Source organism: Lepisma saccharinum, unplaced genomic scaffold (assembly GCF_977018435.1).
Source record: "Lepisma saccharinum unplaced genomic scaffold, izLepSacc3.1 HAP1_SCAFFOLD_148, whole genome shotgun sequence".
NCBI classification, from domain to species: Eukaryota; Metazoa; Arthropoda; class Insecta; order Zygentoma; family Lepismatidae; genus Lepisma; species Lepisma saccharinum.
Window position 1 is genome coordinate 592,668 of NW_028142958.1, and position 288,358 is coordinate 881,025.

Here is a 288,358-nt window from a genome sequence, read left to right on the forward strand (position 1 = left end):
ACGCTTGGTGTTGCCGAAAATGTCGTTAGGCATTTTTGGTTAACGGTTATTTATAATAGGATAGACGATTCGTAATTCTATGAAGAGAGGAATAAGTTTGTCATAGTCTCCGAGGAGTTCCACGTACAGGTAATCTCCTGCAGACACATCGTACGTAATGTTAGAAAGCATCTTGTCGTGCTTGATTCGAAAAATGTTCTTGCCGGTAGAAATTTTGATTTCGCCTGTGTTCTCCGGATTCACGGTGATTTGAAGTTTCCCGTCGATCGGAATTTCGTAGAAATGTAAATTGTTATTAAAAACATAAAACATCTTGCCCACATCGTTATTTATTTCCGTCCAAATGCTGTTGAGATGAACAATCAGTAAACCATTGAGTTTAGGTAACACGGAAGGTAAGAGGTTATTGAAATTTGGTGCTGCAGTGTCCATGTTGCTTTGTTTGCGAAAACCAAAGAGATTCATTGTTCTTGTTAGTTATTTAACACATCGTGCTTTTTTGCTATTCTTCAAAAACAGACAGAGGAAAAGAATGAAAGGGAGAGCCCTCGGGCGATGAAAAGTTGCAACCTGTTATTATGTTAGTAGTTATTCACCCCCGTTGAAGTCGATAAATCAATTGATTGGAAAAGATCGATCAAAGATCAATTGATGACCAAGCCGTGTGGGCAAGCAAGGGTGGGGGTTTTGAGCGTTTTGATTGGTTGATGAGGGAAAAGGGGCGTGGCTTAATGATATGGTCTTCCTGTTGAGGAGATTGATAAGTGGGGTTTTCGGGACTTTGATAAGATTGCGGGTTTCCTGTTGTTATTGAGGACTTGATAAGGGTTTCCGGTGTTGATGAGATATATGTCTATTTTTGGGGGGCGTTTCCCGTTTGAGACCGTTGATAAGTCTGAGATTCCTGGAAATGGGTGTAACGGTTTTCTGTCTGAATAGAACATGTCCGAACATGTTTTGGGCGTAGGTTTGAATGAATTTGCAATTTCTGAGAGTCACGTGACTGTGACGTCACAAAATGGAAGTCACGTGACCAGATTATATTATTAAATTATTATTAATTTAAATATTATTATATTATTATTATGAATTGTTTTAATTTCTGTGACGCCATTTTGTTTTTTGTTACGCTATTTTGGCGTGTGACGTCATATATAAATTAGAGTACGTGTTTCCGGTGTTTGAAAACAGATGGCGTTGATGTGTTGTTAATGAGTGATTGATGTGGTTTTTCTGTCTGAATAGAACATGCCCGAACATGTTTCGGGCGTAGGTTTGGATGAATTTGCAATTTCTGGGTGGTGTAACGGTTCTGTGTGAACATGCCCGAACATGTTTTGGGCGTAGCCTTGTAGTTTGAAGTTTGTTTAACGGAAATGGTGACGTAGGAGGGAAAAGGGTATAAATAGAAAGGAAAGAGGATCTTAGTGTCATGTGAGGATGGATGTAAGCGGTACACGTTTGTCTGATAATGGTGTGAATTTCTACGAGATCAGCTACGAAGAGTTCTGGGAACTTGTTCGGTCTTGCGGCGATCTGGACAGCGATCGAACGACCCTGGATCGGTTGCTGAGTTATTTCCCGTTTATGTATGTAGCGATACCTGAATCTCCCTGGTGTGGATGTCACGTGGTCAACGGTTCAGGAAAAAGACTTCACCGTCGCTGCGAGACTTTGAAGGAGATAGAAGAGAGGAAAAGAAGAGGTGACGAGAGAACAGGATTTCCGAGTCACGGGTGTATCTGCGAACTACGTCGCAGGAAGGAAGAGTTGGGCGAAGCTTTGAAGAAGAGAGTGAAAGAGTGGCTTTCTTTGCTGGCAGACAGAAATTCCGTGTGGTGTTCTGGCTGTGATCGTCCATTGTTACTTAACTTAGAAGGTCATCCTTGTTTCCCTGTGGTTCCTCCCGAAGGTTTCGATTTTCGCAGACGGCTGTTCCCCGACGATCCTGAGGATATTCTGGCTGAACCTTTATCGCCGATACCGAGGACCCCGTCACCTACAGTATCTGATTTTGAGAATATTCTGGCTGAACCTTCATACCCGATACCTACAGTATCATACGAGTTTTCTTTGTTCGACATATGAGAGTGTATACTTACCATACTCGTCTGATAGCAGGCGGTCCTTTTACCACCGATTATATGTCGGTGAATGCGAGATACAAGACTTACAGAAAGTGGCCAATAGGATTACGTCAGACTGCTGAAGAATTAGTCACTGCAGGTTTTTATTATTCAGGATTCAGTGATAGGGTAATATGTTTCCATTGTGGGTACGGAGTGTGTGATTGGACATCCGAAGATTGCCCGATTCTAGAACATTACCGGGCAATACCAGCCTGTAGTTACATACAGAGTGTTGCAGCGTTACACAGTGATTCGAAAAGTTGCAAATATTGCGACAGTGTGGAAACTACTGAAAAAACATCCGATAATCAGAGTGTGGATTCTGTGCTACTCTGTAAAATATGTTTTGAAAACTCTTGCAGTGTGGTAATTCTTCCGTGTCGACATTTTGTAGCCTGTGGTCTCTGTGCCTCTCAATTGGACAAGTGTGCCGTATGCCGGGGCAGCATTGAAGATACCTTAACTGTTTTCACCTGTTGAACAAAATGGATGCCTGTTTTTTGGACATTCAAGGTCTTCGCGGAGCAGGAGGAGAATTTGTGTGGAAAGAAGTGGGGATTTTAAAATTTCCTTTCGACAGCGCATTTGACTGTTTAGTGAAATCTCCATATGGTTTTCACTTGTTGAGTGAAAAGTATCGCCGGGTGAATTACTGGCTCCGTACCAACAAACACGGTCTGAACTGGGGAGATGGGTGGCTACCGTATGAGAAATTAGGAGACGTTTTATATTTTATGCTTGTGAATCAGGAAGTGTACGTCAAAGGTATGGAGAAAATTAAATGGTTGGAAAAATTACTTGGAGAAAAACGTATGGGTAAAATATCTGTGCGCAACATCGAAGAACTTGAATGTCCAAAGTTGGATAGTGTGAAAAAGACTGCAGGAAAATGCAGAGAACATAGTAAATGTGAGAACGTGAAAAAAAATTGTGCAGTTGAAAATGTCTGGAAGATGTACAGTTTCTATTGTAATAAATACAAGAAATAAAAGATTTTTTGAACATTTACAAATGTTTTATTTATAATTGTAGATATAGGTTAACAATATGATTCGAACACGATGTGAAATATATTTACATATGGACATCGATAATGGTAATTTTACATAATACATAAAAGTAACAATGGTTTATTTACAATATGAAATACAATGGATAGTTTACAACAGCAAATATATAACAGATTTTATTTACAATACCAATGTGTGTCCAAGATTGTTCTCAAGATATATTTCAATCATCAGTTCGTTGTACCAAAGTACATAAAAATAGTTCAATACATCGGGTACTTCTTTTTTTTCTGAAACCATATTCTTTTTTATACAATATACAAAAGCCTCCATTTCGGGTTGTAATTTATGATAACGTTCGTTCATTAATTTTTGCAGAGGTCTGAAAAGATTACACATAAATAAATGTAGTTCAGAGGCTGTGAAAATGAAAGCATCCGGTGAATGATGTTGATACATCGAGATGCAACGTTTCCCGAAAAAATTTACACCACTAACGGTGATATTTCCAGTAACCAAATAATTGAATCGTCGACCAGTGTCGACGTAATTCAGTAAGTCAGATTTTGAAGCACACAGTTCTCTAATCTGTTTAGAATGGATGCGAACGGGCGATCTCCCCTGTTGCGAAAACTCCCACACCAGATTGAAAGGGGATTCCTTTTCGAATCCTATGGCTACGTATTTGTTTTTTTCCTTGTTCAGAAAATATGTGTTTGCAAGATAGAGATCTAAACATGCATCTACGTCATGTAGTTTAGGACACTCGATTTTGTCTGTGGAAAAACCAATTTCCCTACGTCTCTTTATGAAATCACAGTCCGTAGTCACATCCATTCCTTCGTCAGCCGCCTCGTTCTTGATAGTAATGGTTTCTAATTTAATGGGTTGCACACGTTTTCGAGGTTTACGTTTGGAAACATCATCCTGATTAGTCATGCGCGTCACAAGTTTGTCGTGTTTCTCCATTATAGAAACAGCAGGAGGTTCCATGATGTGTTCACTAGAACTGTCTCGATGGCACTGAGAGAAAGATACGCAGCACACATTTTAAATAGATTTCTTCATGACACGAGTCTGGATCGTGTGGATAGAACAACACGCTTGTTCCCCTCTGGGACACTTGGAATGTGGTAGACATTTGAAGATCTGACGAAAACGGTGTAGGATATATCCATCTTTACTGATACCTGGTGGAAATGTCTGGATGAAATCCTTGGTTGTAACGTGACGTGCTTTGTAATAAGCATACACGCAACAGTAATGACCGCATGTTGTGGCCAATATCCCCTGTAAGGGAATACTGTTGTAAGTCCAGACCGAGGAATGACTGTTCAGGAAAGTTACGAATTCTTGATAGAAAGGATGAAATCCGTATGAATCGAAATACTCGGCCACATTGTTTTTGTCGAAATAGAAGGCCACCCAGTGTGTACCCCGGGAGACGGACTTGTCAGTGTTTGCAATGACCAAGGCCGGCTTAGGAAACGTCCGAGGTAAAAGATCTCTCGGGTAAACACCGTAAAAAATGTTTCTGGTGGAACAGTTTCGAGATAGAATCTGTCTGATCTGCGACGTGTTCATGCTGCTTATGTTTTCAATAATGTATAATAATGTGTCTGTCTTTGGTCATTTCTATGCTTCCTGGGCTGTTGTCAAATAGTTCGGGAAACAATTGTATGTTCACAGGTTTTGAAGTTGTCACTTTCGAAGAAACACTACTATGCTTAATAGTACGGGTTATCACTTTGGTGGGTTTTTCCATCACAAGCAGTATAATGTTTACATAAGAGCTATTTCGGTAACACTGTGAGTCAGAAACACAGGCACACATATTTATGGAAAATTCGGTCTCACTGATGGAGGATGACACTTCTATCTTTAGGTATATCTACTGCAGATTCAAATTCAGCATACAAAAGGCATGTTATATTTTCCGACAGCTGAGGAGAAAACTGCATCTCGGCTCCGATGATGCCTTGTTCCTGAAGACTGGTGTGCGTGTCGTTTCCTGAAGAGTCAGGCGTTATGTCGTAAATCAGGAAAAAGAATCCGTTCTCGAACATTTTCCGTGTGATCTGGTGTCCGTAATTGGCGTGGTGAATGCCTGTACCGGAAAATAGAGTTTGATAGGCACGTGTTATCAATCCGCTGTTTCCTCCTGTGGTGATTTGTAAAGGTTCGGAAGGTACGAGTTCTCCATTTTTCACAAGATGGAAAGAAGATAGGTTAAAACTTCTAAAGTCGAACGGATTTTTCTTACTGTCTCCGAGAAAGCTGGCGGTGGATACCATAGCAAAAAGAACAACATTCGGAAAAGGACCTTGAAAAGCATTATCGATCGAAATCTGTTGCGTTCCGGCGACGTAAGAATAAGCTTTGATGACACTTCTGGTGAACGGATAATGAGCAGGAGCGTAAGTGAGTGCTCTGTCTATGGCCAAACTGGTGGTAGGAGTAGGAATGATGTGATTTATTTCGAGAACAGCCTTTAAAATTTTTATTCTTACTGTAGGTGATGTCTGGTCTCCCCAGATGTAAAAAGCGTCACGTGATCTAGCTAGATCGATGCGTACTTCAACACCGTTGATCAGGTATTTAGACTGGTGGAAGAAATCTATGTGAAGTTTTCCCATAAGGTCGACCACGGCTGTCACTTCCGTAGGATTTCCGATCGTCGGAACATACTGGAAAAATTTTTTTCTTGTGGTGAAACCTGTGTTGTCGGCAGTGATTTTATCTTGATGTTCAGGTGTGTCCAAATACCATAGGGCATTCGTGAGATGCGTGTTTGCGGCATCGCTTCCGTAATTGATAGCTGCTTCGAAGATCGCTTTATATGCGTAATTGTTATCGGCGGTTGTTACAGCAATGCCGTTGAGAGTCACTGTACATTGGGAAAAGAGTGAATGGAGAAGATAATTCACGACCCCGCAGTTTTTTGTGAGGGCATTTTCTGTTTCGGAAGCACTCATGGGACTTCCATCCTGTTTAACCATTTGCGTTTGCAGACGAAGATAGGCAGATGAAAGATCGAGAAAATCAGTTCCTGCCGCCGGTATGACAAACTGAATTATATTCTGATTATCGATGGAAGCGATAGGTTTGTAGGTGGCTGTGTACGTTTTTTCCACATTTTGCTGAATAGGTTTTTTCCGGAAGAGGTCGAACTGCGAGATCATGCACATGTTATCCGCCATCATTATCCAAAAATATCTTTCCCTGAGACCTTCTGTTTGATTTTTCTTTTACGTGTTCTCCTAGATTTTGCAGATGTTTTTCTTCGTTTTTTGGATGCTCGTTTTTTACGGATCGTAGATGTTCTAATACGGGTGGCTGAACGTTTTAACATCAACTGAGCAATTCTTGTTGCAGGTTTGGTTCTTATACCAGAACCTACCAGAGAGTCGATTTTCCGTCGTGCTTTACTTTGAAGATTTTGACCTGCTTCACGTACCCGTTGACGAACAATAGTTTTCGGAGTTTGTTGGGTTGTTGCAATGTCGGTGATAATGTTAGCTCCTGTTTTTAAAGCTTCTCTTCCGATCGTCTTTGCACCGCTCCAGAGTAGAGGTTTCACCATTCTAAACAGTCCTGCGAAAAGTGACCCCAATCCTCTCCCTTTCTGATTTCTAGTTGAACGGTAGATGGGCCCAATTCCTCCACGGATTTGGTTACTATAATATTCGGTCTGCGAATTCATGGTGATTCATTCGCTTTTCGACAAAGACTGAGAGAAATAGCTGTCTACTGTTTTTTAAAAGGACTTTGCTTTTCTACGAAAATGTAAAACAGCGATTGTGGGTACGGACCCAGTTCTCAAAGGTAAGAAATTTCCTTTTCTATCGTACAACGCAATTTCTATTGTTTCGAAAGAGGCTTTATCCAGAGGAACGTAATGAATCGGGTCGAATGTTTGATGGGCTACGGGTACTGTGCAAGAGGTATTTGTGTCCGAACACTGTTTTCGGGTAAGACGCAAGAGACGTACCATTTCTCCCCCGACCAATTGTTGTTTCACCAGATCAGAGTAAATAAATATGTATGGGTTTTTATCCACAACACTATTGGACATTGCGTGCGTAGAATAAATAGATTTCAATATGTCATATCGAAATTTAGCATAGTCATCAGTTTCGTCTATGGGTGTAACGGTATTTGTTGGAGCATCGTCAGGTTCAGGCTTCGGAACCCCTATCACGGATAGATGTTTGTACACGGCCTGTTTGAAGAAAAACCTGAGATGAGTAGGAACAGCTACATTAGCAGGGTCTGTTTTCAGGAAATAAATCAGATCCTCTATCGTATATGTTGTTGCAGGAAAATAAAATGGTTGTTCGTTAATATAGAGTGTGTTATCCGTACAGGTAGTAGATCCAAATGTTCCCCATTGCGGTTCCGTCAAAAAATGCCAGAATTTCTCGAGAACGGATCTCCTTATTTCCAGGTCGTCGGGGAGAGATTCGATGATGGTAGAGACTAGGTCCTCAGCACTTGCATATGTCCGAACAGGAAGAGTTAACATTCCAGAATCAGTTTCCAAAACATTGTCGTATAGAGTTGAATAATGTAGTTCTGCCAATCCGACTTCCCACAATTCTGGAGACAGATCGATCCGTTTAGCAAGTTTTACGGTGAAATGGGTGAGTGTGTTGTCTGGAAAATATTCCTCCGATGCAGATGATAGGAGGTAAACGTAGAAATTATCATCCATTCTCGCCGAACACAGAAGACTCACTGGATCGCAGTACCGTTATATTTTTATATAAATATGTTTTGGAAATTATTTTCCCGATAACTGTTTTACGGAAGATGCCTTGATCCATGAATCGAAACTAGGCGGATATCCGAGCCAACGAACCAGGTATTCCAAATTTTTTACTTTTCCCCGGGTGTTCAAAATTTTATCAATTTTATACTCTTCGTCAGGATCCGAATAAACTTTCTGCAGTTCATGTTTGTAAAATGTACCTTTTACTGGTTCTTCATTTAAGTCGTCTAATATGTATACAGGTACAGGTGTTCGCTGAACAAGGGAATGGATTTTGAAAAGTTCTCGTGACCACGTTTGTTCGTATCCTTTCTCAAAATGTCCTTTGACGACAGAAATTCGTACAATATCACCTACATTAAGATCTGAAGACGGTTGTGAAACATGTTTGTCAGGTTTGTTGAGACGTTTCCACACAATGTAAACGTTTGTTTCGTTGACATCTCGAGGGGCCATTCCTATGGAACTGTGGATTGCTGTATTGTAACCTTCGAGAAGTTGCGGTAAAATATCTACATAACGTCTTGTCTGTTTTGAGGTGAAATATTTCCACATCCGTTCTTTTAATGTTCTGTTGAAACGTTCCACTACACTCGCTTTCACAGGATAATTTGTTGCTGTCGAGAACTGTACATGTTCATTTTTTAAAAATTTCTGGAATGTAGAATTTGTAAATTCCGTTCCTTGGTCAGTCTGTAGTGTAACAGGTTTCCGTTTGTTTTCTTCGAAAATAGTTTTGAAAGCTTCGGTTACCGAATTGCTTGTTTTATTTTTTAGCGGTAATGCAAAGGCATATTTTGAAAATACGTCGATCACTGTCAGAAGATATTTGTATCCGTCGTTATGTTTTTGTATCGATGTCATGTCGTTGAGATCGGCTTCCCAAAGCATGTCTATGTTCCATACGTTGTAATGATTTCGAGGAAACTTTTTTCTCGCAGGTTTGTGGAGAGTGTAGGTTTCCTGATGCATCAACCATTTTTTCACCGTATCGCGGGATATATTTTTATCCCGTACCGCTTTCCACAGACGATCTACAGATGAGAATGAAGCATGGTGTCGGGGATCGTAATATATTTTGGTGAGAATTTTATTGTGTTTCAACTTAGAGACTCCCATGACCGATCTCTCTGTCTACGGCTTTTTCTCAGAGGAACCAGTTTGTAAGCGTCAGGTGTTCTCAGAAAAGGTGTAGTTTTCCTGGAAACACGGACGGTCACTTTCTTCTTCTTCTTCTTCTGTCGATGAGACGGTCCAGGGCTTTCCGTTGGCGACGATGAGAAGTTCAATGTTTTCGGATCCGGAAGTGTTTTTTCCTGACGTTCGTCTATCAAATGTTGTGCCGTGGATTGGTACTCATCGATGATATTCTGTAACTGATGACGTGTATTACGGGGTAATGTCTCTGCCAGATTCTGAGGAAAATACGTCGATTCTGGTGAAATAGTAGAAGAACCGTCGTTATCTTGCACAATAGGAATCTGTAATGGTTCTTTGGATTTTCGACTCAACCATAAATACTCGTCCAGTTCCTTTCTGTAAAGACGCCATTTTTGATCGTCTGATATATTTTTCATTTTTAGAATATCATTCATCTTCTTATCTAGAACGGATAATTTTTGAGTCACAGACAATTCGGAACCACGAATACGTGCTAACTGTTCCGGTGAAAGTACGATCATTTTTTTGTAAGAAGATGTCATTTCTCAATGAGGAATGAGAGTACCGAGAAGACCCGACAACAAGGAGCCTAGAAGTAAAGGTAGAAATCCTCCTTTCTGAACAAGAAGCTTTCTGCGTTTCTCGATGTTCACTTTCGGTTTCACTAGATTGCGTATGACCGACTTGTAAGGTGTCAGACGACGTTTTGCGGACGGTTTAATTTTCACGTTTCCTTTTAAAACGTTCAGGCAGCATTCGCTGATGAAACGTATCGTTTTTTTCGGAGCACTTTTCAATAATGATTTACGGATTTTGGGCGGCGAATTTTTCAACACGTGCAAGAAAGGTGAATGTTTCTTGAAAGAAGTGGAATGTCTATTCCTGTTAGAACGTGAGTTGGTACGTGTCTTCCTCGTTTTCCTCATCTCGATGTTTTAAACATTCCTGAGGAAGATATACAGTTGAGTAATTCTGGTTGAAAACGTCTGTTTGATAACGTAAAGGATCCGGTGTTGACTGTGAGAGATCAATATACAAATAACTGTAAGGTTGCGTGGTAGCATCTATATATACTTTTTCGAGTTCCTTCATGCGATGAGGATGAAGTTGTCTTGCAAAAACAGTGAATTGGTTCATATCTCGAGGATTTTTAAAAATAACAAAGTGCTTCACGTTCAACGAAATGTCCCTGCAATTTTTTCCTTGGTGAAAAAGATTCTGTGTTATGAACACCACCGAAATGTTTTTGTGATGGCTGCCTTTTGTGAAAAGGTCGGCGACTTTTTCCCCTTGTGCAACCATCATAAGATCATCCAGGATTATGAGTGTAGGAGTTTTTCCGTTCCACGACTGCCAATCGACGATACCTTTATGATATTGCACATCTCGAAGACTTTGTGGAATACTGTTCTCCTGATCGTAACACCATATGATTTTCTTGACGGATCCTTCTACAAGATGAACGATGGAATCGACCATGTTTGTCACAAAAGTAGTTTTTCCGCTTCCTGATGCTCCGCAAACCATCATGGTGAAAGGATGAGAAAGTTTAGGAATCATGCTGAAGAAACGTCTTACAGATTCTGAAGAAAAATGAAGGTCTGTCAGTCTGCGAACACGTTTTATATCAGCCCCGAAGGGTTCGAACTCTGGACCGTTACAGACATATTTTAGTGTGCACAGTATCCGAAAGGAAACGATAAATGTTCATGGTCGAATTGTCGTTTCAACAATACTGGCTGAAACAGCTTTTTTTCATTTGTACTGATGACTTGGAACTGTTTTGTTCTTCTGATTCTGAAAATATTTTCGACCATAACTTCAGGTTTCTCATTGTTTATCATGTCGCACATGGTATCGAAATTAATCAATTCTGATGTGGAGGTATTCAATGTAATCCCTTTCACTTTACAGATATACTGTGCTTCGGAGAACGGTTTTGTTATTTTCATGCTGTAACTTTTCGGTCCCGTTGAAACAAACTGTTCACAAACCGCATCGGTGCCGAAATCTGCCAATTCATCTGTGAGTTCTCCTAGTGCGTCACCTGTCTGGGGATGGTATTCCATTTCAGCACTATCTATGTAAATTACTGAATCGGTATCACAATAACATACCCTGTCACCCAATTTTTCTAGAAGTTCATAAAGTTTCAGACGAGCATGACATGTTGTGAAAGCAGCGATAGGAACGTTTACTTTCCTGTTCTGACTGACTGCTTCTTCAACATATTTCCAGTTCACTAAAACTGTGTCCTGATTGATGAATACGACTCCTCCGATTATGATATTTGGGTCTGTCATTTTATCGAGGAAATCCTTCGATTCCTTGATGATGGCTGTCTGGGAAAGATTGTCCCGTTGGCAGAACTTGCCCCATAAGGAATTAAGGCAGAGTTTAGCCAGAGTACGTTTTCCAGGATTAACTTCTATTCTGTTTTCTTCCAAGAGAATACCCTCCTTATCGAAATATTCCTGTATGTATTTCTGCTTATCCTCGTCGTTTTTACACCATGAAGGCCAACCGCTCGCTTCCTGTTTTATTTTCAAGAAGGTGTTGACATAACCAGAAAAAAGTCCTCCAGTTTGTGTGACAGGGTCGTACATGGATGTTTCATACTTCCACACTTCCGACACGGTCAGCACTTTGTAGCCTAAACTGCAAGCTTTACGCACCTCGGCTATGACCCAAGTTCCTGAAAGTATACGCTGATCATCGGAATGGCTGCATGTACCTTCACATTTTAATCTAAAAGCACATTCCTTGCACAATACAAACATCAGTTTTCCGTGCATTTTTGTAGGTAAAACAGGATGTAAAAGGGTTTTCGGTGGCAGAATAGTACATTTGATGAGTCCCTCCATGTTCAAAACCTCATTTACCGGAGGAATAGAATTTCCTAGAAATATTGTAGGATGTCCGACAGGATAGGCACAGTATTTGTTAACATAAGGGTACAAACTTGTAAAATCGTTGTACTGCAATTTCTCGTTTTCCTTGATTTTGTAATAAGTCCTGACTGTTTCAACTCTTCCTCCATATAAGGCGTCTCGTGGATTCAAAGGAATGCAGCAAACAATAGGATGTGTCGATAGATATCTATTCAGTTCAGGATCTGCTTTCAATATTTTGTTGAAATCGCATTCCCACATAGTGACGACATGGTATCCTTCAGAACGTAAAGCCGCAAGTTTACGACATGTTGTCTCGTATCTGAAGGCTGCAGTGTTCAACATGTCACTGTGTTTCTGACTGTTACTATCCTGATCGGTTTCATCGTCATCTTTCGGATACATATCCCTGTTAACGGATATGCAACGTTGACAACCATGCCAGTAACAGCCCAGGGCCTCATACACTGTTTTCGTCTCCTCGTGATAACCGTCCACTCTGTAACGTCCTCCTATGACATATTTTTCACGAGTACGTCCGCCGTGAAGAAGTATTACATCATTCTGTTCTTCAACGTAGGTTAGCCATTTCAATGCAAACTTCGACATCTGATCTGCATGATGGTAACCTCCTTTAGGAATTATTCCTATAGTGTTAGCAGGCATAAATTTCTGTCTGTAAATTAGTGAACAGGCTGATGCTATTGTGAGGCAATCCTTGAAAATGTCTATTTTGCATATGTCTAGGAAATTCTGTCTCAGCTTCAGACATCCTTGTCTCAACAGGGTAACATCCTTGATGCAGTATTGGAGAAGTTGGTTTCTGTTGTTGAAAGGTATGTTTCGCATGCATTCGACGTCATACCAAGACATGAAACGGTGTTGATCTTCAACTGTTTTCATGTATTCATAACCGTATGCAGAAGGAGGAGGCATCGGTCCAATGTAATTTCTGTTCTTGTAGGTGTTCCACAAATGCGGATAATATCCTTTCTGAACAGGCAAACCGAAAAGTTTCGAAAAGCCTGCAAGATTTGTCTGAACGTAGTTGAGACTGTCCACAAAATGAAGATTTTGGTATGTCATGCTGATGATTTTGGTACCATCTAAGATGACACGAGGTTTCATTTCTCTCTCCAACATTCTCCGTAATAAAAATGTACAATCGTAACCTCGTGCATTATGTGCACAGATGATTATGTCGGAAAACTTATGCTGCAATTCCAAATAGGACAGAAATGTGTCTACAGGGTCATCCCAGAATATAAACTCTCTTGTTCCACAAACAGAACACGGAACTGTTAAATCCTCTTTTTTGTAACATGCGTGACAGGCCGTCTGCACCACGATAAGATTCGGAACGTGAAGAAAAGTTTTTTCTTTCTCAAAATAAGGAATGTCAGTGTAGCATTCAAAGTCGTAAAACACAAATAGAAATTTTGAGTTCTGTTTAGGTTTCGGTATAGACATGTAACAGAAATGATTTACAGGTTTCACACAATTACATACCGTACAATATTTCATGTTGCATCTATGTACTTTCTCATATCTACTGTTCGTGAGAATAATTCTGAAACATCGGGGACACTGTTGGATTTCGCTGCAGACAGTACCGTTTCGGAACGGTGTAGAAACATGATTTGTGAAGCAGTTCTCATTTTTGAAAATTCTGTGACATGTCTGGCATATTCTGCGAACCCCCTGTTCAGGTACACACGGTGGAGTTGAACGGCACATACAACACAATTGTTTACACAGATGGTTATGAGCTTTTTGAAATATGAGTTCGTTACACCCGCGACATTCTTGTTTTGCCGCAAATGCTCCAACACGGTTCACTATTACATCATAATGCTGTCTGGTATTATCATAGAGAAGGTATATAAATTTGGAAGCGTTTTCAACCAGTCCTTCAAACAAAACATCTTTAACATCACGAAGATTGTTGTATACAATAATCTTATATTCAGGGAGAACTTGCTGAAATTTTCTCAGTTCCGGAATTCCACTTCCAGTACACGTATTGTCTGTCAGATCTACATCTGCTTTTCGCATCAGTTCGAAAACAGGTTTAAGAAGATTTCTGTTTCTTCTATATTGAGTATAGGACGGGTCTTTATCAGCATGGGCTTTCCCTATGACCAGAGCTTCAGCTAAACAGAGTGGTTTTTTTCTATTCGGCACACCGACGATACTTCTTTTTTGAGTGCTTAACATATAATTAGGTAAACAATATGTTCGATTACCCCCACCTCCAACAGGTATATTGACATGGTCTGCTCGTAAAATTAAGCGATCTGTAGCAGTGAAGGTTTTTGCACTTTGTAGTATTTTGTACATAATGTTCCACACCATATCACTATGCAACTGATCACATCTATGCCACCCGATGTAAATATCTTTCACAGTTGGGTCAGATATGTTAGACAAAGTTAAACCTATTTTGTCTTCATCCTTGCTGTCTTTTTTAACGTAGGTGAGAAGATTTTGAACACCTTCGCGAATCCAAGTGTGAGGATCGACATTTTCTGGCGGGTGTGAGAAACTGAATTCAACACGTCGTCCCTTGGAACGGAATTTAGGATATTCACGTTCTTGAATGTTATGTAATGTTATATTCCCTATCTGTTCACGAGACACTGAAGCACGTTTCCTTTTCTTACCTTTCCCATTTGATGGCTGTTCTGCTGGTGGGTCCGGTCTCCATGACGGTCCTGGCAAAGGCTCCGGGTGTGATCTGGATGCAGCGTTTGTAGAAGTTCCTGTGTCGGATGCCTGCGCCTTCTTGGTGACTCGGGATACAGAATCAGGTGTCGACGGGGGGCCGGGGGACTCTTCGGGAATATCTGTCCATCCTCCTCCTGAAAGATCGGGTGCGGATGTTGTCACTGTCCGTAGTAAGTGGTCATACTCCTCGACCAAAGAGATATTTTCTCCCGCGATGATTTTCTGCGCAATAATCGCCAACACTTCCCGTAATTGTGCAGATGTTGTGTAATATCCGTCACGATATAGCACTAACAGATCGTCAGCGGATAAGTGTACGTCCATGATCGTACAATGATTATTTCACGAAGACTGTTTTGTGGAGAGAACGCTGTTCTTTATATACGCAAACATGACGCAACAGTTATCTCCGATCCTAACGGTTCTACTGACCCTATGTGGTTATCCCGGAAATGATTAACAGTCTTCACCACATGTTTTCCTCGTTGATATCACTATGTAACGGTTTTCTTGTTTATCTGTAGAGGAAACAGGATGTAGATAAATTCTTAACGAAGGAACGTGTGAAATGTTTATCTATCGACAAAGGAAGAAGGACGTAGATAAGGAAATAGCTCGGCTCCTAATTGAGCTAGACCGGAAGTGATGACAATTTCGTAATCTGCACGTCGAGACCTTTCATTAGAGTGGTCGGAAGGGGGGTCTACGATTGAAAATAAAGAAACTAGGAAACCGCTGGTCCTAGAACAATGAAACCTGGTTCACCGGAAAGAGGACTTCATTCCGAGTCCGACAAGCTATCAATCATCCTCCTAGCTCAATTAGGAGCCGAGTTACAGCGATTTTAAGTTTTCGCAAAAAAAAAAAAAAAAAAAAAAAAAAAAAAAAAAAAAAAAAAAAAAAAAAAAAAACGGAATTTTTCAAAAGGCTCTAGCTCCTCCCCTAATTGACGTAGAGCGAATCTGATTACATATTCGTAATCTGCACGTCGAGACCTTTCATTAGAGTGGTCGGAAGGGGGGTCTACGATTGAAAATAAAGAAACTAGGAAACCGCTGGTCCTAGAACAATGAAACCTGGTTCACCGGAAAAAGGACTTCATTCCGAGTCCGACAAGCTATCAATCATCCTCCTAGCTCAATTAGGAGCCGAGTTACAGCGATTTTAAGTTTTCGCAAAAAAAAAAAAAAAAAAAAAAAAAAAAAAAAAAAAAAAAAAAAAAAACGGAATTTTTCAAAACGATCTAGCTCCTCCCCTAATTGACGTAGAGCGAATCTGATTACATATTCGTAATCTGCACGTCGAGACCTTTCATTAGAGTGGTCGGAAGGGGGGTCTACGATTGAAAATAAAGAAACTAGGAAACCGCTGGTCCTAGAACAATGAAACCTGGTTCACCGGAAAGAGGACTTCACTCCGAGTCCGACAACATATCAATCATCCTTCTATCTCGATTAGGGGCCGAGCTATTCAAATTTGAAATATCGTACTCAACATGGGTGCATAACTACTTATATAAATGCGAAAAATTTAAACAGCCGTCCTGCCGGTCCTAATTGAGCTAGACCGGAAGTTATGACATATTCGTAATCTGCACCGCAAGCCCTTTCATCTGAATGTAACATCAAAGATCTCCGACCGGAAATAAAATTTAAACAGTCGTCCTGGCGGTCCTAATTCAGCTAGACCGGAAGTTATGACATATTCGGAATCTGCACGGCAAGACCTTTCATTTGATTGTAACATCAAAAGTCTCCGACCGTAAATAAAGAAAATAGAAAACTGGCGGAGGATGAAACCTGGTTCATCTGAAAGAGCATGTTTTTCTGAGTAAAATAGCGTTTGAATTATCCCTCTACCTCAATTAGAAGCCGAGATATTCGAATTTGAAATTTTCAAGGTCAAGGTCAGGTCAAAGGTCAAGGTCAATCCCAAGGTCAAGGTCAAAGCTTAAGGCCAAGGTTAAGGTTAAGGTTAAGGTCGAAGGTTAAGGTCAAGGTCAAAGATCGAGGTCAAGTTCAAAAATTATATATGTCATATATTATATATATATGTTATACTTATATATATATTCCCTGTGAAAGCTTATAGAAGTTCGGATCCCACTTTCAAACTGTAGGTCCGATCCCGATTAGCCTTACTGTGCATTTTCCTGTGAAAGCTTATAGAAATTCGGGTCCCCCTTTAAAACTGTAGGTCCGATCCCGATTAGCTTTACTGTGCATAAAGTGGACTTATACCCCCAAACCCATTATGAAACATATATAACCAATATTATAAAATACATCTTTATTATGGGAGACACCTGCCTCAACTAATAACATCCATATTTGTAGACTTTTCCTGCCGATCGGTTCATAACATTACATTGGGGAAACAGAAAGAAGGAACTTTATATTAGAACAGTTTATCTCAACACTTCTCGACAGGGCTGTCAGAGAGCTGTATATTTAATTAGACCCTTATTATTTTTCTATCAGAGTCTGCCAAGGAATTAACCACATGCAGCGATTAGATATCTCGCAACTGTTGACACCAACTTGATATGATACTGCGGTCCAAATTTCCCGGATATGCCAATTAGCCAGCAGTGACTTCATCTCGCAAGTGTTGACACCAATTTGATATGATAATGCAATCAGAGTTTACCGGATATACCAATTAGCCAGATTCAGCAATCAACTTACTATCTTGAAAGGCGATATGATACTGGAATCTGTGTTTGCGGCAGCTGCATATGTTTCTCTACGATCATTTCACACTTTGAAATTGTTAACGAAGAATCAGAATGGAGAACGGGGACGATGTAAGTACCTTATATTAATTTCATTTTGTCAAATAATAAGTTCATATTTACACATCGCAATCTTTATTGGTGTCGATCATCAGTTTACAAAATATATACACAGAAATTTTTACACGTAATGAAACTCTACAGGTGAGTAATTATATAATATCAGTGTTGCAACAAATCAATAGTGCCGATCATCAGTTTACAAAATATATACACAGAAATTGTTACACATAATGAAACTCTACAGGTGAATAATTGTATTGCAACAAATCAATAAACTTCCCATCTATCTCTTCGCATTCCACCGCAGAAAATTGAACAGTGTGTTAGTGTATTAGTAATGTTAGTTCTAGCTGTTCAATTTTCTCTTTTTCAAAAGCTCCACCATTCTCTTCTCCATTCCTTTCTCCTCGTCCCCCATTTTCTCCTCTTCTTTCTGCTGTCTGACACCTTTAAATAACTCCATCAATTCAAAGCACACTCGAAGAGATAGATGGGAAGGTACATACTGCCCACGTTTTATATTTTCGACGAAATCCCCGAATGCCGCAGATTTTTCTTTTTTCCCGATTATACATGAAAACATTTTTATGAGATTGTCGATTCTTACTTCCATATCTTTGCACACTTCTTCCAGATTTTTTAACAGATCTTCCGCTAAGTTGTTTTCTTCGCAAAAGTCGACGTAACACGCAATATGTTTCTCCGCATGCTTAGCCTGGTTCTTATTCCATAGGCTTCTTCTTTCTCCCTTCTGATTCTCGTTCTTAAGGTCAGCATACAAAAGGTCGAAATCAAAAGGTAACAATGCCATCTGAAAATAAAAGAAAAACTGTTATTTATGCACACGTCAGTATTATACAATTTACATCGAAATATCTTTCTTTTCAGCAACAATGGATGAATTTCATAATAAATTATTTGAGACATGTTACAAGAACCGAAATGGAACAGGCCGTCGCAGACATACGTGCCACCATGCTGCGACACCTGGAAAACCAGGAGGCAATTAGCAGGCGTCAGCACGAGTTCGCTACTCAGCAGAGCACCAGAATAGTCGCTGCTGCTGAAACGCTCGCGGACCTTTTTCGCGAGCTTTTTCAGCAGGGCGAGCTATTCCGTGCGGAGATGGTCCAGGATAGGAGACGAACTGCCGAGCAGATCGACGAGCATTGGAACAGGTATCTATTTTATATTTTTTTCCATTTCATAATTTTTAACAGACTATTTTTTTCAGACTTCGTCGTTCAAGAAACATCTCAATACATAATATTTTATTTTTCTAATTGCTGTTATTATTATTTTTCAGAGTTCACCAAGCAACTCTTGATGCCGGTGCTCGTCTAATCGGCGACCTGCCCCGGCAACTTTTCCAGCATCAAATCATCGTAGCTGCTGGGGCAGGAGTTCCTATTCCTGGAGCCGCTCCGCACGAAGAAGTTGCTGACCCTGCGCCTCCTGGCGGAGAGGTAGTGCCTGTTCCGTCTCCTCCACAAATCCCCCAGCAGGAGGAGGAGGAGGAGGAGGATTCACCGCCTTCTTCTCCATCTGTGGTGGATTTGGTGGAGGATGACGACGACGAAAATTTCTGACGTCCTCGTTCTCCTAAATAAAGAACATGTACAGAATACAGGTAATATTTTTTCTTCTTACCTTAGACCACTCTAGTTTTCTTCAGCTTCGGAAGTATCCGTCTCCTCTATGATGGTCGGAAATCGACGTGTCGGAGGACTCAAACTTCGACTGAATTGATCTTCAACCTTGAAGATGCTAGAAAGAAAATCATATTTTCTGCTTAGGTCACTTCTTCTTACAGGATTAACACTGTACTCTGATAGCTCCTCAGGGTCCAGAACACGACCTTTCACCCCCAACATTACGCCTGTCGGGTCTTCCAAACCTATGCCACTCTTGAACCATTTAAAAATTTCGTTCAACGTCAACACAGACTCTCGATAATGTTTTCGGAACATCTGCATCAACGTCGAAACATCGCAGTAATCTACAATCATGTACAGGCTGTGGCATCCTACCCGATAGAGACGTGGAATTTCGTCATTTAACAATTCTTCCAAATTTTCATATCGAACCAATTCGATTCCTGAAACAACACGATTCAGTCTCTCATCCGCCATCATCAGATATTTTTTTACCTCACATTTTGGAGGAACATGTAGATAATCTATATTTACATGTTCCGAATTTAATTCCGATTCGTTCTCTTGGCATATACAGTCAAATGACGAAATTCCTGACAATACGGCGAAAGGTCCTGCATTGTACCCGTGAGCAACTATCTCATCTACCACACGGTTCGACCACACACCGTATGGTAGGTGGCAATATACCGGTGCTTTTTCGTAAATAAAATGTGTCTCGCATAATCCATGTCTACGGTTCTTGCAAAAATACATGTTGATCGGAAAACCGTCACTTTCCATTTCCATATATGTTTCCGATGGTAAATCTTTATTATAAAAAGTAACCAATAGAGACTCCCTGTACCTTACAGGAGCATCGAAAATTAATAATTTTGCACCGTTATTTACAGCCTTCTCTGGTTTACCAGACTTCATTTTTCCTCGACCAGAAACCGTAACAGGATATGCCAGACACATCGTCTCACCTGGAGGACGTTCCGTATATCCATATAAGGGATTGCACGTTAGATTCTTGAACACAGACTGCTTCCTTTTTCTCAAAGGTTCACCAGCACCGTCGATACAGTTTCGCTTACGCTGTTTTTTTACTTTCTCGTATGTATGATGTGCCGCATTTTTTTCTTCCCACGATTTACGAAATTCTTCCTCACTGATCCAGCTCGGCACATCCGTATTCTTTTCCGTACTCACACCTGTACGTATCGGCGGCTCTGGTGAACATTGAGAAGTAGGTAGCGGCCTACCATCCGTTACCGGTTCAGGTGGGGATGACTTTCCAATCATCCCACCGACAAATGACAGCATCCAGGATACGAAACCCATCGTACTCACCTCGGAATACAGATTTTATACCTAGCTCGTCCAGAAACAAGTGGCAGCAAGGGCGTCCAGGAACAAGTATCAGCAAAATCGCAGATGATTACTACCTGATAGCGTACAGTCTGTCGAACTGTGTAAGTGAAACACGGTAAAACTTCTTATATACCTACCTACCCCTCCTCAAATTCCCTGATATTCTCTGCGCATTCTCTCGCGCAAGGCATCCAACGCCCACGTGCCTCGTCGGTCCTCCTCTTTTCCCGGTATACTATGAATCTCCACCTCCTCCGAGAACACAACTTTTTTTATTCTATTCACGTGCTGCCTCTCGGAAACTTTTTTTTCTATTTGCCCGCTCTCCATTCCGCCACCTACTAACGTATCCTGCACACAGTCATACCTTATCAGCGTTCCCACAAACTTTCACACGCCCATTCCAAGAAACATCCGACATGTCCCAACACGTGTTCCACAATCTCTCCATATCACTTCAACATCCCAACACATTTCCTTTCCAACTCCTTTATCTTCTCACCCCCCCCCCCCCCAACCGAAACGGAAACCCTTATCATCATTCCCAGAAAACTAACCGTAGTCACCTCCTGATTAACAACAGGAAACCTCAACCCATATCAACATTCCCAGAAAACAGTCACCTCATTATTAACAACAGGAAACCATCTTATCAATTCCCCAACCGACTTTTCCTCCTCCCCCCAAACCGTCACCTCATCATTAACAGGAAACCATCTTATCAATTCCCAACCGACTTTTCCTTCTCCCCCCAATCAAAACACTCCTCACAAATTAATCACAACCCATTCAATGACGTCACACCAATCAAATCACTCCTAACAAAATAAACCCCACCCATTTATGACGTCATCACTCAAAACCAACACCCTTGCTTGCCCACACGGCTTGGTCATCAATTGATCTTTGATCGATCTTTTCCAATCAATTGATTTATCGACTTCAACGGGGGTGAATAACTACTATGTTGTTAAGCCCGCTCCAACCGAGGCTCATTAAATTCAACTCTTATTTTTCATCGCCCGAGGGCTCCCTCTTTCATTCTTTTCCTCCGCCTGCTTTTGAAGAAGAATGGCAAAAACACAGCGAACTTCATGACTATGGGGTTACAGTTAACACACGTCACATTTATCGCTTTTATTGTAGTGCCCCCACTCTCGCGTGTGGATTTGACAATCGAGAACATGTAACTTGTTGTCCGTTGCATCCAATGCGACCTTGGTTACGCGCGTCGTGTACAAATCATGCAATTTACTTGCAATGCGATAATCGGTGCTAAGTTGCCTTTTACCATGAAAAAGGCATTCTTTGTAGTCCTGCATGCTAAATTTGCTGGTACTTATTTTTCCCACCCCCTTCGCCTTCTTGATCTCTTTTTCTTCTGTAATCTTTACACAGTACATTTTGGCACGAAGCCCCGCAAATTCCCTGCTGTAATTACCAGCCGCCTCATCTTTGAACTTTCCAATCGTCATTTTGTTTTCTGTCGAATGTAAGTGATGGCCTGATGGTAAGTTGCTAAAATCAAACAGATGCTTCATCTTAGTCAGATCATGTTCGAGGCTTGGTGTTTGGATTAGAAAAATGAAGCTATCCGTATCAATGTAACATATTTGGATGTTATCTCCATAAAAGGGTTGAAACTGATCGTAGTACGATTGGTACATGTGCAATTTTGATAGTTCAAGGACAGTGGCACCTATGGCAATCGGCTTGTTGAGCATCACTTGCTTCTTGTTCCTCTCGACAAATACTAGATTCTCGTCGAAAATGGTGAAGTTTTTGAAGTAGGGTGACGCGACGATCTTCTCAAATTTCTTTTCGTCCGTGACCAACGTTGCGTCGATGTAATTACGCACGTTCTCCATCGTCTTGCCGTAGATGGCGTTATTGAACAGTTTGCACAGATCCTTGTCTGCAGGCGATGTCGATTGCGCTCTGCGGCGCGTGTTCTCGGCTATGTACGGTTCGAGCCACTTGCTCTGTCGGAACTTCAATCCTCTATGAACTTTCTTCAACTGCAAGCCGTGACTTATGTAAAATTGGAGGAGTCGGTAGTGCAGAACGTAATTCCGCTTGTTCTCCATGCTTAGTATGAGTTTTGGCTCCGATCCTCCAGGTGGCTTCTCCTTGGTGGGGGCCAGGGCCAATCCGTGATGTTTCTCGTGAAGCGTTTCGGGATAATCGAGATCCACTTCCAAGAAACAGCCCCATTCATTATCTTCGCTCCAGTTAAGAAAATCTTCGCAGGAGAGTTCCTCTTCGGTCATCCACCCGTAGTCGCTGATGGGAAGACACTGGGACATGGAGTGGCCGTACAGGTTGTTGACATCCCAGTAGACAATATAGGTGTTGGGTTTCGATGCATCGTAACCAGGCGTATGAGGATTGTTTGCTTGAGCATGGCGTCGGGGGCATTGGACGATGCCACCCCGTATCGCACTCTCCATGAAAGCATACTGTTCCTTCTCTGCGATGAGGCCCAGTTCCACGTTGGTGTATTTCATCATCGATTCCCAAGTCAATCCCGGCGTGGTGAAGAAATACGCAGGATCCAACTTGTATATCGCGATGCATCTCTTACGAAACGATTCGAAAATATCCATCAGAAGTGTCACGTCCAATTTCAGATAGAGATCGTGATAATCGCGAAAAGTTTGGCAATTGAATGCCGTCCACACACTACGAGCGTGTTCGTAGTCCTCTTCGGAACAGACGTCCTCTGTGAGAGAAGAATAAAATACCTCCCGGGGTGGAAGTTCCGTCTCGTCAAATTTCTCGAAATTGTTGACGTACTCGTAGGGGTAGACGCCCTTGCGACGCAACAGGTTCAAATTCTCATCTCCCCCCGAAAAACACATTTGCTTGGTGGCCACAAGATCTTCGTCGCCAAGTTGAGCTGCAAGGCTTGCGAGGCTGGAGGACAGGAAATTGTAAGAGTCCAGGATTCGCACTTCCACACTTCCTCCTTCTTCGAGAGGGATCCACACTCTCACTGTAATATACTTCTCTCTCGTTCTCGGGATGATGCTGATTCGAGAAGTTATGTTGTGGAGCTCTTTGACGAAGAGATGTGTGTCGTACTTCTCCGTGTAGTGCAGAAACACGGCAACAAAATGCGACTCCTTAATTTTAAGATTGCACGAATTACAGATGGTGCTTAGAAATAACCCATTCTGGTGGTTATGGTGGACGACCTTGTAATTTTCGGCGGTGAAAGCCTGGTTACACTCCTCGCATCTTGTCGCCGCGTCATGTCTCTGTTGTTGTTCTGTTGTGAGAGCAGGTGGAGAAACGTAAGAGCCTTTCAGGCTGGGTGCAAGTTCTCTCGCGCATTCCGCTATCTTCTCAACAAAATGTTTTGCCGCATCGGGTCCGCAATACAAGATGACATCATTCAATTTTTCTCCGTAGATGGAGAAACTGCAAGGCTCGTGGTGAAAAATTTGGGTCGTGCTTGAGGTAGAGGGATCAGGGTCGCAAAACGTCATGGGAACTTGGAAGCTTTCAAAGTCGGCATAAAGGACGACGGGATGGTGGAGAAGAGCCTGGTGTTTCTGAAATTTCATCTTGGTTCCGGGTTCCGGCATGACATCTTCAGGTTCTGCATTCACAGAGCCAAAACACTTGTGCTGTTCTCTCATCTTCTTACCCCCGCGAAAAATTCTCAAACACCGATCGCAAATTTCGATCTTATCGCGATTCTTGCTGATCTGCCTTCCTACTAATCCTGAGAAATTCCGTATCAAACTGTAACGGCCATCTACAAGCAAGAGTCGAATTACATTATTCTGCCTTCTCGCAGGTCTTAACACACGAATATTGCCGGAATCGTCAACCCCAAACACAGAAATATCGATATATTCTCCTTTTTCCTCCCTATAGTTTTTTAAAAATTGATTGATCTTATTCAGGGGCACAGGATAGGAAATTCCTCTCATCATATTCTCGTATCTTCCCTCGTATCCTCTGTAATTGGACAGACGTTGGGGGTGATTATTTGCTGGGTGTAATGCAGCGATGACAGACCATAGGAAACTCTTCTGATCATTACTTTGTATGTTCAACCCTACATTTTGTTTTTTTTGTTTTTTTGTTTTTTTTTGAGTGCTGCGTAATGGTTTGAAATTGCAGACTCGAAGTTCTAACATGTGGCTGCGACCGCAAAGACTCCATCCACTTCCTCTACCTTCAAACTCTTCTTGTTTTTGTGTCAAGTGCTCAAATAGCCGTGTCACTATCTCGTCAAGATCCTCGTTATTGTCATCGTGTAAGCTTTCACACCCTACGTAAAAGCTGAAAGTGCTTGACTCGGACGAGACAACTTTCTCATACAGCAGGGTCAAGACGAGATGAATTTTAATTGCAACATTGACGAGGCAATCACGTAATTTATCGACTACCAGAGATTTCACATTGTTGAGGAAGATGCTCGAGTCACACTTTTCATCCCTTCCAGATTTATACGTTATGATACGTGCACTTTTATTCAAAGCACCGTCTTCATGCGCATCAATGCGAGATTTTTTTGCCGGCGGGGCTACAACATCATGATCCGGTCGACGACATTTTTTCAAATGCCTAGCAATGTTAGGTTTAGAAATTAATATTCCGCAGTTGCGACATGCCACTTTCCCGCAAAGACCGGAGGGGCCTGGTTGCGATTCCATTTTTTCCCTCTGTTATTTATATATATATATATACAGAGAAATTTTTTGGGGGGTTGTGGTGATGGCGGTGGTGGTAGTGGAAAGCGCACTGAAACAGAAGGAAAAAAAGTTGAAAAATGCTAGATATTTTTTCCTTCCACATATATATTAGACGCGAACAGTATGTATGTATGTATGTATGTATGTATGTATGTGTGTGTGCACTGTTGTAGGAGGTTAAAAATATACGACATGTAAGTGTATGTCAATTTTTTATGACTCCTCTGAATATGTGTGTGTCAGACGCAAAAACAAAAAATATTAATATATCATGAAAAAATAAAAACTTACCTTTCAACAGAGATAGAGAGAAAAACTTCAAAATAAAAACTTGTAGCTCACTAAAACTTCCACGATAATATATATGTATACTGCCAGATAAACAATTAAGAATACTGAACTGCCACGATTGACGTTCACCTTTCAAGAGAGATAGAGAGACTTCAAAATAAAACTTGTAGCTCACTAAAACTTCCACGATGATATATATGTATACTGCCAGACAAACAAATTAAAAAATACTGAACTGCCACGATTGACGTTCACTATGATAATAATGTACAAAGAAGAAACTACTACGTTATATAGGAACTCCTCTCCTTTTTCTCCTTCTCTCCTCCCTACTCCACGCGACTCTCTTTGGTGAAAACACAATAAGGGCTATGGTCAATATCCTAGCAAATAAAACCCTTGTTAACTAATTTATTCATGTTATATTTTTTTCAACAAAAGATTTTTGTGATGTGCACAATATCCTGTAGGGACAAATAACAATAAACGGGGCGTTGACAGTTCCACCCATGCATGTATTGTCGATTATTTCCCCTCGGCCTCTATTCCACGCCCCGTCAGGGTGTGGTGTGTGAAACAAACAATTCCCAGCACAAAACTCAAAAAGCGAAAGATGCTGCTGTGTTTGCTTCCGCCACATCCCCCTCTGATTCTATTGTTATCGGGGATGTGATGGATTCTTCATTCAGAACCGTGGGAAAGCTGAAAAAAAATAGAATCTCTTCGGGCGAAAGAGGATGCAAGGTGAATGGGTTTGGGGAGGGGTTGTTGTGGATAGTTTGGTCCGTGATGAAAATGTTACATTGGGCGACGAAACACAATTGCTCCACAGGGACAGGAAAAATTCTACCGAGCGTCGCTATCCACGCGAACATTAGAAATTGCCTGAATGCCTTGGGGGCTTGGCATAGGATTATCAATTTTCGTTTTAGAGAATAATCTATGTAAGATTCTAGCATCGAGAATAAACAACATTGATTAAATTTTGACAACATTCGCAGTACAAATCTAAACTCATGATGATTTCGTCGTTACCACGCACCCTGGCGAGGTTATAGGGGCCAGGTATCCTAAAAAACAACAATTATTATTTTGTTTGTTTGTTTGTGTTACAATACGGAAATAATAAGAGGCATACGCGCGCGCGCACGTATGTGTGTGGCACATCGTTCCCTCCCCGAGAGAGAGGTTTACGTAGGTCGCAATATATAAACATTTGGTCCCGGACTTGGAAAATTACGATAAAATACACTCATCTTTCAAAAATAAGAGAATAAGAGAATAAGAAAATAAGAAGATGAGAGCGCGCGCATGTGTATATGCCACATCGTTCCCTCCCCGAGAGAAGAGGTTTACGAAGATCACGATATATATAAACATTTGGCCCCGTTGATTCCAGCACTCCAACTTCATCTCTAATGTTGACGACAATATTCTAAAGGTAGAGAGAATGAGAGAATGAGAGAATGAGAGAATGAGAGGATGAGAGAATAAGAGGATGAGAAGAGAGGTTTACGAAGATCACGATATATAAACATTTGGTCCCAAACTTGGAAAATTATGATAAAGTGCACTCATCCTTCAAAAAATAAGAGAATGAGAGAATGAGAGAATGAGAAAAGAGGTTTACGTAGGTCATGATATATAAACATTTGGTCCCAGACTTGGAAAATTACAATAAGATGCACTCATCTTTCAAAAAATAAGAAAATAAGAAAATAAAAAAATAAGAGGATAAGAGAAAGATGGGAGAATGAGAGGAGGATGAGAGGAAGATGAGAGAATAAAAAGAGAATGAGAAAGATGAGAAGGATGAGGAGATGAGAGCTCATCTTTCGCTCATCACTGCCTTTTTGCGCCCGTGAAACGTCGTCAGCGTAATAAATGAGGCGCGGAACAGGGAGAGAAAGTGAGTTTTTCAACTTTTTGTGGTCGTTTGGTCAAGAAATCAGAGTTGGCCTGGGAGTCACAAAAATACTCTACTTCAGATCTTCACCAAACTCTGCAGGGATACATTGGATGTCAAGACACGTGGAAAAAACATACAAAACATAGGATTAGGGACATCAAGATTTTGGTCAAATTTTTTAAGAATTTTCAAATTTTCAGATAGGAGGTTCCATATAAGGTCAAAAACTACATACTCAGATCTTCACCAAACTTTGCATGGATACATTATGTGTCAAGACACGTGGAAAAAACGTACAAAACAAGAGATTGGGGTCATCAAGATTTTGGACGGATTTTTTAGGAATTTTCAAATTTTCAGATGGGAGGTTCCAGATAAGGTCAAAAACTACATACTCAGATCTTCACCAAACATTGCAGGGATACATTGGATGTCAAGACACGTGGAAAAAACGTACAAAACAAGAGATTGGAGACATCAAGATTTTGGACGAATTTTTTAAGAATTTTCAAATTTTCAGATAGGAGGTTCCAGATGAGGTCAAAAACTACATACTCAGATCTTCACCAAACTTTGCAGGAATACTTTGCATGTCAAGACACGTGGAAAAAACGTACAAAACAAGAGATCGGAGACATCAAGGTTTTCGACGAATTTTTTAAGAATTTTCAAATTTTCAGATGGGAGGTTCCAGACAAGGTCAAAAACGACATACTCAGATCTTCACCAAACTTTGCATGGATACATTGGATGTCAAGACACGTGGAAAAAACGTACAAAACAAGAAATTGGAGACATCAAGATTTTGGACGAATTTTTTAAGAATTTTCAAATTTTCAGAAAGGAGGTTCCGTATAAGGTCAAAAACTACATACTCAGATCTTCACCAAACTTTGCAGGGATACATGGGATGTCAAGACACGTGGAAAAAACGTACAAAACAAGAGATTGGGGTCATCAAGATTTTGGACGAATTTTTTAAGAATTTTCAAATTTTCAGAAAGGAGGTTCCATATAAGGTCAAAAACTACATACTCAGATCTTCACCAAACTTTGCAGGGATACATTGGATGTCAAGACACGTGGAAAAAACGTACAAAACAAGAGATTGGAGACATCAAGATTTTCGACAAATTTTTTAAGAATTTTCAAATTTTCAGATGGGAGGTTCCAGATAAGGTCAAAAACGACATACTCAGATCTTCACCAAACTTTGCATGGATACATTATGTGTCAAGACACGTGGAAAAAACGTACAAAACAAGAGATTGGAGACATCAAGATTTTGGTCGAATTTTTTAAGAATTTTCAAATTTTCAGATGGGAGGTTCCAGATAAGGTCAAAAACTACATACTCAGATCTTCACCAAACTTTGCAGGGATACATTGGATGTCATGACACGTGGAAAAAACGTACAAAACAAGAGATTGGAGACATCAAGATTTTGGACGAATTTTTTAAGAATTTTCAAATTTTCAGAAAGGATGTTCCAGATAAGGTCAAAAACGACATACTCAGATCTTCACCAAACTTTGCAGGGATACATTGGATATCAAGACACGTGGAAAAAACGTACAAAACAAAAGATTGGAGACATCAAGATTTTGGACGAATTTTTTAAGAATTTTCAAATTTTCAGATAGGAGGTTCCAGATAAGGTCGAAAACTACATACTCAGATCTTCACCAAACTTTGCAGGGATACATTGGATGTCAAGACACGTGGAAAAACCGTACAAAACAAGAGATTGGAGACATCAAGATTTTGGACGATTTTTTAAAGAATTTTCAAATTTTCAGAAATGAGGTTCCAGATAAGGTCAAAAACTACATACTCAGATCTTCACCAAACTTTGCAGGGATACATTGGATGTCAAGACACGTGGAAAAAACGTACAAAACAAGAGATTGGGGTCAACAAGATTTTGGACGGATTTTTTAGGAATTTTCAAATTTTCAGATGGGAGGTTCCAGATAAGGTCAAAAACTACATACTCAGATCTTCACCAAACTCTGCAGGGATACATTGTATGTCAAGACACGTGGAAAAAACATACAAAACATAGGATTGGGGACATCAAGATTTTGTTAAATTTTTTTAAGAATTTTCAAATTTTCAGATAGGAGGTTCCATATAAGGTCAAAAACTACATACTCAGATCTTCACCAAACATTGCAGGGATACATTGGATGTCAAGACACGTGGAAAGAACGTACAAAACAAGAGATTGGAGACATCAAGATTTTGGACGAATTTTTTAAGAATTTTCAAATTTTCAGATAGGAGGTTCCAGATAAGGTCAAAAACTACATACTCAGATCTTCACCAAACGTTGCAGGGATACTTTGCATGTCAAGACACGTGGAAAAAACGTACAAAACAAGAGATTGGAGACATCAAGATTTTGGACGAATTTTTTAAGAATTTTCAAATTTTCAGAAAGGATGTTCCAGATAAGGTCAAAAACGACATACTCAGATCTTCACCAAACTTTGCAGGGATACATTGGATATCAAGACACGTGGAAAAAACATACAAAACATAGGATTGGGGACATCAAGATTTTGGTCGAATTTTTTAAGAATTTTCAAATTTCCAGATAAGAGGTTCCATATAAGGTCAAAAACTACATACTCAGATCTTTACCAAACTTAACAGGGATACATTGGATGTCAAGACACGTGGAAAAAACGTAAAAACAAGAGATTGGCGACATCAAGATTTTGGACGATATTTTTAAGAATTTTCAAATTTTCATAAAGGAGGTTCCAGATAAGGTCAAAAACGACATACTCAGATCTTCACCAAACGTTGCAGGGATACTTTGCATGTCAAGACACGTGGAAAAAACGTACAAAACAAGAGATTGGAGACATCAAGATTTTTGACGAATTTTTTAAGAATTTTCAAATTTTCAGATGGGAGGTTCAATATAAGGTCAAAAACGACATACTCAGATCTTCACCAAACTTTGCAGGGATACATTGGAGGTCGAGACACGTGGAAAAAACGTACAAAACAAGAGATTGGAGACATCAAGATATTGGACGAATTTTTGAAGAATTTTCAAATTTTCAGATAGGAGGTTCCAGATAAGGTCAAAAACTACATACTCAGATCTTCACCAAACATTGCAGGGATACATTGGATGTCAAGACACGTGGAAAAAACGTACATAACAAGAGATTGGAGACATCAAGATTCTCGACGAATTTTTGAAGAATTTTCAAATTTTCAGATAGGAGGTTCCAGATAAGGTCAAAAACTACATACTCAGATCTTCACCAAACTTTGCAGGGATACATTGAATGTCAAGACACGTGGAAAAAACGTACAAAACAAGAGATTGGAGACATCAAGATTTTGGACGAATTTTTTAAGAATTTTCAAATTTTCAGAAAGGAGGTTCTATATAAGGTCAAAAACTACATACTCAGATCTTCACCAAACTTTGCAGGGATACATTGAATGTCAAGACACGTGGAAAAAACGTACAAAACAAGAGATTGGGGTCATCAATATTTTGGACGGATTTTTTAGGAATTTTCAAATTTTCAGATGGGAGGTTCCAGATAAGGTCAAAAACTACATACTCAGATCTTCACCAAACTTTGCAGGAATACTTTGCATGTCAAGACACGTGGAAAAAACGTACAAAACAAGAGATCGGAGACATCAAGATTTTCGACGAATTTTTTAAGAATTTTCAAATTTTCAGATGGGAGGTTCCAGATAAGGTCAAAAACGACATACTCAGATCTTCACCAAACTTTGCATGGATACATTGGATGTCAAGACACGTGGAAAAAACATACAAAACATAGGATTGGGGACATCAAGATTTTGGACGAATTTTTTAAGAATTTTCAAATTTTCAGATAGGAGGTTCCATATAATTTCAAAAACTACATACTCAGATCTTCACCAAACTTTGCAGGGATACATTGGATGTCAAGACACGTGGAAAAAACGTACAAAACAAGAGATTGGAGACATCAAGATTCTCGACGAATTTTTGAAGAATTTTCAAATTTTCAGATAGGAGGTTCCAGATAAGGTCAAAAACTACATACTCAGATCTTCACCAAACTTTGCAGGGATACATTGAATGTCAAGACACGTGGAAAAAACGTACAAAACAAGAGATTGGAGACATCAAGATTTTGGACGAATTTTTTAAGAATTTTCAAATTTTCAGATCGGAGGTTCCAGATAAGGTCAAAAACTACATACTCAGATCTTCACCAAACTTTGCAGGGATACATTGGATGTCGAGACACGTGGAAAAAACGTACAAAACAAGAGATTGGAGACATCAAGATTTTGGACGAATTTTTTAAGAATTTTCAAATTTTCAGAAAGGATGTTCCAGATAAGGTCAAAAACGACATACTCAGATCTTCACCAAACTTTGCAGGGATACATTGGATGTCAAGACACGTGGAAAAAACATACAAAACATAGGATTGGGGACATCAAGATTTTGGTCGAATTTTTTAAGAATTTTCAAATTTCCAGATAAGAGGTTCCATATAAGGTCAAAAACTACATACTCAGATCTTTACCAAACTTAACAGGGATACATTGGATGTCAAGACACGTGGAAAAAACGTAAAAACAAGAGATTGGCGACATCAAGATTTTGGACGATATTTTTAAGAATTTTCAAATTTTCATAAAGGAGGTTCCAGATAAGGTCAAAAACGACATACTCAGATCTTCACCAAACGTTGCAGGGATACTTTGCATGTCAAGACACGTGGAAAAAACGTACAAAACAAGAGATTGGAGACATCAAGATTTTCGACGAATTTTTTAAGAATTTTCAAATTTTCAAATGGGAGGTTCCAGATAAGGTCAAAAACTACATACTCAGATCTTCACCAACTTTGCAGGGATACATTGGATGTCAAGACACGTGGAAAAAACGTACAAAAAAAAGAGATTGGGGTCATCAAGATTTTGGACGAATTTTTTAAGAATTTTCAAATTTTCAGATGGGAGGTTCCATATAAGGTCAAAAACTACATACTCAGATCTTCACCAAACTTTGCATGGATACATTGGATGTCAAGACACGTGGAAAAAACATACAAAACATAGGATATGGGGACATCAAGATTTTGGTCGAATTTTTTAAGAATTTTCAAATTTTCAGATAGGAGGTTCCATATAAGGTCAAAAACTACATACTCAGATCTTCACCAAACTTTGCATGGATACATTATGTGTCAAGACACGTGGAAAAAACGTACAAAACAAGAGATTGGAGACATCAAGATTTTGGTCGAATTTTTTAAGAATTTTCAAATTTTCAGATAGGAGGTTCCAGATAAGGTCAAAAACTACATACTCAGATCTTCACCAAACTTTGCAGGGATACATTGGATGTCAAGACACGTGGAAAAAACGTACAAAACAAGAGATAGGAGACATCAAGATTTTGGACGATATTTTTAAGAATTTTCAAATTTTCATAAAGGAGGTTCGAGATAAGGTCAAAAACTACATACTCAGATCTTAACCAAACTTTGCAGGGATACATTGGATGTCAAGACACGTGGAAAAAACATACAAGACCTAGGATTGGGGACATCAAGATTTTGGTCAAATTTTTTAAGAATTTTCAAATTTTCAGGTTCCATATAAGGTCAAAAACTACATACTCAGATCTTCACCAAACTTTGCAGGGATACATTGGATGTCAAGACACGTGGAAAAAACGTACAAAACAAGAGATTGGAGACATCATGATTTTGGACGAATTTTTTAAGAATTTTCAAATTTTCAGAAAGGAGGTTCCATATAAGGTCAAAAACTACATACTCAGATCTTCACCAAACTTTGCAGGGATACATTGAATGTCAAGACACGTGGAAAAAAGGTACAAAACAAGAGATTGGAGACATCAAGATTTTGGACGAATTTTTTAAGAATTTTCAAATTTTCAGATAGGAGGTTCCATAAAAGGTCAAAAACTACATACTCAGATCTTCACCAAACTTTGCATGGATACATTATGTGTCAAGACACGTGGAAAAAACGTACAAAACAAGAGATTGGAGACATCAAGATTTTGGTCGAATTTTTTAAGAATTTTCAAATTTTCAGATGGGAGGTTCCAGATAAGGTCAAAAACTACATACTCAGATCTTCACCAAACTTTGCAGGGATACATTGGATGTCAAGACACGTGGAAAAAACGTACAAAACAAGAGATAGGAGACATCAAGATTTTGGACGAATTTTTTAACAATTTCAAATTTTCAGAAAGGATGCTCCAGATAAGGTCAAAAACGACATACTCAGATCTTCACCAAACTTTGCAGGGATACATTGGATATCAAGACACGTGGAAAAAACGTACAAAACAAGAGATTGGAGACATCAAGATTTTGGACGAATTTTTTAAGAATTTTCAAATTTTCAGATAGGAGGTTCCAGATAAGGTCAAAAACTACATACTCAGATCTTCACCAAACTTTGCAGGGATACATTGGATGTCAAGACACGTGGAAAAAACGTACAAAACAAGAGATTGGGGTCATCAAGATTTTTGACGGATTTTTTAGGAATTTTCAAATTTTCAGATGGGAGGTTCCAGATAAAGTCAAAAACTACATACTCAGATCTTCACCAAACATTGCAGGGATACATTGGATGTCAAGACACGTGGAAAAAACGTACAAAACAAGAGATTGGAGACATCAATATTTTGGACGAATTTTTAAAGAATTTTCAAATTTTCAGATAGGAGGTTCCAGATGAGGTCAAAAACTACATACTCAGATCTTCACCAAACTTTGCAGGAATACTTTGCATGTCAAGACACGTGGAAAAAACGTACAAAACAAGAGATCGGAGACATCAAGATTTTCGACGAATTTTTTAAGAATTTTCAAATTTTCAGATGGGAGGTTCCAGATAAGGTCAAAAACGACATACTCAGATCTTCACCAAACTTTGCAGGGATACATTGGATGTCAAGACACGTGGAAAAAACGTACAAAACAAGAGATTGGGGTCATCAAGATTTTGGACGGATTTTTTAAGAATTTTCAAATGTTCAGATGGGAGGTTCCAGACAAGGTCAAAAACGACATACTCAGATCTTCACCAAACTTTGCATGGATACATTGGATGTCAAGACACGTGGAAAAAACGTACAAAACAAGAAATTGGAGACATCAAGATTTTGGACGAATTTTTTGAGAATTTTCAAATTTTCAGAAAGGAGGTTCCGTATAAGGTCAAAAACTACATACTCAGATCTTCACCAAACTTTGCAGGGATACATTGGATGTCAAGACACGTGGAAAAAACGTACAAAACAAGAGATTGGGGTCATCAAGATTTTGGACGAATTTTTTAAGAATTTTCAAATTTTCAGAAAGGAGGTTCCATATAAGGTCAAAAACTACATACTCAGATCTTCACCAAACTTTGCAGGGATACATTGGATGTCAAGACACGTGGAAAAAACGTACAAAACAAGAGATTGGAGACATCAAGATTTTCGACAATTTTTTTAAGAATTTTCAAATTTTCAGATGGGAGGTTCCAGATAAGGTCAAAAACGACATACTCAGATCTTCACCAAACTTTGCATGGATACATTGGATGTCAAGACACGTGGAAAAAACGTACAAAACAAGAAATTGGAGACATCAAGATTTTGGACGAATTTTTTAAGAATTTTCAAATTTTCAGAAAGGAGGTTCCGTATAAGGTCAAAAACTACATACTCAGATCTTCACCAAACTTTGCAGGGATACATTGGATGTCAAGACACGTGGAAAAAACGTACAAAACAAGAGATTGGGGACATCAAGATTTTGGACGAATTTTTTAAGAATTTTCAAATTTTCAGTTGGGAGGTTCCATATAGGGTCAAAAAGTACATACTCAGATCTTCACCAAACTTTGCAGGGATACATTGAATGTCAAGACACGTGGAAAAAACGTACAAAACAAGAGATTGGGGTCATCAAGATTTTGCACGGATTTTTTAGGAATTTTCGAATTTTCAGATGGGAGGTTCCAGATAAGGTCAAAAACTACATACTCAGATCTTCACCAAACTTTGCAGGGATACATTGGATGTCAAGACACGCGGAAAAAACGTACAAAACAAGAGATTGGAGACCAAGATTTTGGACGAATTTTTTAAGAATTCTCAAATTTTCAGATAGGAGGTTCCATATAAGGTCAAAAACTACATACTCAGATCTTCACCAAACTTTGCATGGATACATTATGTGTCAAGACACGTGGAAAAAACGTACAAAACAAGAGATTGGAGACATCAAGATTTTGGTCGAATTTTTTAAGAATTTTCAAATTTTCAGATGGGAGGTTCCAGATAAGGTCAAAAACTACATACTCAGATCTTCACCAAACTTTGCAGGGATACATTGGATGTCAAGACACGTGGAAAAAACGTACAAAACAAGAGATAGGAGACATCAAGATTTTGGACGAATTTTTTAACAATTTTCAAATTTTCAGAAAGGATGTTCCAGATAAGGTCAAAAACGACATACTCAGATCTTCACCAAACTTTGCAGGGATACATTGGATATCAAGACACGTGGAAAAAACGTACAAAACAAGAGATTGGAGACATCAAGATTTTGGACGAATTTTTTAAGAATTTTCAAATATTCAGATAGGAGGTTCCAGATAAGGTCAAAAACTACATACTCAGATCTTCACCAAACTTTGCAGGGATACATTGGATGTCAAGACACGTGGAAAAACCGTACAAAACAAGAGATTGGAGACATCAAGATTTTGGACGATTTTTTAAAGAATTTTCAAATTTTCAGAAATGCGGTTCCAGATAAGGTCAAAAACTACATACTCAGATCTTCACCAAACTTTGCAGGGATACATTGGATGTCAAGACACGTGGAAAAAACGTACAAAACAATAGATTGGGGTCAACAAGATTTTGGACGGATTTTTTAGGAATTTTCAAATTTTCAGATGGGAGGTTCCAGATAAGGTCAAAAACTACATACTCAGATCTTCACCAAACTCTGCAGGGATACATTGTATGTCAAGACACGTGGAAAAAACATACAAAACATAGGATTGGGGACATCAAGATTTTGTTAAATTTTTTTAAGAATTTTCAAATTTTCAGATAGGAGGTTCCATATAAGGTCAAAAACTACATACTCAGATCTTCACTAAACTATGCAGGGATACATTGGATGTCAAGACACGTGGAAAGAACGTACAAAACAAGAGATTGGAGACATCAAGATTTTGGACGATTTTTTTAAGAATTTTCAAATTTTCAGATAGGAGGTTCCATATAAGGTCAAAAACTACATACTCAGATCTTCACCAAACATTGCAGGGATACATTGGATGTCAAGACACGTGGAAAAAACGTACAAAACAAGAGATTGGAGACATCAAGATTTTGGACGAATTTTTTAAGAATTTTCAAATTTTCAGATAGGAGGTTCCAGATAAGGTCAAAAACTACATACTCAGATCTTCACCAAACGTTGCAGGGATACTTTGCATGTCAAGACACGTGGAAAAAACGTACAAAACAAGAGATTGGAGACATCAAGATTTTCGACGAATTTTTTAAGAATTTTCAAATTTTCAGATGGGAGGTTCCAGATAAGGTCAAAAACAACATACTCAGATCTTCACCAAACTCTGCAGGGATACATTGGATGTCAAGACACGTGGAAAAAACATACAAAACATAGGATTGGGGACATCAAGATTTTGGTCAAATTTTTTAAGAATTTTCAAATTTTCAGATAGGAGGTTCCATATAAGGTCAAAAACTACATACTCAGATCTTCACCAAACTTTGCATGGATACATTATGTGTCAAGACACGTGGAAAAAACGTACAAAACAAGAGATTGGAGACATCAAGATTTTGGTCGAATTTTTTAAGAATTTTCAAATTTTCAGATGGGAGGTTCCAGATAAGGTCAAAAACTACCTACTCAGATCTTCACCAAACTTTGCAGGGATACATTGGATGTCAAGACACGTGGAAAAATCGTACAAAACAAGAGATAGGAGACATCAAGATTTTGGACGAATTTTTTAACAATTTTCAAATTTTCAGAAAGGATGTTCCAGATAAGGTCAAAAACGACATACTCAGATCTTCACCAAACTTTGCAGGGATACATTGGATATCAAGACACGTGGAAAAAACGTACAAAACAAGAGATTGGAGACATCAAGATTTTGGACGAATTTTTTAAGAATTTTCAAATTTTCAGATAGGAGGTTCCAGATAAGGTCAAAAACTACATACTCAGATCTTCACCAAACTTTGCAGGGATACATTGGATGTCAAGACACGTGGAAAAAACGTACAAAACAAGAGATTGGGGTCATCAAGATTTTGGACGGATTTTTTAGGAATTTTCAAATTTTCAGATGGGAGGTTCCAGATAAGGTCAAAAACTACATACTCAGATCTTCACCAAACATTGCAGGGATACATTGGATGTCAAGACACGTGGAAAAAACGTACAAAACAAGAGATTGGAGACATCAAGATTTTGGACGAATTTTTTACGAATTTTCAAATTTTCAGATAGGAGGTTCCAGATGAGGTCAAAAACTACATACTCAGATCTTCACCAAACTTTGCAGGAATACTTTGCATGTCAAGACACGTGGAAAAAACGTACAAAACAAGAGATCGGAGACATCAAGATTTTCGACGAATTTTTTAAGAATTTTCAAATTTTCAGATGGGAGGTTCCAGACAAGGTCAAAAACGACATACTCAGATCTTCACCAAACTTTGCATGGATACATTGGATGTCAAGACACGTGGAAAAAACGTACAAAACAAGAAATTGGAGACATCAAGATTTTGGACGAATTTTTTAAGAATTTTCAAATTTTCAGAAAGGAGGTTCCATATAAGGTCAAAAACTACATACTCAGATCTTCACCAAACTTTGCAGGGATACATTGGATGTCAAGACACGTGGAAAAAACATACAAAACAAGAGATTGGGGTCATCAAGATTTTGGACGAATTTTTTAAGAATTTTCAAATTTTCAGAAAGGAGGTTCCATATAAGGTCAAAAACTACATACTCAGATCTTCACCAAACTTTGCAGGGATACATTGGATGTCAAGACACGTGGAAAAAACGTACAAAACAAGAGATTGGAGACATCAAGATTTTCGACAAATTTTTTAAGAATTTTCAAATTTTCAGATGGGAGGTTCCAGATAAAGTCAAAAACGACATACTCAGATCTTCACCAAACTTTGCATGGATACATTATGTGTCAAGACACGTGGAAAAAACGTACAAAACAAGAGATTGGAGACATCAAGATTTTGGTCGAATTTTTTAAGAATTTTCAAATTTTCAGATGGGAGGTTCCAGATAAGGTCAAAAACTACATACTCAGATCTTCACCAAACTTTGCAGGGATACATTGGATGTCAAGACACGTGGAAAAAACGTACAAAACAAGAGATAGGAGACATCAAGATTTTGGACGAATTTTTTAAGAATTTTCAAATTTTCAGAAAGGATGTTCCAGATAAGGTCAAAAACGACATACTCAGATCTTCACCAAACTTTGCAGGGATACATTGGATATCAAGACACGTGGAAAAAACGTACAAAACAAGAGATTGGAGACATCAAGATTTTGGACGAATTTTTTAAGAATTTTCAAATTTTCAGATAGGAGGTTCCAGATAAGGTCGAAAACTACATACTCAGATCTTCACCAAACTTTGCAGGGATACATTGGATGTCAAGACACGTGGAAAAACCGTACAAAACAAGAGATTGGAGACATCAAGATTTTGGACGATTTTTTAAAGAATTTTCAAATTTTCAGAAATGCGGTTCCAGATAAGGTCAAAAACTACATACTCAGATCTTCACCAAACTTTGCAGGGATACATTGGATGTCAAGACACGTGGAAAAAACGTACAAAACAAGAGATTGGGGTCAACATGATTTTGGACGGATTTTTTAGGAATTTTCAAATTTTCAGATGGGAGGTTCCAGATAAGGTCAACAACTACATACTCAGATCTTCACCAAATTCTGCAGGGATACATTGTATGTCAAGACACGTGGAAAAAACATACAAAACATAGGATTGGGGACATCAAGATTTTGTTAAATTTTTTTAAGAATTTTCAAATTTTCAGATAGGAGGTTCCATATAAGGTCAAAAACTACATACTCAGATCTTCACCAAACATTGCAGGGATACATTGGATGTCAAGACACGTGGAAAGAACGTACAAAACAAGAGATTGGAGACATCAAGATTTTGGACGAATTTTTTAAGAATTTTCAAATTTTCAGATAGGAGGTTCCAGATAAGGTCAAAAACTACATACTCAGATCTTCACCAAACGTTGCAGGGATACTTTGCATGTCAAGACACGTGGAAAAAACGTACAAAACAAGAGATTGGAGACATCAAGATTTTGGACGAATTTTTTAAGAATTTTCAAATTTTCAGAAAGGATGTTCCAGATAAGGTCAAAAACGACATACTCAGATCTTCACCAAACTTTGCAGGGATACATTGGATGTCAAGACACGTGGAAAAAACATACAAATCATAGGATTGGGGACATCAAGATTTTGGTCGAATTTTTTAAGAATTTTCAAATTTCCAGATAAGAGATTCCATATAAGGTCAAAAACTACATACTCAGATCTTTACCAAACTTAACAGGGATACATTGGATGTCAAGACACGTGGAAAAAACGTAAAAACAAGAGATTGGCGACATCAAGATTTTGGACGATATTTTTAAGAATTTTCAAATTTTCATAAAGGAGGTTCCAGATAAGGTCAAGAACGACATACTCAGATCTTCACCAAACGTTGCAGGGATACTTTGCATGTCAAGACACGTGGAAAAAACGTACAAAACAAGAGATTGGAGACATCAAGATTTTCGACGAATTTTTTAAGAATTTTCAAATTTTCAGATGGGAGGTTCCAGATAAGGTCAAAAACTACATACTCAGATCTTCACCAACTTTGCAGGGATACATTGGATGTCAAGACACGTGGAAAAAACGTACAAAAAAAAGAGATTGGGGTCATCAAGATTTTGGACGAATTTTTTAAGAATTTTCAAATTTTCAGATGGGAGGTTCCATATAAGGTCAAAAACTACATACTCAGATCTTCACCAAACTTTGCATGGATACATTGGATGTCAAGACACGTGGAAAAAACATACAAAACATAGGATTGGGGACATCAAGATTTTGGTCGAATTTTTTAAGAATTTTCAAATTTTCAGATAGGAGGTTCCATATAAGGTCAAAAACTACATACTCAGATCTTCACCAAACTTTGCATGGATACATTATGTGTCAAGACACGTGGAAAAAACGTACAAAACAAGAGATTGGAGACATCAAGATTTTGGTCGAATTTTTTAAGAATTTTCAAATTTTCAGATAGGAGGTTCCAGATAAGGTCAAAAACTACATACTCAGATCTTCACCAAACTTTGCAGGGATACATTGGATGTCAAGACACGTGGAAAAAACTTACAAAACAAGAGATTGGAGACATCAAGATTTTGGACGAATTTTTTAAGAATTTTCAAATTTTCAGAAAGGAGGTTCCATATAAGGTCAAAAACTACACACTCAGATCTTCACCAAACTTTGCAGGGATACATTGAATGTCAAGACACGTGGAAAAAAGGTACAAAACAAGAGATTGGAGACATCAAGGTTTTGGACGAATTTTTTAAGAATTTTCAAATTTTCAGATAGGAGGTTCCATAAAAGGTCAAAAACTACATACTCAGATCTTCACCAAACTTTGCATGGATACATTATGTGTCAAGACACGTGGAAAAAACGTACAAAACAAGAGATTGGAGACATCAAGATTTTGGTCGAATTTTTTAAGAATTTTCAAATTTTCAGATGGGAGGTTCCAGATAAGGTCAAAAACTACATACTCAGATCTTCACCAAACTTTGCAGGGATACATTGGATGTCAAGACACGTGGAAAAAACGTACAAAACAAGAGATAGGAGACATCAAGATTTTGGACGAATTTTTTAACAATTTTCAAATTTTCAGAAAGGATGCTCCAGATAAGGTCAAAAACGACATACTCAGAACTTCACCAAACTTTGCAGGGATACATTGGATATCAAGACACGTGGAAAAAACGTACAAAACAAGAGATTGGAGACATCAAGATTTTGGACGAATTTTTTAAGAATTTTCAAATTTTCAGATGGGAGGTTCCAGATAAGGTCAAAAACTACATACTCAGATCTTCACCAAACTTTGCAGGGATACATTGGATGTCAAGACACGTGGAAAAAACGTACAAAACAAGAGATTGGGGTCATCAAGATTTTGGACGGATTTTTTAAGAATTTTCAAATGTTCAGATGGGAGGTTAAAGACAAGGTCAAAAACGACATACTCAGATCTTCACCAAACTTTGCATGGATACATTGGATGTCAAGACACGTGGAAAAAACGTACAAAACAAGAAATTGGAGACATCAAGATTTTGGACGAATTTTTTGAGAATTTTCAAATTTTCAGAAAGGAGGTTCCGTATAAGGTCAAAAACTACATACTCAGATCTTCACCAAACTTTGCAGGGATACATTGGATGTCAAGACACGTGGAAAAAACGTACAAAACAAGAGATTGGGGTCATCAAGATTTTGGACGAATTTTTTAAGAATTTTCAAATTTTCAGAAAGGAGGTTCCATATAAGGTCAAAAACTACATACTCAGATCTTCACCAAACTTTGCAGGGATACATTGGATGTCAAGACACGTGGAAAAAACGTACAAAACAAGAGATTGGAGACATCAAGATTTTCGACAATTTTTTTAAGAATTTTCAAATTTTCAGATGGGAGGTTCCAGATAAGGTCGAAAACGACATACTCACATCTTCACCAAACTTTGCATGGATACATTGGATGTCAAGACACGTGGAAAAAACGTACAAAACAAGAAATTGGAGACATCAAGATTTTGGACGAATTTTTTAAGAATTTTCAAATTTTCAGAAAGGAGGTTCCATATAAGGTCAAAAACTACATACTCAGATCTTCACCAAACTTTGCAGGGATACATTGGATGTCAAGACACGTGGAAAAAACGTACAAAACAAGAGATTGGGGACATCAAGATTTTGGACGAATTTTTTAAGAATTTTCAAATTTTCAGATGGGAGGTTCCATATAGGGTCAAAAACTACATACTCAGATCTTCACCAAACTTTGCAGGGATACATTGAATGTCAAGACACGTGGAAAAAACGTACAAAACAAGAGATTGGGGTCATCAAGATTTTGCACGGATTTTTTAGGAATTTTCGAATTTTCAGATGGGAGGTTCCAGATAAGGTCAAAAACTACATACTCAGATCTTCACCAAACTTTGCATGGATACATTGGATGTCAAGACACGCGGAAAAAACGTACAAAACAAGAGATTGGAGACCAAGATTTTGGACGAATTTTTTAAGAATTCTCAAATTTTCAGATAGGAGGTTCCATATAATGTCAAAAACTACATACTCAGATCTTCACCAAACTTTGCATGGATACATTATGTGTCAAGACACGTGGAAAAAACGTACAAAACAAGAGATTGGAGACATCAAGATTTTGGTCGAATTTTTTAAGAATTTTCAAATTTTCAGATGGGAGGTTCCAGATAAGGTCAAAAACTACATACTCAGATCTTCACCAAACTTTGCAGGGATACATTGGATGTCAAGACACGTGGAAAAAACGTACAAAACAAGAGATAGGAGACATCAAGATTTTGGACGAATTTTTTAACAATTTTCAAATTTTCAGAAAGGATGTTCCAGATAAGGTCAAAAACGACATACTCAGATCTTCACCAAACTTTGCAGGGATACATTGGATATCAAGACACGTGGAAAAAACGTACAAAACAAGAGATTGGAGACATCAAGATTTTGGACGAATTTTTTAAGAATTTTCAAATTTTCAGATAGGAGGTTCCAGATAAGGTCAAAAACTACATACTCAGATCTTCACCAAACTTTGCAGGGATACATTGGATGTCAAGACACGTGGAAAAAACGTACAAAACAATAGATTGGGGTCAACAAGATTTTGGACGGATTTTTTAGGAATTTTCAAATTTTCAGATGGGAGGTTCCAGATAAGGCCAAAACTACATACTCAGATCTTCACCAAACTCTGCAGGGATACATTGTATGTCAAGACACGTGGAAAAAACATACAAAACATAGGATTGGGGACATCAAGATTTTGTTAAATTTTTTTAAGAATTTTCAAATTTTCAGATAGGAGGTTCCATATAAGGTCAAAAACTACATACTCAGATCTTCACTAAACTATGCAGGGATACATTGGATGTCAAGACACGTGGAAAGAACGTACAAAACAAGAGATTGGAGACATCAAGATTTTGGACGATTTTTTTAAGAATTTTCAAATTTTCAGATAGGAGGTTCCATATAAGGTCAAAAACTACATACTCAGATCTTCACCAAACATTGCAGGGATACATTGGATGTCAAGACACGTGGAAAAAACGTACAAAACAAGAGATTGGAGACATCAAGATTTTGGACGAATTTTTTAAGAATTTTCAAATTTTCAGATAGGAGGTTCCAGATAAGGTCAAAAACTACATACTCAGATCTTCACCAAACGTTGCAGGGATACTTTGCATGTCAAGACACGTGGAAAAAACGTACAAAACAAGAGATTGGAGACATCAAGATTTTCGACGAATTTTTTAAGAATTTTCAAATTTTCAGATGGGAGGTTCCCGATAAGGTCAAAAACTACATACTCAGATCTTCACCAAACTCTGCAGGGATACATTGGATGTCAAGACTCGTGGAAAAAACATACAAAACATAGGATTGGGGACATCAAGATTTTATCAAATTTTTTAAGAATTTTCAAATTTTCAGATAGGAGGTTCCATATAAGGTCAAAAACTACATACTCAGATCTTCACCAAACTTTGCATGGATACATTATGTGTCAAGACACGTGGAAAAAACGTACAAAACAAGAGATTGGAGACATCAAGATTTTGGTCGAATTTTTTAAGAATTTTCAAATTTTCAGATGGGAGGTTCCAGATAAGGTCAAAAACTACATACTCAGATCTTCACCAAACTTTGCAGGGATACATTGGATGTCAAGACACGTGGAAAAAACGTACAAAACAAGAGATAGGAGACATCAAGATTTTGGACGAATTTTTTAAGAATTTTCAAATTTTCAGAAAGGATGTTCCAGATAAGGTCAAAAACGACATACTCAGATCTTCACCAAACTTTGCAGGGATACATTGGATATCAAGACACGTGGAAAAAACGTACAAAACAAGAGATTGGAGACATCAAGATTTTGGATGAATTTTTTAAGAATTTTCAAATTTTCAGATAGGAGGTTCCAGATAAGGTCAAAAACTACATACTCAGATCTTCACCAAACTTTGCAGGGATACATTGGATGTCAAGACACGTGGAAAAAACGTACAAAACAAGAGATTGGGGTCATCAAGGTTTTTGGACGGATTTTTTAGGAATTTTCAAATTTTCAGATGGGAGGTTCCAGATAAGGTCAAAAACTACATACTCAGATCTTCACCAAACATTGCAGGGATACATTGGATGTCAAGACACGTGGAAAAAACGTACAAAACAAGAGATTGGAGACATCAAGATTTTGGACGAATTTTTTAAGAATTTTCAAATTTTCAGATAGGAGGTTCCAGATGAGGTCAAAAACTACATACTCAGATCTTCACCAAACTTTGCAGGATACTTTGCATGTCAAGACACGTGGAAAAAACGTACAAAACAAGAGATCGGAGACATCAAGATTTTCGACGAATTTTTTAAGAATTTTCAAATTTTCAGATGGGAGGTTCCAGACAAGGTCAAAAACGACATACTCAGATCTTCACAAAACTTTGCTTGGATACATTGGATATCAAGACACGTGGAAAAAACGTACAAAACAAGAGATTGGAGACATCAAGATTTTGGACGAATTTTTTAAGAATTTTCAAATTTTCAGATAGGAGGTTCCAGATAAGGTCAAAAACTACATACTCAGATCTTCACCAAACTTTGCAGGGATACATTGGATGTCAAGACACGTGGAAAAACCGTACAAAACAAGAGATTGGAGACATCAAGATTTTGGACGATTTTTTAAAGAATTTTCAAATTTTCAGAAATGCTGTTCCAGATAAGGTCAAAAACTACATACTCAGATCTTCACCAAACTTTGCAGGGATACATTTGATGTCAAGACACGTGGAAAAAACGTACAAAACAATAGATTGGGGTCAACAAGATTTTGGACGGATTTTTTAGGAATTTTCAAATTTTCAGATGGGAGGTTCCAGATAAGGTCAAAAACTACATACTCAGATCTTCACCAAACTCTGCAGGGATACATTGTATGTCAAGACACGTGGAAAAAACATACAAAACATAGGATTGGGGACATCAAGATTTTGTTAAATTTTTTTAAGAATTTTCAAATTTTCAGATAGGAGGTTCCATATAAGGTCAAAAACTACATACTCAGATCTTCACTAAACTATGCAGGGATACATTGGATGTCAAGACACGTGGAAAGAACGTACAAAACAAGAGATTGGAGACATCAAGATTTTGGACGATTTTTTTAAGAATTTTCAAATTTTCAGATAGGAGGTTCCATATAAGGTCAAAAACTACATACTCAGATCTTCACCAAACATTGCAGGGATACATTGGATGTCAAGACACGTGGAAAAAACGTACAAAACAAGAGATTGGAGACATCAAGATTTTGGACGAATTTTTTAAGAATTTTCAAATTTTCAGATAGGAGGTTCCAGATAAGGTCAAAAACTACATACTCAGATCTTCACCAAACGTTGCAGGGATACTTTGCATGTCAAGACACGTGGAAAAAACGTACAAAACAAGAGATTGGAGACATCAAGATTTTCGACGAATTTTTTAAGAATTTTCAAATTTTCAGATGGGAGGTTCCAGATAAGGTCAAAAACTACATACTCAGATCTTCACCAAACTCTGCAGGGATACATTGGATGTCAAGACACGTGGAAAAAACATACAAAACATAGGATTGGGGACATCAAGATTTTGGTCAAATTTTTTAAGAATTTTCAAATTTTCAGATAGGAGGTTCCAGATAAGGTCGAAAACGACATACTCACATCTTCACCAAACTTTGCATGGATACATTGGATGTCAAGACACGTGGAAAAAACGTACAAAACAAGAAATTGGAGACATCAAGATTTTGGACGAATTTTTTAAGAATTTTCAAATTTTCAGAAAGGAGGTTCCATATAAGGTCAAAAACTACATACTCAGATCTTCACCAAACTTTGCAGGGATACATTGGATGTCAAGACACGTGGAAAAAACGTACAAAACAAGAGATTGGGGACATCAAGATTTTGGACGAATTTTTTAAGAATTTTCAAATTTTCAGATGGGAGGTTCCATATAGGGTCAAAAACTACATACTCAGATCTTCACCAAACTTTGCAGGGATACATTGAATGTCAAGACACGTGGAAAAAACGTACAAAACAAGAGATTGGGGTCATCAAGATTTTGCACGGATTTTTTAGGAATTTTCGAATTTTCAGATGGGAGGTTCCAGATAAGGTCAAAAACTACATACTCAGATCTTCACCAAACTTTGCATGGATACATTGGATGTCAAGACACGCGGAAAAAACGTACAAAACAAGAGATTGGAGACCAAGATTTTGGACGAATTTTTTAAGAATTCTCAAATTTTCAGATAGGAGGTTCCATATAATGTCAAAAACTACATACTCAGATCTTCACCAAACTTTGCATGGATACATTATGTGTCAAGACACGTGGAAAAAACGTACAAAACAAGAGATTGGAGACATCAAGATTTTGGTCGAATTTTTTAAGAATTTTCAAATTTTCAGATGGGAGGTTCCAGATAAGGTCAAAAACTACATACTCAGATCTTCACCAAACTTTGCAGGGATACATTGGATGTCAAGACACGTGGAAAAAACGTACAAAACAAGAGATAGGAGACATCAAGATTTTGGACGAATTTTTTAACAATTTTCAAATTTTCAGAAAGGATGTTCCAGATAAGGTCAAAAACGACATACTCAGATCTTCACCAAACTTTGCAGGGATACATTGGATATCAAGACACGTGGAAAAAACGTACAAAACAAGAGATTGGAGACATCAAGATTTTGGACGAATTTTTTAAGAATTTTCAAATTTTCAGATAGGAGGTTCCAGATAAGGTCAAAAACTACATACTCAGATCTTCACCAAACTTTGCAGGGATACATTGGATGTCAAGACACGTGGAAAAAACGTACAAAACAATAGATTGGGGTCAACAAGATTTTGGACGGATTTTTTAGGAATTTTCAAATTTTCAGATGGGAGGTTCCAGATAAGGCCAAAACTACATACTCAGATCTTCACCAAACTCTGCAGGGATACATTGTATGTCAAGACACGTGGAAAAAACATACAAAACATAGGATTGGGGACATCAAGATTTTGTTAAATTTTTTTAAGAATTTTCAAATTTTCAGATAGGAGGTTCCATATAAGGTCAAAAACTACATACTCAGATCTTCACTAAACTATGCAGGGATACATTGGATGTCAAGACACGTGGAAAGAACGTACAAAACAAGAGATTGGAGACATCAAGATTTTGGACGATTTTTTTAAGAATTTTCAAATTTTCAGATAGGAGGTTCCATATAAGGTCAAAAACTACATACTCAGATCTTCACCAAACATTGCAGGGATACATTGGATGTCAAGACACGTGGAAAAAACGTACAAAACAAGAGATTGGAGACATCAAGATTTTGGACGAATTTTTTAAGAATTTTCAAATTTTCAGATAGGAGGTTCCAGATAAGGTCAAAAACTACATACTCAGATCTTCACCAAACGTTGCAGGGATACTTTGCATGTCAAGACACGTGGAAAAAACGTACAAAACAAGAGATTGGAGACATCAAGATTTTCGACGAATTTTTTAAGAATTTTCAAATTTTCAGATGGGAGGTTCCCGATAAGGTCAAAAACTACATACTCAGATCTTCACCAAACTCTGCAGGGATACATTGGATGTCAAGACTCGTGGAAAAAACATACAAAACATAGGATTGGGGACATCAAGATTTTATCAAATTTTTTAAGAATTTTCAAATTTTCAGATAGGAGGTTCCATATAAGGTCAAAAACTACATACTCAGATCTTCACCAAACTTTGCATGGATACATTATGTGTCAAGACACGTGGAAAAAACGTACAAAACAAGAGATTGGAGACATCAAGATTTTGGTCGAATTTTTTAAGAATTTTCAAATTTTCAGATGGGAGGTTCCAGATAAGGTCAAAAACTACATACTCAGATCTTCACCAAACTTTGCAGGGATACATTGGATGTCAAGACACGTGGAAAAAACGTACAAAACAAGAGATAGGAGACATCAAGATTTTGGACGAATTTTTTAAGAATTTTCAAATTTTCAGAAAGGATGTTCCAGATAAGGTCAAAAACGACATACTCAGATCTTCACCAAACTTTGCAGGGATACATTGGATATCAAGACACGTGGAAAAAACGTACAAAACAAGAGATTGGAGACATCAAGATTTTGGATGAATTTTTTAAGAATTTTCAAATTTTCAGATAGGAGGTTCCAGATAAGGTCAAAAACTACATACTCAGATCTTCACCAAACTTTGCAGGGATACATTGGATGTCAAGACACGTGGAAAAAACGTACAAAACAAGAGATTGGGGTCATCAAGGTTTTTGGACGGATTTTTTAGGAATTTTCAAATTTTCAGATGGGAGGTTCCAGATAAGGTCAAAAACTACATACTCAGATCTTCACCAAACATTGCAGGGATACATTGGATGTCAAGACACGTGGAAAAAACGTACAAAACAAGAGATTGGAGACATCAAGATTTTGGACGAATTTTTTAAGAATTTTCAAATTTTCAGATAGGAGGTTCCAGATGAGGTCAAAAACTACATACTCAGATCTTCACCAAACTTTGCAGGATACTTTGCATGTCAAGACACGTGGAAAAAACGTACAAAACAAGAGATCGGAGACATCAAGATTTTCGACGAATTTTTTAAGAATTTTCAAATTTTCAGATGGGAGGTTCCAGACAAGGTCAAAAACGACATACTCAGATCTTCACAAAACTTTGCTTGGATACATTGGATATCAAGACACGTGGAAAAAACGTACAAAACAAGAGATTGGAGACATCAAGATTTTGGACGAATTTTTTAAGAATTTTCAAATTTTCAGATAGGAGGTTCCAGATAAGGTCAAAAACTACATACTCAGATCTTCACCAAACTTTGCAGGGATACATTGGATGTCAAGACACGTGGAAAAACCGTACAAAACAAGAGATTGGAGACATCAAGATTTTGGACGATTTTTTAAAGAATTTTCAAATTTTCAGAAATGCGGTTCCAGATAAGGTCAAAAACTACATACTCAGATCTTCACCAAACTTTGCAGGGATACATTTGATGTCAAGACACGTGGAAAAAACGTACAAAACAATAGATTGGGGTCAACAAGATTTTGGACGGATTTTTTAGGAATTTTCAAATTTTCAGATGGGAGGTTCCAGATAAGGTCAAAAACTACATACTCAGATCTTCACCAAACTCTGCAGGGATACATTGTATGTCAAGACACGTGGAAAAAACATACAAAACATAGGATTGGGGACATCAAGATTTTGTTAAATTTTTTTAAGAATTTTCAAATTTTCAGATAGGAGGTTCCATATAAGGTCAAAAACTACATACTCAGATCTTCACTAAACTATGCAGGGATACATTGGATGTCAAGACACGTGGAAAGAACGTACAAAACAAGAGATTGGAGACATCAAGATTTTGGACGATTTTTTTAAGAATTTTCAAATTTTCAGATAGGAGGTTCCATATAAGGTCAAAAACTACATACTCAGATCTTCACCAAACATTGCAGGGATACATTGGATGTCAAGACACGTGGAAAAAACGTACAAAACAAGAGATTGGAGACATCAAGATTTTGGACGAATTTTTTAAGAATTTTCAAATTTTCAGATAGGAGGTTCCAGATAAGGTCAAAAACTACATACTCAGATCTTCACCAAACGTTGCAGGGATACTTTGCATGTCAAGACACGTGGAAAAAACGTACAAAACAAGAGATTGGAGACATCAAGATTTTCGACGAATTTTTTAAGAATTTTCAAATTTTCAGATGGGAGGTTCCAGATAAGGTCAAAAACTACATACTCAGATCTTCACCAAACTCTGCAGGGATACATTGGATGTCAAGACACGTGGAAAAAACATACAAAACATAGGATTGGGGACATCAAGATTTTGGTCAAATTTTTTAAGAATTTTCAAATTTTCAGATAGGAGGTTCCATATAAGGTCAAAAACTACATACTCAGATCTTCACCAAACTTTGCAGGGATACATTGGATGTCAAGACACGTGGAAAAAACGTACAAAACAAGAGATTGGGGTCATCAAGGTTTTTGGACGGATTTTTTAGGAATTTTCAAATTTTCAGATGGGAGGTTCCAGATAAGGTCAAAAACTACATACTCAGATCTTCACCAAACATTGCAGGGATACATTGGATGTCAAGACACGTGGAAAAGACGTACAAAACAAGAGATTGGAGACATCAAGATTTTGGACGAATTTTTTAAGAATTTTCAAATTTTCAGATAGGAGGTTCCAGATGAGATCAAAAACTACATACTCAGATCTTCACCAAACTTTGCAGGATACTTTGCATGTCAAGACACGCGGGAAAAACGTACAAAACAAGAGATCGGAGACATCAAGATTTTCGACGAATTTTTTAAGAATTTTCAAATTTTCAGATGGGAGGTTCCAGACAAGGTCAAAAACGACATACTCAGATCTTCACCAAACTTTGCATGGATACATTGGATGTCAAGACACGTGGAAAAAACGTACAAAACAAGAAATTGGAGACATCAAGATTTTGGACGAATTTTTTAAGAATTTTCAAATTTTCAGAAAGGAGGTTCCGTATAAGGTCAAAAACTACATACTCAGATCTTCACCAAACTTTGCAGGGATACATTGGATGTCAAGGCACGTGGAAAAAACGTACAAAACAAGAGATTGGGGGTCATCAAGATTTTGGACGAATTTTTTAAGAATTTTCAAATTTTCAGAAAGGAGGTTCCATTTAAGGTCAAAAACTACATACTCAGATCTTCACCAAACTTTGCAGGGATACATTGGATGTCAAGACACGTGGAAAAAACGTACAAAACAAGAGATTGGAGACATCAAGATTTTCGACAAATTTTTTAAGAATTTTCAAATTTTCAGATGGGAGGTTCCAGATAAGGTCAAAAACGACATACTCAGATCTTCACCAAACTTTGCATGGATACATTGGATGTCAAGACACGTGGAAAAAACGTACAAAACAAGAAATTGGAGACATCAAGATTTTGGACGAATTTTTTAAGAATTTTCAAATTTTCAGAAAGGAGGTTCCGTATAAGGTAAAAAACTACATACTCAGATCTTCACCAAACTTTGCAGGGATACATTGAATGTCAAGACACGTGGAAAAAACGTACAAAACAAGAGATTGGGGTCATCAAGATTTTGCACGGATTTTTTAGGAATTTTCGAATTTTCAGATGGGAGGTTCCAGATAAGGTCAAAAACTACATACTCAGATCTTCACCAAACTTTGCAGGGATACATTGGATGTCAAGACACGCGGAAAAAACGTACAAAACAAGAGATTGGAGACCAAGATTTTGGACGAATTTTTTAAGAATTCTCAAATTTTCAGATAGGAGGTTCCATATAAGGTCAAAAACTACATACTCAGATCTTCACCAAACTTTGCATGGATACATTATGTGTCAAGACACGTGGAAAAAACGTACAAAACAAGAGATAGGAGACATCAAGATTTTGGACGAATTTTTTAAGAATTTTCAAATTTTCAGAAAGGATGTTCCAGATAAGGTCAAAAACGACATACTCAGATCTTCACCAAACTTTGCAGGGATACATTGGATATCAAGACACGTGGAAAAAACGTACAAAACAAGAGATTGGAGACATCAAGGTTTTGGACGAATTTTTGAAGAATTTTCAAATTTTCAGATTGGAGGTTCCAGATAAGGTCGAAAACTACATACTCAGATCTTCACCAAACTTTGCAGGGATACATTGGATGTCAAGACACGTGGAAAAACCGTACAAAACAAGAGATTGGAGACATCAAGATTTTGGACGATTTTTTAAAGAATTTTCAAATTTTCAGAAATGCGGTTCCAGATAAGGTCAAAAACTACATACTCAGATCTTCACCAAACTTTGCAGGGATACATTGGATGTCAAGACACGTGGAAAAAACGTACAAAACAAGAGATTGGGGTCAACAAGATTTTGGACGGATTTTTTAGGAATTTTCAAATTTTCAGATGGGAGGTTCCAGATAAGGTGAAAAACTACATACTCAGATCTTCACCAAACTCTGCAGGGATACATTGTATGTCAAGACACGTGGAAAAAACATACAAAACATTGGATTGGGGACATCAAGATTTTGTTAAATTTTTTTAAGAATTTTCAAATTTTCAGATAGGAGGTTCCATATAAGGTCAAAAACTACATACTCAGATCTTCACCAAACATTGCAGGGATACATTGGATGTCAAGACACGTGGAAAGAACGTACAAAACAAGAGATTGGAGACATCAAGATTTTGGACGAATTTTTTAAGAATTTTCAAATTTTCAGATAGGAGGTTCCAGATAAGGTCAAAAACTACATACTCAGATCTTCACCAAACGTTGCAGGGATACTTTGCATGTCAAGACACGTGGAAAAAACGTACAAAACAAGAGATTGGAGACATCAAGATTTTCGACGAATTTTTTAAGAATTTTCAAATTTTCAGATGGGAGGTTCCAGATAAGGTCAAAAACTACATACTCAGATCTTCACCAAACTCTGCAGGGATACATTGGATGTCAAGACACGTGGAAAAAACATACAAAACATAGGATTGGGGACATCAAGATTTTGGTCAAATTTTTTAAGAATTTTCAAATTTTCAGATAGGAGGTTCCATATAAGGTCAAAAACTACATACTCAGATCTTCACCAAACTTTGCATGGATACATTATGTGTCAAGACACGTGGAAAAAACGTACAAAACAAGAGATTGGAGACATCAAGATTTTGGTCGAATTTTTTAAGAATTTTAAAATTTCAGATGGGAGGTTCCAGATAAGGTCAAAAACTACATACTCAGATCTTCACCAAACTTTGCAGGTATACATTGGATGTCAAGACACGTGGAAAAAACGTACAAAACAAGAGATAGGAGACATCAAGATTTTGGACGAATTTTTTAACAATTTTCAAATTTTCAGAAAGGATGTTCCAGATAAGGTCAAAAACGACATACTCAGATCTTCACCAAACTTTGCAGGGATACATTGGATATCAAGACACGTGGAAAAAACGTACAAAACAAGAGATTGGAGACATCAAGATTTTGGACGAATTTTTTTAAGAATTTTCAAATTTTCAGATAGGAGGTTCCAGATAAGGTCAAAAACTACATACTCAGATCTTCACCAAACTTTGCAGGGATACATTGGATGTCAAGACACGTGGAAAAAACGTACAAAACAAGAGATTGGGGTCATCAAGATTTTGGACGGATTTTTTAGGAATTTTCAAATTTTCAGATGGGAGGTTCCAGATAAGGTCAAAAACTACATACTCAGATCTTCACCAAACATTGCAGGGATACATTGGATGTCAAGACACGTGGAAAAAACGTACAAAACAAGAGATTGGAGACATCAAGATTTTGGACGAATTTTTTAAGAATTTTCAAATTTTCAGATAGGAGGTTCCAGATGAGGTCAAAAACTACATACTCAGATCTTCACCAAACTTTGCAGGAATACTTTGCATGTCAAGACACGTGGAAAAAACGTACAAAACAAGAGATCGGAGACATCAAGATTTTTGAAGAATTTTTTAAGAATTTTCAAATTTTCAGATCGGAGGTTCCAGATAAGGTCAAAAACGACATACTCAGATCTTCACCAAACTTTGCAGGGATACATTGGATATCAAGACACGTGGAAAAAACGTACAAAACAAGAGATTGGAGACATCAAGATTTTGGACGAATTTTTTAAGAATTTTCAATTTTTCAGATAGGAGGTTCCAGATAAGGTCAAAAACTACATACTCAGATCTTCACCAAACTTTGCAGGGATACATTGGATGTCAAGACACGTGGAAAAAACGTACAAAACAAGAGATTGGAGACATCAAGATTTTGGACGATTTTTTAAAGAATTTTCAAATTTTCAGAAATGCGGTTCCAGATAAGGTCAAAAACTACATACTCAGATCTTCACCAAACTTTGCAGGGATACATTGGATGTCAAGACACGTGGAAAAAACGTACAAAACAAGAGATTGGGGTCAACAAGATTTTGGACGGATTTTTTAGGAATTTTCAAATTTTCAGATGGGAGGTTCCAGATAAGGTCAAAAACTACATACTCAGATCTTCACCAAACTCTGCAGGGATACATTGTATGTCAAGACACGTGGAAAAAACATACAAAACATAGGATTGGGGACATCAAGATTTTGTTAAATTTTTTTAAGAATTTTCAAATTTTCAGATAGGAGGTTCCATATAAGGTCAAAAACTACATACTCAGATCTTCACCAAACATTGCAGGGATACATTGGATGTCAAGACACGTGGAAAGAACGTACAAAACAAGAGATTGGAGACATCAAGATTTTGGACGAATTTTTTAAGAATTTTCAAATTTTCAGATAGGAGGTTCCAGATAAGGTCAAAAACTACATACTCAGATCTTCACCAAACATTGCAGGGATACATTGGATGTCAACACACGTGGAAAGAACGTACAAAACAAGAGATTGGAGACATCAAGATTTTGGACGAATTTTTTAAGAATTTTCAAATTTTCAGATAGGAGGTTCCATATAAGGTCAAAAACTACATACTCAGATCTTCACCAAACATTGCAGGGATACATTGGATGTCAACACACGTGGAAAAAACGTACAAAACAAGAGATTGGAGACATCAAGATTTTGGACGAATTTTTTAAGAATTTTCAAATTTTCAGATAGGAGGTTCCAGATAAGGTCAATAACTACATACTCAGATCTTCACCAAACTTTGAATGGATACATTATGTGTCAAGACACGTGGAAAAAACGTACAAAACAAGAGATTGGAGACATCAAGATTTTGGTCGAATTTTTTAAGAATTTTCAAATTTTCAGATGGGAGGTTCCAGATAAGGTCAAAAACTACATACTCAGATCTTCACCAAACTTTGCAGGGATACATTGGATGTCAAGACACGTGGAAAAAACGTACAAAACAAGAGATAGGAGACATCAAGATTTTGGACGAATTTTTTAACAATTTTCAAATTTTCAGAAAGGATGTTCCAGATAAGGTCAAAAACGACATACTCAGTTCTTCACCAAACTTTGCAGGGATACATTGGATATCAAGACACGTGGAAAAAACGTACAAAACAAGAGATTGGAGACATCAAGATTTTGGACGAATTTTTTAAGAATTTTCAAATTTTCAGATAGGAGGTTCCAGATAAGGTCAAAAACTACATACTCAGATCTTCACCAAACTTTGCAGGGATACATTGGATGTCAAGACACGTGGAAAAAACGTACAAAACAAGAGATTGGGGTCATCAAGATTTTGGACGGATTTTTTAGGAATTTTCAAATTTTCAGATGGGAGGTTCCAGATAAGGTCAAAAACTACATACTCAGATCTTCACCAAACATTGCAGGGATACATTGGATGTCAAGACACGTGGAAAAAACGTACAAAACAAGAGATTGGAGACATCAAGATTTTGGACGAATTTTTTAAGAATTTTCAAATTTTCAGATAGGAGGTTCCAGATGAGGTCAAAAACTACATACTCAGATCTTCACCAAACTTTGCAGGAATACTTTGCATGTCAAGACACGTGGAAAAAACGTACAAAACAAGAGATCGGAGACATCAAGATTTTCGACGAATTTTTTAAGAATTTTCAAATTTTCAGATGGGAGGTTCCATATAAGGTCAAAAACTACATACTCAGATCTTCACCAAACTTTGCATGGATACATTGGATGTCAAGACACGTGGAAAAAACGTACAAAACAAGAAATTGGAGACATCAAGATTTTGGACGAATTTTTTAAGAATTTTCAAATTTTCAGAAAGGAGGTTCCGTATAAGGTCAAAAACTACATACTCAGATCTTCACCAAACTTTGCAGGGATACATTGGATGTCAAGACACGTGGAAAAAACGTACAAAACAAGAGATTGGGGTCATCAAGATTTTGGACGAATTTTTTAAGAATTTTCAAATTTTCAGAAAGGAGGTTCCATATAAGGTCAAAAACTACATACTCAGATCTTCACCAAACTTTGCAGGGATACATTGGATGTCAAGACACGTGGAAAAAACGTACAAAACAAGAGATTGGAGACATCAAGATTTTCGACAAATTTTTTAAGAATTTTCAAATTTTCAGATGGGAGGTTCCAGATAAGGTCAAAAACGACATACTCAGATCTTCACCAAACTTTGCAGGGATACATTGAATGTCAAGACACGTGGAAAAAACGTACAAAACAAGAGATTGGGGTCATCAAGATTTTGCACGGATTTTTTAGGAATTTTTGAATTTTCAGATGGGAGGTTCCAGATAAGGTCAAAAACTACATACTCAGATCTTCACCAAACTTTGCATGGATACATTATGTGTCAAGACACGTGGAAAAAACGTACAAAACAAGAGATTGGAGACATCAAGATTTTGGTCGAATTTTTTAAGATTTTTCAAATTTTCAGAAAGGATGTTCCAGATAAGGTCAAAAACGACAAACTCAGATCTTCACCAAACTTTGCAGGGATACATTGGATGTCAAGACACGTGGAAAAAACGTACAAAACAAGAGATTGGAGACATCAAGATTTTGGACGAATTTTTTAAGAATTTTCAAATTTTCAGATAGGAGGTTCCAGATAAGGTCAAAAACTACATACTCAGATCTTCACCAAACGTTGCAGGGATACATTGGATGTCAAGACACGTGGAAAAACCGTACAAAACAAGAGATTGGAGACATCAAGATTTTGGACGATTTTTTAAAGAATTTTCAAATTTTCAGAAATGCGGTTCCAGATAAGGTCAAAAACTACATACTCAGATCTTCACCAAACTTTGCAGGGATACATTGGATGTCAAGACACGTGGAAAAAACGTACAAAACAAGAGATTGGGGTCAACAAGATTTTGGACGGATTTTTTAGGAATTTTCAAATTTTCAGATGGGAGGTTCCAGATAAGGTCAAAAACTACATACTCAGATCTTCAAAAAACTCTGCAGGGATACATTGTATGTCAAGACACGTGGAAAAAACATACAAAACATAGGATTTGGGACATCAAGATTTTGTTAAATTTTTTTAAGAATTTTCAAATTTTCAGATAGGAGGTTCCATATAAGGTCAAAAACTACATACTCAGATCTTCACCAAACATTGCAGGGATACATTGGATGTCAAGACACGTGGAAAGAACGTACAAAACAAGAGATTGGAGACATCAAGATTTTGGACGAATTTTTTAAGAATTTTCAAATTTTCAGATAGGAGGTTCCAGATAAGGTCAAAAACTACATACTCAGATCTTCACCAAACATTGCAGGGATACATTGGATGTCAACACACGTGGAAAGAACGTACAAAACAAGAGATTGGAGACATCAAGATTTTGGACGAATTTTTTAAGAATTTTCAAATTTTCAGATAGGAGGTTCCATATAAGGTCAAAAACTACATACTCAGATCTTCACCAAACATTGCAGGGATACATTGGATGTCAACACACGTGGAAAAAACGTACAAAACAAGAGATTGGAGACATCAAGATTTTGGACGAATTTTTTAAGAATTTTCAAATTTTCAGATAGGAGGTTCCAGATAAGGTCAATAACTACATACTCAGATCTTCACCAAACTTTGAATGGATACATTATGTGTCAAGACACGTGGAAAAAACGTACAAAACAAGAGATTGGAGACATCAAGATTTTGGTCGAATTTTTTAAGAATTTTCAAATTTTCAGATGGGAGGTTCCAGATAAGGTCAAAAACTACATACTCAGATCTTCACCAAACTTTGCAGGGATACATTGGATGTCAAGACACGTGGAAAAAACGTACAAAACAAGAGATAGGAGACATCAAGATTTTGGACGAATTTTTTAACAATTTTCAAATTTTCAGAAAGGATGTTCCAGATAAGGTCAAAAACGACATACTCAGATCTTCACCAAACTTTGCAGGGATACATTGGATATCAAGACACGTGGAAAAAACGTACAAAACAAGAGATTGGAGACATCAAGATTTTGGACGAATTTTTTAAGAATTTTCAAATTTTCAGATAGGAGGTTCCAGATAAGGTCAAAAACTACATACTCAGATCTTCACCAAACTTTGCAGGGATACATTGGATGTCAAGACACGTGGAAAAAACGTACAAAACAAGAGATTGGGGTCATCAAGATTTTGGACGGATTTTTTAGGAATTTTCAAATTTTCAGATGGGAGGTTCCAGATAAGGTCAAAAACTACATACTCAGATCTTCACCAAACATTGCAGGGATACATTGGATGTCAAGACACGTGGAAAAAACGTACAAAACAAGAGATTGGAGACATCAAGATTTTGGACGAATTTTTTAAGAATTTTCAAATTTTCAGATAGGAGGTTCCAGATGAGGTCAAAAACTACATACTCAGATCTTCACCAAACTTTGCAGGAATACTTTGCATGTCAAGACACGTGGAAAAAACGTACAAAACAAGAGATCGGAGACATCAAGATTTTCGACGAATTTTTTAAGAATTTTCAAATTTTCAGATGGGAGGTTCCATATAAGGTCAAAAACTACATACTCAGATCTTCACCAAACTTTGCATGGATACATTGGATGTCAAGACACGTGGAAAAAACGTACAAAACAAGAAATTGGAGACATCAAGATTTTGGACGAATTTTTTAAGAATTTTCAAATTTTCAGAAAGGAGGTTCCGTATAAGGTCAAAAACTACATACTCAGATCTTCACCAAACTTTGCAGGGATACATTGGATGTCAAGACACGTGGAAAAAACGTACAAAACAAGAGATTGGGGTCATCAAGGTTTTGGACGAATTTTTTAAGAATTTTCAAATTTTCAGAAAGGAGGTTCCATATAAGGTCAAAAACTACATACTCAGATCTTCACCAAACTTTGCAGGGATACATTGGATGTCAAGACACGTGGAAAAAACGTACAAAACAAGAGATTGGAGACATCAAGATTTTCGACAAATTTTTTAAGAATTTTCAAATTTTCAGATGGGAGGTTCCAGATAAGGTCAAAAACGACATACTCAGATCTTCACCAAACTTTGCAGGGATACATTGAATGTCAAGACACGTGGAAAAAACGTACAAAACAAGAGATTGGGGTCATCAAGATTTTGCACGGATTTTTTAGGAATTTTTGAATTTTCAGATGGGAGGTTCCAGATAAGGTCAAAAACTACATACTCAGATCTTCACCAAACTTTGCATGGATACATTATGTGTCAAGACACGTGGAAAAAACGTACAAAACAAGAGATTGGAGACATCAAGATTTTGGTCGAATTTTTTAAGATTTTTCAAATTTTCAGAAAGGATGTTCCAGATAAGGTCAAAAACGACAAACTCAGATCTTCACCAAACTTTGCAGGGATACATTGGATGTCAAGACACGTGGAAAAAACGTACAAAACAAGAGATTGGAGACATCAAGATTTTGGACGAATTTTTTAAGAATTTTCAAATTTTCAGATAGGAGGTTCCAGATAAGGTCAAAAACTACATACTCAGATCTTCACCAAACGTTGCAGGGATACATTGGATGTCAAGACACGTGGAAAAACCGTACAAAACAAGAGATTGGAGAAATCAAGATTTTGGACGATTTTTTAAAGAATTTTCAAATTTTCAGAAATGCGGTTCCAGATAAGGTCAAAAACTACATACTCAGATCTTCACCAAACTTTGCAGGGATACATTGGATGTCAAGACACGTGGAAAAAACGTACAAAACAAGAGATTGGGGTCAACAAGATTTTGGACGGATTTTTTAGGAATTTTCAAATTTTCAGATGGGAGGTTCCAGATAAGGTTAAAAACTACATACTCAGATCTTCAAAAAACTCTGCAGGGATACATTGTATGTCAAGACACGTGGAAAAAACATACAAAACATAGGATTTGGGACATCAAGATTTTGTTAAATTTTTTTAAGAATTTTCAAATTTTCAGATGGGAGGTTCCATATAAGGTCAAAAACTACATACTCAGATCTTCACCAAACATTGCAGGGTTACATTGGATGTCAAGACACGTGGAAGGAACGTACAAAACAAGAGATTGGAGACATCAAGATTTTGGACGAATTTTTTAAGAATTTTCAAATTTTCAGATAGGAGGTTCCATATAAGGTCAAAAACTACATACTCAGATCTTCACCAAACATTGCAGGGATACATTGGATGTCAAGACACGTGGAAAAAACGTACAAAACAAGAGATTGGAGACATCAAGATTTTGGAGGAATTTTTTAAGAATTTTCAAATTTTCAGATAGGAGGTTCCAGATAAGGTCAAAAACTACATACTCAGATCTTCACCAAACGTTTCAGGGATACTTTGCATGTCAAGACACGTGGAAAAAACGTACAAAACAAGAGATTGGAGACATCAAGATTTTCGACGATTTTTTTAAGAATTTTCAAATTTTCAGATGGGAGGTTCCAGATAAGGTCAAAAACTACATACTCAGATCTTCACCAAACTCTGCAGGGATACATTGGATGTCAAGACACGTGGAAAAAACAAACAAAACATAGGATTGGGGACATCAAGATTTTGGTCGAATTTTTTAAGAATTTTCAAATTTTCAGATGGGAGGTTCCAGATAAGGTCAAAAACTACATACTCAGATCTTCACCAAACTTTGCAGGGATACATTGGATGTCAAGACACGTGGAAAAAACGTACAAAACAAGAGATAGGAGACATCAAGATTTTGGACGAATTTTTTAACAATTTTCAAATTTTCAGAAAGGATGTTCCAGATAAGGTCAAAAACGACATACTCAGATCTTCACCAAACTTTGCAGGGATACATTGGATATCAAGACACGTGGAAAAAACGTACAAAACAAGAGATTGGAGACATCAAGATTTTGGACGAATTTTTTAAGAATTTTCAAATTTTCAGATAGGAGGTTCCAGATAAGGTCAAAAACTACATACTCAGATCTTCACCAAACTTTGCAGGGATACATTGGATGTCAAGACACGTGGAAAAAACGTACAAAACAAGAGATTGGGGTCATCAAGATTTTGGACGGATTTTTTAGGAATTTTCAAATTTTCAGATGGGAGGTTCCGGATAAGGTCAAAAACTACATACTCAGATCTTCACCAAACATTGCAGGGATACATTGGATGTCAAGACACGTGGAAAAAACGTACAAAACAAGAGATTGGAGACATCAAGATTTTGGACGAATTTTTTAAGAATTTTCAAATTTTCAGATAGGAGGTTCCAGATGAGGTCAAAAACTACATACTCAGATCTTCACCAAACTTTGCAGGAATACTTTGCATGTCAAGACACGTGGAAAAAACGTACAAAACAAGAGATCGGAGACATCAAGATTTTCGACGAATTTTTTAAGAATTTTCAAATTTTCAGATGGGAGGTTCCATATAAGGTCAAAAACGACATACTCAGATCTTCACCAAACTTTGCATGGATACATTGGATGTCAAGACACGTGGAAAAAACATACAAAACATAGGATTGGTGACATCAAGGTTTTCGACGAATTTTTTAAGAATTTTCAAATTTTCAGATAGGAGGTTCCATATAAGGTCAAAAACTACATGCTCAGATCTTCACCAAACTTTGCAGGGATACATTGGATGTCAAGACACGTGGAAAAAACGTACAAAACAAGAGATTGGAGACATCAAGATTTTCGACGAATTTTTTAAGAATTTTCAAATTTTCAGAAAGGATGTTCCAGATAAGGTCAAAAACGACATACTCAGATCTTCACTAACTTTGCAGGGATACATTGGAGGTCGAGACACGTGGAAAAAACGTACAAAACAAGAGATTGGAGACATCAAGATTTTGGACGAATTTTTGAAGAATTTTCAAATTTTCAGATAGGAGGTTCCAGATAAGGTCAAAAACTACATACTCAGATCTCCACCAAACATTGCAGGGATACATTGGATGTCAAGACACGTGGAAAAAACGTACAAAGCAAGAGATTAGAGACATCAAGATTTTCGACGAATTTTTGAAGAATTTTCAAATTTTCAGATAGGAGGTTCCAGATAAGGTCAAAAACTACATACTCAGATCTTCACCAAACGTTGCAGGGATACTTTGCATGTCAAGACACGTGGAAAAAACGTACAAAACAAGAGATTGGAGACATCAAGATTTTCGACGAATTTTTTAAGAATTTTCAAATTTTCGGATGGGAGGTTCCAGATAAGGTCAAAAACGACATACTCAGATCTTCACCAAACTTTGCATGGATACATTGGATGTCAAGACACGTGGAAAAAACGTACAAAACAAGAGATTGGAGACATCAAGATTTTGGACGAATTTTTTAAGAATTCTCAAATTTTCAGAAAGGAGGTTCCATATAAGGTCAAAAACTACATACTCAGATCTTCACCAAACTTTGCAGGGATACATTGGATGTCAAGACACGTGGAAAAAACGTACAAAACAAGAGATTGGGGTCTTCAAGATTTTGGACGAATTTTTTAAGAATTTTCAAATTTTCAGAAAGGAGGTTCCATATAAGGTCAAAAACTACATACTCAGATCTTCACCAAACTTTGCAGGGATACATTGGATGTCAAGACACGTGGAAAAAACATACAAAACATAGGATTGGTGACATCAAGATTTTCGACGAATTTTTTAAGAATTTTCAAATTTTCAGATAGGAGGTTCCATATAAGGTCAAAAACTACATGCTCAGATCTTCACCAAACTTTGCAGGGATACATTGGATGTCAAGACACGTGGAAAAAACGTACAAAACAAGAGATTGGAGACATCAAGATTATGGACGAATTTTTTGAGAATTTTCAAATTTTCAGAAAGGAGGTTCCATATAAGGTCAAAAACTACATACTCAGATCTTCACCAAACTTTGCAGGGATACATTGGATGTCAAGAAACGTGGAAAAAACGTACAAAACAAGAGATTGGAGACATCAAGATTTTCGACGAATTTTTTAAGAATTTTCAAATTTTCAGAAAGGATGTTCCAGATAAGGTCAAAAACGACATACTCAGATCTTCACTAACTTTGCAGGGATACATTGGAGGTCGAGACACGTGGAAAAAACGTACAAAACAAGAGATTGGAGACATCAAGATTTTGGACGAATTTTTGAAGAATTTTCAAATTTTCAGATAGGAGGTTCCAGATAAGGTCAAAAACTACATACTCAGATCTCCACCAAACATTGCAGGGATACATTGGATGTCAAGACACGTGGAAAAAACGTACAAAGCAAGAGATTGGAGACATCAAGATTTTCGACGAATTTTTGAAGAATTTTCAAATTTTCAGATAGGAGGTTCCAGATAAGGTCAAAAACTACATACTCAGATCTTCACCAAACGTTGCAGGGATACTTTGCATGTCAAGACACGTGGAAAAAACGTACAAAACAAGAGATTGGAGACATCAAGATTTTCGACAAATTTTTTAAGAATTTTCAAATTTTCAGATGGGAGGTTCCAGATAAGGTCAAAAACGACATACTCAGATCTTCACCAAACTTTGCAGGGATACATTGAATGTCAAGACACGTGGAAAAAACGTACAAAACAAGAGATTGGGGTCATCAAGATTTTGCACGGATTTTTTAGGAATTTTTGAATTTTCAGATGGGAGGTTCCAGATAAGGTCAAAAACTACATACTCAGATCTTCACCAAACTTTGCATGGATACATTATGTGTCAAGACACGTGGAAAAAACGTACAAAACAAGAGATTGGAGACATCAAGATTTTGGTCGAATTTTTTAAGATTTTTCAAATTTTCAGAAAGGATGTTCCAGATAAGGTCAAAAACGACAAACTCAGATCTTCACCAAACTTTGCAGGGATACATTGGATGTCAAGACACGTGGAAAAAACGTACAAAACAAGAGATTGGAGACATCAAGATTTTGGACGAATTTTTTAAGAATTTTCAAATTTTCAGATAGGAGGTTCCAGATAAGGTCAAAAACTACATACTCAGATCTTCACCAAACGTTGCAGGGATACATTGGATGTCAAGACACGTGGAAAAACCGTACAAAACAAGAGATTGGAGAAATCAAGATTTTGGACGATTTTTTAAAGAATTTTCAAATTTTCAGAAATGCGGTTCCAGATAAGGTCAAAAACTACATACTCAGATCTTCACCAAACTTTGCAGGGATACATTGGATGTCAAGACACGTGGAAAAAACGTACAAAACAAGAGATTGGGGTCAACAAGATTTTGGACGGATTTTTTAGGAATTTTCAAATTTTCAGATGGGAGGTTCCAGATAAGGTTAAAAACTACATACTCAGATCTTCAAAAAACTCTGCAGGGATACATTGTATGTCAAGACACGTGGAAAAAACATACAAAACATAGGATTTGGGACATCAAGATTTTGTTAAATTTTTTTAAGAATTTTCAAATTTTCAGATGGGAGGTTCCATATAAGGTCAAAAACTACATACTCAGATCTTCACCAAACATTGCAGGGTTACATTGGATGTCAAGACACGTGGAAGGAACGTACAAAACAAGAGATTGGAGACATCAAGATTTTGGACGAATTTTTTAAGAATTTTCAAATTTTCAGATAGGAGGTTCCATATAAGGTCAAAAACTACATACTCAGATCTTCACCAAACATTGCAGGGATACATTGGATGTCAAGACACGTGGAAAAAACGTACAAAACAAGAGATTGGAGACATCAAGATTTTGGAGGAATTTTTTAAGAATTTTCAAATTTTCAGATAGGAGGTTCCAGATAAGGTCAAAAACTACATACTCAGATCTTCACCAAACGTTTCAGGGATACTTTGCATGTCAAGACACGTGGAAAAAACGTACAAAACAAGAGATTGGAGACATCAAGATTTTCGACGATTTTTTTAAGAATTTTCAAATTTTCAGATGGGAGGTTCCAGATAAGGTCAAAAACTACATACTCAGATCTTCACCAAACTCTGCAGGGATACATTGGATGTCAAGACACGTGGAAAAAACATACAAAACATAGGATTGGGGACATCAAGATTTTGGTCGAATTTTTTAAGAATTTTCAAATTTTCAGATGGGAGGTTCCAGATAAGGTCAAAAACTACATACTCAGATCTTCACCAAACTTTGCAGGGATACATTGGATGTCAAGACACGTGGAAAAAACGTACAAAACAAGAGATAGGAGACATCAAGATTTTGGACGAATTTTTTAACAATTTTCAAATTTTCAGAAAGGATGTTCCAGATAAGGTCAAAAACGACATACTCAGATCTTCACCAAACTTTGCAGGGATACATTGGATATCAAGACACGTGGAAAAAACGTACAAAACAAGAGATTGGAGACATCAAGATTTTGGACGAATTTTTTAAGAATTTTCAAATTTTCAGATAGGAGGTTCCAGATAAGGTCAAAAACTACATACTCAGATCTTCACCAAACTTTGCAGGGATACATTGGATGTCAAGACACGTGGAAAAAACGTACAAAACAAGAGATTGGGGTCATCAAGATTTTGGACGGATTTTTTAGGAATTTTCAAATTTTCAGATGGGAGGTTCCAGATAAGGTCAAAAACTACATACTCAGATCTTCACCAAACATTGCAGGGATACATTGGATGTCAAGACACGTGGAAAAAACGTACAAAACAAGAGATTGGAGACATCAAGATTTTGGACGAATTTTTTAAGAATTTTCAAATTTTCAGATAGGAGGTTCCAGATGAGGTCAAAAACTACATACTCAGATCTTCACCAAACTTTGCAGGAATACTTTGCATGTCAAGACACGTGGAAAAAACGTACAAAACAAGAGATCGGAGACATCAAGATTTTCGACGAATTTTTTAAGAATTTTCAAATTTTCAGATGGGAGGTTCCATATAAGGTCAAAAACGACATACTCAGATCTTCACCAAACTTTGCATGGATACATTGGATGTCAAGACACGTGGAAAAAACATACAAAACATAGGATTGGTGACATCAAGGTTTTCGACGAATTTTTTAAGAATTTTCAAATTTTCAGATAGGAGGTTCCATATAAGGTCAAAAACTACATGCTCAGATCTTCACCAAACTTTGCAGGGATACATTGGATGTCAAGACACGTGGAAAAAACGTACAAAACAAGAGATTGGAGACATCAAGATTTTCGACGAATTTTTTAAGAATTTTCAAATTTTCAGAAAGGATGTTCCAGATAAGGTCAAAAACGACATACTCAGATCTTCACTAACTTTGCAGGGATACATTGGAGGTCGAGACACGTGGAAAAAACGTACAAAACAAGAGATTGGAGACATCAAGATTTTGGACGAATTTTTGAAGAATTTTCAAATTTTCAGATAGGAGGTTCCAGATAAGGTCAAAAACTACATACTCAGATCTCCACCAAACATTGCAGGGATACATTGGATGTCAAGACACGTGGAAAAAACGTACAAAGCAAGAGATTGGAGACATCAAGATTTTCGACGAATTTTTGAAGAATTTTCAAATTTTCAGATAGGAGGTTCCAGATAAGGTCAAAAACTACATACTCAGATCTTCACCAAACGTTGCAGGGATACTTTGCATGTCAAGACACGTGGAAAAAACGTACAAAACAAGAGATTGGAGACATCAAGATTTTCGACGAATTTTTTAAGAATTTTCAAATTTTCGGATGGGAGGTTCCAGATAAGGTCAAAAACGACATACTCAGATCTTCACCAAACTTTGCATGGATACATTGGATGTCAAGACACGTGGAAAAAACGTACAAAACAAGAGATTGGAGACATCAAGATTTTGGACGAATTTTTTAAGAATTCTCAAATTTTCAGAAAGGAGGTTCCATATAAGGTCAAAAACTACATACTCAGATCTTCACCAAACTTTGCAGGGATACATTGGATGTCAAGACACGTGGAAAAAACGTACAAAACAAGAGATTGGGGTCTTCAAGATTTTGGACGAATTTTTTAAGAATTTTCAAATTTTCAGAAAGGAGGTTCCATATAAGGTCAAAAACTACATACTCAGATCTTCACCAAACTTTGCAGGGATACATTGGATGTCAAGACACGTGGAAAAAACATACAAAACATAGGATTGGTGACATCAAGATTTTCGACGAATTTTTTAAGAATTTTCAAATTTTCAGATAGGAGGTTCCATATAAGGTCAAAAACTACATGCTCAGATCTTCACCAAACTTTGCAGGGATACATTGGATGTCAAGACACGTGGAAAAAACGTACAAAACAAGAGATTGGAGACATCAAGATTATGGACGAATTTTTTGAGAATTTTCAAATTTTCAGAAAGGAGGTTCCATATAAGGTCAAAAACTACATACTCAGATCTTCACCAAACTTTGCAGGGATACATTGGATGTCAAGAAACGTGGAAAAAACGTACAAAACAAGAGATTGGAGACATCAAGATTTTCGACGAATTTTTTAAGAATTTTCAAATTTTCAGAAAGGATGTTCCAGATAAGGTCAAAAACGACATACTCAGATCTTCACTAACTTTGCAGGGATACATTGGAGGTCGAGACACGTGGAGAAAACGTACAAAACAAGAGATTGGAGACATCAAGATTTTGGACGAATTTTTGAAGAATTTTCAAATTTTCAGATAGGAGGTTCCAGATAAGGTCAAAAACTACATACTCAGATCTCCACCAAACATTGCAGGGATACATTGGATGTCAAGACACGTGGAAAAAACGTACAAAGCAAGAGATTGGAGACATCAAGATTTTCGACGAATTTTTGAAGAATTTTCAAATTTTCAGATAGGAGGTTCCAGATAAGGTCAAAAACTACATACTCAGATCTTCACCAAACGTTGCAGGGATACTTTGCATGTCAAGACACGTGGAAAAAACGTACAAAACAAGAGATTGGAGACATCAAGATTTTCGACGAATTTTTTAAGAATTTTCAAATTTTCGGATGGGAGGTTCCAGATAAGGTCAAAAACGACATACTCAGATCTTCACCAAACTTTGCATGGATACATTGGATGTCAAGACACGTGGAAAAAACGTACAAAACAAGAGATTGGAGACATCAAGATTTTGGACGAATTTTTTAAGAATTCTCAAATTTTCAGAAAGGAGGTTCCATATAAGGTCAAAAACTACATACTCAGATCTTCACCAAACTTTGCAGGGATACATTGGATGTCAAGACACGTGGAAAAAACGTACAAAACAAGAGATTGGGGTCTTCAAGATTTTGGACGAATTTTTTAAGAATTTTCAAATTTTCAGAAAGGAGGTTCCATATAAGGTCAAAAACTACATACTCAGATCTTCACCAAACTTTGCAGGGATACATTGAATGTCAAGACACGTGGAAAAAACGTACAAAACAAGAGATTGTGGTCATCAAGATTTTGGACGGATTTTTTAGGAATTTTCAAATTTTCAGATGGGAGGTTCCAGATAAGGTCAAAAACTACATACTCAGATCTTCACCAAACTTTGCAGGGACACATTGGATGTCAAGACACGTGGAAAAAACGTACAAAACAAGAGATTGGAGACATCAAGATTTTGGACGAATTTTTTAAGAATTTTCAAATTTTCAGATGGGAGGTTCCAGATAAGGTCAAAAACTACATACTCAGATCTTCACCAAACTTTGCAGGGATACATTGGATGTCAAGACACGTGGAAAAAACGTACAAAACAAGAGATAGGAGACATCAAGATTTTGGACGAATTTTTTAACAATTTTCAAATTTTCAGAAAGGATGTTCCAGATAAGGTCAAAAACGACATACTCAGTTCTTCACCAAACTTTGCAGGGATACATTGGATATCAAGACACGTGGAAAAAACGTACAAAACAAGAGATTGGAGACATCAAGATTTTGGACGAATTTTTTAAGAATTTTCAAATTTTCAGATAGGAGGTTCCAGATAAGGTCAAAAACTACATACTCAGATCTTCACCAAACTTTGCAGGGATACATTGGATGTCAAGACACGTGGAAAAAACGTACAAAACAAGAGATTGGGGTCATCAAGATTTTGGACGGATTTTTTAGGAATTTTCAAATTTTCAGATGGGAGGTTCCAGATAAGGTCAAAAACTACATACTCAGATCTTCACCAAACATTGCAGGGATACATTGGATGTCAAGACACGTGGAAAAACGTACAAAACAAGAGATTGGAGACATCAAGATTTTGGACGAATTTTTTAAGAATTTTCAAATTTTCAGATAGGAGGTTCCAGATGAGGTCAAAAACTACATACTCAGATCTTCACCAAACTTTGCAGGAATACTTTGCATGTCAAGACACGTGGAAAAAACGTACAAAACAAGAGATCGGAGACATCAAGATTTTCGACGAATTTTTTAAGAATTTTCAAATTTTCAGATGGGAGGTTCCATATAAGGTCAAAAACTACATACTCAGATCTTCACCAAACTTTGCATGGATACATTGGATGTCAAGACACGTGGAAAAAACGTACAAAACAAGAAATTGGAGACATCAAGATTTTGGACGAATTTTTTAAGAATTTTCAAATTTTCAGAAAGGAGGTTCCGTATAAGGTCAAAAACTACATACTCAGATCTTCACCAAACTTTGCAGGGATACATTGGATGTCAAGACACGTGGAAAAAACGTACAAAACAAGAGATTGGGGTCATCAAGATTTTGGACGAATTTTTTAAGAATTTTCAAATTTTCAGAAAGGAGGTTCCATATAAGGTCAAAAACTACATACTCAGATCTTCACCAAACTTTGCAGGGATACATTGGATGTCAAGACACGTGGAAAAAACGTACAAAACAAGAGATTGGAGACATCAAGATTTTCGACAAATTTTTTAAGAATTTTCAAATTTTCAGATGGGAGGTTCCAGATAAGGTCAAAAACGACATACTCAGATCTTCACCAAACTTTGCAGGGATACATTGAATGTCAAGACACGTGGAAAAAACGTACAAAACAAGAGATTGGGGTCATCAAGATTTTGCACGGATTTTTTAGGAATTTTTGAATTTTCAGATGGGAGGTTCCAGATAAGGTCAAAAACTACATACTCAGATCTTCACCAAACTTTGCATGGATACATTATGTGTCAAGACACGTGGAAAAAACGTACAAAACAAGAGATTGGAGACATCAAGATTTTGGTCGAATTTTTTAAGATTTTTCAAATTTTCAGATGGGAGGTTCCAGATAAGGTCAAAAACTACATACTCAGATCTTCACCAAACTTTGCAGGGATACATTGGATGTCAAGACACGTGGAAAAAACGTACAAAACAAGAGATAGGAGACATCAAGATTTTGGACGAATTTTTTAACAATTTTCAAATTTTCAGAAATAATGTTCCAGATAAGGTCAAAAACGACAAACTCAGATCTTCACCAAACTTTGCAGGGATACATTGGATGTCAAGAGACGTGGAAAAAACGTACAAAACAAGAGATTGGAGACATCAAGATTTTGGACGAATTTTTTAAGAATTTTCAAATTTTCAGATAGGAGGTTCCAGATAAGGTCAAAAACTACATACTCAGATCTTCACCAAACGTTGCAGGGATACATTGGATGTCAAGACACGTGGAAAAACCGTACAAAACAAGAGATTGGAGACATCAAGATTTTGGACGATTTTTTAAAGAATTTTCAAATTTTCAGAAATGCGGTTCCAGATAAGGTCAAAAACTACATACTCAGATCTTCACCAAACTTTGCAGGGATACATTGGATGTCAAGACACGTGGAAAAAACGTACAAAACAAGAGATTGGGGTCAACAAGATTTTGGACGGATTTTTTAGGAATTTTCAAATTTTCAGATGGGAGGTTCCAGATAAGGTCAAAAACTACATACTCAGATCTTCAAAAAACTCTGCAGGGATACATTGTATGTCAAGACACGTGGAAAAAACATACAAAACATAGGATTTGGGACATCAAGATTTTGTTAAATTTTTTTAAGAATTTTCAAATTTTCAGATGGGAGGTTCCATATAAGGTCAAAAACTACATACTCAGATCTTCACCAAACATTGCAGGGTTACATTGGATGTCAAGACACGTGGAAAGAACGTACAAAACAAGAGATTGGAGACATCAAGATTTTGGACGAATTTTTTAAGAATTTTCAAATTTTCAGATAGGAAGTTCCATATAAGGTCAAAAACTACATACTCAGATCTTCACCAAACATTGCAGGGATACATTGGATGTCAAGACACGTGGAAAAAACGTACAAAACAAGAGATTGGAGACATCAAGATTTTGGAGGAATTTTTTAAGAATTTTCAAATTTTCAGATAGGAGGTTCCAGATAAGGTCAAAAACTACATACTCAGATCTTCACCAAACGTTTCAGGGATACTTTGCATGTCAAGACACGTGGAAAAAACGTACAAAACAAGAGATTGGAGACATCAAGATTTTCGACGATTTTTTTAAGAATTTTCAAATTTTCAGATGGGAGGTTCCAGATAAGGTCAAAAACTACATACTCAGATCTTCACCAAACTCTGCAGGGATACATTGGATGTCAAGACACGTGGAAAAAACATACAAAACATAGGATTGGGGACATCAAGATTTTGGTCAAATTTTTTAAGAATTTTCAAATTTTCAGATAGGAGGTTCCATATAAGGTCAAAAACTACATACTCAGATCTTCACCAAACTTTGCAGGGATACATTATGTGTCAAGACACGTGGAAAAAACGTACAAAACAAGAGATTGAAGACATCAAGATTTTGGTCGAATTTTTTAAGAATTTTCAAATTTTCAGATGGGAGGTTCCAGATAAGGTCAAAAACTACATACTCAGATCTTCACCAAACTTTGCAGGGATACATTGGATGTCAAGACACGTGGAAAAAACGTACAAAACAAGAGATAGGAGACATCAAGATTTTGGACGAATTTTTTAACAATTTTCAAATTTTCAGAAAGTATGTTCCAGATAAGGTCAAAAACGACATACTCAGATCTTCACCAAACTTTGCAGGGATACATTGGATATCAAGACACGTGGAAAAAACGTACAAAACAAGAGATTGGAGACATCAAGATTTTGGACGAATTTTTTAAGAATTTTCAAATTTTCAGATAGGAGGTTCCAGATAAGGTCAAAAACTACATACTCAGATCTTCACCAAACTTTGCAGGGATACATTGGATGTCAAGACACGTGGAAAAAACGTACAAAACAAGAGATTGGGGTCATCAATATTTTGGACGGATTTTTTAGGAATTTTCAAATTTTCAGATGGGAGGTTCCAGATAAGGTCAAAAACTACATACTCAGATCTTCACCAAACATTGCAGGGATACATTGGATGTCAAGACACGTGGAAAAAACGTACAAAACAAGAGATTGGAGACATCAAGATTTTGGACGAATTTTTTAAGAATTTTCAAATTTTCAGATAGGAGGTTCCAGATGAGGTCAAAAACTACATACTCAGATCTTCACCAAACTTTGCAGGAATACTTTGCATGTCAAGACACGTGGAAAAAACGTACAAAACAAGAGATCGGAGACATCAAGATTTTCGACGAATTTTTTAAGAATTTTCAAATTTTCAGATGGGAGGTTCCAGATAAGGTCAAAAACGACATACTCAGATCTTCACCAAACTTTGCATGGATACATTGGATGTCAAGACACGTGGAAAAAACATACAAAACATAGGATTGGTGACATCAAGGTTTTCGACGAATTTTTTAAGAATTTTCAAATTTTCAGATAGGAGGTTCCATATAAGGTCAAAAACTACATGCTCAGATCTTCACCAAACTTTGCAGGGATACATTGGATGTCAAGACACGTGGAAAAAACGTACAAAACAAGAGATTGGAGACATCAAGATTATGGACGAATTTTTTGAGAATTTTCAAATTTTCAGATAGGAGGTTCCATATAAGGTCAAAAACTACATACTCAGATCTTCACCAAACTTTGCAGGGATACATTGGATGTCAAGAAACGTGGAAAAAACGTACAAAACAAGAGATTGGAGACATCAAGATTTTCGACGAATTTTTTAAGAATTTTCAAATTTTCAGAAAGGATGTTCCAGATAAGGTCAAAAACGACATACTCAGATCTTCACTAACTTTGCAGGGATACATTGGAGGTCGAGACACGTGGAAAAAACGTACAAAACAAGAGATTGGAGACATCAAGATTTTGGACGAATTTTTGAATAATTTTCAAATTTTCAGATAGGAGGTTCCAGATAAGGTCAAAAACTACATACTCAGATCTCCACCAAACATTGCAGGGATACATTGGATGTCAAGACACGTGGAAAAAACGTACAAAGCAAGAGATTGGAGACATCAAGATTTTCGACGAATTTTTGAAGAATTTTCAAATTTTCAGATAGGAGGTTCCAGATAAGGTCAAAAACTACATACTCAGATCTTCACCAAACGTTGCAGGGATACTTTGCATGTCAAGACACGTGGAAAAAACGTACAAAACAAGAGATTGGAGACATCAAGATTTTCGACGAATTTTTTAAGAATTTTCAAATTTTCGGATGGGAGGTTCCAGATAAGGTCAAAAACTACATACTCAGATCTTCACCAAACTTTGCATGGATACATTGGATGTCAAGACACGTGGAAAAAACGTACAAAACAAGAGATTGGAGACATCAAGATTTTGGACGAATTTTTTAAGAATTCTCAAATTTTCAGAAAGGAGGTTCCATATAAGGTCAAAAACTACATACTCATATCTTCACCAAACTTCGCAGGGATACATTGGATGTCAAGACACGTGGAAAAAACGTACAAAACAAGAGATTGGGGTCTTCAAGATTTTGGACGAATTTTTTAAGAATTTTCAAATTTTCAGAAAGGAGGTTCCATATAAGGTCAAAAACTACATACTCAGATCTTCACCAAACTTTGCAGGGATACATTGGATGTCAAGACACGTGGAAAAAACATACAAAACATAGGATTGGTGACATCAAGATTTTCGACGAATTTTTTAAGAATTTTCAAATTTTCAGATAGGAGGTTCCATATAAGGTCAAAAACTACATGCTCAGATCTTCACCAAACTTTGCAGGGATACATTGGATGTCAAGACACGTGGAAAAAACGTACAAAACAAGAGATTGGAGACATCAAGATTATGGACGAATTTTTTGAGAATTTTCAAATTTTCAGAAAGGAGGTTCCATATAAGGTCAAAAACTACATACTCAGATCTTCACCAAACTTTGCAGGGATACATTGGATGTCAAGAAACGTGGAAAAAACGTACAAAACAAGAGATTGGAGACATCAAGATTTTCGAAGAATTTTTTAAGAATTTTCAAATTTTCAGAAAGGATGTTCCAGATAAGGTCAAAAACGACATACTCAGATCTTCACTAACTTTGCAGGGATACATTGGAGGTCGAGACACTTGGAAAAAACGTACAAAACAAGAGATTGGAGACATCAAGATTTTGGACGAATTTTTGAAGAATTTTCAAATTTTCAGATAGGAGGTTCCAGATAAGGTCAAAAACTACATACTCAGATCTCCACCAAACATTGCAGGGATACATTGGATGTCAAGACACGTGGAAAAAACGTACAAAGCAAGAGATTGGAGACATCAAGATTTTCGACGAATTTTTGAAGAATTTTCAAATTTTCAGATAGGAGGTTCCAGATAAGGTCAAAAACTACATACTCAGATCTTCACCAAACGTTGCAGGGATACTTTGCATGTCAAGACACGTGGAAAAAACGTACAAAACAAAAGATTGGAGACATCAAGATTTTCGACGAATTTTTTAAGAATTTTCAAATTTTCGGATGGGAGGTTCCAGATAAGGTCAAAAACGACATACTCAGATCTTCACCAAACTTTGCATGGATACATTGGATGTCAAGACACGTGGAAAAAACGTACAAAACAAGAGATTGGGGTCTTCAAGATTTTGGACGAATTTTTTAAGAATTTTCAAATTTTCAGAAAGGAGGTTCCATATAAGGTCAAAAACTACATACTCAGATCTTCACCAAACTTTGCAGGGATACATTGAATGTCAAGACACGTAGAAAAAACGTACAAAACAAGAGATTGTGGTCATCAAGATTTTGGACGGATTTTTTAGGAATTTTCAAATTTTCAGATGGGAGGTTCCAGATAAGGTCAAAAACTACATACTCAGATCTTCACCAAACTTTGCAGGGATACATTGGATGTCAAGACACGTGGAAAAAACGTACAAAACAAGAGATTGGAGACATCAAGATTTTGGAAGAAATTTTTAAGAATTTTCAAATTTTCAGATAGGAGGTTCCATATAAGGTCAAAAACTACATACTCAGATCTTCACCAAACTTTGCATGGATACATTATGTGTCAAGACACGTGGAAAAAACGTACAAAACAAGAGATTGGAGACATCAAGATTTTGGTCGAATTTTTTAAGAATTTTCAAATTTTCAGATGGGAGGTTCCAGATAAGGTCAAAAACTACATACTCAGATCTTCACCAAACTTTGCAGGGATACATTGGATGTCAAGACACGTGGAAAAAACGTACAAAACAAGAGATAGGAGACATCAAGATTTTGGACGAATTTTTTAACAATTTTCAAATTTTCAGAAAGGATGTTCCAGATAAGGTCAAAAACGACATACTCAGATCTTCACCAAACTTTGCAGGGATACATTGGATATCAAGACACGTGGAAAAAACGTACAAAACAAGAGATTGGGGTCATCAATATTTTGGACGGATTTTTTAGGAATTTTCAAATTTTCAGATGGGAGGTTCCAGATAAGGTCAAAAACTACATACTCAGATCTTCACCAAACATTGCAGGGATACATTGGATGTCAAGACACGTGGAAAAAACGTACAAAACAAGAGATTGGAGACATCAAGATTTTGGACGAATTTTTTAAGAATTTTCAAATTTTCAGATAGGAGGTTCCAGATGAGGTCAAAAACTACATACTCAGATCTTCACCAAACTTTGCAGGAATACTTTGCATGTCAAGACACGTGGAAAAAACGTACAAAACAAGAGATCGGAGACATCAAGATTTTCGACGAATTTTTTAAGAATTTTCAAATTTTCAGATGGGAGGTTCCAGATAAGGTCAAAAACGACATACTCAGATCTTCACCAAACTTTGCATGGATACATTGGATGTCAAGACACGTGGAAAAAACATACAAAACATAGGATTGGTGACATCAAGGTTTTCGACGAATTTTTTAAGAATTTTCAAATTTTCAGATAGGAGGTTCCATATAAGGTCAAAAACTACATGCTCAGATCTTCACCAAACTTTGCAGGGATACATTGGATGTCAAGACACGTGGAAAAAACGTACAAAACAAGAGATTGGAGACATCAAGATTATGGACGAATTTTTTGAGAATTTTCAAATTTTCAGATAGGAGGTTCCATATAAGGTCAAAAACTACATACTCAGATCTTCACCAAACTTTGCAGGGATACATTGGATGTCAAGAAACGTGGAAAAAACGTACAAAACAAGAGATTGGAGACATCAAGATTTTCGACGAATTTTTTAAGAATTTTCAAATTTTCAGAAAGGATGTTCCAGATAAGGTCAAAAACGACATACTCAGATCTTCACTAACTTTGCAGGGATACATTGGAGGTCGAGACACGTGGAAAAAACGTACAAAACAAGAGATTGGAGACATCAAGATTTTGGACGAATTTTTGAAGAATTTTCAAATTTTCAGATAGGAGGTTCCAGATAAGGTCAAAAACTACATACTCAGATCTCCACCAAACATTGCAGGGATACATTGGATGTCAAGACACGTGGAAAAAACGTACAAAGCAAGAGATTGGAGACATCAAGATTTTCGACGAATTTTTGAAGAATTTTCAAATTTTCAGATAGGAGGTTCCAGATAAGGTCAAAAACTACATACTCAGATCTTCACCAAACGTTGCAGGGATACTTTGCATGTCAAGACACGTGGAAAAAACGTACAAAACAAGAGATTGGAGACATCAAGATTTTCGACGAATTTTTTAAGAATTTTCAAATTTTCGGATGGGAGGTTCCAGATAAGGTCAAAAACTACATACTCAGATCTTCACCAAACTTTGCATGGATACATTGGATGTCAAGACACGTGGAAAAAACGTACAAAACAAGAGATTGGAGACATCAAGATTTTGGACGAATTTTTTAAGAATTCTCAAATTTTCAGAAAGGAGGTTCCATATAAGGTCAAAAACTACATACTCAGATCTTCACCAAACTTTGCAGGGATACATTGGATGTCAAGACACGTGGAAAAAACGTACAAAACAAGAGATTGGGGTCTTCAAGATTTTGGACGAATTTTTTAAGAATTTTCAAATTTTCAGAAAGGAGGTTCCATATAAGGTCAAAAACTACATACTCAGATCTTCACCAAACTTTGCAGGGATACATTGGATGTCAAGACACGTGGAAAAAACATACAAAACATAGGATTGGTGACATCAAGATTTTCGACGAATTTTTTAAGAATTTTCAAATTTTCAGATAGGAGGTTCCATATAAGGTCAAAAACTACATGCTCAGATCTTCACCAAACTTTGCAGGGATACATTGGATGTCAAGACACGTGGAAAAAACGTACAAAACAAGAGATTGGAGACATCAAGATTATGGACGAATTTTTTGAGAATTTTCAAATTTTCAGAAAGGAGGTTCCATATAAGGTCAAAAACTACATACTCAGATCTTCACCAAACTTTGCAGGGATACATTGGATGTCAAGAAACGTGGAAAAAACGTACAAAACAAGAGATTGGAGACATCAAGATTTTCGAAGAATTTTTTAAGAATTTTCAAATTTTCAGAAAGGATGTTCCAGATAAGGTCAAAAACGACATACTCAGATCTTCACTAACTTTGCAGGGATACATTGGAGGTCGAGACACTTGGAAAAAACGTACAAAACAAGAGATTGGAGACATCAAGATTTTGGACGAATTTTTGAAGAATTTTCAAATTTTCAGATAGGAGGTTCCAGATAAGGTCAAAAACTACATACTCAGATCTCCACCAAACATTGCAGGGATACATTGGATGTCAAGACACGTGGAAAAAACGTACAAAGCAAGAGATTGGAGACATCAAGATTTTCGACGAATTTTTGAAGAATTTTCAAATTTTCAGATAGGAGGTTCCAGATAAGGTCAAAAACTACATACTCAGATCTTCACCAAACGTTGCAGGGATACTTTGCATGTCAAGACACGTGGAAAAAACGTACAAAACAAAAGATTGGAGACATCAAGATTTTCGACGAATTTTTTAAGAATTTTCAAATTTTCGGATGGGAGGTTCCAGATAAGGTCAAAAACGACATACTCAGATCTTCACCAAACTTTGCATGGATACATTGGATGTCAAGACACGTGGAAAAAACGTACAAAACAAGAGATTGGGGTCTTCAAGATTTTGGACGAATTTTTTAAGAATTTTCAAATTTTCAGAAAGGAGGTTCCATATAAGGTCAAAAACTACATACTCAGATCTTCACCAAACTTTGCAGGGATACATTGAATGTCAAGACACGTAGAAAAAACGTACAAAACAAGAGATTGTGGTCATCAAGATTTTGGACGGATTTTTTAGGAATTTTCAAATTTTCAGATGGGAGGTTCCAGATAAGGTCAAAAACTACATACTCAGATCTTCACCAAACTTTGCAGGGATACATTGGATGTCAAGACACGTGGAAAAAACGTACAAAACAAGAGATTGGAGACATCAAGATTTTGGAAGAAATTTTTAAGAATTTTCAAATTTTCAGATAGGAGGTTCCATATAAGGTCAAAAACTACATACTCAGATCTTCACCAAACTTTGCATGGATACATTATGTGTCAAGACACGTGGAAAAAACGTACAAAACAAGAGATTGGAGACATCAAGATTTTGGTCGAATTTTTTAAGAATTTTCAAATTTTCAGATGGGAGGTTCCAGATAAGGTCAAAAACTACATACTCAGATCTTCACCAAACTTTGCAGGGATACATTGGATGTCAAGACACGTGGAAAAAACGTACAAAACAAGAGATAGGAGACATCAAGATTTTGGACGAATTTTTTAACAATTTTCAAATTTTCAGAAAGGATGTTCCAGATAAGGTCAAAAACGACATACTCAGATCTTCACCAAACTTTGCAGGGATACATTGGATATCAAGACACGTGGAAAAAACGTACAAAACAAGAGATTGGAGACATCAAGATTTTGGACGAATTTTTTAAGAATGTTCAAATTTTCAGATAGGAGGTTCCAGATAAGGTCAAAAACTACATTCTCAGATCTTCACCAAACTTTGCAGGGATACATTGGATGTCAAGACACGTGGAAAAAACGTACAAAACAAGAGATTGGAGACATCAAGATTTTGGACGAATTTTTTAAGAATTTTCAAATTTTCAGATAGGAGGTTCCAGATGAGGTCAAAAACTACATACTCAGATCTTCACCAAACTTTGCAGGAATACTTTGCATGTCAAGACACGTGGAAAAAACGTACAAAACAAGAGATTGGAGACATCAAGATTTTCGACAAATTTTTTAAGAATTTTCAAATTTTCAGATGGGAGGTTCCAGATAAGGTCAAAAACGACATACTCAGATCTTCACCAAACTTTGCAGGGATCCATTGGAGGTCGAGACACGTGGAAAAAACGTACAAAACAAGAGATTGGAGACATCAAGATTTTGGACGAATTTTTTAAGAATTTTCAAATTTTCAGATAGGAGGTTCCATATAAGGTCAAAAACTACATACTCAGATCTTCACCAAACTTTGCAGGGATACATTGGATGTCAAGACACGTGGAAAAAACGTACAAAACAAGAGATTGGAGACATCAAGATTTTGGACGATTTTTTTAAAAATTTTCAAATTTTCAGAAATGCGGTTCCAGATAAGGTCAAAAACTACATACTCAGATCTTCACCAAACTTTGCAGGGATACATTGGATGTCAAGACACGTGGAAAAAACGTACAAAACAAGAGATTCGGGTCAACAAGCTTTTGGACGGATTTTTTAGGAATTTTCAAATTTTCAGATGGGAGTTTCCAGATAAGGTCAAAAACTGCATACTCAGATCTTCACCAAACTCTGCAGGGATACATTGTATGTCAAGACACGTGGAAAAAAACATACAAAACATAGGATTGGGGACATCAAGATTTTGTTAAATTCTTTTAAGAATTTTCAAATTTTCAGATAGGAGGTTCCATATAAGGTCAAAAACTACATACTCAGATCTTCACCAAACATTGCAGGGATACATTGGATGTCAAGACACGTGGAAAGAACGTACAAAACAAGAGATTGGAGACATCAAGATTTTGGACGAATTTTTTAAGAATTTTCAAATTTTCAGATAGGAGGCTCCATATAAGGTCAAAAACTACATACTCACATCTTCACCAAACATTGCAGGGATACATTGGATGTCAAGACACGTGGAAAAAACGTACAAAACAAGAGATTGGAGACATCAAGATTTTGGACGAATTTTTTAAGAATTTTCAAATTTTCAGATAGGAGGTTCCAGATAAGGTCAAAAACTACATACTCAGATCTTCACCAAACGTTGCAGGGATACTTTGCATGTCAAGACACGTGGAAAAAACGTACAAAACAAGAGATTGGAGACATCAAGATTTTCGACGAATTTTTTAAGAATTTTCAAATTTTCAGATGGGAGGTTCCAGATAAGGTCAAAAACTACATACTCAGATCTTCACCAAACTTTGCATGGATACATTGGATGTCAAGACACGTGGAAAAAACATACAAAACATAGGATTGGGGACATCAAGATTTTGGTCAAATTTTTTAAGAATTTTCAAATTTTCAGATAGGAGGTTCCATATAAGGTCAAAAACTACATACTCAGATCTTCACCAAACTTTGCATGGATACATTATGTGTCAAGACACGTGGAAAAAACGTACAAAACAAGAGATTGGAGACATCAAGATTTTGGTCGAATTTTTTAAGAATTTTCAAATTTTCAGATGTTAGGTTCCAGATAAGGTCAAAAACTACATACTCAGATCTTCACCAAACTTTGCAGGGATACATTGGATGTCAAGACACGTGGAAAAAACGTACAAAACAAGAGATAGGAGACATCAAGATTTTGGACGAATTTTTTAACAATTTTCAAATTTTCAGAAAGGATGTTCCAGATAAGGTCAAAAACGACGTACTCAGATCTTCACCAAACTTTGCAGGGATACATTGGATATCAAGACACGTGGAAAAAACGTACAAAACAAGAGATTGGAGACATCAAGATTTTGGACGAATTTTTTAAGAATTTTCAAATTTTCAGATAGGAGGTTCCAGATAAGGTCAAAAACTACATACTCAGAACTTCACCAAACTTTGCAGGGATACATTGGATGTCAAGACACGTGGAAAAAACGTACAAAACAAGAGATTGGAGACATCAAGATTTTGGACGATTTTTTTAAGAATTTTCAAATTTTCAGAAATGCGTTTCCAGATAAGGTCAAAAACTACATACTCAGATCTTCACCAAACTTTGCAGGGATACATTGGATGTCAAGACACGTGGAAAAAACGTACAAAACAAGAGATTGGGGTCAACAAAATTTTGGACGAATTTTTTAGGAATTTTCAAATTTTCGGTTGTTTTGTACTTTTTTTCCACGTGTCTCGACCTCCAATGTATCCCTGCAAAGTTTGGTGAAGATCTGAGTATGTAGTTTTTGACCTTATATGGAACCTCCTATCTGAAAATTTGAAAATTCTTAAAAAATTCGTCCAAAATCTTGATGTCTCCAATCTCTTGTTTTGTACGTTTTTTCCACGTGTCTTGATATCCAATGTATCCCTGCAAAGTTTGGTGAAGATCTGAGTATGTTGTTTTTGACCTTATCTGGAACATCCTTTCTGAAAATTTGAAAATTGTTAAAAAATTCGTCCAAAATCTTGATGTCTCCTATCTCTTGTTTTGTACGTTTTTTCCACGTGTCTTGACATCCAATGTATCCCTGCAAAGTTTGGTGAAGATCTGAGTATGTAGTTTTTGACCTTATCTGGAACCTCCCATCTGAAAATTTGAAAATTCCTAAAAAATCCGTCCAAAATCTTGATGACCCCAATCTCTTGTTTTGTACGTTTTTTCCACGTGTCTTGACATTCAATGTATCCCTGCAAAGTTTGGTGAAGATCTGAGTATGTAGTTTTTGACCTTATATGGAACCTCCTTTCTGAAAATTTGAAAATTCTTAAAAAATTCTTCCAAAATCTTGATGACCCCAATCTCTTGTTTTGTACGTTTTTTCCACGTGTCTTGACATCCAATGTATCCCTGCAAAGTTTGGTGAAGATCTGAGTTTGTAGTTTTTGACCTTATATGGAACTTCCTTTCTGAAAATTTGAGAATTCTTAAAAAATTCGTCCAAAATCTTGATGTCTCCAATCTCTTGTTTTGTACGTTTTTTCCACGTGTCTTGACATCCAATGTATCCATGCAAAGTTTGGTGAAGATCTGAGTATGTCGTTTTTGACCTTATCTGGAACCTCCCATCTGAAAATTTGAAAATTCTTAAAAAATTCGTCGAAAATCTTGATGTCTCCAATCTCTTGTTTTGTACGTTTTTTCCACGTGTCTTGACATGCAAAGTATCCCTGCAACGTTTGGTGAAGATCTGAGTATGTAGTTTTTGACCTTATCTGGAACCTCCTATCTGAAAATTTGAAAATTCTTCAAAAATTCGTCGAAAATCTTGATGTCTCCAATCTCTTGTTTTGTACGTTTTTTCCACGTGTCTTGACCTCCAATGTATCCCTGCAAAGTTTGGTGAAGATCTGAGTATGTCGTTTTTGACCTTATCTGGAACATCCTTTCTGAAAATTTGAAAATTCTTAAAAAATTCGTCCAAAATTTGATGTCTCCAATCTCTTGTTTTGTACGTTTTTTCCACGTGTCTTGACATCCAATGTATCCCTGCAAAGTTTGGTGAAGATCTGAGTATGTCGTTTTTGACCTTATCTGGAACATCCTTTCTGAAAATTTGAAAATTCTTAAAAAATTCGTCCAAAATCTTGATGTCTCCAATCTCTTGTTTTGTACGTTTTTTCCACGTGTCTTGACATGCAAAGTATCCCTGCAACGTTTGGTGAAGATCTGAGTATGTAGTTTTTGACCTTATCTGGAACCTCCTATCTGAAAATTTGAAAATTCTTCAAAAATTCGTCGAAAATCTTGATGTCTCCAATCTCTTGTTTTGTACGTTTTTTCCACGTGTCTTGACATCCAATGTATCCCTGCAATGTTTGGTGGAGATCTGAGTATGTAGTTTTTGACCTTATCTGGGACCTCCTATCAGAAAATTTGAAAATTCTTCAAAAATTCGTCCAAAATCTTGATGTCTCCAATCTCTTGTTTTGTACGTTTTTTCCACGTGTCTCGACCTCCAATGTATCCCTGCAAAGTTTGGTGAAGATCTGAGTATGTCGTTTTTGACCTTATCTGGAACATCCTTTCTGAAAATTTGAAAATTCTTAAAAAATTCGTCGAAAATCTTGATGTCTCCAATCTCTTGTTTTGTACGTTTTTTCCACGTGTCTTGACATCCAATGTATCCCTGCAAAGTTTGGTGAAGATCTGAGTATGTAGTTTTTGACCTTATATGGAACCTCCCATCTGAAAATTTGAAAATTCCTAAAAAATCCGTCCAAAATCTTGATGACCCCAATCTCTTGTTTTGTACTTTTTTTCCACGTGTCTTGACATCCAATGTATCCCTGCAAAGTTTGGTGAAGATCTGAGTATGTAGTTTTTGATCTTATCTGGAACCTCCTATCTGAAAATTTGAAAATTCTTAAAAAATTCGTCCAAAATCTTGATGTCTCCAATCTCTTGTTTTGTACGTTTTTTCCACGTGTCTTGATATCCAATGTATCCCTGCAAAGTTTGGTGAAGATCTGAGTATGTCGTTTTTGACCTTATCTGGAACATCCTTTCTGAAAATTTGAAAATTGTTAAAAAATTCGTCCAAAATCTTGATGTCTCCAATCTCTTTTTTGTACGTTTTTTCCACGTGTCTTGACATCCAATGTATCCCTGCAAAGTTTGGTGAAGATCTGAGTATGTAGTTTTTGACCTTATCTGGAACCTCCCATCTGAAAATTTGAAAATTCTTAAAAAATTCGACCAAAATCTTGATGTCTCCAATCTTTTGTTTTGTACGTTTTTTCCACGTGTCTTGACACATAATGTATCCATGCAAAGTTTGGTGAAGATCTGAGTATGTAGTTTTTGACCTTATATGGAACCTCCTATCTGAAAATTTGAAAATTCTTAAAAAATTCGTCCAAAATCTTGATGTCTCCAATCTCTTGTTTTGTACGTTTTTTCCACGTGTCTTGACATCCAATGTATCCCTGCAAAGTTTGGTGAAAATCTGAGTATGTAGTTTTTGACCTTATCTGGAACCTCCCATCTGAAAATTTGAAAATTCCTAAAAAATCCGTGCAAAATCTTGATGACCCCAATCTCTTGTTTTGTACTTTTTTTCCACGTGTCTTGACATCCAATGTATCCCTGCAAAGTTTGGTGAAGATCTGAGTATGTAGTTTTTGATCTTATCTGGAACCTCCTATCTGAAAATTTGAAAATTCTTAAAAAATTCGTCCAAAATCTTGATGTCTCCAATCTCTTGTTTTGTACGTTTTTTCCACGTGTCTTGATATCCAATGTATCCCTGCAAAGTTTGGTGAAGATCTGAGTATGTTGTTTTTGACCTTATCTGGAACATCCTTTCTGAAAATTTGAAAATTGTTAAAAAATTCGTCCAAAATCTTGATGTCTCCTATCTCTTGTTTTGTACGTTTTTTCCACGTGTCTTGACATCCAATGTATCCCTGCAAAGTTTGGTGAAGATCTGAGTATGTAGTTTTTGACCTTATCTGGAACCTCCCATCTGAAAATTTGAAAATTCTTAAAAAATTCGACCAATATCTTGATGTCTCCAATCTCTTGTTTTGTACGTTTTTTCCACGTGTCTTGACACATAATGTATCCATGCAAAGTTTGGTGAAGATCTGAGTATGTAGTTTTTGACCTTATATGGAACCTCCTATCTGAAAATTTAAAAATTCTTAAAAAATTCGTCCAAAATCTTGATGTCTCCAATCTCTTGTTTTGTACGTTTTTTCCACGTGTCTTGACATCCAATGTATCCCTGCAAAGTTTGGTGAAGATCTGAGTATGTAGTTTTTGACCTTATCTGGAACCTCCCATCTGAAAATTTGAAAATTCTTAAAAAATTCGACCAAAATCTTGATGTCTCCAATCTTTTGTTTTGTACGTTTTTTCCACGTGTCTTGACACATAATGTATCCATGCAAAGTTTGGTGAAGATCTGAGTATGTAGTTTTTGACCTTATATGGAACCTCCTATCTGAAAATTTGAAAATTCTTAAAAAATTCGTCCAAAATCTTGATGTCTCCAATCTCTTGTTTTGTACGTTTTTTCCACGTGTCTTGACATCCAATGTATCCCTGCAAAGTTTGGTGAAGATCTGAGTATGTAGTTTTTGACCTTATCTGGAACCTCCCATCTGAAAATTTGAAAATTCCTAAAAAATCCGTGCAAAATCTTGATGACCCCAATCTCTTGTTTTGTACGTTTTTTCCACGTGTCTTGACATCCAATGTATTCCTGCAATGTTTGGTGAAGATCTGAGTATGTAGTTTTTGACCTTATATGGAACCTCCTATCTGAAAATTTGAAAATTCTTAAAAAATTCGACCAAAATCTTGATGTTCCGAATCGTATGTTTTGTATGTTTTTTCCACGTGTCTTGACATCCAATGTATCCATGCAAAGTTTGGTGAAGATCTGAGTATGTAGTTTTTGACCTTATATTGAACCTCCCATCTGAAAATTTGAAAATTCTTAAAAAATTCGTCCAAAATCTTGATGACCCCAATCTCTTGTTCATCAAGATTTTGGACGGATTTTTTAGGAATTTTCAAATTTTCAGATGGGAGGTTCCAGATAAGGTCAAAAACTACATACTCAGATCTTCACCAAACTTTGCAGGGATACATTGGAGGTCGAGACACGTGGAAAAAAAGTACAAAACAAGAGATTGGGGTCATCAAGATTTTGGACGGATTTTTTAGGAATTTTCAAATTTTCAGATGGGAGGTTCCAGATAAGGTCAAAAACTACATACTCAGATCTTCACCAAACATTGCAGGGATACATTGGATGTCAAGACACGTGGAAAAAACGTACAAAACAAGAGATTGGAGACATCAAGATTTTGGACGAATTTTTTAAGAATTTTCAAATTTTCAGATAGGAGGTTCCAGATGAGGTCAAAAACTACATACTCAGATCTTCACCAAACTTTGCAGGAATACTTTGCATGTCAAGACACGTGGAAAAAACGTACAAAACAAGAGATCGGAGACATCAAGATTTTCGACGAATTTTTTAAGAATTTTCAAATTTTCAGATGGGAGGTTCCAGATAAGGTCAAAAACGACATACTCAGATCTTCACCAAACTTTGCAGGGATCCATTGGAGGTCGAGACACGTGGAAAAAACGTACAAAACAAGAGATTGGAGACATCAAGATTTTGGACGAATTTTTTAAGAATTTTCAAATTTTCAGATAGGAGGTTCCATATAAGGTCAAAAACTACATACTCAGATCTTCACCAAACTTTGCAGGGATACATTGGATGTCAAGACACGTGGAAAAAACGTACAAAACAAGAGATTGGAGACATCAAGATTTTCGACGAATTTTTTAAGAATTTTCAAATTTTCAGAAAGGATGTTCCAGATAAGGTCAAAAACGACATACTCAGATCTTCACCAAACTTTGCAGGGATCCATTGGAGGTCGAGACACGTGGAAAAAACGTACAAAACAAGAGATTGGAGACATCAAGATTTTGGACGAATTTTTGAAGAATTTTCAAATTTTCAGATAGGAGGTTCCAGATAAGGTCTAAAACTACATACTCAGATCTCCACCAAACATTGCAGGAATACATTGGATGTCAAGACACGTGGAAAAAACGTACAAAACAAGAGATTGGAGACATCAAGATTTTCGACGAATTTTTGAAGAATTTTCAAATTTTCAGATAGGAGGTTCCATATAAGGTCAAAAACTACATACTCAGATCTTCACCAAACGTTGCAGGGATACTTTGCATGTCAAGACACGTGGAAAAAACGTACAAAACAAGAGATTGGAGACATCAAGATTTTGGACGAATTTTTTAAGAATTCTCAAATTTTCAGAAAGGAGGTTCCATATAAGGTCAAAAACTACATACTCAGATCTTCACCAAACTTTGCAGGGATACTTTGGATGTCAAGACACGTGGAAAAAACGTACAAAACAAGAGATTGGGGTCATCAAGATTTTGGACGAATTTTTTAAGAATTTTCAAATTTTCAGATGGGAGGTTCAATATAAGGTCAAAAACTACATACTCAGATCTTCACCAAACTTTGCATGGATACATTGGATGTCAAGACACGTGGAAAAAACATACAAAACATACGATTCGGAACATCAAGATTTTGGTCGAATTTTTTAAGAATTTTCAAATTTTCAGATAGGAGGTTCCATATAAGGTCAAAAACTACATACTCAGATCTTCACCAAACATTGCAGGAATACATTGTATGTCAAGACACGTGGAAAAAACGTACAAAACAAGAGATTGGGGTCATCAAGATTTTGCACGGATTTTTTAGGAATTTTCAAATTTTCAGATGGGAGGTTCCATATAAGGTCAAAAACTACATACTCAGATCTTCACCAAACTTTGCATGGATACATTATGTGTCAAGACACGTGGAAAAAACGTACAAAACAAAAGATTGGAGACATCAAGATTTTGGTCGAATTTTTTAAGAATTTTCAAATTTTCAGATGGGAGGTTCCAGATAAGGTCAAAAACTACATACTCAGATCTTCACCAAACTTTGCAGGGATACATTGGATGTCAAGACACGTGGAAAAAACGTACAAAACAAGAGATTGGAGACATCAAGATTTTGGACGAATTTTTTAAGAATTTTTAAATTTTCAGATAGGAGGTTCCATATAAGGTCAAAAACTACATACTCAGATCTTCACCAAACTTTGCATGGATACATTATGTGTCAAGACACGTGGAAAAAACGTACAAAACAAGAGATTGGAGACATCAAGATATTGGTCGAATTTTTTAAGAATTTTCAAATTTTCAGATGGGAGGTTCCAGATAAGGTCAAAAACTACATACTCAGATCTTCACCAAACTTTGCAGGGATACATTGGATGTCAAGACACGTGGAAAAACGTACAAAACAAGAGATAGGAGACATCAAGATTTTGGACGAATTTTTTAACAATTTTCAAATTTTCAGAAAGGATGTTCCAGATAAGGTCAAAAACAACATACTCAGATCTTCACCAAACTTTGCAGGGATACATTGGATATCAAGACACGTGGAAAAAACGTACAAAACAAGAGATTGGAGACATCAAGATTTTGGACGAATTTTTTAAGAATTTTCAAATTTTCAGATAGGAGGTTCCAGATAAGATCAAAAACTACATACTCAGATCTTCACCAAACTTTGCAGGGATACATTGGATGTCAAGACACGTGGAAAAAAAGTACAAAACAAGAGATTGGGGTCATCAAGATTTTGCACGGATTTTTTAGGAATTTTCAAATTTTCAGATGGGAGGTTCCAGATAAGGTCAAAAACTACATACTCAGATTTTCACCAAACTTTGCAGGGATACATTGGATGTCAAGACACGTGGAAAAAACGTACAAAACAAGAGATTGGAGACATCAAGATTTTGGACGAATTTTTTAAGAATTTTCAAATTTTCAGATAGGAGGTTCCATATAAGGTCAAAAACTACATACTCAGATCTTCACCAAACTTTGCATGGATACATTATGTGTCAAGACACGTGGAAAAAACGTACAAAACAAAAGATTGGAGACATCAAGATTTTGGTCGAATTTTTTAAGAATTTTCAAATTTTCAGATGGGAGGTTCCAGATAAGGTCAAAAACTACATACTCAGATCTTCACCAAACTTTGCAGGGATACATTGGATGTCAAGACACGTGGAAAAAACGTACAAAAAAGAGATTGGAGACATCAAGATTTTGGACGAATTTTTTAACAATTTTCAAATTTTCAGAAAGGATGTTCCAGATAAGGTCAAAAACGACATACTCAGATCTTCACCAAACTTTGCAGGGATACATTGGATATCAAGACACGTGGAAAAAACGTACAAAACAAGAGATTGGAGACATCAAGATTTTGGACGAATTTTTTAAGAATTTTCAAATTTTCAGATAGGAGGTTCCAGATAAGATCAAAAACTACATACTCAGATCTTCACCAAACTTTGCAGGGATACATTGGATGTCAAGACACGTGGAAAAAAAGTACAAAACAAGAGATTGGGGTCATCAAGATTTTGGACGGATTTTTTAGGAATTTTCAAATTTTCAGATGGGAGGTTCCATATAAGGTCAAAAACTACATACTCAGATCTTCACCAAACTTTGCAGGGATACATTGGATGTCAAGACACGTGGAAAAAACGTACAAAACAAGAGATTGGAGACATCAAGATTTTCGACGAATTTTTTAAGAATTTTCAAATTTTCAGAAAGGATGTTCCAGATAAGGTCAAAAACGACATACTCAGATCTTCACCAAACTTTGCAGGGATACATTGGAGGTCGAGACACGTGGAAAAAACGTACAAAACAAGAGATTGGAGACATCAAGATTTTGGACGAATTTTTGAAGAATTTTCAAATTTTCTGATAGGAGGTCCCAGATAAGGTCAAAAACTACATACTCAGATCTCCACCAAACATTGCAGGGATACATTGGATGTCAAGACACGTGGAAAAAACGTACAAAACAAGAGATTGGAGACATCAAGATTTTCGACGTATTTTTGAAGAATTTTCAAATTTTCAGATAGGAGGTTCCAGATAAGGTCAAAAACTACATACTCAGATCTTCACCAAACGTTGCAGGGATACTTTGCATGTCAAGACACGTGGAAAAAACGTACAAAACAAGAGATTGGAGACATCAAGATTTTGGACGAATTTTTTAAGAATTTTCAAATTTTCAGAAAGGATGTTCCAGATAAGGTCAAAAACGACATACTCAGATCTTCACCAAACTTTGCAGGGATACATTGGATGTCAAGACACGTGGAAAAAACGTACAAAACAAGAGATTGGAGACATCAAATTTTGGACGAATTTTTTAAGAATTTTCAAATTTTCAGAAAGGATGTTCCAGATAAGGTCAAAAACGACATACTCAGATCTTCACCAAACTTTGCAGGGATACATTGGAGGTCAAGACACGTGGAAAAAACGTACAAAACAAGAGATTGGAGACATCAAGATTTTCGACGAATTTTTGAAGAATTTTCAAATTTTCAGATAGGAGGTTCCAGATAAGGTCAAAAACTACATACTCAGATCTTCACCAAACGTTGCAGGGATACTTTGCATGTCAAGACACGTGGAAAAAACGTACAAAACAAGAGATTGGAGACATCAAGATTTTCGACGAATTTTTTAAGAATTTTCAAATTTTCAGATGGGAGGTTCCAGATAAGGTCAAAAACGACATACTCAGATCTTCACCAAACTTTGCATGGATACATTGGATGTCAAGACACGTGGAAAAAACGTACAAAACAAGAGATTGGAGACATCAAGATTTTGGACGAATTTTTTAAGAATTCTCAAATTTTCAGAAAGGAAGTTCCATATAAGGTCAAAAACTACAAACTCAGATCTTCACCAAACTTTGCAGGGATACATTGGATGTCAAGACACGTGGAAAAAACGTACAAAACAAGAGATTGGGGTCATCAAGATTTTGGAAGAATTTTTTAAGAATTTTCAAATTTTCAGAAAGGAGGTTCCATATAAGGTCAAAAACTACATACTCAGATCTTCACCAAACTTTGCAGGGATACATTGAATGTCAAGACACGTGGAAAAAACGTACAAAACAAGAGATTGGGGTCATCAAGATTTTGGACGGATTTTTTAGGAATTTTCAAATTTTCAGATGGGAGGTTCCAGATAAGGTCAAAAACTACATACTCAGATCTTCACCAAACTTTGCAGGGATACATTGGATGTCAAGACACGTGGAAAAAACGTACAAAACAAGAGATAGGAGACATCAAGATTTTGGACGAATTTTTTAACAATTTTCAAATTTTCAGAAAGGATGTTCCAGATAAGGTCAAAAACAACATACTCAGATCTTCACCAAACTTTGCAGGGATACATTGGATATCAAGACACGTGGAAAAAACGTACAAAACAAGAGATTGGAGACATCAAGATTTTGGACGAATTTTTTAAGAATTTTCAAATTTTCAGATAGGAGGTTCCAGATAAGATCAAAAACTACATACTCAGATCTTCACCAAACTTTGCAGGGATACATTGGATGTCAAGACACGTGGAAAAAAAGTACAAAACAAGAGATTGGGGTCATCAAGATTTTGCACGGATTTTTTAGGAATTTTCAAATTTTCAGATGGGAGGTTCCAGATAAGGTCAAAAACTACATACTCAGATTTTCACCAAACTTTGCAGGGATACATTGGATGTCAAGACACGTGGAAAAAACGTACAAAACAAGAGATTGGAGACATCAAGATTTTGGACGAATTTTTTAAGAATTTTCAAATTTTCAGATAGGAGGTTCCATATAAGGTCAAAAACTACATACTCAGATCTTCACCAAACTTTGCATGGATACATTATGTGTCAAGACACGTGGAAAAAACGTACAAAACAAAAGATTGGAGACATCAAGATTTTGGTCGAATTTTTTAAGAATTTTCAAATTTTCAGATGGGAGGTTCCAGATAAGGTCAAAAACTACATACTCAGATCTTCACCAAACTTTGCAGGGATACATTGGATGTCAAGACACGTGGAAAAAACGTACAAAAAAGAGATTGGAGACATCAAGATTTTGGACGAATTTTTTAACAATTTTCAAATTTTCAGAAAGGATGTTCCAGATAAGGTCAAAAACGACATACTCAGATCTTCACCAAACTTTGCAGGGATACATTGGATATCAAGACACGTGGAAAAAACGTACAAAACAAGAGATTGGAGACATCAAGATTTTGGACGAATTTTTTAAGAATTTTCAAATTTTCAGATAGGAGGTTCCAGATAAGATCAAAAACTACATACTCAGATCTTCACCAAACTTTGCAGGGATACATTGGATGTCAAGACACGTGGAAAAAAAGTACAAAACAAGAGATTGGGGTCATCAAGATTTTGGACGGATTTTTTAGGAATTTTCAAATTTTCAGATGGGAGGTTCCATATAAGGTCAAAAACTACATACTCAGATCTTCACCAAACTTTGCAGGGATACATTGGATGTCAAGACACGTGGAAAAAACGTACAAAACAAGAGATTGGAGACATCAAGATTTTCGACGAATTTTTTAAGAATTTTCAAATTTTCAGAAAGGATGTTCCAGATAAGGTCAAAAACGACATACTCAGATCTTCACCAAACTTTGCAGGGATACATTGGAGGTCGAGACACGTGGAAAAAACGTACAAAACAAGAGATTGGAGACATCAAGATTTTGGACGAATTTTTGAAGAATTTTCAAATTTTCTGATAGGAGGTCCCAGATAAGGTCAAAAACTACATACTCAGATCTCCACCAAACATTGCAGGGATACATTGGATGTCAAGACACGTGGAAAAAACGTACAAAACAAGAGATTGGAGACATCAAGATTTTCGACGAATTTTTGAAGAATTTTCAAATTTTCAGATAGGAGGTTCCAGATAAGGTCAAAAACTACATACTCAGATCTTCACCAAACGTTGCAGGGATACTTTGCATGTCAAGACACGTGGAAAAAACGTACAAAACAAGAGATTGGAGACATCAAGATTTTGGACGAATTTTTTAAGAATTTTCAAATTTTCAGAAAGGATGTTCCAGATAAGGTCAAAAACGACATACTCAGATCTTCACCAAACTTTGCAGGGATACATTGGATGTCAAGACACGTGGAAAAAACGTACAAAACAAGAGATTGGAGACATCAAATTTTGGACGAATTTTTTAAGAATTTTCAAATTTTCAGAAAGGATGTTCCAGATAAGGTCAAAAACGACATACTCAGATCTTCACCAAACTTTGCAGGGATACATTGGAGGTCAAGACACGTGGAAAAAACGTACAAAACAAGAGATTGGAGACATCAAGATTTTCGACGAATTTTTGAAGAATTTTCAAATTTTCAGATAGGAGGTTCCAGATAAGGTCAAAAACTACATACTCAGATCTTCACCAAACGTTGCAGGGATACTTTGCATGTCAAGACACGTGGAAAAAACGTACAAAACAAGAGATTGGAGACATCAAGATTTTCGACGAATTTTTTAAGAATTTTCAAATTTTCAGATGGGAGGTTCCAGATAAGGTCAAAAACGACATACTCAGATCTTCACCAAACTTTGCATGGATACATTGGATGTCAAGACACGTGGAAAAAACGTACAAAACAAGAGATTGGAGACATCAAGATTTTGGACGAATTTTTTAAGAATTCTCAAATTTTCAGAAAGGAAGTTCCATATAAGGTCAAAAACTACAAACTCAGATCTTCACCAAACTTTGCAGGGATACATTGGATGTCAAGACACGTGGAAAAAACGTACAAAACAAGAGATTGGGGTCATCAAGATTTTGGAAGAATTTTTTAAGAATTTTCAAATTTTCAGAAAGGATGTTCCATATAAGGTCAAAAACTACATACTCAGATCTTCACCAAACTTTGCAGGGATACATTGAATGTCAAGACACGTGGAAAAAACGTACAAAACAAGAGATTGGGGTCATCAAGATTTTGGACGGATTTTTTAGGAATTTTCAAATTTTCAGATGGGAGGTTCCAGATAAGGTCAAAAACTACATACTCAGATCTTCACCAAACTTTGCAGGGATACATTGGATGTCAAGACACGTGGAAAAAACGTACAAAACAAGAGATTGGAGACATCAAGATTTTGGACGAATTTTTTAAGAATTTTTAAATTTTCAGATAGGAGGTTCCATATAAGGTCAAAAACTACATACTCAGATCTTCACCAAACTTTGCATGGATACATTATGTGTCAAGACACGTGGAAAAAACGTACAAAACAAGAGATTGGAGACATCAAGATATTGGTCGAATTTTTTAAGAATTTTCAAATTTTCAGATGGGAGGTTCCAGATAAGGTCAAAAACTACATACTCAGATCTTCACCAAACTTTGCAGGGATACATTGGATGTCAAGACACGTGGAAAAAACGTACAAAACAAGAGATAGGAGACATCAAGATTTTGGACGAATTTTTTAACAATTTTCAAATTTTCAGAAAGGATGTTCCAGATAAGGTCAAAAACGACATACTCAGATCTTCACCAAACTTTGCAGGGATACATTGGATATCAAGACACGTGGAAAAAACGTACAAAACAAGAGATTGGAGACATCAAGATTTTGGACGAATTTTTTAAGAATTTTCAAATTTTCAGATAGGAGGTTCCAGATAAGATCAAAAACTACATACTCAGATCTTCAACAAACTTTGCAGGGATACATTGGATGTCAAGACACGTGGAAAAAACGTACAAAACAAGAGATTGGGGTCATCAAGATTTTGGACGGATTTTTTAGGAATTTTCAAATTTTCAGATGGGAGGTTCCAGATAAGGTCAAAAACTACATACTCAGATCTTCACCAAACATTGCAGGGATACATTGGATGTCAAGACACGTGGAAAAAACGTACAAAACAAGAGATTGGAGACATCAAGATTTTGGACGAATTTTTTAAGAATTTTCAAATTTTCAGATAGGAGGTTCCAGATGAGGTCAAAAACTACATACTCAGATCTTCACCAAACTTTGCAGGAATACTTTGCATGTCAAGACACGTGGAAAAAACGTACAAAACAAGAGATCGGAGACATCAAGATTTTCGACGATTTTTTTAAGAATTTTCAAATTTTCAGATGGGAGGTTCCAGATAAGGTCAAAAACGACATACTCAGATCTTCACCAAACTTTGCAGGGATCCATTGGAGGTCGAGACACGTGGAAAAAACGTACAAAACAAGAGATTGGAGACATCAAGATTTTGGACGAATTTTTTAAGAATTTTCAAATTTTCAGATAGGAGGTTCCATATAAGGTCAAAAACTACATACTCAGATCTTCACCAAACTTTGCAGGGATACATTGGATGTCAAGACACGTGGAAAAAACGTACAAAACAAGAGATTGGAGACATCAAGATTTTCGACGAATTTTTTAAGAATTTTCAAATTTTCAGAAAGGATGTTCCAGATAAGGTCAAAAACGACATACTCAGATCTTCACCAAACTTTGCAGGGATCCATTGGAGGTCGAGACACGTGGAAAAAACGTACAAAACAAGAGATTGGAGACATCAAGATTTTGGACGAATTTTTGAAGAATTTTCAAATTTTCAGATAGGAGGTTCCAGATAAGGTCTAAAACTACATACTCAGATCTCCACCAAACATTGCAGGAATACATTGGATGTCAAGACACGTGGAAAAAACGTACAAAACAAGAGATTGGAGACATCAAGATTTTCGACGAATTTTTGAAGAATTTTCAAATTTTCAGATAGGAGGTTCCAGATAAGGTCAAAAACTACATACTCAGATCTTCACCAAACGTTGCAGGGATACTTTGCATGTCAAGACACGTGGAAAAAACGTACAAAACAAAAGATTGGAGACATCAAGATTTTCGACGAATTTTTTAAGAATTTTCAAATTTTCAGATGGGAGGTTCCAGATAAGGTCAAAAACGACATACTCAGATCTTCACCAAACTTTGCATGGATACATTGGATGTCAAGACACGTGGAAAAAACGTACAAAACAAGAGATTGGAGACATCAAGATTTTGGACGAATTTTTTAAGAATTCTCAAATTTTCAGAAAGGAGGTTCCATATAAGGTCAAAAACTACATACTCAGATCTTCACCAAACTTTGCAGGGATACTTTGGATGTCAAGACACGTGGAAAAAACGTACAAAACAAGAGATTGGGGTCATCAAGATTTTGGACGAATTTTTTAAGAATTTTCAAATTTTCAGATGGGAGGTTCAATATAAGGTCAAAAACTACATACTCAGATCTTCACCAAACTTTGCATGGATACATTGGATGTCAAGACACGTGGAAAAAACATACAAAACATAGGATTCGGAACATCAAGATTTTGGTCGAATTTTTTAAGAATTTTCAAATTTTCAGATAGGAGGTTCCAGATAAGGTCAAAAACTACATACTCAGATCTTCACCAAACATTGCAGGAATACATTGGATGTCAAGACACGTGGAAAAAACGTACAAAACAAGAGATTGGGGTCATCAAGATTTTGCACGGATTTTTTAGGAATTTTCAAATTTTCAGATGGGAGGTTCCAGATAAGGTCAAAAACTACATACTCAGATCTTCACCAAACTTTGCAGGGATACATTGGATGTCAAGACACGTGGAAAAAACGTACAAAACAAGAGATTGGAGACATCAAGATTTTGGACGAATTTTTTAAGAATTTTCAAATTTTCAGATAGGAGGTTCCATATAAGGTCAAAAACTACATACTCAGATCTTCACCAAACTTTGCATGGATACATTATGTGTCAAGACACGTGGAAAAAACGTACAAAACAAAAGATTGGAGACATCAAGATTTTGGTCGAATTTTTTAAGAATTTTCAAATTTTCAGATGGGAGGTTCCAGATAAGGTCAAAAACTACATACTCAGATCTTCACCAAACTTTGCAGGGATACATTGGATGTCAAGACACGTGGAAAAAACGTACAAAAAAGAGATTGGAGACATCAAGATTTTGGACGAATTTTTTAACAATTTTCAAATTTTCAGAAAGGATGTTCCAGGTAAGGTCAAAAACGACATACTCAGATCTTCACCAAACTTTGCAGGGATACATTGGATATCAAGACACGTGGAAAAAACGTACAAAACAAGAGATTGGAGACATCAAGATTTTGGACGAATTTTTTAAGAATTTTCAAATTTTCAGATAGGAGGTTCCAGATAAGGTCAAAAACTACATACTCAGATCTTCACCAAACTTTGCAGGGATACATTGGATATCAAGACACGTGGAAAAAACGTACAAAACAAGAGATTGGAGACATCAAGATTTTGGACGAATTTTTTAAGAATTTTCAAATTTTCAGATAGGAGGTTCCAGATAAGATCAAAAACTACATACTCAGATCTTCACCAAACTTTGCAGGGATACATTGGATGTCAAGACACGTGGAAAAAAAGTACAAAACAAGAGATTGGGGTCATCAAGATTTTGCACGGATTTTTTAGGAATTTTCAAATTTTCAGATGGGAGGTTCCAGATAAGGTCAAAAACTACATACTCAGATTTTCACCAAACTTTGCAATGATACATTGGATGTCAAGACACGTGGAAAAAACGTACAAAACAAGAGATTGGAGACATCAAGATTTTGGACGAATTTTTTAAGAATATTCAAATTTTCAGATAGGAGGTTCCATATAAGGTCAAAAACTACATACTCAGATCTTCACCAAACTTTGCATGGATACATTATGTGTCAAGACACGTGGAAAAAACGTACAAAACAAAAGATTGGAGACATCAAGATTTTGGTCGAATTTTTTAAGAATTTTCAAATTTTCAGATGGGAGGTTCCAGATAAGGTCAAAAACTACATACTCAGATCTTCACCAAACTTTGCAGGGATACATTGGATGTCAAGACACGTGGAAAAAACGTACAAAAAAGAGATTGGAGACATCAAGATTTTGGACGAATTTTTTAACAATTTTCAAATTTTCAGAAAGGATGTTCCAGATAAGGTCAAAAACGACATACTCAGATCTTCACCAAACTTTGCAGGGATACATTGGATATCAAGACACGTGGAAAAAACGTACAAAACAAGAGATTGGAGACATCAAGATTTTGGACGAATTTTTTAAGAATTTTCAAATTTTCAGATAGGAGGTTCCAGATAAGATCAAAAACTACATACTCAGATCTTCACCAAACTTTGCAGGGATACATTGGATGTCAAGACACGTGGAAAAAAAGTACAAAACAAGAGATTGGGGTCATCAAGATTTTGGACGGATTTTTTAGGAATTTTCAAATTTTCAGATGGGAGGTTCCATATAAGGTCAAAAACTACATACTCAGATCTTCACCAAACTTTGCAGGGATACATTGGATGTCAAGACACGTGGAAAAAACGTACAAAACAAGAGATTGGAGACATCAAGATTTTCGACGAATTTTTTAAGAATTTTCAAATTTTCAGAAAGGATGTTCCAGATAAGGTCAAAAACGACATACTCAGATCTTCACCAAACTTTGCAGGGATACATTGGAGGTCGAGACACGTGGAAAAAACGTACAAAACAAGAGATTGGAGACATCAAGATTTTGGACGAATTTTTGAAGAATTTTCAAATTTTCTGATAGGAGGTCCCAGATAAGGTCAAAAACTACATACTCAGATCTCCACCAAACATTGCAGGGATACATTGGATGTCAAGACACGTGGAAAAAACGTACAAAACAAGAGATTGGAGACATCAAGATTTTCGACGAATTTTTGAAGAATTTTCAAATTTTCAGATGGGAGGTTCCAGATAAGGTCAAAAACTACATACTCAGATCTTCACCAAACGTTGCAGGGATACTTTGCATGTCAAGACACGTGGAAAAAACGTACAAAACAAGAGATTGGAGACAATAAGATTTTGGACGAATTTTTTAAGAATTTTCAAATTTTCAGAAAGGATGTTCCAGATAAGGTCAAAAACGACATACTCAGATCTTCACCAAACTTTGCAGGGATACATTGGATGTCAAGACACGTGGAAAAAACGTACAAAACAAGAGATTGGAGACATCAAATTTTGGACGAATTTTTTAAGAATTTTCAAATTTTCAGAAAGGATGTTCCAGATAAGGTCAAAAACGACATACTCAGATCTTCACCAAACTTTGCAGGGATACATTGGAGGTCAAGACACGTGGAAAAAACGTACAAAACAAGAGATTGGAGACATCAAGATTTTCGACGAATTTTTGAAGAATTTTCAAATTTTCAGATAGGAGGTTCCAGATAAGGTCAAAAACTACATACTCAGATCTTCACCAAACGTTGCAGGGATACTTTGCATGTCAAGACACGTGGAAAAAACGTACAAAACAAGAGATTGGAGACATCAAGATTTTCGACGAATTTTTTAAGAATTTTCAAATTTTCAGATGGGAGGTTCCAGATAAGGTCAAAAACGACATACTCAGATCTTCACCAAACTTTGCATGGATACATTGGATGTCAAGACACGTGGAAAAAACGTACAAAACAAGAGATTGGAGACATCAAGATTTTGGACGAATTTTTTAAGAATTCTCAAATTTTCAGAAAGGAAGTTCCATATAAGGTCAAAAACTACAAACTCAGATCTTCACCAAACTTTGCAGGGATACATTGGATGTCAAGACACGTGGAAAAAACGTACAAAACAAGAGATTGGGGTCATCAAGATTTTGGAGGAATTTTTTAAGAATTTTCAAATTTTCAGAAAGGAGGTTCCATATAAGGTCAAAAACTACATACTCAGATCTTCACCAAACTTTGCAGGGATACATTGAATGTCAAGACACGTGGAAAAAACGTACAAAACAAGAGATTGGGGTCATCAAGATTTTGGACGGATTTTTTAGGAATTTTCAAATTTTCAGATGGGAGGTTCCAGATAAGGTCAAAAACTACATACTCAGATCTTCACCAAACTTTGCAGGGATACATTGGATGTCAAGACACGTGGAAAAAACGTACAAAACAAGAGATTGGAGACATCAAGATTTTGGACGAATTTTTTAAGAATTTTTAAATTTTCAGATAGGAGGTTCCATATAAGGTCAAAAACTACATACTCAGATCTTCACCAAACTTTGCATGGATACATTATGTGTCAAGACACGTGGAAAAAACGTACAAAACAAGAGATTGGAGACATCAAGATTTTGGTCGAATTTTTTAAGAATTTTCAAATTTTCAGATGGGAGGTTCCAGATAAGGTCAAAAACTACATACTCAGATCTTCACCAAACTTTGCAGGGATACATTGGATGTCAAGACACGTGGAAAAAACGTACAAAACAAGAGATAGGAGACATCAAGATTTTGGACGAATTTTTTAACAATTTTCAAATTTTCAGAAAGGATGTTCCAGATAAGGTCAAAAACGACATACTCAGATCTTCACCAAACTTTGCAGGGATACATTGGATATCAAGACACGTGGAAAAAACGTACAAAACAAGAGATTGGAGACATCAAGATTTTGGACGAATTTTTTAAGAATTTTCAAATTTTCAGATAGGAGGTTCCAGATAAGATCAAAAACTACATACTCAGATCTTCAACAAACTTTGCAGGGATACATTGGATGTCAAGACACGTGGAAAAAACGTACAAAACAAGAGATTGGGGTCATCAAGATTTTGGACGGATTTTTTAGGAATTTTCAAATTTTCAGATGGGAGGTTCCAGATAAGGTCAAAAACTACATACTCAGATCTTCACCAAACATTGCAGGGATACATTGGATGTCAAGACACGTGGAAAAAACGTACAAAACAAGAGATTGGAGACATCAAGATTTTGGACGAATTTTTTAAGAATTTTCAAATTTTCAGATAGGAGGTTCCAGATGAGGTCAAAAACTACATACTCAGATCTTCACCAAACTTTGCAGGAATACTTTGCATGTCAAGACACGTGGAAAAAACGTACAAAACAAGAGATCGGAGACATCAAGATTTTCGACGAATTTTTTAAGAATTTTCAAATTTTCAGATGGGAGGTTCCAGATAAGGTCAAAAACGACATACTCAGATCTTCACCAAACTTTGCAGGGATCCATTGGAGGTCGAGACACGTGGAAAAAACGTACAAAACAAGAGATTGGAGACATCAAGATTTTGGACGAATTTTTTAAGAATTTTCAAATTTTCAGATAGGAGGTTCCATATAAGGTCAAAAACTACATACTCAGATCTTCACCAAACTTTGCAGGGATACATTGGATGTCAAGACACGTGGAAAAAACGTACAAAACAAGAGATTGGAGACATCAAGATTTTCGACGAATTTTTTAAGAATTTTCAAATTTTCAGAAAGGATGTTCCAGATAAGGTCAAAAACGACATACTCAGATCTTCACCAAACTTTGCAGGGATCCATTGGAGGTCGAGACACGTGGAAAAAACGTACAAAACAAGAGATTGGAGACATCAAGATTTTGGACGAATTTTTGAAGAATTTTCAAATTTTCAGATAGGAGGTTCCAGATAAGGTCTAAAACTACATACTCAGATCTCCACCAAACATTGCAGGAATACATTGGATGTCAAGACACGTGGAAAAAACGTACAAAACAAGAGATTGGAGACATCAAGATTTTCGACGAATTTTTGAAGAATTTTCAAATTTTCAGATAGGAGGTTCCAGATAAGGTCAAAAACTACATACTCAGATCTTCACCAAACGTTGCAGGGATACTTTGCATGTCAAGACACGTGGAAAAAACGTACAAAACAAAAGATTGGAGACATCAAGATTTTCGACGAATTTTTTAAGAATTTTCAAATTTTCAGATGGGAGGTTCCAGATAAGGTCAAAAACGACATACTCAGATCTTCACCAAACTTTGCATGGATACATTGGATGTCAAGACACGTGGAAAAAACGTACAAAACAAGAGATTGGAGACATCAAGATTTTGGACGAATTTTTTAAGAATTCTCAAATTTTCAGAAAGGAGGTTCCATATAAGGTCAAAAACTACATACTCAGATCTTCACCAAACTTTGCAGGGATACTTTGGATGTCAAGACACGTGGAAGAAACGTACAAAACAAGAGATTGGGGTCATCAAGATTTTGGACGAATTTTTTAAGAATTTTCAAATTTTCAGATGGGAGGTTCAATATAAGGTCAAAAACTACATACTCAGATCTTCACCAAACTTTGCATGGATACATTGGATGTCAAGACACGTGGAAAAAACATAAAAAACATAGGATTCGGAACATCAAGATTTTGGTCGAATTTTTTAAGAATTTTCAAATTTTCAGATAGGAGGTTCCATATAAGGTCAAAAACTACATACTCAGATCTTCACCAAACATTGCAGGAATACATTGGATGTCAAGACACGTGGAAAAAACGTACAAAACAAGAGATTGGGGTCATCAAGATTTTGCACGGATTTTTTAGGAATTTTCAAATTTTCAGATGGGAGGTTCCAGATAAGGTCAAAAACTACATACTCAGATCTTCACCAAACTTTGCAGGGATACATTGGATGTCAAGACACGTGGAAAAAACGTACAAAACAAGAGATTGGAGACATCAAGATTTTGGACGAATTTTTTAAGAATTTTCAAATTTTCAGATAGGAGGTTCCATATAAGGTCAAAAACTACATACTCAGATCTTCACCAAACTTTGCATGGATACATTATGTGTCAAGACACGTGGAAAAAACGTACAAAACAAAAGATTGGAGACATCAAGATTTTGGTCGAATTTTTTAAGAATTTTCAAATTTTCAGATGGGAGGTTCCAGATAAGGTCAAAAACTACATACTCAGATCTTCACCAAACTTTGCAGGGATACATTGGATGTCAAGACACGTGGAAAAAACGTACAAAAAAGAGATTGGAGACATCAAGATTTTGGACGAATTTTTTAACAATTTTCAAATTTTCAGAAAGGATGTTCCAGGTAAGGTCAAAAACGACATACTCAGATCTTCACCAAACTTTGCAGGGATACATTGGATATCAAGACACGTGGAAAAAACGTACAAAACAAGAGATTGGAGACATCAAGATTTTGGACGAATTTTTTAAGAATTTTCAAATTTTCAGATAGGAGGTTCCAGATAATGTCAAAAACTACATACTCAGATCTTCACCAAACTTTGCAGGGATACATTGGATGTCAAGACACGTGGAAAAAACGTACAAAACAAGAGATTGGGGTCATCACGATTTTGGACGGATTTTTTAGGAATTTTCAAATTTTCAGATGGGAGGTTCCAGATAAGGTCAAAAACTACATACTCAGATCTTCACCAAACATTGCAGGGATACATTGGATGTCAAGACACGTGGAAAAAACGTACAAAACAAGAGATTGGAGACATCAAAATTTTGGACGAATTTTTTAAGAATTTTCAAATTTTCAGATAGGAGGTTCCAGATGAGGTCAAAAACTACATACTCAGATCTTCACCAAACTTTGCAGGAATACTTTGCATGTCAAGACACGTGGAAAAAACGTACAAAACAAGAGATCGGAGACATCAAGATTTTCAACGAATTTTTTAAGAATTTTCAAATTTTCAGATGGGAGGTTCCAGATAAGGTCAAAAACGACATACTCAGATCTTCACCAAACTTTGCATGGATACATTGGATGTCAAGACACGTGGAAAAAACATACAAAACATAGGATTGGTGACATCAAGATTTTGGACGAATTTTTTAAGAATTTTCAAATTTTCAGATAGGAGGTTCCATATAAGGTCAAAAACTACATACTCAGATCTTCACCAAACTTTGCAGGGATACATTGGATGTCAAGACACGTGGAAAAAACGTACAAAACAAGAGATTGGAGACATCAAGATTATGGACGAATTTTTTGAGAATTTTCAAATTTTCAGAAAGGAGGTTCCATATAAGGTCAAAAACTACATACTCAGATCTTCACCAAACTTTGCAGGGATACATTGGATGTCAAGACACGTGGAAAAAACGTACAAAACAAGAGATTGGAGACATCAAGATTTTCGACGAATTTTTTAAGAATTTTCAAATTTTCAGAAAGGATGTTCCAGATAAGGTCAAAAACGACATACTCAGATCTTCACCAAACTTTGCAGGGATACATTGGAGGTCGAGACACGTGGAAAAAACGTACAAAACAAGAGATTGGAGACATCAAGATTTTGGACGAATTTTTGAAGAATTTTCAAATTTTCTGATAGGAGGTCCCAGATAAGGTCAAAAACTACATACTCAGATCTCCACCAAACATTGCAGGGATACATTGGATGTCAAGACACGTGGAAAAAACGTACAAAACAAGAGATTGGAGACATCAAGATTTTCGACGAATTTTTGAAGAATTTTCAAATTTTCAGATAGGAGGTTCCAGATAAGGTCAAAAACTACATACTCAGTTCTTCACCAAACGTTGCAGGGATACTTTGCATGTCAAGACACGTGGAAAAAACGTACAAAACAAGAGATTGGAGACATCAAGATTTTCGACGAATTTTTTAAGAATTTTCAAATTTTCAGATGGGAGGTTCCAGATAAGGTCAAAAACGACATACTCAGATCTTCACCAAACTTTGCATGGATACATTGGATGTCAAGACACGTTGAAAAAACGTACAAAACAAGAGATTGGGGTCATCAAGATTTTGCACGGATTTTTTAAGAATTTTCAAATTTTCAGATGGGAGGTTCCAGATAAGGTCAAAAACTACATACTCAGATCTTCACCAAACATTGCAGGGATACATTGGATGTCAAGACACGTGGAAAAAACGTACAAAACAAGAGATTGGAGACATCAAGATTTTGGACGAATTTTTTAAGAATTTTTAAATTTTCAGACAGGAGGTTCCATATAAGGTCAAAAACTACATACTCAGATCTTCACCAAACTTTGCATGGATACATTGGATGTCAAGACACGTGGAAAAAACATACAAAACATAGGATTATGGACATCAAGATTTTGGTCGAATTTTTTAAGAATTTTCAAATTTTCAGATAGGAGGTTCCATATAAGGTCAAAAACTACATACTCAGATCTTCACCAAACTTAGCAGGGATACATTGGATGTCAAGACACGTGGAAAAAACATTCAAGACATAGGATTGGGGACATCAAGATTTTGGTCAAATTTTTTAAGAATTTTCAAATTTTCAGATAGGAGGTTCCATATAAGGTCAAAAACTACATACTCAGATCTTCACCAAACTTTGCAGGGATACATTGGATGTCAAGACACGTGGAAAAAACGTACAAAACAAGAGATTGGAGACATCAAGATTTTCGACGAATTTTTTAAGAATTTTCAAATTTTCAGAAAGGATGTTCCAGATAAGGTCAAAAACGACATACTCAGATCTTCACCAAACTTTGCAGGGATACATTGGAGGTCGAGACACGTGGAAAAAACGTACAAAACAAGAGATTGGAGACGTCAAGATTTTGGACGAATTTTTGAAGAATTTTCAAATTTTCTGATAGGAGGTCCCAGATAAGGTCAAAAACTACATACTCAGATCTCCACCAAACATTGCAGGGATACATTGGATGTCAAGACACGTGGAAAAAACGTACAAAACAAGAGATTGGAGACATCAAGATTTTCGACGAATTTTTGAAGAATTTTCAAATTTTCAGATAGGAGGTTCCAGATAAGGTCAAAAACTACATACTCAGATCTTCACCAAACGTTGCAGGGATACTTTGCATGTCAAGACACGTGGAAAAAACGTACAAAACAAGAGATTGGAGACATCAAGATTTTGGACGAATTTTTTAAGAATTTTCAAATTTTCAGAAAGGATGTTCCAGATAAGGTCAAAAACGACATACTCAGATCTTCACCAAACTTTGCAGGGATACATTGGATGTCAAGACACGTGGAAAAAACGTACAAAACAAGAGATTGGAGACATCAAATTTTGGACGAATTTTTTAAGAATTTTCAAATTTTCAGAAAGGATGTTCCAGATAAGGTCAAAAACGACATACTCAGATCTTCACCAAACTTTGCAGGGATACATTGGAGGTCAAGACACGTGGAAAAAACGTACAAAACAAGAGATTGGAGACATCAAGATTTTCGACGAATTTTTGAAGAATTTTCAAATTTTCAGATAGGAGGTTCCAGATAAGGTCAAAAACTACATACTCAGATCTTCACCAAACGTTGCAGGGATACTTTGCATGTCAAGACACGTGGAAAAAACGTACAAAACAAGAGATTGGAGACATCAAGATTTTCGACGAATTTTTTAAGAATTTTCAAATTTTCAGATGGGAGGTTCCAGATAAGGTCAAAAACGACATACTCAGATCTTCACCAAACTTTGCATGGATACATTGGATGTCAAGACACGTGGAAAAAACGTACAAAACAAGAGATTGGAGACATCAAGATTTTGGACGAATTTTTTAAGAATTCTCAAATTTTCAGAAAGGAAGTTCCATATAAGGTCAAAAACTACAAACTCAGATCTTCACCAAACTTTGCAGGGATACATTGGATGTCAAGACACGTGGAAAAAACGTACAAAACAAGAGATTGGGGTCATCAAGATTTTGGAAGAATTTTTTAAGAATTTTCAAATTTTCAGAAAGGAGGTTCCATATAAGGTCAAAAACTACATACTCAGATCTTCACCAAACTTTGCAGGGATACATTGAATGTCAAGACACGTGGAAAAAACGTACAAAACAAGAGATTGGGGTCATCAAGATTTTGGACGGATTTTTTAGGAATTTTCAAATTTTCAGATGGGAGGTTCCAGATAAGGTCAAAAACTACATACTCAGATCTTCACCAAACTTTGCAGGGATACATTGGATGTCAAGACACGTGGAAAAAACGTACAAAACAAGAGATTGGAGACATCAAGATTTTGGACGAATTTTTTAAGAATTTTTAAATTTTCAGATAGGAGGTTCCATATAAGGTCAAAAACTACATACTCAGATCTTCACCAAACTTTGCATGGATACATTATGTGTCAAGACACGTGGAAAAAACGTACAAAACAAGAGATTGGAGACATCAAGATATTGGTCGAATTTTTTAAGAATTTTCAAATTTTCAGATGGGAGGTTCCAGATAAGGTCAAAAACTACATACTCAGATCTTCACCAAACTTTGCAGGGATACATTGGATGTCAAGACACGTGGAAAAAACGTACAAAACAAGAGATAGGAGACATCAAGATTTTGGACGAATTTTTTAACAATTTTCAAATTTTCAGAAAGGATGTTCCAGATAAGGTCAAAAACGACATACTCAGATCTTCACCAAACTTTGCAGGGATACATTGGATATCAAGACACGTGGAAAAAACGTACAAAACAAGAGATTGGAGACATCAAGATTTTGGACGAATTTTTTAAGAATTTTCAAATTTTCAGATAGGAGGTTCCAGATAAGATCAAAAACTACATACTCAGATCTTCAACAAACTTTGCAGGGATACATTGGATGTCAAGACACGTGGAAAAAACGTACAAAACAAGAGATTGGGGTCATCAAGATTTTGGACGGATTTTTTAGGAATTTTCAAATTTTCAGATGGGAGGTTCCAGATAAGGTCAAAAACTACATACTCAGATCTTCACCAAACATTGCAGGGATACATTGGATGTCAAGACACGTGGAAAAAACGTACAAAACAAGAGATTGGAGACATCAAGATTTTGGACGAATTTTTTAAGAATTTTCAAATTTTCAGATAGGAGGTTCCAGATGAGGTCAAAAACTACATACTCAGATCTTCACCAAACTTTGCAGGAATACTTTGCATGTCAAGACACGTGGAAAAAACGTACAAAACAAGAGATCGGAGACATCAAGATTTTCGACGAATTTTTTAAGAATTTTCAAATTTTCAGATGGGAGGTTCCAGATAAGGTCAAAAACGACATACTCAGATCTTCACCAAACTTTGCAGGGATCCATTGGAGGTCGAGACACGTGGAAAAAACGTACAAAACAAGAGATTGGAGACATCAAGATTTTGGACGAATTTTTTAAGAATTTTCAAATTTTCAGATAGGAGGTTCCATATAAAGTCAAAAACTACATACTCAGATCTTCACCAAACTTTGCAGGGATACATTGGATGTCAAGACACGTGGAAAAAACGTACAAAACAAGAGATTGGAGACATCAAGATTTTCGACGAATTTTTTAAGAATTTTCAAATTTTCAGAAAGGATGTTCCAGATAAGGTCAAAAACGACATACTCAGATCTTCACCAAACTTTGCAGGGATCCATTGGAGGTCGAGACACGTGGAAAAAACGTACAAAACAAGAGATTGGAGACATCAAGATTTTGGACGAATTTTTGAAGAATTTTCAAATTTTCAGATAGGAGGTTCCAGATAAGGTCTAAAACTACATACTCAGATCTCCACCAAACATTGCAGGAATACATTGGATGTCAAGACACGTGGAAAAAACGTACAAAACAAGAGATTGGAGACATCAAGATTTTCGACGAATTTTTGAAGAATTTTCAAATTTTCAGATAGGAGGTTCCAGATAAGGTCAAAAACTACATACTCAGATCTTCACGAAACGTTGCAGGGATACTTTGCATGTCAAGACAAGTGGAAAAAACTTACAAAACAAAAGATTGGAGACATCAAGATTTTCGACGAATTTTTTAAGAATTTTCAAATTTTCAGATGGGAGGTTCCAGATAAGGTCAAAAACGACATACTCAGATCTTCACCAAACTTTGCATGGATACATTGGATGTCAAGACACGTGGAAAAAACGTACAAAACAAGAGATTGGAGACATCAAGATTTTGGACGAATTTTTTAAGAATTCTCAAATTTTCAGAAAGGAGGTTCCATATAAGGTCAAAAACTACATACTCAGATCTTCACCAAACTTTGCAGGGATACTTTGGATGTCAAGACACGTGGAAAAAACGTACAAAACAAGAGATTGGGGTCATCAAGATTTTGGACGAATTTTTTAAGAATTTTCAAATTTTCAGATAGGAGGTTCAATATAAGGTCAAAAACTACATACTCAGATCTTCACCAAACTTTGCATGGATACATTGGATGTCAAGACACGTGGAAAAAACATACAAAACATAGGATTCGGAACATCAAGATTTTGGTCGAATTTTTTAAGAATTTTCAAATTTTCAGATAGGAGGTTCCATATAAGGTCAAAAACTACATACTCAGATCTTCACCAAACATTGCATGAATACATTGGATGTCAAGACACGTGGAAAAAACGTACAAAACAAGAGATTGGGGTCATCAAGATTTTGCACAGATTTTTTAGGAATTTTCAAATTTTCAGATGGGAGGTTCCAGATAAGGTCAAAAACTACATACTCAGATCTTCACCAAACTTTGCAGGGATACATTGGATGTCAAGACACGTGGAAAAAACGTACAAAACAAGAGATTGGAGACATCAAGATTTTGGACGAATTTTTTAAGAATTTTCAAATTTTCAGATAGGAGGTTCCATATAAGGTCAAAAACTACATACTCAGATCTTCACCAAACTTTGCATGGATACATTATGTGTCAAGACACGTGGAAAAAACGTACAAAACAAAAGATTGGAGACATCAAGATTTTGGTCGAATTTTTTAAGAATTTTCAAATTTTCAGATGGGAGGTTCCAGATAAGGTCAAAAACTACATACTCAGATCTTCACCAAACTTTGCAGGGATACATTGGATGTCAAGACACGTGGAAAAAACGTACAAAAAAGAGATTGGAGACATCAAGATTTTGGACGAATTTTTTAACAATTTTCAAATTTTCAGAAAGGATGTTCCAGGTAAGGTCAAAAACGACATACTCAGATCTTCACCAAACTTTGCAGGGATACATTGGATATCAAGACACGTGGAAAAAACGTACAAAACAAGAGATTGGAGACATCAAGATTTTGGACGAATTTTTTAAGAATTTTCAAATTTTCAGATAGGAGGTTCCAGATAAGGTCAAAAACTACATACTCAGATCTTCACCAAACTTTGCAGGGATACATTGGATGTCAAGACACGTGGAAAAAACGTACAAAACAAGAGATTGGGGTCATCACGATTTTGGACGGATTTTTTAGGAATTTTCAAATTTTCAGATGGGAGGTTCCAGATAAGGTCAAAAACTACATACTCAGATCTTCACCAAACATTGCAGGGATACATTGGATGTCAAGACACGTGGAAAAAACGTACAAAACAAGAGATTGGAGACATCAAAATTTTGGACGAATTTTTTAAGAATTTTCAAATTTTCAGATAGGAGGTTCCAGATGAGGTCAAAAACTACATACTCAGATCTTCACCAAACTTTGCAGGAATACTTTGCATGTCAAGACACGTGGAAAAAACGTACAAAACAAGAGATCGGAGACATCAAGATTTTCAACGAATTTTTTAAGAATTTTCAAATTTTCAGATGGGAGGTTCCAGATAAGGTCAAAAACGACATACTCAGATCTTCACCAAACTTTGCATGGATACATTGGATGTCAAGACACGTGGAAAAAACATACAAAACATAGGATTGGTGACATCAAGATTTTGGACGAATTTTTTAAGAATTTTCAAATTTTCAGATAGGAGGTTCCATATAAGGTCAAAAACTACATACTCAGATCTTCACCAAACTTTGCAGGGATACATTGGATGTCAAGACACGTGGAAAAAACGTACAAAACAAGAGATTGGAGACATCAAGATTATGGACGAATTTTTTGAGAATTTTCAAATTTTCAGAAAGGAGGTTCCATATAAGGTCAAAAACTACATACTCAGATCTTCACCAAACTTTGCAGGGATACATTGGATGTCAAGACACGTGGAAAAAACGTACAAAACAAGAGATTGGAGACATCAAGATTTTCGACGAATTTTTTAAGAATTTTCAAATTTTCAGAAAGGATGTTCCAGATAAGGTCAAAAACGACATACTCAGATCTTCACCAAACTTTGCAGGGATACATTGGAGGTCGAGACACGTGGAAAAAACGTACAAAACAAGAGATTGGAGACATCAAGATTTTGGACGAATTTTTGAAGAATTTTCAAATTTTCTGATAGGAGGTCCCAGATAAGGTCAAAAACTACATACTCAGATCTCCACCAAACATTGCAGGGATACATTGGATGTCAAGACACGTGGAAAAAACGTACAAAACAAGAGATTGGAGACATCAAGATTTTCGACGAATTTTTGAAGAATTTTCAAATTTTCAGATAGGAGGTTCCAGATAAGGTCAAAAACTACATACTCAGTTCTTCACCAAACGTTGCAGGGATACTTTGCATGTCAAGACACGTGGAAAAAACGTACAAAACAAGAGATTGGAGACATCAAGATTTTCGACGAATTTTTTAAGAATTTTCAAATTTTCAGATGGGAGGTTCCAGATAAGGTCAAAAACGACATACTCAGATCTTCACCAAACTTTGCATGGATACATTGGATGTCAAGACACGTTGAAAAAACGTACAAAACAAGAGATTGGGGTCATCAAGATTTTGCACGGATTTTTTAAGAATTTTCAAATTTTCAGATGGGAGGTTCCAGATAAGGTCAAAAACTACATACTCAGATCTTCACCAAACATTGCAGGGATACATTGGATGTCAAGACACGTGGAAAAAACGTACAAAACAAGAGATTGGAGACATCAAGATTTTGGACGAATTTTTTAAGAATTTTTAAATTTTCAGACAGGAGGTTCCATATAAGGTCAAAAACTACATACTCAGATCTTCACCAAACTTTGCATGGATACATTGGATGTCAAGACACGTGGAAAAAACATACAAAACATAGGATTATGGACATCAAGATTTAAGTCGAATTTTTTAAGAATTTTCAAATTTTCAGATAGGAGGTTCCATATAAGGTCAAAAACTACATACTCAGATCTTCACCAAACTTAGCAGGGATACATTGGATGTCAAGACACGTGGAAAAAACATTCAAGACATAGGATTGGGGACATCAAGATTTTGGTCAAATTTTTTAAGAATTTTCAAATTTTCAGATAGGAGGTTCCATATAAGGTCAAAAACTACATACTCAGATCTTCACCAAACATTGCAGGGATACATTGGCTGTCAAGACACGTGGAAAAAATGTACAAAACAAGAGATTGGAGACATCAAGATTTTCGACGGATTTTTTAAGAATTTTCAAATTTTCAGATGGGAGGTTCCAGATAAGGTCAAAAACGACATACTCAGATCTTCACCAAACTTTGCATGGATACATTGGATGTCAAGACACGTGGAAAAAACGTACAAAACAAGAGATTGGAGACATCAAGATTATGGACGAATTTTTTGAGAATTTTCAAATTTTCAGAAAGGAGGTTCCATATAAGGTCAAAAACTACATACTCAGATCTTCACCAAACTTTGCAGGGATACATTGGATGTCAAGACACGTGGAAAAAACGTACAAAACAAGAGATTGGAGACATCAAGATTTTCGACGAATTTTTTAAGAATTTTCAAATTTTCAGAAAGGATGTTCCAGATAAGGTCAAAAACGACATACTCAGATCTTCACCAAACTTTGCAGGGATACATTGGAGGTCGAGACACGTGGAAAAAACGTACAAAACAAGAGATTGGAGACATCAAGATTTTCGACGAATTTTTGAAGAATTTTCAAATTTTCTGATAGGAGGTCCCAGATAAGGTCAAAAACTACATACTCAGATCTCCACCAAACATTGCAGGGATACATTGGATGTCAAGACACGTGGAAAAAACGTACAAAACAGGAGATTGGAGACATCAAGATTTTCGACGAATTTTTGAAGAATTTTCAAATTTTCAGATAGGAGGTTCCAGATAAGGTCAAAAACTACATACTCAGATCTTCACCAAACGTTGCAGGGATACTTTGCATGTCAAGACACGTGGAAAAAACGTACAAAACAAGAGATTGGAGACATCAAGATTTTCGACGAATTTTTTAAGAATTTTCAAATTTTCAGATGGGAGGTTCCAGATAAGGTCAAAAACGACATACTCAGATCTTCACCAAACTTTGCATGGATACATTGGATGTCAAGACACGTGGAAAAAACGTACAAAACAAGAGATTGGGGTCATCAAGATTTTGCACGGATTTTTTAGGAATTTTCAAATTTTCAGATGGGAGGTTCCAGATAAGGTCAAAAACTACATACTCAGATCTTCACCAAACTTTGCAGGGATACATTGGATGTCAAGACACGTGGAAAAAACGTACAAAACAAGAGATTGGAGACATCAAGATTTTGGACGAATTTTTTAAGAATTTTCAAATTTTCAGATAGGAGGTTCCATATAAGGTCAAAAACTACATACTCAGATCTTCACCAAACTTTGCAGGAATACATTGAATGTCAAGACACGTGGAAAAAACGTACAATACAAGAGATTGTGGTCATCAAGATTTTGGACGGATTTTTTAGGAATTTTCAAATTTTCAGATGGGAGGTTCCAGATAAGGTCAAAAACTACATACTCAGATCTTCACCAAACTTTGCAGGGATACATTGGATGTCAAGACACGTGGAAAAAACGTACAAAACAAGAGATTGGAGACATCAAGATTTTGGACGAATTTTTTAAGAATTTTCAAATTTTCAGATAGGAGGTTCCATATAAGGTCAAAAACTACATACTCAGATCTTCACCAAACTTTGCATGGATACATTATGTGTCAAGACACGTGGAAAAAACGTACAAAACAAGAGATTGGAGACATCAAGATTTTGGTCGAATTTTTTAAGAATTTTCAAATTTTCAGATGGGAGGTTCCAGATAAGGTCAAAAACTACATACTCAGATCTTCACCAAACTTTGCAGGGATACATTGGATGTCAAGACACGTGGAAAAAACGTACAAAACAAGAGATAGGAGACATCAAGATTTTGGACGAATTTTTTAACAATTTTCAAATTTTCAGAAAGGATGTTCCAGATAAGGTCAAAAACGACATACTCAGATCTTCACCAAACTTTGCAGGGATACATTGGATATCAAGACACGTGGAAAAAACGTACAAAACAAGAGATTGGAGACATCAAGATTTTGGACGAATTTTTTAAGAATTTTCAAATTTTCAGATAGGAGGTTCCAGATAAGGTCAAAAACTACATACTCAGATCTTCACCAAACTTTGCAGGGATACATTGGATGTCAAGACACGTGGAAAAAACGTACAAAACAAGAGATTGGAGACATCAAGATTTTGGACGAATTTTTTAAGAATTTTCAAATTTTCAGATAGGAGGTTCCAGATGAGGTCAAAAACTACATACTCAGATCTTCACCAAACTTTGCAGGAATACTTTGCATGTCAAGACACGTGGAAAAAACGTACAAAACAAGAGATCGGAGACATCAAGATTTTCGACGAATTTTTTAAGAATTTTCAAATTTTCAGTTGGGAGGTTCCAGATAAGGTCAAAAACGACATACTCAGATCTTCACCAAACTTTGCAGGGATCCATTGGAGGTCGAGACACGTGGAAAAAACGTACAAAACAAGAGATTGGAGACATCAAGATTTTGGACGAATTTTTTAAGAATTTTCAAATTTTCAGATAGGAGGTTCCATATAAGGTCAAAAACTACATACTCAGATCTTCACCAAACTTTGCAGGGATACATTGGATGTCAAGACACGTGGAAAAAACGTACAAAACAAGATATTGGAGACATCAAGATTTTGGACGATTTTTTTAAAAATTTTCAAATTTTCAGAAATGCGGTTCCAGATAAGGTCAAAAACTACATACTCAGATCTTCACCAAACTTTGCAGGGATACATTGGATGTCAAGACACGTGGAAAGAACGTACAAAACAAGAGATTGGAGTCATCAAGATTTTGGACGAATTTTTTAAGAATTTTCAAATTTTCAGATAGGAGGTTCCAGATGAGGTCAAAAACTACATACTCAGATCTTCACCAAACTTTGCAGGAATACTTTGCATGTCAAGACACGTGGAAAAAACGTACAAAACAAGAGATCGGAGACATCAAGATTTTCGACGGATTTTTTAGGAATTTTCAAATTTTCAGATGGGAGGTTCCAGATAAGGTCAAAAACTACATACTCAGATCTTCACCAAACTCTGCAGGGATACATTGTATGTCAAGACACGTGGAAAAAACATACAAAACATAGGATTGGGGACATCAAGATTTTGTTAAATTCTTTTAAGAATTTTCAAATTTTCAGATAGGAGGTTCCATATAAGGTCAAAAACTACATACTCAGATCTTCACCAAACATTGCAGGGATACATTGGATGTCAAGACACGTGGAAAGAACGTACAAAACAAGAGATTGGAGTCATCAAGATTTTGGACGAATTTTTTAAGAATTTTCAAATTTTCAGATAGGAGGTTCCAGATGAGGTCAAAAACTACATACTCAGATCTTCACCAAACTTTGCAGGAATACTTTGCATGTCAAGACACGTGGAAAAAACGTACAAAACAAGAGATCGGAGACATCAAGATTTTCGACGAATTTTTTAAGAATTTTCAAATTTTCAGATGGGAGGTTCCAGATAAGGTCAAAAACGACATACTCAGATCTTCACCAAACTTTGCATGGATACATTGGATGTCAAGACACGTGGAAAAAACATACAAAACATAGGATTGGTGACATCAAGATTTTGGACGAATTTTTTAAGAATTTTCAAATTTTCAGATAGGAGGTTCCATATAAGGTCAAAAACTACATACTCAGATCTTCACCAAACTTTGCAGGGATACATTGGAGGTCGAGACACGTGGAAAAAAAGTACAAAACAAGAGATTGGGGTCATCAAGATTTTGGACGGATTTTTTAGGAATTTTCAAATTTTCAGATGGGAGGTTCCAGATAAGGTCAAAAACTACATACTCAGATCTTCACCAAACATTGCAGGGATACATTGGATGTCAAGACACGTGGAAAAAACGTACAAAACAAGAGATTGGAGACATCAAGATTTTGGACGAATTTTTTAAGAATTTTCAAATTTTCAGATAGGAGGTTCCAGATGAGGTCAAAAACTACATACTCAGATCTTCACCAAACTTTGCAGGAATACTTTGCATGTCAAGACACGTGGAAAAAACGTACAAAACAAGAGATCGGAGACATCAAGATTTTCGACGAATTTTTTAAGAATTTTCAAATTTTCAGATGGGAGGTTCCAGATAAGGTCAAAAACGACATACTCAGATCTTCACCAAACTTTGCAGGGATCCATTGGAGGTCGAGACACGTGGAAAAAACGTACAAAACAAGAGATTGGAGACATCAAGATTTTGGACGAATTTTTTAAGAATTTTCAAATTTTCAGATAGGAGGTTCCATATAAGGTCAAAAACTACATACTCAGATCTTCACCAAACTTTGCAGGGATACATTGGATGTCAAGACACGTGGAAAAAACGTACAAAACAAGAGATTGGAGACATCAAGATTTTCGACGAATTTTTTAAGAATTTTCAAATTTTCAGAAAGGATGTTCCAGATAAGGTCAAAAACGACATACTCAGATCTTCACCAAACTTTGCAGGGATCCATTGGAGGTCGTCTAAAACTACATACTCAGATCTCCACCAAACATTGCAGGAATACATTGGATGTCAAGACACGTGGAAAAAACGTACAAAACAAGAGATTGGAGACATCAAGATTTTCGACGAATTTTTGAAGAATTTTCAAATTTTCAGATAGGAGGTTCCAGATAAGGTCAAAAACTACATACTCAGATCTTCACCAAACGTTGCAGGGATACTTTGCATGTCAAGACACGTGGAAAAAACGTACAAAACAAAAGATTGGAGACATCAAGATTTTCGACGAATTTTTTAAGAATTTTCAAATTTTCAGATGGGAGGTTCCAGATAAGGTCAAAAACGATATACTCAGATCTTCACCAAACCTTGCATGGATACATTGGATGTCAAGACACGTGGAAAAAACGTACAAAACAAGAGATTGGAGACATCAAGATTTTGGACGAATTTTTTAAGAATTCTCAAATTTTCAGAAAGGAGGTTCCATATAAGGTCAAAAACTACATACTCAGATCTTCACCAAACTTTGCAGGGATACTTTGGATGTCAAGACACGTGGAAAAAACGTACAAAACAAGAGATTGGGGTCATCAAGATTTTGGACGAATTTTTTAAGAATTTTCAAATTTTCAGATGGGAGGTTCAATATAAGGTCAAAAACTACATACTCAGATCTTCACCAAACTTTGCATGGATACATTGGATGTCAAGACACGTGGAAAAAACATACAAAACATAGGATTCGGAACATCAAGATTTTGGTCGAATTTTTTAAGAATTTTCAAATTTTCAGATAGGAGGTTCCATATAAGGTCAAAAACTACATACTCAGATCTTCACCAAACATTGCAGGAATACATTGGATGTCAAGACACGTGGAAAAAACGTACAAAACAAGAGATTGGAGTCATCAAGATTTTGCACGGATTTTTTAGGAATTTTCAAATTTTCAGATGGGAGGTTCCAGATAAGGTCAAAAACTACATACTCAGATCTTCACCAAACTTTGCAGGGATACATTGGATGTCAAGACACGTGGAAAAAACGTACAAAACAAGAGATTGGAGACATCAAGATTTTGGACGAATTTTTTAAGAATTTTCAAATTTTCAGATAGGAGGTTCCATATAAGGTCAAAAACTACATACTCAGATCTTCACCAAACTTTGCATGGATACATTATGTGTCAAGACACGTGGAAAAAACGTACAAAACAAAAGATTGGAGACATCAAGATTTTGGTCGAATTTTTTAAGAATTTTCAAATTTTCAGATGGGAGGTTCCAGATAAGGTCAAAAACTACATACTCAGATCTTCACCAAACTTTGCAGGGATACATTGGATGTCAAGACACGTGGAAAAAACGTACAAAACAAGAGATTGGAGACATCAAGATTTTGGACGAATTTTTTAAGAATTTTTAAATTTTCAGATAGGAGGTTCCATATAAGGTCAAAAACTACATACTCAGATCTTCACCAAACTTTGCATGGATACATTATGTGTCAAGACACGTGGAAAAAACGTACAAAACAAGAGATTGGAGACATCAAGATATTGGTCGAATTTTTTAAGAAATTTCAAATTTTCAGATGGGAGGTTCCAGATAAGGTCAAAAACTACATACTCAGATCTTCACCAAACTTTGCAGGGATACATTGGATGTCAAGACACGTGGAAAAAACGTACAAAACAAGAGATAGGAGACATCAAGATTATGGACGAATTATTTGAGAATTTTCAAATTTTCAGAAAGGAGGTTCCATATAAGGTCAAAAACTACATACTCAGATCTTCACCAAACTTTGCAGGGATACATTGGATGTCAAGACACGTGGAAAAAACGTACAAAACAAGAGATTGGAGACATCAAGATTTTCGACGAATTTTTTAAGAATTTTCAAATTTTCAGAAAGGATGTTCCAGATAAGGTCAAAAACGACATACTCAGATCTTCACCAAACTTTGCAGGGATACATTGGAGGTCGAGACACGTGGAAAAAACGTACAAAACAAGAGATTGGAGACATCAAGATTTTGGACGAATTTTTGAAGAATTTTCAAATTTTCTGATAGGAGGTCCCAGATAAGGTCAAAAACTACATACTCAGATCTCCACCAAACATTGCAGGGATACATTGGATGTCAAGACACGTGGAAAAAACGTACAAAACAAGAGATTGGAGACATCAAGATTTTCGACGAATTTTTGAAGAATTTTCAAATTTTCAGATAGGAGGTTCCAGATAAGGTCAAAAACTACATACTCAGATCTTCACCAAACGTTGCAGGGATACTTTGCATGTCAAGACACGTGGAAAAAACGTACAAAACAAGAGATTGGAGACATCAAGATTTTCGACGAATTTTTTAAGAATTTTCAAATTTTCAGAAGGGAGGTTCCAGATAAGGTCAAAAACGACATACTCAGATCTTCACCAAACTTTGCATGGATACATTGGATGTCAAGACACGTGGAAAAAACGTACAAAACAAGAGATTGGGGTCATCAAGATTTTGCACGGATTTTTTAGGAATTTTCAAATTTTCAGATGGGAGGTTCCAGATAAGGTCAAAAACTACATACTCAGATCTTCACCAAACTTTGCAGGGATACATTGGATGTCAAGACACGTGGAAAAAACGTACAAAACAAGAGATTGGAGACATCAAGATTTTGGACGAATTTTTTAAGAATTTTCAAATTTTCAGATAGGAGGTTCCATATAAGGTCAAAAACTACATACTCAGATCTTCACCAAACTTTGCATGGATACATTATGTGTCAAGACACGTGGAAAAAACGTACAAAACAAAAGATTGGAGACATCAAGATTTTGGTCGAATTTTTTAAGAATTTTCAAATTTTCAGATGGGAGGTTCCAGATAAGGTCAAAAACTACATACTCAGATCTTCACCAAACTTTGCAGGGATACATTGGATGTCAAGACACGTGGAAAAAACGTACAAAAAAGAGATTGGAGACATCAAGATTTTGGACGAATTTTTTAACAATTTTCAAATTTTCAGAAAGGATGTTCCAGATAAGGTCAAAAACGACATACTCAGATCTTCACCAAACTTTGCAGGGATACATTGGATATCAAGACACGTGGAAAAAACGTACAAAACAAGAGATTGGAGACATCAAGATTTTGGACGAATTTTTTAAGAATTTTCAAATTTTCAGATAGGAGGTTCCAGATAAGGTCAAAAACTACATACTCAGATCTTCACCAAACTTTGCAGGGATACATTGGATGTCAAGACACGTGGAAAAAACGTACAAAACAAGAGATTGGGGTCATCAAGATTTTGGACGGATTTTTTAGGAATTTTCAAATTTTCAGATAGGAGGTTCCAGATGAGGTCAAAAACTACATACTCAGATCTTCACCAAACTTTGCAGGAATACTTTGCATGTCAAGACACGTGGAAAAAACGTACAAAACAAGAGATCGGAGACATCAAGATTTTCGACGAATTTTTTAAGAATTTTCAAATTTTCAGAAAGGAGGTTCCAGATAAGGTCAAAAACGACATACTCAGATCTTCACCAAACTTTGCATGGATACATTGGAGGTCGAGACACGTGGAAAAAACGTACAAAACAAGAGATTGGAGACATCAAGATTTTGGACGAATTTTTGAAGAATTTTCAAATTTTCAGATAGGAGGTCCCAGATAAGGTCAAAAACTACATACTCAGATCTCCACCAAATATTGCAGGGATACATTGGATGTCAAGACACGTGGAAAAAACGTACAAAACAAGAGATTGGAGACATCAAGATTTTCGACGAATTTTTTAAGAATTTTCAAATTTTCAGATGGGAGGTTCCAGATAAGGTCAAAAACGACATACTCAGATCTTCACCAAACTTTGCATGGATACATTGGATGTCAAGACACGTGGAAAAAACGTACAAAACAAGAGATTGGGGTCATCAAGATTTTGCACGGATTTTTTAGGAATTTTCAAATTTTCAGATGGGAGGTTCCAGATAAGGTCAAAAACTACATACTCAGATCTTCACCAAACTTTGCAGGGATACATTGGATGTCAAGACACGTGGAAAAAACGTACAAAACAAGAGATTGGAGACATCAAGATTTTGGACGAATTTTTTAAGAATTTTCAAATTTTCAGATAGGAGGTTCCATATAAGGTCAAAAACTACATACTCAGATCTTCACCAAACTTTGCATGGATACATTATGTGTCAAGACACGTGGAAAAAACGTACAAAACAAAAGATTGGAGACATCAAGATTTTGGTCGAATTTTTTAAGAATTTTCAAATTTTCAGATGGGAGGTTCCAGATAAGGTCAAAAACTACATACTCAGATCTTCACCAAACTTTGCAGGGATACATTGGATGTCAAGACACGTGGAAAAAACGTACAAAAAAGAGATTGGAGACATCAAGATTTTGGACGAATTTTTTAACAATTTTCAAATTTTCAGAAAGGATGTTCCAGATAAGGTCAAAAACGACATACTCAGATCTTCACCAAACTTTGCAGGGATACATTGGATATCAAGACACGTGGAAAAAACGTACAAAACAAGAGATTGGAGACATCAAGATTTTGGACGAATTTTTTAAGAATTTTCAAATTTTCAGATAGGAGGTTCCAGATAAGGTCAAAAACTACATACTCAGATCTTCACCAAACTTTGCAGGGATACATTGGATGTCAAGACACGTGGAAAAACGTACAAAACAAGAGATTGGGGTCATCAAGATTTTGGACGGATTTTTTAGGAATTTTCAAATTTTCAGATGGGAGGTTCCAGATAAGGTCAAAAACTACATACTCAGATCTTCACCAAACATTGCAGGGATACATTGGATGTCAAGACACGTGGAAAAAACGTACAAAACAAGAGATTGGAGACATCAAAATTTTGGACGAATTTTTTAAGAATTTTCAAATTTTCAGATAGGAGGTTCCAGATGAGGTCAAAAACTACATACTCAGATCTTCACCAAACTTTGCAGGAATACTTTGCATGTCAAGACACGTGGAAAAAACGTACAAAACAAGAGATCGGAGACATCAAGATTTTCGACGATTTTTTTAAGAATTTTCAAATTTTCAGATGGGAGGTTCCAGATAAGGTCAAAAACGACATACTCAGATCTTCACCAAACTTTGCATGGATACATTGGATGTCAAGACACGTGGAAAAAACATACAAAACATAGGATTGGTGACATCAAGATTTTGGACGAATTTTTTAAGAATTTTCAAATTTTCAGATAGGAGGTTCCATATAAGGTCAAAAACTACATACTCAGATTTTCACCAAACTTTGCAGGGATACATTGGAGGTCGAGACACGTGGAAAAAAAGTACAAAACAAGAGATTGGGGTCATCAAGATTTTGGACGGATTTTTTAGGAATTTTCAAATTTTCAGATGGGAGGTTCCAGATAAGGTCAAAAACTACATACTCAGATCTTCACCAAACATTGCAGGGATACATTGGATGTCAAGACACGTGGAAAAAACGTACAAAACAAGAGATTGGAGACATCAAGATTTTGGACGAATTTTTAAAGAATTTTCAAATTTTCAGATAGGAGGTTCCAGATGAGGTCAAAAACTACATAGTCAGATCTTCACCAAACTTTGCAGGAATACTTTGCATGTCAAGACACGTGGAAAAAACGTACAAAACAAGAGATCGGAGACATCAAGATTTTCGACGAATTTTTTAAGAATTTTCAAATTTTCAGATGGGAGGTTCCAGATAAGGTCAAAAACGACATACTCAGATCTTCACCAAACTTTGCAGGGATCCATTGGAGGTCGAGACACGTGGAAAAAACGTACAAAACAAGAGATTGGAGACATCAAGATTTTGGACGAATTTTTTAAGAATTTTCAAATTTTCAGATAGGAGGTTCCATATAAGGTCAAAAACTACATACTCAGATCTTCACCAAACTTTGCAGGGATACATTTGATGTCAAGACACGTGGAAAAAACGTACAAAACAAGAGATTGGAGACATCAAGATTTTCGACGAATTTTTTAAGAATTTTCAAATTTTCAGAAAGGATGTTCCAGATAAGGTCAAAAACGACATACTCAGATCTTCAACAAACTTTGCATGGATACATTGGATGTCAAGACACGTGGAAAAAACGTACAAAACAAGAGATTGGGGTCATCAAGATTTTGCACGGATTTTTTAGGAATTTTCAAATTTTCAGATGGGAGGTTCCAGATAAGGTCAAAAACTACATACTCAGATCTTCACCAAACTTTGCAGGGATACATTGGATGTCAAGACACGTGGAAAAAACGTACAAAACAAGAGATTGGAGACATCAAGATTTTGGACGAATTTTTTAAGAATTTTCAAATTTTCAGATAGGAGGTTCCATATAAGGTCAAAAACTACATACTCAGATCTTCACCAAACTTTGCATGGATACATTATGTGTCAAGACACGTGGAAAAACGTACAAAACAAAAGATTGGAGACATCAAGATTTTGGTCGAATTTTTTAAGAATTTTCAAATTTTCAGATGGGAGGTTCCAGATAAGGTCAAAAACTACATACTCAGATCTTCACTAAACTTTGCAGGGATACATTGGATGTCAAGACACGTGGAAAAAACGTACAAAAAAGAGATTGGAGACATCAAGATTTTGGACGAATTTTTTAACAATTTTCAAATTTTCAGAAAGGATGTTCCAGATAAGGTCAAAAACGACATACTCAGATCTTCACCAAACTTTGCAGGGATACATTGGATATCAAGACACGTGGAAAAAACGTACAAAACAAGAGATTGGAGACATCAAGATTTTGGACGAATTTTTTAAGAATTTTCAAATTTTCAGATAGGAGGTTCCAGATAAGGTCAAAAACTACATACTCAGATCTTCACCAAACTTTGCAGGGATACATTGGATGTCAAGACACGTGGAAAAAACGTACAAAACAAGAGATTGGGGTCATCAAGATTTTGGACGGATTTTTTAGGAATTTTCAAATTTTCAGATGGGAGGTTCCAGATAAGGTCAAAAACTACATACTCAGATCTTCTCCAAACATTGCAGGGATACATTGGATGTCAAGACACGTGGAAAAAACGTACAAAACAAGAGATTGGAGACATCAAAATTTTGGACGAATTTTTTAAGAATTTTCAAATTTTCAGATAGGAGGTTCCAGATGAGGTCAAAAACTACATACTCAGATCTTCACCAAACTTTGCAGGAATACTTTGCATGTCAAGACACGTGGAAAAAACGTACAAAACAAGAGATCGGAGACATCAAGATTTTCGACGAATTTTTTAAGAATTTTCAAATTTTCAGAAAGGAGGTTCCAGATAAGGTCAAAAACGACATACTCAGATCTTCACCAAACTTTGCATGGATACATTGGAGGTCGAGACACGTGGAAAAAACGTACAAAACAAGAGATTGGAGACATCAAGATTTTGGACGAATTTTTGAAGAATTTTCAAATTTTCAGATAGGAGGTCCCAGATAAGGTCAAAAACTACATACTCAGATCTCCACCAAACATTGCAGGGATACATTGGATGTCAAGACACGTGGAAAAAACGTACAAAACAAGAGATTGGAGACATCAAGATTTTCGACGAATTTTTTAAGAATTTTCAAATTTTCAGATGGGAGGTTCCAGATAAGGTCAAAAACGACATACTCAGATCTTCACCAAACTTTGCATGGATACATTGGATGTCAAGACACGTGGAAAAAACGTACAAAACAAGAGATTGGGGTCATCAAGATTTTGCACGGATTTTTTAGGAATTTTCAAATTTTCAGATGGGAGGTTCCAGATAAGGTCAAAAACTACATACTCAGATCTTCACCAAACTTTGCAGGGATATATTGGATGTCAAGACACGTGGAAAAAACGTACAAAACAAGAGATTGGAGACATCAAGATTTTGGACGAATTTTTTAAGAATTTTCAAATTTTCAGATAGGAGGTTCCATATAAGGTCAAAAACTACATACTCAGATCTTCACCAAACTTTGCATGGATACATTATGTGTCAAGACACGTGGAAAAAACGTACAAAACAAAAGATTGGAGACATCAAGATTTTGGTCGAATTTTTTAAGAATTTTCAAATTTTCAGATGGGAGGTTCCAGATAAGGTCAAAAACTACATACTCAGATCCTCACCAAACTTTGCAGGGATACATTGGATGTCAAGACACGTGGAAAAAACGTACAAAACAAGAGATTGGAGACATCAAGATTTTGGACGAATTTTTTAAGAATTTTCAAATTTTCAGATAGGAGGTTCCATATAAGGTCAAAAACTACATATTCAGATCTTCACCAAACTTTGCATGGATACATTATGTGTCAAGGCACGTGGAAAAAACGTACAAAACAAAAGATTGGAGACATCAAGATTTTGGTCGAATTTTTTAAGAATTTTCAAATTTTCAGATGGGAGGTTCCAGATAAGGTCAAAAACTACATACTCAGATCTTCACCAAACTTTGCAGGGATACATTGGATGTCAAGACACGTGGAAAAAACGTACAAAAAAGTGATTGGAGACATCAAGATTTTGGACGAATTTTTTAACAATTTTCAAATTTTCAGAAAGGATGTTCCAGATAAGGTCAAAAACGACATACTCAGATCTTCACCAAACTTTGCAGGGATACATTGGATATCAAGACACGTGGAAAAAACGTACAAAACAAGAGATTGGAGACATCAAGATTTTGGAAGAATTTTTTAAGAATTTTCAAATTTTCAGATAGGAGGTTCCAGATAAGGTCAAAAACTACATACTCAGATCTTCACCAAACTTTGCAGGGATACATTGGATGTCAAGACACGTGGAAAAAACGTACAAAACAAGAGATTGGGGTCATCAAGATTTTGGACGGATTTTTTAGGAATTTTCAAATTTTCAGATGGGAGGTTCCAGATAAGGTCAAAAACTACATACTCAGATCTTCTCCAAACATTGCAGGGATACATTGGATGTCAAGACACGTGGAAAAAACGTACAAAACAAGAGATTGGAGACATCAAAATTTTGGACGAATTTTTTAAGAATTTTCAAATTTTCAGATAGGAGGTTCCAGATGAGGTCAAAAACTACATACTCAGATCTTCACCAAACTTTGCAGGAATACTTTGCATGTCAAGACACGTGGAAAAAACGTACAAAACAAGAGATCGGAGACATCAAGATTTTCGACGAATTTTTTAAGAATTTTCAAATTTTCAGAAAGGAGGTTCCAGATAAGGTCAAAAACGACATACTCAGATCTTCACCAAACTTTGCATGGATACATTGGAGGTCGAGACACGTGGAAAAAACGTACAAAACAAGAGATTGGAGACATCAAGATTTTGGACGAATTTTTGAAGAATTTTCAAATTTTCAGATAGGAGGTCCCAGATAAGGTCAAAAACTACATACTCAGATCTCCACCAAACATTGCAGGGATACATTGGATGTCAAGACACGTGGAAAAAACGTACAAAACAAGAGATTGGAGACATCAAGATTTTCGACGAATTTTTTAAGAATTTTCAAATATTCAGATGGGAGGTTCCAGATAAGGTCAAAAACGACATACTCAGATCTTCACCAAACTTTGCATGGATACATTGGATGTCAAGACACGTGGAAAAAACGTACAAAACAAGAGATTGGGGTCATCAAGATTTTGCACGGATTTTTTAGGAATTTTCAAATTTTCAGATGGGAGGTTCCAGATAAGGTCAAAAACTACATACTCAGATCTTCACCAAACTTTGCAGGGATATATTGGATGTCAAGACACGTGGAAAAAACGTACAAAACAAGAGATTGGAGACATCAAGATTTTGGACGAATTTTTTAAGAATTTTCAAATTTTCAGATAGGAGGTTCCATATAAGGTCAAAAACTACATACTCAGATCTTCACCAAACTTTGCATGGATACATTATGTGTCAAGACACGTGGAAAAAACGTACAAAACAAAAGATTGGAGACATCAAGATTTTGGTCGAATTTTTTAAGAATTTTCAAATTTTCAGATGGGAGGTTCCAGATAAGGTCAAAAACTACATACTCAGATCTTCACCAAACTTTGCAGGGATACATTGGATGTCAAGACACGTGGAAAAAACGTACAAAAAAGAGATTGGAGACATCAAGATTTTGGACGAATTTTTTAACAATTTTCAAATTTTCAGAAAGGATGTTCCAGATAAGGTCAAAAACGACATACTCAGATCTTCACCAAACTTTGCAGGGATACATTGGATATCAAGACACGTGGAAAAAACGTACAAAACAAGAGATTGGAGACATCAAGATTTTGGACGAATTTTTTAAGAATTTTCAAATTTTCAGATAGGAGGTTCCAGATAAGGTCAAAAACTACATACTCAGATCTTCACCAAACTTTGCAGGGATACATTGGATGTCAAGACACGTGGAAAAAACGTACAAAACAAGAGATTGGGGTCATCAAGATTTTGGACGGATTTTTTAGGAATTTTCAAATTTTCAGATGGGAGGTTCCAGATAAGGTCAAAAACTACATACTCAGATCTTCACCAAACATTGCAGGGATACATTGGATGTCAAGACACGTGGAAAAAACGTACAAAACAAGAGATTGGAGACATCAAAATTTTGGACGAATTTTTTAAGAATTTTCAAATTTTCAGATAGGAGGTTCCAGATGAGGTCAAAAACTACATACTCAGATCTTCACCAAACTTTGCAGGAATACTTTGCATGTCAAGACACGTGGAAAAAACGTACAAAACAAGAGATCGGAGACATCAAGATTTTCGACGAATTTTTTAAGAATTTTCAAATTTTCAGATGGGAGGTTCCAGATAAGGTCAAAAACGACATACTCAGATCTTCACCAAACTTTGCATGGATACATTGGATGTCAAGACACGTGGAAAAAACATACAAAACATAGGATTGGTGACATCAAGATTTTGGACGAATTTTTTAAGAATTTTCAAATTTTCAGATAGGAGGTTCCATATAAGGTCAAAAACTACATACTCAGATTTTCACCAAACTTTGCAGGGATACATTGGAGGTCGAGACACGTGGAAAAAAAGTACAAAACAAGAGATTGGGGTCATCAAGATTTTGGACGGATTTTTTAGGAATTTTCAAATTTTCAGATGGGAGGTTCCAGATAAGGTCAAAAACTACATACTCAGATCTTCACCAAACATTGCAGGGATACATTGGATGTCAAGACACGTGGAAAAAACGTACAAAACAAGAGATTGGAGACATCAAGATTTTGGACGAATTTTTTAAGAATTTTCAAATTTTCAGATAGGAGGTTCCAGATGAGGTCAAAAACTACATACTCAGATCTTCACCAAACTTTGCAGGAATACTTTGCATGTCAAGACACGTGGAAAAAACGTACAAAACAAGAGATCGGAGACATCAAGATTTTCGACGAATTTTTTAAGAATTTTCAAATTTTCAGATGGGAGGTTCCAGATAAGGTCAAAAACGACATACTCAGATCTTCACCAAACTTTGCAGGGATCCATTGGAGGTCGAGACACGTGGAAAAAACGTACAAAACAAGAGATTGGAGACATCAAGATTTTGGACGAATTTTTTAAGAATTTTCAAATTTTCAGATAGGAGGTTCCATATAAGGTCAAAAACTACATACTCAGATCTTCACCAAACTTTGCAGGGATACATTGGATGTCAAGACACGTGAAAAAAACGTACAAAACAAGAGATTGGAGACATCAAGATTTTCGACGAATTTTTTAAGAATTTTCAAATTTTCAGAAAGGATGTTCCAGATAAGGTCAAAAACGACATACTCAGATCTTCACCAAACTTTGCAGGGATCCATTGGAGGTCGAGACACGTGGAAAAAACGTACAAAACAAGAGATTGGAGACATCAAGATTTTGGACGAATTTTTGAAGAATTTTCAAATTTTCAGATAGGAGGTTCCAGATAAGGTCTAAAACTACATACTCAGATCTCCACCAAACATTGCAGGAATACATTGGATGTCAAGACACGTGGAAAAAACGTACAAAACAAGAGATTGGAGACATCAAGATTTTCGACGAATTTTTGAAGAATTTTCAAATTTTCAGATAGGAGTTTCCAGATAAGGTCAAAAACTACATACTCAGATCTTCACCAAACGTTGCAGGGATACTTTGCATGTCAAGACACGTGGAAAAAACGTACAAAACAAAAGATTGGAGACATCAAGATTTTCGACGAATTTTTTAAGAATTTTCAAATTTTCAGATGGGAGGTTCCAGATAAGGTCAAAAACTACATACTCAGATCTTCACCAAACTTTGCAGGGATACATTGGATGTCAAGACACGTGGAAAAAACGTACAAAAAAGTGATTGGAGACATCAAGATTTTGGACGAATTTTTTAACAATTTTCAAATTTTCAGAAAGGATGTTCCAGATAAGGTCAAAAACGACATACTCAGATCTTCACCAAACTTTGCAGGGATACATTGGATATCAAGACACGTGGAAAAAACGTACAAAACAAGAGATTGGAGACATCAAGATTTTGGAAGAATTTTTTAAGAATTTTCAAATTTTCAGATAGGAGGTTCCAGATAAGGTCAAAAACTACATACTCAGATCTTCACCAAACTTTGCAGGGATACATTGGATGTCAAGACACGTGGAAAAAACGTACAAAACAAGAGATTGGGGTCATCAAGATTTTGGACGGATTTTTTAGGAATTTTCAAATTTTCAGATGGGAGGTTCCAGATAAGGTCAAAAACTACATACTCAGATCTTCTCCAAACATTGCAGGGATACATTGAATGTCAAGACACGTGGAAAAAACGTACAAAACAAGAGATTGGAGACATCAAAATTTTGGACGAATTTTTTAAGAATTTTCAAATTTTCAGATAGGAGGTTCCAGATGAGGTCAAAAACTACATACTCAGATCTTCACCAAACTTTGCAGGAATACTTTGCATGTCAAGACACGTGGAAAAAACGTACAAAACAAGAGATCGGAGACATCAAGATTTTCGACGAATTTTTTAAGAATTTTCAAATTTTCAGAAAGGAGGTTCCAGATAAGGTCAAAAACGACGACATACTCAGATCTTCACCAAACTTTGCATGGATACATTGGAGGTCGAGACACGTGGAAAAAACGTACAAAACAAGAGATTGGAGACATCAAGATTTTGGACGAATTTTTGAAGAATTTTCAAATTTTCAGATAGGAGGTCCCAGATAAGGTCAAAAACTACATACTCAGATCTCCACCAAACATTGCAGGGATACATTGGATGTCAAGACACGTGGAAAAAACGTACAAAACAAGAGATTGGAGACATCAAGATTTTCGACGAATTTTTTAAGAATTTTCAAATATTCAGATGGGAGGTTCCAGATAAGGTCAAAAACGACATACTCAGATCTTCACCAAACTTTGCATGGATACATTGGATGTCAAGACACGTGGAAAAAACGTACAAAACAAGAGATTGGGGTCATCAAGATTTTGCACGGATTTTTTAGGAATTTTCAAATTTTCAGATGGGAGGTTCCAGATAAGGTCAAAAACTACATACTCAGATCTTCACCAAACTTTGCAGGGATATATTGGATGTCAAGACACGTGGAAAAAACGTACAAAACAAGAGATTGGAGACATCAAGATTTTGGACGAATTTTTTAAGAATTTTCAAATTTTCAGATAGGAGGTTCCATATAAGGTCAAAAACTACATACTCAGATCTTCACCAAACTTTGCATGGATACATTATGTGTCAAGACACGTGGAAAAAACGTACAAAACAAAAGATTGGAGACATCAAGATTTTGGTCGAATTTTTTAAGAATTTTCAAATTTTCAGATGGGAGGTTCCAGATAAGGTCAAAAACTACATACTCAGATCTTCACCAAACTTTGCAGGGATACATTGGATGTCAAGACACGTGGAAAAAACGTACAAAAAAGAGATTGGAGACATCAAGATTTTGGACGAATTTTTTAACAATTTTCAAATTTTCAGAAAGGATGTTCCAGATAAGGTCAAAAACGACATACTCAGATCTTCACCAAACTTTGCAGGGATACATTGGATATCAAGACACGTGGAAAAAACGTACAAAACAAGAGATTGGAGACATCAAGATTTTGGACGAATTTTTTAAGAATTTTCAAATTTTCAGATAGGAGGTTCCAGATAAGGTCAAAAACTACATACTCAGATCTTCACCAAACTTTGCAGGGATACATTGGATGTCAAGACACGTGGAAAAAACGTACAAAACAAGAGATTGGGGTCATCAAGATTTTGGACGGATTTTTTAGGAATTTTCAAATTTTCAGATGGGAGGTTCCAGATAAGGTCAAAAACTACATACTCAGATCTTCACCAAACATTGCAGGGATACATTGGATGTCAAGACACGTGGAAAAAACGTACAAAACAAGAGATTGGAGACATCAAAATTTTGGACGAATTTTTTAAGAATTTTCAAATTTTCAGATAGGAGGTTCCAGATGAGGTCAAAAACTACATACTCAGATCTTCACCAAACTTTGCAGGAATACTTTGCATGTCAAGACACGTGGAAAAAACGTACAAAACAAGAGATCGGAGACATCAAGATTTTCGACGAATTTTTTAAGAATTTTCAAATTTTCAGATGGGAGGTTCCAGATAAGGTCAAAAACGACATACTCAGATCTTCACCAAACTTTGCATGGATACATTGGATGTCAAGACACGTGGAAAAAACATACAAAACATAGGATTGGTGACATCAAGATTTTGGACGAATTTTTTAAGAATTTTCAAATTTTCAGATAGGAGGTTCCATATAAGGTCAAAAACTACATACTCAGATTTTCACCAAACTTTGCAGGGATACATTGGAGGTCGAGACACGTGGAAAAAAAGTACAAAACAAGAGATTGGGGTCATCAAGATTTTGGACGGATTTTTTAGGAATTTTCAAATTTTCAGATGGGAGGTTCCAGATAAGGTCAAAAACTACATACTCAGATCTTCACCAAACATTGCAGGGATACATTGGATGTCAAGACACGTGGAAAAAACGTACAAAACAAGAGATTGGAGACATCAAGATTTTGGACGAATTTTTTAAGAATTTTCAAATTTTCAGATAGGAGGTTCCAGATGAGGTCAAAAACTACATACTCACATCTTCACCAAACTTTGCAGGAATACTTTGCATGTCAAGACACGTGGAAAAAACGTACAAAACAAGAGATCGGAGACATCAAGATTTTCGACGAATTTTTTAAGAATTTTCAAATTTTCAGATGGGAGGTTCCAGATAAGGTCAAAAACGACATACTCAGATCTTCACCAAACTTTGCAGGGATCCATTGGAGGTCGAGACACGTGGAAAAAACGTACAAAACAAGAGATTGGAGACATCAAGATTTTGGACGAATTTTTTAAGAATTTTCAAATTTTCAGATAGGAGGTTCCATATAAGGTCAAAAACTACATACTCAGATCTTCACCAAACTTTGCAGGGATACATTGGATGTCAAGACACGTGGAAAAAACGTACAAAACAAGAGATTGGAGACATCAAGATTTTCGACGAATTTTTTAAGAATTTTCAAATTTTCAGAAAGGATGTTCCAGATAAGGTCAAAAACGACATACTCAGATCTTCACCAAACTTTGCAGGGATCCATTGGAGGTCGAGACACGTGGAAAAAACGTACAAAACAAGAGATTGGAGACATCAAGATTTTGGACGAATTTTTGAAGAATTTTCAAATTTTCAGATAGGAGGTTCCAGATAAGGTCTAAAACTACATACTCAGATCTCCACCAAACATTGCAGGAATACATTGGATGTCAAGACACGTGGAAAAAACGTACAAAACAAGAGATTGGAGACATCAAGATTTTCGACGAATTTTTGAAGAATTTTCAAATTTTCAGATAGGAGTTTCCAGATAAGGTCAAAAACTACATACTCAGATCTTCACCAAACGTTGCAGGGATACTTTGCATGTCAAGACACGTGGAAAAAACGTACAAAACAAAAGATTGGAGACATCAAGATTTTCGACGAATTTTTTAAGAATTTTCAAATTTTCAGATGGGAGGTTCCAGATAAGGTCAAAAACGACATACTCAGATCTTCACCAAACTTTGCATGGATACATTGGATGTCAAGACACGTGGAAAAAACGTACAAAACAAGAGATTGGAGACATCAAGATTTTGGACGAATTTTTTAAGAATTCTCAAATTTTCAGAAAGGAGGTTCCATATAAGGTCAAAAACTACATACTCAGATCTTCACCAAACTTTGCAGGGATACTTTGGATGTCAAGACACGTGGAAAAAACGTACAAAACAAGAGATTGGGGTCATCAAGATTTTGGACGAATTTTTTAAGAATTTTCAAATTTTCAGATGGGAGGTTCAATATAAGGTCAAAAACTACATACTCAGATCTTCACCAAACTTTGCATGGATACATTATGTGTCAAGACACGTGGAAAAAACGTACAAAACAAAAGATTGGAGACATCAAGATTTTGGTCGAATTTTTTAAGAATTTTCAAATTTTCAGATGGGAGGTTCCAGATAAGGTCAAAAACTACATACTCAGATCTTCACCAAACTTTGCAGGGATACATTGGATGTTAAGACACGTGGAAAAAACGTACAAAACAAGAGATTGGAGACATCAAGATTTTGGACGAATTTTTTAAGAATTTTTAAATTTTCAGATAGGAGGTTCCATATAAGGTCAAAAACTACATACTCAGATCTTCACCAAACTTTGCATGGATACATTATGTGTCAAGACACGTGGAAAAAACGTACAAAACAAGAGATTGGAGACATCAAGATATTGGTCGAATTTTTTAAGAATTTTCAAATTTTCAGATGGGAGGTTCCAGATAAGGTCAAAAACTACATACTCAGATCTTCACCAAACTTTGCAGGGATACATTGGATGTCAAGACACGTGGAAAAAACGTACAAAACAAGAGATAGGAGACATCAAGATTTTGGACGAATTTTTTAACAATTTTCAAATTTTCAGAAAGGATGTTCCAGATAAGGTCAAAAACAACATACTCAGATCTTCACCAAACTTTGCAGGGATACATTGGATATCAAGACACGTGGAAAAAACGTACAAAACAAGAGATTGGAGACATCAAGATTTTGGACGAATTTTTTAAGAATTTTCAAATTTTCAGATAGGAGGTTCCAGATAAGATCAAAAACTACATACTCAGATCTTCACCAAACTTTGCATGGATACATTGGATGTCAAGACACGTGGAAAAAAAGTACAAAACAAGAGATTGGGGTCATCAAGATTTTGGACGGATTTTTTAGGAATTTTCAAATTTTCAGATGGGAGGTTCCATATAAGGTCAAAAACTACATACTCAGATCTTCACCAAACTTTGCAGGGATACATTGGATGTCAAGACACGTGGAAAAAACGTACAAAACAAGAGATTGGAGACATCAAGATTTTCGACGAATTTTTTAAGAATTTTCAAATTTTCAGAAAGGATGTTCCAGATAAGGTCAAAAACGACATACTCAGATCTTCACCAAACTTTGCAGGGATACATTGGAGGTCAAGACACGTGGAAAAAACGTACAAAACAAGAGATTGGAGACATCAAGATTTTCGACGAATTTTTGAAGAATTTTCAAATTTTCAGATAGGAGGTTCCAGATAAGGTCAAAAACTACATACTCAGATCTTCACCAAACGTTGCAGGGATACTTTGCATGTCAAGACACGTGGAAAAAACGTACAAAACAAGAGATTGGAGACATCAAGATTTTCGACGAATTTTTTAAGAATTTTCAAATTTTCAGATGGGAGGTTCCAGATAAGGTCAAAAACGACATACTCAGATCTTCACCAAACTTTGCATGGATACATTGGATGTCAAGACACGTGGAAAAAACGTACAAAACAAGAGATTGGAGACATCAAGATTTTGGACGAATTTTTTAAGAATTCTCAAATTTTCAGAAAGGAGGTTCCATATAAGGTCAAAAACTACAAACTCAGATCTTCACCAAACTTTGCAGGGATACATTGGATGTCAAGACACGTGGAAAAAACGTACAAAACAAGAGATTGGGGTCATCAAGATTTTGGACGAATTTTTTAAGAATTTTCAAATTTTCAGAAAGGAGGTTCCATATAAGGTCAAAAACTACATACTCAGATCTTCACCAAACTTTGCAGGAATACTTTGCATGTCAAGACACGTGGAAAAAACGTACAAAACAAGAGATCGGAGACATCAAGATTTTCGACGAATTTTTTAAGAATTTTCAAATTTTCAGATGGGAGGTTCCAGATAAGGTCAAAAACGACATACTCAGATCTTCACCAAACTTTGCAGGGATCCATTGGAGGTCAAGACACGTGGAAAAAACGTACAAAACAAGAGATTGGAGACATCAAGATTTTGGACGAATTTTTTAAGAATTTTCAAATTTTCAGATAGGAGGTTCCAGATGAGGTCAAAAACTACATACTCAGATCTTCACCAAACTTTGCAGGAATACTTTGCATGTCAAGACACGTTGAAAAAACGTACAAAACAAGAGATCGGAGACATCAAGATTTTCGACGAATTTTTTAAGAATTTTCAAATTTTCAGATGGGAGGTTCCAGATAAGGTCAAAAACGACATACTCAGATCTTCACCAAACTTTGCAGGGATCCATTGGAGGTCGAGACACGTGGAAAAAACGTACAAAACAAGAGATTGGAGACATCAAGATTTTGGACGAATTTTTTAAGAATTTTCAAATTTTCAGATAGGAGGTTCCATATAAGGTCAAAAACTACATACTCAGATCTTCACCAAACTTTGCAGGGATACATTGGATGTCAAGACACGTGGAAAAAACGTACAAAACAAGAGATTGGAGACATCAAGATTTTCGACGAATTTTTTAAGAATTTTCAAATTTTCAGAAAGGATGTTCCAGATAAGGTCAAAAACGACATACTCAGATCTTCACCAAACTTTGCAGGGATCCATTGGAGGTCGAGACACGTGGAAAAAACGTACAAAACAAGAGATTGGAGACATCAAGATTTTGGACGAATTTTTGAAGAATTTTCAAATTTTCAGATAGGAGGTTCCAGATAAGGTCTAAAACTACATACTCAGATCTCCACCAAACATTGCAGGAATACATTGGATGTCAAGACACGTGGAAAAAACGTACAAAACAAGAGATTGGAGACATCAAGATTTTCGACGAATTTTTGAAGAATTTTCAAATTTTCAGATAGGAGTTTCCAGATAAGGTCAAAAACTACATACTCAGATCTTCACCAAACGTTGCAGGGATACTTTGCATGTCAAGACACGTGGAAAAAACGTACAAAACAAAAGATTGGAGACATCAAGATTTTCGACGAATTTTTTAAGAATTTTCAAATTTTCAGATGGGAGGTTCCAGATAAGGTCAAAAACGACATACTCAGATCTTCACCAAACTTTGCATGGATACATTGGATGTCAAGACACGTGCAAAAAACGTACAAAACAAGAGATTGGAGACATCAAGATTTTGGACGAATTTTTTAAGAATTCTCAAATTTTCAGAAAGGAGGTTCCATATAAGGTCAAAAACTACATACTCAGATCTTCACCAAACTTTGCAGGGATACTTTGGATGTCAAGACACGTGGAAAAAACGTACAAAACAAGAGATTGGGGTCATCAAGATTTTGGACGAATTTTTTAAGAATTTTCAAATTTTCAGATGGGAGGTTCAATATAAGGTCAAAAACTACATACTCAGATCTTCACCAAACTTTGCATGGATACATTGGATGTCAAGACACGTGGAAAAAACATACAAAACATAGGATTCGGAACATCAAGATTTTGGTCGAATTTTTTAAGAATTTTCAAATTTTCAGATAGGAGGTTCCATATAAGGTCAAAAACTACATACTCAGATCTTCACCAAACTTTGCATGGATACATTATGTGTCAAGACACGTGGAAAAAACGTACAAAACAAGAGATTGGAGACATCAAGATATTGGTCGAATTTTTTAAGAATTTTCAAATTTTCAGATGGGAGGTTCCAGATAAGGTCAAAAACTACATACTCAGATCTTCACCAAACTTTGCAGGGATACATTGGATGTTAAGACACGTGGAAAAAACGTACAAAACAAGAGATTGGAGACATCAAGATTTTGGACGAATTTTTTAAGAATTTTTAAATTTTCAGATAGGAGGTTCCATATAAGGTCAAAAACTACATACTCAGATCTTCACCAAACTTTGCATGGATACATTATGTGTCAAGACACGTGGAAAAAACGTACAAAACAAGAGATTGGAGACATCAAGATATTGGTCGAATTTTTTAAGAATTTTCAAATTTTCAGATGGGAGGTTCCAGATAAGGTCAAAAACTACATACTCAGATCTTCACCAAACTTTGCAGGGATACATTGGATGTCAAGACACGTGGAAAAAACGTACAAAACAAGAGATAGGAGACATCAAGATTTTGGACGAATTTTTTAACAATTTTCAAATTTTCAGAAAGGATGTTCCAGATAAGGTCAAAAACAACATACTCAGATCTTCACCAAACTTTGCAGGGATACATTGGATATCAAGACACGTATAAAAAACGTACAAAACAAGAGATTGGAGACATCAAGATTTTCGACGAATTTTTTAAGAATTTTCAAATTTTCAGATAGGAGGTTCCAGATAAGATCAAAAACTACATACTCAGATCTTCACCAAACTTTGCATGGATACATTGGATGTCAAGACACGTGGAAAAAAAGTACAAAACAAGAGATTGGGGTCATCAAGATTTTGGACGGATTTTTTAAGAATTTTCAAATTTTCAGATGGGAGGTTCCATATAAGGTCAAAAACTACATACTCAGATCTTCACCAAACTTTGCAGGGATACATTGGATGTCAAGACACGTGGAAAAAACGTACAAAACAAGAGATTGGAGACATCAAGATTTTCGACGAATTTTTTAAGAATTTTCAAATTTTCAGAAAGGATGTTCCAGATAAGGTCAAAAACGACATACTCAGATCTTCACCAAACTTTGCAGGGATACATTGGAGGTCGAGACACGTGGAAAAAACGTACAAAACAAGAGATTGGAGACATCAAGATTTTGGACGAATTTTTGAAGAATTTTCAAATTTTCTGATAGGAGGTCCCAGATAAGGTCAAAAACTACATACTCAGATTTCCACCAAACATTGCAGGGATACATTGGATGTCAAGACACGTGGAAAAAACGTACAAAACAAGAGATTGGAGACATCAAGATTTTCGACGAATTTTTGAAGAATTTTCAAATTTTCAGATAGGAGGTTCCAGATAAGGTCAAAAACTACATACTCAGATCTTCACCAAACGTTGCAGGGATACTTTGCATGTCAAGACACGTGGAAAAAACGTACAAAACAAGAGATTGGAGACATCAAGATTTTGGACAAATTTTTTAAGAATTTTCAAATTTTCAGAAAGGATGTTCCAGATAAGGTCAAAAACGACATACTCAGATCTTCACCAAACTTTGCAGGGATACATTGGATGTCAAGACACGTGGAAAAAACGTACAAAACAAGAGATTGGAGACATCAAATTTTGGACGAATTTTTTAAGAATTTTCAAATTTTCAGAAAGGATGTTCCAGATAAGGTCAAAAACGACATACTCAGATCTTCACCAAACTTTGCAGGGATACATTGGAGGTCAAGACACGTGGAAAAAACGTACAAAACAAGAGATTGGAGACATCAAGATTTTCGACGAATTTTTGAAGAATTTTCAAATTTTCAGATAGGAGGTTCCAGATAAGGTCAAAAACTACATACTCAGATCTTCACCAAACGTTGCAGGGATACTTTGCATGTCAAGACACGTGGAAAAAACGTACAAAACAAGAGATTGGAGACATCAAGATTTTCGACGAATTTTTTAAGAATTTTCAAATTTTCAGATGGGAGGTTCCAGATAAGGTCAAAAACGACATACTCAGATCTTCACCAAACTTTGCATGGATACATTGGATGTCAAGACACGTGGAAAAAACGTACAAAACAAGAGATTGGAGACATCAAGATTTTGGACGAATTTTTTAAGAATTCTCAAATTTTCAGAAAGGAGGTTCCATATAAGGTCAAAAACTACAAACTCAGATCTTCACCAAACTTTGCAGGGATACATTGGATGTCAAGACACGTGGAAAAAACGTACAAAACAAGAGATTGGGGTCATCAAGATTTTGGACGAATTTTTTAAGAATTTTCAAATTTTCAGAAAGGAGGTTCCATATAAGGTCAAAAACTACATACTCAGATCTTCACCAAACTTTGCAGGCATACATTGAATGTCAAGACACGTGGAAAAAACGTACAAAACAAGAGATTGGGGTCATCAAGATTTTGGACGGATTTTTTAGGAATTTTCAAATTTTCAGATGGGAGGTTCCAGATAAGGTCAAAAACTACATACTCAGATCTTCACCAAACTTTGCAGGGATACATTGGATGTCAAGACACGTGGAAAAAACGTACAAAACAAGAGATTGGAGACATCAAGATTTTGGACGAATTTTTTAAGAATTTTTAAATTTTCAGATAGGAGGTTCCCTATAAGGTCAAAAACTACATACTCAGATCTTCACCAAACTTTGCATGGATACATTATGTGTCAAGACACGTGGAAAAAACGTACAAAACAAGAGATTGGAGACATCAAGATATTGGTCGAATTTTTTAAGAATTTTCAAATTTTCAGATGGGAGGTTCCAGATAAGGTCAAAAACTACATACTCAGATCTTCACCAAACTTTGCAGGGATACATTGGATGTCAAGACACGTGGAAAAAACGTACAAAACAAGAGATAGGAGACATCAAGATTTTGGACGAATTTTTTAACAATTTTCAAATTTTCAGAAAGGATGTTCCAGATAAGGTCAAAAACGACATACTCAGATCTTCACCAAACTTTGCAGGGATACATTGGATATCAAGACACGTGGAAAAAACGTACAAAACAAGAGATTGGAGACATCAAGATTTTGGACGAATTTTTTAAGAATTTTCAAATTTTCATATAGGAGGTTCCAGATAAGGTCAAAAACTACATACTCAGATCTTCACCAAACTTTGCAGGGATACATTGGATGTCAAGACACGTGGAAAAAACGTACAAAACAAGAGATTGGGGTCATCAAGATTTTGGACGGATATTTTAGGAATTTTCAAATTTTCAGGTGGGAGGTTCCAGATAAGGTCAAAAACTACATACTCAGATCTTCACCAAACATTGCAGGGATACATTGGATGTCAAGACACGTGGAAAAAACGTACAAAACAAGAGATTGGAGACATCAAGATTTTGGACGAATTTTTTAAGAATTTTCAAATTTTCAGATAGGAGGTTCCAGATGAGGTCAAAAACTACATACTCAGATCTTCACCAAACTTTGCAGGAATACTTTGCATGTCAAGACACGTGGAAAAAACGTACAAAACAAGAGATCGGAGACATCAAGATTTTCGACGAATTTTTTAAGAATTTTCAAATTTTCAGATGGGAGGTTCCAGATAAGGTCAAAAACGACATACTCAGATCTTCACCAAACTTTGCAGGGATCCATTGGAGGTCGAGACACGTGGAAAAAACGTACAAAACAAGAGATTGGAGACATCAAGATTTTGGACGAATTTTTTAAGAATTTTCAAATTTTCAGATAGGAGGTTCCATATAAGGTCAAAAACTACATACTCAGATCTTCACCAAACTTTGCAGGGATACATTGGATGTCAAGACACGTGGAAAAAACGTACAAAACAAGAGATTGGAGACATCAAGATTTTCGACGAATTTTTTAAGAATTTTCAAATTTTCAGATAGGATGTTCCAGATAAGGTCAAAAACGACATACTCAGATCTTCACCAAACTTTGCAGGGATCCATTGGAGGTCGAGACACGTGGAAAAAACGTACAAAACAAGAGATTGGAGACATCAAGATTTTGGACGAATTTTTGAAGAATTTTCAAATTTTCAGATAGGAGGTTCCAGATAAAGTCTAAAACTACATACTCAGATCTCCACCAAACATTGCAGGAATACATTGGATGTCAAGACACGTGGAAAAAACGTACAAAACAAGAGATTGGAGACATCAAGATTTTCGACGAATTTTTGAAGAATTTTCAAATTTTCAGATAGGAGGTTCCAGATAAGGTCAAAAACTACATACTCAGATCTTCACCAAACGTTGCAGGGATACTTTGCATGTCAAGACACGTGGAAAAAACGTACAAAACAAAAGATTGGAGACATCAAGATTTTCGACGAATTTTTTAAGAATTTTCAAATTTTCAGATGGGAGGTTCCAGATAAGGTCAAAAACGACATACTCAGATCTTCACCAAACTTTGCATGGATACATTGGATGTCAAGACACGTGGAAAAAACGTACAAAACAAGAGATTGGAGACATCAAGATTTTGGACGAATTTTTTAAGAATTCTCAAATTTTCAGAAAGGAGGTTCCATATAAGGTCAAAAACTACATACTCAGATCTTCACCAAACTTTGCAGGGATACTTTGGATGTCAAGACACGTGGAAAAAACGTACAAAACAAGAGATTGGGGTCATCAAGATTTTGGACGAATTTTTTAAGAATTTTCAAATTTTCAGATGGGAGGTTCAATATAAGGTCAAAAACTACATACTCAGATCTTCACCAAACTTTGCATGGATACATTGGATGTCAAGACACGTGGAAAAAACATACAAAACATAGGATTCGGAACATCAAGATTTTGGTCGAATTTTTTAAGAATTTTCAAATTTTCAGATAGGAGGTTCCATATAAGGTCAAAAACTACATACTCAGATCTTCACCAAACATTGCAGGAATACATTGGATGTCAAGACACGTGGAAAAAACGTACAAAACAAGAGATTGGGGTCATCAAGATTTTGCACGGATTTTTTAGGAATTTTCAAATTTTCAGATGGGAGGTTCCAGATAAGGTCAAAAACTACATACTCAGATCTTCACCAAACTTTGCAGGGATACATTGGATGTCAAGACACGTGGAAAAAACGTACAAAACAAGAGATTGGAGACATCAAGATTTTGGACGAATTTTTTAAGAATTTTCAAATTTTCAGATAGGAGGTTCCATATAAGGTTAAAAACTACATACTCAGATCTTCACCAAACTTTGCATGGATACATTATGTGTCAAGACACGTGGAAAAAACGTACAAAACAAAAGATTGGAGACATCAAGATTTTGGTCGAATTTTTTAAGAATTTTCAAATTTTCAGATGGGAGGTTCCAGATAAGGTCAAAAACTACATACTCAGATCTTCACCAAACTTTGCAGGGATACATTGGATGTCAAGACACGTGGAAAAAACGTACAAAAAAGAGATTGGAGACATCAAGATTTTGGACGAATTTTTTAACAATTTTCAAATTTTCAGAAAGGATGTTCCAGATAAGGTCAAAAACGACATACTCAGATCTTCACCAAACTTTGCAGGGATACATTGGATATCAAGACACGTGGAAAAAACGTACAAAACAAGAGATTGGAGACATCAAGATTTTGGACGAATTTTTTAAGAATTTTCAAATTTTCAGATAGGAGGTTCCAGATAAGGTCAAAAACTACATACTCAGATCTTCACCAAACTTTGCAGGGATACATTGGATGTCAAGACACGTGGAAAAAACGTACAAAACAAGAGATTGGGGTCATCAAGATTTTGGACGGATTTTTTAAGAATTTTCAAATTTTCAGATAGGAGGTTCCAGATGAGGTCAAAAACTACATACTCAGATCTTCACCAAACTTTGCAGGAATACTTTGCATGTCAATACACGTGGAAAAAACGTACAAAACAAGAGATCGGAGACATCAAGATTTTCGACGAATTTTTTAAGAATTTTCAAATTTTCAGATGGGAGGTTCCAGATAAGGTCAAAAACGACATACTCAGATTTTCACCAAACTTTGCATGGATACATTGAATGTCAAGACACGTGGAAAAAACATACAAAACATAGGATTGGTGACATCAAGATTTTGGACGAATTTTTTAAGAATTTTCAAATTTTCAGATAGGAGGTTCCATATAAGGTCAAAAACTACATACTCAGATCTTCACCAAACTTTGCAGGGATACATTGGATGTCAAGACACGTGGAAAAAACGTACAAAACAAGAGATTGGAGACATCAAGATTATGGACGAATTTTTTGAGAATTTTCAAATTTTCAGAAAGGAGGTTCCATATAAGGTCAAAAACTACATACTCAGATCTTCAAAAAACTTTGCAGGGATACATTGGATGTCAAGACACGTGGAAAAAACGTACAAAACAAGAGATTGGAGACATCAAGATTTTCGACGAATTTTTTAAGAATTTTCAAATTTTCAGAAAGGATGTTCCAGATAAGGTCAAAAACGACATACTCAGATCTTCACCAAACTTTGCAGGGATACATTGGAGGTCGAGACACGTGGAAAAAACGTACAAAACAAGAGATTGGAGACATCAAGATTTTGGACGAATTTTTGAAGAATTTTCAAATTTTCTGATAGGAGGTCCCAGATAAGGTCAAAAACTACATACTCAGATCTCCACCAAACATTGCAGGGATACATTGGATGTCAAGACACGTGGAAAAAACGTACAAAACAAGAGATTGGAGACATCAAGATTTTCGACGAATTTTTGAAGAATTTTCAAATTTTCAGATAGGAGGTTCCAGATAAGGTCAAAAACTACATACTCAGATCTTCACCAAACGTTGCAGGGATACTTTGCATGTCAAGACACGTGGAAAAAACGTACAAAACAAAAGATTGGAGACATCAAGATTTTCGACGAATTTTTTAAGAATTTTCAAATTTTCAGATGGGAGGTTCCAGATAAGGTCAAAAACGACATACTCAGATCTTCACCAAACTTTGCATGGATACATTGGATGTCAAGACACGTGGAAAAAACGTACAAAACAAGAGATTGGGGTCATCAAGATTTTGCACGGATTTTTTAGGAATTTTCAAATTTTCAGATGGGAGGTTCCATATAAGGTTAAAAACTACATACTCAGATCTTCACCAAACTTTGCAGGGATACATTGGATGTCAAGACACGTGGAAAAAACGTACAAAACAAGAGATTGGAGACATCAAGATTTTGGACGAATTTTTTAAGAATTTTCAAATTTTCAGATAGGAGGTTCCATATAAGGTCAAAAACTACATACTCAGATCTTCACCAAACTTTGCATGGATACATTATGTGTCAAGACACGTGGAAAAAACGTACAAAACAAAAGATTGGAGACATCAAGATTTTGGTCGAATTTTTTAAGAATTTTCAAATTTTCAGATGGGAGGTTCCAGATAAGGTCAAAAACTACATACTCAGATCTTCACCAAACTTTGCAGGGATACATTGGATGTCAAGACACGTGGAAAAAACGTACAAAAAAGAGATTGGAGACATCAAGATTTTGGACGAATTTTTTAACAATTTTCAAATTTTCAGAAAGGATGTTCCACATAAGGTCAAAAACGACATACTCAGATCTTCACCAAACTTTGCAGGGATACATTGGATATCAAGACACGTGGAAAAAACGTACAAAACAAGAGATTGGAGACATCAAGATTTTGGACGAATTTTTTAAGAATTTTCAAATTTTCAGATAGGAGGTTCCAGATAAGGTCAAAAACGACATACTCAGATCTTCACCAAACTTTGCAGGGATACATTGGATGTCAAGACACGTGGAAAAAACGTACAAACAAGAGATTGGGGTCATCAAGATTTTGGACGGATTTTTTAGGAATTTTCAAATTTTCAGATGGGAGGTTCCAGATAAGGTCAAAAACTACATACTCAGATCTTCACCAAACATTGCAGGGATACATTGGATGTCAAGACACGTGGAAAAAACGTACAAAACAAGAGATTGGAGACATCAAAATTTTGGACGAATTTTTTAAGAATTTTCAAATTTTCAGATAGGAGGTTCCAGATGAGGTCAAAAACTACATACTCAGATCTTCACCAAACTTTGCAGGAATACTTTGCATGTCAAGACACGTGGAAAAAACGTACAAAAAAGAGATCGGAGACATCAAGATTTTCGACGAATTTTTTAAGAATTTTCAAATTTTCAGATGGGAGGTTCCAGATAAGGTCAAAAACGACATACTCAGATCTTCACCAAACTTTGCATGGATACATTGGATGTCAAGACACGTGGAAAAAACATACAAAACATAGGATTGGTGACATCAAGATTTTGGACGAATTTTTTAAGAATTTTCAAATTTTCAGATAGGAGGTTCCATATAAGGTCAAAAACTACATACTCAGATCTTCACCAAACTTTGCAGGGATACATTGGATGTCAAGACACGTGGAAAAAACGTACAAAACAAGAGATTGGAGACATCAAGATTATGGACGAATTTTTTAAGAATTTTCAAATTTTCAGATAGGAGGTTCCAGATAAGGTCAAAAACTACATACTCAGATCTTCACCAAACTTTGCAGGGATACTTTGCATGTCAAGACACGTGGAAAAAACGTACAAAACAAAAGATTGGAGACATCAAGATTTTCGACGAATTTTTTAAGAATTTTCAAATTTTCAGATGGGAGGTTCCAGATAAGGTCAAAAACGACATACTCAGATCTTCACCAAACTTTGCAGGGATACATTGGATGTCAAGACACGTGGGAAAAACGTACAAAACAAGAGATTGGAGACATCAAGATTTTGGACGAATTTTTTAAGTATTTTCAAATTTTCAGATAGGAGGTTCCAGATAAGGTCAAAAACTACATACTCAGATCTTCACCAAACGTTGCAGGGATACTTTGCATGTCAAGACACGTGGAAAAAACGTACAAAACAAAAGATTGGAGACATCAAGATTTTCGACGAATTTTTTAAGAATTTTCAAATTTTCAGATGGGAGGTTCCAGATAAGGTCAAAAACGACATACTCAGATCTTCACCAAACTTTGCATGGATACATTGGATGTCAAGACACGTGGAAAAAACGTACAAAACAAGAGATTGGAGACATCAAGATTTTGGACGAATTTTTTAAGAATTCTCAAATTTTCAGAAAGGAGGTTCCATATAAGGTCAAAAACTACATACTCAGATCTTCACCAAACTTTGCAGGGATACTTTGGATGTCAAGACACGTGGAAAAAACGTACAAAACAAGAGATTGGGGTCATGAAGATTTTGGACGAATTTTTTAAGAATTTTCAAATTTTCAGATGGGAGGTTCAATATAAGGTCAAAAACTACATACTCAGATCTTCACCAAACTTTGCATGGATACATTGGATGTCAAGACACGTGGAAAAAACATACAAAACATAGGATTCGGAACATCAAGATTTTGGTCGAATTTTTTAAGAATTTTCAAATTTTCAGATAGGAGGTTCCATATAAGGTCAGAAACTACATACTCAGATCTTCACCAAACATTGCAGGAATACATTGGATGTCAAGACACGTGGAAAAAACGTACAAAACAAGAGATTGGGGTCATCAAGATTTTGCACGGATTTTTTAGGAATTTTCAAATTTTCAGATGGGAGGTTCCAGATAAGGTCAAAAACTACATACTCAGATCTTCACCAAACTTTGCAGGGATACATTGGATGTCAAGACACGTGGAAAAAACGTACAAAACAAGAGATTGGAGACATCAAGATTTTGGACGAATTTTTTAAGAATTTTCAAATTTTCAGATAGGAGGTTCCATATAAGATCAAAAACTACATACTCAGATCTTCACCAAACTTTGCATGGATACATTATGTGTCAAGACACGTGGAAAAAACGTACAAAACAAAAGATTGGAGACATCAAGATTTTGGTCGAATTTTTTAAGAATTTTCAAATTTTCAGATGGGAGGTTCCAGATAAGGTCAAAAACTACATACTCAGATCTTCACCAAACTTTGCAGGGATACATTGGATGTCAAGACACGTGGAAAAAACGTACAAAACAAGAGATTGGAGACATCAAGATTTTGGACGAATTTTTTAAGAATTTTTAAATTTTCAGATAGGAGGTTCCATATAAGGTCAAAAACTACATACTCAGATCTTCACCAAACTTTGCATGGATACATTATGTGTCAAGACACGTGGAAAAAACGTACAAAACAAGAGATTGGAGACATCAAGATTTTGGACGAATTTTTTAAGAATTTTCAAATTTTCAGATAGGAGGTTCCATATAAGGTCAAAAACTACATACTCAGATCTTCACCAAACTTTGCAGGGATACATTGGATGTCAAGACACGTGGAAAAAACGTACAAAAAAGAGATTGGAGACATCAAGATTTTGGACGAATTTTTTAACAATTTTCAAATTTTCAGAAAGGATGTTCCACATAAGGTCAAAAACGACATACTCAGATCTTCACCAAACTTTGCAGGGATACATTGGATATCAAGACACGTGGAAAAAACGTACAAAACAAGAGATTGGAGACATCAAGATTTTGGACGAATTTTTTAAGAATTTTCAAATTTTCAGATAGGAGGTTCCAGATAAGGTCAAAAACGACATACTCAGATCTTCACCAAACTTTGCAGGGATACATTGGATGTCAAGACACGTGGAAAAAACGTACAAACAAGAGATTGGGGTCATCAAGATTTTGGACGGATTTTTTAGGAATTTTCAAATTTTCAGATGGGAGGTTCCAGATAAGGTCAAAAACTACATACTCAGATCTTCACCAAACATTGCAGGGATACATTGGATGTCAAGACACGTGGAAAAAACGTACAAAACAAGAGATTGGAGACATCAAAATTTTGGACGAATTTTTTAAGAATTTTCAAATTTTCAGATAGGAGGTTCCAGATGAGGTCAAAAACTACATACTCAGATCTTCACCAAACTTTGCAGGAATACTTTGCATGTCAAGACACGTGGAAAAAACGTACAAAAAAGAGATCGGAGACATCAAGATTTTCGACGAATTTTTTAAGAATTTTCAAATTTTCAGATGGGAGGTTCCAGATAAGGTCAAAAACGACATACTCAGATCTTCACCAAACTTTGCATGGATACATTGGATGTCAAGACACGTGGAAAAAACATACAAAACATAGGATTGGTGACATCAAGATTTTGGACGAATTTTTTAAGAATTTTCAAATTTTCAGATAGGAGGTTCCATATAAGGTCAAAAACTACATACTCAGATCTTCACCAAACTTTGCAGGGATACATTGGATGTCAAGACACGTGGAAAAAACGTACAAAACAAGAGATTGGAGACATCAAGATTATGGACGAATTTTTTAAGAATTTTCAAATTTTCAGATAGGAGGTTCCAGATAAGGTCAAAAACTACATACTCAGATCTTCACCAAACGTTGCAGGGATACTTTGCATGTCAAGACACGTGGAAAAAACGTACAAAACAAAAGATTGGAGACATCAAGATTTTCGACGAATTTTTTAAGAATTTTCAAATTTTCAGATGGGAGGTTCCAGATAAGGTCAAAAACGACATACTCAGATCTTCACCAAACTTTGCAGGGATACATTGGATGTCAAGACACGTGGGAAAAACGTACAAAACAAGAGATTGGAGACATCAAGATTTTGGACGAATTTTTTAAGAATTTTCAAATTTTCAGATAGGAGGTTCCAGATAAGGTCAAAAACTACATACTCAGATCTTCAACAAACGTTGCAGGGATACTTTGCATGTCAAGACACGTGGAAAAAACGTACAAAACAAAAGATTGGAGACATCAAGATTTTCGACGAATTTTTTAAGAATTTTCAAATTTTCAGATGGGAGGTTCCAGATAAGGTCAAAAACGACATACTCAGATCTTCACCAAACTTTGCATGGATACATTGGATGTCAAGACACGTGGAAAAAACGTACAAAACAAGAGATTGGAGACATCAAGATTTTGGACGAATTTTTTAAGAATTCTCAAATTTTCAGAAAGGAGGTTCCATATAAGGTCAAAAACTACATACTCAGATCTTCACCAAACTTTGCAGGGATACTTTGGATGTCAAGACACGTGGAAAAAACGTACAAAACAAGAGATTGGGGTCATCAAGATTTTGGACGAATTTTTTAAGAATTTTCAAATTTTCAGATGGGAGGTTCAATATAAGGTCAAAAACTACATACTCAGATCTTCACCAAACTTTGCATGGATACATTGGATGTCAAGACACGTGGAAAAAACATACAAAACATAGGATTCGGAACATCAAGATTTTGGTCGAATTTTTTAAGAATTTTCAAATTTTCAGATAGGAGGTTCCATATAAGGTCAGAAACTACATACTCAGATCTTCACCAAACATTGCAGGAATACATTGGATGTCAAGACACGTGGAAAAAACGTACAAAACAAGAGATTGGGGTCATCAAGATTTTGCACGGATTTTTTAGGAATTTTCAAATTTTCAGATGGGAGGTTCCAGATAAGGTCAAAAACTACATACTCAGATCTTCACCAAACTTTGCAGGGATACATTGGATGTCAAGACACGTGGAAAAAACGTACAAAACAAGAGATTGGAGACATCAAGATTTTGGACGAATTTTTTAAGAATTTTCAAATTTTCAGATAGGAGGTTCCATATAAGGTCAAAAACTACATACTCAGATCTTCACCAAACTTTGCATGGATACATTATGTGTCAAGACACGTGGAAAAAACGTACAAAACAAAAGATTGGAGACATCAAGATTTTGGTCGAATTTTTTAAGAATTTTCAAATTTTCAGATGGGAGGTTCCAGATAAGGTCAAAAACTACATACTCAGATCTTCACCAAACTTTGCAGGGATACATTGGATGTCAAGACACGTGGAAAAAACGTACAAAACAAGAGATTGGAGACATCAAGATTTTGGACGAATTTTTTAAGAATTTTTAAATTTTCAGATAGGAGGTTCCATATAAGGTCAAAAACTACATACTCAGATCTTCACCAAACTTTGCATGGATACATTATGTGTCAAGACACGTGGAAAAAACGTACAAAACAAGAGATTGGAGACATCAAGATATTGGTCGAATTTTTTAAGAATTTTCAAATTTTCAGATGGGAGGTTCCAGATAAGGTCAAAAACTACATACTCAGATCTTCACCAAACTTTGCAGGGATACATTGGATGTCAAGACACATGGAAAAAACGTACAAAACAAGAGATAGGAGACATCAAGATTTTGGACGAATTTTTTAACAATTTTCAAATTTTCAGAAAGGATGTTCCAGATAAGGTCAAAAACAACATACTCAGATCTTCACCAAACTTTGCAGGGATACATTGGATATCAAGACACGTGGAAAAAACGTACAAAACAAGAGATTGGAGACATCAAGATTTTGGACGAATTTTTTAAGAATTTTCAAATTTTCAGATAGGAGGTTCCAGATAAGATCAAAAACTACATACTCAGATCTTCACCAAACTTTGCAGGGATACATTGGATGTCAAGACACGTGGAAAAAAAGTACAAAACAAGAGATTGGGGTCATCAAGATTTTGGACGGATTTTTTAGGAATTTTCAAATTTTCAGATGGGAGGTTCCATATAAGGTCAAAAACTACATACTCAGATCTTCACCAAACTTTGCAGGGATACATTGGATGTCAAGACACGTGGAAAAAACGTACAAAACAAGAGATTGGAGACATCAAGATTTTCGACGAATTTTTTAAGAATTTTCAAATTTTCAGAAAGGATGTTCCAGATAAGGTCAAAAACGACATACTCAGATCTTCACCAAACTTTGCAGGGATACATTGGAGGTCGAGACACGTGGAAAAAACGTACAAAACAAGAGATTGGAGACATCAAGATTTTGGACGAATTTTTGAAGAATTTTCAAATTTTCTGATAGGATGTCCCAGATAAGGTCAAAAACTACATACTCAGATCTCCACCAAACATTGCAGGGATACATTGGATGTCAAGACACGTGGAAAAAACGTACAAAACAAGAGATTGGAGACATCAAGATTTTCGACGAATTTTTGAAGAATTTTCAAATTTTCAGATAGGAGGTTCCAGATAAGGTCAAAAACTACATACTCAGATCTTCACCAAACGTTGCAGGGATACTTTGCATGTCAAGACACGTGGAAAAAACGTACAAAACAAGAGATTGGAGACATCAAGATTTTCGACGAATTTTTTAAGAATTTTCAAATTTTCAGATGGGAGGTTCCAGATAAGGTCAAAAACGACATACTCAGATCTTCACCAAACTTTGCATGGATACATTGGATGTCAAGACACGTGGAAAAAACGTACAAAACAAGAGATTGGGGTCATCAAGATTTTGCACTGATTTTTTAGGAATTTTCAAATTTTCAGATGGGTGGTTCCAGATAAGGTCAAAAACTACATACTCAGATCTTCACCAAACTTTGCAGGGATACATTGGATGTCAAGACACGTGGAAAAAACGTACAAAACAAGAGATTGGAGACATCAAGATTTTGGACGAATTTTTTAAGAATTTTCAAATTTTCAGATAGGAGGTTCCATATAAGGTCAAAAACTACATACTCAGATCTTCACCAAACTTTGCATGGATACATTATGTGTCAAGACACGTGGAAAAATCGTACAAAACAAAAGATTGGAGACATCAAGATTTTGGTCGAATTTTTTAAGAATTTTCAAATTTTCAGATGGGAGGTTCCAGATAAGGTCAAAAACTACATACTCAGATCTTCACCAAACTTTGCAGGGATACATTGGATGTCAAGACACGTGGAAAAAACGTACAAAAAAGAGATTGGAGACATCAAGATTTTGGACGAATTTTTTAACAATTTTCAAATTTTCAGAAAGGATGTTCCAGATAAGGTCAAAAACGACATACTCAGATCTTCACCAAACTTTGCAGGGATACATTGGATATCAAGACACGTGGAAAAAACGTACAAAACAAGAGATTGGAGACATCAAGATTTTGGACGAATTTTTTAAGAATTTTCAAATTTTCAGATAGGAGGTTCCAGATAAGGTCAAAAACTACATACTCAGATCTTCAACAAACTTTGCAGGGATACATTGGATGTCAAGACACGTGGAAAAAACGTACAAAACAAGAGATTGGGGTCATCAAGATTTTGGACGGATTTTTTAGGAATTTTCAAATTTTCAGATGGGAGGTTCCAGATAAGGTCAAAAACTACATACTCAGATCTTCACCAAACATTGCAGGGATACATTGGATGTCAAGACACGTGGAAAAAACGTACAAAACAAGAGATTGGAGACATCAATATTTTGGACGAATTTTTAAAGAATTTTCAAATTTTCAGATAGGAGGTTCCAGATGAGGTCAAAAACTACATAGTCAGATCTTCACCAAACTTTGCAGGAATACTTTGCATGTCAAGACACGTGGAAAAAACGTACAAAACAAGAGATCGGAGACATCAAGATTTTCGACGAATTTTTTAAGAATTTTCAAATTTTCAGATGGGAGGTTCCAGATAAGGTCAAAAACGACATACTCAGATCTTCACCAAACTTTGCATGGATACATTGGATGTCAAGACACGTGGAAAAAACATACAAAACATAGGATTGGTGACATCAAGATTTTGGACGAATTTTTTAAGAATTTTCAAATTTTCAGATAGGAGGTTCCATATAAGGTCAAAAACTACATACTCAGATCTTCACCAAACTTTGCAGGGATACATTGGATGTCAAGACACGTGGAAAAAACGTACAAAACAAGAGATTGGAGACATCAAGATTTTCGACGAATTTTTTAAGAATTTTCAAATTTTCAGAAAGGATGTTCCAGATAAGGTCAAAAACGACATACTCAGATCTTCACCAAACTTTGCAGGGATACATTGGAGGTCGAGACACGTGGAAAAAACGTACAAAACAAGAGATTGGAGACATCAAGATTTTGGACGAATTTTTGAAGAATTTTCAAATTTTCAGATAGGAGGTTCCAGATAAGGTCAAAAACTACATACTCAGATCTCAACCAAACATTGCAGGGATACATTGGATGTCAAGACACGTGGAAAAAACGTACAAAACAAGAGATTGGAGACATCAAGATTTTCGACGAATTTTTGAAGAATTTTCAAATTTTCAGATAGGAGGTTCCAGATAAGGTCAAAAACTACATACTCAGATCTTCACCAAACGTTGCAGGGATACTTTGCATGTCAAGACACGTGGAAAAAACATACAAAACATAGGATTCGGAACATCAAGATTTTGGTCGAATTTTTTAAGAATTTTCAAATTTTCAGATAGGAGGTTCCATATAAGGTCAGAAACTACATACTCAGATCTTCACCAAACATTGCAGGAATACATTGGATGTCAAGACACGTGGAAAAAACGTACAAAACAAGAGATTGGGGTCATCAAGATTTTGCACGGATTTTTTAGGAATTTTCAAATTTTCAGATGGGAGGTTCCAGATAAGGTCAAAAACTACATACTCAGATCTTCACCAAACTTTGCAGGGATACATTGGATGTCAAGACACGTGGAAAAAACGTACAAAACAAGAGATTGGAGACATCAAGATTTTGGACGAATTTTTTAAGAATTTTCAAATTTTCAGATAGGAGGTTCCATATAAGGTCAAAAACTACATACTCAGATCTTCACCAAACTTTGCATGGATACATTATGTGTCAAGACACGTGGAAAAAACGTACAAAACAAGAGATTGGAGACATCAAGATATTGGTCGAATTTTTTAAGAATTTTCAAATTTTCAGATGGGAGGTTCCAGATAAGGTCAAAAACTACAAACTCAGATCTTCACCAAACTTTGCAGGGATACATTGGATGTCAAGACACGTGGAAAAAACGTACAAAACAAGAGATAGGAGACATCAAGATTTTGGACGAATTTTTTAACAATTTTCAAATTTTCAGAAAGGATGTTCCAGATAAGGTCAAAAACAACATACTCAGATCTTCACCAAACTTTGCAGGGATACATTGGATATCAAGACACGTGGAAAAAACGTACAAAACAAGAGATTGGAGACATCAAGATTTTGGACGAATTTTTTAAGAATTTTCAAATTTTCAGATAGGAGGTTCCAGATAAGATCAAAAACTACATACTCAGATCTTCACCAAACTTTGCAGGGATACATTGGATGTCAAGACACGTGGAAAAAAAGTACAAAACAAGAGATTGGGGTCATCAAGATTTTGGACGGATTTTTTAGGAATTTTCAAATTTTCAGATGGGAGGTTCCATATAAGGTCAAAAACTACATACTCAGATCTTCACCAAACTTTGCAGGGATACATTGGATGTCAAGACACGTGGAAAAAACGTACAAAACAAGAGATTGGAGACATCAAGATTTTCGACGAATTTTTTAAGAATTTTCAAATTTTCAGAAAGGATGTTCCAGATAAGGTCAAAAACGACATACTCAGATCTTCACCAAACTTTGCAGGGATACATTGGAGGTCGAGACACGTGGAAAAAACGTACAAAACAAGAGATTGGAGACATCAAGATTTTGGACGAATTTTTGAAGAATTTTCAAATTTTCTGATAGGAGGTCCCAGATAAGGTCAAAAACTACATACTCAGATCTCCACCAAACATTGCAGGGATACATTGGATGTCAAGACACGTGGAAAAAACGTACAAAACAAGAGATTGGAGACATCAAGATTTTCGACGAATTTTTGAAGAATTTTCAAATTTTCAGATAGGAGGTTCCAGATAAGGTCAAAAACTACATACTCAGATCTTCACCAAACGTTGCAGGGATACTTTGCATGTCAAGACACGTGGAAAAAACGTACAAAACAAGAGATTGGAGACATCAAGATTTTCGACGAATTTTTTAAGAATTTTCAAATTTTCAGATGGGAGGTTCCAGATAAGGTCAAAAACGACATACTCAGATCTTCACCAAACTTTGCATGGATACATTGGATGTCAAGACACGTGGAAAAAACGTACAAAACAAGAGATTGGGGTCATCAAGATTTTGCACGGATTTTTTAGGAATTTTCAAATTTTCAGATGGGAGGTTCCAGATAAGGTCAAAAACTACATACTCAGATCTTCACCAAACTTTGCAGGGATACATTGGATGTCAAGACACGTGGAAAAAACGTACAAAACAAGAGATTGGAGACATCAAGATTTTGGACGAATTTTTTAAGAATTTTCAAATTTTCAGATAGGAGGTTCCATATAAGGTCAAAAACTACATACTCAGATCTTCACCAAACTTTGCATGGATACATTATGTGTCAAGACACGTGGAAAAAACGTACAAAACAAAAGATTGGAGACATCAAGATTTTGGTCGAATTTTTTAAGAATTTTCAAATTTTCAGATGGGAGGTTCCAGATAAGGTCAAAAACTACATACTCAGATCTTCACCAAACTTTGCAGGGATACATTGGATGTCAAGACACGTGGAAAAAACGTACAAAAAAGAGATTGGAGACATCAAGATTTTGGACGAATTTTTTAACAATTTTCAAATTTTCAGAAAGGATGTTCCAGATAAGGTCAAAAACGACATACTCAGATCTTCACCAAACTTTGCAGGGATACATTGGATATCAAGACACGTGGAAAAAACGTACAAAACAAGAGATTGGAGACATCAAGATTTTGGACGAATTTTTTAAGAATTTTCAAATTTTCAGATAGGAGGTTCCAGATAAGGTCAAAAACTACATACTCAGATCTTCAACAAACTTTGCAGGGATACATTGGATGTCAAGACACGTGGAAAAAACGTACAAAACAAGAGATTGGGGTCATCAAGATTTTGGACGGATTTTTTAGGAATTTTCAAATTTTCAGATGGGAGGTTCCAGATAAGGTCAAAAACTACATACTCAGATCTTCACCAAACATTGCAGGGATACATTGGATGTCAAGACACGTGGAAAAAACGTACAAAACAAGAGATTGGAGACATCAATATTTTGGACGAATTTTTAAAGAATTTTCAAATTTTCAGATAGGAGGTTCCAGATGAGGTCAAAAACTACATAGTCAGATCTTCACCAAACTTTGCAGGAATACTTTGCATGTCAAGACACGTGGAAAAAACGTACAAAACAAGAGATCGGAGACATCAAGATTTTCGACGAATTTTTTAAGAATTTTCAAATTTTCAGATGGGAGGTTCCAGATAAGGTCAAAAACGACATACTCAGATCTTCACCAAACTTTGCATGGATACATTGGATGTCAAGACACGTGGAAAAAACATACAAAACATAGGATTGGTGACATCAAGATTTTGGACGAATTTTTTAAGAATTTTCAAATTTTCAGATAGGAGGTTCCATATAAGGTCAAAAACTACATACTCAGATCTTCACCAAACTTTGCAGGGATACATTGGATGTCAAGACACGTGGAAAAAACGTACAAAACAAGAGATTGGAGACATCAAGATTTTCGACGAATTTTTTAAGAATTTTCAAATTTTCAGAAAGGATGTTCCAGATAAGGTCAAAAACGACATACTCAGATCTTCACCAAACTTTGCAGGGATACATTGGAGGTCGAGACACGTGGAAAAAACGTACAAAACAAGAGATTGGAGACATCAAGATTTTGGACGAATTTTTGAAGAATTTTCAAATTTTCAGATAGGAGGTTCCAGATAAGGTCAAAAACTACATACTCAGATCTCAACCAAACATTGCAGGGATACATTGGATGTCAAGACACGTGGAAAAAACGTACAAAACAAGAGATTGGAGACATCAAGATTTTCGACGAATTTTTGAAGAATTTTCAAATTTTCAGATAGGAGGTTCCAGATAAGGTCAAAAACTACATACTCAGATCTTCACCAAACGTTGCAGGGATACTTTGCATGTCAAGACACGTGGAAAAAACATACAAAACATAGGATTCGGAACATCAAGATTTTGGTCGAATTTTTTAAGAATTTTCAAATTTTCAGATAGGAGGTTCCATATAAGGTCAGAAACTACATACTCAGATCTTCACCAAACATTGCATTAATACATTGGATGTCAAGACACGTGGAAAAAACGTACAAAACAAGAGATTGGGGTCATCAAGATTTTGCACGGATTTTTTAGGAATTTTCAAATTTTCAGATGGGAGGTTCCAGATAAGGTCAAAAACTACATACTCAGATCTTCACCAAACTTTGCAGGGATACATTGGATGTCAAGACACGTGGAAAAAACGTACAAAACAAGAGATTGGAGACATCAAGATTTTGGACGAATTTTTTAAGAATTTTCAAATTTTCAGATAGGAGGTTCCATATAAGGTCAAAAACTACATACTCAGATCTTCACCAAACTTTGCATGGATACATTATGTGTCAAGACACGTGGAAAAAACGTACAAAACAAAAGATTGGAGACATCAAGATTTTGGTCGAATTTTTTAAGAATTTTCAAATTTTCAGATGGGAGGTTCCAGATAAGGTCAAAAACTACATACTCAGATCTTCACCAAACTTTGCAGGGATACATTGGATGTCAAGACACGTGGAAAAAACGTACAAAACAAGAGATTGGAGACATCAAGATTTTGGACGAATTTTTTAAGAATTTTTAAATTTTCAGATAGGAGGTTCCATATAAGGTCAAAAACTACATACTCAGATCTTCACCAAACTTTGCATGGATACATTATGTGTCAAGACACGTGGAAAAAACGTACAAAACAAGAGATTGGAGACATCAAGATATTGGTCGAATTTTTTAAGAATTTTCAAATTTTCAGATGGGAGGTTCCAGATAAGGTCAAAAACTACATACTCAGATCTTCACCAAACTTTGCAGGGATACATTGGATGTCAAGACACGTGGAAAAAACGTACAAAACAAGAGATAGGAGACATCAAGATTTTGGACGAATTTTTTAACAATTTTCAAATTTTCAGAAAGGATGTTCCAGATAAGGTCAAAAACAACATACTCAGATCTTCACCAAACTTTGCAGGGATACATTGGATATCAAGACACGTGGAAAAAACGTACAAAACAAGAGATTGGAGACATCAAGATTTTGGACGAATTTTTGAAGAATTTTCAAATTTTCTGATAGGAGGTCCCAGATAAGGTCAAAAACTACATACTCAGATCTCCACCAAACATTGCAGGGATACATTGGATGTCAAGACACGTGGAAAAAACGTACAAAACAAGAGATTGGAGACATCAAGATTTTCGACGAATTTTTGAAGAATTTTCAAATTTTCAGATAGGAGGTTCCAGATAAGGTCAAAAACTACATACTCAGATCTTCACCAAACGTTGCAGGGATACTTTGCATGTCAAGACACGTGGAAAAAACGTACAAAACAAGAGATTGGAGACATCAAGATTTTCGACGAATTTTTTAAGAATTTTCAAATTTTCAGATGGGAGGTTCCAGATAAGGTCAAAAACGACATACTCAGATCTTCACCAAACTTTGCATGGATACATTGGATGTCAAGACACGTGGAAAAAACGTACAAAACAAGAGATTGGGGTCATCAAGATTTTGCACGGATTTTTTAGGAATTTTCAAATTTTCAGATGGGAGGTTCCAGATAAGGTCAAAAACTACATACTCAGATCTTCACCAAACTTTGCAGGGATACATTGGATGTCAAGACACGTGGAAAAAACGTACAAAACAAGAGATTGGAGACATCAAGATTTTGGACGAATTTTTTAGGAATTTTCAAATTTTCAGATGGGAGGTTCCAGATAAGGTCAAAAACTACATACTCAGATCTTCACCAAACATTGCAGGGATACATTGGATGTCAAGACACGTGGAAAAAACGTACAAAACAAGAGATTGGAGACATCAATATTTTGGACGAATTTTTAAAGAATTTTCAAATTTTCAGATAGGAGGTTCCAGATGAGGTCAAAAACTACATAGTCAGATCTTCACCAAACTTTGCAGGAATACTTTGCATGTCAAGACACGTGGAAAAAACGTACAAAACAAGAGATCGGAGACATCAAGATTTTCGACGAATTTTTTAAGAATTTTCAAATTTTCAGATGGGAGGTTCCAGATAAGGTCAAAAACGACATACTCAGATCTTCACCAAACTTTGCATGGATACATTGGATGTCAAGACACGTGGAAAAAACATACAAAACATAGGATTGGTGACATCAAGATTTTGGACGAATTTTTTAAGAATTTTCAAATTTTCAGATAGGAGGTTCCATATAAGGTCAAAAACTACATACTCAGATCTTCACCAAACTTTGCAGGGATACATTGGATGTCAAGACACGTGGAAAAAACGTACAAAACAAGAGATTGGAGACATCAAGATTTTCGACGAATTTTTTAAGAATTTTCAAATTTTCAGAAAGGATGTTCCAGATAAGGTCAAAAACGACATACTCAGATCTTCACCAAACTTTGCAGGGATACATTGGAGGTCGAGACACGTGGAAAAAACGTACAAAACAAGAGATTGGAGACATCAAGATTTTGGACGAATTTTTGAAGAATTTTCAAATTTTCAGATAGGAGGTTCCAGATAAGGTCAAAAACTACATACTCAGATCTCAACCAAACATTGCAGGGATACATTGGATGTCAAGACACGTGGAAAAAACGTACAAAACAAGAGATTGGAGACATCAAGATTTTGGACGAATTTTTAAAGAATTTTCAAATTTTCAGATAGGAGGTTCCAGATGAGGTCAAAAACTACATAGTCAGATCTTCACCAAACTTTGCAGGAATACTTTGCATGTCAAGACACGTGGAAAAAACGTACAAAACAAGAGATCGGAGACATCAAGATTTTCGACGAATTTTTTAAGAATTTTCAAATTTTCAGATGGGAGGTTCCAGATAAGGTCAAAAACGACATACTCAGATCTTCACCAAACTTTGCATGGATACATTGGATGTCAAGACACGTGGAAAAAACATACAAAACATAGGATTGGTGACATCAAGATTTTGGACGAATTTTTTAAGAATTTTCAAATTTTCAGATAGGAGGTTCCATATAAGGTCAAAAACTACATACTCAGATCTTCACCAAACTTTGCAGGGATACATTGGATGTCAAGACACGTGGAAAAAACGTACAAAACAAGAGATTGGAGACATCAAGATTTTCGACGAATTTTTTAAGAATTTTCAAATTTTCAGAAAGGATGTTCCAGATAAGGTCAAAAACGACATACTCAGATCTTCACCAAACTTTGCAGGGATACATTGGAGGTCGAGACACGTGGAAAAAACGTACAAAACAAGAGATTGGAGACATCAAGATTTTGGACGAATTTTTGAAGAATTTTCAAATTTTCAGATAGGAGGTTCCAGATAAGGTCAAAAACTACATACTCAGATCTCAACCAAACATTGCAGGGATACATTGGATGTCAAGACACGTGGAAAAAACGTACAAAACAAGAGATTGGAGACATCAAGATTTTCGACGAATTTTTGAAGAATTTTCAAATTTTCAGATAGGAGGTTCCAGATAAGGTCAAAAACTACATACTCAGATCTTCACCAAACGTTGCAGGGATACTTTGCATGTCAAGACACGTGGAAAAAACATACAAAACATAGGATTCGGAACATCAAGATTTTGGTCGAATTTTTTAAGAATTTTCAAATTTTCAGATAGGAGGTTCCATATAAGGTCAGAAACTACATACTCAGATCTTCACCAAACATTGCATTAATACATTGGATGTCAAGACACGTGGAAAAAACGTACAAAACAAGAGATTGGGGTCATCAAGATTTTGCACGGATTTTTTAGGAATTTTCAAATTTTCAGATGGGAGGTTCCAGATAAGGTCAAAAACTACATACTCAGATCTTCACCAAACTTTGCAGGGATACATTGGATGTCAAGACACGTGGAAAAAACGTACAAAACAAGAGATTGGAGACATCAAGATTTTGGACGAATTTTTTAAGAATTTTCAAATTTTCAGATAGGAGGTTCCATATAAGGTCAAAAACTACATACTCAGATCTTCACCAAACTTTGCATGGATACATTATGTGTCAAGACACGTGGAAAAAACGTACAAAACAAAAGATTGGAGACATCAAGATTTTGGTCGAATTTTTTAAGAATTTTCAAATTTTCAGATGGGAGGTTCCAGATAAGGTCAAAAACTACATACTCAGATCTTCACCAAACTTTGCAGGGATACATTGGATGTCAAGACACGTGGAAAAAACGTACAAAACAAGAGATTGGAGACATCAAGATTTTGGACGAATTTTTTAAGAATTTTTAAATTTTCAGATAGGAGGTTCCATATAAGGTCAAAAACTACATACTCAGATCTTCACCAAACTTTGCATGGATACATTATGTGTCAAGACACGTGGAAAAAACGTACAAAACAAGAGATTGGAGACATCAAGATATTGGTCGAATTTTTTAAGAATTTTCAAATTTTCAGATGGGAGGTTCCAGATAAGGTCAAAAACTACATACTCAGATCTTCACCAAACTTTGCAGGGATACATTGGATGTCAAGACACGTGGAAAAAACGTACAAAACAAGAGATAGGAGACATCAAGATTTTGGACGAATTTTTTAACAATTTTCAAATTTTCAGAAAGGATGTTCCAGATAAGGTCAAAAACAACATACTCAGATCTTAGTAGTATAAAAGTATATACTACCAGGACCACTTACAAGTGTAGAAAGTATGAACCCCCCTCAAGCAGATTTGGCTATACTTAAAACAAGCTCAACATGCCTACATGAGCTTTTTGCTCTAGTGTGGAATCTTGTCTAATCCAAGATTTTTGTAAAAATGCCCTCGGGAATTTCTCAGAAAGTATGAACCCCCTCAGATTGATTTGTCTATACTTACAAAAGGCACTTCTGTGAGATTGTTGTCCATAATCCTGTCAAAAATATGCCCCTCTTGATATTTTTTTTGGCCACACCTAAAACTACGCCAAACGTATTAACACCCACCCACACCCACCCACACCCACCCACACCCACCCACATACACCCACACCCACCCACATACACCCACACCCACCCACACCCACCCACACCCACCCACACCCACCCACACCCACCCACATACACCCACACCCACCCACATACACCCACACCCACCCACATACACCCACACCCACCCACACACACCCACACCCACCCACACCCACCCACACCCACCCACATACACCCACACCCACCCACACACACCCACACCCACCCACACCCACCCACACCCACCCACATACACCCACACCCACCCACACCCACACACATACACACGTACACACACATACACAGTACAGTGTTGAACCCAACTGCTATTTTTATCCAGCATAGAATTTTGAATTGAATCCCAAGAAATTGTATATAAATACCAAAGCCAAAAATATTAAGTGTACACACACATACACACGTACACACACATACACAGTACAGTGTTGAACCCAACTGCTATTTTTATCCAGCATAGAATTTTGAATTGAATCCCAAGAAATTGTATATAAATACCAAAGCCAAAAATATTAAGTGTACACACACATACACACGTACACACACATACACAGTACAGTGTTGAACCCAACTGCTATTTTTATCCAGCATAGAATTTTGAATTGAATCCCAAGAAATTGTATATAAATACCAAAGCCAAAAATATTAAGTGTACACACACATACACACGTACACACACATACACAGTACAGTGTTGAACCCAACTGCTATTTTTATCCAGCATAGAATTTTGAATTGAATCCCAAGAAATTGTATATAAATACCAAAGCCAAAAATATTAAGTGTACACACACATACACACGTACACACACATACACAGTACAGTGTTGAACCCAACTGCTATTTTTATCCAGCATAGAATTTTGAATTGAATCCCAAGAAATTGTATATAAATACCAAAGCCAAAAATATTAAGTGTACACACACATACACACGTACACACACATACACAGTACAGTGTTGAACCCAACTGCTATTTTTATCCAGCATAGAATTTTGAATTGAATCCCAAGAAATTGTATATAATAAACAACAACAAAAATGCCAAGTCAAAAATATTGTAATCAATGCAATAAGAATATATCCAGCCCCAATTGGGCCAAGCACCAAAAGATTTGTAACCCGGACAAATACAGAACTCCCACAAAAATTTGCCCCAAATGCAATAGAAAATACAGCATGCAATACTTCATATATATACATAAAGATACTTGCTCTGCACAGTCAGCAACATTGCCCTCACAACCATCTACATCTGCTCTGAAAAGAAAGCACGAAGCACCTCTTAATACCAGAGCAGCAAAGCAGCCACGCCATGCACCCATCCATAGCAGTTTTAATGCCCAACTTAGGGATTACCTGTTTGTATCAGAGCCAAGATGTGACATTAAGAATTTTTTGAACAGTATAAATTCTGATCTGCAGGCAATTCTTAATGCACAAAATGGATCTTATAAACTGTCCCTTAAATTGTTTGCACAATATAAGAAACCAAATGGCACAAAATTTACACAGCCCCACATAACAGAAACTGTACCGGTATATTCAAACGCAAATTCGGACACAATAATAAGCAGCTTGATAAATCAATTGAATATTAAACACTCTGAATTTGCAGCAAAAGAGTCAGGATGGAGCCTATGCGGTTCATCACACAAATTATATGTTAATATTTCTGAATTCAGCCCATTACAAGGTTCTACATATCTGCCATTACCTGCTAATATTAAAAACAAACAAGCCGTGGTTAATATAAAAAATACCGACCAGAAATGCTTTTTGTGGTGTATTTTAGCTGCTTTGTATCCAGTTTCAAGGCATCCTGAGAGAATAAATTATTACAAACAACACGAGCACGATTTTGACGATGCAATGGAGGGTTTGGAATATCCAATGTCTATTCAGAATATTGATAAATTTGAAAAAAGGGCCAAGCATATCAATGGCAAGCAATTATCTATTAATGTATTTACTTGTTCCACTGGCAATTGCTTGATAGATCCTCTCAGAATCAGTACACTTGATGATGAATCTGCAATTCCGATTGATCTGCTCTTAATTGAAAAAGATGGCACATATCATTACACTCTGATACACAGTCTTGAAGCTTTAGTGAGAACACAACTAGACAAAACTCATAGAATATTCAAGTTGTGCAGAAGATGTTTGACTGTATTTGATGGTAAAAAAATAATAAATGGGATTAGTGAAGTGAATGCAGAAATTGCCAAAAACAAGTTAATTGAGCATCTAAAATACTGTGGGAACCATAAACCTGTTCATATGGTGATGCCCAATCCAAGTGAAAAAGCAGAATTCAAAAAGTATGAAGCCTTGTTGGAACACCCAGCATATATTGTCTGTGATTTCGAATCGAACCTCAAACCTCTTGCATTCTGCAATCCAGATCCTGATGAATCTTCAATTACACCATACCAGCTACATAAACCTTCCAGTTTTTGTTATATAGTTATACGGGATGGTGTTGTTATTAAAGAATATTCATACAAGGGACCAAATGCCATCAAAGAATTTGCACATAGAATGGAAAATGAGTGTCGTGACATAGCATCTAACATCTTATTAATATCAAAGCCTATGTTGCCTTTAACAGAGGAACAGATTGAAGATTTCAACAATGCAGAAAAATGCCCGGTATGTGATTCTGAATTTTCAGATACAAATATCAAGGTACGTCACCATTCTCATACAGATGGTCGATATAAACAGGCCCTGTGTAATAGCTGTAATATTAAGATCAAGAGACCAAGATTTGTCCCCATATTTTGCCATGGAGCATCCAATTATGATTTCCATCATCTGATCAGGTACGAGGGGTTTGACAAGCAGAATTTAAACATTTTAGCTGAAAATGATGAAAAATATATATCTATTAGCAAGATAATTAAAGTTGATGGTGTTCCTATTCACATAAGATTTCTTGATTCTTACAGATTTTTATCTGCTAGCCTAGATACACTGGCCACTCTATTATCTGATGATCAATTCAAAATCACACGTGCATTGTTTCCAAATCAGGACCTGAAATTAATTAGGCGGAAGGGTGTATATCCATATGACTATGTTACAGATTTTTCTAAATTTGATGAGTGTTCCCTGCCACCACAAGAAGAGTTTTACAGCAGAATCAGAGGATCTGGAATCACTGATGAAGATTATCACCATGCCCAGTTGATGTGGAACAATTTAAATTGCCAGACATTTGGTGATTATCACATGGCATATTTAAAACTTGATGTCACCCTCTTAGCTGATATATTGCAGGCATTCAGAAAATCTTCCATGCAAAATTATGGACTGGACCCAGTGTATTTTTTCAGTGCCCCAGGCCTAGCATGGGCCGCAACGTTTTTGAACACCAAAATGCAATTGGATCTGATCCACGATCAAGATATGTATCAGTTTATGGAGAAATGTATAAGAGGAGGGATGGTGCAATGTTCCCAGAGATATGCCAGAGCAAATAACAAGCATATGCCTGATTATGATGCAACACGGCCATCAAATTATATACTTTATGTGGATGCAAACAACCTCTATGGTCACGCCATGATGGATAAACTGCCATATGCAGAGCTTGAATGGGTTGAAAATTTCAAGATTGAAGATCTTCAGGACTTTGATGACAGTGAATATGGCCTCTTCTTAGAGCTTCTTGATCTGACAATTCCAGATCATTTGCACAATAAATTTTCTGATCTGCCCCCAATTCCCGAGGTTCAGTGTTCACCTGGTTCTAAACAGAAGAAGCTCATGATGACTCTGGAGCCGAAACAGGGATATGTCATATATTACAAAAACCTCCAGTTCCTGATGAAGCATGGTGTTCAAGTAACCAAAGTTGGAAAAGTTTTGAGGTTCAGGCACTCAGAATGGTTGAAACCTTATATTGATACAAACACAGAGCTTCGAACATCTGCAAAGAGCCAATTTGATAAGAGCTTGTTTAAATTGATGGTGAATTCAGTGTATGGCAAAACAATTGAAAATGTCAGGAAACATACCGATGTTAAAATAATTACTGACCCCAGCCGGAGCAAAAAATTGGTTGCAAAGCCCAACTTCAATTACAGAAGAATTTATGATGAGCACATGGCACTTTTCAACATGATGAAAACAAAGATCAAATTTGATAAACCTATTTATGTAGGGGCTGTGATATTGGAATTGTCCAAATTACATATGTTAATATTATATTATGATGTGCTGAAACCTTTTTATGGTGATCGTGTAAAATTATTGTACATGGACACGGATAGTTTTATTCTTGAAATTCAAACAGAAGATGTTTATCAAGATATGTCACAGCCTGAATTGTTTCAATACTTTGATACCAGTGAACATACAAGAATTCAACCCCACAACAAAAAGGTGCCTGGCAAGTTAAAAGATGAGACACTTGGTGATGTTATTGTGGAATTTGCTGGGTTAAGTGCCAAGATGTACAGTTTTGAAACATGTAGTGGTGCTGTTGCCAAAAAGGCCAAGGGTATTGGCAGAGTTACTGTTGAAAAAGATCTCCAATTTGAAGATTATAAAAATTGCATCAAATCACAGAGTTCAATGAGAACATCAGAAAATAGAATTCAGAGTGAGAATCACTTGCTGACTAGCAATATTGTAAGAAAAGTGACCCTGGACCCACATGATGACAAGAGATGCATTTTATCATGTAACATACATACTTTACCTTGGGGGCATTGTGATTTGAAAAATGGCAAACAATGCCCAATTACAGAGCATGATTTGAAATAAATAAACATGCCTATGAACTTATTTGGGTTCAAAAAACAGGCTATTATGGACCTGCCCACACCACAAGCCTCTCCTGATTTACAATCTGTAATGTCTAAACTGAGTGGCTTGTTAATTATTCATCTGAACAGCATACTTACAGATAATGATGAAGAAACAGGCAAAATATTGTACATATTTAACAATAATTTAAATCATTACCAATTACCTGTAGGTGGGCAATTGCAATTTATTACAACCCCTGAGGGTGATGTCAAGATTTCAGTAGGGAGAAATATTTACAGAATTAAGCACTCAAACATGATTTCTGGCACTGTATATACTGTTTCTGCTGGTGACTGCTTATATATTGAGGTCCCGGGATCATATGACAAGCTTATACCCTTTTTTATAGAATTAAGAATCAGATACTCTATAATAAATAACCATTAAAACAAAAATGCCTAATGATATATTTGGCCATACAAGACATGAAGATCACAGTGATGAGATTCTGATGCTTGATGTCAGAGTCAAGAAATTAAGAAGTGATTTACAAGCTTTGCAAACCACACTCAATGCCAGTCTTCAATTAGAAATTACAAATTTGCAATCACAATGCATGGACCCTCTTCTCAAAATTGATTCTGAACTCAAAGTGCTGCTTCAGAAATATACTGATCTGGCAACATTAGATAATTTTCAAAGTTTAGAAGAAGCTGTAGCAGCTCTTCAAGCCAAATTTAAGACCCAGGCCACCAACTCCGAGCAATTGAAACAACAATTGGAAGAGCAGATAAATAATGTCCAGGCACAGCTCCAAACAATTGTCAAAAGCATAAAATCACAAGAAGATTTTGATCTAGTGATTTCCACTCTAAAAGAACAGATTCAGTCACTGCAGATACCTAATCTGGACCCTCTGCACAATGCCATAGCCGAGGTTAAAGAAAAAATTGAGGCACTTGAAAATTTTATGAACAATTTGCCATCTTCTGATGCTTTGAATGCAATAACTCGGAGTGTTGCAAACATCAAGCTGCAACTTGAAACATATGAAGATTTTGGAAAAATTCAAAGTACCATAACCCATCTTGAAGGTACAATAGCAGCAGTGCAAAGTGATTTGGCAAATGTACAAGAAACTCGCCTGCCTGGGATTGTAGATACTCTTCTCAGTGTCCAGCAACAGATCACAAAGCTTGAAAACCTCAACACTGAATCTGAGCTATCTCATTTTCATCACTTGATCGATGATATCCAAACAAAACTTGAAATTTTACAACAATCCACACCCACTCAGGCAGATATAGCCCTGCTCCAAAATGCTATGCAAAATGTGGCTGATGCATCTGAATTAAATAATGTGAAATTGGCACTTGAATCTTTGCAAAATACAGTATCAAATCTCCCCACATCACAGGAACTTAAAAATATTAAAAGGGCAGTGAATAGGATATTGAAATCAGAAGATATCAAGAATATCCAAACAGAGATCAAACATCTCACTCAGACAGTGGCCACTCTACCAACCAATCAACATATTAATGAACTGCATGCCCTGTTTGAGGATATCAGAAGACAGGTCCATGATCTTACTGCTCAAAATTCAAAATTGGCAGTTGTTGAAAATTTGCAACAAATTGTAGCTAATATCAAGCAACAGCTAGGAACCATGGAATCCAATCAAGCAAATGCCCTGTCTGTTTTTGCCACCCAGCTTCAAGAGATTGTGCAACAATACAAGAAACTTATTGTGGACATAAAAATCAAGCCAGGCCACGATGATGTTGTTAGGACCATCAATGAGCACCTTGAATCTGTAACAAGCAGATTGCTCACAGCAGAAAAAGAAATAACAGGCATAATCGAGAATCCTAAACATACAGTAATTCTTGAATTGTACAGCGTCCCCAACAAAGAATATGATTCACCATTTACACCAGGTGGCAAAATATATATGCTGTCCCCTGCACAATTTTATTACCAGTTTTTTGTTGGGGGCACATTGAGACCAATCAAGATCAAATATTGGCATCAGCCACAGGCACACCACTACCCCACCTTATCAATAACAAATGCTGACAACAAACCGAAAATCACCAGTGTAGAGTTAGAGGATTTTACAGACCCCAATACATTAGAAACAGCCTATACTGAAGATGATGGCTCTCTGGAATTTAAAATACAAATAGGAGACAAATTATATTTAGAAAATCCTGCAGTATCAGCTGCTGAACACCCCATAGTTGCAATATTCTTGTTTTCATATTATGTCTAGACAAATTATTGTTGATGAATTACACAGACAAGCCAGACATAATTATAAGAGACTCCCAGTAGTTACAAAAGGCATAGATGATTTATGGCAGAGCGACTTGATTGAGATGGCAACTGGACAGTTGAAAAACTTAGACAAAATCAACAAGGGCTACAAGTATCTACTTACTGTAATAGACACATTTTCAAAATTTGCCTGGGCTGTGCCACTCAAATCTAAGACTGGGGCATGTGTTACAGAAGCCTTCAGGACAATCATCAATCATTCAGGAAGATCACCGCGCTATTTGCAAACAGATAATGGCAAAGAATTTTATAATTCAGTGTTTCAACAATTTATTAAAAGCCAGGCAATAAAACATTATTCGAGTTACAGTGATCTCAAAGCCTCAATTGTAGAGAGATTCAACAGAACCTTAAAAAATCTTATGTATAAACAATTTACCCTCCAAGGAAATTATAAATGGCTTACAATCCTTCCAGAACTTCTACATAAATATAACAACTCGGTCCATTCCACAATCAACATGAAACCCTCTGAAGTAACTTCATCTGATGAGCAAAAATTGATCAGGACTGTTTATTATCCTAGATACCAGCCAACAACAAGAAAGGCCAAATACAGGGTGGGGGATCAAGTAAGAATCAGCAAATATAAGCACTTATTCAAGAGAGGCTTTACAAGAAACTGGAGCACCGAATTATTTACAGTAGTTCAAGTTAAACCCGGGACCCTTAACACATATATAATAAAAGATCACCGAGGAGAAATTCTCAAAGGCAGGTTCTATGAACAAGAACTCAGCAAAACTAAACAGCCTGACACATATCTCATAGAAAAAATAATCCGCAGAAAAGGCAACAAGTTATTTGTCAAATGGCTGGGTCATCCGGAAAACAGCTGGATCGATGCAAACAAAATAATAATATGAGCACCTGGGATGTTATAAAAAGGCTGCCAGAACCTGAACAACAGAATAAGAGAAATGGCAACTTGCTGCCTGATAATATTAGGTGTCTTATTGTTGGGCCATCTGCTTGTGGTAAAACTACACTAATGGTTGATAATTTTTTATTGGCACCCAACTGGTTAGACTGGAAAAACAGGCACTTGTATGTCTTTTCTAAGAGCTTGGAACAATTAAAATATCAGCAGCTGATGAAGCTATATGATGGATTGGATATAGCCACTTTTGAACCAGATGTTAAGCCACTTGATGAATGTCTCGATAATTCTGTTGTTGTGTTTGATGACATTATACTGGATAATCAAAACAAGGTTAGAAATTTTTTTACACAGGGGCGGCACAAAAACATTGATTGTTTCTACCTGGCACAGACTTTTTCTAAAATACCGAAGCAGCTGATCCGAGACAACAGCAATTTTATATGTGTGTTTCATCAGGATCATACCAACCTCAAACACATACATGATGAATATGTAGGTGGGGACTTGAGCTACAATGATTTTTCCAAGTTTTGCAGCAGGTGCTGGAACCAGGACAGTTATGGCTTTGTCACAATTGATATGACAAGAACACCTAATAGTGGCAAATACAGAAATAAAATCAACGATTTTCTAGACGTTGAAACATATATAAATAACCATGAAACGACCAGTCATTGATGATCTTAAGTTAAGAGATTATCTTGTAAAAAGATTTAAGGGATGGAAATCAGAGAACCGTGGAATTTATGAAAAACACAAACAAACAGAACAGCCTGTCATTGATGCTATTAATAATTTAGGTAAGAATATCAAAACTGTTACAGAGCAGAATCAAGATTTGATCACAGAGCTTGTACCTGTAGCTGCAAGGAACATATTAGATTATCCATTCACCCCACTTTCCAGTATTCATACACCTAGTCCTGTTGCTCCTAGAAGAATTGAAGCTAGTCAGGATCCTATTGAATTGGGTCTTCTTGCTCAAAAATATTTAACCACACCTAAAGACAACAAAGATGAGGTCTTTGGCTTATATGCCGACACAGAGCTTGATGGCAGCATCATACATAGAATTGGCAATTTCAGAGTAACATTTATGGGGGATGATATAATTGTATATTCAGAATCTCGTCTCGGAGAAAAAGGTGGTTTTGTTAAGTACACCGGCACACCTGGATTGTGGGAACTGATCACTAGGAAAAGGCCTGGCAGCTATACAGATCAAGATTATGAGGATTACAAGGAAATATTAATAAAATCAGATGCTCTATACCAGAACAATGATCCCACACAAAAAAGAGTCAAGTCTAGCAGTGGAGCAAAATACAATAATTTAATCAAGCCCATATGGTCACAGATCAAGACAGGGAGTGGAATCAAACAATACAACACCCTGCCCAAAGAATTTGTCTGGGTTGATGATGTCAGGAAACTTGTGGATAGGTTGCTGGTGATAGCTGGGGAGGAAAATGCTGGCAACCACAATTTTTACAATGAAAAGGTTGGAATTATGGACATGATAAGCACCAAATTATCTAATTTTATAGTGAATGACCCTAAGGGGATTGGATATCTCATAAAAATTATTAATACTCTACCACCTAAATTTTGGAATGTTTCTGAGGGTCGGGGGCTTGTTAATGACATTATAAACAAGTTGCCATTTGAACTACACATTCCAGGCTATCAGTATTGTGGTCCAGGCACAAAATTGGATCATAGATTAAACAGAGGGGATCCTGGTGTAAATCCCCTAGATGCTGCTTGCAGAGACCATGACATAGCATACAACACACATTCTGATCTTGACAAGAGACATGTTGCAGACAAGAAATTAGAAGAGGCTGCATTTGGTAGATTTGTAAGCAAAGATGCTTCTTTGAGTGAAAAAATAGCAGCATTGGGGACCACCATAGCTATGAACACCAAACAAAAACTGGGGTGGGGGTTGTGAATATGTATATAATAAACCTACGATGAAGGCCAAGGGTGTTATGTATCAAATACCTTATGCAGGTCTCAAATCTCTTAAAACTATTGACAGTCTCTTGACCAAAAAGCAGCGCAAGAAAAAAAGCTCTTGTCTTGCAAAGGGACATGGTATGAAATTGTTGCTTAGCACCCCCCAATTAAAAAAATTACAGCAATCAAGAAAAAAATTGCATACAGGGGGTTTCATATTTACTATCCCGGCCATCTTAGCTGCTCTCGGGGCTGTTGGGAGCTTGGCCGGGGGATCAGCTGCCATAGCAAAAACAGTAATAGATGCCAAGAAGAATAGGGCAGAATTAGATGAGCAGAAGCGCCATAACCTGGCCATGGAGAAAAAAGGCAAAGGTGTTAAGAGAGCCATGAATAAGTTTAAAAAAAACAAGAGCCGCTTACAAACCAAGATATTGAAGCTTTAATCAAGCCACTGGGCATCAAACATTTTAGAGGTGTGTACATGTCTGATTCTTTACCAGAACAACCACTCAACAAAGAGTGTGGCATTGTTAATTTGGATGAGTACAAAAATCAGGGCACTCACTGGATCTGTTATCTTAAATATTTAAACAATGAGGCATTTGTGTTTGATTCATTTGGAGGTGTTCCTCCTGAAAATTTAATAAAATATCTAAAATCAGCTAATCTTTATTACAATAATGCCCGTGTTCAAAATTTCAAAGATGTTAATTGTGGACATTTGTGTTTATCTGTTCTCAGATATATGTCTCAAATAAATAAACCATCAATTGAAGATTTTCAAAAAGCCTTGTGGTATCTGAAACATCATGGGGGTATTCCATCTCACCAGCCAAAATTCAATATTGAAACTCAGATTGCATGATGACATAGTGTATCCCAAAACAATAGCTCTCAGAGCATTTTACGGCATGTACTTGATCCCTAATATTACGCACCACAACAACACAATTGCAATAGGGGATCAAAAAATTGTCATCACTCCAGGGCAATATAATCTGTCCACTCTAAATGCTCACTTACCCAGAGGTGTAGTGTTAAGTCAAAATTCTGTCACTCACAGAGTAGAGATTGTATCTGCTACGGAGACAGTACATCTGGGTACTATAGGAGAGCTGTTGGGCTTTGAGAACAACACAAAACTCGAACCGGCCATCAAACACACTGCTATGAATATACCTAAATTCTTAGCCATAGAGACTCTGAATATTCACTGTAATGTGGCAGAGGGTATGATCACCAAATCAAATGGCATAGGCACTCACAAACAAACTGGCATCATTGCAACATTCAAACCTAATTCCGAATTCATGGAGCCCATCATCTACAATCCATCCCCAACATTATATTTTCCTGTGTGCCATAATAGAATAGATTATATTGAATTGATGGTCACTAATGAAAAAGAAGAATTAGTTGATTTTGCTGGAGCCACAACAACTGCTATCATAGAGATTAATATTTAAATAAAAATACATACAATGGAAAATATTGAGAGTTATGAGCTACAATCATTCCCTCCAAACAGGAGGACATTTGCAAATTTAAATCAACCCAACACAGAGATTGAGGTTGATCTTGATGTAGGGGACGGATTTATACACCCCCACAGAGCAGATCTATACATCAAATTTGATGTTGTAAAGCTCGATGGAACAGATTATCCGGCAAATTCAAATATAAGATTGGTGGACAATTTTGTGCCGCATCTGTTCTCTGAAATTGAGATCAGAAAGCATGGCGTTGTTATAAACAGAATAGATTATCCCGGCATTACCTCCACAGCTTTGGCCACATTAAAATTATCCAAAACAGAGGCTTCTTACTACAAAATAGGTGGATTTGAGGCTGGTGATAAAATATTATCTAAAAATCACACAGTGCTGTTCCCCATGCGCCTGTTGCCAGGATTCTTCTCGGATTACAAAGAAATTATGTGGAAGGGGGGGTTAAGAATTACATTTAGAAGAGCTGCAAATGATAACAATGCTCTGATGAGGTACAGCACATTAAACACTACAGGAGAAGCTCTGCCTAATACCTTGCCAGATGCAGGCAAATGCATTATTCAGACTATGGAGCTAAGAATCCCCGTTGTTGAATATGAGGCCAGTTACGCTCTTAAATACAAAGCTGATATAATAAAAAATCCCCAGGTTCCTCTGCAATTTTACACATATCAATGCGTACAGAAGCCTGCATCTGGTACTTATTATGAATTTGATGCTACAAATTCATTCTCCAGCATACAATACGACATGCCTGATTTTGTAGTGGTACTGTTTCAGACTGGAAGACACAACAATCAGGAAAAAAATTCAAGTAGATTTGATAACTGCAACATCAAGAACATATATCTTAAAAATGGCAGAAATGAGGTCTTTCCTAGAGAAAATTACAATTTAGACATGTCCAAGAATGATTTTCTTAAATTATATGAAGCTTTTTCGGCTTTCAAAAGAGTCACTACTGGGAATACAGACATGTACTACGCACCAGATGAATTCAAAGCACGGAGACCCATGTTTGTAATTAACACTTCAAAAAGGAAACAAGTTGTGGTGAATGACAGGACAAACATTAAAATTATCTGTGAATTCCATGAGGCTTTACCCGAAGACACCATATGTAGTGTTATTCTCATAGGAGAAAAATCATATGTTTATGATGTAAGAAATGAGAGAGTCACAGAGCAATTCTAGAAGAATTACATTGTTTTAATATTAGATAAACAAATTGAGGCTGGTGCCCAATTGAACTTAAACCAGAAATAAATATGTGTGTGTGTGTGTGTGTGTGTGTGTGGGTGGCCTAGTTTTAAGTGTGGCCACAAGAGGAGCATATTTTTAACAAATTTATGGACAACAATCTCACAGAAGTGCCTTTTGTAAGTATAGACAAATCAATCTGAGGGGGTTCATACTTTCTGAGAAATTCCCGAGGGCATTTTTACAAAAATCTTGGATTAGACAAGATTCCACACTAGAGCAAAAAGCTCATGTAGGCATGTTGAGCTTGTTTTAAGTATAGCCAAATCTGCTTGAGGGGGGTTCATACTTTCTACACTTGTAAGTGGTCCTGGTAGTATATACTTTTATACTACTGATCTTCACCAAACTTTGCAGGGATACATTGGATATCAAGACACGTGGAAAAAACGTACAAAACAAGAGATTGGAGACATCAAGATTTTGGACGAATTTTTGAAGAATTTTCAAATTTTCTGATAGGAGGTCCCAGATAAGGTCAAAAACTACATACTCAGATCTCCACCAAACATTGCAGGGATACATTGGATGTCAAGACACGTGGAAAAAACGTACAAAACAAGAGATTGGAGACATCAAGATTTTCGACGAATTTTTGAAGAATTTTCAAATTTTCAGATAGGAGGTTCCAGATAAGGTCAAAAACTACATACTCAGATCTTCACCAAACGTTGCAGGGATACTTTGCATGTCAAGACACGTGGAAAAAACGTACAAAACAAGAGATTGGAGACATCAAGATTTTCGACGAATTTTTTAAGAATTTTCAAATTTTCAGATGGGAGGTTCCAGATAAGGTCAAAAACGACATACTCAGATCTTCACCAAACTTTGCATGGATACATTGGATGTCAAGACACGTGGAAAAAACGTACAAAACAAGAGATTGGGGTCATCAAGATTTTGCACGGATTTTTTAGGAATTTTCAAATTTTCAGATGGGAGGTTCCAGATAAGGTCAAAAACTACATACTCAGATCTTCACCAAACTTTGCAGGGATACATTGGATGTCAAGACACGTGGAAAAAACGTACAAAACAAGAGATTGGAGACATCAAGATTTTGGACGAATTTTTTAGGAATTTTCAAATTTTCAGATGGGAGGTTCCAGATAAGGTCAAAAACTACATACTCAGATCTTCACCAAACATTGCAGGGATACATTGGATGTCAAGACACGTGGAAAAAACGTACAAAACAAGAGATTGGAGACATCAATATTTTGGACGAATTTTTAAAGAATTTTCAAATTTTCAGATAGGAGGTTCCAGATGAGGTCAAAAACTACATAGTCAGATCTTCACCAAACTTTGCAGGAATACTTTGCATGTCAAGACACGTGGAAAAAACGTACAAAACAAGAGATCGGAGACATCAAGATTTTCGACGAATTTTTTAAGAATTTTCAAATTTTCAGATGGGAGGTTCCAGATAAGGTCAAAAACGACATACTCAGATCTTCACCAAACTTTGCATGGATACATTGGATGTCAAGACACGTGGAAAAAACATACAAAACATAGGATTGGTGACATCAAGATTTTGGACGAATTTTTTAAGAATTTTCAAATTTTCAGATAGGAGGTTCCATATAAGGTCAAAAACTACATACTCAGATCTTCACCAAACTTTGCAGGGATACATTGGATGTCAAGACACGTGGAAAAAACGTACAAAACAAGAGATTGGAGACATCAAGATTTTCGACGAATTTTTTAAGAATTTTCAAATTTTCAGAAAGGATGTTCCAGATAAGGTCAAAAACGACATACTCAGATCTTCACCAAACTTTGCAGGGATACATTGGAGGTCGAGACACGTGGAAAAAACGTACAAAACAAGAGATTGGAGACATCAAGATTTTGGACGAATTTTTGAAGAATTTTCAAATTTTCAGATAGGAGGTTCCAGATAAGGTCAAAAACTACATACTCAGATCTCAACCAAACATTGCAGGGATACATTGGATGTCAAGACACGTGGAAAAAACGTACAAAACAAGAGATTGGAGACATCAAGATTTTCGACGAATTTTTGAAGAATTTTCAAATTTTCAGATAGGAGGTTCCAGATAAGGTCAAAAACTACATACTCAGATCTTCACCAAACGTTGCAGGGATACTTTGCATGTCAAGACACGTGGAAAAAACATACAAAACATAGGATTCGGAACATCAAGATTTTGGTCGAATTTTTTAAGAATTTTCAAATTTTCAGATAGGAGGTTCCATATAAGGTCAGAAACTACATACTCAGATCTTCACCAAACATTGCAGGAATACATTGGATGTCAAGACACGTGGAAAAAACGTACAAAACAAGAGATTGGGGTCATCAAGATTTTGCACGGATTTTTTAGGAATTTTCAAATTTTCAGATGGGAGGTTCCAGATAAGGTCAAAAACTACATACTCAGATCTTCACCAAACTTTGCAGGGATACATTGGATGTCAAGACACGTGGAAAAAACGTACAAAACAAGAGATTGGAGACATCAAGATTTTGGACGAATTTTTTAAGAATTTTCAAATTTTCAGATAGGAGGTTCCATATAAGGTCAAAAACTACATACTCAGATCTTCACCAAACTTTGCATGGATACATTATGTGTCAAGACACGTGGAAAAAACGTACAAAACAAAAGATTGGAGACATCAAGATTTTGGTCGAATTTTTTAAGAATTTTCAAATTTTCAGATGGGAGGTTCCAGATAAGGTCAAAAACTACATACTCAGATCTTCACCAAACTTTGCAGGGATACATTGGATGTCAAGACACGTGGAAAAAACGTACAAAACAAGAGATTGGAGACATCAAGATTTTGGACGAATTTTTTAAGAATTTTTAAATTTTCAGATAGGAGGTTCCATATAAGGTCAAAAACTACATACTCAGATCTTCACCAAACTTTGCATGGATACATTATGTGTCAAGACACGTGGAAAAAACGTACAAAACAAGAGATTGGAGACATCAAGATATTGGTCGAATTTTTTAAGAATTTTCAAATTTTCAGATGGGAGGTTCCAGATAAGGTCAAAAACTACATACTCAGATCTTCACCAAACTTTGCAGGGATACATTGGATGTCAAGACACGTGGAAAAAACGTACAAAACAAGAGATAGGAGACATCAAGATTTTGGACGAATTTTTTAACAATTTTCAAATTTTCAGAAAGGATGTTCCAGATAAGGTCAAAAACAACATACTCAGATCTTCACCAAACTTTGCAGGGATACATTGGATATCAAGACACGTGGAAAAAACGTACAAAACAAGAGATTGGAGACATCAAGATTTTGGACGAATTTTTGAAGAATTTTCAAATTTTCTGATAGGAGGTCCCAGATAAGGTCAAAAACTACATACTCAGATCTCCACCAAACATTGCAGGGATACATTGGATGTCAAGACACGTGGAAAAAACGTACAAAACAAGAGATTGGAGACATCAAGATTTTCGACGAATTTTTGAAGAATTTTCAAATTTTCAGATAGGAGGTTCCAGATAAGGTCAAAAACTACATACTCAGATCTTCACCAAACGTTGCAGGGATACTTTGCATGTCAAGACACGTGGAAAAAACGTACAAAACAAGAGATTGGAGACATCAAGATTTTCGACGAATTTTTTAAGAATTTTCAAATTTTCAGATGGGAGGTTCCAGATAAGGTCAAAAACGACATACTCAGATCTTCACCAAACTTTGCATGGATACATTGGATGTCAAGACACGTGGAAAAAACGTACAAAACAAGAGATTGGGGTCATCAAGATTTTGCACGGATTTTTTAGGAATTTTCAAATTTTCAGATGGGAGGTTCCAGATAAGGTCAAAAACTACATACTCAGATCTTCACCAAACTTTGCAGGGATACATTGGATGTCAAGACACGTGGAAAAAACGTACAAAACAAGAGATTGGAGACATCAAGATTTTGGACGAATTTTTTAAGAATTTTCAAATTTTCAGATAGGAGGTTCCATATAAGGTCAAAAACTACATACTCAGATCTTCACCAAACTTTGCATGGATACATTATGTGTCAAGACACGTGGAAAAAACGTACAAAACAAAAGATTGGAGACATCAAGATTTTGGTCGAATTTTTTAAGAATTTTCAAATTTTCAGATGGGAGGTTCCAGATAAGGTCAAAAACTACATACTCAGATCTTCACCAAACTTTGCAGGGATACATTGGATGTCAAGACACGTGGAAAAAACGTACAAAAAAGAGATTGGAGACATCAAGATTTTGGACGAATTTTTTAACAATTTTCAAATTTTCTGAAAGGATGTTCCAGATAAGGTCAAAAACGACATACTCAGATCTTCACCAAACTTTGCAGGGATACATTGGATATCAAGACACGTGGAAAAAACGTACAAAACAAGAGATTGGAGACATCAAGATTTTGGACGAATTTTTTAAGAATTTTCAAATTTTCAGATAGGAGGTTCCAGATAAGGTCAAAAACTACATACTCAGATCTTCAACAAACTTTGCAGGGATACATTGGATGTCAAGACACGTGGAAAAAACGTACAAAACAAGAGATTGGGGTCATCAAGATTTTGGACGGATTTTTTAGGAATTTTCAAATTTTCAGATGGGAGGTTCCAGATAAGGTCAAAAACTACATACTCAGATCTTCACCAAACATTGCAGGGATACATTGGATGTCAAGACACGTGGAAAAAACGTACAAAACAAGAGATTGGAGACATCAATATTTTGGACGAATTTTTAAAGAATTTTCAAATTTTCAGATAGGAGGTTCCAGATGAGGTCAAAAACTACATAGTCAGATCTTCACCAAACTTTGCAGGAATACTTTGCATGTCAAGACACGTGGAAAAAACGTACAAAACAAGAGATCGGAGACATCAAGATTTTCGACGAATTTTTTAAGAATTTTCAAATTTTCAGATGGGAGGTTCCAGATAAGGTCAAAAACGACATACTCAGATCTTCACCAAACTTTGCATGGATACATTGGATGTCAAGACACGTGGAAAAAACATACAAAACATAGGATTGGTGACATCAAGATTTTGGACGAATTTTTTAAGAATTTTCAAATTTTCAGATAGGAGGTTCCATATAAGGTCAAAAACTACATACTCAGATCTTCACCAAACTTTGCAGGGATACATTGGATGTCAAGACACGTGGAAAAAACGTACAAAACAAGAGATTGGAGACATCAAGATTTTCGACGAATTTTTTAAGAATTTTCAAATTTTCAGAAAGGATGTTCCAGATAAGGTCAAAAACGACATACTCAGATCTTCACCAAACTTTGCAGGGATACATTGGAGGTCGAGACACGTGGAAAAAACGTACAAAACAAGAGATTGGAGACATCAAGATTTTGGACGAATTTTTGAAGAATTTTCAAATTTTCAGATAGGAGGTTCCAGATAAGGTCAAAAACTACATACTCAGATCTCAACCAAACATTGCAGGGATACATTGGATGTCAAGACACGTGGAAAAAACGTACAAAACAAGAGATTGGAGACATCAAGATTTTCGACGAATTTTTGAAGAATTTTCAAATTTTCAGATAGGAGGTTCCAGATAAGGTCAAAAACTACATACTCAGATCTTCACCAAACGTTGCAGGGATACTTTGCATGTCAAGACACGTGGAAAAAACATACAAAACAAGAGATTGGAGACATCAAGATTTTCGACGAATTTTTTAAGAATTTTTCAAATTTTCAGATGGGAGGTTCCAGATAAGGTCAAAAACGACATACTCAGATCTTCACCAAACTTTGCATGGATACATTGGATGTCAAGACACGTGGAAAAAACGTACAAAACAAGAGATTGGAGACATCAAGATTTTGGACGAATTTTTTAAGAATTCTCAAATTTTCAGAAAGGAGGTTCCATATAAGGTCAAAAACTACAAACTCAGATCTTCACCAAACTTTGCAGGGATACATTGGATGTCAAGACACGTGGAAAAAACGTACAAAACAAGAGATTGGGGTCATCAAGATTTTGGACGAATTTTTTAAGAATTTTCAAATTTTCAGATAGGAGGTTCCAGATGATGTCAAAAACTACATACTCAGATCTTCACCAAACTTTGCAGGAATACTTTGCATGTCAAGACACGTGGAAAAAACGTACAAAACAAGAGATCGGAGACATCAAGATTTTCGACGAATTTTTTAAGAATTTTCAAATTTTCACATGGGAGGTTCCAGATAAGGTCAAAAACGACATACTCAGATCTTCACCAAACTTTGCATGGATACATTGGATGTCAAGACACGAGGAAAAAACATACAAAACACAGGATTGGTGACATCAAGATTTTGGACGAATTTTTTAAGAATTTTCAAATTTTCAGATAGGAGGTTCCATATAAGGTCAAAAACTACATACTCAGATCTTCACCAAACTTTGCAGGGATACATTGGATGTCAAGACACGTGGAAAAAACGTACAAAACAAGAGATTGGAGACATCAAGATTATGGACGAATTTTTTGAGAATTTTCAAATTTTCAGAAAGGAGGTTCCATATAAGGTCAAAAACTACATACTCAGATCTTCACCAAACTTTGCAGGGATACATTGGATGTCAAGACACGTGGAAAAAACGTACAAAACAAGAGATTGGAGACATCAAGATTTTCGACGAATTTTTTAAGAATTTTCAAATTTTCAGATGGGAGGTTCCAGATAAGGTCAAAAACGACATACTCAGATCTTCACCAAACTTTGCATGGATACATTGGATGTCAAGACACGTGGAAAAAACGTACAAAACAAGAGATTGGAGACATCAAGATTATGGACGAATTTTTTGAGAATTTTCAAATTTTCAGAAAGGAGGTTCCATATAAGGTCAAAAACTACATACTCAGATCTTCACCAAACTTTGCAGGGATACATTGGATGTCAAGACACGTGGAAAAAACGTACAAAACAAGAGATTGGAGACATCAAGATTATGGACGAATTTTTTGAGAATTTTCAAATTTTCAGAAAGGAGGTTCATATAAGGTCAAAAACTACATACTCAGAACTTCACCAAACTTTGCAGGGATACATTGGATGTCAAGACACGTGGAAAAAACGTACAAAACAAGAGATTGGAGACATCAAGATTTTCGACGAATTTTTTAAGAATTTTCAAATTTTCAGAAAGGATGTTCCAGATAAGGTCAAAAACGACATACTCAGATCTTCACCAAACTTTGCAGGGATACATTGGAGGTCGAGACACGTGGAAAAAACGTACAAAACAAGAGCTTGGAGACATCAAGATTTTGGACGAATTTTTGAAGAATTTTCAAATTTTCTGATAGGAGGTCCCAGATAAGGTCAAAAACTACATACTCAGATCTCCACCAAACATTGCAGGGATACATTGGATGTCAAGACACGTGGAAAAAACGTACAAAACAAGAGATTGGAGACATCAAGATTTTCGACGAATTTTTGAAGAATTTTCAAATTTTCAGATAGGAGGTTCCAGATAAGGTCAAAAAATACATACTCAGATCTTCACCAAACTTTGCAGGGATACATTGGATGTCAAGACACGTGGAAAAAACGTACAAAAAAGAGATTGGAGACATCAAGATTTTGGACGAATTTTTTAACAATTTTCAAATTTTCAGAAAGGATGTTCCAGATAAGGTCAAAAACGACATACTCAGATCTTCACCAAACTTTGCAGGGATACATTGGATATCAAGACACGTGGAAAAAACGTACAAAACAAGAGATTGGAGACATCAAGATTTTGGACGAATTTTTTAAGAATTTTCAAATTTTCAGATAGGAGGTTCCAGATAAGGTCAAAAACTACATACTCAGATCTTCACCAAACTTTGCAGGGATACATTGGATGTCAAGACACGTGGAAAAAACGTACAAAACAAGAGATTGGGTCATCAAGATTTTGGACGGATTTTTTAGGAATTTTCAAATTTTCAGATGGGAGGTTCCAGATAAGGTCAAAAACTACATACTCAGATCTTCACCAAACATTGCAGGGATACATTGGATGTCAAGACACGTGGAAAAAACGTACAAAACAAGAGATTGGAGACATCAAAATTTTGGACGAATTTTTTAAGAATTTTCAAATTTTCAGATAGGAGGTTCCAGATGAGGTCAAAAACTACATACTCAGATCTTCACCAAACTTTGCAGGAATACTTTGCATGTCAAGACACGTGGAAAAAACGTACAAAACAAGAGATCGGAGACATCAAGATTTTCGACGAATTTTTTAAGAATTTTCAAATTTTCAGATGGGAGGTTCCAGATAAGGTCAAAAACGACATACTCAGATCTTCACCAAACTTTGCATGGATACATTGGATGTCAAGACACGTGGAAAAAACATACAAAACATAGGATTGGTGACATCAAGATTTTGGACGAATTTTTTAAGAATTTTCAAATTTTCAGATAGGAGGTTCCATATAAGGTCAAAAACTACATACTCAGATCTTCACCAAACTTTGCAGGGATACATTGGATGTCAAGACACGTGGAAAAAACGTACAAAACAAGAGATTGGAGACATCAAGATTATGGACGAATTTTTTAAGAATTTTCAAATTTTCAGATAGGAGGTTCCAGATAAGGTCAAAAACTACATACTCAGATCTTCACCAAACGTTGCAGGGATACTTTGCATGTCAAGACACGTGGAAAAAACGTACAAAACAAAAGATTGGAGACATCAAGATTTTCGACGAATTTTTTAAGAATTTTCAAATTTTCAGATGGGAGGTTCCAGATAAGGTCAAAAACGACATACTCAGATCTTCACCAAACTTTGCAGGGATACATTGGATGTCAAGACACGTGGGAAAAACGTACAAAACAAGAGATTGGAGACATCAAGATTTTGGACGAATTTTTTAAGAATTTTCAAATTTTCAGATAGGAGGTTCCAGATAAGGTCAAAAACTACATACTCAGATCTTCACCAAACGTTGCAGGGATACTTTGCATGTCAAGACACGTGGAAAAAACGTACAAAACAAAAGATTGGAGACATCAAGATTTTGGACGAATTTTTTAACAATTTTCAAATTTTCAGAAAGGATGTTCCAGATAAGGTCAAAAACAACATACTCAGATCTTCACCAAACTTTGCAGGGATACATTGGATATCAAGACACGTGGAAAAAACGTACAAAACAAGAGATTGGAGACATCAAGATTTTGGACGAATTTTTTAAGAATTTTCAAATTTTCAGATAGGAGGTTCCAGATAAGATCAAAAACTACATACTCAGATCTTCACCAAACTTTGCAGGGATACATTGGATGTCAAGACACGTGGAAAAAAAGTACAAAACAAGAGATTGGGGTCATCAAGATTTTGGACGGATTTTTTAGGAATTTTCAAATTTTCAGATGGGAGGTTCCATATAAGGTCAAAAACTACATACTCAGATCTTCACCAAACTTTGCAGGGATACATTGGATGTCAAGACACGTGGAAAAAACGTACAAAACAAGAGATTGGAGACATCAAGATTTTCGACGAATTTTTTAAGAATTTTCAAATTTTCAGAAAGGATGTTCCAGATAAGGTCAAAAACGACATACTCAGATCTTCACCAAACTTTGCAGGGATACATTGGAGGTCGAGACACGTGGAAAAAACGTACAAAACAAGAGATTGGAGACATCAAGATTTTGGACGAATTTTTGAAGAATTTTCAAATTTTCTGATAGGAGGTCCCAGATAAGGTCAAAAACTACATACTCAGATCTCCACCAAACATTGCAGGGATACATTGGATGTCAAGACACGTGGAAAAAACGTACAAAACAAGAGATTGGAGACATCAAGATTTTCGACGAATTTTTTAACAATTTTCAAATTTTCAGAAAGGATGTTCCAGATAAGGTCAAAAACAACATACTCAGATCTTCACCAAACTTTGCAGGGATACATTGGATATCAAGACACGTGGAAAAAACGTACAAAACAAGAGATTGGAGACATCAAGATTTTGGACGAATTTTTTAAGAATTTTCAAATTTTCAGATAGGAGGTTCCAGATAAGATCAAAAACTACATACTCAGATCTTCACCAAACTTTGCAGGGATACATTGGATGTCAAGACACGTGGAAAAAAAGTACAAAACAAGAGATTGGGGTCATCAAGATTTTGGACGGATTTTTTAGGAATTTTCAAATTTTCAGATGGGAGGTTCCATATAAGGTCAAAAACTACATACTCAGATCTTCACCAAACTTTGCAGGGATACATTGGATGTCGAGACACGTGGAAAAAACGTACAAAACAAGAGATTGGAGACATCAAGATTTTCGACGAATTTTTTAAGAATTTTCAAATTTTCAGAAAGGATGTTCCAGATAAGGTCAAAAACGACATACTCAGATCTTCACCAAACTTTGCAGGGATACATTGGAGGTCGAGACACGTGGAAAAAACGTACAAAACAAGAGATTGGAGACATCAAGATTTTGGACGAATTTTTGAAGAATTTTCAAATTTTCTGATAGGAGGTCCCAGATAAGGTCAAAAACTACATACTCAGATCTCCACCAAACATTGCAGGGATACATTGGATGTCAAGACACGTGGAAAAAACGTACAAAACAAGAGATTGGAGACATCAAGATTTTCGACGAATTTTTGAAGAATTTTCAAATTTTCAGATAGGAGGTTCCAGATAAGGTCAAAAACTACATACTCAGATCTTCACCAAACGTTGCAGGGATACTTTGCATGTCAAGACACGTGGAAAAAACGTACAAAACAAGAGATTGGAGACATCAAGATTTTCGACGAATTTTTTAAGAATTTTCAAATTTTCAGATGGGAGGTTCCAGATAAGTTCAAAAACGACATACTCAGATCTTCACCAAACTTTGCATGGATACATTGGATGTCAAGACACGTGGAAAAAACGTACAAAACAAGAGATTGGGGTCATCAAGATTTTTCACGGATTTTTTAGGAATTTTCAAATTTTCAGATGGGAGGTTCCAGATAAGGTCAAAAACTACATACTCAGATCTTCACCAAACTTTGCAGGGATACATTGGATGTCAAGACACGTGGAAAAAACGTACAAAACAAGAGATTGGAGACATCAAGATTTTGGACGAATTTTTTAAGAATTTTCAAATTTTCAGATAGGAGGTTCCATATAAGGTCAAAAACTACATACTCAGATCTTCACCAAACTTTGCATGGATACATTATGTGTCAGGACACGTGGAAAAAACGTACAAAACAAAAGATTGGAGACATCAAGATTTTGGTCGAATTTTTTAAGAATTTTCAAATTTTCAGATGGGAGGTTCCAGATAAGGTCAAAAACTACATACTCAGATCTTCACCAAACTTTGCAGGGATACATTGGATGTCAAGACACGTGGAAAAAACGTACAAAAAAGAGATTGGAGACATCAAGATTTTGGACGAATTTTTTAACAATTTTCAAATTTTCAGAAAGGATGTTCCAGATAAGGTCAAAAACGACATACTCAGATCTTCACCAAACTTTGCAGGGATACATTGGATATCAAGACACGTGGAAAAAACGTACAAAACAAGAGATTGGAGACATCAAGATTTTGGACGAATTTTTTAAGAATTTTCAAATTTTCAGATAGGAGGTTCCAGATAAGGTCAAAAACTACATACTCAGATCTTCACCAAACTTTGCAGGGATACATTGGATGTCAAGACACGTGGAAAAAACGTACAAAACAAGAGATTGGGGTCATCAAGATTTTGGACGGATTTTTTAGGAATTTTCAAATTTTCAGATGGGAGGTTCCAGATAAGGTCAAAAACTACATACTCAGATCTTCACCAAACATTGCAGGGATACATTGGATGTCAAGACACGTGGAAAAAACGTACAAAACAAGAGATTGGAGACATCAATATTTTGGACGAATTTTTAAAGAATTTTCAAATTTTCAGATAGGAGGTTCCAGATGAGGTCAAAAACTACATAGTCATATCTTCACCAAACTTTGCAGGAATACTTTGCATGTCAAGACACGTGGAAAAAACGTACAAAACAAGAGATCGGAGACATCAAGATTTTCGACGAATTTTTTAAGAATTTTCAAATTTTCAGATGGGAGGTTCCAGATAAGGTCAAAAACGACATACTCAGATCTTCACCAAACTTTGCATGGATACATTGGATGTCAAGACACGTGGAAAAAACATACAAAACATAGGATTGGTGACATCAAGATTTTGGACGAATTTTTTAAGAATTTTCAAATTTTCAGATAGGAGGTTCCATATAAGGTCAAAAACTACATACTCAGATCTTCACCAAACTTTGCAGGGATACATTGGATGTCAAGACACGTGGAAAAAACGTACAAAACAAGAGATTGGAGACATCAAGATTTTCGACGAATTTTTTAAGAATTTTCAAATTTTCAGAAAGGATGTTCCAGATAAGGTCAAAAACGACATACTCAGATCTTCACCAAACTTTGCAGGGATACATTGGAGGTCGAGACACGTGGAAAAAACGTACAAAACAAGAGATTGGAGACATCAAGATTTTGGACTAATTTTTGAAGAATTTTCAAATTTTCAGATAGGAGGTTCCAGATAAGGTCAAAAACTACATACTCAGATCTCAACCAAACATTGCATGGATACATTGGATGTCAAGACACGAGGAAAAAACATACAAAACATAGGATTGGTGACATCAAGATTTTGGACGAATTTTTTAAGAATTTTCAAATTTTCAGATAGGAGGTTCCATATAAGGTCAAAAACTACATACTCAGATCTTCACCAAACTTTGCAGGGATACATTGGATGTCAAGACACGTGGAAAAAACGTACAAAACAAGAGATTGGAGACATCAAGATTATGGACGAATTTTTTGAGAATTTTCAAATTTTCAGAAAGGAGGTTCCATATAAGGTCAAAAACTACATACTCAGATCTTCACCAAACTTTGCAGGGATACATTGGATGTCAAGACACGTGGAAAAAACGTACAAAACAAGAGATTGGAGACATCAAGATTTTCGACGAATTTTTTAAGAATTTTCAAATTTTCAGATGGGAGGTTCCAGATAAGGTCAAAAACGACATACTCAGATCTTCACCAAACTTTGCATGGATACATTGGATGTCAAGACACGTGGAAAAAACATACAAAACATAGGATTGGTGACATCAAGATTTTGGACGAATTTTTTAAGAATTTTCAAATTTTCAGATAGGAGGTTCCATATAAGGTCAAAAACTACATACTCAGATCTTCACCAAACTTTGCAGGGATACATTGGATGTCAAGACACGTGGAAAAAACGTACAAAACAAGAGATTGGAGACATCAAGATTATGGACGAATTTTTTGAGAATTTTCAAATTTTCAGAAAGGAGGTTCCATATAAGGTCAAAAACTACATACTCAGATCTTCACCAAACTTTGCAGGGATACATTGGATGTCAAGACACGTGGAAAAAACGTACAAAACAAGAGATTGGAGACATCAAGATTTTCGACGAATTTTTTAAGAATTTTCAAATTTTCAGAAAGGATGTTCCAGATAAGGTCAAAAACGACATACTCAGATCTTCACCAAACTTTGCAGGGATACATTGGAGGTCGAGACACGTGGAAAAAACGTACAAAACAAGAGCTTGGAGACATCAAGATTTTGGACGAATTTTTGAAGAATTTTCAAATTTTCTGATAGGAGGTCCCAGATAAGGTCAAAAACTACATACTCAGATCTCCACCAAACATTGCAGGGATACATTGGATGTCAAGACACGTGGAAAAAACGTACAAAACAAGAGATTGGAGACATCAAGATTTTCGACGAATTTTTGAAGAATTTTCAAATTTTCAGATAGGAGGTTCCAGATAAGGTCAAAAACTACATACTCAGATCTTCACCAAACGTTGCAGGGATACTTTGCATGTCAAGACACGTGGAAAAAACGTACAAAACAAGAGATTGGAGACATCAAGATTTTCGACGAATTTTTTAAGAATTTTCAAATTTTCAGAAAGGAGGTTCCAGATAAGGTCAAAAACGACATACTCAGATCTTCACCAAACTTTGCATGGATACATTGGATGTCAAGACACGTGGAAAAAACGTACAAAACAAGAGATTGGGGTCATCAAGATTTTGCACGGATTTTTTAGGAATTTTCAAATTTTCAGATGGGAGGTTCCAGATAAGGTCAAAAACTACATACTCAGATCTTCACCAAACTTTGCAGGGATACATTGGATGTCAAGACACGTGGAAAAAACGTACAAAACAAGAGATTGGAGACATCAAGATTTTGGACGAATTTTTTAAGAATTTTCAAATTTTCAGATAGGAGGTTCCATATAAGGTCAAAAACTACATACTCAGATCTTCACCAAACTTTGCATGGATACATTATGTGTCAAGACACGTGGAAAAAACGTACAAAACAAAAGATTGGAGACATCAAGATTTTGGTCGAATTTTTTAAGAATTTTCAAATTTTCAGATGGGAGGTTCCAGATAAGGTCAAAAAATACATACTCAGATCTTCACCAAACTTTGCAGGGATACATTGGATGTCAAGACACGTGGAAAAAACGTACAAAAAAGAGATTGGAGACATCAAGATTTTGGACGAATTTTTTAACAATTTTCAAATTTTCAGAAAGGATGTTCCAGATAAGGTCAAAAACGACATACTCAGATCTTCACCAAACTTTGCAGGGATACATTGGATATCAAGACACGTGGAAAAAACGTACAAAACAAGAGATTGGAGACATCAAGATTTTGGACGAATTTTTTAAGAATTTTCAAATTTTCAGATAGGAGGTTCCAGATAAGGTCAAAAACTACATACTCAGATCTTCACCAAACTTTGCAGGGATACATTGGATGTCAAGACACGTGGAAAAAACGTACAAAACAAGAGATTGGGGTCATCAAGATTTTGGACGGATTTTTTAGGAATTTTCAAATTTTCAGATGGGAGGTTCGAGATAAGGTCAAAAACTACATACTCAGATCTTCACCAAACATTGCAGGGATACATTGGATGTCAAGACAACGTGGAAAAAACGTACAAAACAAGAGATTGGAGACATCAAAATTTTGGACGAATTTTTTAAGAATTTTCAAATTTTCAGATGGGAGGTTCCAGATAAGGTCAAAAACTACATACTCAGATCTTCACCAAACATTGCAGGGATACATTGGATGTCAAGAGACGTGGAAAAAACGTACAAAACAAGAGATTGGAGACATCAAGATTTTGGACGAATTTTTTAAGAATTTTCAAATTTTCAGATAGGAGGTTCCAGATGAGGTCAAAAACTACATACTCAGATCTTCACCAAACTTTGCAGGAATACTTTGCATGTCAAGACACGTGGAAAAAACGTACAAAACAAGAGATCGGAGACATCAAGATTTTCGACGAATTTTTTAAGAATTTTCAAATTTTCAGATGGGAGGTTCCAGATAAGGTCAAAAACGACATACTCAGATCTTCACCAAACTTTGCAGGGATCCATTGGAGGTCGAGACACGTGGAAAAAACGTACAAAACAAGAGATTGGAGACATCAAGATTTTGGACGAATTTTTTAAGAATTTTCAAATTTTCAGATAGGAGGTTCCATATAAGGTCAAAAACTACATACTCAGATCTTCACCAAACTTTGCAGGGATACATTGGATGTCAAGACACGTGGAAAAAACGTACAAAACAAGATATTGGAGACATCAAGATTTTCGACGAATTTTTGAAGAATTTTCAAATTTTCAGATAGGAGGTTCCAGATAAGGTCAAAAACTACATACTCAGATCTTCACCAAACGTTGCAGGGATACTTTGCATGTCAAGACACGTGGAAAAAACGTACAAAACAAGAGATTGGAGACATCAAGATTTTCGACGAATTTTTTAAGAATTTTCAAATTTTCAGATGGGAGGTTCCAGATAAGGTCAAAAACGACATACTCAGATCTTCACCAAACTTTGCATGGATACATTGGATGTCAAGACACGTGGAAAAAACGTACAAAACAAGAGATTGGGGTCATCAAGATTTTGCACGGATTTTTTAGGGATTTTCAAATTTTCAGATGGGAGGTTCCAGATAAGGTCAAAAACTACATACTCAGATCTTCACCAAACTTTGCAGGGATACATTGGATGTCAAGACACGTGGAAAAAACGTACAAAACAAGAGATTGGAGACATGAAGATTTTGGACGAATTTTTTAAGAATTTTCAAATTTTCAGATAGGAGGTTCCATATAAGGTCAAAAACTACATACTCAGATCTTCACCAAACTTTGCAGGAATACTTTGCATGTCAAGACACGTGGAAAAAACGTACAAAACAAGAGATCGGAGACATCAAGATTTTCGACGAATTTTTTAAGAATTTTCAAATTTTCAGATGGGAGGTTCCAGATAAGGTCAAAAACGACATACTCAGATCTTCACCAAACTTTGCATGGATACATTGGATGTCAAGACACGTGGAAAAAACGTACAAAACAAGAGATTGGAGACATCAAGATTTTGGACGAATTTTTTAAGAATTCTCAAATTTTCAGAAAGGAGGTTCCATATAAGGTCAAAAACTACATACTCAGATCTTCACCAAACTTTGCAGGGATACTTTGGATGTCAAGACACGTGGAAAAAACGTACAAAACAAGAGATTGGGGTCATCAAGATTTTGGACGAATTTTTTAAGAATTTTCAAATTTTCAGATGGGAGGTTCAATATAAGGTCAAAAACTACATACTCAGATCTTCACCAAACTTTGCATGGATACATTGGATGTCAAGACACGTGGAAAAAACATACAAAACATATGATTCGGAACATCAAGATTTTGGTCGAATTTTTGAAGAATTTTCAAATTTTCAGATAGGAGGTTCCATATAAGGTCAAAAACTACATACTCAGATCTTCACCAAACATTGCAGGAATACATTGGATGTCAAGACACGTGGAAAAAACGTACAAAACAAGAGATTGGGGTCATCAAGATTTTGCACGGATTTTTTAGGAATTTTCAAATTTTCAGATGGGAGGTTCCAGATAAGGTCAAAAACTACATACTCAGATCTTCACCAAACTTTGCAGGGATACATTGGATGTCAAGACACGTGGAAAAAACGTACAAAACAAGAGATTGGAGACATCAAGATTTTGGACGAATTTTTTAAGAATTTTCAAATTTTCAGATAGGAGGTTCCATATAAGGTCAAAAACTACATACTCAGATCTTCACCAAACTTTGCATGGATACATTATGTGTCAAGACACGTGGAAAAAACGTACAAAACAAGAGATTGGAGACATCAAGATATTGGTCGAATTTTTTAAGAATTTTCAAATTTTCAGAAAGGATGTTCCAGATAAGGTCAAAAACGACATACTCAGATCTTCACCAAACTTTGCAGGGATACATTGGAGGTCGAGACACGTGGAAAAAACGTACAAAACAAGAGATTGGAGACATCAAGATTTTGGACGAATTTTTGAAGAATTTTCAAATTTTCTGATAGGAGGTCCCAGATAAGGTCAAAAACTACATACTCAGATCTCCACCAAACATTGCAGGGATACATTGGATGTCAAGACACGTGGAAAAAACGTACAAAACAAGAGATTGGAGACATCAAGATTTTCGACGAATTTTTTAACAATTTTCAAATTTTCAGAAAGGATGTTCCAGATAAGGTCAAAAACAACATACTCAGATCTTCACCAAACTTTGCAGGGATACATTGGATATCAAGACACGTGGAAAAAACGTACAAAACAAGAGATTGGAGACATCAAGATTTTGGACGAATTTTTTAAGAATTTTCAAATTTTCAGATAGGAGGTTCCAGATAAGATCAAAAACTACATACTCAGATCTTCACCAAACTTTGCAGGGATACATTGGATGTCAAGACACGTGGAAAAAAAGTACAAAACAAGAGATTGGGGTCATCAAGATTTTGGACGGATTTTTTAGGAATTTTCAAATTTTCAGATGGGAGGTTCCATATAAGGTCAAAAACTACATACTCAGATCTTCACCAAACTTTGCAGGGATACATTGGATGTCGAGACACGTGGAAAAAACGTACAAAACAAGAGATTGGAGACATCAAGATTTTCGACGAATTTTTTAAGAATTTTCAAATTTTCAGAAAGGATGTTCCAGATAAGGTCAAAAACGACATACTCAGATCTTCACCAAACTTTGCAGGGATACATTGGAGGTCGAGACATGTGGAAAAAACGTACAAAACAAGAGATTGGAGACATCAAGATTTTGGACGAATTTTTGAAGAATTTTCAAATTTTCTGATAGGAGGTCCCAGATAAGGTCAAAAACTACATACTCAGATCTCCACCAAACATTGCAGGGATACATTGGATGTCAAGACACGTGGAAAAAACGTACAAAACAAGAGATTGGAGACATCAAGATTTTCGACGAATTTTTGAAGAATTTTCAAATTTTCAGATAGGAGGTTCCAGATAAGGTCAAAAACTACATACTCAGATCTTCACCAAACGTTGCAGGGATACTTTGCATGTCAAGACACGTGGAAAAAACGTACAAAACAAGAGATTGGAGACATCAAGATTTTCGACGAATTTTTTAAGAATTTTCAAATTTTCAGATGGGAGGTTCCAGATAAGTTCAAAAACGACATACTCAGATCTTCACCAAACTTTGCATGGATACATTGGATGTCAAGACACGTGGAAAAAACGTACAAAACAAGAGATTGGGGTCATCAAGATTTTGCACGGATTTTTTAGGAATTTTCAAATTTTCAGATGGGAGGTTCCAGATAAGGTCAAAAACTACATACTCAGATCTTCACCAAACTTTGCAGGGATACATTGGATGTCAAGACACGTGGAAAAAACGTACAAAACAAGAGATTGGAGACATCAAGATTTTGGACGAATTTTTTAAGAATTTTCAAATTTTCAGATAGGAGGTTCCATATAAGGTCAAAAACTACATACTCAGATCTTCACCAAACTTTGCATGGATACATTATGTGTCAAGACACGTGGAAAAAACGTACAAAACAAAAGATTGGAGACATCAAGATTTTGGTCGAATTTTTTAAGAATTTTCAAATTTTCAGATGGGAGGTTCCAGATAAGGTCAAAAACTACATACTCAGATCTTCACCAAACTTTGCAGGGATACATTGGATGTCAAGACACGTGGAAAAAACGTACAAAAAAGAGATTGGAGACATCAAGATTTTGGACGAATTTTTTAACAATTTTCAAATTTTCAGAAAGGATGTTCCAGATAAGGTCAAAAACGACATACTCAGATCTTCACCAAACTTTGCAGGGATACATTGGATATCAAGACACGTGGAAAAAACGTACAAAACAAGAGATTGGAGACATCAAGATTTTGGACGAATTTTTTAAGAATTTTCAAATTTTCAGATAGGAGGTTCCAGATAAGGTCAAAAACTACATACTCAGATCTTCACCAAACTTTGCAGGGATACATTGGATGTCAAGACACGTGGAAAAAACGTACAAAACAAGAGATTGGGGTCATCAAGATTTTGGACGGATTTTTTAGGAATTTTCAAATTTTCAGATGGGAGGTTCCAGATAAGGTCAAAAACTACATACTCAGATCTTCACCAAACATTGCAGGGATACATTGGATGTCAAGACACGTGGAAAAAACGTACAAAACAAGAGATTGGAGACATCAATATTTTGGACGAATTTTTAAAGAATTTTCAAATTTTCAGATAGGAGGTTCCAGATGAGGTCAAAAACTACATAGTCAGATCTTCACCAAACTTTGCAGGGATACTTTGGATGTCAAGACACGTGGAAAAAACGTACAAAACAAGAGATTGAGGTCATCAAGATTTTGGACGAATTTTTTAAGAATTTTCAAATTTTCAGATGGGAGGTTCAATATAAGGTCAAAAACTACATACTCAGATCTTCACCAAACTTTGCATGGATACATTGGATGTCAAGACACGTGGAAAAAACATACAAAACATATGATTCGGAACATCAAGATTTTGGTCGAATTTTTGAAGAATTTTCAAATTTTCAGATAGGAGGTTCCATATAAGGTCAAAAACTACATACTCAGATCTTCACCAAACATTGCAGGAATACATTGGATGTCAAGACACGTGGAAAAAACGTACAAAACAAGAGATTGGGGTCATCAAGATTTTGCACGGATTTTTTAGGAATTTTCAAATTTTCAGATGGGAGGTTCCAGATAAGGTCAAAAACTACATACTCAGATCTTCACCAAACTTTGCAGGGATACATTGGATGTCAAGACACGTGGAAAAAACGTACAAAACAAGAGATTGGAGACATCAAGATTTTGGACGAATTTTTTAAGAATTTTCAAATTTTCAGATAGGAGGTTCCATATAAGGTCAAAAACTACATACTCAGATCTTCACCAAACTTTGCATGGATACATTATGTGTCAAGACACGTGGAAAAAACGTACAAAACAAGAGATTGGAGACATCAAGATATTGGTCGAATTTTTTAAGAATTTTCAAATTTTCAGAAAGGATGTTCCAGATAAGGTCAAAAACGACATACTCAGATCTTCACCAAACTTTGCAGGGATACATTGGAGGTCGAGACACGTGGAAAAAACGTACAAAACAAGAGATTGGAGACATCAAGATTTTGGACGAATTTTTGAAGAATTTTCAAATTTTCTGATAGGAGGTCCCAGATAAGGTCAAAAACTACATACTCAGATCTCCACGAAACATTGCAGGGATACATTGGATGTCAAGACACGTGGAAAAAACGTACAAAACAAGAGATTGGAGACATCAAGATTTTCGACGAATTTTTTAACAATTTTCAAATTTTCAGAAAGGATGTTCCAGATAAGGTCAAAAACAACATACTCAGATCTTCACCAAACTTTGCAGGGATACATTGGATATCAAGACACGTGGAAAAAACGTACAAAACAAGAGATTGGAGACATCAAGATTTTGGACGAATTTTTTAAGAATTTTCAAATTTTCAGATAGGAGGTTCCAGATAAGATCAAAAACTACATACTCAGATCTTCACCAAACTTTGCAGGGATACATTGGATGTCAAGACACGTGGAAAAAAAGTACAAAACAAGAGATTGGGGTCATCAAGATTTTGGACGGATTTTTTAGGAATTTTCAAATTTTCAGATGGGAGGTTCCATATAAGGTCAAAAACTACATACTCAGATCTTCACCAAACTTTGCAGGGATACATTGGATGTCGAGACACGTGGAAAAAACGTACAAAACAAGAGATTGGAGACATCAAGATTTTCGACGAATTTTTTAAGAATTTTCAAATTTTCAGAAAGGATGTTCCAGATAAGGTCAAAAACGACATACTCAGATCTTCACCAAACTTTGCAGGGATACATTGGAGGTCGAGACATGTGGAAAAAACGTACAAAACAAGAGATTGGAGACATCAAGATTTTGGACGAATTTTTGAAGAATTTTCAAATTTTCTGATAGGAGGTCCCAGATAAGGTCAAAAACTACATACTCAGATCTCCACCAAACATTGCAGGGATACATTGGATGTCAAGACACGTGGAAAAAACGTACAAAACAAGAGATTGGAGACATCAAGATTTTCGACGAATTTTTGAAGAATTTTCAAATTTTCAGATAGGAGGTTCCAGATAAGGTCAAAAACTACATACTCAGATCTTCACCAAACGTTGCAGGGATACTTTGCATGTCAAGACACGTGGAAAAAACGTACAAAACAAGAGATTGGAGACATCAAGATTTTCGACGAATTTTTTAAGAATTTTCAAATTTTCAGATGGGAGGTTCCAGATAAGTTCAAAAACGACATACTCAGATCTTCACCAAACTTTGCATGGATACATTGGATGTCAAGACACGTGGAAAAAACGTACAAAACAAGAGATTGGGGTCATCAAGATTTTGCACGGATTTTTTAGGAATTTTCAAATTTTCAGATGGGAGGTTCCAGATAAGGTCAAAAACTACATACTCAGATCTTCACCAAACTTTGCAGGGATACATTGGATGTCAAGACACGTGGAAAAAACGTACAAAACAAGAGATTGGAGACATCAAGATTTTGGACGAATTTTTTAAGAATTTTCAAATTTTCAGATAGGAGGTTCCATATAAGGTCAAAAACTACATACTCAGATCTTCACCAAACTTTGCATGGATACATTATGTGTCAAGACACGTGGAAAAAACGTACAAAACAAAAGATTGGAGACATCAAGATTTTGGTCGAATTTTTTAAGAATTTTCAAATTTTCAGATGGGAGGTTCCAGATAAGGTCAAAAACTACATACTCAGATCTTCACCAAACTTTGCAGGGATACATTGGATGTCAAGACACGTGGAAAAAACGTACAAAAAAGAGATTGGAGACATCAAGATTTTGGACGAATTTTTTAACAATTTTCAAATTTTCAGAAAGGATGTTCCAGATAAGGTCAAAAACGACATACTCAGATCTTCACCAAACTTTGCAGGGATACATTGGATATCAAGACACGTGGAAAAAACGTACAAAACAAGAGATTGGAGACATCAAGATTTTGGACGAATTTTTTAAGAATTTTCAAATTTTCAGATAGGAGGTTCCAGATAAGGTCAAAAACTACATACTCAGATCTTCACCAAACTTTGCAGGGATACATTGGATGTCAAGACACGTGGAAAAAACGTACAAAACAAGAGATTGGGGTCATCAAGATTTTGGACGGATTTTTTAGGAATTTTCAAATTTTCAGATGGGAGGTTCCAGATAAGGTCAAAAACTACATACTCAGATCTTCACCAAACATTGCAGGGATACATTGGATGTCAAGACACGTGGAAAAAACGTACAAAACAAGAGATTGGAGACATCAATATTTTGGACGAATTTTTAAAGAATTTTCAAATTTTCAGATAGGAGGTTCCAGATGAGGTCAAAAACTACATAGTCAGATCTTCACCAAACTTTGCAGGAATACTTTGCATGTCAAGACACGTGGAAAAAACGTACAAAACAAGAGATCGGAGACATCAAGATTTTCGACGAATTTTTTAAGAATTTTCAAATTTTCAGAAAGGATGTTCCAGATAAGGTCAAAAACAACATACTCAGATCTTCACCAAACTTTGCAGGGATACATTGGATATCAAGACACGTGGAAAAAACGTACAAAACAAGAGATTGGAGACATCAAGATTTTGGACGAATTTTTTAAGAATTTTCAAATTTTCAGATAGGAGGTTCCAGATAAGATCAAAAACTACATACTCAGATCTTCACCAAACTTTGCAGGGATACATTGGATGTCAAGACACGTGGAAAAAAAGTACAAAACAAGAGATTGGGGTCATCAAGATTTTGGACGGATTTTTTAGGAATTTTCAAATTTTCAGATGGGAGGTTCCATATAAGGTCAAAAACTACATACTCAGATCTTCACCAAACTTTGCAGGGATACATTGGATGTCAAGACACGTGGAAAAAACGTACAAAACAAGAGATTGGAGACATCAAGATTTTCGACGAATTTTTTAAGAATTTTCAAATTTTCAGAAAGGATGTTCCAGATAAGGTCAAAAACGACATACTCAGATCTTCACCAAACTTTGCAGGGATACATTGGAGGTCGAGACACGTGGAAAAAACGTACAAAACAAGAGATTGGAGACATCAAGATTTTGGACGAATTTTTGAAGAATTTTCAAATTTTCTGATAGGAGGTCCCAGATAAGGTCAAAAACTACATACTCAGATCTCCACCAAACATTGCAGGGATACATTGGATGTCAAGACACGTGGAAAAAACGTACAAAACAAGAGATTGGAGACATCAAGATTTTCGACGAATTTTTTAACAATTTTCAAATTTTCAGAAAGGATGTTCCAGATAAGGTCAAAAACAACATACTCAGATCTTCACCAAACTTTGCAGGGATACATTGGATATCAAGACACGTGGAAAAAACGTACAAAACAAGAGATTGGAGACATCAAGATTTTGGACGAATTTTTTAAGAATTTTCAAATTTTCAGATAGGAGGTTCCAGATAAGATCAAAAACTACATACTCAGATCTTCACCAAACTTTGCAGGGATACATTGGATGTCAAGACACGTGGAAAAAAAGTACAAAACAAGAGATTGGGGTCATCAAGATTTTGGACGGATTTTTTAGGAATTTTCAAATTTTCAGATGGGAGGTTCCATATAAGGTCAAAAACTACATACTCAGATCTTCACCAAACTTTGCAGGGATACATTGGATGTCGAGACACGTGGAAAAAACGTACAAAACAAGAGATTGGAGACATCAAGATTTTCGACGAATTTTTTAAGAATTTTCAAATTTTCAGAAAGGATGTTCCAGATAAGGTCAAAAACGACATACTCAGATCTTCACCAAACTTTGCAGGGATACATTGGAGGTCGAGACACGTGGAAAAAACGTACAAAACAAGAGATTGGAGACATCAAGATTTTGGACGAATTTTTGAAGAATTTTCAAATTTTCTGATAGGAGGTCCCAGATAAGGTCAAAAACTACATACTCAGATCTCCACCAAACATTGCAGGGATACATTGGATGTCAAGACACGTGGAAAAAACGTACAAAACAAGAGATTGGAGACATCAAGATTTTCGACGAATTTTTGAAGAATTTTCAAATATTCAGATAGGAGGTTCCAGATAAGGTCAAAAACTACATACTCAGATCTTCACCAAACGTTGCAGGGATACTTTGCATGTCAAGACACGTGGAAAAAACGTACAAAACAAGAGATTGGAGACATCAAGATTTTCGACGAATTTTTTAAGAATTTTCAAATTTTCAGATGGGAGGTTCCAGATAAGTTCAAAAACGACATACTCAGATCTTCACCAAACTTTGCATGGATACATTGGATGTCAAGACACGTGGAAAAAACGTACAAAACAAGAGATTGGGGTCATCAAGATTTTGCACGGATTTTTTAGGAATTTTCAAATTTTCAGATGGGAGGTTCCAGATAAGGTCAAAAACTACATACTCAGATCTTCACCAAACTTTGCAGGGATACATTGGATGTCAAGACACGTGGAAAAAACGTACAAAACAAGAGATTGGAGACATCAAGATTTTGGACGAATTTTTTAAGAATTTTCAAATTTTCAGATAGGAGGTTCCATATAAGGTCAAAAACTACATACTCAGATCTTCACCAAACTTTGCATGGATACATTATGTGTCAAGACACGTGGAAAAAACGTACAAAACAAAAGATTGGAGACATCAAGATTTTGGTCGAATTTTTTAAGAATTTTCAAATTTTCAGATGGGAGGTTCCAGATAAGGTCAAAAACTACATACTCAGATCTTCACCAAACTTTGCAGGGATACATTGGATGTCAAGACACGTGGAAAAAACGTACAAAAAAGAGATTGGAGACATCAAGATTTTGGACGAATTTTTTAACAATTTTCAAATTTTCAGAAAGGATGTTCCAGATAAGGTCAAAAACGACATACTCAGATCTTCACCAAACTTTGCAGGGATACATTGGATATCAAGACACGTGGAAAAAACGTACAAAACAAGAGATTGGAGACATCAAGATTTTGGACGAATTTTTTAAGAATTTTCAAATTTTCAGATAGGAGGTTCCAGATAAGGTCAAAAACTACATACTCAGATCTTCACCAAACTTTGCAGGGATACATTGGATGTCAAGACACGTGGAAAAAACGTACAAAACAAGAGATTGGGGTCATCAAGATTTTGGACGGATTTTTTAGGAATTTTCAAATTTTCAGATGGGAGGTTCCAGATAAGGTCAAAAACTACATACTCAGATCTTCACCAAACATTGCAGGGATACATTGGATGTCAAGACACGTGGAAAAAACGTACAAAACAAGAGATTGGAGACATCAATATTTTGGACGAATTTTTAAAGAATTTTCAAATTTTCAGATAGGAGGTTCCAGATGAGGTCAAAAACTACATAGTCAGATCTTCACCAAACTTTGCAGGAATACTTTGCATGTCAAGACACGTGGAAAAAACGTACAAAACAAGAGATCGGAGACATCAAGATTTTCGACGAATTTTTTAAGAATTTTCAAATTTTCAGATGGGAGGTTCCAGATAAGGTCAAAAACGACATACTCTGATCTTCACCAAACTTTGCATGGATACATTGGATGTCAAGACACGTGGAAAAAACATACAAAACAAAGGATTGGTGACATCAAGATTTTGGACGAATTTTTTAAGAATTTTCAAATTTTCAGATAGGAGGTTCCATATAAGGTCAAAAACTACATACTCAGATCTTCACCAAACTTTGCAGGGATACATTGGATGTCAAGACACGTGGAAAAAACGTACAAAACAAGAGATTGGAGACATCAAGATTTTCGACGATTTTTTTAAGAATTTTCAAATTTTCAGAAAGGATGTTCCAGATAAGGTCAAAAACGACATACTCAGATCTTCACCAAACTTTGCAGGGATACATTGGAGGTCGAGACACGTGGAAAAAACGTACAAAACAAGAGATTGGAGACATCAAGATTTTGGACGAATTTTTGAAGAATTTTCAAATTTTCAGATAGGAGGTTCCAGATAAGGTCAAAAACTACATACTCAGATCTCAACCAAACATTGCATGGATACATTGGATGTCAAGACACGAGGAAAAAACATACAAAACATAGGATTGGTGACATCAAGATTTTGGACGAATTTTTTAAGAATTTTCAAATTTTCAGATGGGAGGTTCCAGATAAGGTCAAAAACGACATACTCAGATCTTCACCAAACTTTGCATGGATACATTGGATGTCAAGACACGTGGAAAAAACATACAAAACATAGGATTGGTGACATCAAGATTTTGGACGAATTTTTTAAGAATTTTCAAATTTTCAGATAGGAGGTTCCATATAAGGTCAAAAACTACATACTCAGATCTTCACCAAACTTTGCAGGGATACATTGGATGTCAAGACACGTGGAAAAAACGTACAAAACAAGAGATTGGAGACATCAAGATTATGGACGAATTTTTTGAGAATTTTCAAATTTTCAGAAAGGAGGTTCCATATAAGGTCAAAAACTACATACTCAGATCTTCACCAAACTTTGCAGGGATACATTGGATGTCAAGACACGTGGAAAAAACGTACAAAACAAGAGATTGGAGACATCAAGATTTTCGACGAATTTTTTAAGAATTTTCAAATTTTCAGAAAGGATGTTCCAGATAAGGTCAAAAACGACATACTCAGATCTTCACCAAACTTTGCAGGGATACATTGGAGGTCGAGACACGTGGAAAAAACGTACAAAACAAGAGCTTGGAGACATCAAGATTTTGGACGAATTTTTGAAGAATTTTCAAATTTTCTGATAGGAGGTTCCAGATAAGGTCAAAAACTACATACTCAGATCTCCACCAAACATTGCAGGGATACATTGGATGTCAAGACACGTGGAAAAAACGTACAAAACAAGAGATTGGAGACATCAAGATTTTCGACGAATTTTTGAAGAATTTTCAAATTTTCAGATAGGAGGTTCCAGATAAGGTCAAAAACTACATACTCAGATCTTCACCAAACGTTGCAGGGATACTTTGCATGTCAAGACACGTGGAAAAAACGTACAAAACAAGAGATTGGAGACATCAAGATTTTCGACGAATTTTTTAAGAATTTTCAAATTTTCAGATGGGAGGTTCCAGATAAGGTCAAAAACGACATACTCAGATCTTCACCAAACTTTGCATGGATACATTGGATGTCAAGACACGTGGAAAAAACGTACAAAACAAGAGATTGGGGTCATCAAGATTTTGCACGGATTTTTTAGGAATTTTCAAATTTTCAGATGGGAGGTTCCAGATAAGGTCAAAAACTACATACTCAGATCTTCACCAAACTTTGCAGGGATACATTGGATGTCAAGACACGTGGAAAAAACGTACAAAACAAGAGATTGGAGACATCAAGATTTTGGACGAATTTTTTAAGAATTTTCAAATTTTCAGAAAGGAGGTTCCATATAAGGTCAAAAACTACATACTCAGATCTTCACCAAACTTTGCATGGATACATTATGTGTCAAGACACGTGGAAAAAACGTACAAAACAAAAGATTGGAGACATCAAGATTTTGGTCGAATTTTTTAAGAATTTTCAAATTTTCAGATGGGAGGTTCCAGATAAGGTCAAAAAATACATACTCAGATCTTCACCAAACTTTGCAGGGATACATTGGATGTCAAGACACGTGGAAAAAACGTACAAAAAAGAGATTGGAGACATCAAGATTTTGGACGAATTTTTTAACAATTTTCAAATTTTCAGAAAGGATGTTCCAGATAAGGTCAAAAACGACATACTCAGATCTTCACCAAACTTTGCAGGGATACATTGGATATCAAGACACGTGGAAAAAACGTACAAAACAAGAGATTGGAGACATCAAGATTTTGGACGAATTTTTTAAGAATTTTCAAATTTTCAGATAGGAGGTTCCAGATAAGGTCAAAAACTACATACTCAGATCTTCACCAAACTTTGCAGGGATACATTGGATGTCAAGACACGTGGAAAAAACGTACAAAACAAGAGATTGGGGTCATCAAGATTTTGGACGAATTTTTTAGGAATTTTCAAATTTTCAGATGGGAGGTTCGAGATAAGGTCAAAAACTACATACTCAGATCTTCACCAAACATTGCAGGGATACATTGGATGTCAAGACAACGTGGAAAAAACGTACAAAACAAGAGATTGGAGACATCAAAATTTTGGACGAATTTTTTAAGAATTTTCAAATTTTCAGATAGGAGGTTCCAGATGAGGTCAAAAACTACATACTCAGATCTTCACCAAACTTTGTAGGAATACTTTGCATGTCAAGACACGTGGAAAAAACGTACAAAACAAGAGATCGGAGACATCAAGATTTTCGACGAATTTTTTAAGAATTTTCAAATTTTCAGATGGGAGGTTCCAGATAAGGTCAAAAACGACATACTCAGATCTTCACCAAACTTTGCATGGATACATTGGATGTCAAGACACGTGGAAAAAACATACAAAACATAGGATTGGTGACATCAAGATTTTGGACGAATTTTTTAAGAATTTTCAAATTTTCAGATAGGAGGTTCCATATAAGGTCAAAAACTACATACTCAGATCTTCACCAAACTTTGCAGGGATACATTGGAGGTCGAGACACGTGGAAAAAAAGTACAAAAGAAGAGATTGGGGTCATCAAGATTTTGGACGGATTTTTTAGGAATTTTCAAATTTTCAGATGGGAGGTTCCAGATAAGGTCAAAAACTACATACTCAGATCTTCACCAAACATTGCAGGGATACATTGGATGTCAAGAGACGTGGAAAAAACGTACAAAACAAGAGATTGGAGACATCAAGATTTTGGACGAATTTTTTAAGAATTTTCAAATTTTCAGAAAGGAGGTTCCAGATGAGGTCAAAAACTACATACTCAGATCTTCACCAAACTTTGCAGGAATACTTTGCATGTCAAGACACGTGGAAAAAACGTACAAAACAAGAGATCGGAGACATCAAGATTTTCGACGAATTTTTTAAGAATTTTCAAATTTTCAGATGGGAGGTTCCAGATAAGGTCAAAAACGACATACTCAGATCTTCACCAAACTTTGCAGGGATCCATTGGAGGTCGAGACACGTGGAAAAAACGTACAAAACAAGAGATTGGAGACATCAAGATTTTGGACGAATTTTTTAAGAATTTTCAAATTTTCAGATAGGAGGTTCCATATAAGGTCAAAAACTACATACTCAGATCTTCACCAAACTTTGCAGGGATACATTGGATGTCAAGACACGTGGAAAAAACGTACAAAACAAGAGATTGGAGACATCAAGATTTTCGACGAATTTTTTAAGAATTTTCAAATTTTCAGAAAGGATGTTCCAGATAAGGTCAAAAACGACATACTCAGATCTTCACCAAACTTTGCAGGGATCCATTGGAGGTCGAGACACGTGGAAAAAACGTACAAAACAAGAGATTGGAGACATCAAGATTTTGGACGAATTTTTGAAGAATTTTCAAATTTTCAGATAGGAGGTTCCAGATAAGGTCTAAAACTACATACTCAGATCTCCACCAAACATTGCAGGAATACATTGGATGTCAAGACACGTGGAAAAAACGTACAAAACAAGATATTGGAGACATCAAGATTTTCGACGAATTTTTGAAGAATTTTCAAATTTTCAGATAGGAGGTTCCAGATAAGGTCAAAAACTACATACTCAGATCTTCACCAAACGTTGCAGGGATACTTTGCATGTCAAGACACGTGGAAAAAACGTACAAAACAAGAGATTGGAGACATCAAGATTTTCGACGAATTTTTTAAGAATTTTCAAATTTTCAGATGGGAGGTTCCAGATAAGGTCAAAAACGACATACTCAGATCTTCACCAAACTTTGCATGGATACATTGGATGTCAAGACACGTGGAAAAAACGTACAAAACAAGAGATTGGGGTCATCAAGATTTTGCACGGATTTTTTAGGGATTTTCAAATTTTCAGATGGGAGGTTCCAGATAAGGTCAAAAACTACATACTCAGATCTTCACCAAACTTTGCAGGGATACATTGGATGTCAAGACACGTGGAAAAAACGTACAAAACAAGAGATTGGAGACATGAAGATTTTGGACGAATTTTTTAAGAATTTTCAAATTTTCAGATAGGAGGTTCCATATAAGGTCAAAAACTACATACTCAGATCTTCACCAAACTTTGCAGGAATACTTTGCATGTCAAGACACGTGGAAAAAACGTACAAAACAAGAGATCGGAGACATCAAGATTTTCGACGAATTTTTTAAGAATTTTCAAATTTTCAGATGGGAGGTTCCAGACAAGGTCAAAAACGACATACTCAGATCTTCACCAAACTTTGCATGGATACATTGGATGTCAAGACACGTGGAAAAAACGTACAAAACAAGAGATTGGAGACATCAAGATTTTGGACGAATTTTTTAAGAATTCTCAAATTTTCAGAAAGGAGGTTCCATATAAGGTCAAAAACTACATACTCAGATCTTCACCAAACTTTGCAGGGATACTTTGGATGTCAAGACACGTGGAAAAAACGTACAAAACAAGAGATTGGGGTCATCAAGATTTTGGACGAATTTTTTAAGAATTTTCAAATTTTCAGATGGGAGGTTCAATATAAGGTCAAAAACTACATACTCAGATCTTCACCAAACTTTGCATGGATACATTGGATGTCAAGACACGTGGAAAAAACATACAAAACATATGATTCGGAACATCAAGATTTTGGTCGAATTTTTTAAGAATTTTCAAATTTTCAGATAGGAGGTTCCATATAAGGTCAAAAACTACATACTCAGATCTTCACCAAACATTGCAGGAATACATTGGATGTCAAGACACGTGGAAAAAACGTACAAAACAAGAGATTGGGGTCATCAAGATTTTGCACGGATTTTTTAGGAATTTTCAAATTTTCAGATGGGAGGTTCCAGATAAGGTCAAAAACTACATACTCAGATCTTCACCAAACTTTGCAGGGATACATTGGATGTCAAGACACGTGGAAAAAACGTACAAAACAAGAGATTGGAGACATCAAGATTTTGGACGAATTTTTTAAGAATTTTCAAATTTTCAGATAGGAGGTTCCATATAAGGTCAAAAACTACATACTCAGATCTTCACCAAACTTTGCATGGATACATTATGTGTCAAGACACGTGGAAAAAACGTACAAAACAAAAGATTGGAGACATCAAGATATTGGTCGAATTTTTTAAGAATTTTCAAATTTTCAGATGGGAGGTTCCAGATAAGGTCAAAAACTACATACTCAGATCTTCACCAAACTTTGCAGGGATACATTGGATGTCAAGACACGTGGAAAAAACGTACAAAACAAGAGATAGGAGACATCAAGATTTTGGACGAATTTTTTAACAATTTTCAAATTTTCAGAAAGGATGTTCCAGATAAGGTCAAAAACAACATACTCAGATCTTCACCAAACTTTGCAGGGATACATTGGATGTCAAGACACGTGGAAAAAACGTACAAAACAAGAGATCGGAGACATCAAGATTTTCGACGAATTTTTTAAGAATTTTCAAATTTTCAGATGGGAGGTTCCAGATAAGGTCAAAAACTACATACTCAGATCTTCACCAAACTTTGCAGGGATACATTGGATGTCAAGACACGTGGAAAAAACGTACAAAACAAGAGATTGGAGACATCAAAATTTTGGACGAATTTTTTAAGAATTTTCAAATTTTCAGATAGGAGGTTCCAGATGAGGTCAAAAACTACATACTCAGATCTTCACCAAACTTTGCAGGAATACTTTGCATGTCAAGACACGTGGAAAAAACGTACAAAACAAGAGATCGGAGACATCAAGATTTTCGACGAATTTTTTAAGAATTTTCAAATTTTCAGATAGGAGGTTCCATATAAGGTCAAAAACTACATACTCAGATCTTCACCAAACTTTGCATGGATACATTATGTGTCAAGACACGTGGAAAAAACGTACAAAACAAAAGATTGGAGACATCAAGATTTTGGTCGAATTTTTTAAGAATTTTCAAATTTTCAGATGGGAGGTTCCAGATAAGGTCAAAAACTACATACTCAGATCTTCACCAAACTTTGCAGGGATACATTGGATGTCAAGACACGTGGAAAAAACGTACAAAACAAGAGATTGGAGACATCAAGATTATGGACGAATTTTTTGAGAATTTTCAAATTTTCAGAAAGGAGGTTCCATATAAGGTCAAAAACTACATACTCAGATCTTCACCAAACTTTGCAGGGATACATTGGATGTCAAGACACGTGGAAAAAACGTACAAAACAAGAGATTGGAGACATCAAGATTTTCGACGAATTTTTTAGGAATTTTCAAATTTTCAGAAAGGATGTTCCAGATAAGGTCAAAAACGACATACTCAGATCTTGACCAAACTTTGCAGGGATACATTGGAGGTCGAGACACGTGGAAAAAACGTACAAAACAAGAGATTGGAGACATCAAGATTTTGGACGAATTTTTGAAGAATTTTCAAATTTTCTGATAGGAGGTCCCAGATAAGGTCAAAAACTACATACTCAGATCTCCACCAAACATTGCAGGGATACATTGGATGTCAAGACACGTGGAAAAAACGTACAAAACAAGAGATTGGAGACATCAAGATTTTCGACGAATTTTTGAAGAATTTTCAAATTTTCAGATAGGAGGTTCCAGATAAGGTCAAAAACTACATACTCAGATCTTCACCAAACGTTGCAGGGATACTTTGCATGTCAAGACACGTGGAAAAAACGTACAAAACGAGAGATTGGAGACATCAAGATTTTCGACGAATTTTTTAAGAATTTTCAAATTTTCAGATGGGAGGTTCCAGATAAGGTCAAAAACGACATACTCAGATCTTCACCAAACTTTGCATGGATACATTGGATGTCAAGACACGTGGAAAAAACGTACAAAACAAGAGATTGGGGTCATCAAGATTTTGCACGGATTTTTTAGGAATTTTCAAATTTTCAGATGGGAGGTTCCAGATAAGGTCAAAAACTACATACTCAGATCTTCACCAAACTTTGCAGGGATACATTGGATGTCAAGACACGTGGAAAAAACGTACAAAACAAGAGATTGGAGACATCAAGATTTTGGACGAATTTTTTAAGAATTTTCAAATTTTCAGATAGGAGGTTCCATATAAGGTCAAAAACTACATACTCAGATCTTCACCAAACTTTGCATGGATACATTATGTGTCAAGACACGTGGAAAAAACGTACAAAACAAAAGATTGGAGACATCAAGATTTTGGTCGAATTTTTTAAGAATTTTCAAATTTTCAGATGGGAGGTTCCAGATAAGGTCAAAAAATACATACTCAGATCTTCACCAAACTTTGCAGGGATACATTGGATGTCAAGACACGTGGAAAAAACGTACAAAAAAGAGATTGGAGACATCAAGATTTTGGACGAATTTTTTAACAATTTTCAAATTTTCAGAAAGGATGTTCCAGATAAGGTCAAAAACGACATACTCAGATCTTCACCAAACTTTGCAGGGATACATTGGATATCAAGACACGTGGAAAAAACGTACAAAACAAGAGATTGGAGACATCAAGATTTTGGACGAATTTTTTAAGAATTTTCAAATTTTCAGATAGGAGGTTCCAGATAAGGTCAAAAACTACATACTCAGATCTTCACCAAACTTTGCAGGGATACATTGGATGTCAAGACACGTGGAAAAAACGTACAAAACAAGAGATTGGGGTCATCAAGATTTTGGACGAATTTTTTAGGAATTTTCAAATTTTCAGATGGGAGGTTCGAGATAAGGTCAAAAACTACATACTCAGATCTTCACCAAACATTGCAGGGATACATTGGATGTCAAGACAACGTGGAAAAAACGTACAAAACAAGAGATTGGAGACATCAAAATTTTGGACGAATTTTTTAAGAATTTTCAAATTTTCAGATAGGAGGTTCCAGATGAGGTCAAAAACTACATACTCAGATCTTCACCAAACTTTGTAGGAATACTTTGCATGTCAAGACACGTGGAAAAAACGTACAAAACAAGAGATCGGAGACATCAAGATTTTCGACGAATTTTTTAAGAATTTTCAAATTTTCAGATGGGAGGTTCCAGATAAGGTCAAAAACGACATACTCAGATCTTCACCAAACTTTGCATGGATACATTGGATGTCAAGACACGTGGAAAAAACATACAAAACATAGGATTGGTGACATCAAGATTTTGGACGAATTTTTTAAGAATTTTCAAATTTTCAGATAGGAGGTTCCATATAAGGTCAAAAACTACATACTCAGATCTTCACCAAACTTTGCAGGGATACATTGGAGGTCGAGACACGTGGAAAAAAAGTACAAAAGAAGAGATTGGGGTCATCAAGATTTTGGACGGATTTTTTAGGAATTTTCAAATTTTCAGATGGGAGGTTCCAGATAAGGTCAAAAACTACATACTCAGATCTTCACCAAACATTGCAGGGATACATTGGATGTCAAGAGACGTGGAAAAAACGTACAAAACAAGAGATTGGAGACATCAAGATTTTGGACGAATTTTTTAAGAATTTTCAAATTTTCAGAAAGGAGGTTCCAGATGAGGTCAAAAACTACATACTCAGATCTTCACCAAACTTTGCAGGAATACTTTGCATGTCAAGACACGTGGAAAAAACGTACAAAACAAGAGATCGGAGACATCAAGATTTTCGACGAATTTTTTAAGAATTTTCAAATTTTCAGATGGGAGGTTCCAGATAAGGTCAAAAACGACATACTCAGATCTTCACCAAACTTTGCAGGGATCCATTGGAGGTCGAGACACGTGGAAAAAACGTACAAAACAAGAGATTGGAGACATCAAGATTTTGGACGAATTTTTTAAGAATTTTCAAATTTTCAGATAGGAGGTTCCATATAAGGTCAAAAACTACATACTCAGATCTTCACCAAACTTTGCAGGGATACATTGGATGTCAAGACACGTGGAAAAAACGTACAAAACAAGAGATTGGAGACATCAAGATTTTCGACGAATTTTTTAAGAATTTTCAAATTTTCAGAAAGGATGTTCCAGATAAGGTCAAAAACGACATACTCAGATCTTCACCAAACTTTGCAGGGATCCATTGGAGGTCGAGACACGTGGAAAAAACGTACAAAACAAGAGATTGGAGACATCAAGATTTTGGACGAATTTTTGAAGAATTTTCAAATTTTCAGATAGGAGGTTCCAGATAAGGTCTAAAACTACATACTCAGATCTCCACCAAACATTGCAGGAATACATTGGATGTCAAGACACGTGGAAAAAACGTACAAAACAAGATATTGGAGACATCAAGATTTTCGACGAATTTTTGAAGAATTTTCAAATTTTCAGATAGGAGGTTCCAGATAAGGTCAAAAACTACATACTCAGATCTTCACCAAACGTTGCAGGGATACTTTGCATGTCAAGACACGTGGAAAAAACGTACAAAACAAGAGATTGGAGACATCAAGATTTTCGACGAATTTTTTAAGAATTTTCAAATTTTCAGATGGGAGGTTCCAGATAAGGTCAAAAACGACATACTCAGATCTTCACCAAACTTTGCATGGATACATTGGATGTCAAGACACGTGGAAAAAACGTACAAAACAAGAGATTGGGGTCATCAAGATTTTGCACGGATTTTTTAGGGATTTTCAAATTTTCAGATGGGAGGTTCCAGATAAGGTCAAAAACTACATACTCAGATCTTCACCAAACTTTGCAGGGATACATTGGATGTCAAGACACGTGGAAAAAACGTACAAAACAAGAGATTGGAGACATGAAGATTTTGGACGAATTTTTTAAGAATTTTCAAATTTTCAGATAGGAGGTTCCATATAAGGTCAAAAACTACATACTCAGATCTTCACCAAACTTTGCAGGAATACTTTGCATGTCAAGACACGTGGAAAAAACGTACAAAACAAGAGATCGGAGACATCAAGATTTTCGACGAATTTTTTAAGAATTTTCAAATTTTCAGATGGGAGGTTCCAGATAAGGTCAAAAACGACATACTCAGATCTTCACCAAACTTTGCATGGATACATTGGATGTCAAGACACGTGGAAAAAACGTACAAAACAAGAGATTGGAGACATCAAGATTTTGGACGAATTTTTTAAGAATTCTCAAATTTTCAGAAAGGAGGTTCCATATAAGGTCAAAAACTACATACTCAGATCTTCACCAAACTTTGCAGGGATACTTTGGATGTCAAGACACGTGGAAAAAACGTACAAAACAAGAGATTGGGGTCATCAAGATTTTGGACGAATTTTTTAAGAATTTTCAAATTTTCAGATGGGAGGTTCAATATAAGGTCAAAAACTACATACTCAGATCTTCACCAAACTTTGCATGGATACATTGGATGTCAAGACACGTGGAAAAAACATACAAAACATATGATTCGGAACATCAAGATTTTGGTCGAATTTTTTAAGAATTTTCAAATTTTCAGATAGGAGGTTCCATATAAGGTCAAAAACTACATACTCAGATCTTCACCAAACATTGCAGGAATACATTGGATGTCAAGACACGTGGAAAAAACGTACAAAACAAGAGATTGGGGTCATCAAGATTTTGCACGGATTTTTTAGGAATTTTCAAATTTTCAGATGGGAGGTTCCAGATAAGGTCAAAAACTACATACTCAGATCTTCACCAAACTTTGCAGGGATACATTGGATGTCAAGACACGTGGAAAAAACGTACAAAACAAGAGATTGGAGACATCAAGATTTTGGACGAATTTTTTAAGAATTTTCAAATTTTCAGATAGGAGGTTCCATATAAGGTCAAAAACTACATACTCAGATCTTCACCAAACTTTGCATGGATACATTATGTGTCAAGACACGTGGAAAAAACGTACAAAACAAAAGATTGGAGACATCAAGATATTGGTCGAATTTTTTAAGAATTTTCAAATTTTCAGATGGGAGGTTCCAGATAAGGTCAAAAACTACATACTCAGATCTTCACCAAACTTTGCAGGGATACATTGGATGTCAAGACACGTGGAAAAAACGTACAAAACAAGAGATAGGAGACATCAAGATTTTGGACGAATTTTTTAACAATTTTCAAATTTTCAGAAAGGATGTTCCAGATAAGGTCAAAAACAACATACTCAGATCTTCACCAAACTTTGCAGGGATACATTGGATGTCAAGACACGTGGAAAAAACGTACAAAACAAGAGATCGGAGACATCAAGATTTTCGACGAATTTTTTAAGAATTTTCAAATTTTCAGATGGGAGGTTCCAGATAAGGTCAAAAACTACATACTCAGATCTTCACCAAACTTTGCAGGGATACATTGGATGTCAAGACACGTGGAAAAAACGTACAAAACAAGAGATTGGAGACATCAAAATTTTGGACGAATTTTTTAAGAATTTTCAAATTTTCAGATAGGAGGTTCCAGATGAGGTCAAAAACTACATACTCAGATCTTCACCAAACTTTGCAGGAATACTTTGCATGTCAAGACACGTGGAAAAAACGTACAAAACAAGAGATCGGAGACATCAAGATTTTCGACGAATTTTTTAAGAATTTTCAAATTTTCAGATAGGAGGTTCCATATAAGGTCAAAAACTACATACTCAGATCTTCACCAAACTTTGCATGGATACATTATGTGTCAAGACACGTGGAAAAAACGTACAAAACAAAAGATTGGAGACATCAAGATTTTGGTCGAATTTTTTAAGAATTTTCAAATTTTCAGATGGGAGGTTCCAGATAAGGTCAAAAACTACATACTCAGATCTTCACCAAACTTTGCAGGGATACATTGGATGTCAAGACACGTGGAAAAAACGTACAAAACAAGAGATTGGAGACATCAAGATTATGGACGAATTTTTTGAGAATTTTCAAATTTTCAGAAAGGAGGTTCCATATAAGGTCAAAAACTACATACTCAGATCTTCACCAAACTTTGCAGGGATACATTGGATGTCAAGACACGTGGAAAAAACGTACAAAACAAGAGATTGGAGACATCAAGATTTTCGACGAATTTTTTAGGAATTTTCAAATTTTCAGAAAGGATGTTCCAGATAAGGTCAAAAACGACATACTCAGATCTTGACCAAACTTTGCAGGGATACATTGGAGGTCGAGACACGTGGAAAAAACGTACAAAACAAGAGATTGGAGACATCAAGATTTTGGACGAATTTTTGAAGAATTTTCAAATTTTCTGATAGGAGGTCCCAGATAAGGTCAAAAACTACATACTCAGATCTCCACCAAACATTGCAGGGATACATTGGATGTCAAGACACGTGGAAAAAACGTACAAAACAAGAGATTGGAGACATCAAGATTTTCGACGAATTTTTGAAGAATTTTCAAATTTTCAGATAGGAGGTTCCAGATAAGGTCAAAAACTACATACTCAGATCTTCACCAAACGTTGCAGGGATACTTTGCATGTCAAGACACGTGGAAAAAACGTACAAAACGAGAGATTGGAGACATCAAGATTTTCGACGAATTTTTTAAGAATTTTCAAATTTTCAGATGGGAGGTTCCAGATAAGGTCAAAAACGACATACTCAGATCTTCACCAAACTTTGCATGGATACATTGGATGTCAAGACACGTGGAAAAAACGTACAAAACAAGAGATTGGGGTCATCAAGATTTTGCACGGATTTTTTAGGAATTTTCAAATTTTCAGATGGGAGGTTCCAGATAAGGTCAAAAACTACATACTCAGATCTTCACCAAACGTTGCAGGGATACATTGGATGTCAAGACACGTGGAAAAAACGTACAAAACAAGAGATTGGAGACATCAAGATTTTGGACGAATTTTTTAAGAATTTTCAAATTTTCAGATAGGAGGTTCCATATAAGGTCAAAAACTACATACTCAGATCTTCACCAAACTTTGCAGGAATACTTTGCATGTCAAGACACGTGGAAAAAACGTACAAAACAAGAGATCGGAGACATCAAGATTTTCGACGAATTTTTTAAGAATTTTCAAATTTTCAGATGGGAGGTTCCAGATAAGGTCAAAAACGACATACTCAGATCTTCACCAAACTTTGCATGGATACATTGGAAGTCAAGACACGTGGAAAAAACATACAAAACATAGGATTGGTGACATCAAGATTTTGGACGAATTTTTTAAGAATTTTCAAATTTTCAGATAGGAGGTTCCATATAAGGTCAAAAACTACATACTCAGATCTTCACCAAACTTTGCAGGGATACATTGGATGTCAAGACACGTGGAAAAAACGTACAAAACAAGAGATTGGAGACATCAAGATTATGGACGAATTTTTTGAGAATTTTCAAATTTTCAGAAAGGAGGTTCCATATAAGGTCAAAAACTACATACTCAGATCTTCACCAAACTTTGCAGGGATACATTGGATGTCAAGACACGTGGAAAAAACGTACAAAACAAGAGATTGGAGACATCAAGATTTTCGACGAATTTTTTAAGAATTTTCAAATTTTCAGAAAGGATGTTCCAGATAAGGTCAAAAACGACATACTCAGATCTTCACCAAACTTTGCAGGGATACATTGGAGGTCGAGACACGTGGAAAAAACGTACAAAACAAGAGATTGGAGACATCAAGATTTTGGACGAATTTTTGAAGAATTTTCAAATTTTCTGATAGGAGGTCCCAGATAAGGTCAAAAACTACATACTCAGATCTCCACCAAACATTGCAGGGATACATTGGATGTCAAGACACGTGGAAAAAACGTACAAAACAAGAGATTGGAGACATCAAGATTTTCGACGAATTTTTGAAGAATTTTCAAATTTTCAGATAGGAGGTTCCAGATAAGGTCAAAAACTACATACTCAGATCTTCACCAAACGTTGCAGGGATACTTTGCATGTCAAGACACGTGGAAAAAACGTACAAAACAAGAGATTGGAGACATCAAGATTTTCGACGAATTTTTTAAGAATTTTCAAATTTTCAGATGGGAGGTTCCAGATAAGGTCAAAAACGACATACTCAGATCTTCACCAAACTTTGCATGGATACATTGGATGTCAAGACACGTGGAAAAAACGTACAAAACAAGAGATTGGGGTCATCAAGATTTTGCACGGATTTTTTAGGAATTTTCAAATTTTCAGATGGGAGGTTCCAGATAAGGTCAAAAACTACATACTCAGATCTTCACCAAACTTTGCAGGGATACATTGGATGTCAAGACACGTGGAAAAAACGTACAAAACAAGAGATTGGAGACATCAAGATTTTGGACGAATTTTTTAAGCATTTTCAAATTTTCAGATAGGAGGTTCCATATAAGGTCAAAAACTACATACTCAGATCTTCACCAAACTTTGCATGGATACATTATGTGTCAAGACACGTGGAAAAAACGTACAAAACAAAAGATTGGAGACATCAAGATTTTGGTCGAATTTTTTAAGAATTTTCAAATTTTCAGATGGGAGGTTCCAGATAAGGTCAAAAACTACATACTCAGATCTTCACCAAACTTTGCAGGGATACATTGGATGTCAAGACACGTGGAAAAAACGTACAAAAAAGAGATTGGAGACATCAAGATTTTGGACGAATTTTTTAACAATTTTCAAATTTTCAGAAAGGATGTTCCAGATAAGGTCAAAAACGACATACTCAGATCTTCACCAAACTTTGCAGGGATACATTGGATATCAAGACACGTGGAAAAAACGTACAAAACAAGAGATTGGAGACATCAAGATTTTGGACGAATTTTTTAAGAATTTTCAAATTTTCAGATAGGAGGTTCCAGATAAGGTCAAAAACTACATACTCAGATCTTCACCAAACTTTGCAGGGATACATTGGATGTCAAGACACGTGGAAAAAACGTACAAAACAAGAGATTGGGGTCATCAAGATTTTGCACGGATTTTTTAGGAATTTTCAAATTTTCAGATGGGAGGTTCCAGATAAGGTCAAAAACTACATACTCAGATCTTCACCAAACATTGCAGGGATACATTGGATGTCAAGACACGTGGAAAAAACGTACAAAACAAGAGATTGGAGACATCAAAATTTTGGACGAATTTTTTAAGAATTTTCAAATTTTCAGATAGGAGGTTCCAGATGAGGTCAAAAACTACATACTCAGATCTTCACCAAACTTTGCAGGAATACTTTGCATGTCAAGACACGTGGAAAAAACGTACAAAACAAGAGATCGGAGACATCAAGATTTTCGACGAATTTTTTAAGAATTTTCAAATTTTCAGAAAGGATGTTCCAGATAAGGTCAAAAACGACATACTCAGATCTTCACCAAACTTTGCAGGGATCCATTGGAGGTCGAGACACGTGGAAAAAACGTACAAAACAAGAGATTGGAGACATCAAGATTTTGGACGAATTTTTGAAGAATTTTCAAATTTTCAGATAGGAGGTTCCAGATAAGGTCTAAAACTACATACTCAGATCTCCACCAAACATTGCAGGAATACATTGGATGTCAAGACACGTGGAAAAAACGTACAAAACAAGATATTGGAGACATCAAGATTTTCGACGAATTTTTGAAGAATTTTCAAATTTTCAGATAGGAGGTTCCAGATAAGGTCAAAAACTACATACTCAGATCTTCACCAAACGTTGCAGGGATACTTTGCATGTCAAGACACGTGGAAAAAACGTACAAAACAAGAGATTGGAGACATCAAGATTTTCGACGAATTTTTTAAGAATTTTCAAATTTTCAGATGGGAGGTTCCAGATAAGGTCAAAAACGACATACTCAGATCTTCACCAAACTTTGCATGGATACATTGGATGTCAAGACACGTGGAAAAAACGTACAAAACAAGAGATTGGGGTCATCAAGATTTTGCACGGATTTTTTAGGGATTTTCAAATTTTCAGATGGGAGGTTCCAGATAAGGTCAAAAACTACATACTCAGATCTTCACCAAACTTTGCAGGGATACATTGGATGTCAAGACACGTGGAAAAAACGTACAAAACAAGGGAGACATCAAGATTTTGGACGAATTTTTTAAGAATTTTCAAATTTTCAGATAGGAGGTTCCATATAAGGTCAAAAACTACATACTCAGATCTTCACCAAACTTTGCAGGAATACTTTGCATGTCAAGACACGTGGAAAAAACGTACAAAACAAGAGATCGGAGACATCAAGATTTTCGACGAATTTTTTAAGAATTTTCAAATTTTCAGATGGGAGGTTCCAGATAAGGTCAAAAACGACATACTCAGATCTTCACCAAACTTTGCATGGATACATTGGATGTCAAGACACGTGGAAAAAACGTACAAAACAAGAGATTGGAGACATCAAGATTTTGGACGAATTTTTTAAGAATTCTCAAATTTTCAGAAAGGAGGTTCCATATAAGGTCAAAAACTACATACTCAGATCTTCACCAAACTTTGCAGGGATACTTTGGATGTCAAGACACGTGGAAAAAACGTACAAAACAAGAGATTGGGGTCATCAAGATTTTGGACGAATTTTTTAAGAATTTTCAAATTTTCAGATGGGAGGTTCAATATAAGGTCAAAAACTACATACTCAGATCTTCACCAAACTTTGCATGGATACATTGGATGTCAAGACACGTGGAAAAAACATACAAAACATAGGATTCGGAACATCAAGATTTTGGTCGAATTTTTTAAGAATTTTCAAATTTTCAGATAGGAGGTTCCATATAAGGTCAAAAACTACATACTCAGATCTTCACCAAACATTGCAGGAATACATTGGATGTCAAGACACGTGGAAAAAACGTACAAAACAAGAGATTGGGGTCATCAAGATTTTGCACGGATTTTTTAGGAATTTTCAAATTTTCAGATGGGAGGTTCCAGATAAGGTCAAAAACTACATACTCAGATCTTCACCAAACTTTGCAGGGATACATTGGATGTCAAGACACGTGGAAAAAACGTACAAAACAAGAGATTGGAGACATCAAGATTTTGGACGAATTTTTTAAGAATTTTCAAATTTTCAGATAGGAGGTTCCATATAAGGTCAAAAACTACATACTCAGATCTTCACCAAACTTTGCATGGATACATTATGTGTCAAGACACGTGGAAAAAACGTACAAAACAAAAGATTGGAGACATCAAGATATTGGTCGAATTTTTTAAGAATTTTCAAATTTTCAGATGGGAGGTTCCAGATAAGGTCAAAAACTACATACTCAGATCTTCACCAAACTTTGCAGGGATACATTGGATGTCAAGACACGTGGAAAAAACGTACAAAACAAGAGATAGGAGACATCAAGATTTTGGACGAATTTTTTAACAATTTTCAAATTTTCAGAAAGGATGTTCCAGATAAGGTCAAAAACAACATACTCAGATCTTCACCAAACTTTGCAGGGATACATTGGATGTCAAGACACGTGGAAAAAACGTACAAAACAAGAGATCGGAGACATCAAGATTTTCGACGAATTTTTTAAGAATTTTCAAATTTTCAGATGGGAGGTTCCAGATAAGGTCAAAAACTACATACTCAGATCTTCACCAAACTTTGCAGGGATACATTGGATGTCAAGACACGTGGAAAAAACGTACAAAACAAGAGATTGGAGACATCAAAATTTTGGACGAATTTTTTAAGAATTTTCAAATTTTCAGATAGGAGGTTCCAGATGAGGTCAAAAACTACATACTCAGATCTTCACCAAACTTTGCAGGAATACTTTGCATGTCAAGACACGTGGAAAAAACGTACAAAACAAGAGATCGGAGACATCAAGATTTTCGACGAATTTTTTAAGAATTTTCAAATTTTCAGATAGGAGGTTCCATATAAGGTCAAAAACTACATACTCAGATCTTCACCAAACTTTGCATGGATACATTATGTGTCAAGACACGTGGAAAAAACGTACAAAACAAAAGATTGGAGACATCAAGATTTTGGTCGAATTTTTTAAGAATTTTCAAATTTTCAGATGGGAGGTTCCAGATAAGGTCAAAAACTACATACTCAGATCTTCACCAAACTTTGCAGGGATACATTGGATGTCAAGACACGTGGAAAAAACGTACAAAACAAGAGATTGGAGACATCAAGATTATGGACGAATTTTTTGAGAATTTTCAAATTTTCAGAAAGGAGGTTCCATATAAGGTCAAAAACTACATACTCAGATCTTCACCAAACTTTGCAGGGATACATTGGATGTCAAGACACGTGGAAAAAACGTACAAAACAAGAGATTGGAGACATCAAGATTTTCGACGAATTTTTTAAGAATTTTCAAATTTTCAGAAAGGATGTTCCAGATAAGGTCAAAAACGACATACTCAGATCTTCACCAAACTTTGCAGGGATACATTGGAGGTCGAGACACGTGGAAAAAACGTACAAAACAAGAGATTGGAGACATCAAGATTTTGGACGAATTTTTGAAGAATTTTCAAATTTTCTGATAGGAGGTCCCAGATAAGGTCAAAAACTACATACTCAGATCTCCACCAAACATTGCAGGGATACATTGGATGTCAAGACACGTGGAAAAAACGTACAAAACAAGAGATTGGAGACATCAAGATTTTCGACGAATTTTTGAAGAATTTTCAAATTTTCAGATAGGAGGTTCCAGATAAGGTCAAAAACTACATACTCAGATCTTCACCAAACGTTGCAGGGATACTTTGCATGTCAAGACACGTGGAAAAAACGTACAAAACAAGAGATTGGAGACATCAAGATTTTCGACGAATTTTTTAAGAATTTTCAAATTTTCAGATGGGAGGTTCCAGATAAGGTCAAAAACGACATACTCAGATCTTCACCAAACTTTGCATGGATACATTGGATGTCAAGACACGTGGAAAAAACGTACAAAACAAGAGATTGGGGTCATCAAGATTTTGCACGGATTTTTTAGGAATTTTCAAATTTTCAGATGGGAGGTTCCAGATAAGGTCAAAAACTACATACTCAGATCTTCACCAAACTTTGCAGGGATACATTGGATGTCAAGACACGTGGAAAAAACGTACAAAACAAGAGATTGGAGACATCAAGATTTTGGACGAATTTTTTAAGAATTTTCAAATTTTCAGATAGGAGGTTCCATATAAGGTCAAAAACTACATACTCAGATCTTCACCAAACTTTGCAGGAATACTTTGCATGTCAAGACACGTGGAAAAAACGTACAAAACAAGAGATCGGAGACATCAAGATTTTCGACGAATTTTTTAAGAATTTTCAAATTTTCAGATGGGAGGTTCCAGATAAGGTCAAAAACGACATACTCAGATCTTCACCAAACTTTGCATGGATACATTGGATGTCAAGACACGTGGAAAAAACATACAAAACATAGGATTGGTGACATCAAGATTTTGGACGAATTTTTTAAGAATTTTCAAATTTTCAGATAGGAGGTTCCATATAAGGTCAAAAACTACATACTCAGATCTTCACCAAACTTTGCAGGGATACATTGGATGTCAAGACACGTGGAAAAAACGTACAAAACAAGAGATTGGAGACATCAAGATTATGGACGAATTTTTTGAGAATTTTCAAATTTTCAGAAAGGAGGTTCCATATAAGGTCAAAAACTACATACTCAGATCTTCACCAAACTTTGCAGGGATACATTGGATGTCAAGACACGTGGAAAAAACGTACAAAACAAGAGATTGGAGACATCAAGATTTTCGACGAATTTTTTAAGAATTTTCAAATTTTCAGAAAGGATGTTCCAGATAAGGTCAAAAACGACATACTCAGATCTTCACCAAACTTTGCAGGGATACATTGGAGGTCGAGACACGTGGAAAAAACGTACAAAACAAGAGATTGGAGACATCAAGATTTTGGACGAATTTTTGAAGAATTTTCAAATTTTCTGATAGGAGGTCCCAGATAAAGTCAAAAACTACATACTCAGATCTCCACCAAACATTGCAGGGATACATTGGATGTCAAGACACGTGGAAAAAACGTACAAAACAAGAGATTGGAGACATCAAGATTTTCGACGAATTTTTGAAGAATTTTCAAATTTTCAGATAGGAGGTTCCAGATAAGGTCAAAAACTACATACTCAGATCTTCACCAAACGTTGCAGGGATACTTTGCATGTCAAGACACGTGGAAAAAACGTACAAAACAAAAGATTGGAGACATCAAGATTTTCGACGAATTTTTTAAGAATTTTCAAATTTTCAGATGGGAGGTTCCAGATAAGGTCAAAAACGACATACTCAGATCTTCACCAAACTTTGCATGGATACATTGGATGTCAAGACACGTGGAAAAAACGTACAAAACAAGAGATTGGGGTCATCAAGATTTTGCACGGATTTTTTAGGAATTTTCAAATTTTCAGATGGGAGGTTCCAGATAAGGTCAAAAACTACATACTCAGATCTTCACCAAACTTTGCAGGGATACATTGGATGTCAAGACACGTGGAAAAAACGTACAAAACAAGAGATTGGAGACATCAAGATTTTGGACGAATTTTTTAAGCATTTTCAAATTTTCAGATAGGAGGTTCCATATAAGGTCAAAAACTACATACTCAGATCTTCACCAAACTTTGCATGGATACATTATGTGTCAAGACACGTGGAAAAAACGTACAAAACAAAAGATTGGAGACATCAAGATTTTGGTCGAATTTTTTAAGAATTTTCAAATTTTCAGATGGGAGGTTCCAGATAAGGTCAAAAACTACATACTCAGATCTTCACCAAACTTTGCAGGGATACATTGGATGTCAAGACACGTGGAAAAAACGTACAAAAAAGAGATTGGAGACATCAAGATTTTGGACGAATTTTTTAACAATTTTCAAATTTTCAGAAAGGATGTTCCAGATAAGGTCAAAAACGACATACTCAGATCTTCACCAAACTTTGCAGGGATACATTGGATATCAAGACACGTGGAAAAAACGTACAAAACAAGAGATTGGAGACATCAAGATTTTGGACGAATTTTTTAAGAATTTTCAAATTTTCAGATAGGAGGTTCCAGATAAGGTCAAAAACTACATACTCAGATCTTCACCAAACTTTGCAGGGATACATTGGATGTCAAGACACGTGGAAAAAACGTACAAAACAAGAGATTGGGGTCATCAAGATTTTGCACGGATTTTTTAGGAATTTTCAAATTTTCAGATGGGAGGTTCCAGATAAGGTCAAAAACTACATACTCAGATCTTCACCAAACATTGCAGGGATACATTGGATGTCAAGACACGTGGAAAAAACGTACAAAACAAGAGATTGGAGACATCAAAATTTTGGACGAATTTTTTAAGAATTTTCAAATTTTCAGATAGGAGGTTCCAGATGAGGTCAAAAACTACATACTCAGATCTTCACCAAACTTAGCAGGAATACTTTGCATGTCAAGACACGTGGAAAAAACGTACAAAACAAGAGATCGGAGACATCAAGATTTTCGACGAATTTTTTAAGAATTTTCAAATTTTCAGATGGGAGGTTCCAGATAAGGTCAAAAACGACATACTCAGTTCTTCACCAAACTTTGCATGGATACATTGGATGTCAAGACACGTGGAAAAAACATACAAAACATAGGATTGGTGACATCAAGATTTTGGACGAATTTTTTAAGAATTTTCAAATTTTCAGATAGGAGGTTCCATATAAGGTCAAAAACTACATACTCAGATCTTCACCAAACTTTGCAGGGATACATTGGAGGTCGAGACACGTGGAAAAAAAGTACAAAACAAGAGATTGGGGTCATCAAGATTTTGGACGGATTTTTTAGGAATTTTCAAATTTTCAGATGGGAGGTTCCAGATAAGGTCAAATACTACATACTCAGATCTTCACCAAACATTGCAGGGATACATTGGATGTCAAGACACGTGGAAAAAACGTACAAAACAAGAGATTGGAGACATCAAGATTTTGGACGAATTTTTTAAGAATTTTCAAATTTTCAGATAGGAGGTTCCAGATGAGGTCAAAAACTACATACTCAGATCTTCACCAAACTTTGCAGGAATACTTTGCATGTCAAGACACGTGGAAAAAACGTACAAAACAAGAGATTGGAGACATCAAGATTTTCGACGAATTTTTTAAGAATTTTCAAATTTTCAGATGGGAGGTTCCAGATAAGGTCAAAAACGACATACTCAGATCTTCACCAAACTTTGCATGGATACATTGGATGTCAAGACACGTGGAAAAAACGTACAAAACAAGAGATTGGAGACATCAAGATTTTGGACGAATTTTTTAAGAATTCTCAAATTTTCAGAAAGGAGGTTCCATATAAGGTCAAAAACTACAAACTCAGATCTTCACCAAACTTTGCAGGGATACATTGGATGTCAAGACACGTGGAAAAAACGTACAAAACAAGAGATTGGGGTCATCAAGATTTTGGACGAATTTTTTAAGAATTTTCAAATTTTCAGATAGGAGGTTCCAGATGAGGTCAAAAACTACATACTCAGATCTTCACCAAACTTTGCAGGAATACTTTGCATGTCAAGACACGTGGAAAAAACGTACAAAACAAGAGATCGGAGACATCAAGATTTTCGACGAATTTTTTAAGAATTTTCAAATTTTCAGATGGGAGGTTCCAGATAAGGTCAAAAACGACATACTCAGATCTTCACCAAACTTTGCATGGATACATTGGATGTCAAGACACGAGGAAAAAACATACAAAACATAGGATTGGTGACATCAAGATTTTGGACGAATTTTTTAAGAATTTTCAAATTTTCAGATAGGAGGTTCCATATAAGGTCAAAAACTACATACTCAGATCTTCACCAAACTTTGCAGGGATACATTGGATGTCAAGACACGTGGAAAAAACGTACAAAACAAGAGATTGGAGACATCAAGATTATGGACGAATTTTTTGAGAATTTTCAAATTTTCAGAAAGGAGGTTCCATATAAGGTCAAAAACTACATACTCAGATCTTCACCAAACTTTGCAGGGATACATTGGATGTCAAGACACGTGGAAAAAACGTACAAAACAAGAGATTGGAGACATCAAGATTTTCGACGAATTTTTTAAGAATTTTCAAATTTTCAGATGGGAGGTTCCAGATAAGGTCAAAAACGACATACTCAGATCTTCACCAAACTTTGCATAGATACATTGGATGTCAAGACACGTGGAAAAAACATACAAAACATAGGATTGGTGACATCAAGATTTTGGACGAATTTTTTAAGAATTTTCAAATTTTCAGATAGGAGGTTCCATATAAGGTCAAAAACTACATACTCAGGTCTTCACCAAACTTTGCAGGGATACATTGGATGTCAAGACACGTGGAAAAAACGTACAAAACAAGAGATTGGAGACATCAAGATTATGGACGAATTTTTTGAGAATTTTCAAATTTTCAGAAAGGAGGTTCCATATAAGGTCAAAAACTACATACTCAGATCTTCACCAAACTTTGCAGGGATACATTGGATGTCAAGACACGTGGAAAAAACGTACAAAACAAGAGATTGGAGACATCAAGATTTTCGACGAATTTTTTAAGAATTTTCAAATTTTCAGAAAGGATGTTCCAGATAAGGTCAAAAACGACATACTCAGATCTTCACCAAACTTTGCAGGGATACATTGGAGGTCGAGACACGTGGAAAAAACGTACAAAACAAGAGCTTGGAGACATCAAGATTTTGGACGAATTTTTGAAGAATTTACAAATTTTCTGATAGGAGGTCCCAGATAAGGTCAAAAACTACATACTCAGATCTCCACCAAACATTGCAGGGATACATTGGATGTCAAGACACGTGGAAAAAACGTACAAAACAAGAGATTGGAGACATCAAGATTTTCGACGAATTTTTGAAGAATTTTCAAATTTTCAGATAGGAGGTTCCAGATAAGGTCAAAAACTACATACTCAGATCTTCACCAAACGTTGCAGGGATACTTTGCATGTCAAGACACGTGGAAAAAACGTACAAAACAAGAGATTGGAGACATCAAGATTTTCGACGAATTTTTTAAGAATTTTCAAATTTTCAGATGGGAGGTTCCAGATAAGATCAAAAACGACATACTCAGATCTTCACCAAACTTTGCATGGATACATTGGATGTCAAGACACGTGGAAAAAACGTACAAAACAAGAGATTGGGGTCATCAAGATTTTGCACGGATTTTTTAGGAATTTTCAAATTTTCAGATGGGAGGTTCCAGATAAGGTCAAAAACTACATACTCAGATCTTCACCAAACTTTGCAGGGATACATTGGATGTCAAGACACGTGGAAAAAACGTACAAAACAAGAGATTGGAGACATCAAGATTTTGGTCGAATTTTTTAAGAATTTTCAAATTTTCAGATGGGAGGTTCCAGATGAGGTCAAAAACTACATACTCAGATCTTCACCAAACTTTGTAGGAATACTTTGCATGTCAAGACACGTGGAAAAAACGTACAAAACAAGAGATAGGAGACATCAAGATTTTCGACGAATTTTTTAAGAATTTTCAAATTTTCAGATGGGAGGTTCCAGATAAGGTCAAAAACGACATACTCAGATCTTCACCAAACTTTGCATGGATACATTGGATGTCAAGACACGTGGAAAAAACATACAAAACATAGGATTGGTGACATCAAGATTTTGGACGAATTTTTTAAGAATTTTCAAATTTTCAGATAGGAGGTTCCATATAAGGTCAAAAACTACATACTCAGATCTTCACCAAACTTTGCAGGGATACATTGGAGGTCGAGACACGTAGAAAAAAAGTACAAAACAAGAGATTGGGGTCATCAAGGTTTTGGACGGATTTTTTAGGAATTTTCAAATTTTCAGATGGGAGGTTCCAGATAAGGTCAAAAACTACATACTCAGATCTTCACCAAACATTGCAGGGATACATTGGATGTCAAGAGACGTGGAAAAAACGTACAAAACAAGAGATTGGAGACATCAAGATTTTGGACGAATTTTTTAAGAATTTTCAAATTTTCAGATAGGAGGTTCCAGATGAGGTCAAAAACTACATACTCAGATCTTCACCAAACTTTGCAGGAATACTTTGCATGTCAAGACACGTGGAAAAAACGTACAAAACAAGAGATCGGAGACATCAAGATTTTCGACGAATTTTTTAAGAATTTTCAAATTTTCAGATGGGAGGTTCCAGATAAGGTCAAAAACGACATACTCAGATCTTCACCAAACTTTGCAGGGATCCATTGGAGGTCGAGACACGTGGAAAAAACGTACAAAACAAGAGATTGGAGACATCAAGATTTTGGACGAATTTTTTAAGAATTTTCAAATTTTCAGATAGGAGGTTCCATATAAGGTCAAAAACTACATACTCAGATCTTCACCAAACTTTGCAGGGATACATTGGATGTCAAGACACGTGGAAAAAACGTACAAAACAAGAGATTGGAGACATCAAGATTTTCGACGAATTTTTTAACAATTTTCAAATTTTCAGAAAGGATGTTCCAGATAAGGTCAAAAACGACATACTCAGATCTTCACCAAACTTTGCAGGGATCCATTGGAGGTCGAGACACGTGGAAAAAACGTACAAAACAAGAGATTGGAGACATCAAGATTTTGGACGAATTTTTGAAGAATTTTCAAATTTTCAGATAGGAGGTTCCAGATAAGGTCTAAAACTACATTCTCAGATCTCCACCAAACATTGCAGGAATACATTGGATGTCAAGACACGTGGAAAAAACGTACAAAACAAGATATTGGAGACATCAAGATTTTCGACGAATTTTTGAAGAATTTTCAAATTTTCAGATAGGAGGTTCCAGATAAGGTCAAAAACTACATACTCAGATCTTCACCAAACGTTGCAGGGATACTTTGCATGTCAAGACACGTGGAAAAAACGTACAAAACAAAAGATTGGAGACATCAAGATTTTCGACGAATTTTTTAAGAATTTTCAAATTTTCAGATGGGAGGTTCCAGATAAGGTCAAAAACGACATACTCAGATCTTCACCAAACTTTGCATGGATACATTGGATGTCAAGACACGTGGAAAAAACGTACAAAACAAGAGATTGGAGACATCAAGATTTTGGACGAATTTTTTAAGAATTCTCAAATTTTCAGAAAGGAGGTTCCATATAAGGTCAAAAACTACATACTCAGATCTTCACCAAACTTTGCAGGGATACTTTGGATGTCAAGACACGTGGAAAAAACGTACAAAACAAGAGATTGGGGTCATCAAGATTTTGGACGAATTTTTTAAGAATTTTCAAATTTTCAGATGGGAGGTTCAATATAAGGTCAAAAACTACATACTCAGATCTTCACCAAACTTTGCATGGATACATTGGATGTCAAGACACGTGGAAAAAACATACAAAACATAGGATTCGGAACATCAAGATTTTGGTCGAATTTTTTAAGAATTTTCAAATTTTCAGATAGGAGGTTCCATATAAGGTCAAAAACTACATACTCAGATCTTCACCAAACATTGCAGGAATACATTGGATGTCAAGACACGTGGAAAAAACGTACAAAACAAGAGATTGGAGACATCAAGATTTTGGACGAATTTTTTAACAATTTTCAAATTTTCAGAAAGGATGTTCCAGATAAGGTCAAAAACGACATACTCAGATCTTCACCAAACTTTGCAGGGATACATTGGATATCAAGACACGTGGAAAAAACGTACAAAACAAGAGATTGGAGACATCAAGATTTTGGACGAATTTTTTAAGAATTTTCAAATTTTCAGATAGGAGGTTCCAGATAAGGTCAAAAACTACATACTCAGATCTTCACCAAACTTTGCAGGGATACATTGGATGTCAAGACACGTGGAAAAAACGTACAAAACAAGAGATTGGGGTCATCAAGATTTTGGACGGATTTTTTAGGAATTTTCAAATTTTCAGATGGGAGGTTCCAGATAAGGTCAAAAACTACATACTCAGATCTTCACCAAACATTGCAGGGATACATTGGATGTCAAGACACGTGGAAAAAACGTACAAAACAAGAGATTGGAGACATCAAAATTTTGGACGAATTTTTTAAGAATTTTCAAATTTTCAGATAGGAGGTTCCAGATGAGGTCAAAAACTACATACTCAGATCTTCACCAAACTTTGTAGGAATACTTTGCATGTCAAGACACGTGGAAAAAACGTACAAAACAAGAGATAGGAGACATCAAGATTTTCGACGAATTTTTTAAGAATTTTCAAATTTTCAGATGGGAGGTTCCAGATAAGGTCAAAAACGACATACTCAGATCTTCACCAAACTTTGCAGGGATACATTGGATGTCAAGACACGTGGAAAAAACGTACAAAACAAGAGATTGGGGTCATCAAGATTTTGGACGGATTTTTTAGGAATTTTCAAATTTTCAGATGGGAGGTTCCAGATAAGGTCAAAAACTACATACTCAGATCTTCACCAAACATTGCAGGGATACATTGGATGTCAAGACACGTGGAAAAAACGTACAAAACAAGAGATTGGAGACATCAAGATTTTGGACGAATTTTTTAAGAATTTTCAAATTTTCAGATAGGAGGTTCCAGATGAGGTCAAAAACTACATACTCAGATCTTCACCAAACTTTGCAGGAATACTTTGCATGTCAAGACACGTGGAAAAAACGTACAAAACAAGAGATCGGAGACATCAAGATTTTCGACGAATTTTTTAAGAATTTTCAAATTTTCAGATGGGAGGTTCCAGATAAGGTCAAAAACGACATACTCAGATCTTCACCAAACTTTGCAGGGATCCATTGGAGGTCGAGACACGTGGAAAAAACGTACAAAACAAGAGATTGGAGACATCAAGATTTTGGACGAATTTTTTAAGAATTTTCAAATTTTCAGATAGGAGGTTCCATATAAGGTCAAAAACTACATACTCAGATCTTCACCAAACTTTGCAGGGATACATTGGATGTCAAGACACGTGGAAAAAACGTACAAAACAAGAGATTGGAGACATCAAGATTTTCGACGAATTTTTTAACAATTTTCAAATTTTCAGAAAGGATGTTCCAGATAAGGTCAAAAACGACATACTCAGATCTTCACCAAACTTTGCAGGGATCCATTGGAGGTCGAGACACGTGAAAAAACGTACAAAACAAGAGATTGGAGACATCAAGATTTTGGACGAATTTTTGAAGAATTTTCAAATTTTCAGATAGGAGGTTCCAGATAAGGTCTAAAACTACATTCTCAGATCTCCACCAAACATTGCAGGAATACATTGGATGTCAAGACACGTGGAAAAAACGTACAAAACAAGATATTGGAGACATCAAGATTTTCGACGAATTTTTGAAGAATTTTCAAATTTTCAGATAGGAGGTTCCAGATAAGGTCAAAAACTACATACTCAGATCTTCACCAAACGTTGCAGGGATACTTTGCATGTCAAGACACGTGGAAAAAACGTACAAAACAAAAGATTGGAGACATCAAGATTTTCGACGAATTTTTTAAGAATTTTCAAATTTTCAGATGGGAGGTTCCAGATAAGGTCAAAAACGACATACTCAGATCTTCACCAAACTTTGCATGGATACATTGGATGTCAAGACACGTGGAAAAAACGTACAAAACAAGAGATTGGAGACATCAAGATTTTGGACGAATTTTTTAAGAATTCTCAAATTTTCAGAAAGGAGGTTCCATATAAGGTCAAAAACTACATACTCAGATCTTCACCAAACTTTGCAGGGATACTTTGGATGTCAAGACACGTGGAAAAAACGTACAAAACAAGAGATTGGGGTCATCAAGATTTTGGACGAATTTTTTAAGAATTTTCAAATTTTCAGATGGGAGGTTCAATATAAGGTCAAAAACTACATACTCAGATCTTCACCAAACTTTGCATGGATACATTGGATGTCAAGACACGTGGAAAAAACATACAAAACATAGGATTCGGAACATCAAGATTTTGGTCGAATTTTTTAAGAATTTTCAAATTTTCAGATGGGAGGTTCCATATAAGGTCAAAAACTACATACTCAGATCTTCACCAAACATTGCAGGAATACATTGGATGTCAAGACACGTGGAAAAAACCTACAAAACAAGAGATTGGGGTCATCAAGATTTTGCACGGATTTTTTAGGAATTTTCAAATTTTCAGATGGGAGGTTCCAGATAAGGTCAAAAACTACATACTCAGATCTTCACCAAACTTTGCAGGGATACATTGGATGTCAAGACACGTGGAAAAAACGTACAAAACAAGAGATTGGAGACATCAAGATTTTGGACGAATTTTTTAAGAATTTTCAAATTTTCAGATAGGAGGTTCCATATAAGGTCAAAAACTACATACTCAGATCTTCACCAAACTTTGCATGGATACATTATGTGTCAAGACACGTGGAAAAAACGTACAAAACAAAAGATTGGAGACATCAAGATATTGGTCGAATTTTTTAAGAATTTTCAAATTTTCAGATGGGAGGTTCCAGATAAGGTCAAAAACTACATACTCAGATCTTCACCAAACTTTGCAGGGATACATTGGATGTCAAGACACGTGGAAAAAACGTACAAAACAAGAGATAGAAGACATCAAGATTTTGGACGAATTTTTTAACAATTTTCAAATTTTCAGAAAGGATGTTCCAGATAAGGTCAAAAACAACATACTCAGATCTTCACCAAACTTTGCAGGGATACATTGGATGTCAAGACACGTGGAAAAAACGTACAAAACAAGAGATCGGAGACATCAAGATTTTCGACGAATTTTTTAAGAATTTTCAAATTTTCAGATGGGAGGTTCCAGATAAGGTCAAAAACTACATACTCAGATCTTCACCAAACTTTGCAGGGATACATTGGATGTCAAGACACGTGGAAAAAACGTACAAAACAAGAGATTGGAGACATCAAAATTTTGGACGAATTTTTTAAGAATTTTCAAATTTTCAGATAGGAGGTTCCAGATGAGGTCAAAAACTACATACTCAGATCTTCACCAAACTTTGCAGGAATACTTTGCATGTCAAGACACGTGGAAAAAACGTACAAAACAAGAGATCGGAGACATCAAGATTTTCGACGAATTTTTTAAGAATTTTCAAATTTTCAGATAGGAGGTTCCATATAAGGTCAAAAACTACATTCTCAGATCTTCACCAAACTTTGCATGGATACATTATGTGTCAAGACACGTGGAAAAAACGTACAAAACAAAAGATTGGAGACATCAAGATTTTGGTCAAATTTTTTAAGAATTTTCAAATTTTCAGATGGGAGGTTCCAGATAAGGTCAAAAACTACATACTCAGATCTTCACCAAACTTTGCAGGGATACATTGGATGTCAAGACACGTGGAAAAAACGTACAAAACAAGAGATTGGAGACATCAAGATTATGGACGAATTTTTTGAGAATTTTCAAATTTTCAGAAAGGAGGTTCCATATAAGGTCAAAAACTACATACTCAGATCTTCACCAAACTTTGCAGGGATACATTGGATGTCAAGACACGTGGAAAAAACGTACAAAACAAGAGATTGGAGACATCAAGATTTTCGACGAATTTTTTAAGAATTTTCAAATTTTCAGAAAGGATGTTCCAGATAAGGTCAAAAACGACATACTCAGATCTTCACCAAACTTTGCAGGGATACATTGGAGGTCGAGACACGTGGAAAAAACGTACAAAACAAGAGATTGGAGACATCAAGATTTTGGACGAATTTTGAAGAATTTTCAAATTTTCTGATAGGAGGTCCCAGATAAGGTCAAAAACTACATACTCAGATCTCCACCAAACATTGCAGGGATACATTGGATGTCAAGACACGTGGAAAAAACGTACAAAACTAGAGATTGGAGACATCAAGATTTTCGACGAATTTTTGAAGAATTTTCAAATTTTCAGATAGGAGGTTCCAGATAAGGTCAAAAACTACATACTCAGATCTTCACCAAACGTTGCAGGGATACTTTGCATGTCAAGACACGTGGAAAAAACGTACAAAACAAGAGATTGGAGACATCAAGATTTTCGACGAATTTTTTAAGAATTTTCAAATTTTCAGATGGGAGGTTCCAGATAAGGTCAAAAACGACATACTCAGATCTTCACCAAACTTTGCAGGGATACATTGGATGTCAAGACACGTGGAAAAAACGTACAAAACAAGAGATTGGGGTCATCAAGATTTTGCACGGATTTTTTAGGAATTTTCAAATTTTCAGATGGGAGGTTCCAGATAAGGTCAAAAACTACATACTCAGATCTTCACCAAACTTTGCAGGGATACATTGGATGTCAAGACACGTGGAAAAAACGTACAAAACAAGAGATTGGAGACATCAAGATTTTGGACGAATTTTTTAAGAATTTTCAAATTTTCAGATAGGAGGTTCCATATAAGGTCAAAAACTACATACTCAGATCTTCACCAAACTTTGCAGGAATACTTTGCATGTCAAGACACGTGGAAAAAACGTACAAAACAAGAGATCGGAGACATCAAGATTTTCGACGAATTTTTTAAGAATTTTCAAATTTTCAGATGGGAGGTTCCAGATAAGGTCAAAAACTACATACTCAGATCTTCACCAAACTTTGCAGGGATACATTGGATGTCAAGACACGTGGAAAAAACGTACAAAACAAGAGATTGGAGACATCAAGATTATGGACGAATTTTTTGAGAATTTTCAAATTTTCAGAAAGGAGGTTCCATATAAGGTCAAAAACTACATACTCAGATCTTCACCAAACTTTGCAGGGATACATTGGATGTCAAGACACGTGGAAAAAACGTACAAAACAAGAGATTGGAGACATCAAGATTTTCGACGAATTTTTTAAGAATTTTCAAATTTTCAGAAAGGATGTTCCAGATAAGGTCAAAAACGACATACTCAGATCTTCACCAAACTTTGCAGGGATACATTGGAGGTCGAGACACGTGGAAAAAACGTACAAAACAAGAGATTGGAGACATCAAGATTTTGGACGAATTTTTGAAGAATTTTCAAATTTTCTGATAGGAGGTCCCAGATAAGGTCAAAAACGACATACTCAGATCTCCACCAAACATTGCAGGGATACATTGGATGTCAAGACACGTGGAAAAAACGTACAAAACAAGAGATTGGAGACATCAAGATTTTCGACGAATTTTTGAAGAATTTTCAAATTTTCAGATAGGAGGTTCCAGATAAGGTCAAAAACTACATACTCAGATCTTCACCAAACGTTGCAGGGATACTTTGCATGTCAAGACACGTGGAAAAAACGTACAAAACAAGAGATTGGAGACATCAAGATTTTCGACGAATTTTTTAAGAATTTTCAAATTTTCAGATGGGAGGTTCCAGATAAGGTCAAAAACGACATACTCAGATCTTCACCAAACTTTGCATGGATACATTGGATGTCAAGACACGTGGAAAAAACGTACAAAACAAGAGATTGGGGTCATCAAGATTTTGCACGGATTTTTTAGGAATTTTCAAATTTTCAGATGGGAGGTTCCAGATAAGGTCAAAAACTACATACTCAGATCTTCACCAAACTTTGCAGGGATACATTGGATGTCAAGACACGTGGAAAAAACGTACAAAACAAGAGATTGGAGACATCAAGATTTTGGACGAATTTTTTAAGCATTTTCAAATTTTCAGATAGGAGGTTCCATATAAGGTCAAAAACTACATACTCAGATCTTCACCAAACTTTGCATGGATACATTATGTGTCAAGACACGTGGAAAAAACGTACAAAACAAAAGATTGGAGACATCAAGATTTTGGTCGAATTTTTTAAGAATTTTCAAATTTTCAGATGGGAGGTTCCAGATAAGGTCAAAAACTACATACTCAGATCTTCACCAAACTTTGCAGGGATACATTGGATGTCAAGACACGTGGAAAAAACGTACAAAAAGAGATTGGAGACATCAAGATTTTGGGCGAATTTTTTAACAATTTTCAAATTTTCAGAAAGGATGTTCCAGATAAGGTCAAAAACGACATACTCAGATCTTCACCAAACTTTGCAGGGATACATTGGATATCAAGACACGTGGAAAAAACGTACAAAACAAGAGATTGGAGACATCAAGATTTTGGACGAATTTTTTAAGAATTTTCAAATTTTCAGATAGGAGGTTCCAGATAAGGTCAAAAACTACATACTCAGATCTTCACCAAACTTTGCAGGGATACATTGGATGTCAAGACACGTGGAAAAAACGTACAAAACAAGAGATTGGGGTCATCAAGATTTTGCACGGATTTTTTAGGAATTTTCAAATTTTCAGATGGGAGGTTCCAGATAAGGTCAAAAACTACATACTCAGATCTTCACCAAACATTGCAGGGATACATTGGATGTCAAGACACGTGGAAAAAACGTACAAAACAAGAGATTGGAGACATCAAAATTTTGGACGAATTTTTTAAGAATTTTCAAATTTTCAGATAGGAGGTTCCAGATGAGGTCAAAAACTACATACTCAGATCTTCACCAAACTTTGCAGGAATACTTTGCATGTCAAGACACGTGGAAAAAACGTACAAAACAAGAGATCGGAGACATCAAGATTTTCGACGAATTTTTTAAGAATTTTCAAATTTTCAGATGGGAGGTTCCAGATAAGGTCAAAAACGACATACTCAGATCTTCACCAAACTTTGCATGGATACATTGGATGTCAAGACACGTGGAAAAAACATACAAAACATAGGATTGGTGACATCAAGATTTTGGACGAATTTTTTAAGAATTTTCAAATTTTCAGATAGGAGGTTCCATATAAGGTCAAAAACTACATACTCAGATCTTCACCAAACTTTGCAGGGATACATTGGAGGTCGAGACACGTGGAAAAAAAGTACAAAACAAGAGATTGGGGTCATCAAGATTTTGGACGGATTTTTTAGGAATTTTCAAATTTTCAGATGGGAGGTTCCAGATAAGGTCAAAAACTACATACTCAGATCTTCACCAAACATTGCAGGGATACATTGGATGTCAAGACACGTGGAAAAAACGTACAAAACAAGAGATTGGAGACATCAAGATTTTGGACGAATTTTTTAAGAATTTTCAAATTTTCAGATAGGAGGTTCCAGATGAGGTCAAAAACTACATACTCAGATCTTCACCAAACTTTGCAGGAATACTTTGCATGTCAAGACACGTGGAAAAAACGTACAAAACAAAAGATTGGAGACATCAAGATTTTGGTCGAATTTTTTAAGAATTTTCAAATTTTCAGATGGGAGGTTCCAGATAAGTTCAAAAACTACATACTCAGATCTTCACCAAACTTTGCAGGGATACATTGGATGTCAAGACACGTGGAAAAAACGTACAAAACAAGAGATTGGGGTCATCAAGATTTTGGACGAATTTTTTAACAATTTTCAAATTTTCAGAAAGGATGTTCCATATAAGGTCAAAAACTACATACTCAGATCTTCACCAAACTTTGCAGGGATACTTTGGATGTCAAGACACGTGGAAAAAACGTACAAAACAAGAGATTGGAGACATCAAGATTTTCGACGAATTTTTTAAGAATTTTCAAATTTTCAGAAAGGATGTTCCATATAAGGTCAAAAACTACATACTCAGATCTTCACCAAACTTTGCAGGGATACTTTGGATGTCAAGACACGTGGAAAAAACGTACAAAACATAGGATTCGGAACATCAAGATTTTGGTCGAATTTTTTAAGAATTTTCAAATTTTCAGATAGGAGGTTCCATATAAGGTCAAAAACTACATACTCAGATCTTCACCAAACATTGCAGGAATACATTGGATGTCAAGACACGTGGAAAAAACGTACAAAACAAGAGATTGGGGTCATCAAGATTTTGCACGGATTTTTTAGGAATTTTCAAATTTTCAGATGGGAGGTTCCAGATAAGGTCAAAAACTACATACTCAGATCTTCACCAAACTTTGCAGGGATACATTGGATGTCAAGACACGTGGAAAAAACGTACAAAACAAGAGATTGGAGACATCAAGATTTTGGACGAATTTTTTAAGAATTTTCAAATTTTCAGATAGGAGGTTCCATATAAGGTCAAAAACTACATACTCAGATCTTCACCAAACTTTGCATGGATACATTATGTGTCAAGACACGTGGAAAAAACGTACAAAACAAAAGATTGGAGACATCAAGATTTTGGTCGAATTTTTTAAGAATTTTCAAATTTTCAGATGGGAGGTTCCAGATAAGGTCAAAAACTACATACTCAGATCTTCACCAAACTTTGCAGGGATACATTGGATGTCAAGACACGTGGAAAAAACGTACAAAAAAGAGATTGGAGACATCAAGATTTTGGACGAATTTTTTAACAATTTTCAAATTTTCAGAAAGGATGTTCCAGATAAGGTCAAAAACGACATACTCAGATCTTCACCAAACTTTGCAGGGATACATTGGATATCAAGACACGTGGAAAAAACGTACAAAACAAGAGATTGGAGACATCAAGATTTTGGACGAATTTTTTAAGAATTTTCAAATTTTCAGAAAGGATGTTCCAGATAAGGTCAAAAACGACATACTCAGATCTTCACCAAACTTTGCAGGGATCCATTGGAGGTCGAGACACGTGGAAAAAACGTACAAAACAAGAGATTGGAGACATCAAGATTTTGGACGAATTTTTGAAGAATTTTCAAATTTTCAGATAGGAGGTTCCAGATAAGGTCTAAAACTACATACTCAGATCTCCACCAAACATTGCAGGAATACATTGGATGTCAAGACACGTGGAAAAAACGTACAAAACAAGAGATTGGAGACATCAAAATTTTGGACGAATTTTTTAAGAATTTTCAAATTTTCAGATAGGAGGTTCCAGATGAGGTCAAAAACTACATACTCAGATCTTCACCAAACTTTGCAGGAATACTTTGCATGTCAAGACACGTGGAAAAAACGTACAAAACAAGAGATCGGAGACATCAAGATTTTCGACGAATTTTTTAAGAATTTTCAAATTTTCAGATGGGAGGTTCCAGATAAGGTCAAAAACTACATACTCAGATCTTCACCAAACTTTGCAGGGATACATTGGATGTCAAGACACGTGGAAAAAACATACAAAACATAGGATTGGTGACATCAAGATTTTGGACGAATTTTTTAAGAATTTTCAAATTTTCAGATAGGAGGTTCCATATAAGGTCAAAAACTACATACTCAGATCTTCACCAAACTTTGCAGGGATACATTGGAGGTCGAGACACGTGGAAAAAAAGTACAAAACAAGAGATTGGGGTCATCAAGATTTTGGACGGATTTTTTAGGAATTTTCAAATTTTCAGATGGGAGGTTCCAGATAAGGTCAAAAACTACATACTCAGATCTTCACCAAACATTGCAGGGATACATTGGATGTCAAGACACGTGGAAAAAACGTACAAAACAAGAGATTGGAGACATCAAGATTTTGGACGAATTTTTTAAGAATTTTCAAATTTTCAGATAGGAGGTTCCAGATGAGGTCAAAAACTACATACTCAGATCTTCACCAAACTTTGCAGGAATACTTTGCATGTCAAGACACGTGGAAAAAACGTACAAAACAAGAGATCGGAGACATCAAGATTTTCGACGAATTTTTTAAGAATTTTCAAATTTTCAGATGGGAGGTTCCAGATAAGGTCAAAAACGACATACTCAGATCTTCACCAAACTTTGCAGGGATCCATTGGAGGTCGAGACACGTGGAAAAAACGTACAAAACAAGAGATTGGAGACATCAAGATTTTGGACGAATTTTTTAAGAATTTTCAAATTTTCAGATAGGAGGTTCCATATAAGGTCAAAAACTACATACTCAGATCTTCACCAAACTTTGCAGGGATACATTGGATGTCAAGACACGTGGAAAAAACGTACAAAACAAGAGATTGGAGACATCAAGATTTTCGACGAATTTTTTAAGAATTTTCAAATTTTCAGATGGGAGGTTCCAGATAAGGTCAAAAACTACATACTCAGATCTTCACCAAACTTTGCAGGGATACATTGGATGTCAAGACACGTGGAAAAAACGTACAAAACAAAAGATTGGAGACATCAAGATTTTCGACGAATTTTTTAAGAATTTTCAAATTTTCAGATGGGAGGTTCCAGATAAGGTCAAAAACGACATACTCAGATCTTCACCAAACTTTGCAGGGATCCATTGGAGGTCGAGACACGTGGAAAAAACGTACAAAACAAGAGATTGGAGACATCAAGATTTTGGACGAATTTTTTAAGAATTTTCAAATTTTCAGATGGGAGGTTCCAGATAAGGTCAAAAACGACATACTCAGATCTTCACCAAACTTTGCAGGGATCCATTGGAGGTCGAGACACGTGGAAAAAACGTACAAAACAAGAGATTGGAGACATCAAGATTTTCGACGAATTTTTGAAGAATTTTCAAATTTTCAGATAGGAGGTTCCAGATAAGGTCAAAAACTACATACTCAGATCTTCACCAAACGTTGCAGGGATACTTTGCATGTCAAGACACGTGGAAAAAACGTACAAAACAAGAGATTGGAGACATCAAGATTTTCGACGAATTTTTTAAGAATTTTCAAATTTTCAGATGGGAGGTTCAATATAAGGTCAAAAACGACATACTCAGATCTTCACCAAACTTTGCAGGGATACATTGGATGTCAAGACACGTGGAAAAAACGTACAAAACAAGAGATTGGAGACATCAAGATTATGGACGAATTTTTTGAGAATTTTCAAATTTTCAGAAAGGAGGTTCCATATAAGGTCAAAAACTACATACTCAGATCTTCACCAAACTTTGCAGGGATACATTGGATGTCAAGACACGTGGAAAAAACGTACAAAACAAGAGATCGGAGACATCAAGATTTTCGACGAATTTTTTAAGAATTTTCAAATTTTCAGATGGGAGGTTCCAGATAAGGTCAAAAACTACATACTCAGATCTTCACCAAACTTTGCAGGGATACATTGGATGTCAAGACACGTGGAAAAAACGTACAAAACAAGAGATTGGAGACATCAAAATTTTGGACGAATTTTTTAAGAATTTTCAAATTTTCAGATAGGAGGTTCCAGATGAGGTCAAAAACTACATACTCAGATCTTCACCAAACTTTGCAGGAATACTTTGCATGTCAAGACACGTGGAAAAAACGTACAAAACAAGAGATCGGAGACATCAAGATTTTCGACGAATTTTTTAAGAATTTTCAAATTTTCAGATAGGAGGTTCCATATAAGGTCAAAAACTACATACTCAGATCTTCACCAAACTTTGCATGGATACATTATGTGTCAAGACACGTGGAAAAAACGTACAAAACAAAAGATTGGAGACATCAAGATTTTGGTCGAATTTTTTAAGAATTTTCAAATTTTCAGATGGGAGGTTCCAGATAAGGTCTAAAACTACATACTCAGATCTTCACCAAACTTTGCAGGGATACATTGGATGTCAAGACACGTGGAAAAAACGTACAAAACAAGAGATTGGAGACATCAAGATTATGGACGAATTTTTTGAGAATTTTCAAATTTTCAGAAAGGAGGTTCCATATAAGGTCAAAAACTACATACTCAGATCTTCACCAAACTTTGCAGGGATACATTGGATGTCAAGACACGTGGAAAAAACGTACAAAACAAGAGATTGGAGACATCAAGATTTTCGACGAATTTTTTAAGAATTTTCAAATTTTCAGAAAGGATGTTCCAGATAAGGTCAAAAACGACATACTCAGATCTTCACCAAACTTTGCAGGGATACATTGGAGGTCGAGACACGTGGAAAAAACGTACAAAACAAGAGATTGTAGACATCAAGATTTTGGACGAATTTTTGAAGAATTTTCAAATTTTCTGATAGGAGGTCCCAGATAAGGTCAAAAACTACATACTCAGATCTCCACCAAACATTGCAGGGATACATTGGATGTCAAGACACGTGGAAAAAACGTACAAAACAAGAGATTGGAGACATCAAGATTTTCGACGAATTTTTGAAGAATTTTCAAATTTTCAGATAGGAGGTTCCAGATAAGGTCAAAAACTACATACTCAGATCTTCACCAAACGTTGCAGGGATACTTTGCATGTCAAGACACGTGGAAAAAACGTACAAAACAAGAGATTGGAGACATCAAGATTTTCGACGAATTTTTTAAGAATTTTCAAATTTTCAGATGGGAGGTTCCAGATAAGGTCAAAAACGACATACTCAGATCTTCACCAAACTTTGCATGGATACATTGGATGTCAAGACACGTGGAAAAAACGTACAAAACAAGAGATTGGGGTCATCAAGATTTTGCACGGATTTTTTAGGGATTTTCAAATTTTCAGATGGGAGGTTCAACTACATACTCAGATCTTCACCAAACTTTGCAGGGATACATTGGATGTCAAGACACGTGGAAAAAACGTACAAAACAAGAGATTGGAGACATCAAGATATTGGACGAATTTTTTAAGAATTTTCAAATTTTCAGATAGGAGGTTCCATATAAGGTCAAAAACTACATACTCAGATCTTCACCAAACTTTGCAGGAATACTTTGCATGTCAAGACACGTGGAAAAAACGTACAAAACAAGAGATCGGAGACATCAAGATTTTCGACGAATTTTTTAAGAATTTTCAAATTTTCAGATGGGAGGTTCCAGATAAGGTCAAAAACGACATACTCAGATCTTTACCAAACTTTGCATGGATACATTGGATGTCAAGACACGTGGAAAAAACATACAAAACATAGGATTGGTGACATCAAGATTTTGGACGAATTTTTTAAGAATTTTCAAATTTTCAGATAGGAGGTTCCATATAAGGTCAAAAACGACATACTCAGATCTTCACCAAACTTTGCAGGGATACATTGGAGGTCGAGACACGTGGAAAAAAAGTACAAAACAAGAGATTGGGTCATCAAGATTTTGGACTGATTTTTTAGGAATTTTCAAATTTTCAGATGGGAGGTTCCAGATAAGGTCAAAAACTACATACTCAGATCTTCACCAAACATTGCAGGGATACATTGGATGTCAAGACACGTGGAAAAAACGTACAAAACAAGAGATTGGAGACATCAAGATTTTGGACGAATTTTTTAAGAATTTTCAAATTTTCAGATAGGAGGTTCCAGATGAGGTCAAAAACTACATACTCAGATCTTCACCAAACTTTGCAGGAATACTTTGCATGTCAAGACACGTGGAAAAAACGTACAAAACAAGAGATCGGAGACATCAAGATTTTCGACGAATTTTTTAAGAATTTTCAAATTTTCAGATGGGAGGTTCCAGATAAGGTCAAAAACGACATACTCAGATCTTCACCAAACTTTGCAGGGATCCATTGGAGGTCGAGACACGTGGAAAAAACGTACAAAACAAGAGATTGGAGACATCAAGATTTTGGACGAATTTTTTAAGAATTTTCAAATTTTCAGATAGGAGGTTCCATATAAGGTCAAAAACTACATACTCAGATCTTCACCAAACTTTGCAGGGATACATTGGATGTCAAGACACGTGGAAAAAACATACAAAACATAGGATTGGTGACATCAAGATTTTGGACGAATTTTTTAAGAATTTTCAAATTTTCAGATAGGAGGTTCCATATAAGGTCAAAAACTACATACTCAGATCTTCACCAAACTTTGCAGGGATACATTGGAGGTCGAGACACGTGGAAAAAAAGTACAAAACAAGAGATTGGGGTCATCAAGATTTTGGACGGATTTTTTAGGAATTTTCAAATTTTCAGATGGGAGGTTCCAGATAAGGTCAAAAACTACATACTCAGATCTTCACCAAACATTGCAGGGATACATTGGATGTCAAGACACGTGGAAAAAACGTACAAAACAAGAGATTGGAGACATCAAGATTTTGGACGAATTTTTTAAGAATTTTCAAATTTTCAGATAGGAGGTTCCAGATGAGGTCAAAAACTACATACTCAGATCTTCACCAAACTTTGCAGGAATACTTTGCATGTCAAGACACGTGGAAAAAACGTACAAAACAAGAGATCGGAGACATCAAGATTTTCGACGAATTTTTTAAGAATTTTCAAATTTTCAGATGGGAGGTTCCAGATAAGGTCAAAAACGACATACTCAGATCTTCACCAAACTTTGCAGGGATCCATTGGAGGTCGAGACACGTGGAAAAAACGTACAAAACAAGAGATTGGAGACATCAAGATTTTGGACGAATTTTTTAAGAATTTTCAAATTTTCAGATAGGAGGTTCCATATAAGGTCAAAAACTACATACTCAGATCTTCACCAAACTTTGCAGGGATACATTGGATGTCAAGACACGTGGAAAAAACGTACAAAACAAGAGATTGGAGACATCAAGATTTTCGACGAATTTTTTAAGAATTTTCAAATTTTCAGATGGGAGGTTCAATATAAGGTCAAAAACGACATACTCAGATCTTCACCAAACTTTGCAGGGATCCATTGGAGGTCGAGACACGTGGAAAAAACGTACAAAACAAGAGATTGGAGACATCAAGATTATGGACGAATTTTTTGAGAATTTTCAAATTTTCAGAAAGGAGGTTCCATATAAGGTCAAAAACTACATACTCAGATCTTCACCAAACTTTGCAGGGATACATTGGATGTCAAGACACGTGGAAAAAACGTACAAAACAAGAGATCGGAGACATCAAGATTTTCGACGAATTTTTTAAGAATTTTCAAATTTTCAGATGGGAGGTTCCAGATAAGGTCAAAAACTACATACTCAGATCTTCACCAAACTTTGCAGGGATACATTGGATGTCAAGACACGTGGAAAAAACGTACAAAACAAAAGATTGGAGACATCAAGATTTTCGACGAATTTTTTAAGAATTTTCAAATTTTCAGATGGGAGGTTCCAGATAAGGTCAAAAACGACATACTCAGATCTTCACCAAACTTTGCAGGGATCCATTGGAGGTCGAGACACGTGGAAAAAACGTACAAAACAAGAGATTGGAGACATCAAGATTTTGGACGAATTTTTTAAGAATTTTCAAATTTTCAGATGGGAGGTTCCAGATAAGGTCAAAAACGACATACTCAGATCTTCACCAAACTTTGCAGGGATCCATTGGAGGTCGAGACACGTGGAAAAAACGTACAAAACAAGAGATTGGAGACATCAAGATTTTCGACGAATTTTTGAAGAATTTTCAAATTTTCAGATAGGAGGTTCCAGATAAGGTCAAAAACTACATACTCAGATCTTCACCAAACGTTGCAGGGATACTTTGCATGTCAAGACACGTGGAAAAAACGTACAAAACAAGAGATTGGAGACATCAAGATTTTCGACGAATTTTTTAAGAATTTTCAAATTTTCAGATGGGAGGTTCAATTTAAGGTCAAAAACGACATACTCAGATCTTCACCAAATTTTGCAGGGATACATTGGATGTCAAGACACGTGGAAAAAACGTACAAAACAAGAGATTGGAGACATCAAGATTATGGACGAATTTTTTGAGAATTTTCAAATTTTCAGAAAGGAGGTTCCATATAAGGTCAAAAACTACATACTCAGATCTTCACCAAACTTTGCAGGGATACATTGGATGTCAAGACACGTGGAAAAAACGTACAAAACAAGAGATCGGAGACATCAAGATTTTCGACGAATTTTTTAAGAATTTTCAAATTTTCAGAAGGGAGGTTCCAGATAAGGTCAAAAACTACATACTCAGATCTTCACCAAACTTTGCAGGGATACCTTGGATGTCAAGACACGTGGAAAAAACGTACAAAACAAGAGATTGGAGACATCAAAATTTTGGACGAATTTTTTAAGAATTTTCAAATTTTCAGATAGGAGGTTCCAGATGAGGTCAAAAACTACATACTCAGATCTTCACCAAACTTTGCAGGAATACTTTGCATGTCAAGACACGTGGAAAAAACGTACAAAACAAGAGATCGGAGACATCAAGATTTTGGTCGAATTTTTTAAGAATTTTCAAATTTTCAGATGGGAGGTTCCAGATATGGTCAAAAACCACATACTCAGATCTTCACCAAACTTTGCAGGGATACATTGGATGTCAAGACACGTGGAAAAAACGTACAAAACAAGAGATTGGAGACATCAAGATTATGGACAAATTTTTTGAGAATTTTCAAATTTTCAGAAAGGAGGTTCCATATAAGGTCAAAAACTACATACTCAGATCTTCACCAAACTTTGCAGGGATACATTGGATGTCAAGACACGTGGAAAAAACGTACAAAACAAGAGATTGGAGACATCAAGATTTTCGACGAATTTTTTAAGAATTTTCAAATTTTCAGAAAGGATGTTCCAGATAAGGTCAAAAACGACATACTCAGATCTTCACCAAACTTTGCAGGGATACATTGGAGGTCGAGACACGTGGAAAAAACGTACAAAACAAGAGATTGGAGACATCAAGATTTTGGACGAATTTTTGAAGAATTTTCAAATTTTCTGAAAGGAGGTCCCAGATAAGGTCAAAAACTACATACTCAGATCTCCACCAAACATTGCAGGGATACATTGGATGTCAAGACACGTGGAAAAAACGTACAAAACAAGAGATTGGAGACATCAAGATTTTCGACGAATTTTTGAAGAATTTTCAAATTTTCAGATAGGAGGTTCCAGATAAGGTCAAAAACTACATACTCAGATCTTCACCAAACGTTGCAGGGATACTTTGCATGTCAAGACACGTGGAAAAAACGTACAAAACAAGAGATTGGAGACATCAAGATTTTCGACGAATTTTTTAAGAATTTTCAAATTTTCAGATGGGAGGTTCCAGATAAGGTCAAAAACGACATACTCAGATCTTCACCAAACTTTGCATGGATACATTGGATGTCAAGACACGTGGAAAAAACGTACAAAACAAGAGATTGGGGTCATCAAGATTTTGCACGGATTTTTTAGGGATTTTCAAATTTTCAGATGGGAGGTTCCAGATAAGGTCAAAAACTACATACTCAGATCTTCACCAAACTTTGCAGGGATACATTGGATGTCAAGACACGTGGAAAAAACGTACAAAACAAGAGATTGGAGACATCAAGATTTTGGACGAATTTTTTAAGAATTTTCAAATTTTCAGATAGGAGGTTCCATATAAGGTCAAAAACTACATACTCAGATCTTCACCAAACTTTGCAGGAATACTTTGCATGTCAAGACACGTGGAAAAAACGTACAAAACAAGAGATCGGAGACATCAAGATTTTCGACGAATTTTTTAAGAATTTTCAAATTTTCAGATGGGAGGTTGCAGATAAGGTCAAAAACGACATACTCAGATCTTTACCAAACTTTGCATGGATACATTGGATGTCAAGACACGTGGAAAAAACATACAAAACATAGGATTGGTGACATCAAGATTTTGGACGAATTTTTTAAGAATTTTCAAATTTTCAGATAGGAGGTTCCATATAAGGTCAAAAACGACATACTCAGATCTTCACCAAACTTTGCAGGGATACATTGGAGGTCGAGACACGTGGAAAAAAAGTACAAAACAAGAGATTGGGTCATCAAGATTTTGGACGGATTTTTTAGGAATTTTCAAATTTTCAGATGGGAGGTTCCAGATAAGGTCAAAAACTACATACTCAGATCTTCACCAAACATTGCAGGGATACATTGGATGTCAAGACACGTGGAAAAAACGTACAAAACAAGAGATTGGAGACATCAAGATTTTGGACGAATTTTTTAAGAATTTTCAAATTTTCAGATAGGAGGTTCCAGATGAGGTCAAAAACTACATACTCAGATCTTCACCAAACTTTGCAGGAATACTTTGCATGTCAAGACACGTGGAAAAAACGTACAAAACAAGAGATCGGAGACATCAAGATTTTCGACGAATTTTTTAAGAATTTTCAAATTTTCAGATGGGAGGTTCCAGATAAGGTCAAAAACGACATACTCAGATCTTCACCAAACTTTGCAGGGATCCATTGGAGGTCGAGACACGTGGAAAAAACGTACAAAACAAGAGATTGGAGACATCAAGATTTTGGACGAATTTTTTAAGAATTTTCAAATTTTCAGATAGGAGGTTCCATATAAGGTCAAAAACTACATACTCAGATCTTCACCAAACTTTGCAGGGATACATTGGATGTCAAGACACGTGGAAAAAACGTACAAAACAAGAGATTGGAGACATCAAGATTTTCGACGAATTTTTTAAGAATTTTCAAATTTTCAGATGGGAGGTTCAATATAAGGTCAAAAACGACATACTCAGATCTTCACCAAACTTTGCAGGGATCCATTGGAGGTCGAGACACGTGGAAAAAACGTACAAAACAAGAGATTGGAGACATCAAGATTATGGACGAATTTTTTGAGAATTTTCAAATTTTCAGAAAGGAGGTTCCATATAAGGTCAAAAACTACATACTCAGATCTTCACCAAACTTTGCAGGGATACATTGGATGTCAAGACACGTGGAAAAAACGTACAAAACAAGAGATTGGAGACATCAAGATTTTCGACGAATTTTTTAAGAATTTTCAAATTTTCAGAAAGGATGTTCCAGATAAAGTCAAAAACGACATACTCAGATCTTCACCAAACTTTGCAGGGATACACTGGAGGTCGAGACACGTGGAAAAAACGTACAAAACATGAGATTGGAGACATCAAGATTTTGGACGAATTTTTGAAGAATTTTCAAATTTTCTGATAGGAGGTCCCAGATAAGGTCAAAAACTACATACTCAGATCTCCACCAAACATTGCAGGGATACATTGGATGTCAAGACACGTGGAAAAAACGTACAAAACAAGAGATTGGAGACATCAAGATTTTCGACGAATTTTTGAAGAATTTTCAAATTGTCAGATAGGAGGTTCCAGATAAGGTCAAAAACTACATACTCAGATCTTCACCAAACGTTGCAGGGATACTTTGCATGTCAAGACACGTGGAAAAAACGTACAAAACAAGAGATTGGAGACATCAAGATTTTCGACGAATTTTTTAAGAATTTTCAAATTTTCAGATGGGAGGTTCCAGATAACGTCAAAAACGACATACTCAGATCTTCACCAAACTTTGCATGGATACATTGGATGTCAAGACACGTGAAAAAAACGTACAAAACAAGAGATTGGGGTCATCAAGATTTTGCACGGATTTTTTAGGAATTTTCAAATTTTCAGATGGGAGGTTCCAGATAAGGTCAAAAACTACATACTCAGATCTTCACCAAACTTTGCAGGGATACATTGGATGTCAAGACACGTGGAAAAAACGTACAAAACAAGAGATTGGAGACATCAAGATTTTGGACGAATTTTTTAAGAATTTTCAAATTTTCAGATTGGAGGTTCCATATAAGGTCAAAAACTGCATACTCAGATCTTCACCAAACTTTGCATGGATACATTATGTGTCAAGACACGTGGAAAAAACGTACAAAACAAAAGATTGGAGACATCAAGATTTTGGTCGAATTTTTTAAGAATTTTCAAATTTTCAGATGGGAGGTTCCAGATAAGGTCAAAAACTACATACTCAGATCTTCACCAAACTTTGCAGGGATACATTGGATGTCAAGACACGTGGAAAAAACGTACAAAAAAGAGATTGGAGACATCAAGATTTTGGACTAATTTTTTAACAATTTTCAAATTTTCAGAAAGGATGCTCCAGATAAGGTCAAAAACGACATACTCAGATCTTCACCAAACTTTGCAGGGATACATTGGATATCAAGACACGTGGAAAAAACGTACAAAACAAGAGATTGGAGACATCAAGATTTTGGACGAATTTTTTAAGAATTTTCAAATTTTCAGATAGGAGGTTCCAGATAAGGTCAAAAACTACATACTCAGATCTTCACCAAACTTTGCAGGGATACATTGGATGTCAAGACACGTGGAAAAAACGTACAAAACAAGAGATTGGGGTCATCAAGATTTTGGACGGATTTTTTAGGAATTTTCAAATTTTCAGATGGGAGGTTCCAGATAAGGTCAAAAACTACATACTCAGATCTTCACCAAACATTGCAGGGATACATTGGATGTCAAGACACGTGGAAAAAACGTACAAAACAAGAGATTGGAGACATCAAAATTTTGGACGAATTTTTTAAGAATTTTCAAATTTTCAGATAGGAGGTTCCAGATGAGGTCAAAAACTACATACTCAGATCTTCACCAAACTTTGCAGGAATACTTTGCATGTCAAGACACGTGGAAAAAACGTACAAAACAAGAGATCGGAGACATCAAGATTTTCGACGAATTTTTTAAGAATTTTCAAATTTTCAGATGGGAGGTTCCAGATAAGGTCAAAAACGACATACTCAGATCTTCACCAAACTTTGCATGGATACATTTTATGTCAAGACACGTGGAAAAAACATACAAAACATAGGATTGGTGACATCAAGATTTTGGACGAATTTTTTAAGAATTTTCAAATTTTCAGATAGGAGGTTCCATATAAGGTCAAAAACTACATACTCAGATCTTCACCAAACTTTGCAGGGATACATTGGAGGTCGAGACACGTGGAAAAAAAGTACAAAACAAGAGATTGGGGTCATCAAGATTTTGGACGGATTTTTTAGGAATTTTCAAATTTTCAGATGGGAGGTTCCAGATAAGGTCAAAAACTACATACTCAGATCTTCACCAAACATTGCAGGGATACATTGGATGTCAAGACACGTGGAAAAAACGTACAAAACAAGAGATTGGAGACATCAAGATTTTGGACGAATTTTTTAAGAATTTTCAAATTTTCAGATAGGAGGTTCCAGATGAGGTCAAAAACTACATACTCAGATCTTCACCAAACTTTGCAGGGATACTTTGGATGTCAAGACACGTGGAAAAAACGTACAAAACAAAAGATTGGAGACATCAAGATTTTGGTCGAATTTTTTAAGAATTTTCAAATTTTCAGATGGGAGGTTCCAGATAAGGTCAAAAACTACATACTCAGATCTTCACCAAACTTTGCAGGGATACTTTGGATGTCAAGACACGTGGAAAAAACGTACAAAACAAGAGATTGGGGTCATCAAGATTTTGGACGAATTTTTTAAGAATTTTCAAATTTTCAGATGGGAGGTTCAATATAAGGTCAAAAACTACATACTCAGATCTTCACCAAACTTTGCATGGATACATTGGATGTCAAGACACGTGGAAAAAACATACAAAACATAGGATTCGGAACATCAAGATTTTGGTCGAATTTTTTAAGAATTTTCAAATTTTCAGATAGGAGGTTCCATATAAGGTCAAAAACTACATACTCAGATCTTCACCAAACATTGCAGGAATACATTGGATGTCAAGACACGTGGAAAAAACGTACAAAACAAGAGATTGGGGTCATCAAGATTTTGCACGGATTTTTTAGGAATTTTCAAATTTTCAGATGGGAGGTTCCAGATAAGGTCAAAAACTACATACTCAGATCTTCACCAAACTTTGCAGGGATACATTGGATGTCAAGACACGTGGAAAAAACGTACAAAACAAGAGATTGGAGACATCAAGATTTTGGACGAATTTTTTAAGAATTTTCAAATTTTCAGATAGGAGGTTCCATATAAGGTCAAAAACTACATACTCAGATCTTCACCAAACTTTGCATGGATACATTATGTGTCAAACACGTGGAAAAAACGTACAAAACAAAAGATTGGAGACATCAAGATTTTGGTCGAATTTTTTAAGAATTTTCAAATTTTCAGATGGGAGGTTCCAGATAAGGTCAAAAACTACATACTCAGATCTTCACCAAACTTTGCAGGGATACATTGGATGTCAAGACACGTGGAAAAAACGTACAAAAAAGAGATTGGAGACATCAAGATTTTGGACGAATTTTTTAACAATTTTCAAATTTTCAGAAAGGATGTTCCAGATAAGGTCAAAAACGACATACTCAGATCTTCACCAAACTTTGCAGGGATACATTGGATATCAAGACACGTGGAAAAAACGTACAAAACAAGAGATTGGAGACATCAAGATTTTGGACGAATTTTTTAAGAATTTTCAAATTTTCAGAAAGGATGTTCCAGATAAGGTCAAAAACGACATACTCAGATCTTCACCAAACTTTGCAGGGATCCATTGGAGGTCGAGACACGTGGAAAAAACGTACAAAACAAGAGATTGGAGACATCAAGATTTTGGACGAATTTTTGAAGAATTTTCAAATTTTCAGATAGGAGGTTCCAGATAAGGTCTAAAACTACATACTCAGATCTCCACCAAACATTGCAGGAATACATTGGATGTCAAGACACGTGGAAAAAACGTACAAAACAAGAGATTGGAGACATCAAAATTTTGGACGAATTTTTTAAGAATTTTCAAATTTTCAGATAGGAGGTTCCAGATGAGGTCAAAAACTACATACTCAGATCTTCACCAAACTTTGCAGGAATACTTTGCATGTCAAGACACGTGGAAAAAACGTACAAAACAAGAGATCGGAGACATCAAGATTTTCGACGAATTTTTTAAGAATTTTCAAATTTTCAGAAGGGAGGTTCCAGATAAGGTCAAAAACGACATACTCAGATCTTCACCAAACTTTGCATGGATACATTGGATGTCAAGACACGTGGAAAAAACATACAAAACATAGGATTGGTGTCATCAAGATTTTGGACGAATTTTTTAAGAATTTTCAAATTTTCAGATAGGAGGTTCCATATAAGGTCAAAAACTACATACTCAGATCTTCACCAAACTTTGCAGGGATACATTGGAGGTCGAGACACGTGGAAAAAAAGTACAAAACAAGAGATTGGGGTCATCAAGATTTTGGACGGATTTTTTAGGAATTTTCAAATTTTCAGATGGGAGGTTCCAGATAAGGTCAAAAACTACATACTCAGATCTTCACCAAACATTGCAGGGATACATTGGATGTCAAGACACGTGGAAAAAACGTACAAAACAAGAGATTGGAGACATCAAGATTTTGGACGAATTTTTTAAGAATTTTCAAATTTTCAGATAGGAGGTTCCAGATGAGGTCAAAAACTACATACTCAGATCTTCACCAAACTTTGCAGGAATACTTTGCATGTCAAGACACGTGGAAAAAACGTACAAAACAAGAGATCGGAGACATCAAGATTTTCGACGAATTTTTTAAGAATTTTCAAATTTTCAGATGGGAGGTTCCAGATAAGGTCAAAAACGACATACTCAGATCTTCACCAAACTTTGCAGGGATCCATTGGAGGTCGAGACACGTGGAAAAAACGTACAAAACAAGAGATTGGAGACATCAAGATTTTGGACGAATTTTTTAAGAATTTTCAAATTTTGAGATAGGAGGTTCCATGTAAGGTCAAAAACTACATACTCAGATCTTCACCAAACTTTGCAGGGATACATTGGATGTCAAGACACGTGGAAAAAACGTACAAAACAAGAGATTGGAGACATCAAGATTTTCGACGAATTTTTTAAGAATTTTCAAATTTTCAGAAAGGATGTTCCAGATAAGGTCAAAAACGACATACTCAGATCTTCACCAAACTTTGCAGGGATCCATTGGAGGTCGAGACACGTGGAAAAAACGTACAAAACAAAAGATTGGAGACATCAAGATTTTGGTCGAATTTTTTAAGAATTTTCAAATTTTCAGATGGGAGGTTCCAGATAAGGTCAAAAACTACATACTCAGATCTTCACCAAACTTTGCAGGGATACATTGGATGTCAAGACACGTGGAAAAAACGTACAAAAAAGAGATTGGAGACATCAAGATTTTGGACGAATTTTTTAACAATTTTCAAATTTTCAGAAAGGATGTTCCAGATAAGGTCAAAAACGACATACTCAGATCTTCACCAAACTTTGCAGGGATACATTGGATATCAAGACACGTGGAAAAAACGTACAAAACAAGAGATTGGAGACCAAGATTTTGGACGAATTTTTTAAGAATTTTCAAATTTTCAGAAAGGATGTTCCAGATAAGGTCAAAAACGACATACTCAGATCTTCACCAAACTTTGCAGGGATCCATTGGAGGTCGAGACACGTGGAAAAAACGTACAAAACAAGAGATTGGAGACATCAAGATTTTGGACGAATTTTTGAAGAATTTTCAAATTTTCAGATAGGAGGTTCCAGATAAGGTCTAAAACTACATACTCAGATCTCCACCAAACATTGCAGGAATACATTGGATGTCAAGACACGTGGAAAAAACGTACAAAACAAGAGATTGGAGACATCAAAATTTTGGACGAATTTTTTAAGAATTTTCAAATTTTCAGAAGGGAGGTTCCAGATAAGGTCAAAAACGACATACTCAGATCTTCACCAAACTTTGCATGGATACATTGGATGTCAAGACACGTGGAAAAAACATACAAAACATAGGATTGGTGACATCAAGATTTTGGACGAATTTTTTAAGAATTTTCAAATTTTCAGATAGGAGGTTCCATATAAGGTCAAAAACTACATACTCAGATCTTCACCAAACTTTGCAGGGATACATTGGAGGTCGAGACACGTGGAAAAAAAGTACAAAACAAGAGATTGGGGTCATCAAGATTTTGGACGGATTTTTTAGGAATTTTCAAATTTTCAGATGGGAGGTTCCAGATAAAGTCAAAAACTACATACTCAGATCTTCACCAAACATTGCAGGGATACATTGGATGTCAAGACACGTGGAAAAAACGTACAAAACAAGAGATTGGAGACATCAAAATTTTGGACGAATTTTTTAAGAATTTTCAAATTTTCAGATAGGAGGTTCCAGATGAGGTCAAAAACTACATACTCAGATCTTCACCAAACTTTGCAGGAATACTTTGCATGTCAAGACACGTGGAAAAAACGTACAAAACAAGAGATCGGAGACATCAAGATTTTCGACGAATTTTTTAAGAATTTTCAAATTTTCAGATGGGAGGTTCCAGATAAGGTCAAAAACGACATACTCAGATCTTCACCAAACTTTGCAGGGATCCATTGGAGGTCGAGACACGTGGAAAAAACGTACAAAACAAGAGATTGGAGACATCAAGATTTTGGACGAATTTTTTAAGAATTTTCAAATTTTCAGATAGGAGGTTCCATATAAGGTCAAAAACTACATACTCAGATCTTCACCAAACTTTGCAGGGATACATTGGATGTCAAGACACGTGGAAAAAACGTACAAAACAAGAGATTGGAGACATCAAGATTTTCGACGAATTTTTTAAGAATTTTCAAATTTTCAGAAAGGATGTTCCAGATAAGGTCAAAAACGACATACTCAGATCTTCACCAAACTTTGCAGGGATCCATTGGAGGTCGAGACACGTGGAAAAAACGTACAAAACAAGAGATTGGAGACATCAAGATTTTGGACGAATTTTTGAAGAATTTTCAAATTTTCAGATAGGAGGTTCCAGATAAGGTCTAAAACTACATACTCAGATCTCCACCAAACATTGCAGGAATACATTGGATGTCAAGACACGTGGAAAAAACGTACAAAACAAGAGATTGGAGACATCAAGATTTTCGACGAATTTTTGAAGAATTTTCAAATTTTCAGATAGGAGGTTCCAGATAAGGTCAAAAACTACATACTCAGATCTTCACCAAACGTTGCAGGGATACTTTGCATGTCAAGACACGTGGAAAAAACGTACAAAACAAAAGATTGGAGACATCAAGATTTTCGACGAATTTTTTAAGAATTTTCAAATTTTCAGATGGGAGGTTCCAGATAAGGTCAAAAACGACATACTCAGATCTTCACCAAACTTTGCAGGAATACTTTGCATGTCAAGACACGTGGAAAAAACGTACAAAACAAGAGATCGGAGACATCAAGATTTTCGACGAATTTTTTAAGAATTTTCAAATTTTCAGATGGGAGGTTCCAGATAAGGTCAAAAACGACATACTCAGATCTTCACCAAACTTTGCAGGGATCCATTGGAGGTCGAGACACGTGGAAAAAACGTACAAAACAAGAGATTGGAGACATCAAGATTTTGGACGAATTTTTTAAGAATTTTCAAATTTTCAGATAGGAGGTTCCATATAAGGTCAAAAACTACATACTCAGATCTTCACCAAACTTTGCAGGGATACATTGGATGTCAAGACACGTGGAAAAAACGTACAAAACAAGAGATTGGAGACATCAAGATTTTCGACGAATTTTTTAAGAATTTTCAAATTTTCAGAAAGGATGTTCCAGATAAGGTCAAAAACGACATACTCAGATCTTCACCAAACTTTGCAGGGATCCATTGGAGGTCGAGACACGTGGAAAAAACGTACAAAACAAGAGATTGGAGACATCAAGATTTTGGACGAATTTTTGAAGAATTTTCAAATTTTCAGATAGGAGGTTCCAGATAAGGTCTAAAACTACATACTCAGATCTCCACCAAACATTGCAGGAATACATTGGATGTCAAGACACGTGGAAAAAACGTACAAAACAAGAGATTGGAGACATCAAGATTTTCGACGAATTTTTGAAGAATTTTCAAATTTTCAGATAGGAGGTTCCAGATAAGGTCAAAAACTACATACTCAGATCTTCACCAAACGTTGCAGGGATACTTTGCATGTCAAGACACGTGGAAAAAACGTACAAAACAAAAGATTGGAGACATCAAGATTTTCGACGAATTTTTTAAGAATTTTCAAATTTTCAGATGGGAGGTTCCAGATAAGGTCAAAAACGACATACTCAGATCTTCACCAAACTTTGCATGGATACATTGGATGTCAAGACACGTGGAAAAAACGTACAAAACAAGAGATTGGAGACATCAAGATTTTGGACGAATTTTTTAAGAATTCTCAAATTTTCAGAAAGGAGGTTCCATATAAGGTCAAAAACTACATACTCAGATCTTCACCAAACTTTGCAGGGATACTTTGGATGTCAAGACACGTGGAAAAAACGCACAAAACAAGAGATTGGGGTCATCAAGATTTTGGACGAATTTTTTAAGAATTTTCAAATTTTCAGATGGGAGGTTCAATATAAGGTCAAAAACTACATACTCAGATCTTCACCAAACTTTGCATGGATACATTGGATGTCAAGACACGTGGAAAAAACATACAAAACATAGGATTCGGAACATCAAGATTTTGGTCGAATTTTTTAAGAATTTTCAAATTTTCAGATAGGAGGTTCCATATAAGGTCAAAAACTACATACTCAGATCTTCACCAAACATTGCAGGAATACATTGGATGTCAAGACACGTGGAAAAAACGTACAAAACAAGAGATTGGGGTCATCAAGATTTTGCACAGATTTTTTAGGAATTTTCAAATTTTCAGATGGGAGGTTCCAGATAAGGTCAAAAACTACATACTCAGATCTTCACCAAACTTTGCAGGGATACATTGGATGTCAAGACACGTGGAAAAAACGTACAAAACAAGAGATTGGAGACATCAAGATTTTGGACGAATTTTTTAAGAATTTTCAAATTTTCAGATAGGAGGTTCCATATAAGGTCAAAAACTACATACTCAGATCTTCACCAAACTTTGCATGGATACATTATGTGTCAAGACACGTGGAAAAAACGTACAAAACAAAAGATTGGAGACATCAAGATTTTGGTCGAATTTTTTAAGAATTTTCAAATTTTCAGATGGGAGGTTCCAGATAAGGTCAAAAACTACATACTCAGATCTTCACCAAACTTTGCAGGGATACATTGGATGTCAAGACACGTGGAAAAAACGTACAAAAAAGAGATTGGAGACATCAAGATTTTGGACGAATTTTTTAACAATTTTCAAATTTTCAGAAAGGATGTTCCAGATAAGGTCAAAAACGACATACTCAGATCTTCACCAAACTTTGCAGGGATACATTGGATATCAAGACACGTGGAAAAAACGTACAAAACAAGAGATTGGAGACATCAAGATTTTGGACGAATTTTTTAAGAATTTTCAAATTTTCAGATAGGAGGTTCCAGATAAGGTCAAAAACTACATACTCAGATCTTCACCAAACTTTGCAGGGATACATTGGATGTCAAGACACGTGGAAAAAACGTACAAAACAAGAGATTGGGGTCATCAAGATTTTGGACGGATTTTTTAGGAATTTTCAAATTTTCAGATGGGAGGTTCCAGATAAGATCAAAAACTACATACTCAGATCTTCACCAAACATTGCAGGGATACATTGGATGTCAAGACACGTGGAAAAAACGTACAAAACAAGAGATTGGAGACATCAAAATTTTGGACGAATTTTTTAAGAATTTTCAAATTTTCAGATAGGAGGTTCCAGATGAGGTCAAAAACTACATACTCAGATCTTCACCAAACTTTGCAGGAATACTTTGCATGTCAAGACACGTGGAAAAAACGTACAAAACAAGAGATCGGAGACATCAAGATTTTCGACGAATTTTTTAAGAATTTTCAAATTTTCAGATGGGAGGTTCCAGATAAGGTCAAAAACGACATACTCAGATCTTCACCAAACTTTGCATGGATACATTGGATGTCAAGACACGTGGAAAAAACATACAAAACATAGGATTGGTGACATCAAGATTTTGGACGAATTTTTTAAGAATTTTCAAATTTTCAGATAGGAGGTTCCATATAAGGTCAAAAACTACATACTCAGATCTTCACCAAACTTTGCAGGGATACATTGGATGTGAAGACACGTGGAAAAAACGTACAAAACAAGAGATTGGAGACATCAAGATTATGGACGAATTTTTTGAGAATTTTCAAATTTTCAGAAAGGAGGTTCCATATAAGGTCAAAAACTACATACTCAGATCTTCACCAAACTTTGCAGGGATACATTGGATGTCAAGAAACGTGGAAAAAACGTACAAAACAAGAGATTGGAGACATCAAGATTTTCGACGAATTTTTTAAGAATTTTCAAATTTTCAGAAAGGATGTTCCAGATAAGGTCAAAAACGACATACTCAGATCTTCACTAACTTTGCAGGGATACATTGGAGGTCGAGACACGTGGAAAAAACGTACAAAACAAGAGATTGGAGACATCAAGATTTTGGACGAATTTTTGAAGAATTTTCAAATTTTCAGATAGGAGGTTCCAGATAAGGTCAAAAACTACATACTCAGATCTCCACCAAACATTGCAGGGATACATTGGATGTCAAGACACGTGGAAAAAACGTACAAAGCAAGAGATTGGAGACATCAAGATTTTCGACGAATTTTTGAAGAATTTTCAAATTTTCAGATAGGAGGTTCCAGATAAGGTCAAAAACTACATACTCAGATCTTCACCAAACGTTGCAGGGATACTTTGCATGTCAAGACACGTGGAAAAAACGTACAAAACAAGAGATTGGAGACATCAAGATTTTCGACGAATTTTTTAAGAATTTTCAAATTTTCGGATGGGAGGTTCCAGATAAGGTCAAAAACGACATACTCAGATCTTCACCAAACTTTGCATGGATACATTGGATGTCAAGACACGTGGAAAAAACGTACAAAACAAGAGATTGGGGTCATCAAGATTTTGCACGGATTTTTTAGGAATTTTCAAATTTTCAGATGGGAGGTTCCAGATAAGGTCAAAAACTACATACTCAGATCTTCACCAAACTTTGCAGGGATACATTGGATGTCAAGACACGTGGAAAAAACGTACAAAACAAGAGATTGGAGACATCAAGATTTTGGACGAATTTTTTAAGAATTTTCAAATTTTCAGATAGGAGGTTCCATATAAGGTCAAAAACTACATACTCAGATCTTCACCAAACTTTGCATGGATACATTATGTGTCAAGACACGTGGAAAAAACGTACAAAACAAAAGATTGGAGACATCAAGATTTTGGTCGAATTTTTTAAGAATTTTCAAATTTTCAGATGGGAGGTTCCAGATAAGGTCAAAAACTACATACTCAGATCTTCACCAAACTTTGCAGGGATACATTGGATGTCAAGACACGTGGAAAAAACGTACAAAAAAGAGATTGGAGACATCAAGATTTTGGACGAATCTTTTAACAATTTTCAAATTTTCAGAAAGGATGTTCCAGATAAGGTCAAAAACGACATACTCAGATCTTCACCAAACTTTGCAGGGATACATTGGATATCAAGACACGTGGAAAAAACGTACAAAACAAGAGATTGGAGACATCAAGATTTTGGACGAATTTTTTAAGAATTTTCAAATTTTCAGATAGGAGGTTCCAGATAAGGTCAAAAACTACATACTCAGATCTTCACCAAACTTTGCAGGGATACATTGGATGTCAAGACACGTGGAAAAAACGTACAAAAAAGAGATTGGAGACATCAAGATTTTGGACGAATTTTTTAACAATTTTCAAATTTTCAGAAAGGATGTTCCAGATAAGGTCAAAAACGACATACTCAGATCTTCACCAAACTTTGCAGGGATACATTGGATATCAAGACACGTGGAAAAAACGTACAAAACAAGAGATTGGAGACATCAAGATTTTGGACGAATTTTTTAGGAATTTTCAAATTTTCAGATGGGAGGTTCCAGATAAGGTCAAAAACTACATACTCAGATCTTCACCAAACTTTGCAGGGATACATTGGATGTCAAGACACGTGGAAAAAACGTACAAAACAAGAGATTGGAGACATCAAGATTTTGGACGAATTTTTTAAGAATTTTCAAATTTTCAGATAGGAGGTTCCATATAAGGTCAAAAACTACATACTCAGATCTTCACCAAACTTTGCATGGATACATTATGTGTCAAGACACGTGGAAAAAACGTACAAAACAAAAGATTGGAGACATCAAGATTTTGGTCGAATTTTTTAAGAATTTTCAAATTTTCAGATGGGAGGTTCCAGATAAGGTCAAAAACTACATACTCAGATCTTCACCAAACTTTGCAGGGATACATTGGATGTCAAGACACGTGGAAAAAACGTACAAAAAAGAGATTGGAGACATCAAGATTTTGGACGAATTTTTTAACAATTTTCAAATTTTCAGAAAGGATGTTCCAGATAAGGTCAAAAACGACATACTCAGATCTTCACCAAACTTTGCAGGGATACATTGGATATCAAGACACGTGGAAAAAACGTACAAACAAGAGATTGGAGACATCAAGATTTTGGACGAATTTTTTAAGAATTTTCAAATTTTCAGATAGGAGGTTCCAGATAAGGTCAAAAACTACATACTCAGATCTTCACCAAACTTTGCAGGGATACATTGGATGTCAAGACACGTGGAAAAAACGTACAAAACAAGAGATTGGGGTCATCAAGATTTTGGACGCATTTTTTAGGAATTTTCAAATTTTCAGATGGGAGGTTCCAGATAAGGTCAAAAACTACATACTCAGATCTTCACCAAACATTGCAGGGATACATTGGATGTCAAGACACGTGGAAAAAACGTACAAAACAAGAGATTGGAGACATCAAAATTTTGGACGAATTTTTTAAGAATTTTCAAATTTTCAGATAGGAGGTTCCAGATGAGGTCAAAAACTACATACTCAGATCTTCACCAAACTTTGCAGGAATACTTTGCATGTCAAGACACGTGGAAAAAACGTACAAAACAAGAGATCGGAGACATCAAGATTTTCGACGAATTTTTTAAGAATTTTCAAATTTTCAGATGGGAGGTTCCAGATAAGGTCAAAAACGACATACTCAGATCTTCACCAAACTTTGCATGGATACATTGGATGTCAAGACACGTGGAAAAAACATACAAAACATAGGATTGGTGACATCAAGATTTTGGACGAATTTTTTAAGAATTTTCAAATTTTCAGATAGGAGGTTCCATATAAGGTCAAAAACTACATACTCAGATCTTCACCAAACTTTGCAGGGATACATTGGAGGTCGAGACACGTGGAAAAAAAGTACAAAACAAGAGATTGGGGTCATCAAGATTTTGGACGGATTTTTTAGGAATTTTCAAATTTTCAGATGGGAGGTTCCAGATAAGGTCAAAAACTACATACTCAGATCTTCACCAAACATTGCAGGGATACATTGGATGTCAAGACACGTGGAAAAAACGTACAAAACAAGAGATTGGAGACATCAAGATTTTGGACGAATTTTTTAAGAATTTTCAAATTTTCAGATAGGAGGTTCCAGATGAGGTCAAAAAATTACATACTCAGATCTTCACCAAACTTTGCAGGAATACTTTGCATGTCAAGACACGTGGAAAAAACGTACAAAACAAGAGATCGGAGACATCAAGATTTTCGACGAATTTTTTAAGAATTTTCAAATTTTCAGATGGGAGGTTCCAGATAAGGTCAAAAACGACATACTCAGATCTTCACCAAACTTTGCAGGGATCCATTGGAGGTCGAGACACGTGGAAAAAACGTACAAAACAAGAGATTGGAGACATCAAGATTTTGGACGAATTTTTTAAGAATTTTCAAATTTTCAGATAGGAGGTTCCATATAAGGTCAAAAACTACATACTCAGATCTTCACCAAACTTTGCAGGGATACATTGGATGTCAAGACACGTGGAAAAAACGTACAAAACAAGAGATTGGAGACATCAAGATTTTCGACGAATTTTTTAAGAATTTTCAAATTTTCAGAAAATATGTTCCAGATAAGGTCAAAAACGACATACTCAGATCTTCACCAAACTTTGCAGGGATCCATTGGAGGTCGAGACACGTGGAAAAAACGTACAAAACAAGAGATTGGAGACATCAAGATTTTGGACGAATTTTTGAAGAATTTTCAAATTTTCAGATAGGAGGTTCCAGATAAGGTCTAAAACTACATACTCAGATCTCCACCAAACATTGCAGGAATACATTGGATGTCAAGACACGTGGAAAAAACGTACAAAACAAGAGATTGGAGACATCAAGATTTTCGACGAATTTTTGAAGAATTTTCAAATTTTCAGATAGGAGGTTCCAGATAAGGTCAAAAACTACATACTCAGATCTTCACCAAACGTTGCAGGGATACTTTGCATGTCAAGACACGTGGAAAAAACGTACAAAACAAAAGATTGGAGACATCAAGATTTTCGACGAATTTTTTAAGAATTTTCAAATTTTCAGATGGGAGGTTCCAGATGAGGTCAAAAACGACATACTCAGATCTCCACCAAACATTACAGGAATACATTGGATGTCAAGACACGTGGAAAAAACGTACAAAACAAGAGATTGGAGACATCAAGATTTTCGACGAATTTTTGAAGAATTTTCAAATTTTCAGATAGGAGGTTCCAGATAAGGTCAAAAACTACATACTCAGATCTTCACCAAACTTTGCAGGAATACTTTGCATGTCAAGACACGTGGAAAAAACGTACAAAACAAGAGATCGGAGACATCAAGATTTTCGACGAATTTTTTAAGAATTTTCAAATTTTCAGATGGGAGGTTCCAGATAAGGTCTAAAACTACATACTCAGATCTCCACCAAACATTACAGGAATACATTGGATGTCAAGACACGTGGAAAAAACGTACAAACAAGAGATTGGAGACATCAAGATTTTCGACGAATTTTTGAAGAATTTTCAAATTTTCAGATAGGAGGTTCCAGATAAGGTCAAAAACTACATACTCAGATCTTCACCAAACGTTGCAGGGATACTTTGCATGTCAAGACACGTGGAAAAAACGTACAAAACAAAAGATTGGAGACATCAAGATTTTCGACGAATTTTTTAAGAATTTTCAAATTTTCAGATGGGAGGTTCCAGATAAGGTCAAAAACGACATACTCAGATCTTCACCAAACTTTGCATGGATACATTGGATGTCAAGACACGTGGAAAAAACGTACAAAACAAGAGATTGGAGACATCAAGATTTTGGACGAATTTTTTAAGAATTCTCAAATTTTCAGAAAGGAGGTTCCATATAAGGTCAAAAACTACATACTCAGATCTTCACCAAACTTTGCAGGGATACTTTGGATGTCAAGACACGTGGAAAAAACGTACAAAACAAGAGATTGGGGTCATCAAGATTTTGGACGAATTTTTTAAGAATTTTCAAATTTTCAGATGGGAGGTTCAATATAAGGTCAAAAACTACATACTCAGATCTTCACCAAACTTTGCATGGATACATTGGATGTCAAGACACGTGGAAAAAACATACAAAACATAGGATTCGGAACATCAAGATTTTGGTCGAATTTTTTAAGAATTTTCAAATTTTCAGATAGGAGGTTCCATATAAGGTCAAAAACTACATACTCAGATCTTCACCAAACATTGCAGGAATACATTGGATGTCAAGACACGTGGAAAAAACGTACAAAACAAGAGATTGGGGTCATCAAGATTTTGCACGGATTTTTTAGGAATTTTCAAATTTTCAGATGGGAGGTTCCAGATAAGGTCAAAAACTACATACTCAGATCTTCACCAAACTTTGCAGGGATACATTGGATGTCAAGACACGTGGAAAAAACGTACAAAACAAGAGATTGGAGACATCAAGATTTTGGACGAATTTTTTAAGAATTTTCAAATTTTCAGATAGGAGGTTCCATATAAGGTCAAAAACTACATACTCAGATCTTCACCAAACTTTGCATGGATACATTATGTGTCAAGACACGTGGAAAAAACGTACAAAACAAAAGATTGGAGACATCAAGATTTTGGTCGAATTTTTTAAGAATTTTCAAATTTTCAGATGGGAGGTTCCAGATAAGGTCAAAAACTACATACTCAGATCTTCACCAAACTTTGCAGGGATACATTGGATGTCAAGACACGTGGAAAAAACGTACAAAAAAGAGATTGGAGACATCAAGATTTTGGACGAATTTTTTAACAATTTTCAAATTTTCAGAAAGGATGTTCCAGATAAGGTCAAAAACGACATACTCAGATCTTCACCAAACTTTGCAGGGATACATTGGATATCAAGACACGTGGAAAAAACGTACAAAACAAGAGATTGGAGACATCAAGATTTTGGACGAATTTTTTAAGAATTTTCAAATTTTCAGATAGGAGGTTCCAGATAAGGTCAAAAACTACATACTCAGATCTTCACCAAACTTTGCAGGGATACATTGGATGTCAAGACACGTGGAAAAAACGTAGAAAACAAGAGATTGGGGTCATCAAGATTTTGGACGGATTTTTTAGGAATTTTCAAATTTTCAGATGGGAGGTTCCAGATAAGGTCAAAAACTACATACTCAGATCTTCACCAAACATTGCAGGGATACATTGGATGTCAAGACACGTGGAAAAAACGTACAAAACAAGAGATTGGAGACATCAAAATTTTGGACGAATTTTTTAAGAATTTTCAAATTTTCAGATAGGAGGTTCCAGATGAGGTCAAAAACTACATACTCAGATCTTCACCAAACTTTGCAGGAATACTTTGCATGTCAAGACACGTGGAAAAAACGTACAAAACAAGAGATCGGAGACATCAAGATTTTCGACGAATTTTTGAAGAATTTTCAAATTTTCAGATGGGAGGTTCCAGATAAGGTCAAAAACGACATACTCAGATCTTCACCAAACTTTGCATGGATACATTGGATGTCAAGACACGTGGAAAAAACATACAAAACATAGGATTGGTGACATCAAGATTTTGGACGAATTTTTTAAGAATTTTCAAATTTTCAGATAGGAGGTTCCATATAATTTCAAAAACTACATACTCAGATCTTCACCAAACTTTGCAGGGATACATTGGATGTCAAGACACGTGGAAAAAACGTACAAAACAAGAGATTGGAGACATCAAGATTATGGACGAATTTTTTGAGAATTTTCAAATTTTCAGAAAGGAGGTTCCATATAAGGTCAAAAACTACATACTCAGATCTTCACCAAACTTTGCAGGGATACATTGGATGTCAAGAAACGTGGAAAAAACGTACAAAACAAGAGATTGGAGACATCAAGATTTTCGACGAATTTTTGAAGAATTTTCAAATTTTCAGATAGGAGGTTCCAGATAAGGTCAAAATCTACATACTCAGATCTTCACCAAACGTTGCAGGGATACTTTGCATGTCAAGACACGTGGAAAAAACGTACAAAACAAAAGATTGGAGACATCAAGATTTTCGACGAATTTTTTAAGAATTTTTATATTTTCAGATGGGAGGTTCCAGATAAGGTCAAAAACGACATACTCAGATCTTCACCAAACTTTGCATGGATACATTGGATGTCAAGACACGTGGAAAAAACATACAAAACATAGGATTCGGAACATCAAGATTTTGGTCGAATTTTTTAAGAATTTTCAAATTTTCAGATAGGAGGTTCCATATAAGGTCAAAAACTACATACTCAGATCTTCACCAAACATTGCAGGAATACATTGGATGTCAAGACACGTGGAAAAAACGTACAAAACAAGAGATTGGGGTCATCAAGATTTTGCACGGATTTTTTAGGAATTTTCAAATTTTCAGATGGGAGGTTCCAGATAAGGTCAAAAACTACATACTCAGATCTTCACCAAACTTTGCAGGGATACATTGGATGTCAAGACACGTGGAAAAAATGTACAAAACAAGAGATTGGAGACATCAAGATTTTGGACGAATTTTTTAAGAATTTTCAAATTTTCAGATAGGAGGTTCCATATAAGGTCAAAAACTACATACTCAGATCTTCACCAAACTTTGCATGGATACATTATGTGTCAAGACACGTGGAAAAAACGTACAAAACAAAAGATTGGAGACATCAAGATTTTGGTCGAATTTTTTAAGAATTTTCAAATTTTCAGATGGGAGGTTCCAGATAAGGTCAAAAACTACATACTCAGATCTTCACCAAACTTTGCAGGGATACATTGGATGTCAAGACACGTGGAAAAAACGTACAAAAAAGAGATTGGAGACATCAAGATTTTGGACGAATTTTTTAACAATTTTCAAATTTTCAGAAAGGATGTTCCAGATAAGGTCAAAAACGACATACTCAGATCTTCACCAAACTTTGCAGGGATACATTGGATATCAAGACACGTGGAAAAAACGTACAAAACAAGAGATTGGAGACATCAAAATTTTGGACGAATTTTTTAAGAATTTTCAAATTTTCAGATAGGAGGTTCCAGATGAGGTCAAAAACTACATACTCAGATCTTCACCAAACTTTGCAGGGATACATTGGATATCAAGACACGTGGAAAAAACGTACAAACAAGAGATTGGAGACATCAAGATTTTGGACGAATTTTTTAAGAATTTTCAAATTTTCAGATAGGAGGTTCCAGATAAGGTCAAAAACTACATACTCAGATCTTCACCAAACTTTGCAGGGATACATTGGATGTCAAGACACGTGGAAAAATCGTACAAAACAAGAGATTGGGGTCATCAAGATTTTGGACGCATTTTTTAGGAATTTTCAAATTTTCAGATGGGAGGTTCCAGATAAGGTCAAAAACTACATACTCAGATCTTCACCAAACATTGCAGGGATACATTGGATGTCAAGACACGTGGAAAAAACGTACAAAACAAGAGATTGGAGACATCAAAATTTTGGACGAATTTTTTAAGAATTTTCAAATTTTCAGATAGGAGGTTCCAGATGAGGTCAAAAACTACATACTCAGATCTTCACCAAACTTTGCAGGAATACTTTGCATGTCAAGACACGTGGAAAAAACGTACAAAACAAGAGATCGGAGACATCAAGATTTTCGACGAATTTTTTAAGAATTTTCAAATTTTCAGATGGGAGGTTCCAGATAAGGTCAAAAACGACATACTCAGATCTTCACCAAACTTTGCATGGATACATTGGATGTCAAGACACGTGGAAAAAACATACAAAACATAGGATTGGTGACATCAAGATTTTGGACGAATTTTTTAAGAATTTTCAAATTTTCAGATAGGAGGTTCCATATAAGGTCAAAAACTACATACTCAGATCTTCACCAAACTTTGCAGGGATACATTGGAGGTCGAGACACGTGGAAAAAAAGTACAAAACAAGAGATTGGGGTCATCAAGATTTTGGACGGATTTTTTAGGAATTTTCAAATTTTCAGATGGGAGGTTCCAGATAAGGTCAAAAACTACATACTCAGATCTTCACCAAACATTGCAGGGATACATTGGATGTCAAGACACGTGGAAAAAACGTACAAAACAAGAGATTGGAGACATCAAGATTTTGGACGAATTTTTTAAGAATTTTCAAATTTTCAGATAGGAGGTTCCAGATGAGGTCAAAAAATTACATACTCAGATCTTCACCAAACTTTGCAGGAATACTTTGCATGTCAAGACACGTGGAAAAAACGTACAAAACAAGAGATCGGAGACATCAAGATTTTCGACGAATTTTTTAAGAATTTTCAAATTTTCAGATGGGAGGTTCCAGATAAGGTCAAAAACGACATACTCAGATCTTCACCAAACTTTGCAGGGATCCATTGGAGGTCGAGACACGTGGAAAAAACGTACAAAACAAGAGATTGGAGACATCAAGATTTTGGACGAATTTTTTAAGAATTTTCAAATTTTCAGATAGGAGGTTCCATATAAGGTCAAAAACTACATACTCAGATCTTCACCAAACTTTGCAGGGATACATTGGATGTCAAGACACGTGGAAAAAACGTACAAAACAAGAGATTGGAGACATCAAGATTTTCGACGAATTTTTTAAGAATTTTCAAATTTTCAGAAAATATGTTCCAGATAAGGTCAAAAACGACATACTCAGATCTTCACCAAACTTTGCAGGGATCCATTGGAGGTCGAGACACGTGGAAAAAACGTACAAAACAAGAGATTGGAGACATCAAGATTTTGGACGAATTTTTGAAGAATTTTCAAATTTTCAGATAGGAGGTTCCAGATAAGGTCTAAAACTACATACTCAGATCTCCACCAAACATTGCAGGAATACATTGGATGTCAAGACACGTGGAAAAAACGTACAAAACAAGAGATTGGAGACATCAAGATTTTCGACGAATTTTTGAAGAATTTTCAAATTTTCAGATAGGAGGTTCCAGATAAGGTCAAAAACTACATACTCAGATCTTCACCAAACGTTGCAGGGATACTTTGCATGTCAAGACACGTGGAAAAAACGTACAAAACAAAAGATTGGAGACATCAAGATTTTCGACGAATTTTTTAAGAATTTTCAAATTTTCAGATGGGAGGTTCCAGATGAGGTCAAAAACGACATACTCAGATCTTCACCAAACTTTGCAGGAATACTTTGCATGTCAAGACACGTGGAAAAAACGTACAAAACAAGAGATCGGAGACATCAAGATTTTCGACGAATTTTTTAAGAATTTTCAAATTTTCAGATAGGAGGTTCCAGATAAGGTCTAAAACTACATACTCAGATCTCCACCAAACATTACAGGAATACATTGGATGTCAAGACACGTGGAAAAAACGTACAAAACAAGAGATTGGAGACATCAAGATTTTCGACGAATTTTTGAAGAATTTTCAAATTTTCAGATAGGAGGTTCCAGATAAGGTCAAAAACTACATACTCAGATCTTCACCAAACGTTGCAGGGATACTTTGCATGTCAAGACACGTGGAAAAAACGTACAAAACAAAAGATTGGAGACATCAAGATTTTCGACGAATTTTTTAAGAATTTTCAAATTTTCAGATGGGAGGTTCCAGATAAGGTCAAAAACGACATACTCAGATCTTCACCAAACTTTGCATGGATACATTGGATGTCAAGACACGTGGAAAAAACGTACAAAACAAGAGATTGGAGACATCAAGATTTTGGACGAATTTTTTAAGAATTCTCAAATTTTCAGAAAGGAGGTTCCATATAAGGTCAAAAACTACATACTCAGATCTTCACCAAACTTTGCAGGGATACTTTGGATGTCAAGACACGTGGAAAAAACGTACAAAACAAGAGATTGGGGTCATCAAGATTTTGGACGAATTTTTTAAGAATTTTCAAATTTTCAGATGGGAGGTTCAATATAAGGTCAAAAACTACATACTCAGATCTTCACCAAACTTTGCATGGATACATTGGATGTCAAGACACGTGGAAAAAACATACAAAACATAGGATTCGGAACATCAAGATTTTGGTCGAATTTTTTAAGAATTTTCAAATTTTCAGATAGGAGGTTCCATATAAGGTCAAAAACTACATACTCAGATCTTCACCAAACATTGCAGGAATACATTGGATGTCAAGACACGTGGAAAAAACGTACAAAACAAGAGATTGGGGTCATCAAGATTTTGCACGGATTTTTTAGGAATTTTCAAATTTTCAGATGGGAGGTTCCAGATAAGGTCAAAAACTACATACTCAGATCTTCACCAAACTTTGCAGGGATACATTGGATGTCAAGACACGTGGAAAAAACGTACAAAACAAGAGATTGGAGACATCAAGATTTTGGACGAATTTTTTAAGAATTTTCAAATTTTCAGATAGGAGGTTCCATATAAGGTCAAAAACTACATACTCAGATCTTCACCAAACTTTGCATGGATACATTATGTGTCAAGACACGTGGAAAAAACGTACAAAACAAAAGATTGGAGACATCAAGATTTTGGTCGAATTTTTTAAGAATTTTCAAATTTTCAGATGGGAGGTTCCAGATAAGGTCAAAAACTACATACTCAGATCTTCACCAAACTTTGCAGGGATACATTGGATGTCAAGACACGTGGAAAAAACGTACAAAAAAGAGATTGGAGACATCAAGATTTTGGACGAATTTTTTAACAATTTTCAAATTTTCAGAAAGGATGTTCCAGATAAGGTCAAAAACGACATACTCAGATCTTCACCAAACTTTGCAGGGATACATTGGATATCAAGACACGTGGAAAAAACGTACAAAACAAGAGATTGGAGACATCAAGATTTTGGACGAATTTTTTAAGAATTTTCAAATTTTCAGATAGGAGGTTCCAGATAAGGTCAAAAACTACATACTCAGATCTTCACCAAACTTTGCAGGGATACATTGGATGTCAAGACACGTGGAAAAAACGTAGAAAACAAGAGATTGGGGTCATCAAGATTTTGGACGGATTTTTTAGGAATTTTCAAATTTTCAGATGGGAGGTTCCAGATAAGGTCAAAAACTACATACTCAGATCTTCACCAAACATTGCAGGGATACATTGGATGTCAAGACACGTGGAAAAAACATACAAAACATAGGATTGGTGACATCAAGATTTTGGACGAATTTTTTAAGAATTTTCAAATTTTCAGATAGGAGGTTCCATACAAGGTCAAAAACTACATACTCAGATCTTCACCAAACTTTGCAGGGATACATTGGATGTCAAGACACGTGGAAAAAACGTACAAAACAAGAGATTGGAGACATCAAGATTATGGACGAATTTTTTGAGAATTTTCAAATTTTCAGAAAGGAGGTTCCATATAAGGTCAAAAACTACATACTCAGATCTTCACCAAACTTTGCAGGGATACATTGGATGTCAAGAAACGTGGAAAAAACGTACAAAACAAGAGATTGGAGACATCAAGATTTTCGACGAATTTTTGAAGAATTTTCAAATTTTCAGATAGGAGGTTCCAGATAAGGTCAAAATCTACATACTCAGATCTTCACCAAACGTTGCAGGGATACTTTGCATGTCAAGACACGTGGAAAAAACGTACAAAACAAAAGATTGGAGACATCAAGATTTTCGACGAATTTTTTAAGAATTTTTATATTTTCAGATGGGAGGTTCCAGATAAGGTCAAAAACGACATACTCAGATCTTCACCAAACTTTGCATGGATACATTGGATGTCAAGACACGTGGAAAAAACATACAAAACATAGGATTCGGAACATCAAGATTTTGGTCGAATTTTTTAAGAATTTTCAAATTTTCAGATAGGAGGTTCCATATAAGGTCAAAAACTACATACTCAGATCTTCACCAAACATTGCAGGAATACATTGGATGTCAAGACACGTGGAAAAAACGTACAAAACAAGAGATTGGGGTCATCAAGATTTTGCACGGATTTTTTAGGAATTTTCAAATTTTCAGATGGGAGGTTCCAGATAAGGTCAAAAACTACATACTCAGATCTTCACCAAACTTTGCAGGGATACATTGGATGTCAAGACACGTGGAAAAAACGTACAAAACAAGAGATTGGAGACATCAAGATTTTGGACGAATTTTTTAAGAATTTTCAAATTTTCAGATAGGAGGTTCCATATAAGGTCAAAAACTACATACTCAGATCTTCACCAAACTTTGCATGGATACATTATGTGTCAAGACACGTGGAAAAAACGTACAAAACAAAAGATTGGAGACATCAAGATTTTGGTCGAATTTTTTAAGAATTTTCAAATTTTCAGATGGGAGGTTCCAGATAAGGTCAAAAACTACATACTCAGATCTTCACCAAACTTTGCAGGGATACATTGGATGTCAAGACACGTGGAAAAAACGTACAAAAAAGAGATTGGAGACATCAAGATTTTGGACGAATTTTTTAACAATTTTCAAATTTTCAGAAAGGATGTTCCAGATAAGGTCAAAAACGACATACTCAGATCTTCACCAAACTTTGCAGGGATACATTGGATATCAAGACACGTGGAAAAAACGTACAAAACAAGAGATTGGAGACATCAAGATTTTGGACGAATTTTTTAAGAATTTTCAAATTTTCAGATAGGAGGTTCCAGATAAGGTTAAAAACTACATACTCAGATCTTCACCAAACTTTGCAGGGATACATTGGATGTCAAGACACGTGGAAAAAACGTACAAAAAAGAGATTGGAGACATCAAGATTTTGGACGAATTTTTTAACAATTTTCAAATTTTCAGAAAGGATGTTCCAGATAAGGTCAAAAACGACATACTCAGATCTTCACCAAACTTTGCAGGGATACATTGGATATCAAGACACGTGGAAAAAACGTACAAAACAAGAGATTGGAGACATCAAGATTTTGGACGAATTTTTTAGGAATTTTCAAATTTTCAGATGGGAGGTTCCAGATAAGGTCAAAAACTACATACTCAGATCTTCACCAAACTTTGCAGGGATACATTGGATGTCAAGACACGTGGAAAAAACGTACAAAACAAGAGATTGGAGACATCAAGATTTTGGACGAATTTTTTAAGAATTTTCAAATTTTCAGATAGGAGGTTCCATATAAGGTCAAAAACTACATACTCAGATCTTCACCAAACTTTGCATGGATACATTATGTGTCAAGACACGTGGAAAAAACGTACAAAACAAAAGATTGGAGACATCAAGATTTTGGTCGAATTTTTTAAGAATTTTCAAATTTTCAGATAGGAGGTTCCAGATAAGGTCAAAAACTACATACTCAGATCTTCACCAAACTTTGCAGGGATACATTGGATGTCAAGACACGTGGAAAAAACGTACAAAAAAGAGATTGGAGACATCAAGATTTGGACGAATTTTTTAACAATTTTCAAATTTTCAGAAAGGATGTTCCAGATAAGGTCAAAAACGACATACTCAGATCTTCACCAAACTTTGCAGGGATACATTGGATATCAAGACACGTGGAAAAAACGTACAAAACAAGAGATTGGAGACATCAAGATTTTGGACGAATTTTTTAAGAATTTTCAAATTTTCAGATAGGAGGTTCCAGATAAGGTCAAAAACTACATACTCAGATCTTCACCAAACTTTGCAGGGATACATTGGATGTCAAGACACGTGGAAAAAACGTACAAAACAAGAGATTGGGGTCATCAAGATTTTGGACGGATTTTTTAGGAATTTTCAAATTTTCAGATGGGAGGTTCCAGATAAGGTCAAAAACTACATACTCAGATCTTCACCAAACATTGCAGGGATACATTGGATGTCAAGACACGTGGAAAAAACGTACAAAACAAGAGATTGGAGACATCAAAATTTTGGACGAATTTTTTAAGAATTTTCAAATTTTCAGATAGGAGGTTCCAGATGAGGTCAAAAACTACATACTCAGATCTTCACCAAACTTTGCAGGAATACTTTGCATGTCAAGACACGTGGAAAAAACGTACAAAACAAGAGATCGGAGACATCAAGATTTTCGACGAATTTTTTAAGAATTTTCAAATTTTCAGATGGGAGGTTCCAGATAAGGTCAAAAACGACATACTCAGATCTTCACCAAACTTTGCATGGATACATTGGATGTCAAGACACGTGGAAAAAACGTACAAAACAAGAGATTGGAGACATCAAGATTTTGGACGAATTTTTTAAGAATTTTCAAATTTTCAGATAGGAGGTTCCAGATGAGGTCAAAAACTACATACTCAGATCTTCACCAAACTTTGCAGGAATACTTTGCATGTCAAGACACGTGGAAAAAACGTACAAAACAAGAGATCGGAGACATCAAGATTTTCGACGAATTTTTTAAGAATTTTCAAATTTTCAGATGGGAGGTTCCAGATAAGGTCAAAAACGACATACTCAGATCTTCACCAAACTTTGCAGGGATCCATTGGAGGTCGAGACACGTGGAAAAAACGTACAAAACAAGAGATTGGAGACATCAAGATTTTGGACGAATTTTTTAAGAATTTTCAAATTTTCAGATAGGAGGTTCCATATAAGGTCAAAAACTACATACTCAGATCTTCACCAAACTTTGCAGGGATACATTGGATGTCAAGACACGTGGAAAAAACGTACAAAACAAGAGATTGGAGACATCAAGATTTTCGACGAATTTTTTAAGAATTTTCAAATTTTCAGAAAGGATGTTCCAGATAAGGTCAAAAACGACATACTCAGATCTTCACCAAACTTTGCAGGGATCCATTGGATGTCGAGACACGTGGAAAAAACGTACAAAACAAGAGATTGGAGACATCAAGATTTTGGACGAATTTTTGAAGAATTTTCAAATTTTCAGATAGGAGGTTCCAGATAAGGTCTAAAACTACATACTCAGATCTCCACCAAACATTGCAGGAATACATTGGATGTCAAGACACGTGGAAAAAACGTACAAAACAAGAGATTGGAGACATCAAGATTTTCGACGAATTTTTGAAGAATTTTCAAATTTTCAGATAGGAGGTTCCAGATAAGGTCAAAAACTACATACTCAGATCTTCACCAAACATTGCAGGGATACATTGGATGTCAAGACACGTGGAAAAAACGTACAAAACAAGAGATTGGAGACATCAAGATTTTGGACGAATTTTTTAAGAATTTTCAAATTTTCAGATAGGAGGTTCCAGATGAGGTCAAAAACTACATACTCAGATCTTCACCAAACTTTGCAGGAATACTTTGCATGTCAAGACACGTGGAAAAAACGTACAAAACAAGAGATCGGAGACATCAAGATGTTCGACGAATTTTTTAAGAATTTTCAAATTTTCAGATGGGAAGTTCCAGATAAGGTCAAAAACGACATACTCAGATCTTCACCAAACTTTGCAGGGATCCATTGGAGGTCGAGACACGTGGAAAAAACGTACAAAACAAGAGATTGGAGACATCAAGATTTTGGACGAATTTTTTAAGAATTTTCAAATTTTCAGATAGGAGGTTCCATATAAGGTCAAAAACTACATACTCAGATCTTCACCAAACTTTGCAGGGATACATTGGATGTCAAGACACGTGGAAGAAACGTACAAAACAAGAGATTGGAGACATCAAGATTTTCGACGAATTTTTTAAGAATTTTCAAATTTTCAGAAAGGATGTTCCAGATAAGGTCAAAAACGACATACTCAGATCTTCACCAAACTTTGCAGGGATCCATTGGAGGTCGAGACACGTGGAAAAAACGTACAAAACAAGAGATTGGAGACATCAAGATTTTGGACGAATTTTTGAAGAATTTTCAAATTTTCAGATAGGAGGTTCCAGATAAGGTCTAAAACTACATACTCAGATCTCCACCAAACATTGCAGGAATACATTGGATGTCAAGACACGTGGAAAAAACGTACAAAACAAGAGATTGGAGACATCAAGATTTTCGACGAATTTTTGAAGAATTTTCAAATTTTCAGATAGGAGGTTCCAGATAAGGTCAAAAACTACATACTCAGATCTTCACCAAACGTTGCAGGGATACTTTGCATGTCAAGACACGTGGAAAAAACGTACAAAACAAAAGATTGGAGACATCAAGATTTTCGACGAATTTTTTAAGAATTTTCAAATTTTCAGATGGGAGGTTCCAGATAAGGTCAAAAACGACATACTCAGATCTTCACCAAACTTTGCATGGATACATTGGATGTCAAGACACGTGGAAAAAACGTACAAAACAAGAGATTGGAGACATCAAGATTTTGGACGAATTTTTTAAGAATTCTCAAATTTTCAGAAAGGAGGTTCCATATAAAGTCAAAAACTACATACTCAGATCTTCACCAAACTTTGCAGGGATACTTTGGATGTCAAGACACGTGGAAAAAACGTACAAAACAAGAGATTGGGGTCATCAAGATTTTGGACGAATTTTTTAAGAATTTTCAAATTTTCAGATGGGAGGTTCAATATAAGGTCAAAAACTACATACTCAGATCTTCACCAAACTTTGCATAGATACATTGGATGTCAAGACACGTGGAAAAAACATACAAAACATAGGATTCGGAACATCAAGATTTTGGTCGAATTTTTTAAGAATTTTCAAATTTTCAAATAGGAGGTTCCATATAAGGTCAAAAACTACATACTCAGATCTTCACCAAACATTGCAGGAATACATTGGATGTCAAGACACGTGGAAAAAACGTACAAAACAAGAGATTGGGGTCATCAAGATTTTGCACGGATTTTTTAGGAATTTTCAAATTTTCAGATGGGAGGTTCCAGATAAGGTCAAAAACTACATACTCAGATCTTCACCAAACTTTGCAGGGATACATTGGATGTCAAGACACGTGGAAAAAACGTACAAAACAAGAGATTGGAGACATCAAGATTTTGGACGAATTTTTTAAGAATTTTCAAATTTTCAGATAGGAGGTTCCATATAAGGTCAAAAACTACATACTCAGATCTTCACCAAACTTTGCATGGATACATTATGTGTCAAGACACGTGGAAAAAACGTACAAAACAAAAGATTGGAGACATCAAGATTTTGGTCGAATATTTTAAGAATTTTCAAATTTTCAGATGGGAGGTTCCAGATAAGGTCAAAAACTACATACTCAGATCTTCACCAAACTTTGCAGGGATACATTGGATGTCAAGACACGTGGAAAAAACGTACAAAAAAGAGATTGGAGACATCAAGATTTTGGACGAATTTTTTAACAATTTTCAAATTTTCAGAAAGGATGTTCCAGATAAGGTCAAAAACGACATACTCAGATCTTCACCAAACTTTGCAGGGATACATTGGATATCAAGACACGTGGAAAAAACGTACAAAACAAGAGATTGGAGACATCAAGATTTTGGACGAATTTTTTAAGAATTTTCAAATTTTCAGATAGGAGGTTCCAGATAAGGTCAAAAACTACATACTCAGATCTTCACCAAACTTTGCAGGGATACATTGGATGTCAAGACACGTGGAAAAAACATACAAAACAAGAGATTGGGGTCATCAAGATTTTGGACGGATTTTTTAGGAATTTTCAAATTTTCAGATGGGAGGTTCCAGATAAGGTCAAAAACTACATACTCAGATCTTCACCAAACATTGCAGGGATACATTGGATGTCAAGACACGTGGAAAAAACGTACAAAACAAGAGATTGGAGACATCAAAATTTTGGACGAATTTTTTAAGAATTTTCAAATTTTCAGATAGGAGGTTCCAGATGAGGTCAAAAACTACATACTCAGATCTTCACCAAACTTTGCAGGAATACTTTGCATGTCAAGACACGTGGAAAAAACGTACAAAACAAGAGATTGGAGACATCAAGATTTTCGACGAATTTTTTAAGAATTTTCAAATTTTCAGATGGGAGGTTCCAGATAAGGTCAAAAACGACATACTCAGATCTTCACCAAACTTTGCATGGATACATTGGATGTCAAGACACGTGGAAAAAACATACAAAACATAGGATTGGTGACATCAAGATTTTGGACGAATTTTTTAAGAATTTTCAAATTTTCAGATAGGAGGTTCCATATAAGGTCAAAAACTACATACTCAGATCTTCACCAAACTTTGCAGGGATACATTGGATGTCAAGACACGTGGAAAAAACGTACAAAACAAGAGATTGGAGACATCAAGATTATGGACGAATTTTTTGAGAATTTTCAAATTTTCAGAAAGGAGGTTCCATATAAGGTCGAAAACTACATACTCAGATCTTCACCAAACTTTGCAGGGATACATTGGATGTCAAGAAACGTGGAAAAAACGTACAAAACAAGAGATTGGAGACATCAAGATTTTCGACGAATTTTTTAAGAATTTTCAAATTTTCAGAAAGGATGTTCCAGATAAGGTCAAAAACGACATACTCAGATCTTCACTAACTTTGCAGGGATACATTGGAGGTCGAGACACGTGGAAAAAACGTACAAAACAAGAGATTGGAGACATCAAGATTTTGGACGAATTTTTGAAGAATTTTCAAATTTTCAGATAGGAGGTTCCAGATAAGGTCAAAAACTACATACTCAGATCTCCACCAAACATTGCAGGGATACATTGGATGTCAAGACACGTGGAGAAAACGTACAAAGCAAGAGATTGGAGACATCAAGATTTTCGACGAATTTTTGAAGAATTTTCAAATTTTCAGATAGGAGGTTCCAGATAAGGTCAAAAACTACATACTCAGATCTTCACCAAACGTTGCAGGGATACTTTGCATGTCAAGACACGTGGAAAAAACGTACAAAACAAGAGATTGGAGACATCAAGATTTTCGACGAATTTTTTAAGAATTTTCAAATTTTCAGATAGGAGGTTCCATATAAGGTCAAAAACTACATACTCAGATCTTCACCAAACATTGCAGGAATACATTGGATGTCAAGACACGTGGAAAAAACGTACAAAACAAGAGATTGGGGTCATCAAGATTTTGCACGGATTTTTTAGGAATTTTCAAATTTTCAGATGGGAGGTTCCAGATAAGGTCAAAAACTACATACTCAGATCTTCACCAAACTTTGCAGGGATACATTGGATGTCAAGACACGTGGAAAAAACGTACAAAACAAGAGATTGGAGACATCAAGATTTTGGACGAATTTTTTAAGAATTTTCAAATTTTCAGATAGGAGGTTCCATATAAGGTCAAAAACTACATACTCAGATCTTCACCAAACTTTGCATGGATACATTATGTGTCAAGACACGTGGAAAAAACGTACAAAACAAAAGATTGGAGACATCAAGATTTTGGTCGAATTTTTTAAGAATTTTCAAATTTTCAGATGGGAGGTTCCAGATAAGGTCAAAAACTACATACTCAGATCTTCACCAAACTTTGCAGGGATACATTGGATGTCAAGACGCGTGGAAAAAACGTACAAAAAAGAGATTGGAGACATCAAGATTTTGGACGAATTTTTTAACAATTTTCAAATTTTCAGAAAGGATGTTCCAGATAAGGTCAAAAGCGACATACTCAGATCTTCACCAAACTTTGCAGGGATACATTGGATATCAAGACACGTGGAAAAAACGTACAAAACAAGAGATTGGAGACATCAAGATTTTCGACGAATTTTTTAAGAATTTTCAAATTTTCAGATAGGAGGTTCCAGATAAGGTCAAAAACTACATACTCAGATCTTCACCAAACTTTGCAGGGATACATTGGATGTCAAGACACGTGGAAAAAACGTACAAAAAAGAGATTGGAGACATCAAGATTTTGGACGAATTTTTTAAAAATTTTCAAATTTTCAGAAAGGATGTTCCAGATAAGGTCAAAAACGACATACTCAGATCTTCACCAAACTTTGCAGGGATACATTGGATATCAAGACACGTGGAAAAAACGTACAAAGCAAGAGATTGGAGACATCAAGATTTTCGACGAATTTTTGAAGAATTTTCAAATTTTCAGATAGGAGGTTCCAGATAAGGTCAAAAACTACATACTCAGATCTTCACCAAACGTTGCAGGGATACTTTGCATGTCAAGACACGTGGAAAAAACGTACAAAACAAGAGATTGGAGACATCAAGATTTTCGACGAATTTTTTAAGAATTTTCAAATTTTCAGATAGGAGGTTCCATATAAGGTCAAAAACTACATACTCAGATCTTCACCAAACATTGCAGGAATACATTGGATGTCAAGACACGTGGAATAAACGTACAAAACAAGAGATTGGGGTCATCAAGATTTTGCACGGATTTTTTAGGAATTTTCAAATTTTCAGATGGGAGGTTCCAGATAAGGTCAAAAACTACATACTCAGATCTTCACCAAACTTTGCAGGGATACATTGGATGTCAAGACACGTGGAAAAAACGTACAAAACAAGAGATTGGAGACATCAAGATTTTGGACGAATTTTTTAAGAATTTTCAAATTTTCAGATAGGAGGTTCCATATAAGGTCAAAAACTACATACTCAGATCTTCACCAAACTTTGCATGGATACATTATGTGTCAAGACACGTGGAAAAAAAGTACAAAACAAAAGATTGGAGACATCAAGATTTTGGTCGAATTTTTTAAGAATTTTCAAATTTTCAGATGGGAGGTTCCAGATAAGGTCAAAAACTACATACTCAGATCTTCACCAAACTTTGCAGGGATACATTGGATGTCAAGACACGTGGAAAAAACGTACAAAAAAGAGATTGGAGACATCAAGATTTTGGACGAATTTTTTAACAATTTTCAAATTTTCAGAAAGGATGTTCCAGATAAGGTCAAAAACGACATACTCAGATCTTCACCAAACTTTGCAGGGATACATTGGATATCAAGACACGTGGAAAAAACGTACAAAACAAGAGATTGGAGACATCAAGATTTTCGACGAATTTTTTAAGAATTTTCAAATTTTCAGATAGGAGGTTCCAGATAAGGTCAAAAACTACATACTCAGATCTTCACCAAACTTTGCAGGGATACATTGGATGTCAAGACACGTGGAAAAAACGTACAAAAAAGAGATTGGAGACATCAAGATTTTGGACGAATTTTTTAACAATTTTCAAATTTTCAGAAAGGATGTTCCAGATAAGGTCAAAAACGACATACTCAGATCTTCACCAAACTTTGCAGGGATACATTGGATATCAAGACACGTGGAAAAAACGTACAAAACAAGAGATTGGAGACATCAAGATTTTGGACGAATTTTTTAAGAATTTTCAAATTTTCAGATAGGAGGTTCCATATAAGGTCAAAAACTACATACTCAGATCTTCACCAAACTTTGCATGGATACATTATGTGTCAAGACACGTGGAAAAAACGTACAAAACAAAAGATTGGAGACATCAAGATTTTGGTCGAATTTTTTAAGAATTTTCAAATTTTCAGATGGGAGGTTTCAGATAAGGTCAAAAACTACATACTCAGATCTTCACCAAACTTTGCAGGGATACATTGGATGTCAAGACACGTGGAAAAAACGTACAAAAAAGAGATTGGAGACATCAAGATTTTGGACGAATTTTTTAACAATTTTCAAATTTTCAGAAAGGATGTTCCAGATAAGGTCAAAAACGACATACTCAGATCTTCACCAAACTTTGCAGGGATACATTGGATATCAAGACACGTGGAAAAAACGTACAAAACAAGAGATTGGAGACATCAAGATTTTGGACGAATTTTTAAAGAATTTTCAAATTTTCAGATAGGAGGTTCCAGATAAGGTCAAAAACTACATACTCAGATCTTCACCAAACTTTGCAGGGATACATTGGATGTCAAGACACGTGGAAAAAACGTACAAAACAAGAGATTGGGGTCATCAAGATTTTGGACGGATTTTTTAGGAATTTTCAAATTTTCAGATAGGAGGTTCCAGATGAGGTCAAAAACTACATACTCAGATCTTCACCAAACTTTGCAGGAATACTTTGCATGTCAAGACACGTGGAAAAAACGTACAAAACAAGAGATCGGAGACATCAAGATTTTCGACGAATTTTTTAAGAATTTTCAAATTTTCAGATGGGAGGTTCCAGATAAGGTCAAAAACGACATACTCAGATCTTCACCAAACTTTGCATGGATACATTGGATGTCAAGACACGTGGAAAAAACATACAAAACATAGGATTGGTGACATCAAGATTTTGGACGAATTTTTTAAGAATTTTCAAATTTTCAGATAGGAGGTTCCATATAAGGTCAAAAACTACATACTCAGATCTTCACCAAACTTTGCAGGGATACATTGGAGGTCGAGACACGTGGAAAAAAAGTACAAAACAAGAGATTGGGGTCATCAAGATTTTGGACGGATTTTTTAGGAATTTTCAAATTTTCAGATGGGAGGTTCCAGATAAGGTCAAAAACTACATACTCAGATCTTCACCAAACATTGCAGGGATACATTGGATGTCAAGACACGTGGAAAAAACGTACAAAACAAGAGATTGGAGACATCAAGATTTTGGACGATTTTTTTAAGAATTTTCAAATTTTCAGATAGGAGGTTCCAGATGAGGTCAAAAACTACATACTCAGATCTTCACCAAACTTTGCAGGAATACTTTGCATGTCAAGACACGTGGAAAAAACGTACAAAACAAGAGATCGGAGACATCAAGATTTTCGACGAATTTTTTAAGAATTTTCAAATTTTCAGATGGGAGGTTCCAGATAAGGTCAAAAACGACATACTCAGATCTTCACCAAACTTTGCAGGGATCCATTGGAGGTCGAGACACGTGGAAAAAACGTACAAAACAAGAGATTGGAGACATCAAGATTTTGGAAGAATTTTTTAAGAATTTTCAAATTTTCAGATAGGAGGTTCCATATAAGGTCAAAAACTACATACTCAGATCTTCACCAAACTTTGCAGGGATACATTGGATGTCAAGACACGTGGAAAAAACGTACAAAACAAGAGATTGGAGACATCAAGATTTTCGACGAATTTTTTAAGAATTTTCAAATTTTCAGAAAGGATGTTCCAGATAAGGTCAAAAACGACATACTCAGATCTTCACCAAACTTTGCAGGGATCCATTGGAGGTCGAGACACGTGGAAAAAACGTACAAAACAAGAGATTGGAGACATCAAGATTTTGGACGAATTTTTGAAGAATTTTCAAATTTTCAGATAGGAGGTTCCAGATAAGGTCTAAAACTACATACTCAGATCTCCACCAAACATTGCAGGAATACATTGGATGTCAAGACACGTGGAAAAAACGTACAAAACAAGAGATTGGAGACATCAAGATTTTCGACGAATTTTTGAAGAATTTTCAAATTTTCAGATAGGAGGTTCCAGATAAGGTCAAAAACTACATACTCAGATCTTCACCAAACGTTGCAGGGATACTTTGCATGTCAAGACACGTGGAAAAAACGTACAAAACAAAAGATTGGAGACATCAAGATTTTCGACGAATTTTTTAAGAATTTTCAAATTTTCAGATGGGAGGTTCCAGATGAGGTCAAAAACGACATACTCAGATCTTCACCAAACTTTGCAGGAATACTTTGCATGTCAAGACACGTGGAAAAAACGTACAAAACAAGAGATCGGAGACATCAAGATTTTCGACGAATTTTTGAAGAATTTTCAAATTTTCAGATGGGAGGTTCCAGATAAGGTCAAAAACGACATACTCAGATCTTCACCAAACTTTGCAGGGATCCATTGGAGGTCGAGACACGTGGAAAAAACGTACAAAACAAGAGATTGGAGACATCAAGATTTTGGACGAATTTTTTAAGAATTTTCAAATTTTCAGATAGGAGGTTCCATATAAGGTCAAAAACTACATACTCAGATCTTCACCAAACTTTGCAGGGATACATTGGATGTCAAGACACGTGGAAAAAACGTACAAAACAAGAGATTGGAGACATCAAGATTTTCGACGAATTTTTTAAGAATTTTCAAATTTTCAGAAAGGATGTTCCAGATAAGGTCAAAAACGACATACTCAGATCTTCACCAAACTTTGCAGGGATCCATTGGAGGTCGAGACACGTGGAAAAAACGTACAAAACAAGAGATTGGAGACATCAAGATTTTGGACTAATTTTTGAAGAATTTTCAAATTTTCAGATAGGAGGTTCCAGATAAGGTCTAAAACTACATACTCAGATCTCCACCAAACATTGCAGGAATACATTGGATGTCAAGACACGTGGAAAAAACGTACAAAGCAAGAGATTGGAGACATCAAGATTTTCGACGAATTTTTGAAGAATTTTCAAATTTTCAGATAGGAGGTTCCAGATAAGGTCAAAAACTACATACTCAGATCTTCACCAAACGTTGCAGGGATACTTTGCATGTCAAGACACGTGGAAAAAACGTACAAAACAAGAGATTGGAGACATCAAGATTTTCGACGAATTTTTTAAGAATTTTCAAATTTTCAGATAGGAGGTTCCATATAAGGTCAAAAACTACATACTCAGATCTTCACCAAACATTGCAGGAATACATTGGATGTCAAGACACGTGGAAAAAACGTACAAAACAAGAGATTGGGGTCATCAAGATTTTGCACGGATTTTTTAGGAATTTTCAAATTTTCAGATGGGAGGTTCCAGATAAGGTCAAAAACTACATACTCAGATCTTCACCAAACTTTGCAGGGATACATTGGATGTCAAGACACGTGGAAAAAACGTACAAAACAAGAGATTGGAGACATCAAGATTTTGGACGAATTTTTTAAGAATTTTCAAATTTTCAGATAGGAGGTTCCATATAAGGTCAAAAACTACATACTCAGATCTTCACCAAACTTTGCATGGATACATTATGTGTCAAGACACGTGGAAAAAACGTACAAAACAAAAGATTGGAGACATCAAGATTTTGGTCGAATTTTTTAAGAATTTTCAAATTTTCAGATGGGAGGTTCCAGATAAGGTCAAAAACTACATACTCAGATCTTCACCAAACTTTGCAGGGATACATTGGATGTCAAGACACGTGGAAAAAACGTACAAAAAAGAGATTGGAGACATCAAGATTTTGGACGAATTTTTTAACAATTTTCAAATTTTCAGAAAGGATGTTCCAGATAAGGTCAAAAACGACATACTCAGATCTTCACCAAACTTTGCAGGGATACATTGGATATCAAGACACGTGGAAAAAACGTACAAAACAAGAGATTGGAGACATCAAGATTTTGGACGAATTTTTTAAGAATTTTCAAATTTTCAGATAGGAGGTTCCAGATAAGGTCAAAAACTACATACTCAGATCTTCACCAAACTTTGCAGGGATACATTGGATGTCAAGACACGTGGAAAAAACGTACAAAACAAGAGATTGGAGACATCAAGATTTTGGTCGAATTTTTTAAGAATTTTCAAATTTTCAGATGGGAGGTTCCAGATAAGGTCAAAAACTACATACTCAGATCTTCACCAAACTTTGCAGGGATACATTGGATGTCAAGACACGTGGAAAAAACGTACAAAAAAGAGATTGGAGACATCAAGATTTTGGACGAATTTTTTAACAATTTTCAAATTTTCAGAAAGGATGTTCCAGATAAGGTCAAAAACGACATACTCAGATCTTCACCAAACTTTGCAGGGATACATTGGATATCAAGACACGTGGAAAAAACGTACAAAACAAGAGATTGGAGACATCAAGATTTTGGACGAATTTTTTAGGAATTTTCAAATTTTCAGATGGGAGGTTCCAGATAAGGTCAAAAACTACATACTCAGATCTTCACCAAACTTTGCAGGGATACATTGGATGTCAAGACACGTGGAAAAAACGTACAAAACAAGAGATTGGAGACATCAAGATTTTGGACGAATTTTTTAAGAATTTTCAAATTTTCAGATAGGAGGTTCCATATAAGGTCAAAAACTACATACTCAGATCTTCACCAAACTTTGCATGGATACATTATGTGTCAAGACACGTGGAAAAAACGTACAAAACAAAAGATTGGAGACATCAAGATTTTGGTCGAATTTTTTAAGAATTTTCAAATTTTCAGATGGGAGGTTTCAGATAAGGTCAAAAACGACATACTCAGATCTTCACCAAACTTTGCAGGGATACATTGGATGTCAAGACACGTGGAAAAAACGTACAAAAAAGAGATTGGAGACATCAAGATTTTCGACGAATTTTTTAACAATTTTCAAATTTTCAGAAAGGATGTTCCAGATAAGGTCAAAAACGACATACTCAGATCTTCACCAAACTTTGCAGGGATACATTGGATATCAAGACACGTGGAAAAAACGTACAAAACAAGAGATTGGAGACATCAAAATTTTGGACGAATTTTTTAAGAATTTTCAAATTTTCAGATAGGAGGTTCCAGATAAGGTCAAAAACTACATACTCAGATCTTCACCAAACTTTGCAGGGATACATTGGATGTCAAGACACGTGGAAAAAACGTACAAAACAAGAGATTGGGGTCATCAAGATTTTGGACGGATTTTTTAGGAATTTTCAAATTTTCAGATGGGAGGTTCCAGATAAGGTCAAAAACTACATACTCAGATCTTCACCAAACATTGCAGGGAAACATTGGATGTCAAGACACGTGGAAAAAACGTACAAAACAAGAGATTGGAGACATCAAAATTTTGGACGAATTTTTGAAGAATTTTCAAATTTTCAGATAGGAGGTTCCAGATGAGGTCAAAAACTACATACTCAGATCTTCACCAAACTTTGCAGGAATACTTTGCATGTCAAGACACGTGGAAAAAACGTACAAAACAAGAGATCGGAGACATCAAGATTTTCGACGAATTTTTTAAGAATTTTCAAATTTTCAGATGGGAGGTTCCAGATAAGGTCAAAAACGACATACTCAGATCTTCACCAAACTTTGCATGGATACATTGGATGTCAAGACACGTGGAAAAAACATACAAAACATAGGATTGGTGACATCAAGATTTTGGACGAATTTTTTAAGAATTTTCAAATTTTCAGATAGGAGGTTCCATATAAGGTCAAAAACTACATACTCAGATCTTCACCAAACTTTGCAGGGATACATTGGAGGTCGAGACACGTGGAAAAAAAGTACAAAACAAGAGATTGGGGTCATCAAGATTTTGGACGGATTTTTTAGGAATTTTCAAATTTTCAGATGGGAGGTTCCAGATAAGGTCAAAAACTACATACTCAGATCTTCACCAAACATTGCAGGGATACATTGGATGTCAAGACACGTGGAAAAAACGTACAAAACAAGAGATTGGAGACATCAAGATTTTGGACGATTTTTTTAAGAATTTTCAAATTTTCAGATAGGAGGTTCCAGATGAGGTCAAAAACTACATACTCAGATCTTCACCAAACTTTGCAGGAATACTTTGCATGTCAAGACACGTGGAAAAAACGTACAAAACAAGAGATCGGAGACATCAAGATTTTCGACGAATTTTTTAAGAATTTTCAAATTTTCAGATGGGAGGTTCCAGATAAGGTCAAAAACGACATACTCAGATCTTCACCAAACTTTGCAGGGATCCATTGGAGGTCGAGACACGTGGAAAAAACGTACAAAACAAGAGATTGGAGACATCAAGATTTTGGAAGAATTTTTTAAGAATTTTCAAATTTTCAGATAGGAGGTTCCATATAAGGTCAAAAACTACATACTCAGATCTTCACCAAACTTTGCAGGGATACATTGGATGTCAAGACACGTGGAAAAAACGTACAAAACAAGAGATTGGAGACATCAAGATTTTCGACGAATTTTTTAAGAATTTTCAAATTTTCAGAAAGGATGTTCCAGATAAGGTCAAAAACGACATACTCAGATCTTCACCAAACTTTGCAGGGATCCATTGGAGGTCGAGACACGTGGAAAAAACGTACAAAACAAGAGATTGGAGACATCAAGATTTTGGACGAATTTTTGAAGAATTTTCAAATTTTCAGATAGGAGGTTCCAGATAAGGTCAAAAACTACATACTCAGATCTTCACCAAACGTTGCAGGGATACTTTGCATGTCAAGACACGTGGAAAAAACGTACAAAACAAAAGATTGGAGACATCAAGATTTTCGACGAATTTTTTAAGAATTTTCAAATTTTCAGATGGGAGGTTCCAGATGAGGTCAAAAACGACATACTCAGATCTTCACCAAACTTTGCAGGAATACTTTGCATGTCAAGACACGTGGAAAAAACGTACAAAACAAGAGATCGGAGACATCAAGATTTTCGACGAATTTTTTAAGAATTTTCAAATTTTCAGATGGGAGGTTCCAGATAAGGTCAAAAACGACATACTCAGATCTTCACCAAACTTTGCAGGGATCCATTGGAGGTCGAGACACGTGGAAAAAACGTACAAAACAAGAGATTGGAGACATCAAGATTTTGGACGAATTTTTTAAGAATTTTCAAATTTTCAGATAGGAGGTTCCATATAAGGTCAAAAACTACATACTCAGATCTTCACCAAACTTTGCAGGGATACATTGGATGTCAAGACACGTGGAAAAAACGTACAAAACAAGAGATTGGAGACATCAAGATTTTCGACGAATTTTTTAAGAATTTTCAAATTTTCAGAAAGGATGTTCCAGATAAGGTCAAAAACGACATACTCAGATCTTCACCAAACTTTGCAGGGATCCATTGGAGGTCGAGACACGTGGAAAAAACGTACAAAACAAGAGATTGGAGACATCAAGATTTTGGACGAATTTTTGAAG